This window comes from Pleurodeles waltl, chromosome 1_1 (assembly GCF_031143425.1).
Source record: "Pleurodeles waltl isolate 20211129_DDA chromosome 1_1, aPleWal1.hap1.20221129, whole genome shotgun sequence".
NCBI lineage: Eukaryota > Metazoa > Chordata > Amphibia > Caudata > Salamandridae > Pleurodeles > Pleurodeles waltl.
Genome location: NC_090436.1, coordinates 35012120 through 35300477, shown reverse-complemented (window position 1 = coordinate 35300477; position 288358 = coordinate 35012120).

Genomic DNA, 288358 nt, shown 5'->3' with positions numbered 1-288358 from the left:
CAACAAAAGACTGCATCACCGGTCCTCTGGGTCCCCTCTCAGCATGACGTGGGACATCCATCCTCCAAAGGGGAAGTTTCTAGCCCTCTTCGTTCTTGCAGAATCCACAGCTTCTACCATTCGGTGACAGCTTCTTTGCACCCTCAGCTGGCATTTCCTGGGCATCTGTCCACTCTCGACTTTGTTGCGACTCTTGGACTTGGTCCCCCTTGTTCCACAGGTACTCTCGTCCGGAAATGCACTTTGGTTGCATTGCTGGTGTTGGTCTTTCCTGCAGAACTCCCCTATCACGACTTCTGTGCTCTCTGGGGAATATAGGTGCACTTTACACCTACTTTTCAGGGTCTTGGGTTGGGCTATTTTTCTAACTCTCACTGTTTTCTTACAGTCCCAGCGACCCTCTACAAGCTCCCATAGGTTTGGGGTCCATTTGTGGTTCGCATTCCACTTTTGGAGTATATGGTTTGTGTTGCCCCTATACCTATGTGCTCCTATTGCAATCTACTTTAATTTGACATTGCTTGCATTACTTCCTTTTGCTATTACTGCATATTTTTGGTATTGTATACATATATCTTGTGTATATTTGGCATCCTCATACTGAGGGTACTCACTGAGATCATTTTGGCATAATGTCATAAAAATAACGTACCTTTATTTTTAGTATATCTGTGTATTGTGTTTTCTTATGATATTGTGCATATGACACCACTGGTATAGTAGGATCTTTGCATGTCTCCTAGTTCAGCCTAAGCTGCTCTGCTATAGCTACCTTCTATCAGCCTAAGCTGCTAGAAACACCTCTTCTACACTAATAAGGGATAACTGGACCTGGTACAGAGTGTAAGTACCCCTTGGTACCCACTACAAGCCAGGCCAGCCTCCTACAGTGTGTTGTTTGAGGTGTGTGGATGTTGTTTAAGTGATGGTGTTGTGTGCCTGTGGATGCTGGTGTTGTGTTAGGTAGTCTCTCTATCTGGCCTTCTTTCAGAATTTTGGTTGTAAGGGTTTGTGGGTGATGTGAGTGTGTGCCTTATATTGGATTGGGTGTGTAGGTGTGGTGTGTGTATGTGTGTCAGGTGTATTTTGAATTGTCCAATGTGGTTGTGTTTTGTAAATATGTGTGTATTTTGAGTGCGGCGGTATGTACCGCCAATGGATTACCGCGGTTGAAAGACCGCCGCGTTGATTCGTGGGTCGTGATACTGTGGGCGTATTCCTGTTGGTGTGACGGTGTAGGTTTTGGTATCGCCAGTTTATCACTGACCTTTGGTGTGGGGGACTTGTGTGGGTGTCTGTATTGTGGCGGATTCCGAGCTGTGAGTCGTAATACCTGTAGCGGAATTCCGCTGCTGCAACGGTATGTTGCCGGTCTTCTGCATGGCGGAAAGCGGCATTTACTGCCAGGGTTGTAATGAGGGCCTATATTAGGAAGGTCGGGAGGCTTGGTCCCAAATGCGAATTAATTCAGTAAGAAAATTCAAAAGACCTACCAATCCGCTAGAGAACACTTGACCAAGCCGAAGATCTCTTACAAGAAACCTGGTAATTGCGAGGGTGAGAAGGTCTGGCTATCCATTCGACATTTACATTTAAGAGGGAACAAAAAGTTCCAGCCTAGATATGTAGGACCCTTTAAAATGAAGAAAATTGTAAATTCAGTAACAGTCTAACTCCCTCTACCCCTTCAGATTAAGGTTCATCCAGAATTCTATGTCTCACTACTTAAAAGAAGCCCTCCCAATGATAGGACAACCACCCCTCCAGATCCTATCCAAGTAGATTCACATTTAGAATATGAAATGAATAGAATTTTAGACTCAAAGTTTAAAAAAGGAACATTATATTACCTCATTGATTGGAAAGGTTTTGGCCCAGAAGAAAGGTCCTGGGAAGCCTTCCAAAATGGGCTCGCTCCAAGGTTGATAAAGCAATTTCCCAACGCTTTCCCCAACAAATCTTCTGTGGGAGGGAGTTCTTTGGAGGGGGTACTGTCAGGAAAACTATGGTCAGCGTTGTTAAGTTCTTCCCGCAGCAAAAATGATTCCCTTTTCCTTGTACCCACGTTGGTTGCAGCGACGTCCTCACTCTCGGTGGCTTTTACGGAGGCTGTTCTTAGAACTAGCTTCTTCAGGTTTAACTGCCACTCAAGATGGGGGCCGCAAATCCTTGTAAATTTGAACTGTTCTCCAGGGAACCTTGGAAACCTCTGACTCCTGGAGAAAATAAGATATTAAGTTAACATTGTTCTTTTCGAGAGAGGCTAGTCTCTCAAAAGATCCAGGTTAGGAGAACAATAGAATTGGGTGAATGTGAATGGCTGAACAGTTTAATGCACAGTAGGAACGTACTTATATATGCTCTTATCACTCGACTGCAGGTCCTTCGTTTAAAGAAATCCCAATAGGAAGAAAGGTGCAAGTTTTCAGAGTAACACACTGAGGCCCTCATTACAACATTGGCGGTAAGTGCCGCCAACATACCGCGACTGAAGTGGTATACCGCTGCCCGTATAATGACCCACACATAGAAATCCGCCACTATACAGACACACACGCAAGTCCGCCAGCCCAAAGGTCAGCATTATGCCAACAGAAATACGCCCACAGCATCATGACCCACGAATCACCGCAGCGGTCATTCAACCGCGGTAAACCATTGGTGGTACAGACCGCTGTGCTCAAAATACACACACACATACAAAACTACACCACATTGGACCACATTGGACAATTCAAGCTACACACACCTGACACATATACACACACCACGCCCACACACTCACACCAATATGAAACACACACACACACTACCAACAACCCTTTACAACCCAAAGATGTTGGCAAGTGAGAGAGAGACAAGCCAGGAGCACCTACTGAATCTGAGCCACAAAACACCAACACCCACATACCAGCCACGCACCTCACAGCACACACCCCAACACATCACCCCACACACCCTCACACACACCACTCACACTACACCCATGGCACCACAATGACACCCCAGATTCTCTGAGGAGGAGCTAAGGGTCATGGTGGAGGAAATCATCTGGGTAGAGCCTCACCTATTCAGATCACAGGTGCAGCAGACATCCATTGCAAGGAAGATGGAGCTATGGCGGAGAATCGTGGACAGGGTCAACGCCGTGGGACAGCACCCAAGAACAAGGGATGACATCAGGAAGAGGTGGAACGACCTACGGGGGAAGGTACATTCTGTGGTTGCAAGATACCAGATAGTTGTACAGAGGACTGGCGGTGGACCCCAATCTCCTCCCCCACAACTAACAACATGGGAGGAGCAAGTCTTGGCGATCATGCTTTCTGAGGGTCTGGCAGGAGAAGCAGGACGACTGAACTCGGGTAAGTCAAATCTTTATTACTTTATCCCCCACCCTACCTGCATGCCATCCAAAACAACAACCCCTACCCTCACCCCCAACACCCCACCACCTCACCTATATCCACCATCTTTGCAGAAAGACCAAGCTAGCTGCAAAGGTTGCGGTTGAAGAAAAAGGGTGCTGCCTGGGCCCAGGAAGGACCAGGAGGTCGCCACTTGGAAGATGAGACAGAGGGGGCCCTCAGCAACAGAGAGAGCCCACACAGAAGCAGGCAGCACCAGCAGAAGTACCTGAACAGGCATTCAAGAAATCTGAGCACTGCGGTCATCTCAGCACAACAAAATAGGGCCCCACGAAGTCGGAGGTCAACTCAGCGAGTTGGGCAATGCAGGACAGAGTGCTGGGGACCTGGGCTGTGCTGTGCATGAAGAAAGTCTTGCAAAAGTGCACAGAAGCCCTAGCAGCTGCAGATCACACAGTACACAGGATTACTGTCTGGCATGGGGAGGCAAGGACTTACCTCCACCAAATTTGGACAGAAGGACCACTGGACTATCGGGGTCACTTGGATCAAGCTCCTGTGTTCCAGGAACCATGCTCATCAAGATGAGAGGGGACCCAGAGGACCGGTGATGCAGAGGTTTGGTGCCTGCGGTAGCAGGGGGAAGATTCCGTCGACCCACAGGAGATTTCCTCTTGGCTTCCGGTGCAGGGTGAAGGCAGGCAGCCCTCAGAGCATGCACCACCAGGAAACAGTCACGAAAGCCGGCAGGATTAGGCGCTACAATGTTGCTGGTAGTCTTTTTGCTACTTTGTTGCAGATTTGCAGGGGTCCTGGAGCAGTCAGCAGTCGATCCTTGGCAGAAGTTGAAGAGAGAAGTGGAGAGGAACTCTGGTGAGCTCTTGCATTCGTTATCTGAAATCGAAACCCACAGGAGAGACCCTAAATAGCCCTCAGAGGAGGATTGGCTACCTAACCAGGTAAGAGCCTATCAGGAGGGGTCTCTGACGTCACCTGCTGGCACTGGCCACTCAGAGGCCTCCATTGTGCCCTCACACCTCTGCATTCAAGATGGCAGAGGTCTGGGACACACTGGAGGAGCTCTGGGCACAACCCCTGGGGTGGTGATGGACAGGGGAGTGGTCACTTCCCTTTCCTTTGTCCAGTTTCGCGCCAGAGCAGGGGCGGGTGGATCCCTGAACTGGTGTAGACAGGTTTATGCAAGGAGGGCATCATCTGTGCCCTTCAAAGCATTTCCAGAAGCCAAGAGAGGCTACTCCTCTCAGGCCCTTAACACCTATTTCCAAAGGGAGAGGGTGTAACACCCTCTCTCAGAGGAAATCCTTTGTTCTGCCTTCGTGGGTTGGCAGCAGCGGTAACTGCAATGAAAACCCCAGAGAGCTGGTTTGGCAGTACCCAGGGTCCATGCTGGAGCCCCGTGATGCATGGGATTGGCACCCCAATACCAGATTTGGCTTGGGGGGACAATTCCATGATCTTAGACATGTTACATGGCCATGTTCGGTGTTACCATTGTGAAGCTACACATAGGTATTGACCTATATGTAGTTCACATGTGTAATGGTGTCCCCGCACTCACAAGGTCCGGGGAAATTGCCCTGAACAATGTGGGGGCACCTTGGCTAGTGCCAGGGTGCCTTCACACTTAGTAACTTTGCACCTAACCTTCACTAAGTGAGGGTTAGACATATAGGTGACTTATAAGTTACTTAAGTGTAGTGAAAAATGGCTGTGAAATAACGTGGACGTCATTTCACTCAGGCTGCAGTGGCAGTCCTGTGTAAGAATTGTCTTAGCTCCCCATGGGTGGCAAAAGAAATGCTGCAGCCCCCCATAGCGATCTCCTGGAACCCCAATACCCTGGGTACCTATGTACCATATACTAGGGGATTATAAGGGTGTTCCAGTATGCCAATCAGAATTGGTAAAATTAGTCACTAGCCTGCAGTGACAATTTTAAAAGCAGAGAGAGCATAAACACTGAGGTTCTGGTTAGCAGAGCCTCAGTGATACAGTTAGGCACCACACAGGGAACACATAAAGGGCACAACTTATGAGCACTGGGGTCCTGGCTAGCAGGGTCCCAGTAACATAGGCAAAAACAAACATACATACAAGTAACAAATGGTGGTAACATACCAGGCAAGATGGTACTTACCTACACAGAGCCAATGGAAGAAGGCATCCACTTGAGCGACTGTGGCCTTGCACTCCCCAGGACCAAGCAGTGGGCAAACCACCCACTTGAGAGACTGTGGCTTTGCACTCCCCAGGACCAAGCAGTGGGTAAGAATAAGTTACTTACCTGTAAATCCTAGTTCTCTTCCAGGGGTATCCTCATCAAAGTCATAAACATTGGATATTCCCGCCCTTGTGCGGGGACCCCGGAGCATATATAAAATACACATATATTATACATGTGTAAAACAGCCAATGCAGGCTATAATCATAAACAGGCTAAAATGCTTTATTTCTATGAAGTTTTTTTATTTTATTTTTTTTATTATAAAATTACAATAGAGAATAAATATCTACCCAAGCCCCCAAAACTGGGCTTAGGGAAGTAAGCAGTAGTAGTCACTAGAGAAAAAAGAGAAAAAACTACATTGAAAAACAATGGAGCATTCTTAGCCAATAGGCTGCATGCAGGTTAACACAGGAGAACCATAAAAACGTTGGCACCGTGCCTTTAAGACCCTGAGCACCTCCAGTATCCCACCATGCCTCAGGGGTGAAGGAAAGGTGACATTTGGTTCACAGTTAGGTCAGTACTTTTTTACGGTGACAATCTGTGTAACTGATTCGAAAGATAGTCTGTCCTGCACTTCTAGGAGACGTGCGTCCGGGGAGGAGGGTGGGTTGTTTATGACTTTGATGAGGATATCCCTGGAAGAGAACTAAGATTTACAGGTAAGTAACTTATCCTTCTCTTCCAGGGGATCCTCATCAATAGTCATAAACATTGAATAGATTAGCAAGCCCATCCCTAAACTCTGCGGACTGTCTAATAGAAGTGCAGGAATAGATACGTATTATGCAAATAAATTTCTCAGAGAGGCCTGCCACACTTGGGCATCTGCTCTTGCATCTGAGTCTAAACAGTAATGTCTAGTAAATGTATGTACAGACTTCCATGTAGCAGCCTTACAAATCTCAGATATTGGAACATTGTTAAGGAAGGCAGCAGTAGCCACTTTTCCCCTTGTGGAATGCGCTTTAAGCCTAGCTAGTAATTGTTTATTAGCCAGCTGGTAAGTATTAACAATACAAGAAACTATCCATCTTGATATCGTTCGTTTAGATGCTGCCTCTCCTGTCCTCAAATGACCATAATTTACAAACAAGAGGTTGGAATGTCGAATCGATTTTGTTTTATCCAAATGAAATTTCAGCACTCTTTTCAAGTCTAAGGAGTGCAATGCTTTCTCCGCCGGAGTCTCCGGATTGGGAAAGAAAGTCGGTAAAGATATAGCCTGATTGATGTGGAATTCTGACACCACCTTCGGAAAGAAAGATGGGTGAGTTCGCAGAACCACTCTATTGTCGTGAAAAAACGTGTACGGTTCTTTGGAAGACAAAGCCTGAATTTCGCTGACCCTCCTCGCGGAAGTAATGGCCACCAAAAAAGCTGTCTTCCACGTAAGGTGTTGTAAAGAGGCCTTGTGTATAGGTTCGAAAGGAGGGCCCATAAGTTTTGACAATACTATGTTCAGTTCCCATGGAGGAGATGGTCTCCGAATGGGTGGAAAAACTTTTTTCAAACCTTCTAAGAAATCCTTGACTACTGGTTTCGTAAAGAAGGATTCCTGAGAAGGTGACTTACGGTAGGCTGTAATGGCAGACAAATGTACCTTAATAGATGATACCTGCAGACCGAACTTTGCCAGATGAAGTAAATAAGACAGTATGACATCCTCCTGAGCCCGTATGGGATTCTGACCTTGTTGACAGCACCATATGTAGAACCTATTCCACTTAAAAGCGTAAGAACGCCTGGTGGAAGGTCGTTTGGACTCTTTCAAGATGTTCATGCACTCCTGCGAGAGCCCAAGGTGCCCATACTGCAGGAATTCAGGAGCCATGCTGTTAAGCTCAGAGAGGGTAGGTTGGGATGTAGAATCCTGCCCTCCATCCTGCTCAGAAGATCCGGTCTGCACAGTAGCCTCCTGTGAGGTTTTTCCGATAGGTTGAGGAGATCTGTGTACCAGAATTGACGGGGCCATTGTGGCGCTATGAGAATCATTCTGGTTCTGGATTTGTAAAGTTTGTTGATCACTGCCGGTATGAGGGAAATCGGTGGAAAGGCGTAGAGAAATATCCCTGACCAGTCGATCAACAGGGCATTCCCTTGAGATCCCGGACGGTAGAACCTGGATGCGAAGTCTGGGCATTTCTTGTTTACTTCGTCTGCAAAGAGATCCAATTGAGGTCGACCCCATTGAGCGAAGATGTCTTCGACGACTTCGACGTGTAGGACCCAATCGTGTGCGTCCTCCAGGTGTCTGCTCAGGAAATCTGCTTCCACGTTTTGTTGACCTGGCAGGTGAACCGCTGTAAGTGACATTCCTCTGGCCAGGAGCCAATGCCATATCGTTTGGGACTCTCGAGATAGGGGTAGGGATCTCGTTCCCCCCTGTTTGTTCAAATAATACATCGTGGTTGTATTGTCCGTTTGTATTAGGAGAGATTTCCCCTGATCAATGGAGTGAAAGACTTGAGAGCCAGATGGACCGCTCTGAGTTCCAGCAGATTGATGTGGTACTTCTTTTCCTTGTCGGACCACAGGCCCTGAGCTTGAAGGGGACCCAGATGACCCCCCCATGGAACTACCTGGTGAAATGGAGCACCTACTGACAGGTGAGGTCTGTGTATCCACCATTTCAATGACTGAAGTGCCGCTGCCGGTAGTCGCACTCTGTCCTCCCAGCGACCTGTCCTTTGGCTCCAGTTGCTCTCCAATGCCTCTTGGAGGGGCCTCATGTGCAGCCTGGCATTTGGGACAATGAAAATGCATGATGCCATGGAGCCCAGCAGCGATGTCACCTGACGTGCCGTAGGTGCGTTGGCTTTCAACAGGTCTTGACACTTCCTGTCTATTGATAATAGTCGTTCCTCCGAAGGATACACTCTTTGGAGCTCTGTGTTTATTATAGCTCCCAGGTAGTGAAGGTTCTGTATTGGAATCAAGGTTGACTTTTGGTAATTGACCTGAAGACCTAGAGACTCGCAAACCCTGAGCACAATGTCCCGATGGCTTCTCGCGTGATCCGGAGAGGAAGCCTTCAGTAACTAGTCGTCTAGGTATGGGTAGATGAAGATCTTTTGTTTTCGAAGATGTGCCGCTACCACCGCCACACATTTCGAGAAGACGCGGGGGCAGATTTCAGGCCGAATGGTAGAACTCCGAACTGATAGTGCTGTGACGCTACTTGGAAGCGCAAGAATTTCCGATGCTTGGGAGCTATTGGGATGTGAAAATATGCATCCTGCAGGTCGATGGAGCACATCCAGTCTCCCTGATGTAGTTGAGGGAAAATCTGGTGAAGCGCTAGCATCCTGAACTTCTGTTTTCTTATGTATTTGTTCAGTAGCCGTAAGTCCAGAATTGGTCTGAAAACGCCCTCTCGGCCCTTTTTCGCCACCAGAAAATAACTGGAGTGAACCCCCTTTCCTCTGTGCGCAGGTGGAACCTTTTCTATTGCTTTCTTTTGTAAGAGGGCGAGAGCCTCTTTGCGCAGCAGGCTGAGATGAGATGGATTGCATTTGGCTGGTGGCAAGTGTGGTGGAGGCTGTCTGAAAAGAAGAGAGTAGCCATTTTCGACAATGTTGAGCACCCATTTGTCTCTTGTGATAGAGTGCCACTCGTGAAGATAACCTGTAATACTTCCCCCCACCGGAGTGGTGTACAGTGTCGAGGGAAGCGAGATCTCATTGCTTGGCCGGCGCTTTCGGTGTGGACTGCTGAGGTCTACTTGACCCTCGCTCCCTTGTGTTCCTTCGCTGAAAAAGAGGGCGTCCCTGCCGTTGTTGTGGCCTTTGGGACCAGTGAGGGGTTTGAACCCTCTGCTGGAAAGGGCGCCTGTCATAAGGCCTATACCTCCGCCTGAAATCTTTCTTCCTTTCCAGGCCTACTGCACTCATGGTGTCCACCTCGGTCTTCATGCGGGCCATTTCTTCGTCTTCATGGGTACCGAACAGCGAGTTCCCGCTGAATGGGAGATTCAGGATGCGCTGTTGTGCTTCCTGCTTTAAACCAGTCAGTCTCAGCCAGGAAGACTTTCTTGCACAGATTCCATGTGCGTACCCATGTGCAGCTAAATCCGCCCCATCTGCCGCCGCGCTGATGACCTGGTTGGATACCAGGCATCCCTCTTGCAGGATCTCTTGAAAATCCTGTCTGTCTTCTCTGGGCAATTTTTCTGTGAATCTGTTGAGGGAGTCCCACAGAGAACGGTCATACCTGCCCAGGAATGCAGAAGCACTGGAGACTTTCATTGCAGATGCCGCCGTACAGCACATCTTTCTCCCCAGCGAGTCTAGATGCCTGCTCTCTTTATCCGGGGGCACCGTGGAGGATGATGCCACCGAGTGGGTTTTTCGGGCTGCGGCCAATATTACAGAGTCCGGTGGCGGAGCCTTTCTTAGGAATAAAGGGTCCTGTTCGGGAGCCTTATATTTTTTCAGAATCCTAGCCGGGGCAGACTTGAGTGTGGCTGGGGCCAGAAAAGTGTCCACGGTTGGCTGCAACAAACCAGGCACTAGAGGCAGTAGCTTTTTCGACACTGATCTATGCTGCAGAGTCTCAAAGATGACTGACGAGGAGGTAGATGGCTCTGGAACCTCTATATTTAATTTCTTCGCTTCCCTTAACAGCACCTTGTTAAACGTGGTAATGTCATCCACCGGTGAGACCCTAGCAGGTGGAGAATCTGTTAGGGTGGGGGAGTAACGCCCGACAGATGATCCTGACGACGACCAAGAGGGTGATCTTCTTCGTGATTGTGACCTGGATCGCCGTTGTGAACGAGACAAGCTGCGAGCCGCTGTAACAGAGCGCCCAGGCCTCGCGGTCGGTTGACGAGGAGCAGAACGAGTCCATCCTGCCCGCGCTGTCGGTGATGGTGTTCTTGGAAGGGAGGCAGTAGGCGAGTACATTCATGAATACTGCGAATCCGGGGAGGCCGCTAGTCTATTAAGGCTCTCTAACCATCTTGGAGATAAGTTGATGGGTGAAACATGCCCCGATGATGCCGCTCTCGAACGAGATGAATCGCTCCGTATGGAGACCACTGGAGATGGTGCGGCCTTGTCTGTTGGAGGGAGGCGATGTTCTACTCCCTGCGGGACAGGTAACACCTGTGTCGACGTCGATGGCTGTGTCGACGTTGAAGGGCGCCCCACTGGTTGCTCTTGCCTCGACGTTGAGTGTCTCGACGTTGAGTGTCTCGGCGTAGAGTGTCTTGACGTCGAACGGTGATCTTTGGACCTTGACCTGCTCGCCGTCGTGTGCCTCGACGTGGAGCGGTGGGAGGCCGACGGCGGATGTCGCTCATGCCGTCGTGGCGATTTCGCCGTCGTGTCTCTTGACGTCGGGGGCGTACAGCCTTTGGCGGCGACCGGGCACGCCGGCGATGGCTCGACGTCGATCGTCGGGCTGCCGTAAACGGAGATATGCCCCTGCGATGGCCATATTCCCTCGACGCCGTATCCTTCGACGTCGGGCGGGTCGCCGTCGACGGCGATCTATGCCGGTGAGACGGTGGCAGCGACGACGTCGACGGGGAACAAACAGGTACTTTCCTACCTGCTGACGTCGACCTAGCCATTCTCTCCTGAGAATGGCCTGTTGGTTGCCTGGGAAGTGAAGAGGACGATGTTTTCTGCCTCTCATGAAGCCCATGTAGTCTGATCTTTTCTCTGTCCTTCAGAGTCCTCTTTGACATATTCTTGCAGTGCTTACAAGTGTCAGGGCAGTAACTCTGAGGCAGGCACACAATACAAAGAGAGTGTGGGTCTGACTGGGCCTTCTTCTTCCCACAAGAAGGGCATTTGACAAAAAGTGAAGGCATTTTTCTGTCAGGAAAAAACTGCCAAACTCAGACAAAGATGTTATCTGTCGAATGAAACAGGAAAAAACGCTGTTTTAAAGGATTTTTCTGAGAAAAACTCAGAAAAACTGAGAGCTCAATGCTCCAGGATCCTCTCAGAAGAAGCCGGAAAAAGAACTGACCTAACTGTGAACCAACTGTCACCTTTCCTTCACCCCTGAGGCATGGTGGGATACTGGAGGTGCTCAGGGTCTCCTGTGTTAACCTGCATGCAGCCTATTGGCTAAGAATGCTCCATTGTTTTTCAATGTAGTTTTTTCTCTTTTTTCTCTAGTGACTACTACTGCTTGCTTCCCTAAGCCCAGTTTTGGGGGCTTGGGTAGATATTTATTCTCTATTGTAATTTTATAATGGAAAAAAAAAAAAAAAAAAAACTTCATAGAAATAAAGCATTTTAGCCTGTTTATGATTATAGCCTGCATTGGCTGTTTTACACATGTATAATATATGTGTATTTTATATATGCTCCGGGGTCCCCGCACAAGGGCGGGGATATTCAATGTTTATGACTATTGATGAGGATCCCCTGGAAGAGAAACCACCCACTAGAGAGACTGTGGCTTTGCACTCCCCAGGACCAAGCAGTGGACAAACCACCCACTAGAGAGACTGTGGCTTTGCACTCCCTAGGACCAAGCAGTGGGCAAACCACCCACTAGAGAGACTGTGGCTTTGCACTCCCCAGGACCAAGCAGTGGGCAAACCACCCACTTAAGAGACTGTGGCCTTGCACTCCCCAGGACCAAGCAGTGGGCATGGAGCCCCCTCCAGGCCAGTGGTGTTGTACCATCTTCCGGCTGAGGTGCCCCCCCAATTCCCCGTCCCGAGGTGCCTGTGTATTTTTGACCTGATGCCCCTTCAGTGTTCTCTCCGTATTGAGGCAGGATTCAAGTGTGGCCTTGGCCTATGTGTAATGGCCCAGTGGGCCACAGACATTTTGGAGTGGACATTGTCCCTCCTTTTGTATGTATATAACATACTGTTTATTGTTTAAGGACATATATATCTAAAATTGTACTATTACACTCTTTTTACTCCATTCCTTTTGTCCTTGCGTTATTCCTGAGGGTTGCAGAGTGTGTATGTGATGTTGTTGCATCTGTTTGTGTGTATGGTGTTGGGGTAGTGGTGGAGGTGTTTCGTGTGTGTGTGTCACTCTCTTTTTCCTCCCCCCTCCCTTGTGTGCTAGGTGCGATACTCACCGTGGTTGTCTTTGCCGGCGTTTGGTGTTCCTGGTGTATGAGAAGGTACACCAGCATTGGATAAAAGTGCAGCTCAGGCTGCATGGTGTCCTGGTTCTTCCTTGAGTGTCGAGAGGTGTTAAAGTGGCTGTATGTGTTGGTGGTTTCCACCGTGGTCATGATTACATTTTTTTACCACTGGCCTGTTGGTGGTGTTACCGACTGCCAGGGTTGTAATGAGGGCCTGAATATCCTATCTTCAAGTGGGAAACACAGGCTGTAACTGGATCTGGAGGTGGTCTCTCTTTTTCTATTCACATTCCCCTTTCCTCCTAGCGGATGCAGGGTTCAGATAATCAGTTAGAGTATGGACACACATCTGTTGGAGGGAGTTGGGTAAAAGGCATCTGACCCTGTGGAAGTTTGATTTAAAGGGTAATCTTCTGACAGACTGAAGTGACCAAAAATACTTATTTCCATCTGAGCAGAATGGCTGAAGGTTTAGATTTTAATGCCTTGGTGGCACTAATAGATGAAATGCAAAAACAGTTAACCCTTACCCTAGATGAAAATAAAAACTTGAGAGAGGAAATAAAATGATCCCATGTTGAGACCCAACAGCTCATGGACAAATTCAATAACTTGACCTCTGGGAATACCTCAGGGACTAGTGGGGTTTCAGGTAAAACCTTACCTACCTCTACCTCAGAAATATCCACCCAAGTCATTCATTCCATCTCCCCATTATTCCCCTGGCTCCACCTGAACATTTTAGTGGAGATTCTTACAAGGCGCAGATACTTTTAACCCAGTGTCCTTACACTTCCTTTGTCGTCCCATTATTTTTACAGAGGATCAGTCAAAAACAGTGTTCATTTTGTCTTACTTGAGTGGAGTTGTGGCTTCATGGTCCATGCCTTTGGTGTCACGAAATGACCCTATAATATATGATTTTGAAGTCTTTAAAACCGAATTCATTCGAATCTTTGAGCGCAGAACGATTTCTCAAGTCACAGATAATGAATTACCAGACTTAAAACAAGATAATAGGGATTTGATCTCTTATCTGGCCCAATTCAACAAATTAATTGTGGAGACTGGTTGGCCCGAGGGCAAAAGGGCTGTGGTTTTTTACCAAGGTTTACAAGAAGAACTAAAAGATGCGCTAGCCTAAATTTCAGATCGACCTACTAATGTGTCAAAGTTAATTGATCTAGTTTTACAGATTCATCGGTGTCTGTTTGAAAGAAAAGCTGAACGCAAGAGAAAATTTTGTCCTATCCCACCACGTTTCGATAGGAGTAAAGTGGAAAGTATCAAGACCTCCAAGGCACACTCTTTGGAAGAGCCAATGCAAATCAGCAGTGTTAGAGGTCCCCGTCTAAAGAGGAAAAGGACAAGCGAAGATCTAATCATCTATGTCCCTATTGGGGGTTGTCTGGACATTTTGTTAGAGAATGCCCAAAGAAGCCTAAACAAGATAATTCAGGAAAAGAGAATACTCATTCTACCAAGAGAGTAACCCTGGTTGACATACAACACCAACCAGCCCCTGAATCCCAATTAGTGGCAAACACCTTTCAGTCTGCTTCCCCTCATCTAACCATCTCTTTTGACCTCATCTTCAGAGAAAAGAAGCTGCTGGAGGTTTCAGTGATGATTGGCTCAGGAGCTATGTGGAATTTCTGCGACATCCAGTATGCCACAAAAATGGGAATACATTTTATAAAAAATAAAAAAAAGAATAGCAGAGTCTGTTTGTGCTGTGGATGGAACAAACTTGTCTTTAGGTCCAATCACAGATGAAACTGAACCTATAGTTCTGAAAGATCATCTAGGACACCAGGAAAAGATATCTTTCAATCTCATTGATGCTTCTCAATTTCAGCCGATCTTGGGCAAAATTAATTGGGAAAAGAGGACTGTCCAATTAAATTCAAGTTACTGTCGGAAGCATTGTTCTGGTCCTCAAGAGATGAGTAATGCACCATCTCCCACTAAAGTTTTAGCTCCTAAATCCAATGTGGTTTGTGCTCTGGAAAAGGTTGTCATTCCCCCAGAATATAAATAATTGTCTGCAGTGTTTGACCAGGCAGTCAAGCTACCTCCCCACAGATCTTATGATTGCAGGATCAAACTTGAGCCAGGTGCGAATTTACCTTGCAGTAGAATCTGTGCCCTTACTGAAAAGGAGAACAAATTCCTAAAAGAATATTTGGAAAAACATTTGGCAAATGATTTTATTCGTCCCTCTTAATCCCCAGTCTCTTCCCCCCTTTTTTCGTCCCAAAGAAGAAGAATGAAGAGTTAAGAGCTTGTGTCGATTATAGAGCGTTAAATCAAGTTACGGTGAAGAATCGATATCTCCTGCCCTTGATTTCAGTACTGCTAGATCAGGTAAAAGATGAAAAAATCTACACCAAATTAGATCTTCGGGGAGCGTACCATTTAATTCGAGTTGCTAATGGAGACAAATGGAAACGGCCTTCTGCACCCAGTTTGGTCTATACAACTACCAAGTGATGCCTTCTGGGCTATGTAACGTGCCGGCTGATTTCCAGCACCTTGTGAACTATGTTCTGAGAGAGTTTTTAGATCAATTTGTAGTAGTCTACATTGATGATATTTTAATCTTCTCCCAGAATTTGCAAGACCATGTAGATCACGTGACAGCAGTTCTAAATAAATTGTTGGAAAATAACCTATTTGTGAAGTTGAAAAGTGTGCCTTTCATGCAAAGGAAGTAGAATTCTTGGGATTAGTCTTATCAGAAAATGGAGTTTCCATGGATCCTGCTAAAATTCAAACAATTCTGGATTGGCCTCCTTCTAAAACCTTAAAGGAGGTGCAAAGTTTTATTGGCTTTGCCAATTTCTACTGCCGATTTATAAAAGAGTTTTCTAAAAAGGTGGTCCCCATTACAAAACGTTTGAGAAAACGAGTACCCTTCCATTGGTCAACTGATGCTGCAGAATCTTTTGAGTTCCTCAAAAGAGCCTTTACAACAGACCCGATCCTTCTCCATCCTAACCCTGAGGATCCATTTTTTGTGGAAGCTGGCGCCTCCGACCAAGCGATTGGTGTCTCAGAGGCACAAGTAAATAGGTCAACTTCACCCAGTAGCATTTCGATCCAGGAAATTAACTCCCCCTGAAAGAAATTATCCAATTGTTGATAAAGAGCTATTTACAGTGAAGGATGCATTTCAGGAATGGCGGCATTATTTATTAGGGGCTCGTCATGTAGTCACTGTGTTCACCGATCATATAGATCTTCAGTTTTTAAAGTCTGCTAATACTTTAACTCCAAGGCAATTGAGATGGTCCTTGTACTTTGAAGATTTTAATTTTACCATTACCCATCGACCTGGTTCTGCCAATGGAAAGGCAGATGTGTTCTCAAGAATACACCTGGAGCCAGAGAAGCTGAAAAGATTCCAATTATTCCAGCAGACAAGTTTGTTCGTACTTTACAATTTTCCTAAATAAAAAGGAAGGTTTGAAAATCCATGTCTGACCAAGAAATTTCAGATTGGGCAAACAAAAGAGAAGGAAGAAGGGTTTTAGAAATTCTTCCTTTTGTTGAAAATGCTTTATATTTGCCAACCTGTGAGTTGCATGAACTGGCGGCATAAGCGTGTCATGATGATCCTTTAGCTCACCATAAAGGAATTTTGAAGACTACCGAATTAATTATGAGGTATTTCTGGTGGCCTGCCATGATCCCCCAAATAAGACAATACGTTCAAACCTGTGATAAATGCATTCGGGGAGAGACAACACAATTAGCTCCTGAAGGTGAGCTTCAGCCTCTTCCCATTGCACCATATCTCTGGCACACCATTACTATGGATTTGATTGTAGATTTACCTTCAAGTCAAGGTTTTGACACATTCCTAGTTTTTGTAGACACCATTTCTAAAATGAGTCATTTCATCCCTCTGAAGGTTCCTCAAGCCTCTCAGTTAGCACAGTTATTTTCACAGCACATGGTCAGAGCTCATGGCATTCCAGTGGTTGCAATCTCAGATCGAGATCCCAAATTTGTTTCCCAATTCTGGAGGGCTTTTATGAAACAACTTGGAATAGACTCACGTTATTCTACCTGTTATTATGTCAAAGTCACCAGATCCTCGGGGTCTGCGCACGTTCCCAACATGTCCACCACAAGACAGCTCCAATACTCTGATTAGAATGTCACAGAGTCTAAGAGAGTCCAAGTGGGTAAAAGGGGATTAGGTAGGGAACAGCTGGGAAGGAGACCTGTAAGAAACAAAAGGTTAAACAACACAACATTAGAATAAAACCACATTTAGATTCATAAAAACTCTCTGTTGAATCTAGGGTTCAATGATACTCGGAACATGAAATAACACTCTATTGAGTCTAGAGTTCAATGATACACAGAACATGAAATAACACTCTATTGCGTCTAGAGTTCAGTGATACTCGGAACATGAAATAACACTCTGTTGAGTCTAGAGTTCAGTGATACTCGGAACATGAAATAACATTCTGTTGAGTCTAGAGTTCAATGATGCTCGGAACATGAAATAACACTTAGACTGAGGAAACATGAATGGCTTAGAACTAGACTCTAATTAGGCCTCAAGAAATATAGGTACCTGGAAAAGAATCAAGAATGGTTAGTACAATGTTTCATATGGACTTTTCATGAATTGTAACATACTGTTCTAGGAATACAAGAACCTTCTACGACAATGTCCCAGAACAAACACTGCCTCATTACATGAGGATAAAAGGCCATCCAAACATTCCCTGGAAAACAATTGGAATTGTACTAAAGACTTAACATGCACATAGAATGTAACATCTTGAATTTAACACCTCTGCAGAAAATTCAAGGGCCCTGGATAATTGTGTGCACTTCAGGAAACACTACACATCAAAGTTTTGATTGCCATAAAATGATCGCACACATTATAAGTGATCTGACATCTAGGGGCATATTTATACTCTGTTTGCGCCGGATTTGCGTCGTTTTTTTTTACGCAAATCCGACGCAAAGCTAACTCCATATTTATACTTTGGCATTAGACGCGTCTAGCGCCAAAGTTCTTGGAGTTTGCGTCATTTATTAGCGTGGACACCTACCTTGCATTAATTATATGCAAGGTAGGCGTTCCCGTCTAAAAAATGACTCCCAGGCCTGTGCGCCTTATTTACACTCCTGTGCAAAAATGACGCGTGGGAGTGGGCGGGCCTTAAAAAATTACGACCAGCCGCGTTTGCGTCATTTTTTAACGCCTGCTCAGGGCAGGCGTTAAGGGACCTGTGGAATCGGAAGGAGCCCAGAGGTGCCCTCCCATGCCCCCAGGGACACCCCCTGCCACCCTTGCCCACCCCAGGAGGACGCCCAAGGATGGAGGGACCCACCCCAGGGACATTAAGGTAAGTGCTGGTAAGTATATTTTTCAGTTTTTTTTTGTGGCATAGGGGGGCCTGATTTGTGCCCCCCTACATGCCACTATGCCCAATGACCATGCCCAGGGGACAGCAGTCCCCTGGGCATGGCCATTGGGCAAGGGGGCATGACTCCTGTCTTTGCTAAGACAGGAGTCATGTTAATGGCGTCTGGGCATAAAAAAAAAATGGCGCAAATCGGGTTGAGGCAAGAATTTTGCCTCAGCCTGACTTGCCCCATTTTTTGACGCCCAAGCTCCATTTTCCCCTACGCCGGCGCTGCCTGGTGTGAGTCATTTTTTTTGACGCACACCACTCCGCAGCGCCGGCTAACTGCGGCTAACGTCATTCAATAAATACGGCGCCCGCATGGCGCTTTCGAATGGCGTTAGCCGTCGTTAAATTTTTTGACACACAACTGCGTTGGCGCAGTTGTGCGTCAAAAAGTATAAATATGGCCCCAAATTTTAAATGCGGGAAAAGAAACGCGCACACTGCTGATTTCAACAAGAATATGCAAATGCTATGAAATGATCGCGCACACTGCAAGCGATCTGAAACATCAAGGTTTAATTGCAGGAATTAATCACGCGTCTTGCCGATTCGAATGTCCCCATGTAAATGCCACGAAATGCTTACGCACGATGCGTCTCAAGAGTTAAATGCAAGGAAATGAATTGCGTGTCTTGCTGATTCGAAAGCCACCATGTAACTGCCAAGAAATGGTAGCGCACCATAAATATCAAGAGTTAAACATGAGGAATGAATCGTGTCTTGCCGATTCAAATGCCACCATGTAACTGCCAAGAAATAGTAGTGCACAATGAGTATCAAGGGTTAAACACAAGGAATGAATTGCGCGTCTTGCCGATTCGAATATCACCGTGCAAATGCCAAGAAATGGTTGCGCACAATGAATATCAAGAGTTAAATGCACGGAATGAATTGTGCGTCTTGCAGACTCGAATGTCACCATGCAAATGCCAAGAAATGGTTGCGCACAATGAATATCAAGAGTTAAACACAAGGAAAGAATCGTGTGTCTTCCCGATTCGAATGCCACCATGTAACTGCCAAGAAATGGTAGTGCACAACGGATTGAGGAATGAATTGCGCGTCTTGCTGATTCGAATGTTACCATGCAAATGCCAAGAAATGGTTGCGCACAATGAATATCAGGAGTTAAATACACGGAATGAATTGTGCGTCTTGCCGACTCGAATGTCACCATGCGAATGCCAAGAAATGGTTGTGCACAATTAATATCAAGAGTTAAATGCAAGGAATGAATTGTGCGTCTTGACGATTCAAATGCCACCATGTAACTGCCAAGAAATTGTTGCGCACAATGAATACACAAGGAATGAATTGGGCGTTTTGTCGATTCGAATATCAACATGTAAATGCCAGAAAAAAACAAGCGCACATTCTCACGCACAAGGTAAAATCTCTCAAAATGAAAATTAGGCCCAAGAAAAAAAATGCCTTAGAAAATGGGATCGGGGGCCCAGCCTGACCTCCGTCTTACCGCCCTGATCAAAGATCACCTATACAATGAAGGGCAAGGCCTGGAAGATCAAAGTAGGCCTCCAGAACAGGAGCTCAGGAAGTTGCTGCTGCTCTGCACCGGGACCTCTGAATAGTGAGCACGTGGAGCTGGGCTGGCTCCCTTATATAGAGTCTGGCCCAGCCCACAAACCACACCCAGTCATGCTGCAGAGAAATTTTCTAGAAGGCCCTGGAAAGGGACCACACCCTTACACACTCTGAAAGCCTGCAGCAATACATTGCAAATGAACAGTATTTATAAGCACCTTGAATATAAGTCTTCAGGATTAAACTCTGCAATGCAAAAGGTTAAACAACAGCATATCAGCATAATGCATGAATTACGTTATCTCATAAGTGCTGGGTTTTTGCATTCCAGTCACCCGAAGACCGCGCACTGCCCTGATGTTGACATATCATTTGGAAGCGGATGGACAGACAGAAAGAGTTAACCAGGAGATAGAGCAGTACCTACGCTTATATCTCCTGGACCAAGATAACGATTGGCCAGATTTCCTTTGGACAGCAGACTTTGCATACAACAATGCTATTCATGCCTCCACTGGTTATTCTCCTTTCTATTTGAACTCTGGTAGGCACCCAAACATTATCTTAGGAAGGTTGGAAGGCTCAGTCCCAACTGCGAATTAATTCAGTAACAAAAGTCATAAGACCTACCCATCCGCTAGAGAACACTTGACCAAGGCGAAGGTCTCTTACAAGAAACATGCTGACAAAAAGAGGAGAGGCAACCCTGGTTATTGCGAGGGTGAGAAGGTCTGGATATCCACTTGACATTTACATTTAAGAGGGAACAAAAAATTCCAGCCTAAATATGTAGGACCCTTTAAAATAAAGACAATTGTAAATCTAGGAACAGTCAAACTTGCCTTACCCCCTCAGACTAAGGTTCATCCAATATTCTATGTCTCGCTACTTAAAAGAAGCCCTCCCAATGTTAGGACGACCACCCCTCCAGATCCTATCCAAGTAGCTTCACATTTAGAATATGAAGTGAATAGAATTTTAGACTTAAAGTTTAAAAAATGAACATTATATTACCTCATTGATTGGAAAGGTTTTGGCCCAGAAGAAAGGTCCTGGGTAGCCTTCCAAAATGTGCATGCTCCAAGGCTGATAAGGCAATTTCACAACACTTTTCCCAACAAACCTTCTGTGGGAGTGAGTTCTTTGGAGGTGAGCACTGTCAGGAAAACTATTGCCAGCATTGTTAAGTTCTTCCCTCAGCAAAAACGATTCCCCTTTTCCATGCACCCACGTTGGTTGAAAGCGGCGTCCTCAAGCCCGGTGGCTCTTGCAGAGGCTGTTCTTAGAACTAGCTTCTTCAGGTTAAACTGACACTCAATATGGTGGCCGCAAATCCTAGTGAGGTCAGCGCTTGAGTGTTTCTATCTTAGTCTCGTGCTGAAGCTTCTCTCCAGCTGTTTCTCTCTGGAAGCCCTGCACTTCAATTGTCATCCTGAGGAGAATGAACAGTGTTCCTGAGGTGCTTCGTTTCAAAGAGAATTCTTCCTGTTTTGAGTAATTAATTATTTTTCTTGTTACAGTGTGCAAACCAGTTACTTTTTCTCTTTTGAAGAAGATGATTTTTTTCCTTCTTCCAACAACTGGCTATCGGCTTTTTTAGGATAATTCCTTTTGGCTTAATAGAACTTCAAGCAACTGCAGTAAGGAATCCTTTTTTAGGAGTTCCAGACTTGCCAATATATATATATGTTCATATATATTCAAGAGCTCTTGCTTTGCAGACTTGTCAGTCTTAGAGACAAACCTCAGTGTTCAGACTAATTTCTAGAGACTGTGATTGAGAGAACTGAACCTTGTGAAGGAGTTTTCGTTTCCTGTAAAAGACATTAGTAGTTTGTATATTTGTGAACTTTTGAACTGTTCTCCAGAGAACCTTGGAAACCTCTGACTCCTGGAGAAAAGAAGATATTAAGTTAACATTGTTCTCTTAGAGATAGGTTAGTCTCTCAAAAGATCCAGGTTAGGAGAACAATAGAATTGGATGAATGGGAATAGCTGAACAGTTGAATACGCAGTAGGAATGTACTTATCTAGGCTCTTATCACCAGACTGCAGGTCCTTCCTTTAAAGAAATCCCAATAAGAAGAAAGGTGCAGGTTTTCAGAGACACACACTGAATATCCTGTCTTCAAGTGGGAAACACAGGCTGGAACTGGATCTGGAGGCGGTCTCTGTTTTTCTATTCCCATTCCCCTTTCCGCCTAGCGGGTGCAGGGTGGAGTTGGGTAAAAGGCAGCTGCTCCTGTGGAAGTTTGATTTTAATGGGTAATCTTCTGACAAGTGGCTTAGAGAGGCTACCCCTCCCAAGCCTGTAACACCTATTTTCAAAGGGAGAGGGTGAAACACCCCTCTCCTAAAGGAAATCCTTTGTTCTGCCTTGCTGGGCTTGAGCTGCTCAAGCAACAGGAGGGCAGAAACGTGTCTGGGAGGTGCCAGCAGCTTGGGCTGCCTGGAAACCCTCAGAAGGATGTAATGGCAATGCGGGGGATCCTCTAAGGAGCCCCCAGAGTGCATGGAATCACACAACCAATGCTTGCAAAAGCATTTGGGTATGATTCCAACATGTTTGATACCAAACATGTCCATGTTTGGAGTTATTTTATGTAGCTGGACATAGGTACTGACCTATGACCAGTACATGCGTAAAATGGGAAAGTCTGGGAAAATGGGCCTGGAGTTCATGGGGACACCTCTCCTAGTGCAGGGATGCCCTCACACACAGGTACTGTGCACCCTGCCCTCTGGGCTAGAAAGCCTGTCATAGGGGGTGACTTATAACTGACCTGTTGCAGTGAAAAGTGGCAGTGAAAGGGTGCTTGCACCTTTTCACGCAGGCTGCAAAGGCAGTCCTGCAGAACCCTTTGTTTGGGATCCCTATGGGTGGCAAAATATATGCTGCAGTCCATAGGGATCCCCTGGAACCCCAATGCCCTGGGTACCCAGGTACCATATACTAGGGACTTATAATGGGGCACCAGTGTGCCAATTGTGGGATGAAATACTGAGTTTTGGGAGAGAGAGCATAATCACTGGGGTCCTGATTAGCAGGATCCAAGTGAACACAGTCAAACACACTGACATCAGGCAGAAAAAGGGTGTAACCATACCAAGAAAGAGGGTACTTTCCTACAGGATCTACTACCCACCCATCTGTGGATGCAGGAGTTGGTCAAAGGTAGAATGAAGAAGGTCAGGAATGCAGCCGTGGAGCAGGTGAAGAGTTCCTGGAGTATGAAGTCGACATCCCACACCGGATGGATGATTGCAGTTGGTCAGTGACGTGGAAAAGCCACCAACAAGCCTGTGCAAAGGAAGAAGTCACAGTGAAGCAAATATGGAGCTAACGGGGACCAGCAAGGTCCAGGAGGACTCACCCATGGGGAGAGTCCAAGGGGGACCCTCATCAAGGCAAGAGTCCAAGGAAGAAGAGGCAGCCTCCACCTTAGACCCACTGGACAAGGAACCAGGAGTCGCAGAGGAGCCCACGCAGCACAACAGGAGAAAGGGCCCACGTTGCAGGAAAAGCACGCAGAAGGCTGTGCGCCGCATGAAGGAGCGCTAGGGGCTGGGGCTACACGGAGCCTGAAAATCCCTTGGAGGAGAAACAAACAAGCCTTGGTATCTGCAAGAGACAGGATTCATGAGGGTACTGTCCTGCATGGTAAGGCATGGGCTTACCTCCACCAAAGTTGGACAGCTGGCAGAGCAGGGGTGGCTCCTCCGCCAGGGTGGAGAAGCATCATCCCCCGCCAGCAGCAGAAGTTGCAACACTTTTATAGAAACAACATAATAAACTCAGTTTAATATGTTGTTTCTATAAAAGTGGGTGGGGCAAATGGCGTGATGTGGACGGAGGGGGAGTGCACATTTCTCCTCAGTGTGCAAGTATGCTTGCCCGGCTGTCTCGGGCCGGCCAAACATGCATGCGCACTGTGGTCTGTCCAGCCAAGCACTGTGTTGCTGAGCTGGAGAGAGCCTACACAGGGTCCCAGTCTGCCCGGGAGTGCCCAGGCTGGGTGCTTTCAGCCAATTCATATGCTGTTTTGAGCAGTGTCAGGACTGGCCGCAAGGCAGGATGGGAGCCTGTGCCTGCAGCCTGCAACGACGGAGCAGAGCGGATGGCACGATGCAGCGCTGGAAAAAGGTAAGTTTGATTTTTTTGGGTCCTTCCCCCCTCCCTAGCACGTGCCGCGCTGACCCATCCCATTTCCCTCCTACAAGCCACGACTGTGCAGAGAGGACCAAGAGGACTACTCCAGAAAACCACCCCGTGATGCAGGATCCACACAGCTCAGGATGAAAGGAGATCCACACAGTCGGTCGTAGTTGCAGTTGGTGCCTGCGGATGCAGGGGAGTCATCCCTTCACTCCAAAGGAGATTCCTTTTTCCTTCTCGTGCAGACTGACAACTTGCCACCCTCAGAGGATGCACAGCCCAGGAAATGTTGCAGAAGCTGGAAGAAGCTGTGGAAACAATGTTGGAAGCAGAGTCTTCGCCGTGGACACAGATTGTAATTTCCTGGAGGGTCCAGTCGCAGTTCCAGTGGCTAGAAGTCGAAGTAGAGGTTTCAGAAGAGTCCTGCTGGAATCTTGCAAGCCGAATCTGAGGACCCATCCAAGAGAGAGACCCTAAATAGCCCTGAAAGGGAGACTGGTCACCTAGCCAGGTGACCACCTATCAGGAGGGGGCTCTGACATCACCTGATTGTCCTGGCCACTCAGATGCTCCCAGAGGTCCCTGCCAACCTTGGATTCAAAATAGCAGAACCCCGGGACCCTCTGGAGGAGCTCTGGGCACCATCCCTGCGATGGTGATGGACAGGGGAGTGGCACTCCCCTTTCCACTGTCCAGTATCGCACCAGGGGTAACATACAGTGACCTGGTGCAGTGACCTGTAGTGAAAAAAGGTGTATGCACCCTTTCACGCAGAACACTTTGCATGGGCTTTGCACTTTGCATTCCCCATGAGTGGCATAATATATGCTGCAGCCTATGGGGATCCCCTGGTACCCCAATGCTCTGGGTACCTGGGTACTGTATACTAAGGACTTACATGGGGACACCAATATGCCAAATGTGGGGTGTGAGTAACAAAGTTTACCAAGTTAGAAGGGAGGGAGCATAATCATTGGGGTCCTGGTTAGCAGGATCCCGGTGAACACAGTCAAACACACTGACACAGGCAGAAAATGGGGATAACAATGCCAAGAAAGAGGGTACTCTCCTATACTCCGGCGGTAAGGGTCACTGAAAACTGCAAAATGCCCATGCTGCCATGGGTGATAACTCCCATGGCAAGGGAGGCATTGTTGTTTTTTTAGTTTTAAAAGCAAACTCACACATGGAGGGTTTTATTTTTTGAAAATAAAAAAAGTTGTAACATTGCCATAGAACTCTGTCATGTCTTTTTAAAAAATATATATTTTCATTAAGTTTTGAAAAACAGAACCAAAGTGACACATATAGGCGTCTGTATCACAGCAAATGACATGAAGAGGGGTTGTTCATTCTCCACAAAGCCATGTCATACACCATGAAAAAGCAGTGAAAAGATACTTCAAAGCATTTGAAACATGACATACTTTGTCTATCACATACTGGACGATATCCGTTCTGGGTGGGGGAAACAGTAGTCTCAGTGTCCGGGACGTCATGTTTAAAGTATTTGATCCAGCAATTCCATATTTTCATACGCTTGCTTGGGAAAGGCTCTACTCTGGTATGTGACCCCCTCAGCCGCCGTACACTGGTCCATTCCCCTCTTCCATTCCCCCGTGTCGGTACTCCGGAGCTACCCAATGTTTGGCTAGGTCTCATTTCGCATTCACCAATCACAGATTACAAAGCAGCAATTTCACCCGAGGAAGGTCTACCTCAGTGGGGATACCCAGGAGCATATATTTGGGATCGATAGGGATAGTCACCTTAGCCACCCTACCCAGTTCCTCGAGGACCAGTTGCCAAAAGGAGTGTATACCCGGGCATGACCATAATGTGTAGATAAAGTCACCCTTCGTCCCCGGCAGCGTAGGTACTCGGGGACCACAGCTCTTCCCATTTTGTGCATCCTATCATTATAAAATCTATGTAGGATTTTGAGTTGGATAAATCGTAATCGTAATTGGATCGCAACTTCCTTGAGGAACATTAGGGCAGCCTCCCAATCTGGATCGTCCATCTCCCTGGTGTGCCTTAGTTTCTTTAGGGTGTCTGGCATATTATTATTCATATATAAATGAAACCTCCTTTACACTTTATTTCCCCATCAAAAGTCTTCCTTCTAAAGTTGTGTATTCCGGCAGGTCTGCTTCCATTGTTTCCGCCCCCCATGCATGCTTAAACTGAAGGTATTTTTTAAAATATTGTGCATCATGGAGTTGAAACTCACTTTGGAGGGATGAAAATGACATTAGGGTACCCTCTTTCCAAACGTCACCTGTAGGAAGGTAGCCTCTTTCTAGCCTTGTTACCCCAACTTTTGGCCTGTTTGTGAGTATTTGTCAGTGTGTTTGTTATGTGTCACTGGGATCCTGCTAGCCAGGGCCCAGTGCTCATAGTTTGTGGCCTATATGTGTTCCCTGTGTGGTGCCTAACTGTATCACTGAGGCTCTGGTAACCAGAACCTCAGTGTTTATGCTCTCTCTGCTTTTACAATTAAACTGTCACTGCAGGCTAGTGACCATTTTCACCACTTCTGATTGGCGCACTGGAACACCCTTACAATTCCCTAGTATATGGTACCTAGGTACCCTGGGTACTGGAATTCCAGGAGATCACTATGGGCTGCAGCATTTCTTTTGCCACCCATAGGGAGATCTGACAATTCATACACAGGCCTGCCACTGCAGCCTGAGTGAAATAACGTCCACGTTATTTCACAGCCATTTTACACTGCACTTAAGTAACTTATAAGTCACCTATATATCTAACCCTCACTTAGTGAAGGTTAGGTGCAAAGTTACTAAGTGTGAGGGCACCCTGGCACTAGCCAAGGTGCCCCCACATTGTTCAGGGCAATTTCCCCGGACTTTGTAAGTACGGGGACACCATTACACGTGTGCACTACATATAGGTGAATACCTATATGTAGCTTCACAATGGTAACTCCGACTATGGCCATGTAACATGTCTAAGATCATGGAATTGCCCCCCCCCAAGCCAAATCTGGTATTGGGGTGCCAATCCCATGCATCTCCGGGCTCCAGCATGGACCCTGGGTACAGCCAAACTAGCTCTCTGGGGTTTTCTCTGCAGCTACCGCTGCAGCCAACCCTCAGACAGGTTTCTGCCCTCCTGGGGTCTGGGCAGCCCAGTCCCAGGAAGGCAGAACAAAGGATTTCCTCTGAGAGAGGGTGTTTGTAGGAAGTTGGCTCTGTATGTACTATTTCAAAGTAAGAAATAGCATGCACAGCGTCCAAGGGTTCCCCTTAGAGGTAAGATAGTGGCAAACAGAGATAATTCTAATGCTCTATTTTGTGGTAGTGTGGTCGAGCAGTAGGCTTATCAGAGGGTAGTGTTAAGCATTTGTTGTACACACACAGGCAATAAATGAGGAACACACACTCAGAGACAATTCCAGGCCAATAGGTGTTTGTATAGAAAAATATATTTTCTTAGTTTATTTTAAGAACCACAGGTTCACGATTTACAAGTAATACTTCAAATGAAAGGTATTTCAGGTAGGTACTTTAGGAACTTTGAATTAGCAAAATAGCATATACAGTTTTCACATAAATGACATATAGCTATTTTAAAACTAGACACTGCAATTTTCAACAGTTCCTGGGGGAGGTAAGTGTTTGTTAGTTTTTGCAGGTAAGTAAACCACCTTCGGGGTTCAGGTTTGGGTCCAAGGTAGCCCACCGTTGGGGGTTCAGAGCAACCCCAAGGTTACCACACCAGCAGCTCAGGGCCGGTCAGGTGCAGAGGTCAAAGTGGTGCCCAAAACGCATAGGCTTCAATGGAGAAGGGGGTGCCCCGGTTCCAGTCTGCCAGCAGGTAAGTATCCGCGTCTTCGGAGGGCAGACCAGGGGGGTTTTGTAGGGCACCGGGGGGGATACAACTCCACACAGAAAGTACACCCTCAGCAGCAAGGGGGCGGCCGGGTGCAGTGTGCAAACAAGCGTCAGGTTCGCAATAGAAATCAATGGGAGCCCAAGGGGTCTCTTCAGCGATGCAGGCAGGCAAGGGGGGGGCTCCTCGGGGTAGCCACCACCTGGGGAAGGGAGAGGGCCACCTGGGGGTCGCTCCTGCACTGGAGGTCAGATCCTTCAGGTCCTGGGGGCTGCGGGTGCAGTGTCTTTACCAGACGTCGGGTCTTTGAAGCAGGCAGTCGCGGTCAGCGGGAGCCTCGGGATTCCCTCTGCAGGCGTCGCTGTGGGGGCTCAGGGGGGTCAACTCTGGCTACTCACGGTCTCGTAGTCGCCGGGGAGTCCTACCTGTGGTGTTTGTTCTCCACAAGTTGAGCCGGGGGCGTCGGGTGCAGAGTGCAAAGTCTCACGCTTCCGGCGGGAAACGTGTGTTGTTTTAAAGTTGCTTCTTTGTTGCAAAGTCGCAGTGTTTGGGGAACAGAGCCGCTGTCCTCAGGAGTTCTTGGTCCTTCTAGATGCAAGGTAGTCCTCTGAGGCTTCAGAGGTTGCTGGACCCTGGGAACGCATCGCTGGAGCAGTGTCTTTAGAAGTGGGGAAACAGGCCAGTAGAGCTGGGGCCAAAGCAGTTGGTGTCTCCGTCTTCTCTGCAGGTTTTTCAGTTCAGCAGTCCTCTTCTTCTTAAGTTAGAGTCACCTCAGCTCAGGACACCTTAGGGGCTGTCCTGACTGGCCAGTGACTCCTTCTTGTTTTTCTCATTATCTCCTCCGGCCTTGCCGCCAAAAGTGGGGCCGTGGCCAGAGGGGGCGGGCAACTCCACTAGCTGGAGTGCCTTGGGGTGCTGTAACAAAGGGGGTGAGCCTTTGAGGCTCACCGCCAGGTGTTACAGTTCCTGCAGGGGGAGGTGAGAAGCACCTCCACCCAGTACAGGCTTTGTTACTAGCCACAGAGTGACAAAGGCACTCTCCCCATGTGGCCAGCAACATGTCTGGTGTGTGGCAGGCTGCTAAAACTAGTCAGCCCACACGGATAGTCGGTTAAGGTTTCAGGGGACACCTCTAAGGTGCCCTCTGGGGTGTATGTTACAATAAAATGTACACTGGCATCAGTGTGTATTTAATGTGCTGAGAAGTTTGATACCAAACTTCACAGTTTTCAGTGTAGCCATTATGGTGCTGTGGAGTTCGTGCATGACAGACTCCCAGACCATATACTCTTATGGCTACCCTGCACTTACAATGTCTAAGGTTTTGCTTAGACACTGTAGGGGCACAGTGCTCATGCACTTATGCCCTCACCTATGGTATAGTGCACCCTGCCTTAGGGCTGTAAGGCCTGCTAGAGGGGTGACTTATCTATACCTGTAGGCAGTGTGAGGTTGGCATGGCACCCTGAGGGGAGTGCCATGTAGACTTAGTCTTTTTATCCTCACCAGCACACACAAGCTGGCAAGCAGTGTGTCTGTGCTGAGTGAGGGGTCCCCAGGGTGGCATAAGACATGCTGCAGCCCTTAGAGACCTTCCCTGGCATCAGGGACCTTAGTACCAGAGCTACCAGTTACAAGGGACTTACGTGGATGCCAGGGTGTGCCAATTGTGGAAACAAAAGTACAGGTTAGGGAAAGAACACTGGTGCTGGGGCCTGGTTAGAAGGCCTCAGCACACTTTCAAATCATAACTTAGCATCAGCAAAGGCAAAAAGTCAGGGGGTAACCATGGCAAGGAGGCATTTCCTCACAGTGTTACACCCTCTCCCTTTGGAAATAGGTGTTAAGGGCTGGGGAGGAGTAGCCTCCCCCAGGCTCTGGAAATGCTTTGTAGGGCACAGATTGTGCCCTCCTTGCATAAGCCATCCTACACCGGGTCAGGGATCCCCCAGCCCCTGCTCTGGCACGAAACTGGACAAAGGAAAGGGGAGTGACCACTCCCCTGTCCATCACCACCCCAGGGGTGGTGCCCAGAGCTCCTCCAGTGTGTCCCAGATCTCTGCCACCTTGAATGCAGAGCTGTGAGGGCACAATGGAGACCTCTGAGTGGCCAGTGCCAGCAGGTGACGTCAGAGACCCCTCCTGATAGGCTCTTACCTGGTTAGGTAGCCATTCCTCCTCTGAGGGCTATTTAGGGTCTCTCCTGTGGGTTTCTTTTCAGATACCGAATGCAAGAGCTCACCAGAGTTCCTCTACATCCCTCTCTTCAACTTCTGCCAAGGATCGACCGCTGACTGCTCCAGGACGCCTGCAAAACCGCAACAAAGTAGCAAGATGACTACCAGCAACATTGTAGCACCTAATCCTGCTGGCTTCTCGACTGTTTCCTGGTGGTGCATGCTCTGAGAGCTGTCTGCCTTCACCCTGCACTGGAAGCCAAGAAGAAATCTCCCATGGGTCAACGGAATCTTCCCCCTGCTAACGCAGGCACCAAACTTCTGCATCACCGGTCCTCTGGGTCCCCTCTCATCTTGACGAGCGTGGTCCGTGGAACACAGGAGCTGTATTCAAGTGACCCCGACAGTCCAGTGGTCCTTCTGTCCAAATTTGGTGGAGGTAAGTCCTTGCCTCCCCACGCCAGGCAGTAATCCTGTGTACTGCGTGATCTGCAGCTGCTAGGGCTTCTGTGCACTTTTGCAAGGATTCCTTCGTGCACAGCACAGCATAGGCCCCCAGCACTCCGTCCTGCATTGCTCAACTCGCTGAGTTGACCACCAGCTCCGTGGGACCCTCTTTTGTAGTGTTGAGATGACCGCCATTCTCAGATTTCTTGAACGCCTGTTCAAGTGCTTCTGCGGGTGCTGCCTGCTTCTGTGTGGGCTCTCTTGCTGAGCACCCCCTCTGTCTCCTCCTCTAAGGGGCGACCTCCTGGTCCTTCCTGGGCCCTAGCAGCACCCACTATCTTAAAATGCAACTCTTGGAGCTAGCAAGGCTTCTTTGCAGTCTTTCTGCGTAGAAATAACTCTGCATCCTCCAGCACACCGTGGAACATCTTCTGACCAAAGGAGAAGTTCCTGGCACCTTCCGTTGTTGCAGAATCTTTGACTTCTTCCACCCGGAGGCAGCCCTTTTGCACCTTCATCTTGGGTTTAGTGGGCTCCTGCCCCCCTCCCTGGACACTTGCATGACTCTTGGACTTGGTCCCCTTCCTTTGCAGGTCCTTAGGTACTTTAGGAACTTTGAATGGAAACAATATCATGTACAGTCTTTGTAAAAACGGCAATAAGCTATTTTCAAAGTGGACACAGTGCAAAAATCAACAGTTCCTGGGGGAGGTAAGTAAAGGTTAGATTAGGAGGTAAGTAAAACACTTACAAGTCTCAGTCCTGGGGCATAGGCAGCCCGCCGTTGGGGGTTCAAGGCAACCCCAAAGTTACCACACCAGCAGCTCAGGGCCGGTCAGGTGCAGAGGTCAAAGAGGTGCCCAAAACACATAGGTGCCTATGGAGAACAGGGGTGCTCCGGTTCCAGTCTGCCAGCAGGTAAGTACCTGCGTCCTCAGGGGGCAGACCAGGGGGGTTTGTAGAGCACTGGGGGGACACGAGTAGGCACACAAAACACACCCTCAGCGGCACAGGGGCGGCCGGGTGCAGTGTGCAAAGCAGGCGTCGGGTTTCAGGTAGGAATCAATGGAGGGACCCGGGGGTCATTCTAGCGGTGCAGGCAGGCACAGGGGGGGCTTCTCGGGACAGCCACCACCTAGTCAAGGCAGAGGGTCGCCTGGGGGTTACTCCTGCGTCGAAGTTCGGTTCCTTCAGGTCCTGGGGGCTGCGGATGCAGTGTTGGTTCCAGTCGTCGGGTCCCTTGTTACAGGCAGTCAGGGGGAGCATCTGGATTCTCGATGCAGGCATCGCTGTGGGAGCTCAGGGGGGTCGTCTCTGGTTACTCACGGGCTCGCGGTCACCGGGGAGTCCTCCCTGAAGTGTTGGCTTTCTGCAGGTTGATCCGGGGGCGTCGGGTGAAGAGTGTAAAGTCTCACGCTTCCGGCAGGAAACGTGAAGTCCCTGGAAGTTGCTTCTTTGTTGCAAAGAAGTAGCTGGTGTTGAACAAGGCCGCTGTTCACAGGAGTTTCTTGGTCCTGCAGTCCAGGGCAGTCCTCTGAGGCTTCAGAGGTCACTGGTCCCTGTCCGATGCGTTGCTGGAGTAGGTTTTCGAAGTTGGAGACAGGCCGGTAGGGCTGGGGCAAATCAGTTGTCGTCTTCCTCCTTCTCTGCAGGCTTGTAGGTCAGCAGTCATTCTTTCTTCAGGTTGCAGTAATCTGATTTCCTGGGATCTGGGAAGCCCCTAAAGACTGAATTTAGGGGTGTGTTTAGGTCTGGGAGGGCAGTAGCCAATGGCTACTGTCCTTGAGGGGGGCTACACCCTCTTTGTGCCTCCTCCCTGTGGGGAGGGGGGCACATCCCTAATCCTATTGGGTGAATCCTCCAAGCTCAAGATGGAGGATTTCTCAAGGCAGGGGTCAACTCAGCTCAGGACACCTTAGGGGCTGTCCTGACTGGTGGGCGACTCCTCCTTGTTTTTCTCATTATCCCCTCCATCCTTGCCGCCAAAAGTGCGGGCAGTGGCCGGAGGGGCGGTGTAGGAGGCTGGCCTGGCTTGTAGTGGGTACCAAGGGGTACTTACACTCTGTACCAGGTCCAGTTATCCCTTATTAGTGTAGAAGAGGTGTTTCTAGCAGCTTAGGCTGATAGAAGGTAGCTATAGCAGAGCAGCTTAGGCTGAACTAGGAGACATGCAAAGCTCCTACTATACCACTGGTGTCATATGCACAATATCATAAGAAAACACAATACACAGATATACTAAAAATAAAGGTACTTTATTTTTATGACAATATGCCAAACGTATCTCAGTGAGTACCCTCAGTATGAGGATGCCAAATATACACAAGATATATGTACACAATACCAAAAATATGCAGTAATAGCAAAAGGAAGTAATGCAAGCAGTGTATAGTTACAATAGATTGCAATAGGAGCACATAGGTATAGGGGCAACACAAACCATATGCTCCAAAAGTAGAATGCGAATAACGTATGGACCCCAAACCTATGTGAGCTCGTAGAGGGTCGCTGGGACTGTAAGAAAACAGTGAGGGTTAGAAAAATAGCCCAACCCAAGACCCTGAAAAGTAGGTGGAAAGTGCACCTATATTCCCCAGAGAGCACAGAAGTCGTGATAGGGGAGTTCTGCAGGAAAGACCAACACCAGCAATGCAACCAAAGTGCATTTCCGGACGAGAGTACCTGTGGAACAAGGGGACCAAGTCCAAGAGTCGCGACCAAGTTGAGATTGGGCAGATGCCCAGGAAATGCCAGCTGAGGGCGCAAAGAAGCTGCCACCGGATGGGAGAAGCTGTGGATTCTGCAAGAACGAAGAGGGCTAGAATCTTCCCCTTTGGAGGATGGATGTCCCACGTCGTGAAGAAGCTTGCAGAGGTGTTCCCCTGCAGAAAGACCGCAAACAAACCTTGCTAGCTGCAAGGGTCGCGGTAGAAGTTTTTGGGTGCTGTTGTGGCCCAGAAGGGACCAGGATGTCACCACTTGGAGGAGACAGAGGGGGTGCCCAGCAACTGAGAGAGCCCTCGCAGAAGCAGGCAGCACCCACAGAAGTACCTGAACAGGCACTTGGAAGTAAAGTGAACCGGAGTCCACCCGAAGTCACAAAAGGGAGTCCCACGATGCCGGAGGACAACTCAGAAGGTTGTGCATTGCAGGATAGAGTGTCGGGGACCCAGGCTTGGCTGTGCATGAAGGAAATCCTGGAAGAGTGCACAGGAGCCGGAGCAGCTGCAAATCACGCGGTACCCAGCAATGCAGTCTAGCGTGGGGAGGCAAGGTCTTACCTCCACCAAACTTGGACTGAACAGTCACTGGACTGTGGGAGCCACTTGGACAGAGTTGCTGAGTTCCAGGGACCACGCTCGTCGTGCTGAGAGGGGACCCAGAGGACCGGTTGTAAGAAAGTAGCCTCTTTCTAGCCTTGTTACCCCCACTTTTGGCCTGTTTGTGAGAGTATGTCAGGGTGTTTTCACTGTCTCACTGGGATCCTGCTAGCCAGGGCCCAGTGCTCATAGTGAAAACCCTATGTTTTCAGTATGTTTGTTATGTGTCACTGGGGCCCTGCTAGTCAGGACCTCAGTGCTCATAAGTTTGTGACCTATATGTATGTGTTCCCTGTGTGATGCCTAACTGTCTCACTGAGGCTCTGCTAACCAGAACCTCAGTGGTTATGCTCTGTCTTTACAAATTGTCACTAACAGGCTAGTGACCAATTTCACCAATTCACATTGGCATACTGGAACACCTTTATAAATCCCTAGTATATGGTACTGAGGTACCCAGGGTATTGGGGTTCCAGCAGATCCCTATGGGCTGCAGCATTTCTTTTGCCACCCATAGGGAGCTATGACAATTCTTACACAGGCCTGCCACTGCAGCCTGAGTGAAATAACGTCCACGTTATTTCACAGCCATTTACCACTGCACTTAAGTAACTTATAAGTCACCTATATGTCTAACCTTTACCTGGTAAAGGTTGGGTGCTAAGTTACTTAGTGTGTGGGCACCCTGCCACTAGCCAAGGTGCCCCCACATCGTTCAGGGCAAATTCCCCGGACTTTGTGAGTGCAGGGACACCATTACACTCGTGCACTATACATAGGTCACTACCTATGTATAGCGTCACAATGGTAACTCCGAACATGGCCATGTAACATGTCTAAGATCATGGAATTGTCACCCCAATGCCAGAGACAATTCCATGATCCCCTGAGTCTCTAGCACAGACCCGGGTACTGCCAAACTACCTTTCCCGGGGTTTCCCGGGGTTTCACTGCAGCTGCTGCTGCTGCCAACCCCTAAGGCAGGTTTCTGCCCTCCTGGGGCCCAGCCAGGCTTGGAGTAGCCTCCCCCAGCCTCTGGAAATGCTTTGATGGGCACAGATGGTTTGATTGGCACAGATGGCTACTCCTCCCCAGCCCTGACACCTTTTTCCAAAGGGAGAGGGTGTAACACCCTCTCTCTGAGGAAATCCTTTGTTCTGCCTTCCTGGGCCAAGCCTGGCTGGACCCCAGGAGGGCAGAAACCTGTCTGAGGGGTTGGCAGCAGCAGCAGCTGCAGTGAAACTCCGGGAAAGGTAGTTTGGCAGTACCCGGGTCTGTGCTAGAGACTCAGGGGATCATGGAATTGTCTCCCCAATGCCAGAATGGCATTGGGGTGACAATTCCATGATCTTAGACATGTTACATGGCCATGTTCAGAGTTACCATTGTGACGCTATACATAGGTAGTGACCTATGTATACTGCACGCGTGTAATGGTGTCCCCGCACTCACAAAGTCTGGGGAATTTGCCCTGAACGATGTGGGGGCACCTTGGCTAGTGCCAGGGTGCCCACACACTAAGTAACTTAGCACCCAACCTTTACCAGGTAAAGGTTAGACATATAGGTGACTTATAAGTTACTTAAGTGCAGTGGTAAATGGCTGTGAAATAACGTGGACGTTATTTCACTCAGGCTGCAGTGGCAGGCCTGTGTAAGAATTGTCAGAGCTCCCTATGGGTGGCAAAAGAAATGCTGAAGCCCAAAAGGATCTCCTGGAACCCCAATACCCTGGGTACCTCAGTACCATATACTAGGGAATTATAAGGGTGTTCCAGTATGCCAATGTGAATTGGTGAAATTGGTCACTAGCCTGTTAGTGACAATTTGGAAAGCAGAGAGAGCATAACCACTGAGGTTCTGGTTAGCAGAGCCTCAGTGAAACAGTTAGTCATCACACAGGGAACACATACAGGGCACACTTATGAGCACTGGGGCCCTGGCTGGAAGGGTCCCAGTGACACATACACTAAAACAACATATATACAGTGAAATATGGGGGTAACATGCCAGGCAATATGTTACTTTCCTACAGGCGGGCATCTCCACTAGCTGGGATGCCCTGGGGCGCTGTAACAAAGGGGGTGAGCCTTTGAGGCTCACCGCCAGGTGTTACAGTTCCTGCAGGGGGAGGTGAGAAGCACCTCCACCCAGTACAGGCTTTGTTCCTGGCCACAGACTGACAAAGGCACTCTCCCCATGTGGCCAGCAACATGTCTGGTGTGTGGCAGGCTGGCAGGAACTGGTCAGCCTACACTAGAAGTCGGGTATGTTTTCAGGGGGCATCTCTAAGATTCCCTCTGGGTGTATTTTACAATAAATTGCACACTGGCATCAGTGTGCATTTATTGTGCTGAGAAGTTTGATACCAAACTTACCAGTTTTCAGTGTAGCCTTTATGGAACTGTGGAGTTCGTGTTTGACAAACTCCCAGACCATATGCTTTTATGGCTACCCTGCACTTACAATGTCTAAGGTTTTGCTTAGACACTGTAGGGGCATAGTGCTCATGCACATATGTCCTCACCTGTGATATAGTGCACCCTCCCTTAGGGCTGTAAGGCCTGCTAGAGGGGTGACTTACCTATGCCACAGGCAGTGTGAGGTTGGCATGGCACTCTGAGGGAAGTGCCTTGTCGACTTAGTCATTTTCTCCCCACAAGTACACACAAGCTGAGAGGCAGTGTGCATGTGCTGAGTGAGGGGACCCTAGGGTGGCATAAGACATGCTGCAGCCCTTAGAGACCTTCCCTGGCATCAGGGCCCTTGGTACCAGGGGTACCAGTGACAAGGGACTTACCTGAGTGCCAGGGTTGTGCCAATTGTGGAGACAAAGGTACAGTTTAGGGAAAGAACACTGGTGCTGGGGCCTGGTTAGCAGGGTCCCAGCACACTTTCAAATCATAACTTAGCATCAGCAAAGGCAAAATGTTAAGAGGTAACCATGCCAAGGAGGCATTTCCTTATACAACGCCCCCCAAACGAAAGAGGATGAGACTTACCTCTCCCAAGAGAGTCTTCATTTTCTAAGTGGAAGATCCTGGAAAGGCCATCTGCATTGGCATGGGCAGTCCCAGGTCTGTGTTCCACCATAAAGTCCATTCCCTGTAGGGATATGGACCATCTCAGCAGTTTAGGGTTTTCTCCTTTCATTTGCATGAGCCATCTGAGAGGTCTATGGTCAGTTTGAACTATGAAGTGAGTACCAAAAAGGTATGGTCTCAACTTCTTCAGGTACCAGACCACAGCAAAGGCCTCCCTCTCAATGGCACTCCAACGCTGCTCCCTGGGGAGTAACCTCCTGCTAATAAAAGCAATAGACTTGTCAAGGCCATCATCATTTGTTTGGGACAGGACTGCGCCTATCCCATGTTCAGAGGCATCTGTCTGCACTATGAACTGCTTAGAGTAATCTGGAGCTTTCAAAACTGGTGCTGTGCACATTGCTTGCTTCAGGGTGTCAAAGGCCTTTTGAAACTCCAAGGTCCAGTTAACTTTCTTGGGTATTTTCTTGGAGGTATGTTCTGTGAGGGGGGTCACTATATATCCATAATCCTTCACAAACCTCCTATAGTAACCAGTCAAGCCAAGGAATGCCCTGACTTGAGTCTGGGTTTTTGGAGCTACCCAGTCCAGAATAGTCTGCATTTTGGGTTGGAGTAGCTGAACTTGGCCTCCAACTACAAGGTGTCCCAAGTAAACCACAGCACCCTGCCCTATCTGACATTTAGATGCCTTGATAGAGAGGCCTGCTGCTTGCAGGGCCTGCAAAACCTTCTTCAGGTGGACCGGGTGATCCTGCCAGCTGGAGCTAAAGACAGCAATATCATCAAGATAAGCTGCACTAAAGGACTCCAAGCCAGCAAGGACTTGATTCACCAACCTCTGGAAGGTGGCATGGGCATTCTTTCAGCCAAAAGGCATCACAGTAAACTGGTCGTGCCCATCAGGTGTAGAGAATGCTGTTTTCTCTTTTGCTCCTGGTACCATTCTTATTTGCCAGTACCCTTCTGTCAAGTGAAAGGTACTCAAGTATTTGACAGCACCCAATTTATCAATCAGCTCATCTGCCCTTGGAATGGGGTGAGCATCTGTCTTGGTGACAGAATTAAGCCCTCTGCAGTCCACACAGAACCTCATCTCTCTCTTGCCATCTTTTGTGTGAGGTTTGGGGTCCAAGACCACTGGGCTAGCCCAGGGACTATCAGAGTGCTCAATCACTCCCAACTCCAGCATCTTGTGGACTTCTACTTTGATGCTTTCCTTAACTTGGTCAGACTGTCTGAATATTTTGTTTTTGACAGGCATGCTGCCTCCTGTGTCCACATCATGGGTACATAGGTGTGTCTGACCAGGGGTTAGGGAAAATAACTCAGCAGAGTGCTGCAGGACTTGCCTGCAGTCAGCTTGCTGTTGGCCAGAGAGGGTGTCTGAGTAGATCACTCCATCTACTGTGCCATCTTTAGGGTCAGTGGAGAGGATATCAGGGAGAGGTTCACTCTCTGCTTCCTGATCCTCATCTGTACCCATTAACATGTTTACATCTGCCTTGTCATGGAAGAGTTTTAGGCGGTTAACATGGATCACCCTCTTGGGGGTCCTGCTAGTGCCTAGGTCCACCAGGTAGGTGGCCTCACTCATTTTCTCTAGCACTGGGTAAGGGCCACTTCATTTGTCCTGGAGTGCCCTGGGAGCCACAGGATCCAGAACCCAGACTTTCTGCCCTGGCTGAAACTCAACCATAGCAGCCTTTTGGTCATACCACATCTTCTGGAGTTGTTGGCTGGCCTCAAGGTTTTTACTTGCTTTTTCCATGTACTCTGCCATCCTCAAACATAGGCCTAGTACATAGTCCACTATATCTTGTTTAGGCTCATGGACAGGTCTCTCCCAGCCTTCTTTCACAAGAGCTAGTGGTCCCATAACAGGATGGCCAAACAGAAGTTCAAAGGGGGAAAACCCTACTCCCTTCTGAGGCACCTCTCTGTAGGCGAAAAGCAGGCGTGGCAAGAGGACATCCCATGTCCTTTTGAGTTTTTCAGGAAGCTCCATGATCATGCCCTTCAATGTCTTGTTAAATCTCTCAACAAGACCATTGGGTTGTGGATGGTATGGTGTGGTGAATTTGTAAGTCACCCCACACTCATTCCACATGTGTTTTAGGTAAGCTGACATGAAGTTGGTACCTCTGTCAGAAACCACCTCCTTAGGAAATCCCACTCTGGTAAAAAAAACAATGAGTGCTTTGGCTACTGCAGGGGCAGTAGTGGATCTAAGGGGAATTGCCTTAGGGTACCTAGTAGCATGAGCCACTACTACTAGGATATACTAATTCCCTAATGCTGTGGGAGGTTCAAGTGGACCCACTGTATCCACTCCCACTCTTTCAAAGGGGACCCCCACCACTGGAAGGGGAAGGAGGTGGGCCTTTGGATGGCCACTTGTCTTACCACTGGCTTGACAGGTGGCACAGGAGGCACAAAACTCCTTCACTTTCTGGGACATACTGGGCCAATAGAAATGGTTGACTAACCTCTCCCATGTCTTGGTTTGTCCCAAATGCCCAGCAAGGGGAATGTCATGGGCTAAGGCCAGAAGGAACTCCCTAAACTCCTGAGGCACTACCACTCTTCTAGTGGCACCAGGTTTGGGATCTCTTGCCTCAGTGTAAAGGAGTCCATCTTCCCAATAGACCCTGTGTGTTCCACTGACATTTCCTTTTTCTTGGTCGGCAGCTTGCTGTCTTAGGCCTTCAAGAGAGGGACAAGTTTCTTGCCCCTTACACAGCTGTTCCCTTGAGGGTCCCCCTGGGCCCAAGAGCTCAACCTGATAAGGTTCTAACTCTATAGGCTCAGTTCCCTCAGGGGATAGAACTTCTTCCTGAGAAGAGAGGTTCTGTTTCGTTTTCTGTGTTGAAGCTGGTTCCCCAGTCTTCTTTCCTTTTCTCTTGGAGGGTTGGGCCATTAGTCCAGACTCCAACACCTTTTTTTCACCCTGAGCTCTGCACTGTGCCCTAGTCTTGACAAACACCAGTTCAGGGATACCCAGCATGGCAGCATGGATTTTGAGTTCTACCTCAGTGCATGCTGAAGACTCCAGATCATTTCCAAGCAGGCAATCAACTGGTATAGCAGAAGAGACTACCACCTGTTTCAGGACAGTGACCCCTTCCCATTCTAAAGTTACCATAGCCATAGGATGTACTTTATTCTGATTGTCAGCATTGGTGACTGGATATGTTTGTCCAGTCAGGTATTGTCCTGGGGAATCCAGTTTGTCTGTCACCATAGTGACACTGGCACCTGTATCCCTCAGGGCCTCTACTCTATTCCCATTAATAAAGAGCTGCTGCCTGTATTTTTGCATGTTAGCCGGCCAGGCAGCAAGTGTGGCTAAGTCCACCCCACCCTCAGAGACTAATGTAGCTTCAGTGTGGACCCTGATTTGCTCTGGGCACACTGTTGATCCCACCTGGAGACTGGCTATTCCAGTGCTAACTGGAGTAGTAGTAGAAGTGGAACCTTTCTTGGGACAGGCCTTGTCTGCAGTTTGGTGTCCATGCTGACTGCAGCTGCAACACCAGGCCTTTTTAGGATCAAAGTTTTTACCCTGGTACCCAAATGAGGATTGTGAAGATGCTTTGGACCCACCCTCCTGTGCAGGTTTTTGGGGACCTGTAGAAGACTCTTTACTTTTTCCTTGATGTCTCAACACTCTTCCCCTGGGGAGGCTTTGTGACCCCTTTCTTTTGGTCACCCCCTGTGGAAGTCTTGGTCGCCCTTGTCTTGACCCAGTGGTCTGCCTTCTTTCCCAATTCTTGGGGAGAAATTGGACCTAGGTCTACCAGATGCTGAGGCAGTTTATCATTGAAACAATTACTTAAAAGGTGTTCCTTCATAAACAAACTATACAGCCCTTCATAATCATTTACACCACTGCCATTAATCCAACCATCTAGTGTTTTGACTGAGAAGTCAGCAAAATCAACCCAGGTCTGGCTCGAGGATTTTTGAGCCCCCCTGAACCTAATCCTGTACTCCTCAGTGGAGAATCCAAAGCCCTCAATCAGGGTAGCCTTCATGAGGTCATAGGATTCTGCATCTTTTCCAGAGAACATTTCCCAAAGGAGAGCACCCCAGTGAGATCTGTTTACTTTTCTGGTTGCACAAGCCCTCTCAAAAGCTGTGAACCATTTGGTGATGTCATCACAATCTTCATATTTTGTTACAATCCCTTTGGGGATTTTTAGGGGCATATTTATACTCTGTTTGCGCCGAATGTGCATCAAACATTTTGACGCACAATCGGCGCAAACCCTGCCCCATATTTATACTTTGACGTTCGACCCCGCGGGCGTCAAAATTCCACCATGTGCGTCATTTTTTGGAAGTGGGAACCAGCCTTGCGTTAATTATATGCAAGGTAGGCGTTCCCTTCCCATAAATGACTTTAAGGCCTGTGCCCCTTATTTATACTATGCCGTCATTTTGACGCACAGGAGGGAGTAGGCCTTAAAAAACGGCGCACAGCCTGATGGGCGCCGTTTTTTAACGCCTGGGTCAGGGCAGGCGTTAAGGGACCTGTGGGCTCGGAAGGAGCCCAGAGGTGCCCTCCCCTGCCCCCAGGGACACCCCCTGGCACTCTTGCCCACCCCAGGGAAGGACCCATCCCAGGGAAGTAAAGGTAAGTTCGGGTAAGTATTTTTTTCCGATTTATTTTGTGGCATAGGGGGGCCTGATTTGGGCCCCCCTACATGCCACTATGCCCAACGACCATGCCCAGGGGACATAAGTCCCCTGGGCATGGCCATTGGGCAAGGGGGCATGACTCCTGTCTTTGCTAAGACAGGAGTCATGTCAATGGAGGTTGGGCGTCAAAAAAAATGGCGTAAATCCGGTTTGAGGCCTGAATTTTGCCTCATACCTGACTTGCACCATTTTTTGACGCACAACCCCCATTTTCCCAAACGCCGGCGCTGCCTGGTGTGAGTCATTTTTTTTGACGCACACCAGTCTGCAGCGCTGGCTAACGTCATTCCATAAATAAAGCGCACGCATGGCGCGTTGGAATGGCGTTAGCCGGCGGTAAAATGTTTGACGCACAACTGCGTTGCCGCACTTGTTGTGGGTCAAAAAGTATAAATATGGGCCTTAGCATCTCAGTATTCTCTCTGACCCTCTTTAAGTTGCTGCCACCATTGATGGGAGCTAAACCCATCTCTTGTCTTTCCCTCTCTATGGCTAGGAGCTGTCTCTTCAAAGCCAATCTTTTGGCCATCCTGGCTAACAGGAGGTCATCTTCATTGAGGCTGCCCTCAATGCTTCCAGAGTTGCTGGACTCCCCTGTAGGAGAAGCAGCATCTCTGACTATTACTTGTGGAGTCAGGACAGGAGGGAGGGAGTTATCCTCCAGGTGTAGGAAAGTGCCATCTTGCCTGGCATGTTACCCCCATATTCACTGTATGTATGTTGTTTTAGTCCATGTGTCACTGGGACCCTGCCAGGCAGGGCCCCAGTGCTCATTAGTATGTGCCCTGTATGTGTTCCCTGTCTGATGCCTAACTGTCTCACTGAGGCTCTGCTAACCAGAACCTCAGTGGTTATGCTCTCTCTTTACTTTCAAATTTGTCACTAACAGGCTAGCGACTAAATTTACCAATTCACATTGGCATACTGGTACACCCATATAATTCCCTAGTATATGGTACTGAGGTACCCAGGGTATTGGGGTTCCAGGAGATCCCTATGGGCTGCAGCATTTCTTTTGCCACCCATAGGGAGCTCTGACAATTCTTACACAGGCCTGCCACTGCAGTCTGAGTGAAATAATGGCCACATTATTTCACAGCCATTTTACACTGCACATAAGTAACTTATAAGTCACCTATATGTCTAAACTTCACCTGGTGAAGGTTGGGTGCAAAGTTACTTAGGCCCTGATTCTAACCTTGGCGGACGGCGGAGGCCGTCCGCCAAGGTACCGCCGTCAGAACACCGCACCGCGGTCGAAAGACCGCTGCGGTGATTCTGAGATTTGCCCTGGGCTGGCGGGCGGCCGCCAAAAGGCCGCCCGCCAGCCCAGGGCAAATCAACCTTCCCACTAGGATGCCGGCTCAGAATTGAGCCGGCGGAGTGGGAAGGTGCCACGGGTGCAGTTTGCACCCGTCGCGTATTTCAGTGTCTGCTAGGCAGACACTGAAATACACAGTGGGGCCCTCTTACGGGGGCCCCGCGGCACCCCCTACCACCATCCTGTTCCTGGCGGGCGAACCGCCAGGAACAGGATGGCGGTAGGGGGTGTCAGAATCCCCCATGGCGGCGCAGCAAGCTGCGCCGCCATGGGGGATTCCAAGGGCAGCGGTAAACCGGCGGGAGACCGCCGGTTTACCCTTTCTGGCCGCGGCTGAACCGCTGCGGTCAGAATGCCCTTAGGAGCACCGCCAGCCTGTTGGCGGTGCTCCCGCGATCATTCGCCCTGGCGGTATTTACCGCCAGGGTTAGAATGACCGCCTTAGTGTGTGGGGCACCCTGGCACTAGCCAAGGTGCCCCAACATTGTTCAGGGCAATTTCCCCGGACTTTGTGAGTGCGGGGACACCATTACACGCGTGCCCTACACATAGGGCACCACCTATGTGTAGCGTCACAATGGTAACTCCGAACATGGCCATGTAACATGTCTAAGTTCATGGAATTGTCACCCCAATGCCATTCTGGTATTGGGGAGACAATTCCATGATCACCCGGGTCTCTAGCACAGAACCCGGGTACCGCCAAACTGCCTTTCCGGGGTTTCACTACAGCTGCTGCTGCTGCCAACCCCTCAGACAGGTTTCTGCCCCCCTGGGGTCCAGGCAGCCTTGGCCCAGGAAGGCAGAACAAAGGACTTCCTCAGAGAGAGGGTGTTACACCCTCTCCCTTTGGAAAAGGTGAGAAAGACTGGGGAGGAGTAGCCTCCCCCAGCCTCTGGAAATTCTTTGATGAGCACAGATGGTGCCCATCTTTGGATAAGCCAGCCTACACCGGTTCAGGGATCCCCCAGCCCTGCTCTGCCGCAAAACTGGACAAAGGGAAGGGGAGTGACCACTCCCCTGACCTGCACCTCCCAGGGGGGGTGCCCAGAGCTCCTTCAGTGTGCCCCAGACCTCTGCCATCTTGGATTCAGAGGTGTTGCTGGCACACTGGACTGCTCTGAGTGGCCAGTGCCAGCAGGTGACGTCAGAGACTCCTTCTGATAGGCTCTTACCTCTCTTAGTAGCCAATCCTCCTTCCTAGGTATCCAAACCTCCTTTTCTGGCTATTTAGGGTCTCTGCTTTGGGGATCTCCCCAGATAACGAATGCAAGAGCTCATCAGAGTTCCTCTGCATCTCCCTCTTCACCTTCTGCCAAAGGATCGACCGCTGACTGCTCAGGACGCCTGCAAAACCGCAACAAAGTAGCCAGACGACTACCAGCAACATTGTAGCGCCTCATCCTGCCGGCTTTCTTGACTGTTTCCAGGTGGTGCATGCTCTGGGGGTAGCCTGCCTTCACCCTGCACCAGAAGCTCCGAAGAAATCTCCTGTGGGTCAACGGAATCTTCCCCCTGCTAATGCAGGCACCAAAAGACTGCATCACCGGTCCTCTGGGTCCCCTCTCATCCTGACGAGCGTGGTCCCTGGAACACAGCAACTCTGTCCAAGTGACTCCCACAGTCCAGTGACTCTTCAGTCCAAGTTTGATGGAGGTAAGTCCTTGCCTCCCCATGCTAGACTGAAAAGCTGTGTACTGCGTGATTTGCAGGTGCTCTGGCTCCTGTGCACCGTTCCAGGATTTCCTTCGTGCACACCCTAGCCTGGGTCCCCAGCACTCCGTCCTGCAGTGCACAACCCGCTGAGTTGGCCTCCGACGTCATGGGACCCTCTTTTGTAACTTCGCGTGGACTCCATTCAATCTTCTAAGTGCCTGTTGGGGTACTTCTGCGGGTGCTGCCTGCTTCTGTGAGGGCTCTCTGAGTTGCTGAGTGCCCCCTCTGTCTCCTTCTCTAAGTGGCGACATCCTGGTCCTTCCTGGTTCTCAGCAGCACCCGAAAACCTCTACCGGGACCCTTGCAGCTAGAACACCTCTGCAAGCTTCATCGCAAATTGGGACATCTGTCTTTTAAAGGAGAAGTTCCTAGTCCTCTTCTTTCTTGCAGAACTCCAAGCTTCTTCCATCCGGAGGCAGCTTCCTTGCACCTTCATCTGGGGTTTCCTGGGCTCCTGCCCCCCCAGACACTGTTGCGACTATTGGACCTGGTCCCCTTGCTTTGCAGGTCCTCAGGTCCAGAAATCCGTTGTCAGTGCACTGCTGGTGTTTGTTGTTCTTGCAGAATCCCCCTATCACGACTATTGTGCTCTCTTGGGGTAGTAGGTGTACTTTACTCCTACTTTTCAGGGTCTTGGGGGGGGGGGTATCCTGGACACCCTGGCTGTTTTCTTACAGTCCCAGCGACCCTCTACAAGCTCCCATAGGTCTGGGGTCCATTTGTGATTCTCATTCCACTTTTGGAGTATGTGGTTTGTGTTGCCCCTAGACCTATGCTTGCCTATTGCAACCTATTGTAATTCTACACTGTTTGCATTACTTTTCTGACTCTTACTTATCTGATTTTTGGTTTGTGTACATATAACTTGTGTATATTACTTACCTTCTTACTGAGGGTACTCACTGAGATACTTGTGGCATATTGTCATAAAAATAAAGTACCTTTGTTTTTAGTAAATCTGTGTACTGTGTTTTCTTATGATATTGTTCATATGATATAAGTGGTATAGTAGGAGCTTTGCATGTCTCCTAGTTCAGCCTAAGCTGCTTTGCCATAGCTACCTTCTATCAGCCTAAGCTGCTATAAACACCTCTATTCTACTAATAAGGGATAACTGGACCTGGCACAAGGTGTAAGTACCTTTGGTACCCACTACAAGCCAGGCCGGCCTCCTACACATAGGGTGACTGGGGTCTAAAATGAAACCTAGCACCTTTTGTTCCTTCCACCCCACAAAAGCCTTACCCTTTTCCACAACATAGATTTTCCCTTCAGCTTGACTGTCATTATCCATAATCTTACTATTATAATATCCTAGCATCGGTAGCTTTACCCCACAGTATCCTTCCGGCTCAACATCAGGTGGACGTAGTACACTTGCATCCAATTCTTCCCATGTTTTCTTATCAATTATGGTATACAGGGAACATGAATCCACCCATACCTCCACTTCTGTATTATCGATCGTTATTGTACACTTTGGAGGGCAATAATCCCTGTGAATCTTGCCAACCCTGTCTTCGCAAGTACCAAAACTTCTTCTCTATCTATATCATCACCGTCTAAATATTCATCACAACCATCACTCACCACATTTAGGCCCATATTTATACTTTTTGACGCAAAACTGCGTCGACGCAGTTTTGCGTAAAAAATATTACCGCCGGCTAACGCCATTTTGGTGCGCAGTGCGGGCGTCATATTTATACTTTGACGCACGGCGGCGCAAACAACAGGCGGGAGTCATTATTTTTGACGCACACCGCAGCGTCAAGTCGTAAAGGAAAACGGCGTTAACACGGCGGAAATGACTGTGGGTCGATTTACGACACCGCAAACCGGATATGTGCCGTTTTTTTGACGCAATAGCATCAAAAAACCCAGCGAACACAGCCATTTCAACAGAGGAGAGCCAAAATGGATCCCAGATGCCACTACAGACCCCAGGAAAATGACAGCAGACCAGGAACCAGCCAGGAGGACCCACACAAGAACCAGGACACTTTTGAGAAGAAAAGAAAGTGTCGCTTTAGTGCAGAGGAGCAGGAAATTCTGGTTAAAGAGGTGACGGAACACCAGAACCAACTGTTTGTCACATCAAAGTTGCCAATTAGTAGGAGAGAGGCAATATGGCAACAAATTGTCAACAAGATTAACAGTGTGGCTGAAGTATGCAGACCAGTCATCGAGTGCAAGAAACGCTGGCATGACTGCAAGCGCAGGACCAGGGAAAAGATGGCCTGGAACAGGAGGGCAGCACTGCAGACTGGAGGGGGGAGTCCAGCACACTAGGAGGCCCTGGACCACATGGAGGAGATGGTCGCAGCCGTCATCCCTGAGGAGATCGTCACAGGGATTCAAGGACAGGACAGCGCAGACTACCAGGAGACAACGCACATGCAGGGTAAGTCGCATGGGGAATTATAATGCAATAATGTCATCTACAACCTCGGGTGGATACCGACCACTAAATGCATGGAAGTCATCTAATACATGGAGTGGCATGGGTAAAGGGGCACGGCAGGGGGGCATGGCCCGTTCTGAGAAGACCTGGGGCACACCATTACACAACACCAACAACAGTCCCATGGGGGCATGCTGTCATGCCAAAGATGGAGCAAAGGGAAAGCCACGCAAGGAGGGAAGGCCACTACGTCAAACTGACATCCTGGCACACGTCAGCCAACATACCCCCTACAGTAACTAGGGCCCTATTAGCAATCCTCTAGCCATACCGACAACTGGAATGTAACTGCGACAACAGTTGCCACTACCACCTCTGCTCTGTGTGAAGCTCAAGTAGCCAATGGCAGTAACCTCCCCATGGATCATACACACCTAAATTATGGATTGAGGATGACAACTGCAACAATCCCCAGAAACAAGACAAATACCCCAGTACTCTCAAATGTCAATGCCCATAGTTGTCGCAAACATCAGCCAATGTAAACAACAATAGGAGCTACACAGCACTAAGGACACACCCATGCTGCATATGTCAGGGTCCATCCTGTGCCTGGGTAACAAGGCAACATCCCAAATGTCATACTGCTCAGACAACAGCATTGAGGAGGGGACACATGTAACTGGTCACTGAAATACACCTGCACAGTCAGAGGATGAAATAGGACACTGATACGACTATCAGGGCAATCCAATGTAACACACATTCCCCAACATCAGCAGGACACATTAACAATGTCAACATCCATATCGGATCATAACATTGCCATGCATAGGATATGCCACATGTCAATTACATTTAAGTGGATGTGAACGATCAGAGATTGGGGCAGGTCCAGATTGTTAAGTGTGCTGCCAGGGCCATCAGTACACCCACAGCCAGTGAAAGGTCTCACCATGAGAATGGATGTACACGGAGGGTCGACTAGGAAAAGAAGGTGGCAATTCTCTATTTGGCATAAATCAACACTTAGAGGCGATGAGGCTGACAAGTCTGATAACTCAATAACATACATGTGACACACAGGTGGGCCATAGGCCTGGAAGAATGCCCATCTGAAGGACTGGAGAAATTAACACAAAACAAGATCACAAAGTGAATTCATCATAATGCAGGCACGTCACATCAAAATTGCCACAACACAGACACACTAATTGTACCCTGTTTCATTGCAGAGGAAGATGGATCTCCTGCGGATATGCCTGTCCCGGTTTTCCCTGATGACATGGATGACGAGCCGATAAACATTCCCCTGAGACTATCCAAAAGGTCCTTGAAACCCTCCAGACCCCACCTTCAGTCACAAGGAGTAGCACTGAACAAGCAGCCATCGCAGAGGATCCACCCACCTCCCCAATTGTAAGACCTGCCAGCTCCAATACAGCTGAGGACTCTGACGACACTGGCACCAGCTTTGAGAGAACTGTAGTTGGAGTACAGCGGGAGCTGGCCAAGGAGGTGCGGGTGGGGATGCAAACTATGGCAGCCAGCCTTGAGGGGGTGCATTCGTGCATGATGTCATCTGCAGATCAGGCAGCAGCTATGCAAGCCCTAACATCCATACTGCAAGGACTACAAGAAACTGTCAAGGAATTCACCACTGCAGTAAGGGAGTTGCCACAACACCTCGCACCCCAAACCTTCTACTGCATGCACAAATGCAATCATGACTCCCTCAGGGCCGACCTGGCTGCCTACCATCGTGATGTGGCTGCTATTCTCAAGAACCAGCAGACCCTCCTTGCTGCAGTACTGCCCTTAAGACCTTCACAGGGAGCAGCGACCGGGATGTCTGACTCCACGTCTTCTAACACTGAGGTGTGTGTTGCCCCTTCACAACCAACAACAACAAGGACAAAGCAGGCAACACACACATCAGAAGAAGAAGACATGGAACAGATCACATTCACAAGGAAAATGACCCGGAAGCACTAGTCCCTGCCACATGGCCCACATTTACCAAGGTCCTGCGCATTGTAACTTGCCAGTATTGCAAAAACTTTACTCGAGCACTGTTCTGCAAACCACTGTATATCTTGTCACCCAGCCCAGTGATTTTCTCTCCCCTACTCATTGCCAAATCCTGTCCCTCTGCCCTGTCTGAAACATCAACCCCAGCATGTCAAAAGCATTTCCGTAACCCTTTGTGTTGGATCACAATTTAAAATGTCACTATAATGGACTCACAATCATGGACAATGTACAGATAGCACTACAGCACGTTTCAATAAATAGCACTAACACAACAAATCTGTCTCTGGGTAATGTGACATATCAACTGTGCAGTAGATAACTGAAATGTGCCTACTGTCAAATTACATAGCTTGTCAACACAACTGTCCTGATAATATGTAGTCAGAGAATTCTGCACAGTGCCCATGATTGCATCATACTCTGCCCTTCCTGAGGGACAAATCGGATGAAGTGAGAAACCATATACCACCATGCTGTGTTGGACAGAAGAATGCTTCCTCAGGGGATAACTAAGTCATCAAATAGTGGTCGCAAAATGTTGTAAACATGCAAAAATAACACAATAAACATGCCACACTAATCTAAGTAAACACTACAAAAACTGCACAAATGAAGGTGTCTGAGTTAACACATACAAATAGGTAATCATGCCGAACTGTGTCACAAATGATGTATGAGGGTCATGAAGACAAGAATACAAGATTGCCATTGAGAACTCATCTTAAAAGGGTGTGCATGATCATCACACTGCAGTCAGACCTAAAACTGTTTCCCCAATATCAAGTCTGGAAGCACTGTTATGGACTTTGAAAACACACTTATCAACAGAAACACATTGGGATCCATATTAACTGTGATTGGTGGTTGCAACGAAGGGTCGACACTTTGCAAGGTAGCTATGGGCTAGCTGCCAATCGTACAGCTCAGTTGGGATTTGTTAGTAGCATAGGACACAGATGTTATAGTACCAAATTGATGTACACTGAATCCAAACCCACAATCAAGTACCATTCAACACATACTATTAAGGGTTAACCAAATATTTCTTAAATGCTAACCACAGATGAGGAAACTGAGGGAAAAATCTTACCTACCCTAATCTACCCTGACTACTCATTACCCACAACTGTCCCTAACTAACCTAAGCTACACTTACTTATCATATGTAACAAAATGTTCTAAACATCTACCCCCACCCCCCTTATGAGACGGGACACATGGAGGACAACACATACTAACCTAAACACATACTATACTATCCTAAACAAATATATATTTTTTTGGTATTTTTCATTAAAAAAATTTTTTAACACACAAGAACCCCCAACATAGCCCCCCACCCACCCACCCACAAACTTAATAAGTAAAAATATAAAGAATGAGGACCCCCCTGCCCCCCACACACCAACACTAACTAAACTAACAGCCTATACTAACCTAACACTAAGCCCACTAACTATAAGAACAAGGAAAGAGGAGGGAGGGGAGGGAATCATGTCCATCAAAAAAAGTGTCTAGAGGTTGGCCCTCCGGAGGGTCCTCTTAATGTCCTTGACCCGCTGGTTAATGTGCCACACGTCCCGGCTCAGGTGGCTCAACTTGCGCAGCACTTTGTCCATCTTATGTTCCATTCTGTTGAAGGCTGCAGGGTCAACAGATGGAGCAGTGGCAGTCTGGGTACCGGTGGAGGAGGTCTGTGTGGGTGTGGTGCCAGGCCTAGTGGGCTGTCCTGTACCGGTGGCAATGCTGGGGCCAGGAAGTCCAGCAGATGTTGGACCAACAGTGGCAGCTGTGGGTGGGGCCACCTGGCTCTGATTGGTGGTTGTGCTGGTGGTGGATGTGGTGGGCAAAGTAGGCCCACCCTGTGGGAAGGCTCGCCATGCCCGGAGGCCCGTTCATGGCGATATCGCCGGGCCATCCTCCGGAACCCCGACTCCACCAGCAGGATGTGCTGATATCACATGGCCCGGCGCTGAAATTCACGGACCTGGTCTGGAGTCATGTTAGCAGCTGTGAAGACAAATGCAGATATTCTACATTAGTAACTGCATTGTGTGAAATGGCACAGCAAGTTAATCAGACATTACATCTACTGTACTTGTAACAGCTCATATCACAATACAGAGCACTGAATGTCCCTGAGGAAGTATATGGCAGGCCAGACTACAAAGGTCACATCACACAAAGCACATCCATAACCTACAAGATGGGTAATAACTGGCCTTGACTTGCAATCTGAGTTCTGACAGTTATCATCTAAGAATCATGATGTATATCCTCCGCCAAGAGCTGGGCTACAAATGTCAGTGTACGGAAAGCAAAACTAAAGCCACATGGTCTGCAAGTTGTAACTGGACTTGCCAGTGTTTTACCAAGTGCCAAACCTGAGTGTGTGTATACTAGTATGCAACCAAACCATCACTTATTCACATGTATGTGTAACATACTGGTAGCATCAGTACTAGGTACCCCATTCACAAACCCATGGCCTTGTTTAAAGGGGGGGCGGTGGATACTCAACTATAATTTGCCAACAACATGTACACCGAGGAGTGTATAGGAAACTCCACACATGTTTGTCTCTACAGACACACCACAGGTAAGGTCTATCTACAATTAGGAGTCAGCAAACCCTAGAGCACTCATAGGGTCAGACATGTCAGGAAATGCAGAACTCAGTACACAACATATACTTCCAGTGAGGCCTGACTTACATCAGACACAGAGTTGCTAGAACACCCATGATCATGAATTGCATGCACACCTAGGCCATTGCACTCATGTTCCACAGACTTGTTGCACTACATGTGGAAGTACATACTGCTAGGAGGTTCTACCTACTGTTTCAAAATAACGTAGGTAAATAGGGAAGCAGATGTCTATTGGAAAGCTATAAGCTCTACCAATCTTAGAGAATGTGGGTCTGACAGGCTGACTAAATTGGGGCAGACTTCCATTGCGACTCTTGGTGATACAAGTGTCATACACATGACTATCCCCTGTACTCACAGTGGGGCCTACAGGGATGTCCTACAATCCCTACATGATACCATTGGATACACATTGGCAAACTCAAAACATGTGAGAACTGCATTCCCACTCATGGAACAAGAGAAAAGCTTGCCCAACGCATCACACCTTGCTATGCGTCCAACTCACACGAGTCCATAACCAGCAAACACAACACATAACAGACATATCAACACTTACTGGAGTGGTCGGGGTCCTCAAATGTCGCCACCTCTCCCACAGTGTAGGGTGCCGGTCCACCTGTAAGGTATGGAAGGAAGAAATGTGCTCAAAATCTGTGCACAGTGCAACAATTTCATAAACATTTACAATGTGTAGGCTTAATAATGAAATGGCAGGCATTCAGACATGATGGTACTGGATCTGATATATCACGGCCAACTTGTACATAGCATGGGTCTCCTGTGACAGTTACACACATATCTGCACACATATATTGGCCCTAACTATCATGTGGTTGCAAACATGCCCCATAATTGGTGAGCACTAAAAAATATGGAGTGTAATCGTCTCATCATGTGCATCCAAGAGAGACATCCAAAGCCTGGTTACTTGAGGACTGCATTACCAGTCAAACATGCCTTGTGGCCATGACACATTTATTGCACATAGGGCCAATGTACAGAGGGAGGGGCAGGGACTTTTGTAAGCCATCCTGTTGTTACAGTATAGTCAATTGATGTGGCCCAGCTATGGTGATTTGCACCAACCATAGAGATGTGAGGCCATGTGCATACACTTGGACTGCCATCCATATTTGGATTGTGGCTCAACTAATTCCAACAAACATCTTAAGATGTTAGCTTAGGGCACCTTACACCTTTTCACAATGTTTTCAAATCAAGAACTGACATGAATCCAAAAAGAACAAGGAACACAATAATCCCACACATTCATAGTACTTCTGTGAACGCTTTCCTTCCACACTCACCAGACTCACATGAGACATATGTCTGAGCCAATTTGCTATTATCAATTGACGTGAAGGCAGCACTCATTTTCAGCATCATGTAGTGATTCTAAAGTCAGTCTAGCAATTGCGTCAACATATTTGGCCTAAATGTTGGTACATCTGTACTTCTCTGTCAATAGTACCCTATATAGACATGATTGGCTCATATTTTGTTAGCTGTTCTGACAAAAAGGCCGCACCAATTTCCTTCATGGAAAAGTAACCTGTAAGTTTACTGAGCACGTGCTACCTGACAGCTAGCAATTGTGATCCTTGCCATAGTGCATCAATGATCCCCTTATATTTCCCCAGCATTACACAAACAGTCAGCAAGTTAGCTGGCAGACACTGCACTAATCCCCTGATGTCACTACAGAGCATTTAATCGTGCACATTAACATAATTCGTACTCACCAACAGTGCCAACAATCATGATTCCCAGGTGGTCCAAGAGATCCTGCTCCCTGGTGATGAGGTCAGCCCACCGGTGCTTCAGCTGGTGGTCACTCCTCTGGCTGGCATACACACGCTGCAGGTGATGCAGCACCTTTCCCCACCGGATTCTGCGCGCCTCTGTTGGATACCCCTGTATCACCCTGCCACCTGCCTGGATCATGAGCGGCAAGAAATGCGTCACCAGCCAGATGAAGCCCCCCAACTCCTCTTCCCCCATCCTGCCAAGACGTGACCTACCAGACATACTTTTAAGTGATGATATGGAATAGGGGTAAAAGAAATAGAAAGGGGAAAAGGGGTAAGTACAAAGACAGAAAAAAAGTAAAGCTAAACACTAAAAGAGCCCAACTATCCTCAAACTAACACTACCTACAACAGACTCCCACAAACAAGAAAAACACAAGATAAATGGACAAATGTAGACAAAACACAGTAGTACAGTATACACAAACAATATTTATTTCACAAATGGACTTTACAGATAGCACACAGGACAAAAAAAGCACAAAATCTCAGGACAACACTCTCTAAACAGCCGCACAGTCTAGAAGGATCATAGACTGCCAAGTGAAAGTGAAAGTACAACCACTGTACATGATCTGTAAACAGGATATCCTATTACATCACTTCCTGTATGAAAAGTCCCGCCTTTTTCGCGTTATGTGTCATTTTTTGTTTACCAAAACTGTATTTGCGTCATTTTTTTGACGCACAGACGTGAATATTAACCCGCATCCACATAATGATACATGGACTGTACAAATATCTGGATGCGGGCTAAATTTCACTCCTGTTCGTAAAAAAAATGACACAAATACAGTTTTGGTTGTCAAAAAATGACGCACACCGCTAGGGACGTCAAAATTACAGTGCATTACCTGGTTTGGGGCATTTTTTACTTGTTTTTTGGTTATTTTACATTTGGAACACATCAGAGATTGGCTAATTGAAGACAGTATGATGTTGATGGTGTATGTTCACATGTCTGACATCATACTGCAGTGGAACATGATACACTACAACCTTCACAGTATTTTTACAGTTGGCTGACGCAATAGATGGTCATAAGTGTGGCCTACATATATGTGTTGCACAAATTGTGCATGTTTGGCATTAGGAGAGGATAGCAATGTGACGCACATATGTACAATACCTAAATGCCTTTGGCTCAATGTGTGTGCTTTGACAACTAATGTGTTGGTTGACCAAGTGTGTGTGTATCACATGAAGCATAATTGTACATATGGTTGTATGAATGTGACGTCCATGTGTCCAATCCTTAGATGCAAGTCAAATTGAAAATGAGCGAGGGCATGTGTTGTCATACATGTAACAACACCCGTAAAGTGTACTTCCAAGTTTTAGGGTCATGTAGACACCACATGTGACATAGCATGCACCAGATGGATGGCAGACGCTTGTTCATGTCATTGGTCCACATTTTCTACATCCTATCTTCTAGAGTATTGGTAAGAGCTTCCTAGGCACTACTTGGAGAATCCCACAGTGAGTCATACACATGCATTGAGGAAGTGGGTACCATGTTGTTGCACAGACAGACAAGGGTGAATCTCATATGTATGATGACACCACAGTTGAGGCCATAGAAGTGAGCCCCAACTATCAAGTGGCTGTGGTGGACCAGCATACAAGACAGCAAGTGTCCACTTATTTCCAGTGATCAATTGCACATAGGTGTCTTGTTCATGTGTGTGGTCCAATGATGATCCTGTATATTGTTTGGGGTGTAATTTGTCACAGTTCGGTCCAGGACTCATCATGAGTCAGTGGTAGCTATTCCTGTATCTACTGAGTATCCTTGGTTGATCAATGTGAGTAAAGTAGATATGGACATGTGAACCAACATGTGGATGATCCCACCCTGTCACTAAAGACGTGTAATGAGACAGTCAACAGGGCAACTTTGGTGTGCTGAGTGAGTTAATGTCTTAGCTGTCATGTTCCGGCAGGTGTCATTACAACATTTGTACACAGGTTGGCCTCTGCACTTCCCACTGCATCTGGGAACATCATAGCCTCTGTGCTGATTATTCTCGCAGCTATTCACCACACACGGCCCATCACTATGTTGTGCGCACTGAAATGCTGTGTGTGAACTGTCATGGTCCTGACATTTGTGTATTTTTCATGGACATTATCAGAGGTTGCTGGTTGTGCTGAAAGCCCCGTACCCAATCCCTGCCTACGGCCCTGGGACACTGTCACACTTTGTCATTCATGCATAAATGCAACCCAGACAAGGGATGGGCCATGAATTTTGCTTTTCCAAGAGGATGTAACTCAAATGGTACAGTTAAAAGGCAGATGATGCTATACAATGTATTTTTTGTATGCATGGAAGAAGCCCATGCCCAATGCCCCCTGATGAATGAGAGGTTTGCTAACGCAAGTGTGGTACATATGTAGACACAAGGATACTTTAGTGTGACGCACAGACAGTTGCCAGTCAGGCTGACAGAATGCAAGGTGATTCAGGATCCAGTTACTTGACAAGTTACGTAATCAGTGGTCTGACTGAGTCTGTTTTGAGGACAAACTAGAGAGCTGACATGTCAAACTGTGTACGTCCTGTGTTTTTGAAGGTGACAAATGAACCCAGTAGCTGTGTTACACGGCTTAATTAGTATCAATGCTTGACGGTGTATTTGACATAATGGCAACTCCTATGCTGTTCCAGGCATCATCAGGGGCAGTGCTTTTTGAAATGGGTGTTGTGCATGGAGGTGATCACAGGTGTGGGCTGCATCTGTTTCTCACCAGTCCTGTAGGTGAGACTTGCATTCTAAGGGCCAACAGACATTTTCACAAGGGGAAGCAATCTACATGTGCTAACAGGGCTTTGAAACTAGAAGACAGTGTATAAATTGACCTGATGACCTTGCAGTCAGATGTTCTATGACAATGGCATACCATAGGAAAGGGTGTAGCACACTGGTTTGCTAATGTTGGTCTGTGTGTGTAGAGGAGGTAATATCAGGGTACACATCTTAGTATTCCAGGTTCCTCTTCCGACAGGTGGGTTGTGACCAGGTGCATGGGTGTGTCAGGAGTTAGGAAATGGTCTGACATGTACATGGAATGTCATGTGCGCAATGCATGTCATATGTGTGGCACTTGTGCTGTCTATGTTCTGCTTCTAGGGAACTCTAGTCACAGATAGTCCTTGAAAATAATGGATGCAGTTGGACTTACTGCTGTCAAGGGTCTGGTCACGCATTCCTGTTACTGATGCCAAAGCACATTGACTGCCTCATGTATGAGGCTTGTTTTCCCTTTATTGAGTGATGGTGTCTTAGTTGTGTGCCATATGCTGCAGTGGACCTTGCTTTCAACATGTATGTGTGAAATAGTTGTGGTCCTCTGCTATTGGCCTTCAAAGGAGATATGAACATGACATATGTCATTAAGAGTGTGTGTGTATGTGACCATTGTATGTTAGGCATCACATTAGCTCTGTTCTGTGTCCTACTCAGTATTTCAGCAATGCTCCATGAGGCAACACTCTTATTCTGATAAGTAGAGATGAAGGTGTACAAAAAGGAACAGCCAGACCATGATATGGTGATTAGAATAGGTGTTTATTTCAATTAGTTAACTAAAGTGATGAAGGTGATCATATTCAGAAGAAATTATTTACAATCTGTTGCCGCCTGCGTATACCAGCGGCTGTGTTCTGTAGTTCCCCCTCCTGTTGCAGGCCAGCATCCTCCTCTTCCTCCTCTTCAGGTACGTGTGGCTCTGGTTGCAGGAGGGGAATGTTTCTTTTGATACAAATGTTGCGCAATATTGCACATGTGAGGATGATCCTACAGACCATCTTGGGGGAATATAGGAGGCTACCACCAGTGATGTCGAGGCAGCGGAACCTTGACTTGAGGATGCCGAAGGTCCGCTCGACAATGCTGCGTGTCCTCCTATGGGCGTCGCTGTATGCACGCTCTGCAGCAGTACTTGGGTTGCCAAATGGTGTCATAATCCATGGCTGGATGCCATACCCCTGATCAGCTGCAAGAGAAAATGAATGGGATCATGTTGATGTAGCTGGCACTATTGTCTGTGACTATTTTGTGTACTAATGTGGCATCCTATGCTTGTAGGCTGTACCATCTGCATTGTGTTGTTTCCTTGGCTGAACGAGTGTTTGTCTGCTAACCGTTTGTCAGCAGTATGTTTTGGGATTTGCAGTACGGTGTGCCCTCCCTAGCATTGTGACTTGTGATACAGGTGTCCGTGTGTCTTCACTGGGGGTGAGATGATAGTTCCATGCACAGTTAAAATTGACAGTGTTGTTAACACGTTCATATCAATGTACCCTGGACATCCCATACCTTGAAACTTATGCAATGGATTAATGTAAAGGTCATTGGGACACTTACAATTTGCAAGGTGACATTTAGGCAACCCACTCCACACTTTGTGATCTTTGACGTCTTAACATTTGGCTGTACAGTAATTTCCGATGTGTGACAGGTTCAATGGTGACTTAAGAAACATGGCTAGCGATGTCACGACCTCAGTGTGTTCCTGTTCACATGTTGCTGTTGCGGTGTATGTGTTGTGTGTCCTAGAGGGTTGCTGTGCAGTGTGTATATAAGTAGGTTTTTGTACTTACCATCAAGTAGTCCATTGCCATACCGTCCATCCTGGAAGTGTTCATTGATGGTGCAGTGACGGAAGATGTATGAGTCATGTACACTCCCAGGATATTTAGCCACGATGTTGGTGATCAATCCCTGGTGATCGACTATGGCCTGCACGTTGATGGAATGTGTGTGCTTCCTGTTGCGGTAGAGGTGTTCAGCTGCAGCAGGTGGCACAAGGCGTACATGAGTGGAGTCGATTGCACCAAGGACGTGTGGGAAGCCACTGATGAGGTAGAACCCCTGTTTTGTTTCCTGCTGCTTCTGCAGTGTGTTAGGGAAGCAGATGTGGCAGGGTGTCAGTCCAATGATGGCATCCAGTACTTTGGGCAAAAAGGCGGAGAATGATGGTTGTGATATTCCACCAACCAGGGCACCAGTTGTTTGGAAAGAGGCACTTGCCAGCATATGAAGTACGGCAAGCAGCTTTGTTTCTGTTGGGATGGTGCGGGGTGTCACCAAAGTGGGGGCCAACCGCTGTTCAATGTTTCGCAGCAGCTGCTGAATGGCCGGCCAGTTCAACCGGTACCTCTGGATGATGTTGTGTTCCCTGAGGCCCTGAAGGGTGGTTCTTGGGCGGAATATCCTCTCCTGCCTTCTGCGCTGCCTTTGGGGTCCCTGCTGGTGTTGTTGTAGCTGCTGTTGTTGCTGCTGGGCTCTGCGTCTGCGTGCACGCTGGATTAGTATCACCTCCATGGCTCCCTGTTGCTCCTCTGCTGCTCTGCTGTTTGTTCTGTGTGTTCTGGTTAAATACAGGTGTGTTTGCCCCATTTTAACGCCTGTCCTGGCCCAGGCATAAATTTTTGACGCAAATTGGGCTGTGCGTCATTTTGTGGCTCCGCCTTCCGGCCGTGGTCATTTTTGCCCAAAAGCATAAATATGACGCACGGCCCTTTAAGCCATTTTTTGGATGGGAATGCCTACCTTGCATATAATTAACGCAAGGCGGGTTGCTGCATCCAAAAAATTACGCATACGGAGGAATTTTGTCGTCCACGGGCGTCAAAGTTTAAATACGGGGCAACATTTGAGCTGATTGTGCGTCAAACCTTTTTGACGCACAATCGGCGCAGATAGAGTATAAATATGCCCCTTACTGTCTTTTTGCCTTTTCTCCATACATCTGATTTACATACATGTGAAAAATGGCCTGTTCTCTTACATTTAAAACATTTTGCTTCCGCAGCCAGACAATTCTCGTCATCTGCTGTGTGTCTCACGCTTCTACACCTATAACATGTTTTTTTCCCCTTGCGAATGGAAAGTTTGTATGACGTTCCTTGCCACTTCTTCGTTTTTTGTGCAACATTTACTTTAGCACATTCTGTATTTTCTTTGAAGTTACCTTCATTAAGTTATTTTAGTTACTTAGATGTGTTTTCTATGCGTCTTCCGACGTTTATTGTTTTTTACAAGGAAGGGTCTTTCAATTCTAGTAATTTTTCTTGGATTTTGACGCATTTTCTTCTATTAATAAACTGATCCCAGATAATTTCTTCTTGCAAATCCTTGAATTTACATGTGGCGGCTAATGTTCTCATTACAGATATATATTACTCCACACTCTCCCCTTGGAGTTGTGACGTGGAGAAAAATTTTAGCCGTTCTACCACTAAGTTTACTTTCTTCCCAAAATAATTTTGAAGCGCTTTCACTGCATCTCTCTAGTCATCAATGTTTCCTCAGAGTCAGAAGTTTCCTCTCCTTCACCCTCCTGATTGGTTTGCGCAATGCGTTTTGGTATGGGAAGTGTGTAAGTGTTTTTAACACTTTTCTACCTTCTATGCCCACGTTATGTTTTAAAATTGCCAATTTACGTGATGGTGAGTATATTTAACCACCTATAGCTTCAAGATAAGTTTCAAAAGACTCACGCCAATCTTCCCATGACATCTTCGGGGAACCTGGAATTTGTAAAAATGTAGGCGGAGCTATTATCGATGAAGCTTCCATGCTGTCTTCTACAATTTTATAAATAAATAACTCCCTTGCTGTGAGCTGTTATAATTGATGTTTTTTTCCTTATCTTAAATATATATATATATATATACATATATATATATATATATATATATATATATATATATATATATATATATATATATATATATCCTTTTTTTTTAAATATACAGACTTTTTTCCTTACACACTTTTCTGTTTTTTTTATATATGTTGAAGTTCCGGCCATTAAATATTCAAGGCAAACCCATTGCACTCACAATTTGTAAATTTGCATAAGTCAACAATCCTTAACCGTATACTTCAGTTCTCTTTTACACTACCAAAACAACCAACTACAATAAACAAGCATTTGCAATGCAATGGGTCTCGCATTTGCTCGAGCTAGAGCTATTAGATTTGTAAATTTCGAACTGGATAGTTCTTGCCACATAATTGAAAATGAAAATTAAAACAGTTGACATAAGGGAGCTGACTCTTAGTGCCATTACCGCCATGAGCATGAGCGCGGAGAGACACAAAAAGAAAAAGGTTCGCTCGCAGTCAAACGAATCAGCAATTGTGCAATTATCCATGTAACAAGTGCTGTCTACAAGGTGGTAACAAAACCAAACCAAGGAAGGACAAACATAAAGCATTTACCAATGATAAAGGATTTTTGAAAGGCATGAACAAATGATGGCCATGAGGTGGGTGTGATTAAAAGCACACAATAATACTTAAAAACAGGTCAAAGCGCTAACGCGCTTCACCTAAGAAGCGCAGAGTTCTCTGACTCACAAAAACAGGTTCAGTAAAAGAAGGCAAAAATTAAAGAGGGCGGTTAGGATGTCACACAAAAGATGAAAATTACCAACATTATATAAAAGACACTGCCCCCCGCTCCCGAAACCTACAAAGGTGCAGATGAGCTTTTGCGCTATTGGGATGTGTATGCTGACACAATACAACAAGGGAAGAACTTGTGAAAAGAGAGCAGATGAAAGCAGCAGGTATCTTACGGGGCAAAGATGGTGCTACAGGTAGCTTTGCGCGGATAGAGGTGGTGTTCCCAGCAGCAGGCACCTTTACAGCCGGTAGAGGCGCTGTTCCCAGCAGCAGGCACCTTTACAGCCGGTAGAGGCGCTGATCCCAGCAGCAGGCACCGTTACAGTCGGTAGAGGCACTGATCTCAGCAGCAGGCACCTTTACAGCGGGTAGAGGCGGTGCTGCCGGCAGCAGGCACCTTTCTATGGAGTCAAAGTGTGCTCCTAGGAGCAGGTGGATTACAGGGTCGCTAAAGGTACCCCAGAAAAGAGGTGTACATGGGTGGTCGCAGCAGGGGCTATTACTAAAAGGGGCAGCAGGGACCATTTATAATGGGGTAATCGCAGTGCTTAATTTGTGCTTGTTGTTTCCGGTGCTGAGCACCGGCACTTATTTTTGAGGGCCGGGGCTTGTTTAAGGCAGACGTACAGAGGGTGCTCCCTGCAGTAGGCAGGTGTACAAGAGACAGAGAAGCATGTAATACTGCAGATCCCATGCATGCGGAAGAGTGTTGGCGGGTGGGGGCAGACTACGAGGCTAATAAATGCAGTGTGACCAGTGAGCGGACCACGGACCTCGGCTGACAGCAGACGGACAAGAATGACAAATAAGCTGCGACGGGCAGAACATGTCAAGATAACAAAACAATGGCAACACTGACATCCAAATTGGGATTCAAACTTGTGGCCTGCAGGTCACCGAAAACCTCAGCCGCCACTCTATAGATCATAGTAATACTGCTGTAACTGCATCCTCATTGTATATAGCCCATGAGCTGCTGAATACCGTCTTCAGGGAATGAATGCAGTGCACCTAGGGTCACGCATTTCAAGCGACTGTAATGACGCCCACTCTGCACCCTGAACAGAACACTCCCCTGTCAACGACTTTAACAATGCACCCTCACCAGAAGCTCTACCTACAGTGATGCCAACTGTACGCGCTGATCATTGCCGAACCTTCCTCCAGCTCCGCCCACCCCGGGCTCCAATCCAGCTGCAGCAGACTTCAAAAGTGTGCCCAGGTGCTGCCTTGTTGACTTCACGAGGAGTGTGGAAATACGAGACGACTTGCCTGTGGTGTAGACGGCGTGGACGCCATTTGGAATTGTCACTGTACCCGTTACAGCAAAGGTATAGCTTGCTAACTTTTATGTGCATTTGGAAACATGACATAATTCAAAGTCCGAAATTGATGTGAGGATTAGGTAGGAGCGGGCAAATGCAGTGACATGGGAGGAGGTAGGAAGGGCAAATGCTGCGTTCACCAGTGCAATACAAAACAAGCATTTGGAACACAATAGTTTTGTGTTTGCTCGAGTTAGAGCTCATAGCGTTGTAAATTACTGACTGGACTTTTCTTGCCACACAGACCGAAAACAACAAAATAAAGAGAGCGAGGGCGAGCTGGCTCTGGAAAAGCCCCCCTCTGCTGTTGGTTTATGTTTACATAAAGAGCTGGTGGGGAGGAGGGACAGAACAAGCACCCACACTGTTGAGGTGAAACAGGCAAATGCCAAAAAAAGTTCCTTTCAGAAGAGATAAACAGGACATAGCGTAATTACACAGTACTTTGTGCTGCTCCCAAAGTGAAAAAAGGCAGGACGAAGAGGCAAACTGACCACTAGCTAGCAAGGATTTCTGAAGGACACTGCAACTAACAAATCAGAACGCTGGAACTCACTCTATTGTATACTTTAGTATACAGCAGGCTGAACGCTAACGCTCGACCTAAAAAAGTAGTCACCGTCGTCTCTGCCGTTATTTCACACTAATTGCCTGCTTGCCGGTAGCTGTCGGAGTGTCTTCTATCACCGTTTCACATGTTTATTGCTGCTGCTGGTGTCTGTCTCCTTGAATCACCCGGTTGCATAGCAACACAACGCATCCACTCACCCTGTTGACCTGACATGTGAATGTCACCACATGTCCTCCCTTTTCCCTTCCTCCGCAGGCCTGGATTGACAGGATGACGTCAAGTGGTGACGCAGGTACGCTGAACGCTCACTCGTGCCCGCAGAAATGCTTTAAAAATGCGGGCACATGCTGGTACCAGTAAGCCTCCCACGCGCTATTGAAATGGTAGATTATTAAATTGATGACTAGTTTCTTGTGTGCTTTCAGCTCGAATAATTTTGCACAGCCTGCCGTGTGGCTATTATGTTATTTTAGCGATAATAATGTAGGCTGATCACGCTGCAAGCAGAGACGCTCACTAACCTTCCCATCACTTTTCCCAGTTTATTCAGCCAGGGCACACACTCTCTTGCAACACGAGTAAATCAGAGAGTAGATTTCCAGCTTCTTCAGCCACGGCAGTCACTCTTTGAATCAATTTGAACAGGGAAATGGAGATATTACTGTATAACTTCCTTCAACAGAAATCTCCAAGACTCGGGGTCACTCCACAAATTGCGTTAGTATCTTGTCCATCTGTCCTCGTATCCTATCCTTCTTGCCAGTTTTGAATATCAATGACACAAATAAATAAAGCTGTAGTCTTTATTTGAGATATACGCTACAGATCCCTTACAAGTCTTGTCACTTCAGTCTCAGCTTGACCTCTCCTCTACTATTCCATTCAGAATTCTACGCAACCACATTCCATAATGGATTGTACATATGCAACAGAGCCTCCTTGGTTTTAGTATATATGTCCATCTTCTCTTGCTTGGAGGTATTATGTTCCTTGTCTTTGGCCATTTTATTGCTTCCGCCTAGGGGAGTCCCTTCCACCCTGCCCCTCGTTTCAGCACTACTGGCACTTCTGGAAGGTGGGTTCAGGCGTAACACCAGTTCTTCACCTCTAGGCACTATAACCGGGGAGATAACGGGTCTTAAGCAGGCCTGCGCTACAGTGTCTCAGCAAGTGCACTCTCTTCCTCTGTTCTAGCACCAGAGATATGTCTGGCAGTTTTGGGAGCGCCAGCTGCGGCACTGTGCGAAACCCACAGAGATTCTGTCCCCCGCACTCCTTGGGGTCCTCTGTTTAGCGGGGTATGTCTCTAAGCCTGAAGTCCAGTCAAATTGGCAGGAGGCACCACAGGGTATACGCATTCACGTAGGAGTTGGGGGGAGGGAGTCCGGGACCCCCCCACTCAATCCAGCTCCAACAGAGAGTTCAGGGTAGCGGTGGGGGTGTTATATGAAATCTGCTCTAGGTCTATGTCATCTCCCCTCTGACCAGTGATATTGCCCCTTAGTATGTTTAAAACATCCCAACTTCTTCTCCCAGGGCCCCTTCTGTAGTAAAGTCTAATCTTGCCTGGCATGTTACCCCCATTTTTACTTGTGTGTCAGTTTGTTTTTGCCGTCTCACTGGGATCTTGCTAGCCAGGACCCCAGTGCTCATAGTTTGTGACCTAAATGTGTTCCCTGTGTGGTTGTCAGGGAGACCAGATCCTCGGGGTCTGCGCACGTTCCCAACATGTCCACCACTAGACAGCTCCAAAGCTCCGATAGATATACCACAGAGCCTGATAGAGTCCAAGTGGGGGAAAAGGGGATTAGGTACGTAACAGCTGGGAAGGAGACCTGTAGGAAGCAAGAGGTTAAACAACACAATGTCAAGATATAATCACATTGACTTTCAATAGACTATGGTTCTAAGAGTTCTTATACTGTAATCATGGATAACCTAAGAAATGACTATAACTAGACCTCAGGAAATCTAGGTACCTGGAAAAATCAAGAATGGGTTAATGCAATGTTTCATATGAGCTTTTCAGGAAATATCACATACTGTATAGAATACAAGAACCTTCATAAATAATGTTTCAGAATAAACATTGCATTTTTACATGAGGACAAAGGCTATCTGAACATTCCCTGGAAACAACAGGAACTGTACTGTATTAAGAACTTAATATGCACAAAGAATGTCGCACTTTGAATTAAGCATTTCAAAGAAATCCAAAAGCTCTGGATAAATGTGTGCACCTCAACAAACACGGCACACCAACGTTTTCAATGTCATGAAATGTTTGCGCACACTGCGGATCTAACAGCCAAGCGTTTTATGCCAGGGTTGAATCGCGCACTCTGCCGATTCGAACAAGAATATGCAAATGCCATGAAATGATCGCGCACACTGTTGCCAATCTGAATGCCAAGGTTTACATGTTAGAAATGAATCGCGCACTCTGCCGATTCGAACAAGAATATGCAAATACCATGAAATGATCGCGCACACTGTTGCCGATCTGAATGCCAAGGTTTACATGTTAGAAATGAATCGCGCACTCTGCCGATTCCAACAAGAATATGCAAATGCCATGAAATCACACTCACGCACACAGAGAGTTTCACAACTAGGCCCAAAACCCGAATGTCTTTGAGAACGGGGGTCGGGGGCCCAGCCCGACCTCCGCCTTACCGCCCTGCTCAAGGATCACCAATATAATGAGGGCAGGCCTTGAATATCAAGGTAGGCCTCCGGAACAGGAGCTCAGGAAGTTGCTGCTGCTCTGCACCGGACCCTTATATAGAGTCAAGCCCAGCCCAGAAACCACACCCAGTCATGCTGCAGGGAAAGCTTCTAGAAGGTCCTAGAAAGGGACCACACTCTAACACACTTAGTAAGCCTGCAGCAATAGCTTGCAAATGAACAGTTATTGCAAGCATCATTAATAGTGCTTTTCAAGGTTAAACTCTGCAATGCAAAAGGTTAACATACTGTATATAAACACAATTTATGAATTATGCTCTTGCATAGGAACTGGGTATTTGCATTTTTGTCGCCCGTAGAGCACGCACTGTCCTGATGTTGACAGTGGTGCCTAACTGTTTCACTGAGGCTCTGCTAACCAGAACCTCAGTGCTTATGCTCTCTCTGCTTTTAAAATTGTCACTGCAGGCTAGTGACCATTTTCACCAATTCTGATTGGCACACTGGAACACCCTTTCAATTCCTTAGTATATGATACCAAGGTACCCAGGGTTTTGGGGTTCCAGGAGATCGCTATGGGCTGCAGCATTTCTTTTGCCACCCATAGGGAGCTCACACTGCAGCCTGAGTGAAATAACGTCCACATTATTTCACAGCCATTTTACACTGCACTTAAGTAACTTATAAGTCACCTATATGTCTAACCCTCACTTAGTGAAGGTTAGGTGCAAAGTTACTAAGTGTGAGGGCACCCTGGCAGTAGCCAAGGTGCCCCCACATTGTTCAGGGCAATTTCCCCAGACTTTGTGAGCGAGAGAGACACCATTACACGCGTGCACTACATTTGGTCAATACCTTCATAAATCACTATTGTGGTGTTTTTACTGTGTGTGTTGGTGCAAATACTTTACACATTGCCTTTGAGATGAGCCTGACTGCTTGTGCCAAGCTACCGAAGGGTTGAGCAGGGGTTGTCTTAGGAGTGTTCCTCCCTGACCCTAATTAGAGTGAGGGTCCCTGCTTTGACAGAGTGCAAACTGACTGTCAACCAGAGACTTCATTTCTAACAGGCACTTAGGGGCCAGGAATCACTCCAGCAGAGGCCACAGCAGGCTCCAGTCTAGACCAGGCCACAACTTAACTCAAGGGGAGGGGCGGCGAGGAGGAAAAAAGAAAAAAACACTTACCTGGCCTCCGTCCCTGCTGCCTCCTTCCGCCTCACACTCCTCTTCTTCTGGTGTCCCAGCATTCACTGCATCAATTCTGGCGCTGCTTTCATGCAAAACCTAGCATGAAGGCAGCACCAGGATTGGTCTGAGTGGCAGTGACTGCTGCTCCGCCACAGCCCTGGGGTCTGTGCAGTTTCTCCAGCCCGGCTGTTCAACACAGCCGGGCTGAAGAAACGTAAGGGCACATGTGTGTTTGGCCGGCTTGAGATGGCCAGCCAAACACAAATGCGCACTTAGGTGCATTCGCCCCTCTCCCCCTTCCCGTGGCCCAGCCCCATTATATGTTTCTGCTCCTGGCTCAGCCAGTGGGGGCGACGCTCCTTCGTCATAGGGATGGAGCTGCCCCTGGCCCAGAGTTAGTTACAAGTGGTCAGCTAAGCACTTCAAGAAAAAGGGCTCTTGCAGCTAATTGTGTGCTTGCAGCCATTGGGGGGGGGGGGGCAGTCAACTGCAAGGATGTGGAATTCCTATTGCCAATGCCCTGGACATATTGTTTGGGATCAAGGGCAACACGCTGTCATGTTTATTTTGTCCTTGGGACAAGTAGACCCTTTGGTTGCTAGTTTACAGAGAAGGGACTGTCTGCAGTTGAGGTAATATGTGTTGTCCATAAGCTAATGGTGCTCGAACTTGTATTCATAGTTCTTTATTGAAAAGCCTTTATTATTAGGGTGAGTGCTGTATAAAATGTTTTAAGGTTACACTGCACTACTGACAGTGGTTCCAGAAAAAAAGGGTGTACACACCTTTGAAAAGTTTGACAATATGAGGCTAAGTTGTTTAATGCTCCCAGAAGGCTGTTTGATTACATGCAAATGTCTGCAGAAGCTTGTGAACAAGAGTGATGATCCTTTGCTTTCAAATTAAATAGTTCTGAAAAAAATGCAAGTAGTAAACGAAAACCTATTGCTACTATGACTTTTTAGGTGCTATTTCTTTGAAGTGTCATTTAGTAAAATGTGTTGCTGCATGCTAGTATTTCCAAAAAATATTCCTAATGGAAAATCAGTGTAACATTTTCAACAAGATTATGAAAAGCATGAAAATAAACAAGCACTGGCAAAGCCAACCAATCCAACATTTGTTGTGAGTCTTTTGGTTTTGCCAATGCATGTCTTGTTTTGACGTGGATTTTGTAACACTTTATTGTTGTGGGAGCTGTCAGGCACTCACCATTGTAATGAACACTGGGCAAAGCAAAAAAAAATGTTTTTGGTCTCAAAAAGCAAACATTGCCACTAGTGGCGTAACAAAGTCCCCACAGTCCCCGCAGTGCAGAGAAACCCCTCAAAGGGACCCCCTCAGCAAAACACCTGCCCTAGGTGGGTCTGGAGTCGGGCCCCCTCCAGTTTAGTTACGCCACTGATTGCCACAGTAGTTCCTGGCACTGAAAAAAAACCTACTTTGAGTGCCAATATCCTCCTTTCGGAACACCAGAATGCGATCACTCACAGTAAAGCCAGCAAATAGATATATAGAGAGAGAAATAGAAGACTAATAAAAACAAAATGTCTTGCTCAACGCCAGACCAAATTAGGGACCCAATTCTTAAAGAAAGTCACAAAAGTGCACCCATGCTATATGTCTTTGAATTAGTGGGTTTCATGAATTCACAAGAACTTAGAGAAGTAGACAAGGAAATTGTACTCCTAGAAAATACCTGTGAACTGTACTTTAGCACAAGCACTTATGCATGTGTAGATATCTATTAAACGTTTACAAGTTCACGTTGACTCCAACCACTTTTTTTCCCCAATCCTGGAAAAACGTCTACTTCTGCCATTGTCAGGAGTACATTTCCAACCTTTTTCAGTATGAGGAAAGTTTGAAGAACAGCTAGTGAACATCCTTAAAACATGCAAGTTAGTAGGTTTGCAGACTCAAAGGCATTCCTGCCCTGGAACTATTGCTTACTGCTTCTTCCAGCCCCCGTACGTAGATCTGTGGAAAGGTAGAAAAATAAAGAAATTGCTATAGTAAGGATTAAAATTACAAGTATTCAAGCCCTGCTATAGTATTTGCCCTGGCATGATCAGAGAGGCTATTATCAGAGCTCTTACAGAATGAGATTGCTGCCATAATTTGTCGCCGCACTACATGCCACCAGAGGGACAAGTAGATTTTATTTACAGGACAAGTAGATTTAAGAAGCAACCTGTCCCCTGGACAAGTACATATTTTATTAAATTCCACACCCCTGCAACTGACCATTGCAGTCTGCATCTTAGTCCTGGGACAAGTGGGAGCAGGTCCAGTCCTTCAGATTCAGTCCTCTTCTGTTCTTCCAAAGCTCCAGGGAGTACTCCGATTATCTGTGAGGGAGGTGCCAATTATGTATGATTTACTAGCCAGTGGATCGATGGTTGACTATTGTCAATTCCCAGGGGCAACTGCAGCACATCCTGTTTGCCATACTGTAAACTATTGCACAGAGCACTATTGTGAGGCATATCCAACATGACAGAAACTTTCTTCCCCTGAAGACATTCAGCAGTGTATTTAGAGAAATTAGCAGTTCCCTCTTCCTCAAGTACAGCAAACTAGTTCTGGGACCAGCTCTCTCTCCGAGTGGGCTGGTGGCAACCGTGCTACATAGAGTCCAGAGTACAAAAGGTTTGTCTTTCATAGGTTTCCCTTTACACTTAACTATGAATGGGCAGCCCTCATCCCCCTTGACACTTTCAATTTAATGAAGGTCATAAATCCCCCCAGCTGCCGTTCCTCAGATGATATGTGTCACATACCGCACACTAAGGTCTTCCTGCTAAAAGGCTCTAAGCCATTGTTCCTGCTATAGGAGCACCTTTCATATTTTAGTAAGGGAAAGCACTGAGAGCCCAATATGACACTTTCTTATCATATCACCTTATCACCATCAGAGCTTCAGGCAAAGTCTAACTTGTTAAAAGTCACTTTTCCCTAAGTATTTATTAAAAATCCAACATCAGCACTCAATTGGACTTTTAATAAACATTAAAAATAGTGTTAGAATTGGGTTGATAGCTTATCCCAAACTAGAGTTAGCAGAGTTATGATTTTATTCTGATCTTTACCATTTATAGTGAAACAGTTATGATTTCATAATGATCTTTAGTTTTTCTCATAGGGCAGCTACAACCCTCTATACTGAAACAGTGTTTGAAAGCTAGTCACTGTAGGTACATGTCAATATTAACTTCTTGTATTCCACTTTCAAATACAAGACAACTTACTTTGTTGGCAACAAGGCTTACTTAGGGTGAATTGTTTAATATTTAGAAGGTACGGTTCTTTCCTACCAAAAAGGGTTATTTTTAATAACAGCTGCAGGAGTCAGGCTACACAGGTAGGCCTAAAGCCATGTTTCCTCCATCTCACTTGTGGACTGTATGACGTGGTGCAGTCCATTGGTGACCTTTGACTTTTTCATGGCTTCAGTGTATTTCCTGTACTATATACTATGGCCTTATTGGGAAGTTAGGTATCCCAAATGGGAGTTAGCCAATGTTAGGGGTTAGAGCACGCACGGTGTGGACTGGACAGCAGAGCCACCATGGTGAAAAGCTAAAAAAACACACAGAAGCATCAGCCCAGAAATAATTGGAGCAAACCATGCAGAAAGAGTGAACAAGAGCCTCACAGTGAGCAAAATGTAAATATATTTAAAGAAGAAATGTAAACAATTGGACAATGAGGCCGGGTTTAAATAATGCAGCAAAAAAAGCAAGTTATGCACCAAGTCAAACTTATCCTGCACTTTTGGATTGGTGATACTACTCTCAATATGACAATACTAACACACATTTAAAAAAAAGGAATATACGGGTGTATTTACAAGCCCCTAGTGCTGCCTTGCGTCACCATCGCATCATTTCTTTTAATGCTAAGGCGGTGCTAAGCAGGCCCCCATCGTGCGTCTTATTTACAAAGTGGTGCAATGCTAGCATTGCGCCAATTTGTAAACCCTTGCGCCATATTATACCTGCATCAGGTATAATATATGCAAGAGGGGCCTAACGCTAAACCCACGCTAAACTTTTATTGGCATTCACAAACCAACGCAAATAGGTATTTGTGTTGGTTTGTGTGGCTGGCAAAGTAACGCAAATCAGTGCCAAAAGCTGCTTTGTGTTACTTTACGTAAAGGGTGTGTTACATGGGTTGTACATGGGCTAACCCATGCTACCACCCATGCTTTTTGATGCTAAACCCTGACCTGAACCATCAGAAGGGTTGGGCATGAAAAATTACGCCTTTGAAAAGAAGGCGCTAAACAGAAACGTTTTTATCTCTCCCTGGTTTTCCGACTATGCATGTGTGCTGTACTGTACAGCACACATACAAAGTAGGAAAAGCATTTCCACTTGTCTAGGCACAGTATTTTGTACAGGAAGGGTACCCTTCCTGTAGAGAACCTATGTTAGACTCATGCCCGCAACCTAGCACTATGGCGCTAAGGTGTGTGCGTGGCGCACAGCAGCTGAAATCAGAGCCGGCACTAGAAAGAGGGGAGGAGAGTGCCATTTCTATGTGAATATGGCACTCTCTTGATCTCTCCTTGTCATGCGGCACAGCACATTTTGTTTCGCTGCTGCACTGCCTGACAGCTTTCAGAATCTGGACCTCTGACTAACATCTGAAATAATACCAACTTTAAGGTGCTTTAAGTGCAGTCTATGATAAAACATAAATTAGCATGTCATATGAATAAAAAATGTTCATGTCAAAGAAAGAATCCTTTTTTTTTATTTTTTTTTATTGAATTTCAGATTCTTTACGATCAGCCTAATACAAATAAAGCACTATATGATCAGATCGCACAGCAATATGATTTCAATACATTTTGTGCTAGCATTTAGCAATACTGTTTACAATGCAGTGTTTTCCAAGCCAAAGAGGTATCATGTGATTGTTAAACCAAGCGTTAGCAAAACACTCGAGGCCTGATTTAGAGTTTGGCGGAGGGGTTACTTTGTCACAAACATATCCTGTCCGCCATATTACTACTACGTTATAGCCTACGGTAATACAGCGGACAGGATACCTATCACGTTTGTGGTGTAACAACCCCTCAACCAAACTCTAAATCAGGTTCTCTGTCTCTCCTCTCCAGTTAGTTTAGTCTCTAATAAAAAAATATATTGTCCACATATCCTGGCAAATTGTCTTAGGGAACCCCTGACCATATGTATGACTAGTTCTGCCTGTAGATCCGTGGCCATGGTGAAACACAAGGCAATCTTTGACACTTTATAGGTAGCCCATAGTCTATTCATGTCCCTCTGTGCACCTGCCAAACAGAATTCCAACATGATTTTTGCATATTTGGTGCAGAAGCCCAAATTGTAAACAGCTTAATCATAGTATGGTACTGTTGTTAGAATATCACCTGATATGAATATTGTCTCCTAACTATCATCTACAAAAATATCACCCCATTAGATTTAATAATTGAACATCTACACCCAATGAGGCAATATTTTTGAAAATAGTATTTAAGGCACAATATTTATGAGAGGCCATGCTCCTGTCAATTATGTTGTTAAATAGGGAATAGGAACCTTGTGACCTCTTCATGCAATAGCAGAGAGTATTACAAAAGTTGCTAATCTTGCCACAAGATCGTAGAATGTTATACAATGGGGCACAACCATAGAATGTTAATTAATATGGCCACTAAATGTTAAATACGGTTCCCACCAAATTGCATCCCCGGAGGCAGATGTTATTGTCTACGTTCCTATTTTGAATAACAGAGCGTATGTAGTATACCCTGTACAGTTGTTGGTGCTACACCAGGTGATGCCAGTCTGAATTACCATCCCTTGGGTAAGTTAGAGCCTTGTATATTCATGGGCAGTGATTTGGCCCAGGTCATCCGCCTATTTGGATCAAAGGTTTTCTAAGGTCTGACGAGCAATAGTGATTAATGTTTCATGTGTAATAGGATTTTAGGAATCTTCTGGGAGATTTAAAAACATTTTGTTTCATGTTTGTATGAAACAGTGATGCAAATTGTCGCAAAATGTTTATTTGGGATTTACTTTCCAGTGCAAAACTTTATTTGTGCCCTAAAGTAATGCAAAGTGACACTAATGCTGTAGTCCATGGAGGGATGGTACCATGAGAGGTATATATGCATTCCCATTCAATCATCCATGATTTTTGACGCAAAGTCCTAGCTCCTAACTTTTGTAGACAGGGTTTTGTGCCAAAAAAATACCTCTTTGAAGTTGGCATTTAAAAGAATAAAGGACCCCCTCACCCCAATCTGAAGTAAACTGGTCATGAGTGGCTTGCGTTCTGGCTCAGAGAGGACCTTGCCTGGCATTTCTGAACAAATTGTTCCAACTGGAGCATGGTGAAGACTGATTTTTATGTAGCTGGGTCTAATCTGAGGTGGCATTATGGAGAAAAGAATGATAGGTTGGAATGCTACCCCGATCATTTGCCAATGGGTACTCTAATAGCAAGCATTCTCTCATCATCTTTTGTGTGTTTGATGTAACACCCTCAGTGACAAAGGGTATGCCTAGACGTGGATCCCTTGCTCACTGTGCCACTGGTACTAAGCTACACTCACCTGAGGAGCCCCAGTTAGGGTGAAACAGGTTTTGGGTTGCTTGTGTTTTGGTTTAGAGAGGGCCTGGCTTGACAGTTCGGACTGGTCTGTTTCTATTGGAGCAGAGCTGAGACTGAATTGCAGATAGCTTGATCTAATCCGAGGTGGCATACTGGGCAAAAGAAGGATGGGTTGGAATGAAACACTGAGCTTTTGCCAGTGGTTAGATTTATTGCAAACATTCTCCCATCACCTTTTGTATGATGTAACACCAGTTTTATACACCTGCGTTATGTAAAGTGAATGCATGTAACCCTCTAGTTCTACAAATCAGCACACTACTTTACCTAACACAGCTCAGAAGCAAAAAAATGACAACCCTGATGGCTGTTTCCAAACTGTACTGTCTGGCAATCAAGCCCTAACATGGAGAAACATCAGGTTAAATGATTTCACTTTATGTACTACAGACGTATAAAAGTGGGCACTCAATGCTGTACTATGCCAACAAAGACCACCATGACACTTACCGGGAGCGATTATCATGATGGTTTGAGTACCTTTTTTTGCTTGTGAGGTGTCTAAAGTTCAAATCTAAAACTAGGATTTTCTCACTGTTAATGCATGAATTTTATACAAAACAAGGAAGAAACAAAGAGGCGCAATTTGTATATCTTGAGCGCGCCCTGTGAAGTAGGACAATGAGGCGTTAAGATATGACTTAGTGACAATAAACTGAAACAAATCTTTGTAGATATATTATACTCAGTACAGCAGTGTGAGTACTGGAATGCAGCTTGTTCCCAAAAAAGCTCCACAGTAAAGCAGGAACTGACAAGTTATTCTATAAGTGACACTTTACATATCCATTTATGCTCCTCCTCACAACTGGCGTCATTCCAGTCGCCGTCTCTTCTTAAAAGACCGCAGTCCTCTATTCCCTTCCAGTTATCGGGTTGTTCTTCTTCCCAAAAGCTTTAAATAATAAAGACATAAAACCAGTTAAAGCAGAACAATGTTGTTATTATGGTGTTACTACAATAAGTGTTACAAATTATCTTTTGTATATTCAGAACAAGTTCATTGCACTAAAATCATCTGCATATATATTCGTTGATACAAATATTTCTAAAAACTGAGGGTCATATTTATCAAATATTCACGCAACACAGCAACCCACCTTGCTACGCTCCGCTGGGTGAAAGGGAGAGGCAGGAATGTGCGTACTTAACATTATACTGTGCATTACTGGTCTCTGCCTGCATTGGAACACAGACTGCTGCCTAGCCCCAACGCAGGCACCCTTGCACCATAGTGTAAGCATGGCTGCATTACAGGCAGGATTGTTTTAGTTAAGGAAGGGGCACTTTCCTGCACAAAACAATCCTCTGAGGCTTTTTCCTATTTCTATGTGTGTCACAGAATACAGCGCACATAGAAAGAGGAAAAACAAGGAGAAATAAAACATTCCCAGGTATACCACTAATGGTTGATTTGGAAATGTGTCAAAAAACATGGGTGGATGGGTGGGAACTCCCATGCTCCACCCAGCGTCTTGAGCTGCCTTGATTTACTCCACATTAACCAAGCCATGCAGGGCCACACAAAGTGGCCTTGTGTGGCTTGGTAAGTTCATTCTAGGTTTTGTGTCGCCCTTGTTCCTCCTTGCGTGGTGAAAGGGCAATGCAAAACCATGATAAATATGGCCCAAAGTCTTAAATTCATTTAAAGAGAATGGGAAAACACTGTTTAAAAACGTCAGTGTAGCGTAGCTTTGCTCAGTCATAAATGTAGCATGTTTTAAGCTGCTGGGCAGCTACTGAAAGTGAGCATATACTCGTTAAGGGGGCAGAGAGAGGGGTGTAAAAGGTTTCTTTAATATTCCGTGGTATCTGCTCTCATTTCATGGTAGATTAATGTAAAGATTAAGGCCCTCGTTACGAGTCTGGCGGTCCTCGGCTGGGCTGGCGGTAAAGACCGCCATATCACGCCTTTGGCGGTTTGGCCGAAGCCAAACCGCCGAAACGTCACACATACCGCCAGGGCGGTGAGGCCGCAGGGCCAGAGGTGAGGACCTCTGGCCCGGCGGTAGCCGTCATTCCTCCATCGGTATTACGACTTGGCAGAATCTCAATTCCTGTTGCCAGCAGACACACAACCACACACCTACATTCACACCCCCCCACTCACCCATGCATTCGCTTGCATACATCCCCACAAACTCGCACCCAACCATGCACCCAGATACACACATTCACTCACACACACGCTCACAAACACACCCATTCATGCTCACACATGCACTCAAACAGACACATACACTCGTATGCACGCACTCAAACTGACACCCAATTCCCTCTCTCTGCATTCCCAAAACCATACATGCACTCACACACACACCTCCCTACCCCACTTGGGATACATGCACTCACAAACGCACACACAGACACCCGTCTCCCCGCATTAATACGCACACACAGACACCACACACATTCACACAACACCCATCCCTTCCCCCCCACCTTTTGAATGATCAACTTACCTGTTTCAGTAAGGTGGCCGTCCAGGAGGGGATAGGTCCTGGCGCTTTCTACCACCGGCACCACACCGCCGTGCAGGAAACCGCTGCACTGTATTACAGATTGTAATACGGCGGGCAACGTCCTGTTGGCCTGGTGGTGCCAGCGATGGAAACCTCCTTTATTATGACGTCGGCCAGACCGACGGTGTTAGATTTCTGCCCAAAATCAGGCGGAAATTGGCACAACATCGTAATATGGAGGTCTTCAGACCGCCAGCACTGGCGGTCTTTTGGCACCCGCGGCTTCGTCGGTCTTTCGAAAAAGACCGCCGAAGTCGTAATGAGCACCTATGTCTATACCCATTTAGCATTATTTTGGAGTACATGCTGTAAAACTAGATTTAAATTCATTTATTTCTAGAATTCTAGCATTACTGTTAAAGATGCCCCAAAGCCCCTTTTCAAGATTGTCACAAAACATCATGGACATTTGTGCAGTTTCCTCCAGTGCAGAATGCCCCACTAGGTTCCTGTAAAAAGATGCTTCCTCTATGTGTGCTCCTCCTCTGTTCTAGTAAAATTACATTCCTGTGATTTAATGGCTACTTCTCAAAACATGGAACACCAAAGAATAAACAGCAGGTCTCCAAATGACAGCAGCAGGACTTTCAGGTTGCTGATTTGAAAAAGCACCTAAACAAGATTGGCGTCCATACTTGTATATTCACTAATGCATCCACCTATACATTCTTCTCAGTAACTAAAGCTCCCAGTCCAGAAATCTGTCTCTAATCTGCATGTCACTCATGCCTTCTCTGTATGTGTTCTGTGACAGATGGAAGCTTGCTTTGTTACTGCCATACTGCCCTATTTCTGTGAGGCAGTAAAGATTGTGCTGTTGCTGCCCAATCTGTCTATTTTCTGTGATAGAAAACGTTTGTGCTGAACCCCGCTGAACCACACTGTCGTTTTCTGTGGTAATCTAGTGCATATATATTATATTGTGTGTTATCATTACACACATCTCAGCTTCCATACTTTCCTCTGAGGTTAGGAAGCTTGCACTGTTTCTGCCCAACGTGCACCTGTTGTATGAAGAGGGGTGTTTCCAATGCTGCTGCTCTCACTTATAAAAATACAGATGATATTTTGAATGCACTTGGGTAACATGCCCAGGCCAGTCACAAGCATTTGTTGGACCAAGGACAAACATACTAGTTGTGGAGCTCTGGCCCAGAAACTCTGGCTTATATCATAGCTTCCCAGCTTGCCCAAACTGTGTGACCCTGGGCAATTCCTTTTCTTTCCTCTGCCTCCTCGTCTGTGATCATCACATTTGAGAGCACCCTGAAATAATTCAGTTTAGGATATGCAACAAACGCTATCATAATTGGTATAATAGACAATAACGTGGCTTCTTTAATAACAACAATGAATGACTGTTACAGGTGGCAATAGACCACCAAGTAGCTTTCTGTGCCAGGACATTTCTTTATCTTTGCATGTCACAAAGTGTAATTTAATAATTGAAACAGTAATTGTAGGAAAGTACCATCTTGCCTGGCATGTTACCCCCATTTTTCACTGTATATATGTTGTTTTAGTTGTATGTGTCACTGGGACCCTGCCAGCCAGGGCCCCAGTGCTCATAAGTGTGCCTGACTGTGTTACCTGTGTTATGACTAACTGTCTCACTGAGGCTCTGCTACCCAGAACCTCAGTGGTTATGCTCTCTCATTTCTTTCCAAATTGTCACTAACAGGCTAGTGACCAATTTTACCAATTCACATTGGCATACTGGAACACCCTTATAATTCCCTAGTATATGGTACTGAGGTACCCAGGGTATTGGGGTTCCAGGAGATCCCTATGGGCTGCAGCATTTCTTTTGCCACCCATAGGGAGCTCTGACAATTCTTACACAGGCCTGCCACTGCAGCCTGAGTGAAATAATGCACACATTATTTCACAGCCATTTTCACTGCACTTATGTAACTTATAAGTCACCTATATGTCTAACCTTTACTTAGTAAAGGTTGGATGCTAAGTTACTTAGTGTGTGGGCACCCTGGCACTAGCCAGAGTGCTCCCACATCGTTCAGGGCAAATTCCCTGGACTTTGTGAGTGCGGGGACACCATTACACGCGTGCACTACACATAGGTCACTACCTATGTGTAGCTTCACAATGGTAACTCCGAATATGGCCATGTAACATGTCAAAGATCATGGAATTGCCCCCTCTATGCCATTCTGGCATTGTTGGTACAATCCCATGATCCCACGGGTCTGTAGCTCAGACCCGGGTACTGCCAAACTGCCTTTTCAGGGGTTTCACTGCAGCTGCTGCTGCTGCCAACCCCTCAGACAGGTTTCTGCCCTCCTGGGGCTTGGCCCAGGAAGGCAGAACAAAGGACTTCCTCAGAGAGAGGGTGTTACACCCTCTCCCTTTGGAAAAAGGTGTGAAAGCAGGGGAGGAGTAGCCTCCCCCAGCCTCTGGAAATGCTTTCATGGGCACAGATGGTGCCCATTTCTGCATAAGCCAGTCTACACCGGTTCAGGGACCCCTTAGCCCTGCTTTGGCGCGAAACTGGACAAAGGAAAGGGGAGTGACCACTCCCCTGACCTGCACCTCCCCTGGGAGGTGCCCAGAGCTCCTCCAGTGTGCTCCAGACCTCTGCCATCTTGGAAACAGAGGTGCTGCTGGCACACTGGACTGCTCTGAGTGGCCAGGGCCAGCAGGTGACGTCAGAGACTCCTTCTGATAGGCTTCTTCAGGTGTTGCTAGCCTATCCTATCTCCTAAGTAGCCAAACCCTCTTTTCTGGCTATTTAGGGTCTCTGCTTTGGGGAATTCCTTAGATAACAAATGCAAGAGCTCATCAGAGTTCCTCTGCATCTCTCTCTTCACCTTCTGCCAAGGAATCGACTGCTGACCGCGCTGGAAGCCTGCAAAACTGCAACAAAGTAGCAAAGACGACTACTGCAACTCTGTAACGCTGATCCTGCCGCCTTCTCGACTGTTTTCCTGGTGGTGCATGCTGTGGGGGTAGTCTGCCTCCTCTCTGCACTAGAAGCTCCGAAGAGATCTCCCGTGGGTCGACGGAATCTTCCCCCTGCAACCGCAGGCACCAAAGAACTGCATTACTGGTACTCTGGGTCTCCTCTCAGCACGACGAGCGAGGTCCCTTGATTCCAGCAACTCTGTCCAAGTGACTCCCACAGTCCAGTGACTCTTCAGTCCAAGTTTGGTGGAGGTAAGTCCTTGCCTCCCCACGCCAGATTGCATTGCTGGGAACCGCGTCTTTTGCAGCTACTCCGGCCTCTGTGCACTTCCGGCGGAAATCCTTTGTGCACAGCCAAGCCTGGGTCCACGGCACTCTAACCTGCATTGCACGACTTTCTAAGTTGTCCTCCGGCGGCGTGGGACTCCTTTGTGCAACTTTGGGTGAGCACCGTTTCACTCTTCTTCATAGTGCCTGTTCCAGCACTTCTGCGGGTGCTGCCTGCTTCTGAGAGGGCTCCTTGTCTTGCTCGATGCCTCCTCTGTCCCCAGACGCAATTGGCGACATCCTGGTCCCTCCTGGGCCACAACAGCATGCAAAAACCCTTACCGCACGATTTGCAGCTAGCAAGGCTTGTTGGCTGTATTTCCACAGGAAAACACTTCTGCATGACTCTCCACGGCGTGGGGGATCCATCCTCCAAAGGGGAAGTCTCTAGCCTTTGTTGTTTCTGCAGAATCCTCAGCTTCTACTGTCCAGTAGCAGCTTCTTTGCACCCACCGTTGGCATTTCCTGGGCATCTGTCCACCTCCGACTTGCTTGTGACTTTTGGACTTGGTCCCCTTGTTCCAAAGGGACCCTCGTTTGGAAATCCATTGTTGTTGCATTGCTGGTTTGTGTCTTTCCTGCAGAATTCCCCTATCACAACTTCTATGTCCTTTGGGGAACTTTAGTGCACTTTGCACTCACTTTTCAGGGTCTTGGGGTGGGCTATTTTTCTAACCCTCACTGTTTTCTTACAGTCCCAGCGACCCTCTATAAGGTCACATAGGTTTGGGGTCCATTCGTGGTTCGCATTCCACTTTTGGAGTATATGGTTTGTGTTGCCCCTATCCCTATGTGTCCCCATTGCATCCTATTGTAACTATACATTGTTTGCACTGTTTTCTAAGACTATACTGCATATTTCTGGTATTGTGTACACATATCTTGTGTATATTTGCTATCCTCATACTGAGGGTACTCACTGAGATTCTTTGGCATATTGTCATAAAAATAAAGTACCTTTATTTTTAGTATATCTGTGTATTGTGTTTTCTTATGATATTGTGCAAGTGACACTAGTGGTACTGTAGGAGCTTCACTCGTCTCCTAGTTCAGCCTAAACTGCTCTGCTAAGCTACCATTATCTATCAGCCTAAGCTGCTAGACACCCTATACACTAATAAGGGATACCTGGGCCTGGTGCAAGGTGTAAGTACCCCTTGGTACTCACTACCTACAAGCCAGTCCAGCCTCCTACAGTAATACAATTGTAATTAAGGCAGAAGGGGAAAGAACGTGATACCAGTTCAGGATCAGAACTGCACAATATCTAATCAGGTTTCAATCCAGGCTTCCAATCCTGGCCAATCAGTGTGACTCCTTGGCTCTTGAGCCATTAGTTAAACTGTCACGGCAGAAAGGGTGTGGTTCACTACTTCTATTACACTATTTCACAATAACTGATGTCAGAAACCTCTATTCTTGGGGAAGACTCCTGGCTCCCTGTGCAATAATGGGGCAGCAAAATAAGGACGGTAAAAAGCTGTAGAGCCACTGCTCTGCCCTGCTGTCTTTATTCTTGTGGTACAGATACGCCAGTAAGCAACTGTAGGAGGCTGGACTGGCTTGTAGTGAGTACCAAGGGGTACTTGCACCTTGCACCAGGCCCAGTTATCCCTTATTAGTGTATAGGGTGTCTAGCAGCTTAGGCTGATAGATAATGGTAGCTTAGCAGAGCAGCTTAGGCTGAACTAGGAGACGTGTGAAGCTACTACAGTACCACTTAGTGTCATATGCACAATATCATAAGAAAACACAATACACAGTTATACTAAAAATAAAGGTACTTTATTTTTATGACAATATGCCAAAGTATCTTAGAGTGTACCCTCAGTGAGAGGATAGGAAATATACACAAGATATATATACACAATAGCAAAAATATGCAGTATAGTCTTAGAAAACAGTGCAAACAATGTATAGTTACAATAGGATGCAATGGGGAAACATAGGGATAGGGGCAACACAAACCATATACTCCAGAAGTGGAATGCGAACCACGAATGGACCCCAAACCTATGTGACCTTGTAGAGGGTCGCTGGGACTATTAGAAAATAGTGAGAGTTAGCAAAATAACCCTCCCCAAGACCCTGAAAAGTGAGTGCAAAGTGCACCAAAGTTCCCCTAAGGACAAAATAGTCGTGTTAGAGGGAAAATGCAAGGAAAACACAAATCAGCAATGCAACAACGATGGATTCCTGACTGAGGGTACCTGTGGAACAAGGGGACCAAGTCCAAAAGTCACAAGCAACTCGGAGATGGGCAGATGCCCAAGAAATGCCAGCGGTTGGTGCAAAGAAGCTCTTACTAGGCTGAAGAGCTGTGAATACTGCAGGAACGACAAGGGCTAGAGATTTCCCCTTTGGAGGATGGATCCCCCACGCCTTGGAGAGTCGTGCAGAAGTGTTTTCCCGCCGGATGGACGCCAACAAGCCTTGCTACACGCAAATCGTGCGTTTGGCGTTTTTGGACGCTGCTGGGGCCCAGGAGGGACCAGGAGGTCGCAAATTGGACCTGCAGAGAGAGGGGACATCGAGCAAGACAAAGAGCCCTCACTGAAGCAGGTAGCACCCGGAGAAGTGCCAGAAACAGGCACTACGAGGATGCGTGAAACGGTGCTCGCCGAAGTTGCACAAAGGAGTCCCACGTCGCCGGAGACCAACTTAGAAAGTCGTGCAATGCAGGTTAGAGTGCCGTGGACCCAGGCTTGGCTGTGCACGAAGGATTTCCGCCGGAAGTGCACAGGGGCCGGAGTAGCTTGCAAAGTCGTGGTTCCCAGCAATGCAGCCCAGCGAGGTGAGGCAAGGACTTACCTCCACCAAACTTGGGCTGAAGAGTCACTGGACTGTGGGGGTCACTTGGACGGTGTCGCTGGATTCGAGGGACCTCGCTCGTCGTGCTGAGAGGAGACCCAAGGGACCGGTAATGCAGCTTTTTGGTGCCTGCGGTTGCAGGGGGAAGATTCCGTCGACCCACGGGAGATTTCTTCGGAGCTTCTGGTGCAGAGAGGAGGCAGACTACCCCCACAGCATGCACAAGCAGGAAAACAGTCGAGAAGGCGGCAGGATCAGCGTTACAGAGTTGCAGTAGTCGTCTTTGCTACTATGTTGCAGGTTTGCAGGCTTCCAGCGCGGTCAGCGGTCGATTCCTTATCAGAAGGTGAAGAGGGAGATGCAGAGGAACTCGGCTGAGCTCATGCATTCGTTATCTAAAGTTTCCCCAGAGACAGAGACCCTAAATAGCCAGAAAAGAGGGTTTGGCTACCTAGGAGAGAGGAAAGGCTACTAACACCTGAAGGAGCCTATCAGCAGGAGTCTCTGACGTCACCTGGTGGCACTGGCCACTCAGAGCAGTCCAGTGTGCCAGCAGCACCTCTGTTTCCAAGATGGCAGAGGTCTGGAGCACACTGGAGGAGCTCTGGACACCTCCCAGGGGAGGTGCAGGTCAGGGGAGTGGTCACTCCCCTTTCCTTTGTCCAGTTTCGCGCCAGAGCAGGGGCTAAGGGGTCCCTGAACCGGTGTAGACTGGCTTATGCAGAATTGGGCACCTCTGTGCCCAACAAAGCATTTCCAGAGGCTGGGGGAGGCTACTCCTCCCCTGCCTTCACACCATTTTCCAAAGGGAAAGGGTGTCACACCCTCTCTCAGAGGAAGTTCTTTGTTCTGCCATCCTGGGCCAGGCCTGGCTGGACCCCAGGAGGGCAGATGCCTGTCTGAGGGGTTGGCAGCAGCAGCAGCTGCAGTGAAACCCCAGGAAGGGCAGTCTGGCAGTCCCAGGGTCTGTGCTACAGACCACTGGGATCATGGAATTGTACCAACAATGCCAGGATGGCATAGAGGGGGCAATTCCATGATCATAGACATGTTACATGGCCATATTCGGAGTTACCATGGTGAAGCTACATATAGGTAGTGACCTATATGTAGTGCACGCGTGTAATGGTGTCCCCGCACTCACAAAGTTCAGTGAATTGGCTCTGAACAATGTGGGGGCACCTTGGCTAGTGCCAGGGTGCCCTCACACTAAGTAACTTTGCACCTAACCTTTACCAGGTAAAGGTTAGATATATAGGTGACTTATAAGTTACTTAAGTGCAGTGTAAAATGGCTGTGAAATAACGTGGACGTTATTTCACTCAGGCTGCAGTGGCAGGCCTGTGTAAGAATTGTCAGAGCTCCCTATGGGTGGCAAAAGAAATGCTGCAGCCCATAGGGATCTCCTGGAACCCCAATACCCTGGGTACCTCAGTACCATATACTAGGGAATTATAAGGGTGTTCCAGTAAGCCAATGTAAATTGGTAAAATTGGTCACTAGCCTGTTAGTGACAATTTGAAAGTAATGAGAGAGCATAACCACTGAGGTTCTGGTTAGCAGAGCCTCAGTGAGACAGTTAGGCACCACACAGGGAACATATACATGCACACCTATGAGCACTGGGGCCCTGTGTGACAGGGTCCCAGTGACACATACATATAGGCCACAAACCTATGAGCACTGGGGTCCTGACCAGCAGGATCCCAGTGACACATAACAACCATACTGAAAACATAGTGTTTTCACTATGAGCACTGAGGCCTGGCTATCAGGATCCCAGTGAGACAGTGAAAACAGTGACAAACACCCTGACATACACTCACAAACAGGCCAAAAGTGGGGGTAACAAGGCTAGAAAGAGGCTACCTTCTCACACAACCCCCCCCCAAACGAAGGACAATAAGGCTAACCTTGGCCAGTTGAGACTTTATTGTCTAAGTGGTGATAAGTAGAGAGTAGCTCTGCAATAGACTGGTTACTCCCTTTATCATCCACTATATGGTTACTTCCCTGTGGGGATGTAAACCACCCTGTTTGAAGTTTTTTAGCTAACCAACAATGTGAAGATGTATTTTCAGAGTTTCTATCAGTAAGTTTTAGTTTAGAGCAGTGGGAATTATCCACTGAACCTATTTGTAATGATGGAAATGCCAGACAGGGATGCTGTCTCAGTAAAGCCATAGCTGGACAAAAACATTGTCCATTTGGCTGGAAGAGAGAACAGGGATGCTGTTTCTCTTGAGTTGGAGCAGGGCAGGGATGCTGTCCTATCAGCTCCACACTAGGGCAGGGATGCTGTCCTAAGTGTTGTGAGGCAGTGCAGAGTTTCTGCACTAAAGTTTCTCTGGGAGGGTTGGAGGGATGCTCCATGTTAACTAAAATGGTGCTCTTTTTCTCACCAATGTTAGTTATCCCACAGAGAGGTACTTCCACCTCAGGGAGTACAGTTTTGCCAACTGATGATTCCCTTGGAACAGGTGCCACCCCAGGAGAGGTTTCTCCCACCACAGGAATGGTATCCTGAATGGTAGGGTGGTTAGGGGATACTGTGATACCCTTTTTACCTGTTGATGGAGAGGGATCCTGAGTTTTCAGGCCTTCTCTCCTTTGCTTTTTCATTTCACTTGAAATGAGAGGGAACAATTCCTCAGGGATGCCCAGCATTGCTGCATGGGCATAAAACTCTACATCAGCCCAACCTGAGGCCTCTAGGTCATTACCTAAGAGACAGTCTACAGGTAAGCTAGGTGATACCACCACCTGCTTAGGGCCAGTAACTCCACCCCAACTAAACTGAATTATAGCTAAGGGAAGAAACTTAGTGGAGTTATGGACATCAATAATCTTATACTGTTGTCCAATGATGTGTTGATCAGGGTGCACTAGGTTGTCAGTCACCAAAGTGAAACTGGCACCTGTGTCCCTGTAGGCCAAGGCCTCAACACCATTTATTGAAACTATCTGCCTGTACTTCTCCATTGTAAGGGGACAAGCAGCCAGTGTGGCAAGGCCAATGCCACTAGGTGTGACAGAAACTGTCTTGGGACTGATGACATCAGTTTCCACTATGGACCCATAAGTGAACCCAACTACACCCTTTGCTTGACTGTTGCCAGCAGTCCCACCACTAGTACCACTACTGCTAGGGGCACTAGAGCTTGATGTATTAGTGGTGGTAGGCTCAGGGGGTTTACCTGGACAGGACTTATCCCCTGGCCTATGGCCTCTATTTTTACACACAAAGCACCAAGGCTTTTTAATGTGTGCAGGTTGGGAAGAAGAGGAATAATTTGTTTTATCCCCACCCTCTGAAGAGTGTTTAAGATTTGAAGTGGGATCTTTGGTTTTACCCTTATCCCCATGTTTATCTTGAGATTTTTCACCATCTTTCTTCTTATTGCCATCTTTGTCACCCCCTGTATGAACTTTTCTGTTCACCCTTGTTCTGACCCATTTGTCTGCCTTCTTTCCCAATTCTTGGGGAGAGGTCAGATCAGAGTCTACCAGGTACTGGTGCAACAAATCAGACACACAATTATTAAGTATATGCTCTCTCAGGATTGTGTTATACAGGCTTTCATAATCAGTAACTTTACTGCCATGTAACCACCCCTCCAAGGCCTTCACTGAATGGTCAATGAAATCAACCCAGTCTTGTGAAGACTCCTTTTTGGTCTCTCTGAACTTTATCCTGTACTGTTCAGTGGTTAAGCCATAACCATCCAGGAGTGCATTCTTAAGAACTGTAAAATTATTGGCATCACTTTCTTTCACAGTAAGGAGTCTATCCCTACCCTTTCCACTAAATGATAGCCATAGGATAGCAGCCCACTGCCTTTGAGGGACATCCTGTACAACACAGGCTCTCTCAAGTGCAGCAAACCACTTGTTAATGTCATCCCCCTCCTTATAAGGGGGAACTATCTTGTGCAGATTCCTGGAATCATGCTCTTTTGCAGGATGACTATGGGGAATACTGCTGCTGCCACCATGGGTATCTAAACCCAACTTCTGTCTTTCCCTCTCTATTTCTAAAGACTGTCTATCCAAATCCAGCTGTTGCTTTTTGAGCTTCAGTCTGGTTTGTTCCACTCTCAATCTATTGAGCTCCCTTTCTAACAATCTGTCATCAGGGTGGGTGGGAGGGACATTTCTAGATACAGAGGTATGATGGGAATGAACAGAAGGAGACCTGTCCCTTACAGAGGGCACCCTAACAGCTTTGCTACCAGTATAATGTGAGAGCACACCATCAGTATGGTGTGATTCAACCTCTGTACCAACTATGCTAGACTGTCTAGTAATGGGCAGGCTGAGAAGTTTCTTTCCTGAACCTTTTCCTGGGGGAGTCCCTGGATCAGATTGAGAACCATTCGCTACTTTTTCACCAGATTGGGCACTTATGGCCTTATCCTGTACTCTAAGCATATTAATTAACAGTTCTAAGGAAGGATTCTTCCCTACACTCAAACCTCTATGCAGAGACTCCTTGCTCCTTTCCAGCTAAGGTGATCATATGCAAGTTTGGACAGTTCAACATTTTTGCCTGTGCCAGACATTTTTTAAGAGAGAGTTAAAGTGATAGAAAAAAAAAGAAAAAAACGTTTTCAGAACTTTTTGGAAAGACAGAAAAAACTTTTTAAACTTTTAAGAACTTTTTGAAAGTTTAGGAGTACTTTTCAGCACTTAGAAAAGAGTGAAAAGAGGAAATGCAAAACTTTTTGGCTATGTGTATATACACTGACCTTGTTTTGTATATTTTTCTCTTATGAAAAGTACAATGACAAGAGTGGTAAGTAGTCTCAAGCACTTATCCCACCACTGCTCAACCAATGTAGGAGGCTGGACTGGCTTGTAGTGAGTACCAAGGGGTACTTGCACCTTGCACCAGGCCCAGTTATCCCTTATTAGTGTATAGGGTGTCTAGCAGCTTAGGCTGATAGATAATGGTAGCTTAGCAGAGCAGCTTAGGCTGAACTAGGAGACGTGTGAAGCTACTACAGTACCACTTAGTGTCATATGCACAATATCATAAGAAAACACAATACACAGTTATACTAAAAATAAAGGTACTTTATTTTTATGACAATATGCCAAAGTATCTTAGAGTGTACCCTCAGTGAGAGGATAGGAAATATACACAAGATATATATACACAATAGCAAAAATATGCAGTATAGTCTTAGAAAACAGTGCAAACAATGTATAGTTACAATAGGATGCAATGGGGAAACATAGGGATAGGGGCAACACAAACCATATACTCCAGAAGTGGAATGCGAACCACGAATGGACCCCAAACCTATGTGACCTTGTAGAGGGTCGCTGGGACTATTAGAAAATAGTGAGAGTTAGCTAAATAACCCTCCCCAAGACCCTGAAAAGTGAGTGCAAAGTGCACCAAAGTTCCCCTAAGGACAAAATAGTCGTGTTAGAGGGAAAATGCAAGGAAAACACAAATCAGCAATGCAACAACGATGGATTCCTGACTGAGGGTACCTGTGGAACAAGGGGACCAAGTCCAAAAGTCACAAGCAACTCGGAGATGGGCAGATGCCCAAGAAATGCCAGCGGTTGGTGCAAAGAAGCTCTTACTAGGCTGAAGAGCTGTGAATACTGCAGGAACGACAAGGGCTAGAGACTTCCCCTTTGGAGGATGGATCCCCCACGCCTTGGAGAGTCGTGCAGAAGTGTTTTCCCGCCGGATGGACGCCAACAAGCCTTGCTACACGCAAATCGTGCGTTTGGCGTTTTTGGACGCTGCTGGGGCCCAGGAGGGACCAGGAGGTCGCAAATTGGACCTGCAGAGAGAGGGGACGTCGAGCAAGACAAAGAGCCCTCACTAAAGCAGGTAGCACCCGGAGAAGTGCCAGAAACAGGCACTACGAGGATGCGTGAAACGGTGCTCGCCGAAGTTGCACAAAGGAGTCCCACGTCGCCGGAGACCAACTTAGAAAGTCGTGCAATGCAGGTTAGAGTGCCGTGGACCCAGGCTTGGCTGTGCACGAAGGATTTCCGCCGGAAGTGCACAGGGGCCGGAGTAGCTTGCAAAGTCGCGGTTCCCAGCAATGCAGCCCAGCGAGGTGAGGCAAGGACTTACCTCCACCAAACTTGGGCTGAAGAGTCACTGGACTGTGGGGGTCACTTGGACGGTGTCGCTGGATTCGAGGGACCTCGCTCGTCGTGCTGAGAGGAGACCCAAGGGACCGGTAATGCAGCTTTTTGGTGCCTGCGGTTGCAGGGGGAAGATTCCGTCGACCCACGGGAGATTTCTTCGGAGCTTCTGGTGCAGAGAGGAGGCAGACTACCCCCACAGCATGCACAAGCAGGAAAACAGTCGAGAAGGCGGCAGGATCAGCGTTACAGAGTTGCAGTAGTCGTCTTTGCTACTATGTTGCAGGTTTGCAGGCTTCCAGCGCGGTCAGCGGTCGATTCCTTATCAGAAGGTGAAGAGGGAGATGCAGAGGAACTCGGCTGAGCTCATGCATTCGTTATCTAAAGTTTCCCCAGAGACAGAGACCCTAAATAGCCAGAAAAGAGGGTTTGGCTACCTAGGAGAGAGGAAAGGCTACTAACACCTGAAGGAGCCTATCAGCAGGAGTCTCTGACGTCACCTGGTGGCACTGGCCACTCAGAGCAGTCCAGTGTGCCAGCAGCACCTCTGTTTCCAAGATGGCAGAGGTCTGGAGCACACTGGAGGAGCTCTGGACACCTCCCAGGGGAGGTGCAGGTCAGGGGAGTGGTCACTCCCCTTTCCTTTGTCCAGTTTCGCGCCAGAGCAGGGGCTAAGGGGTCCCTGAACCGGTGTAGACTGGCTTATGCAGAATTGGGCACCTCTGTGCCCAACAAAGCATTTCCAGAGGCTGGGGGAGGCTACTCCTCCCCTGCCTTCACACCATTTTCCAAAGGGAGAGGGTGTCACACCCTCTCTCAGAGGAAGTTCTTTGTTCTGCCATCCTGGGCCAGGCCTGGCTGGACCCCAGGAGGGCAGATGCCTGTCTGAGGGGTTGGCAGCAGCAGCAGCTGCAGTGAAACCCCAGGAAGGGCAGTCTGGCAGTCCCAGGGTCTGTGCTACAGACCACTGGGATCATGGAATTGTACCAACAATGCCAGGATGGCATAGAGGGGGCAATTCCATGATCATAGACATGTTACATGGCCATATTCGGAGTTACCATGGTGAAGCTACATATAGGTAGTGACCTATATGTAGTGCACGCGTGTAATGGTGTCCCCGCACTCACAAAGTTCAGTGAATTGGCTCTGAACAATGTGGGGGCACCTTGGCTAGTGCCAGGGTGCCCTCACACTAAGTAACTTTGCACCTAACCTTTACCAGGTAAAGGTTAGATATATAGGTGACTTATAAGTTACTTAAGTGCAGTGTAAAATGGCTGTGAAATAACGTGGACGTTATTTCACTCAGGCTGCAGTGGCAGGCCTGTGTAAGAATTGTCAGAGCTCCCTATGGGTGGCAAAAGAAATGCTGCAGCCCATAGGGATCTCCTGGAACCCCAATACCCTGGGTACCTCAGTACCATATACTAGGGAATTATAAGGGTGTTCCAGTAAGCCAATGTAAATTGGTAAAATTGGTCACTAGCCTGTTAGTGACAATTTGAAAGTAATGAGAGAGCATAACCACTGAGGTTCTGGTTAGCAGAGCCTCAGTGAGACAGTTAGGCACCACACAGGGAACATATACATGCACACCTATGAGCACTGGGGCCCTGTGTGACAGGGTCCCAGTGACACATACATATAGGCCACAAACCTATGAGCACTGGGGTCCTGACCAGCAGGATCCCAGTGACACATAACAACCATACTGAAAACATAGTGTTTTCACTATGAGCACTGAGGCCTGGCTATCAGGATCCCAGTGAGACAGTGAAAACAGTGACAAACACCCTGACATACACTCACAAACAGGCCAAAAGTGGGGGTAACAAGGCTAGAAAGAGGCTACCTTCTCACACAACCCCCCCCCAAACGAAGGACAATAAGGCTAACCTTGGCCAGTTGAGACTTTATTGTCTAAGTGGTGATAAGTAGAGAGTAGCTCTGCAATAGACTGGTTACTCCCTTTATCATCCACTATATGGTTACTTCCCTGTGGGGATGTAAACCACCCTGTTTGAAGTTTTTTAGCTAACCAACAATGTGAAGATGTATTTTCAGAGTTTCTATCAGTAAGTTTTAGTTTAGAGCAGTGGGAATTATCCACTGAACCTATTTGTAATGATGGAAATGCCAGACAGGGATGCTGTCTCAGTAAAGCCATAGCTGGACAAAAACATTGTCCATTTGGCTGGAAGAGAGAACAGGGATGCTGTTTCTCTTGAGTTGGAGCAGGGCAGGGATGCTGTCCTATCAGCTCCACACTAGGGCAGGGATGCTGTCCTAAGTGTTGTGAGGCAGTGCAGAGTTTCTGCACTAAAGTTTCTCTGGGAGGGTTGGAGGGATGCTCCATGTTAACTAAAATGGTGCTCTTTTTCTCACCAATGTTAGTTATCCCACAGAGAGGTACTTCCACCTCAGGGAGTACAGTTTTGCCAACTGATGATTCCCTTGGAACAGGTGCCACCCCAGGAGAGGTTTCTCCCACCACAGGAATGGTATCCTGAATGGTAGGGTGGTTAGGGGATACTGTGATACCCTTTTTACCTGTTGATGGAGAGGGATCCTGAGTTTTCAGGCCTTCTCTCCTTTGCTTTTTCATTTCACTTGAAATGAGAGGGAACAATTCCTCAGGGATGCCCAGCATTGCTGCATGGGCATAAAACTCTACATCAGCCCAACCTGAGGCCTCTAGGTCATTACCTAAGAGACAGTCTACAGGTAAGCTAGGTGATACCACCACCTGCTTAGGGCCAGTAACTCCACCCCAACTAAACTGAATTATAGCTAAGGGAAGAAACTTAGTGGAGTTATGGACATCAATAATCTTATACTGTTGTCCAATGATGTGTTGATCAGGGTGCACTAGGTTGTCAGTCACCAAAGTGAAACTGGCACCTGTGTCCCTGTAGGCCAAGGCCTCAACACCATTTATTGAAACTATCTGCCTGTACTTCTCCATTGTAAGGGGACAAGCAGCCAGTGTGGCAAGGCCAATGCCACTAGGTGTGACAGAAACTGTCTTGGGACTGATGACATCAGTTTCCACTATGGACCCATAAGTGAACCCAACTACACCCTTTGCTTGACTGTTGCCAGCAGTCCCACCACTAGTACCACTACTGCTAGGGGCACTAGAGCTTGATGTATTAGTGGTGGTAGGCTCAGGGGGTTTACCTGGACAGGACTTATCCCCTGGCCTATGGCCTCTATTTTTACACACAAAGCACCAAGGCTTTTTAATGTGTGCAGGTTGGGAAGAAGAGGAATAATTTGTTTTATCCCCACCCTCTGAAGAGTGTTTAAGATTTGAAGTGGGATCTTTGGTTTTACCCTTATCCCCATGTTTATCTTGAGATTTTTCACCATCTTTCTTCTTATTGCCATCTTTGTCACCCCCTGTATGAACTTTTCTGTTCACCCTTGTTCTGACCCATTTGTCTGCCTTCTTTCCCAATTCTTGGGGAGAGGTCAGATCAGAGTCTACCAGGTACTGGTGCAACAAATCAGACACACAATTATTAAGTATATGCTCTCTCAGGATTGTGTTATACAGGCTTTCATAATCAGTAACTTTACTGCCATGTAACCACCCCTCCAAGGCCTTCACTGAATGGTCAATGAAATCAACCCAGTCTTGTGAAGACTCCTTTTTGGTCTCTCTGAACTTTATCCTGTACTGTTCAGTGGTTAAGCCATAACCATCCAGGAGTGCATTCTTAAGAACTGTAAAATTATTGGCATCACTTTCTTTCACAGTAAGGAGTCTATCCCTACCCTTTCCACTAAATGATAGCCATAGGATAGCAGCCCACTGCCTTTGAGGGACATCCTGTACAACACAGGCTCTCTCAAGTGCAGCAAACCACTTGTTAATGTCATCCCCCTCCTTATAAGGGGGAACTATCTTGTGCAGATTCCTGGAATCATGCTCTTTTGCAGGATGACTATGGGGAATACTACTGCTGCCACCATGGGTATCTAAACCCAACTTCTGTCTTTCCCTCTCTATTTCTAAAGACTGTCTATCCAAATCCAGCTGTTGCTTTTTGAGCTTCAGTCTGGTTTGTTCCACTCTCAATCTATTGAGCTCCCTTTCTAACAATCTGTCATCAGGGTGGGTGGGAGGGACATTTCTAGATACAGAGGTATGATGGGAATGAACAGAAGGAGACCTGTCCCTTACAGAGGGCACCCTAACAGCTTGGCTACCAGTATAATGTGAGAGCACACCATCAGTATGGTGTGATTCAACCTCTGTACCAACTATGCTAGACTGTCTAGTAATGGGCAGGCTGAGAAGTTTCTTTCCTGAACCTTTTCCTGGGGGAGTCCCTGGATCAGATTGAGAACCATTAGCTACTTTTTCACCAGATTGGGCACTTATGGCCTTATCCTGTACTCTAAGCATATTAATTAACAGTTCTAAGGAAGGATTCTTCCCTACACTCAAACCTCTCTCTATGCAGAGACTCCTTGCTCCTTTCCAGCTAAGGTGATCATATGCAAGTTTGGACAGTTCAACATTTTTGCCTGTGCCAGACATTTTTTAAGAGAGAGTTAAAGTGATAGAAAAAAAAAGAAAAAAACGTTTTCAGAACTTTTTGGAAAGACAGAAAAAACTTTTTAAACTTTTAAGAACTTTTTGAAAGTTTAGGAGTACTTTTCAGCACTTAGAAAAGAGTGAAAAGAGGAAATGCAAAACTTTTTGGCTATGTGTATATACACTGACCTTGTTTTGTATATTTTTCTCTTATGAAAAGTACAATGACAAGAGTGGTAAGTAGTCTCAAGCACTTATCCCACCACTGCTCAACCAATGTAGGAGGCTGGACTGGCTTGTAGTGAGTACCAAGGGGTACTTGCACCTTGCACCAGGCCCAGTTATCCCTTATTAGTGTATAGGGTGTCTAGCAGCTTAGGCTGATAGATAATGGTAGCTTAGCAGAGCAGCTTAGGCTGAACTAGGAGACGTGTGAAGCTACTACAGTACCACTTAGTGTCATATGCACAATATCATAAGAAAACACAATACACAGTTATACTAAAAATAAAGGTACTTTATTTTTATGACAATATGCCAAAGTATCTTAGAGTGTACCCTCAGTGAGAGGATAGGAAATATACACAAGATATATATACACAATAGCAAAAATATGCAGTATAGTCTTAGAAAACAGTGCAAACAATGTATAGTTACAATAGGATGCAATGGGGAAACATAGGGATAGGGGCAACACAAACCATATACTCCAGAAGTGGAATGCGAACCACGAATGGACCCCAAACCTATGTGACCTTGTAGAGGGTCGCTGGGACTATTAGAAAATAGTGAGAGTTAGCAAAATAACCCTCCCCAAGACCCTGAAAAGTGAGTGCAAAGTGCACCAAAGTTCCCCTAAGGACAAAATAGTCGTGTTAGAGGGAAAATGCAAGGAAAACACAAATCAGCAATGCAACAACGATGGATTCCTGACTGAGGGTACCTGTGGAACAAGGGGACCAAGTCCAAAAGTCACAAGCAACTCGGAGATGGGCAGATGCCCAAGAAATGCCAGCGGTTGGTGCAAAGAAGCTCTTACTAGGCTGAAGAGCTGTGAATACTGCAGGAACGACAAGGGCTAGAGACTTCCCCTTTGGAGGATGGATCCCCCACGCCTTGGAGAGTCGTGCAGAAGTGTTTTCCCGCCGGATGGACGCCAACAAGCCTTGCTACACGCAAATCGTGCGTTTGGCGTTTTTGGACGCTGCTGGGGCCCAGGAGGGACCAGGAGGTCGCAAATTGGACCTGCAGAGAGAGGGGACGTCGAGCAAGACAAAGAGCCCTCACTGAAGCAGGTAGCACCCGGAGAAGTGCCAGAAACAGGCACTACGAGGATGCGTGAAACGGTGCTCGCCGAAGTTGCACAAAGGAGTCCCACGTCGCCGGAGACCAACTTAGAAAGTCGTGCAATGCAGGTTAGAGTGCCGTGGACCCAGGCTTGGCTGTGCACGAAGGATTTCCACCGGAAGTGCACAGGGGCCGGAGTAGCTTGCAAAGTCGCGGTTCCCAGCAATGCAGCCCAGCGAGGTGAGGCAAGGACTTACCTCCACCAGACTTGGGCTGAAGAGTCACTGGACTGTGGGGGTCACTTGGACGGTGTCGCTGGATTCAAGGGACCTCGCTCGTCGTGCTGAGAGGAGACCCAAGGGACCGGTAATGCAGCTTTTTGGTGCCTGCGGTTGCAGGGGGAAGATTCCGTCGACCCACGGGAGATTTCTTCGGAGCTTCTGGTGCAGAGAGGAGGCAGACTACCCCCACAGCATGCACAAGCAGGAAAACAGTCGAGAAGGCGGCAGGATCAGCGTTACAGAGTTGCAGTAGTCGTCTTTGCTACTATGTTGCAGGTTTGCAGGCTTCCAGCGCGGTCAGCGGTCGATTCCTTATCAGAAGGTGAAGAGGGAGATGCAGAGGAACTCGGCTGAGCTCATGCATTCGTTATCTAAAGTTTCCCCAGAGACAGAGACCCTAAATAGCCAGAAAAGAGGGTTTGGCTACCTAGGAGAGAGGAAAGGCTACTAACACCTGAAGGAGCCTATCAGCAGGAGTCTCTGACGTCACCTGGTGGCACTGGCCACTCAGAGCAGTCCAGTGTGCCAGCAGCACCTCTGTTTCCAAGATGGCAGAGGTCTGGAGCACACTGGAGGAGCTCTGGGAGGTGCAGGTCAGGGGAGTGGTCACTCCCCTTTCCTTTGTCCAGTTTCGCGCCAGAGCAGGGGCTAAGGGGTCCCTGAACCGGTGTAGACTGGCTTATGCAGAATTGGGCACCTCTGTGCCCAACAAAGCATTTCCAGAGGCTGGGGGAGGCTACTCCTCCCCTGCCTTCACACCATTTTCCAAAGGGAGAGGGTGTCACACCCTCTCTCAGAGGAAGTTCTTTGTTCTGCCATCCTGGGCCAGGCCTGGCTGGACCCCAGGAGGGCAGATGCCTGTCTGAGGGGTTGGCAGCAGCAGCAGCTGCAGTGAAACCCCAGGAAGGGCAGTCTGGCAGTCCCAGGGTCTGTGCTACAGACCACTGGGATCATGGAATTGTACCAACAATGCCAGGATGGCATAGAGGGGGCAATTCCATGATCATAGACATGTTACATGGCCATATTCGGAGTTACCATGGTGAAGCTACATATAGGTAGTGACCTATATGTAGTGCACGCGTGTAATGGTGTCCCCGCACTCACAAAGTTCAGTGAATTGGCTCTGAACAATGTGGGGGCACCTTGGCTAGTGCCAGGGTGCCCTCACACTAAGTAACTTTGCACCTAACCTTTACCAGGTAAAGGTTAGATATATAGGTGACTTATAAGTTACTTAAGTGCAGTGTAAAATGGCTGTGAAATAACGTGGACGTTATTTCACTCAGGCTGCAGTGGCAGGCCTGTGTAAGAATTGTCAGAGCTCCCTATGGGTGGCAAAAGAAATGCTGCAGCCCATAGGGATCTCCTGGAACCCCAATACCCTGGGTACCTCAGTACCATATACTAGGGAATTATAAGGGTGTTCCAGTAAGCCAATGTAAATTGGTAAAATTGGTCACTAGCCTGTTAGTGACAATTTGAAAGTAATGAGAGAGCATAACCACTGAGGTTCTGGTTAGCAGAGCCTCAGTGAGACAGTTAGGCACCACACAGGGAACATATACATGCACACCTATGAGCACTGGGGCCCTGTGTGACAGGGTCCCAGTGACACATACATATAGGCCACAAACCTATGAGCACTGGGGTCCTGACCAGCAGGATCCCAGTGACACATAACAACCATACTGAAAACATAGTGTTTTCACTATGAGCACTGAGGCCTGGCTATCAGGATCCCAGTGAGACAGTGAAAACAGTGACAAACACCCTGACATACACTCACAAACAGGCCAAAAGTGGGGGTAACAAGGCTAGAAAGAGGCTACCTTCTCACAGCAACATTTTAGCTTACCCACATATAAATGTAATATGTCTAACAGTGTAACAAACGGAAAACAAAAATGTCGACATAAGTGATATAAGCGTGTCCAAATTAGAGAACGCATAGCTTGGAGACTGTACAGACTGAACTGTAGTACTTCTGGATGCTTGCCGTGCAAGAGATGGAACCCACTAATGAAGAGTACCACACTAGGCAGGTGAGTGCTCATTATCCTATTCTTTAGAATGTATGTTACAGGGGTGTGGAATTTATTAAAATATCTACTTGTCCAGGGGACAGGTTGCTTCTCAAATCTACTTGTCCTGTAAAAATATCTACTTGTCCCTTTGGTGCCATGTGGTGTGGCACCAAATTATGGCAGCAATCTAATTATGTAAGAGCTCTGATAATAGCCTCTCTGATTATGCCAGGGCTACTACCATAGTAGGGCTTGAATACTTGCAGTTTCAATCCCTACTGTAGCAATTTCCTTATTTTGCCACCTTTCTGCAGATCTGCATACTGGGGCTGGAGGAAGCAGTAAGCAATCGTTCCAGGGCTGGAATGCCTTTGAGTCTGCAAACCTACTAACCTGCATGTTTTAAAGATTTTCACCAGCTTCTCTCTAATATTTTCCCATATTAAGAAAGGTTGGACATTTACTCCTGACAATGGCAGAATTAGAACTTCTTCCAGGGTTGGGAAGAAAGTGGCTGGAGGGAAAATGAACTTGCAAATGCTCAATAGATTTTCACATGAGCAAATCTACACATGCGTATTCACCCATGCTAAAATACAGTTCACAAATATTTTATAGGGATACAACATATACCATGGGTGCACTTTTGTGACATTCTTTAAGAATTTGGGGCCACATGTAGGTAGGTTCAGATTTGCGATCCGCAAATTGCGAGTCGCAAATCCGCATGTAGGATGGTGTCCCTGACACCATCTGTGATTCGCAAGGGCTTCGCAAATGCCCACCTCATGAATAATCATGAGTTGGGTCGCAATTTGGGACCCCCTTGCGAATGGCGGCCCTCACAGGGCTGGTGGCCTGCTGGAGACAGCAGACCACCATGTCTGTGACTGCTTTTCAATAAAGCAGGTATTTTTTTTGTAATGCAGCCTGTTTTCCTTAAAGGAAAACGAGATGCATTACAAAAACGAAAAATGAAACGTTTTCATTTTACTTTTTCAGAGCAGGCAGTGGTCCGCAGGAGTTCAAAACGTTTTGGTTTTTTTTTTGCCAGTGTTTGTTACAATGTTGAGGGCCTGGTAGCTCCCACAACAATAAAGTGTTACAAGAGCCATGTCAAAACAAGACACGCATTGATGAAACTAAAGGACTTAGAAAAATATGTCAGATCAGTTGGCTTTGTCAGTGTTTGTTTATTTTCATGCTTCCCATAATTGTGTTGAAAATGGTTATACTGATTTTCCATTAGAAATATTTTTGGGAAATACTAGCATGCATCAAAACATTTTACTAAATGACACTTCATTTGCATCTAATCAGAGAGCATTCTGGGAGCATTATACTTAGCCTCATAGCCTAAACTTTTCAAACATGTGTATACACTTTTTTTTTTTGTACTGGAACCAACGTCAGTAGTGAAGTGTGACCTTAAAACATTTATTTACAGCACTCACCCTAATAATGAAGGCTTTCAAATAATGAACCATAAATACAAGTTCAAACAGCATTTTATTTCGGAAACACATTACCTCAACTGCAGAGAGTTCCACTCTCTGTAAACAGGCAGCTAAAGGGTTTGTACTGCAGAGGGTTGGGCCTACTTGTCCCAAAGACAAAGTAAACATAAAAACTTGTTGCCCTTGACCCCAAACAAGATGTCCTGGGCATCAGGTGCTAGGAATTCCACATCCCTGAATGTCAATTCTAAAGAGATGTGGCTGTCTTTTCCAGGTGTTCTGTTCTTCTTGTATGTTTATGAAAATTGTACAAAGGTCTTTTTTCATGCCTCTATCTTACTCTTTAGTGTATTAGCTACCAGTGTTGTCCTGTATGTGTGACATTCCTTCTACTGCTGCCACATGTCCTTAATATATTATTTGTGTTGGAGAAGGTTGTGCTGCTATTATCCATGTTGTACCTTTATAGTGCTGTGAACCTACACAAAAGAAAAAAACGCAAGTCACATTGACAACGCTTTTTTTAATGCATGATGGGATTGAAATTGTGAACCCTCACAAATATGTCAGCAGACTTTACCTTGAATTTTTGTGTGAAACAGGCATTTTTTTCAACAATGGAGTAGTCAACTTTGTAAAATCTGACAACGTGCCTGAAGGCAGCATTATTCTTAAAACATAGCTGACCAGCGTCCGATTGCGGAATTGTACCCAACAACACTTAGGCCCAGATTTACAAAAAAGTGGCGCAGAACAGCGCTGCGACAAAAATGACTGCGTCACACCACTTTTAAAATGCAGGGATGCGTCCCCGTGTTTCCCCCCGCACTGAATTCAGCAGCCTGCGCATCGCAGGCATCCTTGCACCATAGTGCAAGGGTGTCTGCATTGAGGGGATTGATTGGTTCTGTGCAGGAAGGTTTCCCCTTCCTGCACATAAAAGATCATTCATGGCCTTTTGCTCCTTCTTTGTGTGCTTGTGTGCTGCAGAATGCAGCACACATGGAAAAAGCAAAAAACAAAGGGGAATAAAAGTAGTCCTCCTCATTGCGCCATACTAACACCATTCCTGGGGTGGCGTTAGTTTTTGGCTCTATCATAGATTTACAGATTCTTGTAAATCTGGGGCAGGGTCAAAAGCAATGGGTGTTGCAGTGGAACTTCAACAGCAACACCCATTGCATGCCCCTCTGCTGCAGAAAACTGCATCGGAGGGGCCCATATTTACAAGGAGGCGTTAAGCTTAATGCCTCCTTGTAAATATGCTGCAGTGAATAGCACCACCAGAGCGTCACTAAAAGTGATGCTCCAGTGGTGCTAAGGCCTTGTAAATCTGGCCCATAGTATTCTGGGGTTTGGAGCTTTTGATGAAAATATTAAAAGCAAAATTACAAGCCCAAAAATGCAAAAGGCCATTGGTTGAAGACAAAAAATAAATCATGGTATCCTCTGTCCTACTGCGAAAGCAGCCCAGTGGGAGGGCAGAGATCTCTTTCAGATGCAGTTGAGCATCTCACGCATAATGGTGCTGCAGCATAGTTTCACCCTCGCAAGTGATAATGCTCATCAGGAGGCCAACAAACCCTTAAAGCCCATCTGGAGGTAAGAGTTTGTTAGGAGACAAATCTAAAACTTTTCACAAAACTACAAACAACATCACTAAGTAAAGTGTGACCAATGTGACCACACAAGGAAAAATCGAGTCAGGAAGAAAATTCAACAGGCTTTATTACAAACTGATACACAGGTTAATGTAAACCATTTTCAAGAATTAACTATAAGGATATAGACGGAAGAGCTGAATATGTCTGAGTCTTACTAACATTAGAGAGACAAGGCACTCAATAAAAACGATATATAATAGCAAGAAGAGAACTTGATGGCGGCGACAATGTGCACATCTCCACTCACCATTGAAACAATAAAAGAATATAACAAGTTTGCAATATGGGTAATCCCTACAGAGAATGTCACTAGCTGACATTTACCGGGCAAGTCAGATTTGTGGGCAAAAAGGGGTCAAATATAATTTGGGGAAGTGACGTCTAGGCCAACCTCAAGCTAACTAAAATTATCAAAAGAGAGGAGAAAAAAACAATGTCAGTACATGACGCTCTGTTAAGAGTCTTCATACCAGGTCAAAAAATAATTTAGTCTAAACTTCAAAATAAGGATGGTGTAAAATCCAAACAGAAAACAAATCTATACCAAATAAAAATCATTTGGCGATTTAGTCCATGTAGAAAGAGTCACCATGAATAGTGACAAAGGGGAAAGTCAATAAAGTCTTTGAAAATCAGCATTAGTAACAAGTGAGAAAGAGTCCATTTGGACTGGGCAATAGCTTGAAGACTCACAGCTAGACAAAAGCAAAAAAGGAATCTTCTCTCAGTGCAGTTCCAAGTGAAGTGCACAGCAGCAAGATCCGGATACGAACTGGCACAAGTCCACTCACAATGTTAGGTTAAAGGCCATAAAATGTTAGAATTCATTGGGAGTCCGATTCCACTGTCCAATAAAAAATAATCGCATTGTGGGGAACTGATACCCCCACATAGTCTCCCATCATTCTTAGGAGAAAGGGGCCTGAAATGTCCACTTGTTGCAACAGTTTATGAAACAGTTTGTTTCACAAGGTCTGCCAGAATGAAATTGCAGGTCAAATACAATGGGACATTTACAATTTATTCTCTGGTCGAGGAGAACGTACATGCAATATTATTAACATTTTATATGAAAGTTGAGAGGTCACATTCTCCCAGATTCAGCAAACACGAGAGGCCTGATAAAATACTGCGGCTGAGCTAAGCATTTTAATTCACTGCATTTATTTTAATAATTCATAATGTCTTCATTTTACATTTATTTTGTCATTAATAAGCATAAACCAAAAACATTTTAAATGCGTCTAGATAAAAAATGCACTTTTAAATTCACTCTAGTAGGTACGATGTAGATCTGCTTTTATGCATAAACTCATACATGAGAACATGAATTTTGCTTTTGTAAATGAAAATTGTTTTAGGAAATTCAGTTAATTTACATACTAGGAAATCATAATATAGCAAAACGAATTTACTAACGCACTATTTTCTCATCATACCACATGCGTAAAGTTAAACAATAACATTTTGTGAATGCACATTCTAGGTTATCGAGTGCACCACTTTGCAACTGAACGGTTAGGAATTAGTACATGTAAATGAATATATGGTCACGACTTAAGGACTATATTGTGAATGATGGGGTGCAGTCGTTATCTAAGCTGCATCAATGGACTAATATTAACAGTCTTTAGAAACCCTGAAATGGGAGTCATTTACCATAAAAATGCGAGCAACAACAGTTAGACATGTCTAAAGACCCTCAGAAAGGAAGGGTAATGCCCTGGAATCCCTCTTCCCAAACACATCCTCGTCCTAGAATGTGGTGAGACTTGGAGGTGCGTTTACATCACTACTGCGAAGTGCCCTGATTGAAGAAGTGCAGCACGTGTTACCCCGCGAGGACGTCAGTGACGTCCGCAGCATCTCCTATCTGTCTGACGTAAAAACACAAACCAAGGTTTACTAATCTTCTGCTCGGGTGCTCGTGAGATGCTACGTAGCACATCAATAAACTTTCATGCACAAATGTTTTTTATCCCAAAAGTTGATGCAGGCATAGCGGGCAGAAGAAGGCAGAAACATTCAAAACAAACCTCTTAGGATTCCATGAAAAGACAACTGACTGTGCAAGTCAGGACAACTTGTCTTTGCGTGGAATCCTAACGCCAAACGTAAACAGGTGCAAGCAATGAAAATGCTAAACAAAGGGGGAGAAGGAGAGTTAAAGGGGAGTAAACGTATTTAGAGACCCAAACCAGAAGGGGAAAACTTCCACAGAAGAAAAGTTTTTTTGCTAGAAAAACCCTCACCTACCAGGGTTACCCCTTGGTGGCATGCTTCATCATTGGGTTTCTTCCTGTTCTGTTGCAGAACGAGGCGTGCTGCGACCGACGGAATACGTGGAAGCACTGTTGGTATCAGCGATGTGGATGCTAGAAAAGGATAGGAGTGGTGGGGTCTTGGTAAGTTAAAAATACCCCCCTCTGGATGATATTACTAGTTTAATATGTCTCAGATGCAAACCAGACTACTCGCAATGAAATTGAATCTCTGTATTGAGCACTCTGGAAGGGGAAAGGGGAATGGGTTTCAGAGAGACTGCCTCAGAGATGAAGTTTCATCAAATACTCAGTCTGACACTTCACGTCTTGTCTGACTGGATAACGGCACCTGAAATATCACATTCACAAATACTAGGAATACAATAATATTGGTTACTATACTTTCTTATGAATTTACAATTAATTCCCTCTGACTTTCAATATTATACTCACTCACCCTGAGCTCCCTGAGGTTTTGCTTCTCTCTGTCTATGTAAATGTTTATTATGGATATAACCATGAACATCGTGGAATAGTTCTTTATGTAACACAATGAGTTGTTTACTGCTTGACTCATGTGATAAGATTTTCAGTTCTGTATCTCAGCTGATGACTTTGCCACCTGAAGTGCATAGGTCTCGCATGCAGATGGTAGTGCCACATGATTTTGGAACAATAAAGCCTTGAGTCTGCTCAACTTGTCAAAATTCACATTTGAAGTAGCAATATGGGGCCAAATGTCAGCTACCTCCTTGTGTTTATTGGGAGGAAAAAGTAAGTTCCCCCAGCATGTAACAATCTGAGAGACTGAAACAACATAAACTATTCCGGCTCGCATCCCACAACTCACTATTGAGGATAACATAGCTGCTATTTGAAAGCACCTGGAACATAGGTCTAATCAAGAGGACCGGGACTCCCTTCAGATAACATGCCAAGTTCGCTGCCGATGTGTTACAGGCCCCGTGCAAGGGCAGTTGTTTACAACCTATAAAATGGCTGACAGAAGTCTTGCATTCACTACCCCTAGGAAAGACCTCTTTCATGCCGCTGAGACATTTGTACGAGAAGGGCAGCTCCCACACCTCATGGATGTAACTATCTCCCAGCCTTTCATATCTGCCTACTGGAATGTGTTTTAAACAGGACGTGAATTGAAGTGTTGAAATGGACAGATTAATGACCCCATGTATTAACCATTCAGCAGATGGTATTTCAGCCACAATAAAAGGCAACTTTTCGAACTTTTCGATGTTTAGCATGACATAAGTCGCTTATTTCTTAGACATTAGTTGTTATTGTCTTGTTAAATTAAATGTAGAAAATATATCTCCTGCGCTAAGGTGTTGCCAGGGAATGCGACCCGCCTTCAATGTTTGAACCAAACTGCATAATGGACCTTAGTTGACTCTGTCCATGTTGTAAAGAAGACATATCAGTTTGTATTATGTCTATAGCAGAAGAGACAATGCTATTTAGGGTGTATATCCGGTCGGACAGGGTATTAATGCCATTATCTACAACAGCAAATGCCTTCTGTAAATTTTCCTGGTCTATTTGCCTTAACCGGGCAGCAGCTTCTTGTTGGGAAAGCTTTCAAATTTCGTTCTATACCTCATATAAGAAGCGCTTTCTGCGTTGTTTTCTGGGGCCTAACAGGAAATCCTGTAAATCAGTGTTATTAGACAGGAGACTGAGGTGTTCTCTAACCGCATCTAGTGAGGAACTCTTCAACCATTGCTGGCATAGTTTCCCTACACTGTATGTTGTTACTATACCCACATGTTCAGATGATATATAGCGAGGGTCCGGCCTACTAGTTCTGAAACTCCCCGTGGAGTTTATTAAACGTTTATGACACCCATTGTTATCTACTGGCCACAATAACCACCCGCCAGGATGTGACAGTGAAGCATTAAACGTACCATTCTGGCCCCATTCATCGAGCTGATCTTCAGTTGCATTTATATATTTTTTGCCATTTGTGAACGTTTGCAGGGGCAGGAATACTGGGCCCATTCAATTCCTTAATCTTTGCTAAGCCTAAACAGCTTGTTTGTTGTACAGTTTCATTTAAAAATATCATTTGAACAGGTATCAGGCATGCTCTAAACAAAGCTTCCTTTCCCCTTATCTAGTTCCCCAGACACTTTTCAAGTCAATCGACTTCAGCCAATATTCATAGCCTTCTATAGTCAACCGGGTAACAAAGGAATCAGAATAAATACATTTTGTATTTGTCAATAGTATGTGTACATTTTCTATCTGTGGCAAATTAAAATAATATGACTCAGCATTTTTAACATTGTGCCCAGAAAAATATGCAAACTTTACATAACATGTTTTAGAACTCCCTTGTGGTGGAGTTGGACAATGTTCCCATTGTGTATAATTTGCTGTACTAGCTCTGTGAATGAAATGGTGCCCATAATAATTATAGCAAAACATATCACCATAACATCTTCTTTTTCAAATACAGTATAGTACTGCAATTCAGTCATCATGGAATCAACTGTTTTTACATCCTAGTCATCAGAAACAACTCTGGGTATTATTACATCGTTGACTGAAAGTTTAAACACATATGGTATTTGAATAACCTCTGTGGAGCCGTATATATCAAATGTTACTTTATCCGAAACAATCCCATCAGAAAATGGTATAGCAGAAATGTTCACAAAAGACAAGTCTCTGTGGACCTTGTGAGAAAAAAAATGTGGTTTTAGGACCTCATCCACCAGTTTAACTGTTCATCTTTCAGGAAGAAAATGACCATGTATTAATGAATGTTATAACAAAACCAATCCAAAGTAGGAAAGCCATTATAGTCAAGGAAAGATACAGATAGTTCCATGGGAGAATAAAGTAAGTAGTATAGAGCGTGGCAAATACCGTGTCCCATGTATTATAGTTGTCTACTGTGGGAACCATCCCAAATGGCAGGCACATAGTTACTATTCTGTGTTTATCCTGAGGTCCCGTATGGGGAAATACTGCTTCCAGCGCATCTATTTTTTAAGCTAACCAAAATGGAATTTCTTATCATTTGGCGGGTACTTTACCCATGATCTAGTGTACAGTTGCAGGGTTAATGCCTGGTGTTACTGCATGTAGTTGTGCCGGAGCAGCACTTGCTGGATTTGTGTTTAATATTTGCATTACAAACTGTACTAACCGTCTGTATATTACCGTCAGCTCAGCATATAAGCGACGGACTTCAGCTGCTGTTAGATGCGCTGCAGCATGGTGAGGTGTATATGTGGCCAACAAAGGTCAGGTAGGACCATCATTACTTAGAGGACCTAACCTAACGTGTAAAAATGTGTGGGGTAGGGTGCTATCAAGCCAATTATTATGTTCTTGATAAGATAGAGGTATTTCTAAATATGCTCTGTATTGTGCAGGTACATTTGCAGGTGTATAGTGATGAAATGTATTTGTATTCCCATCAACTGCTGGAAATGTGACCCAAGAATAAACATGTTATGTTCTATAAGCTGCATGTGCGTCAACAACAAATGTGCCTGGACCCCCCTGAGCCGTTAGGCCATGTGCCAATAAATGTGCAGTAAGGGGTGGTCTCATATTGACTGCAATTGCTACCTGTTGTGGATTCGCCATAATAAATGGGACATTTGTTCAGAGATAAGCACACCAAATGGGGATTATCCTTTTAGAGTTCAAGCTTGAACCACCTACAGCTTTAGTTAGGTGTTCCCTACTTAGCTGAGGAGGAAATCCTCAATACCACAGACGTCTCCGTATATAGTACTGAGGTGTCTTTGTATATAGTGAGACAGAGATACTCAGGAGGACCCGAAAATTAGAGCCTTACCAAACGTTGGCGGCACCATTTCCCATAGGTGCTCTTTATTCTAATGAGACTACTGGATTTGAGCGGCAGAATCTCCTGCGGTGTGGGAGACTGAGTCTTAACCCATTACAGGTGACACCTGTCACCCCAATCCAGGTTTTGCTCCGGCTAACTAGTAGTGTCTCATCTCTACCTAAGAGCAGGGATGATTGGGCAGCCGAGCGCATGACACAATTGATTCCTCAGGGAAATTGTGGTTACTCAGATCTCATACGTTTCTCTCAGTTACATTAGTCTCACATATACAATGACAAGCAGAGGCAGTATATGTTTCAATAAGGTTTTAATGAAGCGACTGCATCTTAGACAATAAAGCATGTACTGCAATAACCAGGACGATAAAGCTTGACAGGATAAAAATTATGACAAGGAGAGTAAAGCATAGACATAACGCTACCATATAGTCACTAGAGTCAAGTAGACTAATTCCTACCTAGGCTATATTAGAGCACAGCATGTTAAGCTCTAGTTCTGCCCTTCAGGTTCCCCTGGGAAGACATCATACCACATGCCTGAGCAAAGGCCTGAAGTCATAAGCAGCTGTAGCGAAGCGTTCAGAAATCAGCATACAGTCCTGGTCCTCTGGCTGGAATCTCCCTGTAACGTGTATGGGACAAGGAAGTGTTTTTATACTAAAACAACTGATGTTCTGAGAAAATGTCCCTACGGAAGAATGTGTGTGTTTCTATGAATACCAGAGGCAAAACATTTACCACGTTCATCGGCAACCTATCTTACTGCAGCCTTGAGAGAAGCACAGAGTGCTTGTTTAAGATAACAGTGCCAGCCTAAGCAAAGAATAGTTAGATAGAGAGAAATAAAACAAGACCGCAAATATGGCTATAGCTAAAATAATAAACAAAGCTGAATAAAATATATTGAGGTTATATCGAGGTTAAAGTGCACAGCCGCAGGCCTAGTGTGCTAAAATAACATGAATGGAGCTAAAATTAAAATGGCTACACAACAATATCATGCTGGACATTATTTCTGTGTGGGAGCAGGATCTTGAGTCTCATACATTCGTCTTCCAGGGTATCCCAGCCTATGCACAAAAATACATTTCCTTGTAATGGATTGTTTCAGAGGGTGCCCAATGCAATTGTTGGCATCTCACAGCCAAGCTAGTCCCAATGCTTCCATCAGGTCCTGAGATGCATAAATAGAAGAAGTCATTCATAGGCATGCCACATACACTGCAGGAAGGCAAAAGGGTGCTAAGGATTTTTATCTAATTTTCCACATCTCACATGCTCTAGGTGCCATTGGTTGCACTCATGTGGTACTTCAGCCACCTCACCACACAGCACACATTTTCAGCAACAGAGATGCTGGCACTCCATCAACATGAAGACTGTATGTGATGCCAGTGGCTGCTTTACTGAGGAGTATGCTGTGTTCCAAGGCAGTACACACAACAGATTATTTTTCCACTTATCAATCTTTTATTATTTCCGCTTCAGGTGACGCTGTCTATGTACTCTCTCGCCATCTGCTCACACCGAATAGACATGCTACGACTGTATCTCAGAGGAGATGCAATAAGGCACAAATTCGTACATGAGCTATTATAGAGCTCACCTTTGGTCTCCTCAAGTCGCCATTCAGATGTCTTGACCGTACAGAGGAGGGGGCTGTGAACTTCCCTGAAGTTGATTGCAAGATAATAGTAGCCCACTGTGTCTTGCACAACATTGCAATAAGACAAGGCGCACACATACCTCTGAACCCTCACTAGTGTCAAAATACAGGGAAATGGGGTGCTGTCCCAAACAAAGGGCTAGGTATGCGGGAGCATGATCATTTGGTTTATGGCATTTAGGTGGTTTCACAGTCTGTTGTCAGTGATGACTGGTGGACATTTAACACTCTATACAGAATTTCCAGACACCTCTGTAAACCTTTCATAATGAATGTAAGTAAAATCTGTAATCAAGAGTTTAAAGATAGACCACGATAAAAACATTCTTGGACATGGATGAAGTCTATTAGGGCTACAGAGTTAAGGACTCCTTTGCCCTGGGGAGTAAACTTTACTCCAATTTTGAGATGTCCTCTGGCCTAGTGGACATCTCTAGCATTATCTACAACAGCTGTCATGATGATATATTGAGCGAGTGATTCATGGCTTTGTGAACAAGATGGAGACTTACAAGTATGTAACAAAATTATTATTTGTCATCTAACTCTTACAAACAGATGTTACATATGGGTGAACGGCAGTGAAGACTTCATATTGGTCCACTTACACTACATTGTAGGGCTAACAAATGGCAAAACTCACACAGGACTCACTGGTGTAATCCTTTTGAGAGTTATGCTAGCAGTGGAGACGGAGTAGTATTTAGTGCTGACATAGTGAGGCTCTAGTTAAGTAAACATGAAGGAGCTTGAGCCTTGGGTTTGTGGACAGGGTAGCAAGACAGGAAGTCATATGCAACTACCCTCTCTGTTAAACTGTAAGGGGGCATTTGTAACAAATGCTGACAGAACTTTATGCTGAGTTGCGTGAAAGAAATAGAACCAAAATAATCATATGTGTACAGCATAGGTGTCATATATGCTATCTCTGTTTTCTGGCAGTCTGGCAACAATGCTGGCACCATGAAGCAAGTGCTTCTCTATAATGTCCAGGGTTGTGTTTGATCAGAAAGGGAATCCTTCTTGCATCAAAAAGAAAGACGAAGGATGGTAGGATTTGTGTGTGATGCTGAATGCGGCACACACAACTAACAAATAATGTGTATAAATACATATATTACTATTGCCTACTTTGGGGATGAATAACAATTTCCTGACAAGCCAGAGGGCATAAATATGTAAATCTGGGATTGTTGCAAAATCCATGGGGAAATGCAGGGTAACGACCTTTGTCCACCCATAATAGTACTCAACGAACGAGTTACTTACCTTCGGTAACGACTTTTCTGGTGGATACATTAGCTACCTGTGGATTCCTCACCTAATGAATACTCCCATGGCGCCAGCATTCGACGGAAATCTTCTTACTAGTCTCTGCACGTCGACGAGGACGTCACTCTAGCCCACGCGACGCCGTCTGACGTCATACAGGCAATAAGAGGTCCTCGACGACGTGCGGACGTCAGTACCAATCATTTTTTACGTGCATGAGAACAACCAGGCAATGCAATGAAAGAGCAAGGCAACATCCCATTATATTGTAAAAATACACAACATTGCATGAATAACTGTAAATCTTTTATATATATATATATATAACTCTCTCTTTTTAAAAAAAATATATATACACACATCAAGTATATACATAAAGATATATACATATATACATATATATAAATATATTATATACAACATCTATTGCACCCTCAAAGACCAAGAGGAGTGCACTCAAGGATTACTTGGTAAGACCAGAAAGGCAACGGGGAGCCGGTGGGACCGTGAGGAATCCACAGGTAGATAATGTATCCACCAGAAAAGTAGTTACCGAAGGTAAGTAACTCGTTCTTCTGATGGATACAACTACCTGTGGATTCCTCACCTAATGAATAGAGTCCCAAAGCAGTACCACGCCCGGCGGTGGGTGCCTAAATGGTCAAACCAAGAAATCCTGCAGCACTGACCGTGCAAAATGGCCGTCTCTTCTAACCTCAGAATCCAAACAGTAATGTTTTGCAAAAGTGTGAAGGGACGACCAAGTTGCGGCCTTGCAGATGTCGACCACAGGAACACCCCTGGCCAAGGCCGAAGTGGCAGACTTAGCTCTGGTGGAATGAGCTCTAATGCCCTCAGGAGGATCCTTCTTTGCCAAAGAGTAACAGATTTTAATGCAAAGAACAACCCACCTGAATAGTGTTCTCTTGTGGACTGCCTTTCCTCTCCTCTTGCCCACGTATCCAATAAACAGCTGATCCTCCAGCCTGAAATCCTTTGTTCTATCAATAAAGAAGCTCAACGCTCTCTTTGGGTCCAGACGGTGCAGTCTTTCTTCCTCTTTGGAAGGATGAGGCGGAGGATAGAACGTGGACAAAGTAATTGCCTGAGCCAAATGGAAGGGTGAAACAACCTTCGGGAGGAAAGCAGCCTTGGTCCTCAACACCACCTTATCCCCATAAAAAGTTGTATAAGGGGGCTTTACTGATAAGGCCTGCAACTCACTCACTCTCCTTGCTGATGTTATAGCTATCAGGAAGACTGTTTTTAAAACCAAATACCTTAAGGGGCAAGAATGCATAGGTTCAAAAGGGGACCCCATAAGGAAAGTCAGGACCAAGGACAAATCCCATTGCGGCATAACGAATGGCTTTGGAGGATATTTATTTAGAAGACCTTTCAGGAATCTGATAACAATAGGGGATTTAAATAAAGATGGTTGGTCTGGAAGACATATGAAGGCTGACAAGGCCGATAAATAACCCTTAATGGTAGATACTGCACAACCTTTCTGCGCTAGAGACAGAGCAAAAGACAAAACGTCCGATAGATGAGCATGCAAAGGATCAATCTGCCTCTCTCCACACCACGCAACAAATTTAGACCATCTATTAGCGTAGATAGATTTAGTGGAGTGTCGCCTGGCCGCTAATATAACATCCACTACCTCAGGCGGGAGAGAGAAGGAACTCAGGTTGCCCCGTTCAATCTCCAGGCATGTAGGTGCAGACTCTGGAGGTTGGGGTGTAGAACCTGCCCCTGCGACTGCGAGAGGAGGTCTGCCCTGAAAGGGAGACGGAGCGGAGGGCACATTGAGAGTTGGAGAAGGTCGGAGTACCATACCCTCCTTGGCCAATCCGGAGCTATTAGGATGACTAGAGCCCGGTCCTGGCGAATCTTCCTCAATACTCGAGGAATCAAGGGTATGGGAGGAAACGCGTAAAGCAACTGGCCGCACCAGGTTATTTGAAACGCGTCCCACAACGCTCCCTGCATCGGATACTGGAGGCTGCAGAATAACGGACAATGCGCGTTCTCTCGAGTGGCAAACAGATCTACCCGAGGAAACCCCCACCTCTGGAAGATTAAACGGACTTGATCTGGATGGAGACGCCACTCGTGGTCTGCCGAGAATTGGCGACTGAGACTGTCCGCACGCACGTTCAAGACTCCGGCCAGATGGTTTGCTATCAAGCAAATCTGATGGTCCTTTGCCCAGGACCATAGTCGAAGAGCTTCTCTGCAGAGAAGGTACGACCCCACTCCTCCCTGCTTGTTTATGTACCACATCGTGGTAGTATTGTCCGTTAGGACCTGTACTGACTGACCACGAAGGGAAGGGAGGAAGGCCTTGAGAGCCAGACGTACAGCCCTTAACTCTAACAGATTGATGTGAAACATCTGTTCCTCTGGAGACCAAAGACCTTTGATCTCCAGATCCCCCAGATGAGCTCCCCACCCTAGAGTGGAAGCATCCGTTATGACTGTGGCCACTGGTGGCGACTGCTGGAACGGCTTTCCTTGTGAAAGATTGTTGCTTGCAATCCACCACTTCAAATCCACAGCAGCATCTCTGGAGATCTTGACAGTACTCTCTAGATCCCCTTTGTGTTGAGACCACTGCCTTCGGAGGCACCACTGAAGAGCCCTCATTTGCCAGCGAGCATGCCTGACCAACAGAATGCAGGAGGCAAACAGACCGAGCAGACGAAGGGCCTTGAGGACTGGAACTACCGCTCCATTTCGAAACATTGGAACCAAATCCTGAATATCTTGAATCCGCTGAGGCGGAGGAAAGGCCCGACCCAATGTTGTATCCAGTACTGCCCCTATGAACAGGAGGCGCTGAGAGGGCTCTAGGTGAGATTTGGGCTCGTTCACCGAAAAACCCAGGTCGAACAACAACTGGGTTGTTGACTGCAGATGATGCGACACAAGCTCCGGGGACTTGGCTTTGATCAACCAGTCGTCCAAGTAAGGGAATACTGCTATCCCCTTCCTTCTGAGTTCTGCCGCAACCACCGACATCACCTTCGTGAAGACTCGAGGTGCTGAAGTAAGACCAAACGGAAGGACCGCAAACTGATAGTATTGCGATCCCACCACAAACCGGAGATACTTCCTGTGTGACTTGAGTATCGGGATATGAAAGTAAGCATCCTGCAAGTCGACAGACACCATCCAGTCTTCCTTGTTCAACGCCAAAAGCACCTGTGCTAGGGTCAGCATCTTGAATTTTTCCTGCTTGAGGAACCAATTCAAGATCCTCAGGTCCAGAATTGGTCTCAAACGACCATCCTTCTTGGGAATCAGGAAATACCTTGAGTAACATCCTCGACCCCTTTCCTGCTCTGGGACCAACTCCACCGCGCCCTTGGAAAGGAGGGCTTGTACCTCCTGTTCTAGCAACAGGAGGTGTTCTTCTGAACAATAAGAAGGGCGGGGCGGGATGAGGGGCGGGAACTCCCGAAAGGGAAGGGTGTAGCCTTTTCCCACAATACTGAGAACCCAAGTGTCCGTTGTAACAGTCTTCCATTTGGTGAGAAAATGCTGTAATCTTCCCCCTACAGGAGAGGAGTGAGTGGGAAATGGTGGAAGCCTAAGGCTGCTTCCCCTGCTGCACCCCGCCAGAGGATGAGGAAGAGGCAGAGTGCTGCTGAGAGGCTCCTCTGGTGCAGACCCTACCTCTCCCCCTGAAAGATCTATAGGGATGGGAAGAGGCAGGTTGCTGATATCTTCCCCGAAAGGAAGAGGAGGAAGAGCCACGCCCAAATCCACGAAACCTCCTGAAAAATCTGGAAGAGGCCGTGGAAGAAGGAGCTTGGAGCCCTGACGACTTAGCCGTGGCCCTGCTTTCCTTAAAACGTTCCAAGGCCGAATCAGCCTTGGCTCCAAACAGTTTGTCCCCATCAAACGGGAGATCCAACAATGTGGACTGTACATCTGCAGAAAAGCCCGAGTTACGGAGCCAGGCCTGTCTCCTTGCCACCACAGTTGTGCCCATTGCTCTGGCTACCGAGTCGGTGGTATCCAGTCCCGTCTGGATAATCTGGGTCGCAGCAGCCTGGGCATTTGAGACAAGATCCAAAAGACCCTGGGGAAGCTCTGTAAACGATGAGGAAATGTCATCCATCAGAGCATGAATATACCTCCCCAGGATACAGGTTGCATTGGTGGCTTTTAACGCCAGACTGCAGGACGAAAAAAATTTCTTCGACTGCGCTTCTAGCTTCTTTGAATCTCTGTCCCCAGGCACCGTCGGGAAAGAACCAGGCGCTGACTTGGATGAACAGGAGGCCTGCACCAGCAAGCTCTCCGGCGTAGGATGCCTAGATAGAAACCCAGGGTCAGTCGGAGCCGCCCGATACCTCCTGGCCACGGCTCTGTGAACTGCTGGGGAAGATGCCGGCCTCTTCCACACCTCTATCACCGGATCCAGCAGAGCGTCATTAAATGGCAACAGAGGCTCCGCCGCAGCTGAGGCCGGATGTAGCACCTCTGTTAAAAGGTTTTGTTTAGCCTCCACCACCGGCAAAGGCAGGTCCAAAAAACTAGCTGCCTTCCGTACCACTGCATGAAAGGAAGCAGCCTCCTCAGTATATTCCCCCGGGGACGAAAGATCCCACTCAGGGGAAGTGTCCAGCCCACTGGCCGACTCCAGTCCACGCAGCCCATCACCCGAGTCCTCTAGCTCTCCTTCCTCCAGAGCTCGTTGGTACTCCTGCTCTTCTAATACACGGAGAGCACGTCTCCTGGAATGAAGTCGCTGTTCAATACGCGGAGTCGACAATGCCTCTGCCGAAGTCGAAGATCGGCGCCGATCTTCAGAAGCCACCGACGCCGCGTCCGGCGCCACAGGTAACTTCGGCGCCGACAAAAGAGCAGCTGAAGCAGATGGACCCACCGGAGTCACAGGCCGAAATCCCGACTTCGACGGGATGGAAATCCCCGGGGCCAATCCTTCTGAAGCCACCGGAGCGGCCACCGGCGCCGACACTGGCGCCGAGCCCACGTTCCCAAAAGGGAGAAAGGGCATAAAGGGTGCCGGCCGAAGAGGCGCAGGATCACCCAAAGAAAAGGCCAAAGGCCCAGCCGGAGCACCCCCTGGAGCCATCTGTTGGAAGATGGCATACATCGCATTCAAGAATGCGGAACTATCGGCTCCAGGGGTGGGAAAAGCCGGATACTGAGGTGCCTGTCTCGGAGGCGACCCCGACGCCGGCCTCGGCGTCTGCGCCGGAGAAAACACCTGAGGCTCCAATACCTCAATCACCGACGCCTGTCCAGGTGAAGTCGGAGACGCCGGAGAGGGCAACGGCGTCGAAGGATGCGGCGTAACCGTGGGACTGATCTCCCATGTCCTTCGGCGCCGATCCGAAGACCTGGAACGAGTCTCCTTCGAATGACGCCGAGATTCTCTACGGCGCCGGGAGTCTCGATGACGCCGATGTCTTGGAGAAGAAGACTTCTTGTGATGCTTCTCCTTCGATTTAGCCATAAACAGCTTCGCCTCACGTTCCTTGAGGGCCTTTGGATTCATGTGCTGGCATGAATCACAAGTCGAGACGTCGTGGTCGGAGCTCAAACACCAAAGGCAATCGGAATGAGGATCCGTCACCGACATCTTGCCTTCACACTCACGACAAGGCTTAAATCCAGACTTTCTCTGCGACATTATTACCACAGCGAAAGACTACGCAGCAAAAATACACTGTAACCAAAAAAGTAACAGTTGCTCCCTCGAAGATAACCGTTTCGAATGCACGGAAAAAAGGGAACTGACGTCCGCACGTCGTCGAGGACCTCTTATTGCCTGTATGACGTCAGACGGCATCGCGTGGGCTAGAGTGACGTCCTCGTCGACGTGCAGAGACTAGTAAGAAGATTTCCGTCGAATGCTGGCGCCATGGGAGTATTCATTAGGTGAGGAATCCACAGGTAGTTGTATCCATCAGAAAGTGTAAGGCAAGGCATAGCAGTGCTATGCGCTGCATTTGCTGACATATTTGTTTTTCACATAGGCATACAAGGCAATGCAAACAGCCTACTGTGTAGCAATGTAACTAGCAGTTAAATCCTAGGGTTGCCCTGTATTTTCAACGAAAGACAACACATATAACTAGTAAATGTGGAAAAAAGTTGGGGCCTCGTTTATGAGGCCCTAGGGGCACATTGCGCCACCACAGCGTCATTGTTTTTGACGCTCCAGTGGTGTAGTGTGCCAGCCCATATTCAAAAGGCAACACAAAGGGGGTCATTCTAACATTGGCGGGCGGCGGAGGCCGCCCGCCAATGTTCCCCCGTCAAAATACTGCTCCGCGGTCGCAAGACCGCTGAGGGTATTTTGAGATTTGCCCTGGGCTGGCGGGCGGCCGCCAAAAGGCCGCCCGCCAGCCCAGGGCAAATCAACCTTCCCACTAGGATGCCGGCTCAGAATTGAGCCGGCGGAGTGGGAAGGTGCGACGGGTGCAGTTGCACCCGTCGCGTATTTCAGTGTCTGCAAAGCAGACACTGAAATACTTTGCGGGCCCTCTTACGGGGGCCCCTGCAGTGCCCATGCAATTGGCATGGGCACTGCAGGGGCCCCCAGGGGCCCCACGGCACCCCCTACCGCCATCCTGTTCCTGGCGGGAGACCCGCCAGGAACAGGATGGCGGTAGGGGGTGTCTGAATCCCCATGGCGGCGGAGCGCGCAACGCCGCCATGGAGGATTCTCCCGAGCAGCGGAAAGTCGGCGGGAGACCGCCGACTTTCCGTTTCTGACCGCGGCTGAACCGCCGCGGTCAGAATGCTCGAGGGAGCACCGCCAGCCTGTTGGTGGTGCTCCCGTGGTCGGTGACCCTGGCGGTCACCGGCCGCCAGGGTCAGAATGACCCCCAAAGTGTAAATGAGGCCCTGGATTCCACAACAATTTCTGTAAACACACAGGGTCTCATTTACAAGGGGAAGGGCGGTGCAGCAAGTGGCTTGCTGCGCCGCCCTGTGCCACTAAAATAGGGCAGAAATTAGTCATATCTACGAGATTCAGTGCATTTCTGTCCTTTCCTCCTGTGCTGGCGCATAAACTGCTGGCTAGCGCCAACGCAGGCACCCTTGCACCATGGTGCAAGGGTGCCTGCATTGTGGGGATGATTGTTTTGTGCAGGAAAGGACACCTTCCTGCACAAAATCAGTCACAAGAGATGTTTTCCTCTTCTATGTGTGCTGCAAAATGCAGCACAAATAGGAAGAGGAAAAAATGGGGAGAAATAAAGCAATTCCTCCCCGTTGCATCACTCTTACGCCACCCCTGGGTTTGCATAGGAATCTGACACATACCAACACTTGTAAATCTGGGAATGCGTCAGATTCCTTCGGGTTCCATGGGTGTTGTGTGGGAACACCTCAAGCAACATCCATAGAGCGCCACTTTCATGCAGTGTTATGTGTGAAAGGGGCCTATTTAAGACCATAAAACAAAATGCTTGGTGGATTTGCATGACCTTGTAAATATGTGCTGGCAGAGTGGGCCACCTGAGCGTTAAAAAAAAAAAACGCTCCGGTAGCCTGTGTGCCGGTAGGGCCTGGTAAATGAGGCCGATAGCACATAAGGCCTAATATAGAAACTTAGCAGATGGTATACTCTGTCACTTGTAAAATGTGGGATGAGATATCCGTCAGGTTTGTAACACAGTATCCCATAGACAACATTATGAATCAGTCCCATAGTTTTTAGGCAAAACAAGAACTAATTGTTTACTTAGTGTAACATATCAGCCTACCTGAGATAAATACACATGCAATGTAAAAGTTTATTATATTAGTTAAGAAAATCTAAACACATTTGTCCATGTGCATTTCCTTTTCACATGCGGAGCACAATGTCCTGACAGATTTGGGCACACACTGCATTGCACAACTGGGTTTTCTGGCCCCAATAATGCTGATGGCACTCTGCAAGCACCCATTCACTTATAATATACAGTTTAGTCTTGGCGAAGGGGAGTGCCTTATCCTTTAGATGGTGGCTGTACAGGTGGATATGGTGGTGGCTCAACAGTTAGAGTGGTGGAGGTTGTACATGTTGGAGTGCAGGTGGCTGCACTTGTGGCAGTACAGTGGCTGTGTAGTTTCTTCTTAATGTGTTGACCGTGAAGGTGGACATAGGAGCATTTTCAACATCCCTCCATCACCATGATGGCCAATGTATGGTGTCTTGCACTCTCTTCCCTATACATTTGAATGTGATCTTGGTGCAACATTATCCAAGGCACTGGTCTGCTTGACAAATATCCGAGGAAATCCATGGGGAAATGCAGGGGAACGACATGTAAGAAAGTGTGAGATGTCAGACAGAGTAGCCCCTAGTGCATGAATATCATGCCACACATTGGTCTGCTGTTGTAAAAATATTTCCTCCCGCTGGCCAACATGAGCATCTGCCATCCCCCAATGCATGGGATGACCTCTGATATGCCCAGAAGGTTGATCTGCAGGGAGATAGTTGGGACCTGGTTGGCTTTAGGGAGGGGATTAATGCAAAGGAAATGCCTGTATTTTGTCATGGGTTGTCTCTCCTTCAGGTCTTTGAGAGTAGGCCTGAGATGCACCTTCATGGGAGGAGTTATTAGGTGAATCTACACATCGACCTAGGATGTGAGGTCTCTGAGGAAGTGATTGTTGTGTAGGGGTTGGTAGACGCTATGACTGGTTGGCTGCTGGTGAATGGCAATTCTCAGAATGGAAATAGAAGGTACAATGCTGGTGGCACACCATATGGCCTTCCATCTTGTAGGCACTGGGCAAACAAAGCCCTCCTCTTCACCCATGTCCTTCTCCTCAACCAGCACTTGCACCCTCTGCTTGTAAATTGTTTGGCTTTATTGAACAACTCTTTGTCCCCAGTACCTGAAGAAGAAGATTGCAACAAATTAAGTATGTCACATACTAGTTTAAGTGCTGCAACACTGCAGATTAATTAAATACATCTTCTGTTCTGTTTTAATTTACAAGTGATATGGGTATTGTGAAAATCAACTTCTGATAGCTCAGAGAGATTAACAGTGATGTGATAACTAATGTGAAATGCAAGCTCATACACCTCACTGTTAGAGGTGTATGTCTGCTGGACTTGTGTGCAGGTGCATGGGCAGTATGCTGATGTGGGGTGGATGGCTGTTGAGTGTGGGAGTGCTTGCATTTGTGTCCTTTGGGTGGGGGGGCAGACAGGGTGGAAGAGGACAGAGGGGACACATGCATAGCTGTTGTGGCGGTGTCTGCCAGTGAGGTGTGTGTTTTGCTTTGTGTGGTGATGCTGGTAGTGGATGTTGATGTAGTGCATGCAGTTGTGAGTGTGGACCTGACTGGGAGGGAGGTGGTGGAGGAGGAGGAGGGGGAGACAGTGGAGGCAGTGGATGTTGTCATGTCTGCAACTGTATGGTGTTTGCATGAGTGCTTATGAAAGGTGGAAGAGAACTGTAGGGAAACAGCAATAAAAGGGTGTAGCATGGATGAAAAATACCCTGCATAAATAAAACAAATGAGACAATAACTGTACAGTGGTACAAGAGAGAGTGACGAAGTGGAGTCAAAATTAGGTAGCCTTGTATTCAACAGCGGGGTATTCCAAATATTTTTATGACCGCCTCCCAAGAAACACTTGCATCGCCTATACTAATTACTTTACAGATTAAGCACTGCTTGGGTTCTAAACTATTAGCAGGAAGTGGCAGTGAGGCAGTTTGAGGGCAGGTCCTCACTCGGTTGTTGTCTCTTTCTCTGGCTGGGCAGGTGCAAGGCAGTGTAATTTAAATGATGAAGCCTTAAAGAATAAAAAAGGATGAGCCTGGCTTCTTTAAATGCAGCAGGCCTAGCCTGATTGAAGACCCTCTTTCTTTATTGAGACAAAAGAACATGTTTGACAACCTTGCTGCACTCTAAACTGCAAAGCTGCATTCTGGGAACGTACATTGGCCGAGACAGACTTCTGGTTAATTTTGGCAGGGCTGAAAATTATTTAGTTTGAATGATGATAGGCTGCTTTATTGTCTAAAGAATAAAACTTATGATGTACTGCTGATGAAAAGTAATTGCCAAAGTTATGGCCTCTTTGTGCTAAGGTGTTGGAACGGAAAACTCCTCTACTAGTCCCCAACTGTACTATTATTTAGAACGCTAATTCTGATTTTTTGTCATAGGTGAACATGGATTATGCAGGTGTGCCATTACATAGGCCTGCCTCACAGATTGCTGTCTTTTTTGACTGGGAGGGGCACCCAAAGTGCTACCATCATTGTGGTGCAAGGCTACGGCCTTCACCAGGAGTTAAACAACACAAGCACGGGGGTGGCAGCATACCATGTACTGATCAGTTGCAGTGAACAAGACCTATTTACCCTGTGTCACTGGAGTGAGGCTTACAGGCTCACTCACCTTTTTAAAAGTTCTGTTGCTGTGTACACAACTCATACTTGGCTGAGATCAAGTAATTGTGGACTGCTCCACAGGGAGGGAGTAGTAACTTTGAGTTATTTGTATGTGTGCCTGTGACGGGTGCAGTACAAGGATGAGGCAGTACTGTTCAGTACATGTGTGGTTAGTACATGTACTGGGTGTTTGTATGCCTTAGAGGAATACATTACATGAGAGCTGTTGTGTTGTGCAGTGCATGTGCAGGGACAGCATGTGCTGGGTGTATGTCAGTTTGCAAGAAGTACAACACATGAAAGGTGAGGAATTGTGCAGTGAGCACAGTGAGAATGTGTGCTGTCAGTGCCTGTGGTTTGAAATAACACATCCTGGTTAAAGATATAAAAGTGTCAATGCTGAACAGTGAGTGTATGTGCTGAATGCTTGTGACCTGTGAGGGTATTAGCGCTGAACAGAAAGTGTGCTATGAATGTACACTGAGTGTGCCTACAGTGGCGCATTGTCTAGCGACCCTGGGTTCCATTTTGGGAAGCCAAGGCCTGCCTGGTCAAGACATGAGAAGGAGAGGAATACACAGACAGATTTGTGTATTGCTGCATTCCTGTTAGCTGGGTTGAGACACACTGGAAGGAAAAGGAAGATACTCTGTTTACACTTCAAAAGACTGTTCTTTGATTCAGTGATATATCACAAGGAAGGGGCCTGAGCACATCTCAGGAAGGGAGATGGGGCTGATAGGATAACCATAAAGAGTAGGGCTGGGAGTACAGGAATTAACCTATTGATGTATATATCACTGTTGCTGACATCTAGGTTTGAACACCTATTTGTGGGAGTGAACTGTGCCTGTTGTGGCAGACCTCTTTCATTAAGGAAAATGAAAAGAAGTGCCCACTTCAAAAGAAGCAGAACCCCAACATACAACTTCAAGAAATCAGACCCTAAATCACATTTGTCCCCAAAAATGTGTCATCTGCTGATCAGTGTAGCAGTAGGGAAAGATGCGGAAGACATTGTAACGCGAAGGGTTAATTAGCTTGAACAGTGTAGATGAGTGTGATGCCTGCCGAAGCCAGAACAACGTGAAAGAAATTCACGATGTTCGTTTTCAAGCTTGTTTTCTTTTGACATTCCTTAGATAAACTTATTCGCAGCTGCATGTGTGAGAAACAGGCTGTAAAGGAGAGTCAGTCTCAACCTTGAGAACGAGACCACAGTAAAAGATGGAATGAAAAATAATGGCCAGGGAATGGCAAGGCAGCCAAGAGACATGTACTGATAACATAGATAGAAAATACTGGAAGGGGGTAGAATCCAAGCTTCAGGTTATTTAAACACTGAAAGGTGGGTGAGGGAATTTTGAAGCTCGCAGATGGAGTTATGAAACTGTCATCTTCAGACCCAGAGATGCCTCCCTGTTTTGCTGTTCCAAGACTATGACGCTCGAGGGGGAGAGAGGTCCAAGCGGGTGGTAGAGGGCTTCCCAGCACTCGTGGACTAAGTTAAGTTCCACCCAGGGATGAAAGGCTTTTCGTTTCTCTGCTCTATTATTATGATTGATTATTATATCAATAATCACTGTGTTTATAATCTGAGAAATTCAGTTCGTTTATAGTTTTTCTGCCTTACTGAACATCGTAGTGTAAGTCTGCCACAGTAATTGAAATGTGCATTTTAGTGTGCAGTAAATCAAAGCTTATCTGAAGTATTCAACTCGTTAATATTCTGCTCCCTGAACATCATAGTGTGTCACATGTTGGTATACAGTTATTCCAAGTTTATATCTGTCAATGAACTCTTTACTCAGATGTATGCATAGATGCTTTTTGTAGTGTACTTATATATAAACATTGATATAGATTTGTTTTATTTACTATTCTTACTCTGTCAATGAACTCTTTGCTCATTCGTATACATAGATACCATCTGCAGTGTACATATATATAAATAGATGCTTTTCATTGCCATTCTTATTTCACTATTGTTAATGTGCTAAATGCCTGCATTTATCTGAAATTATAGTAAAGCTAAATTTATTCATAATTGGCGTGTGGTCCTTCATTGAGCGTCCTTATTGATTTATACCGAACAGGTGTCAACCAGCCACCTGGATAGGACATTTGGTACCAGAAGTGGGGCATAAGTCAATAATGCCTCTTTGGGGACGTAAGAAAAGTGAGGCAGAGAGCGAAAGGCAGCATGGGGCAGAAGCCAGATCCATTCCCGGGTGGTTAGCAACTGACCCGTTCTCTGGTGTGGCAGGGCTCTTGAACCGGTGGGCAGCGCCGGTGTTATGGGAGACATTAGATGAGAAAGTGACTCCCCTTTTAGTGGAAGATGCGGTTGAGAGTGTGAAGCTAAAAGGGGCAAAGCTGGAGCTGAAAGCAGCAGGACAAGTGGGATGGCTTTTCCTGTCTGCGCTCCGTACGGTATACAGGAAAACATTAACACAAGATGCAGAAATAAGAAAACTGCGGGATGAGGTTGCAGCCTTGCAGGAAAGGCAGTTACTTATGAAAGAAACTATCGAAAGTGCAGTGAACAGGGGTGATCAAATGGAGGCAAGGTGCACCGCATTAGCAGTTCGAGTAGCAAAACAGAAGAGTAGGCAGAAGCCTAAAATACCCTCAGCTGTGCAAGTGAGGGCATTGGTACGCAAAGAAAACTGGGATCCTTATACTTGGGATGGAACAGTTTCAGATAATGATGATGACTGAATTGGGAGGATGAGGAGGAAGTACGTGTAGCAGAACTAGGTGGAGTTGAAAGTGGAGAAGGAGGTGCAGGTGAAATTGAAGGTGGAAGGGGAAGTGTAATGGAGGTTCGCCCATTCGTGCAAAATAAATCAAAGGGGGTGAATGGTGGGCAAATACAGAATTCACGTTTGGTAAAAGATTATACACAGAGTGAATTGTTAGAAATAACTCGTATGTTTAGACAAATGCCTACAGAGCCCTTGTTTAAATGGTTGGTGAGGTTGTGGGACACTGGAGCAGACGGTACATATTTATCACTAACTGAACTTTTGAAAATGGGATCAGTGACTACACACGCTATGTTAGGGCAACGGTTACGCGGTGCACAGGGGCAACAAGCTTTCTCTCTAATGGGTTGGTTGATGGAAGGAGTGAAGCAATTGTACCCAACTGCTATAGATGTGGAGGAGAGCTGGGGTCCTTGGCATACGATTTAAGAGGCAAATGAACAACTGAGAGAAATGGGGATGCAGAACGCAGTATACTCCCAGCAATTTTTAGGACCTGATGTTGAACCCGTGACAGCAGGGATCCGGGCACGGTTAATCAGAAATGCCCCTCCGCATATGAAAGGTGCCTTGTTGGCCCTGCTAGGACCCGCTCAGGGAAGACCAGTGGGGGATGTGGTATTATTAATGGCACAATTAGAAGGGCTTGATAGACAAAAATGAGCAAGAGCAGTGGGGCAGGACAATAAGTATAAGGGAAGAGAATCTACAATAAAAGTGACCAGATGACAAATGTGGATAGATTTGTTGAATGCTGGGTTGAAGAAAGAGGAGATAGATGGAAAGCCTACCCCTTATCTGCTTAATAAATGGAAAGCATTGCAGCGCAGACAGAAAGAGAAAGAGGCAGTTGATGAGAAACAGCCCTCAGCAGCACCCATGGAAGAGTCTGAAAGGAAAAAACAGAATCAGGGAAAAATAGGAAGGTGCCTGTCTCAAATCAATATCCAGACTTGTCCAGCGATGGCTGGGAAGTCCCAAACCCCTTATTATGAAGGTCAGGCCAAACCGCGGGGGTCAGAGCAGTGCAAGAGGTAAGCCCCGGGGACAGGTGGCCATTTGTACCTCTCATCATTTATTGGCACAAAGGAACACAACATGTTATGGCACTGCTCGACACAGGTGCGGAAGTAACTTTGATAAATGGAAACCCTAAGAGGCTACCAGGGAAGGGTGTGATCATTAATGGTTACGGGGGTGCAGAGACAGAGGCCAAACCTGTTAAGCTTAAATTGTCAATCGGTAAAGGAACCCCGTTCACGGCAGAAGTTTTAATAGCTGAAGTACCAGAATACACTATTGGCATGGATTTGTTACTAGGCAAAACTATTGATACGCAATGGGGAACATTTACTTTTGGTGTGAGGAGCGTACACATAAAGAAATCTAGGACAGTTCTGGTTGGGCATGCAAAGTGGAGTCCATTACATGTGCCTCCTCCAAAGGAGCCGGTGTGCATTAAACAGTACCGCATAACCGGAGGTCATAAAGAGATTTCAGAAACCATACAGGGGTTGCTAGATACAGGTGTGTTAAGGCCGGCTGTAAGCCCATTTAACTCTCGTATATGGCCCGTGAAGAAACCAGATGATACATATCGAATGACTGTCGACTATCGACAACTGAATAAAGTGGCTCCACCTTTAGCAGCCACCGTCCCAGACATCATCACACTGGTGGAACAGTTGAGTAAAGATGTGGGGGAATGGCATGCTGTGATTGATCTAGCAAACGCCTTCTTTTCAATTGATATCGATGAGGCCAGTCAAGACCAATTTGCAATAAGCTGGCAGGACAGACAATTCAAATTCAGAAAGCTGCCCCAGGGGTACGTGCATAGTCCCACAATGTGTCATGGGCTGATAGCCAGAGATTTAGCCAATTTCTCAGCTGGAGACACCCGACTTGCACATTACATTGATGACATCATGATCACTGGGGACACTAAAGAGCAAGTCACAGACACGCTGGAAAGATTAACTGAATACTTACAGCAGAGGGGATGGGCTATTAACCCAAAAAAGGTCCAAGGCCCGGCACAAGAGGTGAAATTCCTGGGCGCTATTTGGTCAGGACCAGTAAAAAGAATACCACAGAAGGTGATTGATACGGTACAGCAGCTAAAGACTCCTTCAACTAAGGCAGAAGCCCAACGATTTATTGGTTTGATGGGATTCTGGAGACAACATATCCCTCACTTAGGATTAATATTGAGACCACTAAATCAAGTTACACGAAAAAAACACCCTTTCCAATGGGGACCTGAACAGCAAGAGGCCTTTGAGGGAGCAAAAGATGCATTACAGAACTATTTTGCGTTAGGTCCCATCACAGAAGGAGACCCATTTGAGCTGGAAATGATAGTACAGGATGATGTAGTGATGTGGAGTTTATGGCAGAGGCAAGGAAAGAAGAAAGTGCCACAGGGATTTTGGTCGAAGAGATTAACTCCCTCCATGAGCAATTACACCCCATTAGAAAAAGAACTAGGTGGAGCATATTGGGCGTTAGTAGAAACAGAGCGTATAACTGGTGACCGGCCGGTTACCCTAAGAACACGGGTCCCCTTACTAGGCTGGATAAGAGAAGGAGGGGTTGGTACTAAAGTAGGCAGGGGGCAGGAGTCTACCATCGTAAAGTGGAAATGGTATCTGCAGCAGAGGGCAAAACCGGGGCCAGCAGCAGAGGGCAAAACCGGGGCCAGCAGGAGTGTCGAAGTTACAAGAAGACATGCTGGGGGCAGTGGACTTACAAGCAATGGTCCCCTCACCAGAGCCATCTGAGATGGAGTCCTCACCATTTAAAACAGCCCCACCTTTTGAACAGCTCACAGAAGAAGAACAGCAAAATGCATGGTTTACAGATGATACCGCCCGGTACCATCAAGGAAAGAGACAAAGGCAAACAGTCGCATTCCAGCCTGCTACAGAAACGCTGTTGCTGCGAGGAGGAAATAATGGATCAAGTCAGCTTGCGGAACTGCAGGGGGTAGCAGCAGTAATCGAGCAGGCCCCCATCGTAGAGAAAACGTTTGTGTACACTGACAGCTGGGCCACCTATCAAGGACTAGTAAGCTGGGCCCCGACTTGGCGCAAGGATGGCTGGAAAATCAAAGGCACCCCCATTTGGGGAGGTGAGCAGCTATGGGAAGAGATGTGGGAGAAAGGGCACAAATGTCAAATCTATGTGGGACATGTGGACGCCCATTGCCCATCAGACACCTCCCTTGCATCTCTATTCAACAACACCGCAGATCAGATGGCCAAAACACGAACAGTAATCATCAATGAGGAGGCTGAAGCTGCTCTAGAAAACTGGGCTCATGCAACATCGGGACATCTAGGAGAGAATGGCACTTTTGCATGGGCACAGCAACGACAGATTCCAATCACTAAAGAACAGGTCCAACAAGCAGTAAAAGAGTGCCCCACATGCAACCAGATAAAACAAATGCCCCTGCAAAAGAAGCCTAGCGGCCACATCAGAGGAGGAACCGCAGCCGCTACAGTGTGGCAATTGGACTATATCGGGCCGCTACCAAAGGAAGGAGGAAAAAGCTACGCATTGACCATGGTGGGCACCTACTCTGGCCTTATGTTGGGTATGCCCTGTAAATCTGCAGATCAAAAGTCCACTTTGCGAGGGCTAAACTACCTGATAAAACATTATGGGGTACCTGATGAAATCCAAACAGATAGGGGCACACACTTTTCAGGGAAAACAGTGCAGGATTGGGCACAGGAACAGGGAATTCGGTGGATTTTACACCTTAGTTATTATCCACAAGCTGCAGGCATGATTGAGAGATATAACGGATTGTTGAAAGAACAGCTAAAAAAGTTATCAGCACATCAGACTCTAAAAGGATGGAGTAGTAATTTAGACAAAGCCTTGTTTGAATTGAACAATAGACCAGTCGGGCTGCAGACTCCTTTCATTCGGATGACAGGGCATGATAAAGAAATCACCCACACAATGATTGTCTGGAAAACAGACCCTCGAGCTCTATTACCTTTACAGGCTACTTCTGGCAGTATAGGACTGGACCTGTTTGCGCCAGAGGATGGAGAAATACCCGTAGGACAGGTGAAGACTATTCCCCTAGGAATAGGAGTGAGAGTACCATACGGAACATATGGTAGAATTGCCCCTCGATCCAGTCTAGCCATCAAGGGAGTGTCGGTGCTAGGGGGTGTCATAGACCCAGATTTTAGAGGAGAGGTTAAAGTAGTATTATCGAACCAAGGAGATGCTACTGTATCGTATCAAGCACATGACAGACTTGCCCAATTGATTTGTGAACAAGCGTATACCCCCCACATTGAAGAAAGATCTGCCCCCCCCCCGATAACACTCAGAGAGGTGAAGGAGGATTTGTAAAAATTGTAAATTTGCACTTGTATAGCACACTACTCACCCATTAGGGTCTCAAGGCGCTGTACTCATACCTCTATGGAACCCCTCCTGGCTTTTCCCTGTGAGGTGCCCACTCCTGGGCACCCCCAGGGTGAAGTCAGGCCTCCAAGCGCTGTTGGGGCCGTTATGGAGATTAAGCAAGCTATTGCCCAGAGTTGCAGAGTGGGACCCATGAATTAGATTAGGCAACAAGGCGAGAATTATCTGGTCAAAGGTAATTGAGCCCAAGACCTGCCAAAGCGGGACTTGAACCCTGGTCTTGAGACAGATCTCTTTTTCAGGGTCTGCTGCTCTAACCATTGAGCCACACTTCTCCACCAGGATTTGGAAGCACAGGAAGAAGAGTATGGGTGCATCATCCAGGGACAAAGCCAGAGGCAGGAGAGATATTTAGTCAAGGGGTGGGGAGTACATATGTTGTACTTTTAAAGAATTCTAATGTACCTGTATTTGTAACTGCAGTGAGACTTACCCCACGGTCGTAAATGATGACTTCTGCATCGATGACGTGGTTCCTGTTTGCGGTCATGATTATAACCGGAAAAAGTATATTAGTCCGACCAAATGTGGCAGAGAATGTCATCACGGACCTTTATGTCACTTGTGCACCTCAAGCCGCTAAGGTAACTGATGACCAGGGAAATGTTTCACTCTGCAACGTGAAGGTGCCTGGAGGAAAATGGATGGCTGCCAAAGCTGTGACCTGGAAGATAACTGGACAGCAAATCCGGCATGCCTATGGACTGAACGAGTTGCAGGGGATGCCCGCAACGGTACAGGCTTTGAATCATACGCTAAACATGATATGTAAATATTGTGATACCATTGTACCTTTTACACCAGTACAGACATATCAGTGTAGATCTTATGATTGTTTAGACAAACAAGACATTTTACCAGGACATATGGTGGTTGTTACAATGTCTAATAGAACTACAGGAGTTCGATATTCCAAACTGCCTGCCTTTATGTAGCCGAAAGACGCATGGTCAGCAATTTAGGCAATGTTTCCATAGTTCGATATACAATAGGATGTAAGCAAGCTTTACATGCAAGCATAATTAACCATATTGTGTTACAGATAACTATTGCCAAGGGGAATTGTCTCTTAAGTACGATCCATTATGCACACCATGGCCACTACAGTTATGGCCCTTGCCGAAGTTACGCATCAGAAGAGATCTAGGATCCATGATAGCCGGGGCCACCGGAATTGGGGTAGGGGCCCTGAACGCTTTTGATATTGAAGCCATCAGGAATAAGCTATCTTCAACAGGATATAATACAGGGGAAGCCATAAAAGTAATCTCACAATGGGGGCCCACACACTCACAAGAAGTATGGAAGGTTCTGCGTGGGTTGTATCGTGATTGGCAATGGCATAATTTCACTTATGAAGAATTTGGAAAAAGCTTTCAAAGCACCCAAACAATGTCCAAAGGAATTCAGTGCATACTATGGCAAAGCATGGTTAATAAACAGTATGTAGACTTCAAAGCGGAATGGGGACAGCTCCAGGGTGAATATTGGAGACAACAATTGCATTTGCCTGAAGAAATATGGGTAAAGCCTATACAATTCCATTGTGAGGGAGAGATGTGTTATGCTCATTTTGATATAGCTAGAAGTAATCTTCCTTCTGAAATATGGTGCCCCTTGATATTGCTCCCTGTAGTAATAGGTGAAGAATGGTGGATACCTCACACTGACAAAAAATGGATTGATCAAACAAATCACACCGTAGATCCCACTAGATGTGCAGATTGGTCTAAGGGGTGGGTATGTACCCACACTGGACGGGCGCTAGACCCATGCCTTCACCCAATACCAGGGGAATGTGAATGGTTACCTTATCCTATCAATGGCACAGACTTATATCAGATAGGAACAGAGAGTATATGTTACGTTACTAATCACCCCTTACTTATTAACGGATTTGTACAAACCACCGGAGAGCAGGTAATGTGTATGTGCAATATTACCAGCATTATTGACATAAGTACTCACATCCTATACCAACCAACTAGGTTCACCACAACCACATTACAGACGCAAATGCAAGCACAGTTAGAATGGAACATCCCACTTGTTGTGAAGCTACCTAGATTAGAGGCAATCAGGCGCTACGCACAAGTCACATTTGCTAAATTCGACATGGCAGCTAAATATACCAAGGATGCAGCCATACAGATGACCATAGACGCCAAACAGCTTATGCACACTGCTACACGCATCCAGCAAGAAACTGAGCACCATTAGTATGACATCTTCTTAGGTTGGGCACCAGGAGCTACGAAAACGCTAAATATAGTGTTACATCCGCTAATCTGGTTACTAATTGTCTGTGTCACGCTAATGATTATACTATGTAGACTATATGTGCGCACAAACCAGCTTTATACTAAAATGCAGGCGCTCAGAATAATGCTAACAAGTATTCATAGCAATCTAGCTAGCGAAGTGTTACAATAAATACTTCTGGCTTCGCAAGCATCGCGCTCATCTAAGGGGTGGAGTGATCAGTGTAGCAGTAGGGAAAGATGCGGAAGACATTGTAACGCGAAGGGTTAATTAGCTTGAACAGTGTAGATGAGCGTGATGCCTGCCGAAGCCAGAACAACGTGAAAGAAATTCACTATGTTCGCTTTCAAGCTTGTTTTCTTTTGACATTCCTTAGATAAACTTATTCGCAGCTGCATGTGTGAGAAACAGGCTGTAAAGGAGAGTCAGTCTCAACCTTGAGAACGAGACCACAGTAAAAGATGGAATGAAAAACAATGGCCAGGGAATGGCAAGGCAGCCAAGAGACATGTACTGATAACATAGCTAGAAAATACTGGAAGGGGGTAGAATCCAAGCTTTAGGTTATTTAAACACTGAAAGGTGGGTGAGGGAATTTTGAAGCTCGCAGATGGAGTTATGAAACTGTCATCTTCAGACCCAGAGATGCCTCCCTGTTTTGCTGTTCCAAGACTGTGACGCTCGAGGGGGAGAGAGGTCCAAGCGGGCGGTAGAGGGCTTCCCAGCACTCGTGGACTAAGTTAAGTTCCACCCAGGAATGAAAGGCTTTTCGTTTCTCTGCTCTATTATTATGATTGATTATTATATTTGCACTGTGTTTATAATCTGAGAAATTCAGCTCGTTTATAGTTTTTATGCCTTACTGAACATCGTAGTGTAAGTCTGCCACAGTAATTGAAATGTGCATTTTAGTGTGCAGTAAATCAAAGCTTATCTGAAGTATTCAACTCGTTAATATTCTGCTCCCTGAACATCATAGTGTGTCACATGTTGGTATACAGTTATTCCAAGTTTATATCTGTCAATGAACTCTTTACTCAGATGTATGCATAGATGCTTTTCGTAGTGTACTTATATATAAACATTTATATAGATTTGTTTTATTTACTATTCTTACTCTGTCAATGAACTCTTTGCTCATTCGTATACATAGATACCATCTGTAGTGTACATATATATAAATAGATGCTTTCCATTGCCATTTTTATTTCACTATTGTTAATGTGCTAAATGCCTGCATTTATCTGAAATTATAGTAAAGCTAAATTTATTCATAATTGGCGTGTGGTCCTTCATTGAGCGTCCTTATTGACTTATACCGAACAGGTGTCAACCAGCTACCTGGATAGGACATCTGCCAAGCAGCCAGACAGGCTATGTGAGAAGAGGAAGCTCTGGAAGATGTCTGCCTGTGAGCAGGGCTGAGGCCCAGGTTTATGAATTTCCCTGCTGGGTGAGTGGACATCACCCAGGGAAACCAAGACCACCTGCCATGGAGCTTAGAGCACCAGCACCTGTCTTCATGCCAAGACCAGTGTGCTCTGTGAGGAAACGGACAGTGTTGGAGGGAGCGAGCTCTAGTAGGGAGTCCTACCATGAAGACTTCCTGAGTAAGGTTTGAGGATTCGGCTGAGCACCAATCGGGCAATAGCCTGTATGCAAGCTGTGCTTGGTGACCCCCATATGACAGGAGGAGGCTGTTTAGACTGTCCCAAGTATCAAGCACTGTGTGGGGGGCGCCGATCCCACAAGGCCTTGTTGCAGTGACCCCGATTGTACCTGAGAAGTCTACGCTGTGTCTAGAAGGTACCAAGGTAACCTTGTATGCCAACGGAGACTAATGAGAGTAAATCACCACAGGCTTTGAGTTGTCGCCGGGGACTGGTATGAGGCTGCGACCAGCAAGACTAGCTGTACCAAAGGATCTGCACTGACTGGCCCCTGTGACCAGGAGCATGCAAAGGAGGACAATGCACTCTTGCGGGACTTCATTTGGGTGCCAAAGGATTGAATTCCCCTGCCAGAGAGAACTTGACCTACTGCATCGCTGTTTGCTGAAGCTGCTCCAATTGCTGGAAAGAGCACCCGCGCCACTCTAGAGAATGAGATTGTGCCCGCCTGATAAAGCAGTGTGTACAGCGAGCAGCCTGACTTCTCCAAGCATGATCTGAACACGTGAGTGCCCATGCTGAGGGCACCCACTGTAACTTTGAATATTTCTGTGCTACAGGAGCTGTTAAGACTTCAATTAGGGCCTTTGGTGCCTGCTTAAAGTGCTGTGGCACCATAGATATTTTTTTACTGAAATCTTGAAATGTCAAAAGGAAACTCTTGAGTATGGCATAATAGTTTTCATTCCCTGTTGCAACCACCAGTGAATGGGGAATAGTGACACTGTGGCCCTCATTCTGACCTTGGCGGGCGGCGGAGGCCGCCCGCCAAAGTCCCGCCGTCAGGTTACCGTTCCGCGGTCGAAAGACCGCGGCGGTAATTCTGACTTTCCCGCTGGGCTGGCGGGCGGTCTCCTTCAGACCGCCAGCCAGCCCAGCGGGAAAGAGGCTTCCACGATGAAGCCGGCTCGGAATCGAGCCGGCGGAGTGGAAGCTGTGCGACGGGTGCAGTTGCACCCGTCGCGTATTTCACTGTCTGCGCAGCGGACAGTGAAATACATTTAGGGGCCCTCTTACGGGGGCCCCTGCAATGCCCATGCCAGTGGCATGGGCACTGCAGGGGCCCCCAGGGGCCCCGCGACCCCCCCTACCGCCATCCGGATCTCGGCGGTCCGACCGCCGGGATCTGGATGGCGGTAGGGGGGGTCAGAATCCCCGCGGCGGTGCAGCAAGCTGCGCCGCCGCGGAGGATTCAATGGGGCCGCGGTACACTGGCGGGACCCCGCCAGTGGTGCCGGTCCGACCGCGGCTTTACCGCCGCGGTCGGAATCCCCATTGAAGCACCGCCGGCTTGTCGGCGGTGCTCCCGCGGTCCTCCGCCCTGGCGGTCAAAGACCGCCAGGGTCAGAATGAGGGCCTGTGTGTCTATATCCCCATGTCCCAATGTCAGAGTTGATGTGTGACTCTCAATGTCAGTCACAAGCTCCATATATCAGTGTCCCCACATCATTGCTCAATTGGCTGAGGACAACCAGATACACACAACTCTCATAGCATAGAGAACTGGAGATCTTCCTTGCACGACCAAGCTATCAATAAAAGCATTCAATCCCAGATTGGCTAAACCCTGTGCCTTCTGGTACACTGAAGAACTGAAAACACAAAAAAGACTGCAAAAACTCAAAAGAGTATGGAAATCAATCAATCAATTAATCAATTTTTGTAAAGCGCGGCTACTCACCCGTGTGGGTCTCAAGGGGCTGGGGGGGAGGGGCCACATATTGAGGATCTTCCTGAAGATGGTGAGCAATGGGCTTTGCCTAAGGTGCAGGGGGAGGTTGTTCCAGCTCTTTGCTGCGATGTTAGTGAAGGATCGTCTGCCGGCTGTGGTTTTACGTATGGGAGGGATGGTGACCAGGGCCAGCTGGGCGGAGCAGAAGGATCTGGCGAGGGTGTGGAAGGAGATGCGGTGGGTCAGGTAAGCTGCTCCTGCATTGGGTATGGCCTTGGCGTGGGAGGTTTAGGATGAGTCTGGCGGCAGCATCCTGGATGAGTTGTAGTTTTTTGATGTTTCTAATCGAGGTGACAGTGTAGAGGGCGTTGCGGTAGTCAAGCTTGCTTGTGACTAATGCCTGGGTGACTGTCATGCGGCAGTCTGCTGGGATTCATCTGAAGATCTTCTGAAGTTTGTGGAGCGTGTGCCAGCAGGAGGAGGCAACTGAGTTTACCTGGCGGGTCATGGATAGGGAGGAGTCGAGCATGATGCCTAGGTTGCGGCGTGCTCAGTCAGTGCAGGGGGGTGCTGAGGGATATGGGCCACCAGGAGTCATCCCAAGCTGAGGTGGCGTTTCCGAAAATGATGAGTTCTGTCTTGTCGGAGTTGAGCTTGAGGCAGCATTCTCTCATCCAGGTGGCAACAGCTTCCATTCCTGCGTGGAAGTTCCTTTTTGCTGTGTCCGGGTCTTCAGTGAGGGAAATGATGAGTTGTGTGTCATCGGCATATGACACAATGTTCATACCGTGGCTTCTGATGATGGCTGCGAGAGGGGCCATATATACATTGGCAGAGAGGCGATGAACCACATTTGAAATAAATACCCCTCCCTATTTACATCCCTGTTCTAAAACTATTAAGAAATCAAAGGCAGAGCTGTTTCAAAAACAGATTTTAGAATCTAAAAACCCCACAAGGAAAGTTTTTTAACTTTTAAACGATCTCACCCACTCACAACTCTCCCAAACTATCACAGTTTTTATGCAACATTTTAACTTCCTTTTTCTTCAGAAAAGTCTTGACGTGATAAAGAACAGCCCTCAGACCCTAGAGGCAGAGTCTGTTGGGGTTAAAATGCTCCCCAAGCCTATGAGCCTCTCTGAGACATTTTTAACACCATTGGTGAATAAGAATCCTCAAAAGAAGTTAAAAATGGGTTCTTCCTCCCTTATGAATGCTTGTCCACCACAACTTAAGAAAGTCAGCTAGCTCTATCATCCTGCTATATCTTAGGCAAACCTGCAAATTGTTATTCTCAGGTATAGTACCAGACAAATGGAAGACAACGATTGTTTCACCTCTTTCAAAGAAGCCTTCTTTAGACCCCGAAACCTCAACCAACTATCGGCTGATATCACTTTTGCCTCTGCTTGTCAAAACGACTCAGACAGAGGTCTGCGACATGCTTATTAGCCATCTGAAATCCTACAAGACATTGCACAAAGCGCAATTGAGGTTCTGCAAAGGGCAGTCCTTGCCAAAGCCACTGGAGACATCATACACACCTTGGGTGAAACTGAGTGGTGGCTATGCTTTTACTAGATTTATCTGCAGCCTTGACACTATCTACCACTCCACTTTACTCCAAAAGACTTGAGGTAGCCAGAATCTAAGGGACAGTCCTTGCCTGGTTTACAACCTTTGTACAGAGCCCAACCCAGTTGGTGATGGTGGGCTATTATAGATCCTAGCATAAGCTGATACTGTTTGGTGCTCCCCAGGGCTCCGTGATAAGCCCCACACTTTTTAACTTGTACATAGCTCCTCTGGCTAATCTCAAAGAAACATTTGGAGTTTTCATCCATACTTATGAGGATCATATTTCCTTTTTTTCCTCAAGCTACAAGAAAACCCTGAAGAAACTGCACTCATTTTAGAAACTCTCTCCTTGTCACTGCCAAATAGATGAGCACAAACACCCTTGTGTAAAATTGCAACAAGACTGAATTAGTGATCTTTGGTACTAAAAAGAGCTGGCCTCAAAACTGGTCACTCCCACATGCCGCATGTAAGTTGGGGTGGTTGTTGATTCAGAATTAACTTTTTCCCACCTTGTTACCAACCTATGTTCCACAGGTTTCTGCATTTTATGTGTCATAAAAAAATCCTTCCGTTCATTCTGACAATGGCGGTCCAGATCTTAATTTCACGAGGATGGATTGTTGTATACTGTTAGAGCAGGTGTCTCCAACGAGTAACAATGACCTATAAGTAGCTCTCCAGTGTGCAAACCAGCCTGCTAAATTTAAAACATTTGCTTGGTTAAATTAATATAGGTGTACCAGAACTGAAAAGTGTATAGTTGAACCAACATTTATGTATTTTCAGAACTCATGAGCTGATGTTTCTAGAAAAATGGTTGAATTTCCAAAATATATTTAAATCTGATATTTGACTAGTTAATCATGTAGTGTTTTGGAAGCCCTATTATTGATAGTATTATCTTGGTCCTACGGATTTGCTGCTATGGTTATGTATAAGGCATGTAGAGGCATTCCATCTTGACAAGGCCTTTTTACATTACTGCTGGCAATTTTGCCCTTTGAACTGAGGTGATCACTGCTGGTAGTCTTGCATATGGTAAGCCACTAATGTCATTTATCTGAAGGAGTTGCTATTACAACGGTAATAATATTAATAGCTCAGGATGATTTACGTTGACTGTAAGTAGCCCTTACTACAGAAAAGGTTGTAGGCCTCTGTGTTAGAGTGATTACCAAAACACCTGTTCCATAAGCTTTTGTCCAGGGCCTTAAGAAATCTCACACCACGCACCCCATTTCCTGCAAGTTAAAAACACTTCAGTGGCTCCAAGTTCAGAAAATAGAGCTGTGAGGATGAGCAACATTTTACACATTGTGCTTGTGCTCATCTGACCTTGCAAAACTGCAATGTATTTCATTTCATGAATAACATCAGGACACCTGGACAGAGGTAGTAGAAAAGTGACTATCCAAAAAATCAGCAATATCTGGTCACTTTGAGAGCATTGCTATCTCACTAGTGCCCAATATCTTTCCAGGTGGCTGTGCTCAATCACCTAAACACCACTCACCATTAAGGATCCAAACATTTAACATTTCTTCACAATCATTTCTGTTCATGAGCTGTCCATTTATCACTGCAGGCACCATTGCCGGCCCTTGAGAAAGGACTTCAGATGATCTTCAGACAAAACACAAGATAGGTGATATAGGAAGTTTGCTCTGTGTATAATGTGTATATACTATCTCAAAGTGAGAGATAGTGTGCACAGAGTCCAAGGGTTCCCCTTAGAGGTTGATAGTGGCAACATTAGATAATACTAATGCTCTATTCTGTGGTAGTGTGGTTGAGCAGTAGGCTTATCAGAGGGTAGTGTTAAGCATTTGTTGTACACACACAGGCAATAAATGAGGAACACACACTCAAAGACTTAACTCCAGGCCAATAGTTTTTATAGAGAAAACTATATTTTCTTAATTTATTTTAGAGCCACAAGATTCAAGATTTGAGGTAAGTACATAAAATGCAAGGTATTTCACACAGGTAAGTATAGACTTTTGACTTAAAATAGTAGTACACACAGTTTTGGTTAAAATGGCAATAAGCTATTTTAAAAAGTAGACAGTGCAAAAATCAACAGTTCCTGGGAGAGGTAAGTTTGCTTAGGTTTCTCAGGTAAGTAAAACACTTACACAGTCAGTCTCCTGGGCATAGGCAGCCCACCATTGGGGGTTCAAGGCAACCCCAAAGCCACAGCACCAGCAACACAGGGCCGGTCAGGTGCAGAGGTCAAAGGAGGGCCCAAAACACGTAGGAGCCTATGAAGAACAGGGGTGCTCCTGTCCTAGTCTGCTTACAGGTAAGTACCTGCGCCCCCGGGGATCAGACCAGGGGGGTTTTGTAGAGCATTGGGGGACACACACACAAGCCCACAAAACACACCCTCAGCGGCACAGGGATGGCCGGGTACAGTAGGCAAAGTAGGCATTGGGTTTGCTATTGAAAGCAAAGGAGGGACCCAGGGTTCACTTAGGCGATGCAGGCAGGGCACAGGGGGGCTTCTTGGGCCAGCTACTGACTGGGCTTGTATGAGGGCCGTCTGCTGGTCACTCCTGCACTGGTAGGTGGTTCCTCTCTGTCCTGGTGGCTGCGGGTGCAGTGCTTGGTCCAGGCGGCAGGTTCCTTTGTTACTAGGCAGTCGCGATCAGGGGGAGCCTCTGGAGGCTCTCTGCAAGCGTCGCTGTGGGGGTGCAGGGAGGTCGACTAAGGGTGTCCACTTCATTGGAGTCACCTGGGAGTCCTCTCTGCAGTGTTGGTTTCTCCAAACTCAAGCCGGGGGCATCTGGTGCAGAGTGTGAAGACTCACGTTTCTGGCGGGAAGTAGAGTCTCTTTAAAAGTGGCTTTAAAGTTGCAAAGTTGTTGCAATTTCTGAACAGTGCTGCTGTTCTCAGGAGTTGCTTGGTCCTTCAGGTGCAGGGCAGTCCTCTGAGTCCTCAGAGGTCGCTGTGCAGGTTCTTTGAGTCTGGAGATAGGCCGGTAGGGCTGGGGCCAAGTCAGTTAGTGTCTCCGTCATCTCTGCAGGGCTTTCAGGTCAGCATTCTTTCTTCTTTCTTCAGGTTGCAGGAATCTGATTTCCTGGGTTCAGGGTTGCCCCTAAATACTAAATTTAGGGGTGTATTTAGGTCAGGTGGGGCAGTAGCCAATGGCTACTCTCCTTGAGGGTGGCTACACCCTCTTTGTGCCTCCTCCCAGAGGGGAGGGGGGCACATCCCTATTCCTATTGGAGAGATCCTCCAAACTCAAGAAGGAGGATTTCTAAAGGCAGGGGTCACCTCAGCTCAGGGCACCTTAGGGGCAGTCCTGACTAGTAGGTGACTCCTCCTTGTTTTTCTTATTATCTCCTACGGCCTTGGTGCCAAAAGTGGGGCATCCACTAGCTGGGATGCCCTGGGGTGCTGTAACAAAAGGCATGAGACTTTGAAGCTCACTGCCAGGTGTTACAGTTCCTGCAGAGCGAGGTGAGAACCACCTTCACCCAGTACAGGCTTTGTTCCTGGCCACAGAGTGACAAAGGCACTCTCCCCATGTGGCCAGAAACTCGTCTGGTTGTGGCAGGCTGGCGGAAACTGGTCAGCCTAGCACTAGGAGTCGGGCAGGTATTCGGGTGGCATCTCTAAGATGCCCTCTGGGTGTATTTTACAATAAATCCCACACTGGCATCAGTGTGCATTTATTGTGCTGAGAAGTTTGATACCAAACTTCCCAGATTTCAGTGTAGCCATTATGGAACTGTGGCCTTCGTATTTGACAAACTCCCAGAGCATATACTCTTTATGGCTACCCTGCACTTACAATGTCTAAGGTTTTGCTTAGACACTGTAGGGGCATATTGCTCATGCAACTATGCCCTCACCTGTGGCATAGTGCACCCTGCCTTAGGACTGTAAGGCCTGCTAGAGGGGTGACTTACCTATGCCAAAGGCAGTGGGATGTGTGCAAGGCACTCTGAGGGGAGTGCCATGTCGACGTAGTTATTTTCTCCCCAACAGCACACACAAGCTGTGATGCACTGTGCATGTGCTGAGTCATGGGTCCCCAGGCTGGCATAATACATACTGCAGCCCTTAGAGACCTTCCCTGGCCACAGGGCCCTTGGCACCCTGGGTACCATTACAAGGGACTTATCTATGTGCCACGGCTGTGCCGATTATGGGAACAAAGATGCAGTTTAGGGAAAGAACACTGGTGCTGGAGCCTGGTTAGCAGGGTCCCAGCACACTATCAATCATAACTGGCATCAACAAAAGGCAAAAAGCTAGGGGGTAACCATGCCAAGGAAGGCATTTTCTCACAGATGATCTCTAGGAAATGGCAAAAATGCCATTTGATCATCCATAATGTGAAACAACACGCCATATGAGTACTACAAAAACAGAAGGGTGGTTTGATTGCCAGACTGAAACACAAAATGCTAGAGGTTATCTCATAACAGTAGACAAATACTTGCCTGATTGGACTTTAAGCACTTGACAATAAATCCAGACTGCCCTACATACAGTAGATGAGACTCGAAGGAGATTATTTCAAACATGGGAGTTCGTCACCTTCTCACTGCATCTCTTTTCCTTATCAGTATTAATCGATCAAGATTAAGGTCATTGGTGGTGTAGGGTCTGGGATGTGATTGTGGCCAGAAAACAGGTGCTAAGCAGTTGGTGACTTATATGAAGTTAGACAGACCAAGGAATGTAGAATGAGAGGCAAATGAAAAAGAGAAAGAGAGACATAGAGGGACATATAAGGTCTTAAATGAGAGTGACAGACAGACAGACATAAATATATATATATATATATATATATATATATATGTATATAAATACTCACACATAGTTATTTATAAATATATATATTTGGCAACGGTTTATTAGGATAAAATATTGGTATCCAGGGGTTTTGATTACGTCATGACAACTGAGCATTAACACTGTCACTTGCTCACTGCCCCACAGGTGTCGCAATGTTGACATAGAAACACTGATATGGTGGCAAACATAGAATTACACTAGGACACTAATAAGAGGGCACTAACACAAATACATTCTGTCATTGGGATAATGTCACAGACAAATCAACATTGCCACTAGGGTACTTGCACAGGAGACACTGAAACAAAAGGACCACTACATGCCATAGGGACAGTGACACTGGACTGATGACATAAGGCACAATCACTAATGCTGGGAAACAATCATGGGGGAGTTTCGCTGGGACACTAATGCACAATGGTGTGCACACCAGGACACATTACCAGTTCATGACATAGGGCCAGTGACTTGACAGTCGAGACATTAGTAAACTAACATGTATATACTGATGGGGGAACTGACACAAAGGTGGTCATTCTGACCTCGGCGGTAAAAGGCGCTTACCGCCGGTCAGAAGACCGCCATAACACCGCCGCGATCGCGGTAAACCGCCACGGTCATTCTGACCCGCAACAGGCAAACCGCCAAAAACCCGACATCCACAGAAGGCCGCCACACCAACGGGCAGCGAAAAACTGGCGATGACCAAACCTCCACCGTCACGCCAACAGAAATACGCCCATGCCATTCCGACCCATGAATCCATGCGGCGGTCATTCAACCGCGGTATTCCATTGGTGTTACACACCGCCGCGGTCAAAATACACACCCAGCTCCAAAACACAGCCACATTGGACAATTTGAAATACACACACCTGAAACACATACACACACCACACCCACACATCCAATCAACTATAAAACACACACCCACATCACCCACAAACCCCTACTACCAGAAATTCTGAGAGAAGGCGCGAGAGAGAGCACAGCTATTGATAACCCCATCACACAGAGGAACACAACATCATCACCCACACTACATCCACGCACAAAACACCACACACCACCACACTCACCACACTCATCACCGCAAACACCACCCCACACCTCATCCACACCACCCCATGGCACCCCAAAGACACCCCAGGTTCTCAGACGCAGAACTCAGGGTCATGGTGAAGGAAATACTGCGGGTAGAGCCCCAGCTCTTCGGGACACAGGTGCAGCACACCACCATTGCCAGGAAGATGGAGCTATGGCAAAGGATAGTGGACAGGGTAAACGCTGTGGGACAGCATCCCAGAAATAAGGAGGACATCAGAAAGCGGTGGAACGATCTACGGGGGAAGGTGCGTTCGATGGTCTCTCGACACAACATCACAGTACAGAAGACTGGCGGCGGACCCCCACCTCAACCCCCAGAATTTACAGCATGGGAGGAACAAGTCTTGCACATCCTGCATCCTGAGGGCCTCGCAGGAGTAGGTGGAGGAATGGACTCTGGTAAGTCTAATCTCAACTACTTCATCCCCCCCACCCACCAGCATGCCAACTCATACCCCCACCCTCACCCCCAACCCCCCATCACACATCCTCCTTGCTAATGTCTCACCAGCACAACCCAACCATCCCAACACCAAGCCCTGCATGCCACCACAAACCATGGACACCCATCACCTAAGCATGCCCACTGCACATACCCATCCCCCCCACAAACCACCGTCACAACTCCTCCCACAAGGGAATGCCAGCACTGGGGTACAAGGGCACCCACACATTGCACGCTATGGCACACACAGAAGCAATAACCATACTCTTATACCCCTGCAGGACCCGAACGCCACCACACCGCCCAGGAGGGTCCAGAAATGTCCATCCCACCCCCAGAAGAGGCCCCCAGTGATGACAGCAGCTCTGTCTCCCTGGACCCAGATGACCAGCCCGGCCCATCGGGGACCTCTGGACAGTCGGTTCCCCTCAGACAGCCACAGGCCACAGCAGACCTACCCCCCACTGGGAACACCAGCACAGCACCCACCCAGCGGGCACATGCCTCTGTTTCCAGGACAGGTCAATCAGCGGTGTGTCCACCACTACAGGGCACCCAGGTTAACCCACCACCCCAACAACAACAGGGACCTGGGGGCAGTGGTAGTGGGCACACGGTCCAGGGGACAGAGGCCCAGGGAAACAGGGGAACTGGGAGGGCTGCTGTGCGACAGGGGGGGGACAGGCCCAGGGAACCCACTCTCCACGAGGCCCTCACCTCCATCATGGGAGCATACCACCGCTCCCAGGAGACGATGGCGACGGTCCTGGCCAGGTTCCAGGAGATCCAGGCCCTGCAGGAGGAACAGTACATGGGGTTCTGGGAAGAACTGAGAAACATTAGTTCCGCAATGGGTACCATCGTTGTGGCACTCAAACAGATTGTCACCACATTGCGGGACCATGTGGCACCACAAAGGGCCCCTGTCACTAGCATGGACGAAGAACAGCCGACCACCTCCGCCGGCGCTAGTGGACAGGAGGCCCCGACACAACAACAACGGGCCACCCGAGCCCCACACCCTGCAGAAGGAGAACCACCCTGCAAGCGGGGCCTGAGATCTCGTAAGCAGACAGAGTAGGATAGCAAGAACCCCGCCAGGAAAGGATACCCCCTGATGTCATCCCACTGTCCCACATGTTCACCCTGTCCAACCTTAAACTGCCCCTGCTCCACCTTCCACAGGCATATGGACAATGCACCTATGAGACTGAGAGTCTGGACTCTGCCATGGACATTCCTCCACCATCACCCATCACCGATTTTCTACCAATTCCCCAATTTGAGCACTTTAATAAACACACTTATTGCACAAAATTCATCTGGAGTCTGCCTGTTTTTTTAAACAAATGTATTAGACATAACCGTTCAAAATTGTCCAGTTACATTGTGATGCCAACATACCACTGTCACACAGCTGTAGTCCATGGGGAAACAAAGCAGAGGTCACGCCATGGGGCCCACATCTCTGAAATTGGAAGGGAAAGTCAAACTCAGTTACCATACACTGGGGGGAAATGTCAGACAGTAGAGAGCCAGTATTCTTTAAGTAAATGTAAAATGCCGGTGTTGATTCTTACCTGTGTGTTACTGAAAATACTGCAGAATTACTGTGTTCCTGTTGTCTGTGTCGTCCTCTTCGTCTTCCTCCTCTTCACTCTCCGCAGGCTCCACAGCTGCCACAACACCAATATCTGGACCATCCTCCTGCAGGAAAGGCACCTGGCGTCGCAAAGCCAGGTTTTGAAGCATACAGCAGGCCACGATGATATGATACACCTTCTTTGGTGAGTACATTAGGGATCCATCTGTCATATGCAGGCACCTAAACCTGGCCTTCAGGAGGCCGAAGGTCCGCTCGATCACCCTCCTAGTACGCCCATTGGCATCATTGTACCGTTCCTCTGCCCTTGTCCTGGGATTCCTCACTGGGGTCAGTAGCCACGGCAGGTTGGGGTAACCAGAGTCACCAATTAGCCACACACGGTGACTCTGAAGTTGTTCCATCACGTAAGGGATGCTGCTATTTCGCATGACGTACGCGTCATGCACTGACCCTGGGAACTTGGCATTTACATGGGAGATGTACTGGTCAGCCAAACAGACCATCTGGACATTCATCGAATGATCACTTTTTCTGTTCTTGTACACCTGTTCACTTTCTCTGGGGGGTACCAAAGCCACATGGGTCCCATCAATGGCACCAATGATGTTAGGAATATGTCCAAGGGCATAGAAATCACCCTTCACTGTAGGCAAATCCCCCACCTCAGGGAAAATGATGTAGCTCCGCATGTATTTCATCAGGGCAGACAACACTCTGGACAACACCTTTGAAAACATAGGCTGAGACATCCCAGAAGAAATCGCCACTGTTGTTTGAAATGACCCACTTGCCAAAAAATGGAGTACTGACAGCACCTGCACTAGAGGGGGGATCCCTGTGGGTTGGCGGATGGGTGACATCAGGTCTGGCTCCAGCTGGGCACACAATTCTCGTATAGTGGCTCGGTCAAGCCTGTATGTCTGTATGACATGTCTTTCTTCCATTGTCGACAGGTCCACCAGCGGTCTGTACACGGGAACATTCCTCCGTCTCCTCGCAAGTCCCAGTGGACGGTGCCTAGGAAGGACAACAGCGAGCACAGAGTCAATCAACCCACAGGTACGTTTCCACAGCTTGCACAGTACACGATTCTCAATGCATTGAATGGCTTGTATGAGTGTCGATGCAAGGCCTAGGTATGTGTGACGCTGTAGAAATTAAGCCATGTGGGCCCTTGAAATGGCGGCTGCCTGACCTGTGAAGTGCGACAGTGGGATGTGAGGTCAATGCGCTGGCGTGGCACACCGTGGCGGTAGGCGGTCGAAGACCACGGCGCAAAGCCGCATTGGTTGAACCCTATGGCTTTCAGGAGCCAATGACGATGTGCGCCGGCGGTCGCGGTACGCATCGCCGCGGACGTGACCGCCATTTCCTATCTGCCTAATCACTCAATACCTGATCATCCACAGGAGAGGACCTATACTGCAAGTGCTGCTGTGAACTCGGTCTGGAAGAGACAATGGCTCAAGCGACTGCGGAAAGGGCCCCTGCCTTCACTTCTGAAGAATTGGAGAAACTCATGGATGGGGTCCTCCCCCAGTATGCGCTACTCTACGGTCCTCCAGACCAACAGGTAAGTACACTGGGAGCATGCTTTGTGGGCAATGCCTGTGTTGAGTGGGGTGGATGAACGATGGTGGGGAGGGGAGCGAATGACGCATGCATCGTACGACAGATGAGAGCATGTGCCATATGGCAAGGTTGGGGAGGGGGGGCCACTCACATCGAGCATGCAGAAAATGATGATATTTATTTCCCCCCCTGTACATGTCACATAGGTCAGCGTCCATCAGAAGATCGACATTTGGCGTGCCATCGCCAAGGACGTCCGGACCCTGGGGGTCCACAACAGACGGGGCACCCACTGCCGCAAGAGGTGGGAGGACATCCGCTGCGGGAGCAGAAAGACCGCGGAGGCTCTGCTGGGGATGGCCTCCCAGCGTAGGAGGGGTGCCACACAGCAATTGACCACCCTGATGTCCCGGATCCTGGCGGTGGCCTACCCCGATTTGGATGGGCGCGTGAGGACACCACAGCAGACACAAGGGGGTGAGTACCAGCACATTCTGCTATATTAGCGCACAGTGGAGGTGTCTGGGTGGGGGAGGAGGGCTGTGGGTATCTCTAGGCCAGGGCGATTTCTGTAGGCTAGGCCCCTCCGTAAGGCATGGCCCTGTGCCCCCGCCCCCCACCTCTGTAGGGTGCCAAGTACAGCTATCCATGGCCCTGGGTCACCTATGTGTGCATTTGTTGTCCATAGGCTTGTAGGCCAAGTCCCAATGATTGAGTAGTGTACACCGAGTGCGCGGCGTAGTGCAGGGGGCTTCTGTGTCTGTCCTCTCCGCCAACTGTGTCACCAATGCATGCACTCAACATGTCTTTATTTCCCCCCCCCCTTTTTTGCTGCTCTTCCTGTACATGTGTGCATTAGCATCATCAGGCGGAGGAGAAGTGGCATCGGAGCACGAGGGAGCTGCATCTCACATGGCCCTGGAGGGCTATGCAACCGACTCCGAGTTCACCAGTGAGACGGAGGGTGAGGGGAGCTCCACAACGGGGACCCGTGGAGACATCAGCGACACAGACACGTCCTCGGAAGGGAGCTCCCTTGTGGTGGCGGCAACATCCTTGCTCACCGCTACAACAGGTACAGCCGCCACCCAGCGCACCAGCTCCGCCCTCCAAGCAGCCCCTCAGCGTTCGCCCCGTGCCCGCTCGGCCAGGAAGGCGGGCATCTCCTTCGCCCCAGGCACCTCAGGCCCTGCCCCAGTTACCCCTGCTGCCCTCAGTGAGGAGGTCATTGACCTCCTCCAGACGCTCATTGTTGGGCAGTCTACCCTTTTGAATGCCATCCAGGGTGTAGAAAGGGAGGTGCACTGGAGCAAGGCATACCTGGAGGGCATTCATTCGGGTCAGGCTGCCCATCAGCGATCGTTCAACGCTCTGGCCTCAGCACTGACGGCAGCCATTGTCCCTGTCTCCTGCCTCCCCCCTCCAATTTCCTCATCCCAGTCCCACTCCCCTGTTCCTCTGCCTATCCCAGACACACCTACAGACAAGCCTGCACACACCTCAACACCCAAGGGCAGCTCATCCAGACATAAGCACCACAGATCACACAAGAATTCACACAAGCAACATCCACATGCAGACATGCCAACAGCCACTGCCTCCTGTGTGTCCCCCTCCTCCACGTCTCCCTCCTCCCTCCCTGTGACGTCTCCACTCACACTTGCATGCACAACATCATCAGCCAGTACGTCCATCACCAGCACACCCACCAGAACACTCCGCACATGTGCAGTCACCACCCCCACTGCCATTTACACGTCCCCTGTGTCCTCTCCCAGTGTGTCTGTCACCCGCTCTTCCAAACCACACAAACGCAGGCAGCCACCCACCCAACAGCCATCCACCTCACGACAGCCTCCGTCACAAGCACCTGCACCCAAAGACACCACCCTTGACTCTCCTACAACCACATCCTCTTCCTCCACTCCCATACCCACTGCACCTACCCTTCCCACTGCTCCTAAAAAGTTTTTCCTCTCCAAAATTAACCTCTTTCCATCACCTGACCCACCCCCTCCATCTTGTAAGAGTCCAATCAGCACCTCAGCCACCACAACCCCTGCACCTACAAGGACCATAGTCCAGGGCTATTGGAGTCCACCACCTTCAAGGGCAGCAACATCGGCCAGCAGCAAAGGGACAGCCAGCCCACCCCCTGGGAAAAAAACAAAAAAAGGCAAGGGCAGGCGCGAGAGACCAGAGACGGCAGCCCCCAAAGGCACAACCCTGGCACCGTCACGAAGTGTGGTGTCACCTGGCACATCCACAGAGGGAGGCAAGGGCCCCACAGAATCGCCGAAGGATGGCAAGGGCAGCACGGCCGACAAGTCCGGCAGCAGGCGAGCTGCCCAGGAGGGCCCCACCAGCCCCATTCTGGGTGTGAAGGAGGACACCCACGGGCCCAGGACTCCAGCACAGGAGGGCCCCGCAAGCGAAAAGTCGGATGGCGAGTGAGCGGAAAATATTGGCCGGATCTTGTGCCATGGGGACACATGTCAAGCACCGCTGAACAGGGCCCCGCCGTGTCAAGCACCGCTGAACAGGGCACCGCCGTGTCAAGCACCGCTGAACAGGGCCCTTCAAGACAAGCATCGCTGAACAGGGCACCGCCGTGTCAAGCACCGCTGGACAAGGCCCCGCCGTGTCAAGCACCGCTGAACAGGGCACCGCCGTGTCAAGCACCGCTGAACAAGGCCCCGCCGTGTCAAGCACCGCTGAACAGGGCCCCGCCGTGTCAAGCACCCGCTGAACAGGGCACGGCCGTGTCAAACACCACTGAACAGGGCCCCGCCGTGTCAAGCACCGCTGAACAGGGCCCTTCAAGACAAGCACCGCTGAACAGGGCACCGCCGTGTCAAGCACCGCTGAACAGGGCACCGCCGTGTCAAGCACCACTGAACAGGGCCCGCCTTGTCAAGCACCGCTGAACAAGGCACCGCCGTGTCAAGCACCGCTGAACAGGGCCCTTCAAGACAAGCACCGCTGAACAGGGCACCGCCGTGTCAAGCACCGCTGAACAGGGCACCGCCGTGTCAAGCACCGCTCCGCTGGGCCCTTCCTCTCAAGCACTGCTCCGCTGGGCCCTTCCTCTCAAGCACTGCTCCGCTGGGCCCTTCATCTCAAGCACTCAGGCACCGCTCCGCTGGGCACCGCCGTCTCTGCACCGCTCCGCTGGGCCCTTCCTCTCAAGCACCGCTCCGCTGGGCCCTCCCTCTCAAGCACCGCTCCGCTGGGCCCTTCCTCTCAAGCACCACTCCGCTGGGCCCTTCATCTCAAGCACCGCTCCGCTGGGCACCGCCGTCTCTGAACCGCTCTGCTGAGCCCTTCCTCTCATACACCGCTACGCTGGGCCCTTCATCTCAAGCACCGCTGGCCCATTGGCAGAAGGGGCAGGGCCGGATCTGTCTCGGACAGGGCTTCACGAAGCACTCTGGGCACCATGCCTCCTCCTGAACCAGTGGAGTCTGTAATCCACTTGATAGACTGTGGCTTTGCACTCCCCAGGATGGTACAGTGGGCAATCCACCCACTGTAGAGACTTGTGAGACTGTGGCTTTGCACTCCCCAGGATTGAACAGTGGCCATGGAGGCCCCTCGTGGATCTGGCGTCGTGGACTCATCTGGCTGAGGTGCCCCCCCCTTCCCTTCCCCCTGAGGTGCCTGTAGTTTTAATATCCGATGCCCCTGCAGTGTTCTCTCCAATGGATTTGGGTCTCCTGTGTGGGCTTTGCCCATGTGTTTAGGCCCATTGGCCCACGAACAATGGCTGATAGCCAATATGGGCCGGACTTTTGACATATGTATATATTGTTCATGATGTAATATATATTTTTTAATATACTTCATATTTCACTTCACTTCACATATGCTATAATATACTTCAATTTTAAGGATCATTTTATTTTGTCTTTGCATTCTGCCGGGGGGTTTGGGGGGTGTCACTCTGAGTTGTTGCTCTGCATTGATGTGTGTGTTGTAGTGGGTGAGGGTGGGGGTGGGTGTGTCGCGTATGTGTGTGCCCATCATTTTTTGCCTCCCCCCTCCCCTGTGTCGTAGGTGCAGTACTCACCGCTGTCGTCTGCGCCGGCGTTCGTGTTCCTGGTAGAGGAGCAGGAAGACAATGGCTGGGAGGATGTGTAGTTCCGGTTCCATGCTGTCCAGATTCCGCGTGGAGTGTGTAGAGGTGAGCGTTTTCCGTTCGAAAAGTCTGTTTCCGCCGTGTTTTTATCGGCGGGGAAACCGCCCCGGAAAAGGTGGCGGATTGGTGGGTCGTGATAGGGTGGGCGGACCATTGTCTCCCGCCTGGCTGTTGGCGGTGACCGCCGCGCTGTTTGTTTGTCCCGCCGTGGCGGTCGGAGTGTTAAAGTGGCGGGCTCTGTTGGCGGTTCCCGCCAGGGTCGGAATTCCATTTTTTGGACCGCCAGCCTGTTGGCGGGTTGGCCGCCGCATTAACACCGACCGCCAGGGTCAGAATGAGGGCCAAAGACATTAACATGGAGACAATGACACTGGGATATGCCACTGGGACACAGATACTAAAACCCTGACACAGAGACACAAACACTGACATGGGTAGTTTCATGAGGGGCATTGAAACTGGAACAATGACAATCAACAATGACACTGGGAACCACTGCCATACAGGCACATCAATCACACTGATACAAGGATACACTCACTGAAACACAGACACAGGATGTGTCACTGGAATGCTGACGGGAGCAAAAACATCAATACTGGGACAATGATAGGGGCATGGAAGTGACACTGCGGGATTGAAAACGGGATTTTAAGATACTCACACTAAAAACACTCAGGCTATGACACAAAACCAGAACACTCACTAAAGGGTACTGATCTTTGGTTGCTGAAATGGGTCACTGACACTGGGATACTGACACAAGTACACTGACATGGAGAGGGTAACATAAGGAAACAGGCATTGATACTGACACTTGGCCCTTTAACACTGACAAGGGTTAGTGCCACAGTGATATGACCAAAAGACCTGGTATGGGCACATTGATCCTGAGATGTTAGTGGTGGGGAACTGACACTGGGCAGACCGAGATATAGGAGCACTGACCTTGACTCTGGAACACTGATGGAGGTAACAAACACAGGGACACTGGCTCATATCTACCAACACTGTCAATGGGACACTTACCCAGGAACACTGAGAAGTCCACAAACACTAATGCTGAGTCACTGACACAAGGACACCAGCACTGGGACAAAGACACAGGGTGCCCCAAAACATGGATACTAATATGATACGGGCACTTGCATGAAGGAACTGACAGTGGGTCACTGGCAATAAAGCACCTGAGCTGTCCTCACGCCAATGCTGAATCATCACAGTAATATACGGGAATGCCTGGAAATACGACGTAGTACTGCTCCTCATCAAGAAACCCCCAGCAGACCTGAAGATGATAGCCAACAACCATTCTACCTCCCTGCTACCTTACCGAGCAAATTTATGGAAAAGATGATAAACAACCACCTAGCCAACCACTTCAATAACACCAATCAATCTGGAAGCAGGCGGGGGGTGGCTTGGCTTTCCTGCAAATGGCTGCCACTTGGTGAGGCTCTGCTAGGCGGGAGCACTAATCCGCCATGAATCCACGCTGTCCAACCTCCCGGGGCATCACATTGGCCGGCATCTAGGGGCTGGGTTCCTACGGTGCTGCTGGTCACGGAGACGGGCCAGCTTGGAGGCGGAGAGGAATGAGGGGTGGACTGCGCGGCTGGCGGCAGTGCCTTGAGGCCTGCAGAGGCATTGGGAAGAGGTGCTGGACCTGGCGCGGGCCGGCAGTTGTGCAAAGCGGGACCGAAGCTAAGGCCTGCCCCTCCCGCCCTCTAAATGCCCGCGACAGACGACCTGTGTCGGCGGTAAAGTATCGGACCCCATCGGAGGGAGCAGCTGTGGGGTACCCTGCTGCTGGAGGCGGAGGACGAGGATCTCAGTGATGGCCCTGGCTGGTGACGGTGTGGCAGCTGGAAATCCGAAGCGGCTGGTGAGCGATCGGGCCACTACTGCGACCAGTGCATGGTGTTTGGAGGCTGTGGCTAGGCCTGCTGGCCAGAGTAAGTGGAGAGCCACGAATAGACCTGGGGGGGCTTCCCTGAGGGGTGTGATCCCCCTATTCACCCTCTCGGTGCTGATATAATGGAGTGGAGACCTTGATGTCCTGGGTTAAGAGGCAACCTTTGAGGGAGGGGGCAGGTGGACAAGATCAGTACTTGGTACCCGGCGCCCTGAATTGTGCTTTGGTGATCCTGGAGGTGGACGGACATCTGGTCGTGTGACCTGCCGGGCCTGTGGCTGGCCTTTTGGTCAAGAGGTGCGTGGCCTTGGAATTCATTTGAGCTTGAGGGGACTTGTGGCTGAACTGCATTTCAGCACCGCACGTCTGCCCGGTGGGGCTCTCCCGCTGGGGGATTTGTCTGGTTGCAATGGGAAAGTTGGACCTGAAACAGGCGTTGGCCTTTGAGGGCAAAAAAAGAGGTAGCCAGGCTGGGCGAATGTTGGAGGAGCCGACCCCGGAGGATAATACTCAGCTGCAATCTGTTAAAGCTATGTTCCTGGACCTAAAAAAACAGCCTGGCGGCTATAGACACTAAACTGGATCACTTGACTGACCGCATGGACCGCATGAAGGACAGGGTGGATGATCATGACACTCGCTTGGAGCAGGCAGAAGCTAGAATTTCAGATCTGGAAGATGGATGCAGGCGGGGGGGGGGGGGGTGAAAGAATGCTTCAAATGGAAAAGGTGCTGGAAGTCATCCGTAATAAGAATGAGGACCTTGAAGCCAGATCCAGGCGCAACAATATACGCACCCTAGGCCTTCCGTAATCAACCATCATGGGGCACACGGAGGACTATATAGAGGCGATGCTCAAGTCAATCTTTCTTGGCAAGCTCTCCCCGGTTCTGGTGGTGGAGTGTGCACACAGGTCGCTGGGCTCAAGGCCGCCACCTGGGTTTCCGGTGAGGCCAATTATCTCATGTCTGCTCAATTATAGAGACAGAGACACGGTCTTGCATTTGGCTCGCGACAGCCGCCCACTCATAATGAACTCAGGCCCTCATTACAACCCTGGCGGTCGGTGTTAAAGTGGCGGTAACAGTGCCAACAGGCTGGCGGTAAAAAAAATGGAATCATGACCACTGCGGAAACCGCCAACACATACAGCCACTTTAACACTCCAACCGCCACGGCGGTAGCAACAAACACTGCAGCAGTAACCGCCAACAGCCAGGCGGAAGACAATGTACCGCCCACTCCATTACAACACGCCCATCTGCCAGCTTTTCTGGGGTGGTACCAACGCCATCAAATGCACGGCAGAAACAGTGTTCTGAAGGGAAACGACTCACCTCTCGACACTCAAGGAAGAACCAGGACGCCATTTAGCCCGAGCTGCACGTCTTCCCCATGCTGGTGTATCTGCTCATGCACGAGGAGCACCAACGCCTGCGACGACGACCACAGTGAGTACTGCACCTAGCACACAGAGGATGGGAGAGGAAAAAGAGAGTGACACACACACGCAACACACAACCCCCACACCCTCACCCAAAAAACCCTACACACAAACACATGCAACATTACATATACACTCCGTAACCCTCAGGAATAACGCATGGACAAACGGAACGGAGTCAAATTAGTGTAATTTTAGAAATAGTTAGAAATACGTTCAGAAATCAAAAACACTATTTACAATATATACAATATATGCAAAATGCGGGACAATGGCCACTCAAAATGTACGTGACCCACTGGGCCAAAACACATAGGCCAAGCCCACACTTGACTCCTGCCTCAATACGGAGAGAACACTGCAGGGGCATCAGGTCGAAAACACACAGGCACCTCAGGGGGATGGGGCAGGGAGGGTACCTCACTTGAAGATGGTACAATGCCACTGCTCCTGGAGGGGGCTCCATGCCCATTGCTTGGTCCTGGGGAGTGCAAAGCCACGGTCTCTCAAGTCTCTCAAGTGGGTGGTTTGCCCACTGCTTGGTGTTGGGGAGTGCAAAGCCACAGTCTCTCAAGTGGATGCCTTCTCCCACTGGTTCAGAAGGGGGCTTTGTGCCCAGTGTGCTTCATCCTGGCAAGGAGGGGCTGAGTGAATGCCTTCTTCCACTGGTTCTGGAGGGGGTTTTGGGCCTACTGTACTTCATCCTGGCAAGGAGGAGGTCAGTGGATGCCTTCTTCCACTGGTTCTGGAGGGGGCTTTGTGCCCAGTGTGCTTCATCCTGGCAAGGATAGGGTGAGTGGATGCCTTCTTCCACTGGTTCTGGAGGGGGCTTTGTGCCCAGTGTGCTTCATCCCAGCAAGGAGGGGGTCAGTGGATGCCTTCTTCCACTGGTTCTGGAGGGGGCTTTGTGCCCAGTGTGCTTCATCCCAGCAAGGAGGGGGTCAGTGGATGCCTTCTTCCATTGGTTCTGGAGGGGACTTTGTGCTCAGTGTGCTTCATCCCGACAAGGAGGGGGTGAGTGGATGCCTTCTTCCACTGGTTCCGGAGGGGGCTTTGTGCTCAGTGTGCTTCATCCCGACAAAGAGGGGCTGAGTGGATGCCTTCTTCCACTGGTTCCGGAGGGGGCTTTGTGCCCAGTGTGCTTCATCCTGGCCAGGAGGGGCTGAGTGGATGCCTTCTTCCACTGGTTCCAGAGGGGGCTTTGTGCCCAGTGTGCTTCATCCTGGCAAGGAAGGGCTGAGTGGATGCCTTCTTCCACTGGTTCCGGAGGGGGCTTTGTGCCCAGTATACTTCATCCTGGCAAGGAGGGGCTGAGTGGATGCCTTCTTCCACTGGTCCTGGAGGGGGCTTTGTGCCCAGTGATGCAGCACATGGGGAGTACAAGGTCACAGTCACTCACCTGGGTGTCATACCAACACGATGTTCTGTGGCCAGGATGCATGACACACCATGGAGGCAGGACTACAGTCCATCCGCCAGCAGGGACGGCTGTAAGGTGTTTTCAGTGCTGGTGCAGGTGTTGGTGCTGCCAGTGGTAAGGGGAGGCTCCAGCCCTTCCCCTGCAGCCTCAGACGGCTGCCCACTGGGGCTGCTGCCAGTGGTGCTGCTTGCGGCAGTGCTGGTGGCAGTGCTGGCCGCGGTGCAGGTGTGGGGACTGCCAGTGGTGGTGGGCGGCTCCAGCCCTTCCCCTAGAGCCTCAGACACGTGCCCACTGGGGCTGCTGCTGTTGGCAGTGGTGCTGCTGGCGGTGCAGATGGCAGTGCTGGCCGCGGTGCAGGTGGCGGTGCTGGTGGCATTGCTGGCCACGGTGCAGGTGGCAGTGCTGCCAGTGGTGGGGGGCGGCTCCAGCCTTTCCCCTGCAGCCTCGGATGGCTGAAGTGCCCTGGCTGGTATTCTGTGCCCCTTCCTGCCCTTGGCAGATGGAGGTGCCTCCTTGCTTCTGCCAGCTGGTATCTTTGCCTTGGCCTTGCTGGCTGGTTGTGCCTCCTTCTCCTTGCTGGATGCTGTCCCCTTTTTGCCCTTGCCACGTGGCCGAACCTTCTTGTCCTTGGCAGGTGTTGGTGGCACACTGGCTGGGCTGACGGGTGCCTCCTTAGAGCCTCTCAGAGCTGCAGAAACCACAGTGGACGTGGACTTGGTGGCTGAGGTGCTGGGCTGGGTTCTGGCCACCCTAGCCCGAGGTGAAGGACGGGGGGGAGGGGTAGGGAAGAGGTCAATGTTGACTAGGAAAATCTTCTTAGGGACATTGGGGTGGGAAGAGGGTGAAGGTTTGGGAGTGGAGGAAGAGGGAGTGCTTGTAGGAGGTGTCAGTCTGCTGTGTTTGGGTGCAGGTGCATGAGCTGGATGCTGTTGTGAGGTGGATGGCTGTTGGGTGGGTGTGTGCTTGCATTTGTGTACTTTGGGAGGAGGGGTCACAGACACAGTGGGAGACGACACAGGGGACGTGTGCATGGATGTGGGGGTGGTGACTGCCAGTGAGGGGCGTGTAGTGATAGGCATGCTGGTGATGGAGGTAGTGGATGAGGATGTAGTGCATGCAGGTGTGAGTGGAGACACTACTGGGAGGGAGGTGGACGAGGAGGAGGAGGGGGACACAGTGGAGACAGTAGATGTTGGTGTGTCTGCATGTGGATGGTGCTTGTGTGAGTACCTGTGAGATGAAGTGTGGTGCTTGTGTTTGCCTGAGCCACTTCTGTGTGTTGATTTGGGTGAATGCTGGTCTGAAGGTGTGCTTGGGATAGGTTGGGGTTAAGGGGATTGGGACTGGGTAGAGGAAGTTGGAGGGGGGAGGCTGGATACAGGGACAATGGCTGCCATCAGTGCCGAGGCCAGAGCCTGAAATGCTCTCTGTTTGGCTGCCACGCAAGAGAGAATGCCCTCCAGGTATGCATTTGTTTGTTGCAAATGCCTTTCGACACCCTGGATGGCATTCAGTATGGTTGACTGCCCAACAATGAGGGATATCAGGAGGTCCACAGCCTCCTCACTGAGGGCAGCAGGGCTGACCGGGGCAGGGTCTGAGGTGCCTGGGGCGAAGGAGATGCCCACCCTCCTGGGAGAGCGGGCACGGGAAACACGCTGAGGAGCTGCTGGGAGGGCAGTGCTGGTATGGGGGTGGCAGCTGTACCTGTTCTTGTGGTGGGCACAGAGGTGTCTGCCACCACAGGGAACTTCCATTGGAGGAGGAGTTGCTGTCTGTAGTGTCCCCTCCTGTCTCCGTTGTGGTGCTCCCCTTACCCTCAATCCCCCTGGTACCCTCACCCTCTGTGGATTCGGCCTCTAGGCCCATGTGGGATGCAGCTCCCTCCGTCGCTGGTGCCTCTGCTACTCCGCCAGATGATGCTAATGCATGCCAGGACAGGGTGACAAAACTAGAAGGGGGGACAGAGGATACACTTGGTCAATGCCAGCAACAACACTACTGTTGGCGTACACAACACACAGGGATCAGCCCTATGCACTAGGCCATGCACTACCAGTTACACAGCTAGTCACCATCCCATGGGGTGCATTGCCCAACGCCATTGGCTGCACACCTGAAACCTAGAGGACCCTGCCCAGTAGTAGATGCCCACTGACACTATTGGGGTTGGAGTGCTTCAGAGCCTGCCCAACAAAGGACCTACCCTGCCAGTTCGCCCTGGCCTAGGGGCACCCACAGCCCACATCCCCCACCCTGGTACAACCTTAACGCTTGCAAAGTCATGATTCAGAAACTGTACTCACCCCCTTGTGGCTGCTGTGATGCCTTCAAGCGCCCAGCCAACTCCAGATAGGCCTCTGCCAGGATGCGGAACATCAGGGGGGTCAGGGTACGATGGGCACCCCTTCCTCGTTGGGAGGCCAGCCCCAGCTGGGCCTCCGCTGTCTTCCTTGCCCAGCGGCACAGGTCCTCCCACCGTTTGCGGCAGTGAGTGCTCTGCCTGTCAAAGTCCCCCAGGGTCCGCACCTCCTTGGCAAGGGCACGCCAAATACCCTTTTTCTGATGGGCGCTGACCTGCAGGAAAATATGCATAGAAAAAAGGGATTAGTCATACCGTCCGGACTGTTACACTCATGGCCCACAATATCCCTCCCATCCCCTTACGCACAGACATTGACCACCAGACATGCAGCACTCCGCCCAGGACCCCTCAGACAAACCCCGTCTACACAAGGCTTACTCACACAGCAATCCATACATTCATGGCCCACGCATCATGCTCAAAGTGTACTCACCTCTTTGTCTGGAGGACCATAGAGTAAAGTATACTGGGGTAGGAACCCATCCACCAGTCTCTCCAACTCCTCCAAAGTGAAGGTGGAGGCCCTTTCCCCAGACACTCGATCCATTGTCGCTCCCAGACACAGGTCACAGCAGCACTTGCGGTGTAGGTCCTCTCCTGTTGAAGGTCAGATAGCAAGTGAGTGAACTGATAGAAAATGGTGGTCACGTCCGCGGCAGTGTATACCGTCACAGCCGACGTACATCGCCATTGGCTCCTGGAACCCATAGGGCCCAATGATTACCAATGCAAAGTTGTGTGGCGATAATCAACTACCGACCGCAACGGCGCACAACGCCAGCGGAATTACCTCATTTCCACTTGTCTCTCCTCACAGGTCAGGCAGCCACCATTTCAGGGGGGCACGAGCCATGGCACCTAACTGCGTCACATCAGACATTGGCACATAAACTGACTCTCAAATTCACATACTGTTTCTGTGAAGGAAAAAAAGCATTCTAAATTTCACATGTGTGTGAATATGACCCTCTGCTCACTGTTTTCCACCTTAGAGTTCAACCACTGATGTTGAATCAGAGATGGAGACATCCCCCTGTGTACAGACCCCTGGTGGACTTGGCGACAATGGAGGACAGGCACATTATCCTTACCTACAGACTTGATGGGGCCACAATCCAAGAAGTGTGTGCCCAATTGGAGCCAGACCTGATTTCAGCTATCCGCCAGCCCACAGGTATCCCCCCTCTAGTGCTCCATTTCCTGGCAAATGGTTCCTTCCAAGTGACAGTGGCCATGGCATCAGAGATGTCCCAGCCAGTGTTCTCCAACGTATTGACCAGAGTGTTGGCAGCCCTGCTGAAACACATGCACAGCTACATCGTATTCCCCCAGGTGGAGGATTTGGCCACAGTGAAAGCTGACTTTTATGCCCTGGGACATATCCCCAACAAAATTGGTGCCATTGATGGTACCCATGTAGCATTTGTCCCCCCGTAGAAATTAACAGGTGTTCAGGAATATAAAAAGCTTTCACTCTCTGAATGTGCAGATGGTGTGTTGGCAGACCAGTACATCTCTCATGTGAATGCCAAGTATCCTGGGTCTGTACATGATGCCTTTATCTTGAGGAATAGCAGCATTCCATATGTGATGTCTCAACTCCAGAGGCACCGGGTGTGGCTAATTTGTGAGCCCATGGTCCCCACCCGGTATATGTTGGTGTATGTGTATGTGTTTGGCCCTAAGAGTTATTCTCTGGCTAACAGGTATCCCTCTGTATTTGCAGGTGACTCTGGTTACCCCAACCTCACATGGCTACTGACCCCAGTGAGGAATGCCAGGACAAGGGCAGAGGAACGTTACAATGAGGCACATGGGCGAACAAGGAGGATAATTGAAAGAACCTTTGGCCTCCTGAAGGCCAGATTCCGGTGCCTCCATCTGACAGGTGGATCCCTGTACTACTCACTCAAGAAGGTGTGCCAGATCATCGTTGCATGTTGCACAACCTGGCCTTGAGACGCCAGGTGCCTTTTCTGCAGGAGGATGAGCCTGGAAATGGTATTGTGGCAGCGGTGGAGCCTGTGGACAGTGAGGAAGAGGAGGCAGAGGAAGAAGATGTGGACAACAGAAGTTCACTCATTCAACATTACTTCTAGTGACACACAGGTAAGACACTGTAACTTCACTTTCCATTGCAGTTTTGTGTTTGACATTGTACATGGCAGCCTGATTTCCCTATGTCTATGGCCACTTACTGTACCCTTTGGCATCTCAATTTTCAGATCTCCGTGCCCCACTCTTGCTCCTGGTGTGTTTACTTCTGCCCACTACAGGTCATACCTATGAATATATAACTGTACATATGAATTGAAATGTTTACAGCTTGTTAAACTAATACATATTTCAATCATTTGACAGACTGTAGGAAAGTACCATCTTGCCTGGCATGTTACCCCCATATTTCACTGTATATATGTTGTTTTAGTCTATGTGTCACTGGGACCCTGCCAGCCAGGGCACCAGTGCTCATAAGTATGTGCCCTGTATGTGTTCCCTGTGTGATGACTAACTGTCTCACTGAGGCTCTACTAACCAGAACCTCAGTGGTTATGCTCTCTCTGCTTTCCAAATTTGTCACTAACAGGCTAGTGACCAATTTCACCAATTCACATTGGCATACTGGTACACCCATATAATTCCCTAGTATATGGTACTGAGGTACCCAGGGTATTGGGGTTCCAGGAGATCCCTATGGGCTGCAGCATTTCTTTTGCCACCCATAGGGAGCTCTGACAATTCTTACACAGGCCTGCCAGTGCAGCCTGAGTGAAATAACGTCCACGTTATTTCACAGCCATTTACCACTGCACTTAAGTAACTTATAAGTCACCTATATGTCTAACCTTCACCTGGTGAAGGTTGGGTGCAAAGTTACTTAGTGTTTGGGCACCCTGGCACTAGCCAAGGTGCCCCCACATCGTTCAGGGCAAATTCCCTGGACTTTGTAAGTGCGGGGACACCATTACACGCGTGCACTGTACATAGGTCACCACCTATGTACAGCGTCACAATGGTAACTCTGAACATGGCCATGTAACATGTCTAAGATCATTGAATTCTCACCCCAATGCCATCCTGGCATTGGGGAGACAATTCCATGATCCCCCGGGTCTCTAGCACAGACCCAGGTACTGCCAAACTGCCTTTCCCGGGGTTTCACTGCAGCTGCTGCTGCTGCCAACCCCTCAGACAGGTTTCTGCCCTTCTGGGGTCCAGGCAGCCCTGACCCAGGAAGGCAGAACAAAGAAATTTCTCTGAGAGAGAGTGTAACACCCTCTCCCTTTCGAAATAGGTGTGAAGGCTGGGGAGGAGTAGCCTCCCCCAGCCTCTGGAAATGCTTTGATGGGCACAGATGGTGCCCATCTCTGCATAAGCCAGTCTACACCGGTTCAGGGATCCCCCAGCCTGCTCTAACGCGAAACTGGACCAAGGAAAGGGGAGTGACCACTACCCTGACCTGCACCTCCCAGGGGAGGTGCCCAGAGCTCCTCCAGTGTGTCCCAGACCTCTGCCATCTTGGAAACAGAGGTGTTTGTGGCACACCGGACTGCTCTGAGTGGCAAGTGCCAGCAGGTGACGTCAGAGGCTCCTTCTGATAGGCTCTTATCTCTCTTGGTAGCCAATCCTCGGTCCTAGGTAGCCAAACCTCCTTTTCTGGCTATTTAGGGTCTCTGCTCTGGGGATCTCACCTGATAACGAATGCAAGAGCTCATCAGAGTTCCTCTTCATCTGCCTCTTCACCTTCTGCCAAAGGATCGACTGCTGACTGCTCAGGACTCCTGCAAAACCACAACAAAGTAGCAAGACGACTACTAGCAACCTTGTATCGCTTCATCCTGCCGGTGGTGCATGCTCTGGGGGTAGCCTGCCTCCTTTCTGCACCAGGAGCTCTGAAGAAATCTCCGTGGCTCGACGGAATCTTACCCTTGCAACCGCAGGCAACAAAAGACTGCATCACCGGTCCTCTGGGTCCCCTCTCAGCACAACGAGCATGGTCCCTGGAACTCAGCAACTCTGTCCAAGTGACTCCCACAGTCCAGTGACTCTTCAGTCCAAGTTTGGTGGAGGTAAGTCCTTGCCTCCCCACACTAGACTGCATTGCTGGGTACCGCATGATTTGCAGCTGCTACGGCTCCTGTGCACTCTTCCAGGATTTCCTTCATGCACAGCCAAGCCTGGGTCCCCGAAACTCTAACCTACAGTGCACAACCTTCTGAGTTGTACTCTGGCGTCTTGGGACCCCCTTTTGTGACTTCGGGTGGACTCCGGTTCACTTTTCTTCTAAGTGCCTGTTCAGGTACTTCTGCGGGGGCTGGCTGCTTCTGTGAGGGCTCCCCGACTTGCTGGGCGCCCCCTCTGTCTCCTCATCCATGTGGCGACATCCTGGTCACTACTGGGCCACAGCAGCATCCAAAAACCCTAACCGTGACCCTTGCAGCTAGCAAGGCTTGTTTGCGATCTTTCTGCGTGGGAACACCTCTGCAAGCTTCTTCACAACGTGGGACATCCATCTTCCAAAGGGGAAGTTCCTAGTCCTCTTCGTTCTTGCAGAACACCAAGCTTCTTCCAACTGGTGGCAGCTTCCTTGCACCCTCAGCTGGCATTTCCTGGGCTCCTGCCCACTCTCGACACTGTCGCAACTCTTGGACGTGGTCCCCTTGTCTTACAGGTACTCAGGTCCGGAAATCCACTGTTGTTGCATTGCTGGTGTTTGTCCTCCTTGCAGAATCCCCTTATCACGACTTCTGTGCTCTCTGGGGGTAGTAGGTGCACTTTACACCTACCTTTCAGGGTCTTGGGGTGGGCTATTTTTCTAACCCTCACTGTTTTCTTACAGTCCCAGCGACCCTCTACAAGCTCACATAGGTTTGGGGTCCATTCGTGGTTCGCATTCCACTTTTGGAGTATATGGTTTGTGTTGCCCCTATACCTATGTGCTCCTATTGCAATCTATTGTAACTTTACACTGCTTGCATTACTTTTCTTGCTATAACCTGCATAATTTTGGTTTGTGTACATATATCGTGTGTATATTTCTCATCCTCATACTGAGGGTACTCACTGAGATACTTTTGGCATATTGTCATAAAAATAAAGTACCTTTATTTTTAGTATATCTGTGTATTGTGTTTTTTTATGATATTCTGCATCTGACACCAGTGGTATAGTAGGAGCGTTACATGTCTCCTAGTTCAGCCTAAGCTGCTTTGCCATAGCTACCTTCTATCAGCCTAAGCTGCTAGAAACACATCTTCTACACTAATAAGGGATAACTGGACCTGGCACAAGGTGTAAGTACCTCTGGTACCCACTACAAGCCAGGCCAGCCTCCTACACAGACTCCATACTTGTAATTGTTCCAAGGGTGTTTATTTAAGTGCCAATAAGTAGAGGAGGGTGTGCAATGGGCTGGGGTGACGGTGGAGGAATGTCCAGGATAGAGTCCAGTCTATTTGTATCACAGGTGCATTGTCCAAGGGGGCATAGGAAGGGGAGCAATGGCAGTACAAGGTGGACAGGGTGATACAGTAGGACAGAAAGATGACATTCAGGAGAATCTTATTTCCTGGTGGGGTCTTGGCAATGTTCTCTGGCTTCTGCCTGGATCGCAGGGACCGCTTGCGGGGTGGTTCTCCTTCTGCAGGGAGTGGGGTGCTGGTGGCCTATTGGTCCTGTGTCGGGGCCTCCTGTCCCACAGCGCCGGCGGAGGTGGAGGGCTGTTTTTTGGTGTGGCTAGTGTCAGGGCCTGTTGGTGTGCCACTGCCTCCCTCATAGTGTTGGACATGTCAGCCAGCACCCCTGCAATGGTGACCAGGATGATGTAGATGTGTTTGAGGTCCCCCCTAATCCCCAGGTACTGTCCCTCCTGCATCCGCTGGGTCTCCTGCAACTTGTACAGTATGTGGCCCAAGGTCTCCTAGGAATGGTGGTATGCTCCCAGGATCCTTGCAAGTGCCTTATGGAGAGTGGGTTCCCTGGGCCTGTCCTCCACCTGTCACACAGCAGTCCTCCCAGCTTCCCTGTTGTCCTGTGCCTCTGTCCCCTGAACCGTGTGCCCACTGACCCCAGGTCTCTGATTGTCTTGGGTTTGTGGGGTTGCCTGGGGTCCCTGTAGTGGTGGACACACTGCTGATTGACATGTCCTGGGGACAGAGGGATGGGCCCACTGGTAGGTGCTGTGCTGGTGTTTCCTGAGGGGGGAGGCTCGGTGGTGGGTTGGGACTGTGGCAGGGGAACCGACTGTCCAGAGGTCCCTGATGGGCCAGGTTGGTCATCGTTATCCAGGCGTTCAGAGCTTCTGTCATCACTGTGGGCCTCTTCTGTTGGGGGGACTGGATGTTAGTGGCACCACCTCTCTGGTGACTTTGAGTGGGGGTCCTGTGTGGATGTAAATGCAGTGTTATTGTATCTGAGTGTGCCATCTTGTGCATGGATATGTTTCCCTCTATGGTTGTTATTAGCAAAGCACATTTGGGTTGTATGAGATGTTATTGGTTTGGCTAAGTGATTGTCACTAGTGTGCATGCTTTGGTGATGGGTGTCCATGCAGGTCTGTGATGGGTGTCCATGCATTAGTGTTGCATGCAGGGCTTGGTATTGGGATGGGTAGGTTGTGGTAGATGAGTATATGTGAGGTGGTGGAGTGATGGGGGTGAGGGTAGGGGTAGGAGTTTGTGATGGCATGCAGGTAGGGTGGGGGATATAGTACTAAAGATTTGACTTACCAGAGTCCAGTCCTCCTGATACTCCTGCCAGGCCCTCAGGATGCATGATCGCCAAGACTTGCACCTTCCATGTTGTTAGTTGTAGGGGAGGAAGTGGGGGTCCACCGCCAGTCCTCTGTACGGCTACCTGGTGCCTTGCAACCACCGAACGCACCTTCCCCCGTAGGTTGTTCCACCTTTTCCTGATGTCATCCCTTGTTCTGGGGTGCTGTCCTACGGCGTTGACCCTGTCCACGGCTCTCCACCATAGCTCCATCTTCCTAGTAATGGACACCTGCTGCATCTGTGATCCGAATAGCTGTGGCTCTTCCCGGATGATTTCCTCCACCATGATCCTTAGCTCCTCCTCTGAGAACATGTGATGTCTTTGTGGTGCCATGGGTGTAGTGTGAGTGGTATGTGTGTGGGGTGAGCTGTTGGGGTGTGTGCTGTGAGGTGCGTGGATGGTATATTGGTGATGGTGTTATGTGGCTCTGATTCAGTGGGTGCTCCTGGCTTGTCTCTCTCTCAGTTGGCAATATTTTTTTCATTGTAAGGGTTTGTGGGTAATGTGGGTGTGTGTTTTATATTGGATTGGGTGTGTGGGTGTGGTGTGTGTATGTGTGTCAGGTGTGTATATTTTGAATTGTCCAATGTGGTGTTGTTTTGTTGGAGTGTGTGTATTTCGAGCGCGGCGGTGTGTACCGCCAATGGTTTACCGCGGTTGAATGTCCGCCACAGTGATTCGTGGGTCATGATGCTGTGGGCGTATTTCTGTTTGCGTAACTGTGCGGGTTTTGGTACCGCCAGTTTATCACTGACCTTTGGGCTGGCGGACTTGTGAGGGTGTCTGTATAGTAGCGGATTTCTCTGTGTGGGTCATAATACCTGTAAGGGTATACTGCCGCGGTCATGGTATGTTGGCAGCCGTCAGCATGGCGGTCAGCGGCATTTACCACCACGGTTGTAATGAGGGCCTCAGTCTTTTCCCCGATTACACCCTCGGGGTGCAGGCGGCACACAGTGCGTTTCTCCCGCACAAGCATACCTTGAGCCATACGGAGGCAAATTTTTCCCTCATCTACACGGCTAAGCTGTGTGTTCAGCACAACAGCAAACTACATTTTTTCTCTGACCCAAAGCTTGCTGCAAAATTCACCAAGGGCATTCCTAAGAGGTCGGCCCCTGCGTCCTCGTAGGTACAGGAGGATGCAGAGAATCACTTAAGTGATAATGACTGAAACCAGACCTACAGGGGGTGCAGTTATGTGTTCGGATGGCATCCTGAGAACTTGTGAGTCTGCAGATGATTGACCCCTGGGAGTTACCTCACCCGCTGTGTACTGGACTTTTGATGGCTCCTGCCCACCCACCCATGCCGGGTGGGAAGACCAGTGGCTGAGTCGTCGCCCCATCGGATGAGTACTAATAATTTACTTGTGGTTTTGAGTTGGGATATGTTTATGGGTTGAGCCCAATTGGGTGGCCCGAGTGGGAGAGGGGTGGTATATGTATTGAGTGTTGCTCGAGTTGATGATTTGGTTTGTTTCGCTTTCTCCTTCATCATTCCCTTACCGCAGCTTGTATCTTTAAGTGTAGTGGGCGGGGCCACGGAGCAGTTCTGTAGATTAATGCAATGGCTTGTATAAATGCTATGCGGGTAAGGTGCCTGACATGGAATGTTCGTAGGCTGAATGATGGGCATAAAATGTGACTGCTGTCCGCCTATATGCAGCGTCATGCGGTTGATGTCTTTATGCTGCAGGAGACCCATCTGACTGAGACCATGAAGTCCAGGGTTAGAGCTGACTGGATTGGAGAGTGTCATATAGCTGTGTATTCGAATTATGCTTGGGGGGGTTGCTATCCTGCTCAGAAAGTGATGGCAATGGCACATTGAAAAAGTGCTCACGGACCCGCATGGTTGCATGCTATGATGCGAGGAACATTACAGGATAGGCCTTTCCATCTAGTGTCTGTTTATGGCCCCCAATGCTGACGATACCGAATTTTTGGGGGAAGTGTGGTGCTTGATTAACTCCTTGGGCATTGCGTCTCCGCTGTGGGGAGGGGATTTTATTGTGGTGCTTGACTTTGAGGCAGATCGAGAGAGCCGGGCCAGGAGGCAGCATGTGGCGGCTGCAAGGGCTTTGTCCTTGGTTATGGATGAGGGTGCCCTGGTGGACCTCTGGAGGGCCAGACATGGTGAGCAGAGGGAAGGAACATGTGTTAACTTTGTGCATAACAGCTGGTCCCGCATAGAAGGATGACTCGGTACCAGAGTTGTAGAGCTCTGGACGGAATCAATTAACCATATGCCCTGCACTCTGTCTAACCATTCGCTGGTTAGGTTGGAACTTCTGATTCCTGGTGCCCCTCGCCGCACGTTCTTGTGGAGGTTGCTGTAAGGGGCGTTAAGAGATCAGGCTTTCGGGGAGGAGGTACGTGTTGCTATATTGTAATATTTCCCTATCAATCAGGGGATGGTGTCCTCGGCGGGCACTTTGTGGGAGGCCTTCAAGGTTGTGATATGTGGGATCTGTCTTTCCAAACAACATAGTGTGCTGAGGGCATTAAGACACGAATTGGCGAACCTGGAGGCACAGCGTGCTGGCCTTGAGAAATGACTGGCTACCGAATGGTCCAGTGGTCTCCTGACTGAAATAAGAGAACCGCTGTCACAATATGAGGAGGAGGCACTTCGGGAGGTCTGTTCTTTGGGGAATGAAGCTAAGGCGAGGAGATATGGGGAGGGCGAGAGGGCTGGTAAGGCGCTGGCTGCAATGCTTCGTAGGCTGTGGGCTGGGAATAATAATGTATAGTAGACTGACCCGGCAGAAGTACACCATACCAGAACTGAGGAAGTCAAGCGTATCTTGACTGACTTTTATTCTGATTTGTATGCTGAGGAGTCAAGACCGCATTCGGAGTCTTATACGGAGTACTTCGAGGACATCAACCTACTTTGGCTTCAGATCTCGCATAGGCAGTTCCTGATTCTCTGTTTTCGGTGGAAGATGTAATCCAGGCTACACGTAGCTTGCCAGGCGACAGAGCCCCGGGGATGGATGGCCTGTCACTGGCTTTCTATAAGGAATATGCAGATATTTTGGCACTGCACTTCCTTGAGGTGTATGCGGAGGCGCTTGAATGGGGAATTCTTCCGGCCTCACTGTGGGAGGCCCTCATTGTGACCATTTTGAAACCCGGAAAGGACCCATGTAGTTGTGACTCGTATAGGCCACTCTCGTTAATTAATATAGACAACAAAATCCTGGTGAAACTAATAGTGTCCCGGTTGCAGCCATTGCTCCCTTCTTTGGCTCTCCTGGATCAGACCGGCTTTGTGCCTAGCCGCTCGACTTTGTATAATCTCCGCACCTTTTTTTTGCGGTATCTCGAATGGTCGGTCCTGAGGAGCGCACGGCGGCGGTGTTCCTGGGCACCACTAAGGCCTTTGATTCCCTTGCATGGTCGTATTTGTTTGGCCTGTGGGGCTGAGTCTGCCAGATTGAGAATCAACGGGATGCTGTTGGATCCCTTTCCGATAGCTAGGGGCACTCGACAAGGGTGCCCTCTCTCACCGCTGCTTTTCACAATGGCGATGGAGACGCTTGCGGCATGTTTGAGACAGCACCATAATCATAGGGGTTTAGTGTTCAGGCAGCCTCCAATACTAGTATCTATGTATGTGGATGAAGTTGCGCTGTATGTCCGCGACCCACGGCTACACCTTGATACGCTGATTGATGAGATAGTTCGGTTTGGCTGGATTTCAGGGATCACGATTAACTGGTCGAAGTCGGTGGTGTTTCCCTTGATGGCTGCTACGTCGCAGTGTCACTCCAGATATCCCCTTGACTGGGTGGATGGGCCGGTGCGGTATATGGGAATCTGGCTCAGTAGAGAGGTTGGCGAGCTGCGGTTGGCCAATTATGACAAGGCCATTATGTGGCTGGAAAACAAGGTGGCGCTCTGGCGCTCGCTGCCACTCTCAATGACTGGTCACTTGGCAACAGCAAAGATGGTGATTCTGCCCAAATTCCTCTATCTATTTGTTAATATACCACTTGTCCTCACAACCAGTTTCTGGAAGAGACTTAAGTCCTCGCTTGTGGCTCTCGCCTGAGCGGGTGGGCAACCCAGAATTTCATGGGAGACTCTGACCCTCCCATTTAGGCATGGTGGGCTGGTGGCCCCGGATCTGGAACTTTACTATCATTGTGCACAGGCCTACTTTGCACACTTTTGGCTGCACCCGATACAATATTCACCGCACCTGGCCCCTGAGTACGATTTGGTCTGGCCTGATAGGCTGTCTGGGGTGATTGGTGGACCACCCAAGCCTAGGCCGCGGGGGTGGAAACGGTGACATGCACGGCACGGGCCTGGACGGGGTTGTTGAGGCATACTGGGGCGCGGAAGCCCTTCATTCCTTCAATGCCAGTGCAGGATGTTATGGGATTGCCGATGTCAGAGGATGGTCAATTTTGCAAGTGCCTCGCGAGATAAATATGGCTACCCTGGAGTCTTGGTTTCCGGGGGAAATGTTTGTCTCCTCAGAGCCCGTGCTGGGTGATGCGCATGATGCAGCGTTATTCCCTGCTATTCTTTTTCAGGGTTAGGGCTATGCTGCGGGCTTCCCTGTGATGCCTCCAGTGTGTCACGCGCTGGAGCTAATGTATAGAGTGTCGTCCCTGCGTAGACTCATTACCGTATTATTTGTTTGTATGCAGACCTCTGTAGCCACTATTGGGTCTATGGTTAGGCTATATTGGGAGACGGATATAGGTGAGACCCTTTCGGATGAGGTGTGGTAGTATCGTTGCACGCAGATGCGGGAGCTCTCCCCCAATTACAGACTGAGACTTATTCATTTTAACTTTTTGCATCGCCAATATTATACACCTAGCAGACTAAGAAGAATGGATGTTAGAGCTGATGATAGTTGTGCATGGTGTCTGGCGCCCGAGGCAGACTTCCTGCACTTTGCGTGGGAATGTGGGATGCTGTGGGGTCAGAGGGGGGGGTCAGAGGTTATGCAGGCGATTGACGAGATGGTTGAATTTGCGGTGCTGAGCACCTCTAAGACTGCTCTCCTGTGATATGTAGCGGAGATTCCCTCAGACTGCTGGAAATTAGTGGGGCTGATGCTACTGCTGGCTAAGCGTAGGGTGGCGCTGTGCTGGGGGAGGAAAAGGATACCCCGATGCAATGAGTGGTTGAAGGAAGCTGCGTACTGCCAGGAACAACTAATGGAATATTGGGAGCTAATGCCCAAGAATTCCTGTCTGCGTGATATATGGGCATCCCTATGATTTTTTCTTGAGTCCCGGGCATGAGGTGTCAGGGTGCAGTTCAATGCCAGCATTGGATATGTAATAGTAGCCCCTCCCTTCCGAGATGATGTGAGATTGCTCCACCCTAACCGGGAAAAATGATAGCTGCGTGATTCCCCCCTTTTTCCCCCCCCCCCCCCTTCCTTTTTTCTCCCTTTCCTTATGTTCTGTTTTCGACATTTCGTTGCTCATGGTTATAGCCGTTATACATATCACTGAGCTGAGTTCTCATATTGATTGATCTGCTGATATGATTGCCTGTACGATTCAGATATGAGACTCGTTCATTTTCTATGTCAACGTCTTTTTTGGGCTATAATTTGTCTGGTTGTATTTACTAATAAATGCAAGAAATAAAATATTAAAAGAATAATAATCTGGAAGCAGGCACTATCACAGTACAGAGACCGCCTTCATCTCCGCCACGGACAACATCTGAATGAACACGGACAGAGGTGACACAGCGGTCCTGATGCTATTCGATCTTTTGCAACCTTCAACACTGTCTCTTACCCCATCCTTATCGAAAAACTGCATAAAGCCGGCACCCAAGGTTCAGCACTTCACTGGATTTGCTCCTTCCTGACAGGCCACACCTAGTTGGTCAGCCTGGTCCCCTTCGTCTTCAACACGGTCAGCCTCATCTCTTGAGCTCCCCAAGGATTCTCACTCAGCCTCAACTTTGTTACTCTGTCTTACATGACCCCACTTTCCAGCATCATCGGCGCCCAAGGTATTAACATCATATCCTATGCCGAGGGCACGTAGCTCATCCTCTCCCTCTCCGACCAGACACTGAAATCACCATTGGAATGAAAACCAACTGGCCCGAGCTCAACACAGGCAAGCCGACTCACTATGATCAGCCAAATGAAAGCAGACTCATTCTCCTGCTCCCACACTCTCCAGATGCTCAACAAGGTCTTCAAATGGAGTACCACTATCACTTGCAGAACCATCACTAAAGCCCTGATTACCAGCAGACTACGGCAACACGCCCTAAGCTGGAATCCATGACTAACTGATCAGAAGACTCCGGACCATACAAAACTCAGCAGCTTGGCGCACCCTTTTTCTCCCACCTCACAATCACATACCTGTGCACCTCAAAGAGCTACACTTGCTCCTGATCCACAAAAAGTGCCATTCAAACTTCTCAAGTACATATTCAAAGCTGTACACAACATTGACCCCATGTATCTCAAGAACCACATAAACTTACACAAACGTACCAGACACCTCCCCTAAGCTGGACTCCTACTTGCACAAACGTTCTACAGACGCCGAACCAGATCTGGTGGTCGCGCCTTCTACTTCACTGCTAAAGTCTGAAAAGACCTGCCCCAATACATCGAATCCTCATCTTAAGTTCTTTCATTTGAAGACCTGGCTCTTCAACCAGCCCTGATCCTGACTCGGCCCATACAGCTCCTGCTTCAGCGCTAGGATATTATCCTGGGTGAGTTTTGCTCTTTACAAATACACATTATATAAAATAACAGAAACTGGAGGTTGGTGAATTACTGAAATTTCAGACCAGATGCCAGGTATACCTCAGTTCGACGTCTTCTTGGGCCCTTCAGCTCAAAACAAGGCCACTTTTAAAGTGGCTTCTTTCCGTTACCCATGCTTGAGGCTCATTCACGAAGAACTGAAGCTAATGCACTAACCTTTAATGTAAAATGAGAAAAAGAGATTCCCAGCTAGTGGATAAACTGTGAAACTGTAAAACATGCATGCATCACAGCTTCACCACCTGATCAAATAGTGTTTTATTTCACTATGCCGTTGTTTTCTTTGTTAACACATCATATGTATACCTTCAAATATGTGAATTTAGGATGTGTGTTGTACAAAAGCAAAAACATCTGGTGTTTTGATTTAATAGGCTATAATGTTGTTGGCTACATTACATATAGGGTACAAATGACACTTGACTTGCTTGTTAGTGTTCATTAATAGCACTGTTGGCTGGGTGAGGGCAAAGGTGTGTAGAACGTTTTCTAAGTTGAAGTTTAAAAACTCAGCTTCAATATAAATGCCTCTCAAAGCTGTGATATAGGGCCAGATGTAGCAAGCACTTTGCATGGTGCAAACTGTGAAAATCGCAGTTTGCGCCATGCAAAATGCCGATTGCGATGTTCATTCACAATTTGTGAGTTGGTACCGACTCGCAAATTGTGAATGCGACTCGCAAATAGGAAGGGGTGTCCCCTTCCTATTTGCTACTCGCATTGCTATGCTAAATTGCTTTGTGACTGCGAATGCGGTCGCAAAGCAATTCGCAGTTACCACCAGTGTCACACTGGTGGTAACCCATTTGCAAAAGGGAAGGGGTCCCCACGGGACTGCTTCCCCTTTGTGAATGTTGCCAAAAAGGGGTTTTCAGAGCAGGCAGTAGTCCAATGGACCACTGCCTGCTCTGAAAAACCGAAACCAAATGGTTTTGTTATTTTTTTTATTTTGCAACTCGTTTTCCTTTAAGGAAAACGGGCTGCAAAATAAAAAAAAAACTGCTTTATTTAAAAAGCAGTCACAGACATGGAGGTCTGCTGTCTTCAGCAGGCCACCATCCCTGTGAGTGCAGGGACTTGCTGTGGGGTCGCAAAATGCGACCCACCTCATTAATATTAATGAGGTTGGTCTTTGCGACCCCATAGCGACTCGCAGACGGTGTCTGAGACACCGTTCTGTATCCGATTTTGCGAATCGGAAATTGCAAGTCGCACTGACTCACAATTTCCGATTCGCAAAATCGGACCTACCTACATCTGGCCCATAATCTGATTTTTTCATGTAAAACGCTCCCAGTTTGCGAATGTTTAATACACAATTTGGAAGCTGAGATTTTTTTTTACATATTTGCTGCATGATATTCATGCCAAATATCGGCTTCGCTGCATGGTCCCTTTAAAGCAAAGAGAGACCCTTTGCTGGCTTCTGGCCAGGTGTTCCTTGTTCATTTGTTGTCAATCCCACCTGTTATGAGAAAGGGGGCCCTTTCTCGTTTTGTGTGTACAGGATAGAGACATCTCAAGGACTTTGGTGGGCCCTGGGCCAAATGTACTTCAGGGACTCCTGTTCAGAACAGCTCTGAATTTATGATCCGAATTCAGCTCTTTCGTGCCCTCTTTGGACAGGTCACTGACAGTGCACAGCCGCACTTGTCCAAATTCTAAATGTGTTTACAATTAATATTCAGGGATAGTGACATGTTCTTTCAATATTGTAACAAAGCAGCAGCTCACTAATATCGCTGCAAATAATCTCTGTGATACCCTCAAATTTCTTTTATGCGCGGTCCCCTGTTTTGAAATAAAAAAAAAAAATTTATGGATGTTGCATGAAAACATAAACGCAACATTTCTTTGCAAAATGTTTGAAATAGACTCACACATCACCCACATCAAAATACATTCAAGTAAAACGTTATTTTTAACAGTGCTGTTTTGGAATTATTCAAGTTCATTAGTGTAGGAGGCTGGACTGGCTTGTAGTGAGTACCAAGGGGTACTTGCACCTTGCACCAGGCCCAGTTATCCCTTATTAGTGTATAGGGTGTCTAGCAGCTTAGGCTGATAGATAATGGTAGCTTAGCAGAGCAGCTTAGGCTGAACTAGGAGACGTGTGAAGCTACTACAGTACCACTTAGTGTCATATGCACAATATCATAAGAAAACACAATACACAGTTATACTAAAAATAAAGGTACTTTATTTTTATGACAATATGCCAAAGTATCCTAGAGTGTACCCTCAGTGAGAGGATAGGAAATATACACAAGATATATATACACAATAGCAAAAATATGCAGTATAGTCTTAGAAAACAGTGCAAACAATGTATAGTTACAATAGGATGCAATGGGGAAACATAGGGATAGGGGCAACACAAACCATATACTCCAAAAGTGGAATGCGAACCACGAATGGACCCCAAACCTATGTGACCTTGTAGAGGGTCGCTGGGACTATTAGAAAATAGTGAGAGTTAGAAAAATAACCCTCCCCAAGACCCTGAAAAGTGAGTGCAAAGTGCACCAAAGTTCCCCTAAGGACAAAATAGTCGTGTTAGAGGAATAATGCAGGAAAGACACAAACCAGCAATGCAACAACTGTGGATTTCCAATCTAGGGTACCTGTGGAACAAGGGGACCAAGTCCAAAAGTCACAAGCAAGTCGGAGATGGGCAGATGCCCAGGAAATGCCAGCTGCGGGTGCAAAGAAGCTTCGACTGGACAGAAGAAGCTGAGGTTTCTGCAGGAACGAAAAGGGCTAGAGACTTCCCCTTTGGTGGACGGATCCCTCTCGCCTTGGAGAGTCGTGCAGAAGTGTTTTCCCGCCGGAAGGACGCCAACAAGCCTTGCTAGGCGCAAATCGTGCGTTTGGCGTTTTTGGACGCTGCTGGGGCCCAGGAGGGACCAGGAGGTCGCAAATTAGACCTGAAGAGAGAGGGGACGTCGAGCAAGACAAAGAGCCCTCACTGAAGCAGGTAGCACCCGGAGAAGTGCCAGAAACAGGAACTACGAGGATGCGTGAAACGGTGCTCGCCGAAGTTGCACAAAGGAGTCCCACGTCGCCGGAGACCAACTTAGAAAGTCGTGCAATGCAGGTTAGAGTGCCGTGGACCCAGGCTTGGCTGTGCACAAAGGATTTCCGCCGGAAGTGCACAGGGGCCGGAGTAGCTGCAAAGTCGCGGTTCCCAGCAATGCAGCCCAGCGACGTGAGGCAAGGACTTACCTCCACCAAACTTGGACTGAAGAGTCACTGGACTGTGGGGGTCACTTGGACAGAGTCGCTGGATTCGAGGGACCTCGCTCGTCGTGCTGAGAGGAGACCCAAGGGACCGGTAATGCAGCTTTTTGGTGCCTGCGGTTGCAGGGGGAAGATTCCGTCGACCCACGGGAGATTTCTTCGGAGCTTCTGGTGCAGAGAGGAGGCAGGCTACCCCCACAGCATGCACAAGCAGGAAAACAGTCGAGAAGGCGGCAGGATCAGCGTTACAGAGTTGAAGTAGTCGTCTTTGCTACTATGTTGCAGGTTTGCAGGCTTCCAGCACGGTCAGCAGTCGATTCCTTATCAGAAGGTGAAGAGAGAGATGCAGAGGAACTCGGATGAGCTCTTGCATTCGTTATCTAAAGTTTCCCCAGAGACAGAGACCCTAAATAGCCAGAAAAGAGGGTTTGGCTACCTAGGAGAGAGGATAGGCTACTAACACCTGAAGGAGCCTATCAGCAGGAGTCTCTGACGTCACCTGGTGGCACTGGCCACTCAGAGCAGTCCAGTGTGCCAGCAGCACCTCTGTTTCCAAGATGGCAGAGGTCTGGAGCACACTGGAGGAGCTCTGGACACCTCCCAGGGGAGGTGCAGGTCAGGGGAGTGGTCACTCCCCTTTCCTTTGTCCAGTTTCGCGCCAGAGCAGGGGCTAAGGGGTCCCTGAACCGGTGTAGACTGGCTTATGCAGAATTGGGCACATCTGTGCCCAAGAAAGCATTTCCAGAGGCTGGGGGAGGCAACTCCTCCCCTGCCTTCACACCATTTTCCAAAGGGAGAGGGTGTCACACCCTCTCTCAGAGGAAGTTCTTTGTTCTGCCATCCTGGGCCAGGCGTGGCTGGACCCCAGGAGGGCAGATGCCTGTCTGAGGGGTTGGCAGCAGCAGCAGCTGCAGTGAAACCCCAGGAAGGGCAGTTTGGCAGTACCAGGGTCTGTGCTACAGACCACTGGGATCATGGAATTGTACCAACAATGCCAGGATGGCATAGAGGGGGCAATTCCATGATCATAGACATGTTACATGGCCATATTCGGAGTTACCATGGTGAAGCTACATATAGGTAGTGACCTATATGTAGTGCACGCGTGTAATGGTGTCCCCGCACTCACAAAGTTCAGGGAGTTGGCTCTGAACAATGTGGGGGCACCTTGGCTAGTGCCAGGGTGCCCTCACACTAAGTAACTTTGCACCTAACCTTTACCAGGTAAAGGTTAGACATATAGGTGACTTATAAGTTACTTAAGTGCAGTGTAAAATGGCTGTGAAATAACGTGGACGTTATTTCACTCAGGCTGCAGTGGCAGGCCTGTGTAAGAATTGTCAGAGCTCCCTATGGGTGGCAAAAGAAATGCTGCAGCCCATAGGGATCTCCTGGAACCCCAATACCCTGGGTACCTCAGTACCATATACTAGGGAATTATAAGGGTGTTCCAGTAAGCCAATGTAAATTGGTAAAAATGGTCACTAGCCTGTCAGTGACAATTTGGAAAGAAATGAGAGAGCATAACCACTGAGGTTCTGATTAGCAGAGCCTCAGTGAGACAGTTAGTCACTACACAGGTAACACATTCAGGCACACTTATGAGCACTGGGGCCCTGGGTTACCAGGGTCCCAGTGACACATACAACTAAAACAACATATATACAGTGAAAAATGGGGGTAACATGCCAGGCAAGATGGTACTTTCCTACACAACCCCCCCCCAAACGAAGGACAATAAGACTAGCCATTACCTGATGAGTCTTCATTGTCTAAGTGGAAATATCTGGAGAGTCCATCTGCATTGGAGTGGCTACTCCCAGGTCTATGTTCCACTGTATAGTCCATTCCCTGTAGGGATATGGACCACCTCAACAATTTTGGATTTTCACCTTTCATTTGTTTTAGCCAAAGTAGAGGTTTGTGGTCTGTCTGAACAATGAAGTGAGTGCCAAACAGGTATGGCCTCAACTTCTTCAGAGCCCAGACCACAGCAAAGGCCTCCCTCTCAATGGCAGACCAACGCTTTTCTCTAGGGGTCAACCTCCTACTAATAAAAGCAACAGGTTGATCCTGGCCCTCAGAATTAAGTTGTGATAGGACTGCCCCTACTCCTAATTCAGATGCATCAGTTTGGACATAGAATTTTTTAGAGTAACAAGGGCTTTTCATGACAGGTGCAGAGCACATGGCCTGCTTCAGCTCCTCAAAAGCTTTCTGACAGCTTGCTGTCCATAATACCTTTTTAGGCATTTTCTTGGATGTGAGGTCATTAAGAGGGGCTGCAATGGAGCCATAGTTCTTAATGAACCTCCTGTAATACCCAGTGAGGCCTAGGAAGGCTCTCACCTGAGTCTGAGTGGTAGGGGGAACCCAATCAATAATAGTTTGGATTTTCCCCTGAAGTGGTGCAATCTAAACCACCTTACCCTGCCCTATCTGGCACTTTGAAGCCTTGATAGCGAGGCCTGCCTTTTGCAGGGCCTCCAAAACTTTCCAAAGGTGGACCAGGTGATCATCCCAGCTGGAGCTAAAGACAGCTATATCGTCCAAATATGCTGCACTGAAAGCTTCCAGCCCTTGCAGGACTGTGTTCACCAACCTCTGAAAAGTGGCAGGTGCATTTTTCAAACCAAAAGGCATTACAGTAAACTGGTAATGTCCTCCAATGGTAGAAAATGCAGTCTTAGGTTTAGCATCTTCTGACAATTTGATCTGCCAATACCCTGCAGTCAAATCAAAAGTGCTTAGATACTTGGCAGATGCCAGTGTATCTATAAGCTCATCTGCCCTGGGTATAGGGTGAGCATCAGTTTTGGTTAACAAGTTGAGACCTCTATAGTCTACACAAAACCTCATTTCCTTCTTTCCATCTTTAGAATTGGGTTTTGGTACCAGTACCACAGGAGAAGCCCATGGACTGTCAGAGTGCTCAACCACTCCTAGTTCCAACATTTTCTGAACTTCTTGCTTTATGCAGTCCCTGACATGGTCAGGCTGCCTATAGATCTTACTTTTGACAGGTAAACTGTCTCCAGTATCTATAGTGTGCTCACACCAAGAAGTGGTGCCTGGCACAGTAGAGAAGAGTTCTGAAAATTGTCCTAGGAGATTTATGCAATTATCTTTCTGCTCAGCAGTAAGACAATCAGCCAAAACTACACCTTCCACAAGAGCATCTTGTTCTGTGGAAGAGAAGAGATCAGGTAGAGGATCACTGTCTTCTTCCTGTCCCTCATCTGTTGCCATGAGCAGGGTGAGATCAGCCCTGTCATAGTAGGGTTTCAGGCGGTTGACATGGAGCACCCTAAGGGGACTCCTGGCAGTGCCTAAGTCAACCAAGTAGGTGACTTCACCCTTCTTTTCAACAATTGTGTGGGGTCCACTCCATTTATCTTGGAGTGCTCTTGGGGCCACAGGCTCCAAGACCCACACTTTCTGCCCTGGTTGGTACTGAACCAAAACAGCTTTCTGATCATGCCATTGCTTCTGGAGCTCTTGGCTGGCCTGAAGGTTTTTACTGGCCATTTTCATGTACTCAGCCATCCTTGATCTGAGGCCCAGTACATAATCCACAATATCCTGCTTTGGAGCTTTTAAAGGTTGTTCCCAACCCTCCTTTACAAGTGTGAGTGGACCCCTAACAGGGTGTCCAAAAAGAAGTTCAAAGGGGCTGAAGCCCACTCCTTTCTGGGGTACCTCCCTGTAGGCAAAAAGGAGGCATGGTAGAAGGATATCCCATCTCCTGCGGAGTTTTTCAGGGAGTCCCATAATCATGCCTTTGAGAGTTTTATTAAATCTCTCCACCAGTCCATTTGTTTGTGGATGATAGGGTGTTGTGAACTTGTAAGTTACACCACACTCCTTCCACATGGCCTTTAAGTATGCAGACATGAAATTGCTTCCTCTGTCTGATACTACTTCCTTTGGGAAGCCCACCCTGGAAAATATTCCCAGGAGGGCCTTTGCCACTGCAGGAGCTGTAGTGGTCCTTAAAGGAATAGCTTCAGGATATCTTGTGGCATGGTCCACTACCACCAAGATAAACCTATTGCCTGAAGCAGTAGGAGGGTCAAGGGGGCCAACTATGTCAACCCCTACCCTTTCAAAGGGAACCCCAACCACAGGCAGTGGGATAAGGGGTGCCTTTGGGGTGCCACCTGTCTTGCCACTGGCTTGACAGGTTTCACAGGACTTGCAAAATTATTTTGTGTCCTCAGACATCCTAGGCCAATGAAACAGGGGAACAAGCCTGTCCCAAGTTTTCATTTGTCCTAGATGCCCAGCTAAGGGAATGTCATGTGCCAGTGTTAGGAGGAACTTTCTGTACTCCTGAGGAATCACTAATCTCCTGGCAGCTCCAGGTTTAGGATCCCTATGCTCAGTGTACAAGAGGTTGTCCTCCCAGTAAACTCTGTGAGAGTCACTGACATCCCCATTAGCCTGTTTGACAGCTTGCTGTCTGAGACCCTCTAATGTGGGACAGGTTTGCTGTGCCACACTCAGCTCCTCTCTGGCAGGCCCCCCTTCACCCAAAAGCTCAGCAGTGTCTGCTTCCAGCTCCTCTGGTGTAGGTTCTGCACAGGGAGGGAATTCTTCTTCCTCAGAATTAGAATCCACTGTAGAGGGAGGGATAGTAGGAAGTGGTTTGCTTCTACTAGCCCTAGCTTTAGGGAGCACTTGGTCCATTGTTCCAGGATCCAAGCTTCCCTGTCCTTTTTGCTTTTTGGCCTGAGCCCTTGTCAAAGCAAAAATATGCCCTGGGATGCCCAGCATTGCTGCATGGGCCTCCAACTCCACATCTGACCAAGCTGATGTCTCCAAATCATTCCCTAATAGACAGTCTACAGGTAAATCTGAAGCTACCACAACTTTCTTTGGACCAGTTACCCCCCCCCCAGTTGAGATTTACAACAGCCATGGGGTGGCTTTGTGTTATGTTGTGAGCATCGGTTACTTGGTACTGGTGTCCAAGTATGTGTTGTTCAGGGTGCACCAGTTTCTCAATCACCATTGTGACACTGGCACCTGTGTCCCTGTAGGCCTGGACCTCAACACCATTTATTAGGGTTAGTTGCTTGTACTTCTCCAAGTTATGGGGGCAAGCAACCAAAGTGGCTAAATCAATAGCCCCTTCAGAGACTAAAGTAGCCTCTGTGGTCTCCCTAATCAGACCAACCCCAACTAAATTACCAAAAGTGAGCCCAGCTACTCCCTTGGATTGGCTATTAGTAGGTTTGCTCCCACCACCACTGCTATTAGTAGGGACACTAGGTGTAGCAGTAGGGGTTGTAGTGGTAGGAGCTGTGGTGCCTTTCTTTGGACAACTGGGATCTGTTGTCCAATGGCCTTTTATTTTACATAAATAGCACCATGGTTTCTTTTCCTTGTTCTGATTAAAGGAGGATTTGGACCGACCACCCCCACCAGAGTGTTTTTGTGGGCCTGATGAAGACTCATTTTTAGATTTGTCCCCACCCTTGTCAGAAGACTTACCATCCTTCTTTTTGTTGCCATCTTTGTCACCCCCTGTATGAACTTTTCTGTTCACTCTTGTTCTGACCCATTTGTCTGCCTTCTTTCCCAATTCTTGGGGAGAGGTCAGATCAGAGTCCACCAAGTACTGGTGCAACAAATCAGACACACAATTATTAAGAATATGCTCTCTCAGGATTAAGTTATACAGGCTGTCATAATCAGTAACTTTACTGCCATGTAACCACCCCTCCAAGGCCTTCACTGCCTGGTCAATGAAATCAACCCAGTCTTGTGAAGACTCCTTTTTGGTCTCTCTGAACTTTATCCTGTACTGTTCAGTGGTTAAGCCATAACCATCCAGGAGTGCATTCTTAAGAACTTGGAAATTATTAGCATCATTTTCTTTTACAGTAAGGAGCCTATCCCTACCTTTTCCACTAAATGATAGCCATAGGATAGCAGCCCACTGCTTTTGAGGGACATCCTGTACAGCACAGGCCCTCTCAAGTGCAGCAAACCACTTGTTAATGTCATCCCCCTCCTTATAAGGGGGAACTATCTTGTGCAGATTCCTGGAATCATGCTCTTTTGCAGGATGACTATGGGGAATACTGCTGCTGCCACCATGGGTATCTAAACCCAACTTCTGTCTTTCCTTTTCTAATTCTAAAGACTGTCTATCCAAATCCAGCTGTTGCTTCTTGAGCTTCAGTCTGGTTTGTTCCACTCTCAATCTATTGAGCTCCCTTTCTAACAATCTGTCATCAGGGTGGGTGGGAGGGACATTTCTAGATACAGAGGTATGATGGGAATGAACAGAAGGAGACCTGTCCCTTACAGAAGGCACCCTAACAGCTTGGTTTACAGAAACATTACTACCAGTATGGTGAGAATAAATGCTTTTGCTATGATGTGAGACAACACTATTTATTTGGTGTGGCTCATCATCATTACCATCCATGCTAGATTGTCTAGTAATGGGCAGGCTAGGAAGTTTCTTTCCTGACTCTTTTCCTGGGGGAGTCCCTGAATCAGATTGGGAACTATTAGGTACTTTTTCAACAGATGGGGCACCTATGGCCTTATCCTGTTCTCTAAGCATGTTAAGTAACAGTTCCAAGGAAGGATTCTTCCCTACACTCAAACCTCTCTCTATACAGAGACTCCTTGCTCTTTTCCAGCTAAGGTTGTCATATGCAAGTTTGGACAGATCAACACTTTGGCCTGTGCCAGACATTTTTTAGAGAGAGTTAAAGTGATAGAAAAAGAGAAAAAAGTTTTCAGAACTTTTTGGAAAGACAGAAAAAAAACTTTTAAAACTTTTAAGAACTTTTTGAAAGTTTAGGAGTACTTTTCAGCACTTAGAAAAGAGTGAAAAGAGGAAATGCAAAGCTTTTTGGCTATGTGTATATACACTGACCTTGTTTTGTATATTTTTCTCTTATGAAAAGTACAATGATAAGAGTGGTAAGTAGTCTCAAGCACTTATCCCACCACTGCACAACCAATGTAGGAGGCTGGACTGGCTTGTAGTGAGTACCAAGGGGTACTTGCACCTTGCACCAGGCCCAGTTATCCCTTATTAGTGTATAGGGTGTCTAGCAGCTTAGGCTGATAGATAATGGTAGCTTAGCAGAGCAGCTTAGGCTGAACTAGGAGACGTGTGAAGCTACTACAGTACCACTTAGTGTCATATGCACAATATCATAAGAAAACACAATACACAGTTATACTAAAAATAATGGTACTTTATTTTTATGACAATATGCCAAAGTATCTTAGAGTGTACCCTCAGTGAGAGGATAGGAAATATACACAAGATATATATACACAATAGCAAAAATATGCAGTATAGTCTTAGAAAACAGTGCAAACAATGTATAGTTACAATAGGATGCAATGGGGAAACATAGGGATAGGGGCAACACAAACCATATACTCCAAAAGTGGAATGCGAACCACGAATGGACCCCAAACCTATGTGACCTTGTAGAGGGTCGCTGGGACTATTAGAAAATAGTGAGAGTTAGAAAAATAACCCTCCCCAAGACCCTGAAAAGTGAGTGCAAAGTGCACCAAAGTTCCCCTAAGGACAAAATAGTCGTGTTAGAGGAATAATGCAGGAAAGACACAAACCAGCAATGCAACAACTGTGGATTTCCAATCTAGGGTACCTGTGGAACAAGGGGACCAAGTCCAAAAGTCACAAGCAAGTCGGAGATGGGCAGATGCCCAGGAAATGCCAGCTGCGGGTGCAAAGAAGCTTCGACTGGACAGAAGAAGCTGAGGTTTCTGCAGGAACGAAAAGGGCTAGAGACTTCCCCTTTGGTGGACGGATCCCTCTCGCCTTGGAGAGTCGTGCAGAAGTGTTTTCCCGCCGGAAGGACGCCAACAAGCCTTGCTAGGCGCAAATCGTGCGTTTAGCATTTTTGGATGCTGCTGGGGCCCAGGAGGAACCAGGTGGTCGCAAATTGGACCTGAAGAGAGAGGGGACGTCGAGCAAGACAAAGAGCCCTCACTGAAGCAGGTAGCACCCGGAGAAGTGCCAGAAACAGGCACTACGAGGATGCGTGAAACGGTGCTCGCTGAAGTTGCACAAAGGAGTCCCACGTCGCCGGAGACCAACTTAGAAAGTCGTGCAATGCAGGTTAGAGTGCCGTGGACCCAGGCTTGGCTGTGCACAAAGGATTTCCGCCGGAAGTGCACAGGGGCCGGAGTAGCTGCAAAGTCGCGGTTCCCAGCAATGCAGCCCAGCGACGTGAGGCAAGGACTTACCTCCACCAAACTTGGACTGAAGAGTCACTGGACTGTGGGGGTCACTTGGACAGAGTCGCTGGATTCGAGGGACCTCGCTCGTCGTGCTGAGAGGAGACCCAAGGGACCGGTAATGCAGCTTTTTGGTGCCTGCGGTTGCAGGGGGAAGATTCCGTCGACCCACGGGAGATTTCTTCGGAGCTTCTGGTGCAGAGAGGAGGCAGGCTACCCCCACAGCATGCACAAGCAGGAAAACAGTCGAGAAGGCGGCAGGATCAGCGTTACAGAGTTGAAGTAGTCGTCTTTGCTACTATGTTGCAGGTTTGCAGGCTTCCAGCGCGGTCAGCAGTCGATTCCTTATCAGAAGGTGAAGAGAGAGATGCAGAGGAACTCGGATGAGCTCTTGCATTCGTTATCTAAAGTTTCCCCAGAGACAGAGACCCTAAATAGCCAGAAAAGATGGTTTGGCTACCTAGGAGAGAGGATAGGCTACTAACACCTGAAGGAGCCTATCAGCAGGAGTCTCTGACGTCACCTGGTGGCACTGGCCACTCAGAGCAGTCCAGTGTGCCAGCAGCACCTCTGTTTCCAAGATGGCAGAGGTCTGGAGCACACTGGAGGAGCTCTGGACACCTCCCAGGGGAGGTGCAGGTCAGGGGAGTGGTCACTCCCCTTTCCTTTGTCCAGTTTCGCGCCAGAGCAGGGGCTAAGGGGTCCCTGAACCGGTGTAGACTGGCTTATGCAGAATTGGGCACATCTGTGCCCAAGAAAGCATTTCCAGAGGCTGGGGGAGGCTACTCCTCCCCTGCCTTCACACCATTTTCCAAAGGGAGAGGGTGTCACACCCTCTCTCAGAGGAAGTTCTTTGTTCTGCCATCCTGGGCCAGGCCTGGCTGGACCCCAGGAGGGCAGATGCCTGTCTGAGGGGTTGGCAGCAGCAGCAGCTGCAGTGAAACCCCAGGAAGGGCAGTTTGGCAGTACCAGGGTCTGTGCTACAGACCACTGGGATCATGGAATTGTACCAACAATGCCAGGATGGCATAGAGGGGGCAATTCCATGATCATAGACATGTTACATGGCCATATTCGGAGTTACCATGGTGAAGCTACATATAGGTAGTGACCTATATGTAGTGCACGCGTGTAATGGTGTCCCCGCACTCACAAAGTTCAGGGAGTTGGCTCTGAACAATGTGGGGGCACCTTGGCTAGTGCCAGGGTGCCCAAACACTAAGTAACTTTGCACCTAACCTTTACCAGGTAAAGGTTAGACATATAGGTGACTTATAAGTTACTTAAGTGCAGTGTAAAATGGCTGTGAAATAACGTGGACGTTATTTCACTCAGGCTGCAGTGGCAGGCCTGTGTAAGAATTGTCAGAGCTCCCTATGGGTGGCAAAAGAAATGCTGCAGCCCATAGGGATCTCCTGGAACCCCAATACCCTGGGTACCTCAGTACCATATACTAGGGAATTATAAGGGTGTTCCAGTAAGCCAATGTAAATTGGTAAAAACGGTCACTAGCCTGTCAGTGACAATTTGGAAAGAAATGAGAGAGCATAACCACTGAGGTTCTGATTAGCAGAGCCTCAGTGAGACAGTTAGTCACTACACAGGTAACACATTCAGGCACACTTATGAGCACTGGGGCCCTGGGTTACCAGGGTCCCAGTGACACATACAACTAAAACAACATATATACAGTGAAAAATGGGGGTAACATGCCAGGCAAGATGGTACTTTCCTACAATTAGGCAACAGTGCTGTTTAGGAATTATTCAAGGTCATTAGGCAGAGGCTCTCTGCAGAACAGAGTTGGCTCTATCAGGAGGCCCCATGAAAGGCTGCGCACTGGGCCAGAGTCCACTTTGCCCATGCCTTAAAATGTCTCTGGTGCAGGACTTACTTGCAGAGCAGGCGATGACGACCTTTACATTCAGCTGTCTGGAGGGCCTCTGATTCCTTGTTCTGGCTCTTTGTCCCTTCCATGGTTGGTACTTCGCGTAGTCTGCAGATCGAATTCTTGCTAGTGGCTGCTGGGGCACAGAAGACACGAGCTACAGGGCAGGGGTGGCAGCCCTGAAAGGCTGGTGGCTGTAGGTACATTCAACGCAGCAGCACCTCTGTGGGGCCCTGTGCAGCCTGTCACTGTGACACTGACTGCTAGGCTGGGAGAGGAGCAGAAGCTGTTCCTTGGCTTGCACAGTGCCCGTGGAGCTCTGTGCAGACTCCACATGGAGACTCTCACTGACCTTTTGGCCACTGTCTGTTGCTGTTGCTGCCCTCTGCGTGCTCTGAGCCTGCCGGGCTCTGTGTTTGAGGCCCTCCTCCACCTGCAGGCTCCTGCCTGCGCCTTGACTAGGGGTGGACAGTCTGTCTTTTTCTGCCGCTTTTCTGCCTTTCCTAACTTTTCGTCTGCCTATATCTTTTTTTCCACTTTCTTTTGTCACTCCTTTTCACTTGCTTTTCCCTCTCTTTCCTCTTTTTGCTGCTTCCCTTCGCTCCCCTGCCACTGCTTGCCCTGGTGGCCCCTCCCCCCCATCAGTGCAGCGTTTCCCGCCTCCCAGCTGACCGACCCCTCCCACCACCCTCTCCTTCTTAATGGTGGACGCTGGTTGCCTGCGCAGCAGTCGTGCTGCTGACACACCAAAGGCAGGCCCATCAGCGTCCGTCCACGTCTGGACTGTGTCCAGAGCTACAGACCCTGACTCCCACACAACCCCCCCTGCTAGTCAAACACGCAATAGAAGTATGTGATCTACTCAACTCTATTGCTGTGATATTGCCTTCTTCACGGAGACCTGGATAACCACCACCTCGGCCCCAGACATCACCACTGCCATCCCCGATGGCCACAAGATCATCCATATAAACCGCATTAACCGACCAGGAGGAGGCGTCGCCATCATCCACAAAAACACACTCTGCCTCACGACCAGCATTGATGTCCAAACTCCCATCACTGAACACCCACACTTTCAGATGTAGACCAATTCGAACACCACCCTCCACGGTCCCCTCATCTACAGACCTCCCAGGTCCAATCCCCCTTTCAGCGTAGCCCTGGCCTACCTCATCGCTCCCCTTGCCCTCACCTTAACGGACTGCATCCTCCTCAGTGACCTCAACTTTCACCTCGACAACTCAACAATCCAAACACCTCATCCCTCATGGAGAACCCTGCCACTCTCAGGCTCAAACAACTGGTCTACCTCCTCACACACTCAGCAGGTCACACCCTCGACCTTGTCTTCTCAGCCGAAAACATCTCCTTCTCACACACCTCCAAACTCCATTGGACAAGCCACCACTGTGTCCATTTTCCCTTCAACAAGACCATCGAACGTCACCACACCCAAAGCCCCACCTGCAGAAACTGGAGCAAGGTCACCGAAGCCCAGCTCACCACCACACTCCTCCACTCCCCACCGCTGGACACCGCTGATGCCAACGCCTCGGCCCACAACTTCCACCAATGGATCGCTGACTGTGCCAACACTCTAGCCCTCCTAAGGAAGCCTACCGGCAATCAACACCACAGGAACCTAGCTGGTTCTCCCCTGACCTCCAAGAATCAAAACGCACCTGCAGATGACTCGAGAGAAAGTAGTGAAGCAGCAAGCGCACGACAGACCACAAAGTCTTCAAAGACGCCATTACATCGCACCACCAGCTCATCATACCAGCTAGAAAATCAGCCATTCAGGAGCGCATCAACACCAGTGCAAACAACAGCAAACAACTCTTCACCATAGTCAAATAATTTGCAAAGCCTGGCACGAACACCACAGACCCCCTCAAGACCTCTGCGACAACCTCGCCACCTTTTTTCACCCAAAACTTCAGGACATCTATGAAGGATTCACAAGCCAAGAACCAGCACCACCACGGACTCAAACCCCCCTCCTACCATGGACCACTGGACCATCCTCACCCCGGAAGACACCCTGAAGCTCATGAGTTCAAGCCACTCCGGGGAACCCTTAGACCCATGCCCCCACCACATCTTCAACCGAGCCGGTGCCACTATCACCACCGAACTATGCCATGCCATCAACTGCCCCATCGAGACTGCCACCTTCCCGGATGAGTAGAAACACGTGGAGATAAACCCCCTACTGAAGAAGCCCTCCGCAGACCCAATGGAGCTGAAAAACTACAGACCAATCTCACTGCTCCCTTTCCCCCCCAAGGTAATCGAAAAAGTGATTAACACACAGCTCACCAAGTTCATCGAGACAAACCACATCCTAGATCCCTCCCAATCCGGATTCAGGAGCAGCCACAGCACTGAAACCGCACTCATAGCAGCCACAGATGACATCCATATCCTATTGGACCGCGGCAAAACAGCTTCCCTCATCCTCCTCGACCTCTTCTCCGAGTTTGACAGCATCTCCCACACCACCTTATGTACCAGACTACAGGATGTCGGCATCCGTGGCAAAGTCTTGGAGTGGATCTGCTCCTCTCTCACTGGCGGAACCCAGAGAGTCAGGCTCCCACCTTTCACCTCGAAACTTCCAGAAACCAGCTGCGGAGTCCACCAGGGCTCTTCCCTGAGTCTCACCCTCTTGTCCACATGGCCCGCTCACCAAGATCATCCAACACCACAGGATCAAAATGGGTTTGTACGCTGACGACACACAGCTGATTCTTTACCTCACCGACAAACCATCAACAGTCAAAAGCAACTTTCACAACAGAATGAAGGCAGTTGCTGACAGCTGCCTCAAGCTCAACGCAGGTAAGATGGAGATCCTCATCCTGGGCCTCACCCCTCCCGCCTAGGATGACTTCTGGTGGCCCACTGTCCTGAGAACTGCCCTACCTCCCACTGACCAAACACGCAAACTTGGCATCATTCTCGACTCCTCGCTGTCTATGGCCTGCCAAGTCAAGGCTATCTCATCTTTGTGCTTACACACACTCCGCCTACTCCATAAGATTTTAAAGTGGATTCCTATTGACGCGAGAAGAACAGTCACCTGAACAGCAAACTCGACTCTGGCAACGCGCTCTATGCCGGCATTAACAAGAAACTCCAAACACGACTCAAAAGAATACAGAACGCAGTGGCCAGACTCATCCTGGATATCCCCCGCCACAGCCACATCTCCGTCCACCTGAGAGACCTACACTGGCGTCCCATCAACAAATCATCACTTTCAAACTCCTGACACATGCTTATAAGGCCCACCACAATATCGGACCTGCCTACCTCAACCACCGCCCAGACAACTCCGCTTTGGTCCAGTGGCCATTGCCACCACCCCTAGGATCCAGAAGAACACGTCTGTAAGATGATCCTATTCCTACTGCGCCAAACAGACCTGGTACATGCTGCTGCTCCACCTCAGGCAATCGCCATCGCTGGCTCAGTTCAGGAAGGACCTCAAGACCTGGCTCTTCGACTGATCCGCGTCCCCCCACCAGCACCTTGAGACCCCCCTGGGTGATAAGCCACGCTATACAGATATTAGATTGATTGATTGACAGGGTAGCGCGAGGGCCGACACACCCACAGCCCCTCCTTGGCCTCTTGTCAGTTTATTTTCCATTTTCACTGCAAAGGGAAATGCCCATCCTGCACCTTGAAAGCAGCCTCCTGCAATACCCTGAGAGACAACCCCCGCCATTGCCTCCAGTCAAAATAAGAAGAGCAAACAAGATAATAAAATAATAATGTGACAAAAAGACCAGCTAAGCCTCTATTGTTTAGAGAGGCAAAACAAAAATATGGGCTGGCCCGGCCCCACTTGGCCCCCCTGTGGCTACGGCCCTGCTTACTGACCCATTCTGTCACTGACTCACCAACTCACTCACCAATAGTCACTAACACACCCAGTCACCCATCTATACAAGCACTCACACACCCACTGTAGGAGGCTAGCCTGGCTTATAGTGGGTACATAGTGGTACTTACACCTTGTGCCAGGTCCAGTTATCCATTATTAGTAGATTATTAGTGTTTTAGCAGCTTAAGCTGATAGAGGTAGCTATAGCAGAGCAGCTTAGGCTGAACTAGGAGACATGCAAAGCTCCTACTACACCACGTATATCATATAGCACTATATCATAAGAAACACAATACTCAGAGTTGCTAAAAATAAAGGTACTTTATTTGAGTAACAATAGGCCAAAAGTATCTCAGAGGATATACTCCCTTAGCAGGTAAGTAAAATACACAAAATATACACACAAACCAAAATCAGGTAAGTAAAACACTCAGAAAAGTAGTGAAAACACTGTAGAACACAATAGGAGACAATAGGCCTAGGGGCAACACAAACCATATACTCCAAAAGTGGAATGCAAGCCACGAATGGACCCAAGGCCTAGTGTAGTGTGTAGAGGGTCGCTGGGAGTGTAAGAAAACACTATGGGTGTCCAAGATACCCCACCCCAAGACCCTGAAAAGTAGGAGTAAAGTTATCCTACTCTCCCAGAAAGACAGTAAAGTCGGGATAGGGTATTCTGCATAGACAACAACTGACTGCAAAGCACTGAAGACGGATTCCTGGATCTGAGGACCTGCAAAGGAAGGGGACCAAGTCCAAGAGTCACGCAAGTGTCCAGTGGGGCAGGAGCCCACTAAACCCTGGATGAAGGTGCAAAAGGGCTGCCTCCATGTGGAAGAAGCCGAAGATTTTGCAACAATGGAAGGTTCCAGAGATTTCTCCTTTGGTCAGAAGATGTCACACTGTGTGCTGGAGGATGCAGAGTTGTTTCCATGCCGAAAAACCACAAACAAGCCTTTGCAGCTGCAAGATTTGCGGTTAAAGATAATGGGTGCTGCTAGGGCCCAGGAAGGACCAGGTGGTCGCCCCCTGAGGAGGAGATAGAGGGGGCACTCAGTAACAGAGAGAGCCCACACAGAAGCGGACAGCACCCGCAGAAGCACTTGAACAGGCATTCAAGAAATCTGAACACGGCAGTCATCTCAACAGAACAACAGAACAAAAGAGGGTCCCACGAAGCCAGAGGTCGGGCGTCCTGGAGCAGTCAGCGGTCGATCCTTGGCAGAAGTCGAAGAGAGAAGTGCAGAGGAACTCTGGTGAGCTCTTGCATTCTTTATCTGAAGAGAAACCCACAGGAGAGACCCTAAATAGCCGTCAGAGGAGGATTGGCTACCTAACCAGGTAAGAGCCTATCAGGAGGGTTCTCTGACATCACCTGCTGGCACTGGCCACTCAGAAGTCTCCATTGTGCCCTCACACCTCTGCATTCAAGATGGCAGAGGTCTGGGACAGACTGGAGAAGCTCTGACCACTCCCCTTTCCTTTGTCCAGTTTCGCGCCAGAGCAGGGGCTCCGGGATCCCTGAACCTGTGTAGACTGGTTTATGGAAGGAGGGCACCATCTGTGCCCTTCAAAGCATTCCCAGAGGCCAGGAGAGGGTACTCCTCTCAGGCCCTTAACACCTATTTCCAAATCCTTTGTTCTACCTTCCTGGGACTGGGCTGCCCAGGCCCCAGGGGGGGGAGAAACCTGTCTGAGGGTTGGCAGCAGCAGTAGCTGCAGAGGAAACCCCAGAGAGTTAGTTTGGCAGTACCCGGGGTCCGTGCTGGAGCCCCGGGAATGCATGGGATTGGCACCCCATAACCAGATTTGGCTTGGGGGGATCTTAGACATGTTACATGGCCATGTTTGGAGTTACCATTGTGAAGCTACACATAGGTATTGACCTATATGTAGTTCACGTGTGTAATGGTGTCCCCGCACTCACAACGTCCGGGGAAATTGCCCTGAACAATGTGGGGGCACCTTGGCTAGTGCCAGGGTGCCCTCACACTTAGTAACTTTGCACCTAACCTTCACCAAGTGAGGGTTAGACATATAGGTGACTTATAAGTTACTTAAGTGCAGTGTAAAATGGCTGTGAAATAACATGGACGTTATTTCACTCAGGCTGCAGTGGCAGTCCTGTGTAAGAATTGTCTGAGCTCCCTATGGGTGGCAAAAGAAATACTGCAGCCCATGGGGATCTCCTGGAACCCCAATACCCTGGGTACCAAGGTACCATATACTAGGGAATTATAAGGGTATTCCAGTGTGCCAATCAGACTTGGTGAAAATAGTCACTAGCCTGCAGTGACAATTGTAAAAGCAGAGAGAGAATAAACACTGAGGTTCTGGTTAGCAGAGCCTCAGTGATACAGTTAGGCACCACACAGGGAACACATATAGGCCACAAACTATGAGCACTGGGGTCCTGGCTAGCAGGATCCAAATGACACAGGCAAAACAAACAGACACACAAGTAAAAATGAGGGTAACATGCCAGGCAAGATGGTACTTTCACCCACTTAGTCACCCATTCAGCTACTCACACACCCACTCACTCAACCAATGCAGCCACTCACACAGCCACTTGCTCACCCATACAGCTAATCACACATCCACTCACTCTCCCATAAAGCAAATGACTCAAACACTCACTCACCCATAGACCCACTCACACACCCACTCACACATCCTTATGCCCACTGGATGATGTCATCAGTGATGCCATCAGTGATGTCATTTGAGATGTGAGTGATGTAATATGTGAGGTCATAAGCAGTGCATTACTGAGGTGCAAGTTATAGTTTGCTCAGGTAACTATAACTGATGAATTTCAGTGGTTTTGTATGCTTGAAATGTGAGCCTAACTACAAAGTCTGTGTAACCTTTGCTTTTTTAATTGAATTTTCGTATATCTATGAAGTAGAATATACAAAGTAGGGATGATGGAAACACAAACAAATAAAAATTCCATGAGCTTCTTATAATTCATATCTGAAATCACGGGTAAAAGGATGACAAATGTTACTCAAGACGAAAACAGAACTTTGATTTTGCTTTATATAGGATTCTGAAAAATATAGGGGTATATTTACAAACCCCATAGTGCCAAAGGAGCATCACTTTTTATGACGCTTTGGTAGCGCTGTGCACTAACTTCATGTCGCCTTGTAAATATGCCCCCCGTTGCAGTTTTCTGCAGCAGAGAGGCATGCAATGGGTGTTGCTGTTGGTGTTCCACTGCAACACCCACTGCTTTTGACGCTGCTCCAGATTTACAAGAATCTGTAAGGTGGCGTTAGCATGGCGCAACAAGGAGAAATGGTTTCATTTCTCCTCGGTTTTGCTTTGTCCATATGTGCTGCATGTTGCAGCACACATAGAAAAAGCAAAACCGCCATGAATTATTGTTTAGGTGCAGGAAGGTGAGCCTTCCTGCACATAAACAATCATTAAATAATGACAATTTGCTACTTCTATGTGTGCTGCATTCTGCTACGAGCATATTCGTATTGAAATGATTTTGAAAATCCTTCATCAGAGTCCATTGGGCTGGTGTAATAAACTGAATATGTATTTGGTTTGTATTTTGCTGCATTTGAGGTACAAAATCATTTTGAATTCGATCTGGATTCTGTCAGCAACTATTTTTCCCACAAAAATGACAAGCAGTACTCTTTTTAAGCATGTTTATGTCATTCCACAATTACTTACAACCCTCTTCCTCTTCCTTGTAGAGCTACATTCCAAACTTGTGCAGACAACATACTATTTCCTTGCATGCCAACTCCCTGCATCCCAACATCTCAACATTCGAATTCACACCAATATTTGCAACATCAACAGAACCAAAAACACAACCCAAATTCCTCATCTGATTTTTATTCCCTCTCTGAAGCTGCTTCTTCTGTGAAACCATAAGCTTTCCTTAGTTGATTTCTGCTTAGCATCAAAACAATCGCTACAATATGTGGCATACTTGGATATTTCATCAATACTCTTGGTTTGCCAACACCACACTCTGCTGAATATGAGAATAAAGCTCTGGATGCAAACTGAAAACAAAAGCTGATACAAATCGCTAACACCTTTTCTCACTGGCTCGTTGTCTCCACTGCACTTTCTATAAATCTGCATAAGCCTCTCTTAGTATATGTGCACTGACGCTTTCTGCTCTTGTAAAGCTCCCATAATTTTTGACCAACTCACCCCTTTCTCTGGCACCTTTTTTTTTAAAGTGCCCTATCACTGTTTTCTATTTCCCTATCATAAGAGCAGCCTGACCATTATTATTAGGGTGTATTCTATTAGGCTCCTTTGTAGGCCAAGTACAACAGCTTTGCGTTCACTCACAAATCATTAGGAACAATGATCTCAAACGTATTTAAATTCAACCAAACCACTTTCAAAATGGTCGCTAGCCCTTCAACTTCAGTGTACCATTTATCTGTTTCCTCTCTGAGTATAGGAACATTGGTTTCAAATGCATAGAGATCAGACCTAATCCATGGAACATACAAATATGGTCCTCCATGAACTTCATGCAAATGAAATCTGGCACTACAATTTCCATTTCCGGCTCACTCGTGACCACACTTGCATTCTTTTCAGTATCAATCTTTTTCATTTTTGAGCAAATTCGTTCCACTTGTTCCTGGCTTTCTCAGCTCTCTCCAGTCCTTTATGTAATCACTCCACATGAACTTTCAGAGTCAGTAGACAATGTTTTTTTATCTCTTCTTCACGCAAATTCATTCTAAAGTTACCCTGCAAACTCTTATTTTTGTACAAATCAATGTCATATTCTTCTGCTTAATCTTCAAGCCTATCATAAGCTTCACATGCACACCTACCTGTTTCTCTGAGCAAGTATTCCAGTTCATCTGAATTATATACAAGCAGCCTTTTTTTATCAATTGTACGCTCAAAAATTTATTCACACTCAATTATTTTATTGCCAATATTAATTTCTGTCCTCTCAGGTTCAATCAGCTGTGGTGTAGGAATAACAGCCTTAATTACTTGGACAACCGTATCAACAGCAGTTGTCAGTCAACTACGATCAGGTCAAGCAATTTCAGGTGGAGCAGTTGCAGTACCAAGTGCTGTTATTTTATGCATCATATCGTGCTGGCGGCCTAGATGTCTCTGCATCATCAATGTAAGGAGGAGGTCTAAAATCTAAAAAGTCATTTAAGAAACCCTCCTCTTCAACAGAATCATTGTCTTTGTCTCTCTTTCATTTTCATTTTTTCACTGATTAGATGTATTCTTAGTTTTCTTTTTACCTGCCTTGCTAACTATTGCAGGCCACATACCCACACCCACCATAATGTCTTCTCTCCATGCCTTTTCCTGAATACCACGTTTTGACTCTAACCATTGACTCACTGTAGGAAGCTGGCCTGGTGTGTGGTGGGTACCTAAAGTAGTTACACCTCATACCAGGTATCCCCTATTAGTGTAGTGTAGGCAGTGTCTAGAAGCCAGGCTCTCTAGAGGTAGCTGCGGAGGTGCAGCCAAGGCTTATCTAGGAGACATGCAAAGCTCATGCAATACCACTGTAGTCACACAGCATATACACATGAAAGAAAACACTCGGTGTTACAAAAATAAAGGTACTTTATTATGGTAACACAGCACCAAAAATTCTACAGAGGCAATACTCCCTTGGGAGGTAAGTAATACACAAGTTATATACACTAGTTGTCAGAAATAGGCATAGGAATAGTTAGAAAACAGTGCAAAGCAATGTAAAACACAACAAAGAATAGTGACCGTAGGGGGGGCACAAACCATGTACAAAAAAAATGGAATGCGAGAGTTGCACCCCCACCTAGGCAGGTGGAATGTATAGAGGGGAGCTGGGGGTACTAGGAAAGCACAAAGGTAAGTTTACAACACCCCCAGCGACCTGGAAAGCAGAAGTAAAGCACTAGACTTTCCCCAAAAACACCCACTTAGGAGAAAAGAGAAGAATTGCAAAACCCAGAGGCAACTGCAAGAAAGCAACGGTGGATTCCTGAAGAGGAAGACCTGTGGAAAGAGGGGACCAAGCCCAGAAGACACAGCAGAGTCCGGTGGGGGCAGGAGCCCCTACCCACCAAGCTGAGGATGCAGGAATTGGTCGACAGTGAGGAAGAAGTGTCTGTATTGGAGCCCTGGAGTCGGAGTCGAGTTCCTGGAGGATGCAGGTGATGCCCCGCTCCAGAAGGAAGATTGCAGTTGGGTTTGCGTGTCTAGATTCCACCAACAAGCCTTGGCACAGGCAAAACTCGCAGTTGGCGAAAAGTGGTACTGCCGGGGACCAGCAAGGTCCAGGAGGACTCAACCCAGGAGGGAGAGTCAGAGGGGGCACTCAGCATCACAGAGAGCCCACCGAAGCACAGGCAGCATGCAGAGTAGTCCCCCACGGGATGGTGGCACAGAAGTTGCAAATGGAGCCCACGCAGCACTACGAAAAGGATTCCCACGCCGCAGGACAGCCACACAGGGAGCTGTGCGTCGCAGGAAGGAGTGCTGGGGGCTTGAGCTACATGATTCCTGAAGACCCCATGGAAGAAGTGCCAACAAGCCTTGGCAGCTGCAAAAGACGCGGTGAATGGGGGTACTGTCCTGCATAGGGAGGCAAGGGCTTACCTCCACCAAAGTGGGACAGGTGGTAGCGAGGACCGAAAGGACCATGTACGACCACCACCTGTGATGCAGGATCCATGCAGCTCAGCAGGGGAGGTGATCCATGCAGCTGGTTGTCGTTGCAGTTGGTGCCTGAAGATGCAGGGGAGTGACTCCTTTACTCCAAGGAAGATACCATCTTCTTTCCTGTGCAGATTGAAGACAGGCTGTCCTCAGAGGATGCACAACCGTGGAAATGTTGTAGAAGCTGGAAGGAGCAGTGGAAACAATGTTACAGATGAAGTATTCGTCTTTGATGCAGATTCTCGGGTCCTCAGGAGTCCAGATGCAGTTTCTTTGGTCAGAATTCGAAGTGGAGGTTGCAGAGGAATCCTGATGGAATCTTGCAAGCCAAATCTGAGGAACCACCCAAAAGAGAGACCCTAAATAGCCCTGAAGGGGGGATTGGTCACCTAGCTGGGTTACCACCTATCAGGAGGAGGCTCTGATGCCACCTGCCTGACCTGACCACTCAGATGCTCCCAGAGTTCCCTGCCAACCTTGGATTCAAGATGGCAAAACCCAGGGACCCGCTGGAGGAGCTCTGGGCACCACCCCTGGGGTGGTGATGGACAAGGAAGTGGCCGCTCCCCTTTCCATTGGCCAGTTTCGCACCAGAGCAGGGACTGGAGGTCCTTGACTGGTTTAGACTGGTTTATGCACAGAGGGCACCAAATGGGCTCTTAAAAGCATACCAGTAGCCTGGGGAGGCTATCCCTCCCAAGTCCAGTTACATCTATTTCCCAAGGGCGACTGTGTAACACCCCACTGCCAAAGGAAATCCTTTGTTCTTCCTTCCTGGGCTTGAGCTGCTCAAGCAACAGGAGGGCAGAAACCTGTCTGTGAGGTGGCAGCGGCTTGGGCTGCCTGGAAAACCTCAGAAGGCTGTAGGAGCAATGCTGGTGGTCCCCTAAGGAGACCCCAGAGTGCATGGAATCAAACTTCCAATACTTACAACAGTATTGGGGTATGATTCTGACAAGTTTGATACCAAACATGCCCAGGTTCGGAGTTAACATTATGTTGCTGGACATAGGTAGTGTCCTATGTCCACTACACGCATACAATGGCATCCCCGCACTCACAAAGTGCAGTAAAATGGATCTGAAGTTTGTGGGGGCACCTCTGCTACTGCAGGGGTGCCCTCACACACAGGTACCTGTGCCCTGCCCCCTGGGCTGAGAGGGCCTATCATAGGGGTGACTGCAATAGCAGGCCTGCAGAACCCTTTGCATGGGTTCCCTATGGGTGGGAGAATAACTGCTGCAGCCCATAGGGATACCCTGGAACCCCAATGCCCTGGGTACCTGGGTATCATATACTAGGGGCTTATATGGGAGCACCAGTATGCCAGTTGAGTGATGAAAAACAGAGTTTTGGGAGAGAGAGCATAATCACTGGGGTCCTGGTTAGCAGAATCCCAGTGAACACAGTCAAACACACTGACATCAGGCAAAAAGAGTAACCATGCCAAGAAAGAGGGTACTTTCCTACACTCACTGAAATGCTATTCTGCTTCTTCATTATTTTCCTTTCATTCTCAATGGCCACACAATCCCATTCACTTAATGCCTCAGTTGTGTAGATCTAGGTTGCAGCTTTCTTTCACGCATCACAAACCTTCTGATATTGAAAGTATTCTCTAGAGGAAGTTGCAAATTCTCTCCACAGAAGTAAACCTATGCCAGTCTTTTTTCCACACACACATCTGAAAACCCATGTTCTCTATCATTTCAGATGCAGATGACCCTTCAGGAGGAATCTTTTCACCTTTCATAAAAAGAACATTAGAATACTTAGGCTTTTTTAGTCTGACATCTATGTTGCCCAATTAAATATGCAATCAAGCGCACTCAATAAATAAATGAACAGCCAGTCAATCACAGCTATGGCACAAGTCAACCAATCACAATGCAACCTACAACAGCAACTGACCAATGACTATGCGACTTTCAATGTCTCACTAATCCTTGGGTGACACTCTGGTGACATTTAACCAATTGCAGCACAACTTCCTTATGATCAGAAATCATGAAAATGCCTTGTCATGCATTCACACAAACTAATAGCATCTTGTCTGCTCAATTTATATATCTATATAAGAGGAGGGTGTAGAATGATCAATTTCATAAATGGAAAGACTTTTGCAGTGCTGCCAATTGCACCAATGCAGATTCAAGAACAGCGTATTTAACTACTGCACACAAACGAATAAACACAACACCAATGAAATCCTAGGAAGAAGACAATCAATCCAAATGTTTTAACTAATTTCGAAAAATCCCTATCACGGCGTGTATGTTGTACCTCATAAAACACACTAGAGAAGTCCAACAAAATGTCTGTAGAGTTTGGGCTTTGATGAACCTGATTACCTTAAACAACAACAAACATAAAAATCGATATTATCTTGAACACAAACACAACATCAGTCCCTGTCACTCAAATAATGAAAACCAATGATTCTACAACTCCTAAATGTAACAGAAACATCAAATTTACAGTAACCAAACCACACCTTCAATCACAAATCAAAAACACATAACCAAAAATCTCACACACATTGTAGATTATGAATCCACACAAATCCACTATCTCAAACTACAAATCTCACAATGCACTAGCAAAGTACCACAATCACTCACAACACATTCTGCCTTACTAATACTTACTCAACTTTGTTCAGAAACAACTTTGGAACACTGGAACACAGTAAGTAATCCAATTTAAGTCTGGCTATGAAATCATAAAATGCAGACATGAATTCAGAATGGGGACAAAAATTATTTCAGAGCAAATCTGTTATCTCTAATCTTTCCCCATACAAACCACCAAAGTTGTAGGCCTTTCTCTTAGATAATCTGCCTAATAGTTATAGCAACCATTACAGGGTAATGGACAGTGTTGTTCTCAAGAATAACTAAGGCAATGTCTCCCTGGTAATAAGATTCAAAACAGCATTTTAAAATAAAGTCAATAAGTAAAAATAGACTCAAACAGCAATAGCAACACATGTTGTGTGTTTTTAGTAACTTTCGATCCATTTGAGCTGAAAACGTTTTTTGCTCAAATCTTCACATCATGCATCAAAAGATGGATTATATGGCAAATGGGGCCAATTCATACTTATGTGGAAGCTGCTGCTGCCCCAAAATCACATAATTCCAGTGGGCAGGTATATACTAAGAGGCATATTTACAAGACCCTAGCGCCACCTTGCGCCATCCTAGTGTCATTTTTTTTTACTCTGAGGTGGTTCTCTCGCACCAGATTTACAAAGGGATGCAATGCATACATTGCACCACTTTGTAAACCCTTGCACCACATTATGCATGCATCAGGCATAATGTATGCAAGGGGGGGGGCGTTCCGATGCAGGGAGGCCCGAAACAAATTGCGCAGTGAAATTTACAACATTTCACTGTGCCATTTTTTCCATCATTTTTAATGGCTGTTCAGAGCAGGCGTTTAAATAACAAACTCATGTTAACCTTTGGGCCTCCCTGTGCTTTGCTGCACTAGCATCAACATTTTTGACGCTAGTGCAGCAAAATGCCACAATTATAAAAAATGTTGACAATATTGTGCTAACGACAGCCATGGTGCGCCATATTGTAAATACTGCAGAACCATGGTGTCGTTAGGTGGTGGTAGGAGGACACAAGAAAAGTGGTGCATGGGGACCGATGCTCCATTTTCTAGTAAATATGTCCCCTAGAGACTCATATACAAGAAACTGACACATCCGCATCGATGCGTCAGATTTCTTGCACCTGCCACACGTGCCCTTATGACACCATGGATCTGCTGTATTTACAATACAGTGCTGTTGGCGCTAAAGAGATGCATTGGTTGAGTTTAGTCATACAACTGAAGCATATCCAGCAATGTGTCAAAACAAAGGAGAGTCCAACTGTAAAAAGCCCTGCATCAATTTTACGCCAGGTCTGAGAAGACATTACAATTTTGATGTAGTGAAGTCGTAGAGTGGTGCAGTGAAAAGTTGTAAATTTCACTGCATCAGTTCTACATGTTTTTTAAGTGGGAACGCCTACCCTGCATACATTATACCTGGCGCAGGTAAAATGTGATGCAGGGATTTACAAACTGATGGATTGGGACCAATGCGTCAGTTTGTAAATATGGAGCAATATAGAGCACTGATTGCTCCGCCTCTACATAAAAAAAAATGACGCAGCAGCGGCTCAAGGGGCTTGTAATTGAGGCCTTTAATATGCATACCTTAGGTTTAATTTGGAGCCATCAACGAATGTCCAGTTGCCTTCAGACTCTGCATCTGTAAGTCCAATCCAGTAGGCACCAGATTCCTTTGTGGACGCGAGATAAGCCTGAAAGGACAATTTGAAATAGAATCACTTTTCTAGGATGCAGAAGTATATGTATTGAGAAAGGCTATGCATTGAAATGTGTATATGGTGCACATATATTTCTGCTATGTTATTGGCAGTAAAGCACATGATCACTTTTAAGAGCCTCATGGCACTAGCAACTATCCACTATTGTATTGTATTGTAATTGTATTTACATAACGCTTATTACCCCTGACGAGGCGTTGAAGCGCTTTTCGATGAGTAGCTCGCTACTCCGGAACCCAACAAGAATTAGTGATGGATTAGTATCATTTGATAATGAGTACAGTTTTAGTATTATTATGAGTTAATTTGAGCCGCGGATATGAGAGTTTGTTAGTTAGATTGACTGGAGTAATGGAGGGGTGGAGGAGGAAAGAAATCCAGAAGTGTTAATTGGGAGTATATCCTTCATTTACTCAATCCAAAGGCTTGGGATGAATAAAGGGGGGCGGAGGGGGGAAGAGTATGTGGAAGGGTTAGGGAGAGCATAGTAGCAGGGTGAGATGAATGCAGGAGAATTTAGTAGGGTTGTGTGGGAGGTCACAGAGGTAGAGTGAGGTTTGGTGAGTTAGATGTGGAGGTGGAGGGAAGAGCTTAGGCAGAGATATTTAGGAGATGAAAGTGGTAGAAGGGATTTGGGATGAGTCAGAGTGAGAATGGAGGATAGTTTGATAGAGACATGACATAAGAGTGATGAAAAATGAGAGCAGAAATTCATAGATATCTAGTATAACAACCCAAAAACCAGCAGCCATGCAATGATCCACAAACATGCCAAGCACAGAAACAACATATACACATACATACACATATATATATATATATATATATATGCAAAAAAATCTTGTAATAACAAGAAGGGTCGAGACACTTCCAGTATAATTAAAGCTTTTTACTCTTTACAACGAAATTCCTCCCAACGCGTTTCAGCCGTAGCCTTGTTCACAGATGGGGAAGCTTAGCAAATTAGCATACAAATACCTACACTCAACAAAACTGAAAACAGACAAACACAGCACATATCTAGAATACCTTGAATAACATGGCAGCCATACTAGGCTGGTCTTTTATACATAATATGACTTACACAATATGTTGATATTCCTTCTCTTACTATTTGTTTAGCCTGTATAGCATTCCATTATTAGTATCATCAAGGTATTCAACATACTGTTATTATTAAATTGCGTCTACCAAGTAAATATCATATTTTTTAAATAATTATGTCTTAAATACCGTGTTTATATATCCAGTACACATACTTCATAGCCCCAAAAATTAATTAAACAAAAGCCCTACAGGTGAAAAAAGTGCCAGCAAAAATAAATACATACAAAATTATATCTGAAACTGAAAAAATAAAAATAAAAAGATTATCTATGTTACATAACTGTCATCTTTTACCCAGAAAAATAATAGTTAGCCTAAATGACTACACATTTCCTCGCTAGAGTTAAGCCCTCCAGGCGAGAGTGTCATGAATCTGATAATATATTTGGATTCCAAAATCCGTAAGTTTTTTTGTCGATTGCCACCTCTTATACTGCTTTTTACTTGATCACATACCAGATAGCTCAGTAATTTATCGTTGCCTTGATGTACCTCTTGAAAATGCCTCGCTACCGGGTAGTTGGAATCATTGTTGCGAATGGCTCTCATATGTTCAAGAACTCTTTTCTTTGCTTTGTGGATAGTGCTGCCCACATATATCTTATCGCAAGGACATCTTAAGCAGTACACACAATATTCGGTATTGCAATTGAAAAAACCTGCAATTCGATGTTTATTTCGCCCATCACCCCAATGACCTCTGTACAGTTGATACTATTTCTACACGCTTTACACCGTTGACAACAGAAAAAACCCTGTACGGGGACCCCAACCTGATTATTGGTGTCAGAGCTCAATATCATATTGTGACTTAGGTCATCACGTATTGACCTACCTCTTCGAAATGTAATAGAAGGAGAGTCCTGCACTGCACTTTTCAAATGGGAATCTGTTTGTAAAATATGCCAACTTTTCCTCAAAATTTGCCTTAGTTTAAAAGCTTGATTCGAATAGGTGGTAATAAATCTCATTTGTTGCTGATCGTCCTTTGCTGTATTTGAAGAATACAGCAAGTCCGATCTTTCTTTAGAATCCACCTTATCGGCTGCAGTCCTAATCATTTGTCACTGTACCCTCTTTCCAAGAGTCTTTGGCACATTACACTGCGCTCTTGTTGATAACTTTCCTTAGTGCTGCAGATTCTTTTAGCCCGTAACAATTCCCCATATGGGATGCTCCTAATGAGATCAGATGGATGGGCACTACCTGCATTCAGTAAGCTATTCCCTGCTGTCGTTTTTCTGTATAGTTTAGTTACCACATGATCATTGTCAATATTTATTTCTACATCTAAAAATTGAATAGCGGTCTTGCTATACTGAGCACTTAATTGTATATTGAAATCATTCGAATTCAACAGCGTTACAAACTCCCTAGCTGATTTTTCGTCTCCCTTCCATATCACAAAGATATCATCAATATAGCGGCACCAGAGTACCACCTTGTCTTCAAAGTCTATTTGATCTTGGGATACCTGCTCCTCCCACCATCCCATGAATAAATTCGCGTAGCTCGGAGCAAAGCAAGTACCCATTGCTGTCCCTTTTAGTTGTTTATATATTGTATTGTCAAACAGAAAAAAGTTGTTAGAGAGACAATACCAAATCATGTCACAAATCATCTCAGTGTGTTTCAAGTATGAAATAGATCGGGCTCTCATGTAGTGTTTCACAGCCTTAAGGCCCAAATCATGTTGAATACTAGTATATAGACTGGTGACATCCATAGTTAATAGTAGGAAGTCATTATCCCAGTGCAGACCATCCATCAATTTCAAGAAATGGGTAGTATCCTTGACATAAGAGGGCAGACATTCCACAAAAGATCGTAAGAAATAATCAATATATCTTGAAGTATTCTCCAGTAATGAGGACATCGCGGACACAATTGGTCTACCAGGGGGATTGGCACAGTCCTTATGTAACTTAGGCAGTAAATATAGGACAGGTATTTTGGGGTGATCACACTTAAGAAAATGATATTCTTCCCATTCAAGCAACCCTGCCTCTCTCCATTCTGTCAACATATCATGATATTTCATAATGGACCTCTTGAAATCAGCTAGTACAGCTTTAGTATAGCATTTTGTTACACTAAGCTGTCTCATTCCCTCCTTCAAGTAGTAGGACCTGTCCAGGACTACTACATTACTGCCTTTATCAGATTCACGTATTACGATGTTAGGATCTTTGGCTAATGTGCTCAGGGCTATACGTTGTTTGGAAGACAGATTGTCTAATTTTCTATCTAGCGGACTGAACCTGATTTTCTTTAATTGGATGATAACATCCCTCTCAAACACATCAATAGCATCATTCTGTATAGTCGGTAAAAAAGTAGATTTGGGTTTAAAGGGGCTGGGGCATGTGGCATCAATATCTAGGCCCAAAACCCCCAAATTCAGTATAGGATCATCATGTGCTTGCGTGTCACCATCCAAAATGGATAGTGTATGTAACGTTTCAATATCCGAAATCAAGAATTTACTGGTTTGGGCCCTTTCTGCTCCCATTGAATGAGACGTTACCCTGGTCTGAAACCATTTTTTCAGTTTTAGCTTTCTCACAAACTGAAAAAGGTCAATTCTAGTCTGCACATAATCTAAACGATTAGTTGGACAAAATGATAAACCCAAGCACAATACACTGATTTCTTCAGACGTTAGAGGTCTATTGGATAAGTTGACCACAGTTTTTATGTGACTGCCCGAGCCCTTGTAGTCATTCTTCCTGTCATGGGCCCTTCTCTTTCTTCTGCGGGTCTTCGTTGCGCGGTTCCTCTTCCTCTGCCTCTCGAACCACGGCCTCTACCGCGCGATTGAAAAGAATCCTTCTTTTGGTCTGTCCTTCCTTGATTGAGTAGCCGAAATTGTTTTAAAAAATTGGCTCTATCGACATTTTTGTCAGACCCCATGGTTCTACTCGAGCTTGAGGCATCCGCAGTGTCTGGGTAATTGCTATCTGACACGTCGCTTTCTTCCGATTCATGTACCTCAATGCCAGTGGTGTCTTTCCTCATATCAGGCAATGGTTCCCGATACTCATTAGAGTACATATGATCGTACTTCCGGTGAAAAGTCAAAATCCTGCCAGCCTGGTAATCCTTAAAATCCCTCAAAAATGTTCTCTGTTTCTTTGCGGTGATATCTTCTTCATACTTGATGAGTTTTTTGTCAAGATTCACTTTCACTTCATCAATATTTTCTGGTGTTGTTAATATCAGAATTTCCTTAGTTAACTGTTCAATTTCCTCAAGAGTTTTTGCTCTTTCTTTAGACGCATACTTAATTAGCAACTTCATCATATTTAAAGAGCTCTCTTTTGAATTCTCAGCCCATTCCTCTAATAAATCAGGGTCTGGATCTTCATAGGATGGAATTGTATAGATCCTTAGGCCCCTGGGCACTCGCTGGACATCAATATATTGTTGTAATGATTCAATTTCCCACCATTTCGACAGCTCTCTTCTCATCAATTTCTCTAGTTTGTCATAACAAAGTTGTAATTTCAAGGCAAAGCCTGGCGTAGTAGTCCCTAGCCGTTCTCCTGGGTCATTCTGGGTAAAAAACAGTTTATTTGATTTCTCCTTCCTACGGGCTTCTGACGAGGAAGCCATATTCGTGTGATAATGTTTTGAGAGTCAGCAATATGCTGGAAATGGGCTAGATTCAGCAAATGCTGAATATTTATCCCTGCCCAATCCACACTACAAGTAGCTGGTGCATGCAATTTTCTTCTTTAAACGGATAACACTGCGTATTGGCTTTTGTTGCACCAGAGAAAGTAATATGATTTAATTTAATCTTTTGTACAAAAAATGGCACTTAAAGGAGTAATCGCAAACTACAAACTATATATATATATATTTATACACACACACATGAATACACACACATATGCACATACAATACATAATTAGAATCATGGGTAAAAAATACTTAGTCAGACAGGTTTAAAAGAGTGTGTGTGTATTTTATTGTTATGACAGTAGCAATACATATTTTCCAAAGAAACTTTAAATAAATAGAAATATACATATAATCTGAAAAAATATTTATCCACATAGGCATATGCAGTTCATAGTTGTTTGAAAAAGGTGGTTATGAAGGAAAGAGCCAACTCTTGAGTAGTTTTCTGAAAACAAGAAAGTTATCTGTGGCTCTTATAGTTAGGGGTAATGAATTCCATAGTTTGGCTGCTTGGACGGAGAAGGATGTACCACCAACAGTCTTTTTCTTGTATGGTGGTGTTCTAAGGCGGGGTGCCAGTCTTGAGCGGAGAGTTCTTTGTTGGATGTTTTTGGTAATTTTCTTTCTGATAAAAAGCGGTCCTGTTCCATGTATAGCTTTGTGGGTGAAACAAAGCAGTTTGAAAGTGCATCTTCTGGCAATGGGTAACCAGTGTAGTGCTCTCAAGGCAGGGGAGATGTGGGCTTGCGGCTTTATATGTAGTAGTAGCCTGGCTGCGGAATTCTGGATACGTTGTAGTTTTTTCATAACAGATAGAGATGATCCATGGTAGAGGCTATTGGCATAATCCAGTTTGGATAGTACAAGTGAGATAGTAGCTTGCACCTTGTGTGGAAATCTGAGGTGGGGGAAGATGCGTCGTAAAGTCTTTAAGGTGATGAAGCTTGTGCGTGCTAATTTGTCTACATGGGCATTAATAGTTAGCTTGGAATCCATGGTGGTTCATAGGTTTTTCACTTCCTTGGATAATTGAGGAGGTGGTCCGAGATCTTCAGGCCAGACGCACAGAGGGTCATCATTTTTCCAGTCACCACATACTGTATGAGTATTTCTGTTTTGGAGGTATTTAGTTTGAGATGGCTCCAGGTCATCCACTGATCAACGGCTCTGAGGCAACTGAAGATTTGTGAGTTTTCAATGTTTTTGGGGTCTTCTAATTGAAGTAGTATTTGTGTGTCATCTGCATAGTTGTAGCATGTGAGATGGAAATCATTGATCAGTTCTGGTAAAGATATCATGTAGATGTTAAAAAGCAAAGGTGAGATGATTCACCCTTGGGGTACCCCTGTTTTTGTGAGGTAGGGTTCGGACGAGAAGGGGGGCGAGTGGATGATATTCGCTCTTTTTTGGAAATAGGAAGTAATCCAGTCGAGAGCAATCCCTTGTATGCCGGCTTCGTGGAGTCTTTGAGTTAGGGTGTCATGGTCAACCGTATCAAAGGCAGCTGAGAGGTCCAAGAGAAGTAGTGCAGCAACTCAATTTCGGTCGACTGTGTTTTTAAGATCGTCCCAGATTGCCATGAGTGCCGATTCAGTGCTTCTTCCTGGGCGGAATCCAGTTTGGAAGTCTGAAAGTATAGAATTGTCTTCAATGAATTGTGACATCTGGGCGAATGCTGCTCTTTCTATCAATTTGCCCAGGAAAGGTCCATTTGTGATAGGTCTGTAGTTGTTGGGGTCTTGCGGGTCTAGGTTTGTTTTCTTTAATAATGGTCGTATGTATGCCTTTTTTCAGGTCTGTAGGAAAAGTTCCTGAAGTTAAAGAGTTGTTGATGATTCTTCTTACAGGTGTGGCAGCAGAAGAAGATAGCAGGATGTTCTTGAAGATTTGTGGTGGGCAAGGGTCAGAAGGGCAATGAAGAAAGGGGGAAAATAAATCCTTCTGCACTGCTTCACATGCATTGATGAAGGCATTTTTTGTTTCGCTTGCAGTAATTCAGGCCCTGTGCTGAGTGACGCACTTTCACTGCCACCTAACCTTGCTTTGTTACAGTACCAGTTGTCCACACATTGATAGCAATACCAACCATACCCCTTGGCAGTGGCGTTTCTAGAGAAATATACATTAATAGATGCACATAGCGTATTAAGCCAGATATAAATATTGTACCCAAATATATATAAGGATGGGAGGAACTGGCAGAAGATGATTCCGCTGAATGATATTAACATTCTGCGAGATAAGGCAGAATTCCATGACAGGTGAAGTTAGCACAAGATGCACCCCAACGTTCAAAAATGGATCCGGGATGAATTTTGCGCTAAGAAATAGTGCTACCAAATGCTCTGTAGTGCATAGCTCTTGGCGCCCTTGCACACGGCGGTGCAACATGCCTTGAATTTAGCTATAGCCTTTCCTACATGATGGTGCCAGTTGGCATTACAATGAAAGCTTATGTCCAAATAGTCAAAGACAGTTAACTTTATCCAGCAGTTCTCGTTTATTATAAAAGGACATTTCATGCGAGTAGAAGCCTGGCCTGGCTTATAGTGGGTACCAATGGTGCTTACACCTTGTGCCAGGTCCAGTTATCCCTTATTAGTAGATTAGTAGTGTTCTAGCAGCATAGGCTGATAGAGGTAGCTATAGCAGAGCAGCTTAGGCTGAACTAGGAGACATGCACAGCTCCTACTACACCACTGATATCATATAGGTACTATATCATAAAAAAGACAATACTCAGAGTTAATAAAAATAAAGGTACTTTATTTTATTGACAATGTGTCAAAAATATCTCAGAGGATATACTTCTTTAGGAGGTAAGTAAAATACACAAAATATACACACATACCAAAATCAGGTAAGTAAAACTGTCAGAAAGTAGTGCAAACACTGTAGAATACAATAAGATGCAATAGGCCTAGGGGCAACACAAACCATATACTAAGAAAGTGGAATGCGAACCACAAATGTACACCTAGGCTAGTTTAGTGTGTAGAGGGTCGCTGGGAGGGTAAGAAAACACTAAGGGTGTCCAAGATACCCCACCCCAAGACCCTGGAAAGTAGGAGTAAAGTACTGCAATTTCCCCAGAAACACACTAAGGGGCATATTTATACTCCGTCGGCGGCGAATGTGCGTCAAAAATTTTGACGCACATTCAGCGCAACCCTTGCCCCATATTTAAATTTGACGCCCGAGCCCGGGGACATCAAAATCCCACAGTGTGTGTAATTTTCTGGATGCAGGAAACCGCCTTGCATTAATCATATGTAAGGTAGGCGTTCCCGTCCAAAAAATGACTTAAACGCCCGTGCATTTATGCTACTGGGCAAAAATCCTGCACGGCCGGGAGGCGGAGTCGAACAATGACGCACAGCCCGATTTGCGTCAAAAATTAACGCCTTGGTCAGGGCAGGCATTAAAATGGGGCAAACACACGTCTTTAATCAGAACACACAGAAGCAACAGCAGGGAACATGAAATCATCCAGAGGTACTTGTTGAACTGGCAAGCCATTCAGCAGCTGTTGCGCAACATTGAGCCACAGTTGGCACCCAGCTTGCTGACACCCCGCACCATCCTAACAGAAACCAAGGTGCTAGCTGTACTACACATGTTGGCAAGTGGCTCCTTTCAAACCACTGGCACCCTGGTTGCTGGGATATCACAGCCATCATTCTCCGCCTTCCTGCCCAAAATGATGGATGCCATCACCGGACTCACACCCCACAATATCTGCTTCCCAAACACACAGCAGAAGCAGCAGGAGACAAAACAGGGGTTTTACCTCTTTAATGGATTCCCACACGTCCTTGGTGCCATTGACTGCACACATGTACGCCTTGTGCAACCTGCTGCAACTGAACACCTATACCGCAACAGGAAGCACACACACTCCATCAATGTGCAGGCCATTGTGGATCACCAAGGATTAATCACCAATATCGTGGCAAAGTATCCTGGGAGTGTCCATGACTCATTCATCTTCCGTCACTGTACCATCAGTCAATACAATATGGCAATGGACTACTTGTTGGTAAGTACAGAAACCTACTTATATACACACTGCACAGCAACCCTCTAGGACAAACAACACATACACCACGACAGCGACATGTGTAAAGGAACACACTGAGGTCAGGACACCTCTAGGCATGTTTGATAGGTCTGCAGTGAATGTGTCACACATCTGAAATTAGTGTACAGTCTAATGTCAATACGTCAATGATCACAACGTATGGAGAGGTTTGGCACATTGTCACCTTGCAAAATGTAAGCATCTCACTGATGTTTAAATTAATCCATTGCATATGTCTAAAGGTATGGGATGTCCAGGGTACATAGATGCTAACGCGTTACCACCACTGTCAAATTGAATTTGTGTATTGAACTATCATCTCACCCCCAGTGAAGACAAAGGAACGCCTGTATCACAAGTCACAATGCTAGGTAGTGCACACTGTACTGAAAATCCCAAAACAACAGGGCAGCAGCCAAACACACATTCAGCCAAGGAAACAACCCAATGCAGATGGTACATCCTAGAAGCCTAGGAATCAACACAATAACACAAAAGAGTCACAGACAACACAAGACAACTACTGCCATGCAAGGTGATATTAATGGGGCAAGCTACATCAACATGATCCCAATCATTTTCTCTTTCAGCTGATCATGGGTATGGGATCCAGCCATGGATTATGACACCATTTGGCAACCCAAGCACTGCAGCAGAGCGTGCCTACAATGAGGCACATAGGAGGACACACACCATAGTCGAGAGGACCTTTGGCATCCTCAAGTCGAGATTCAGGTGCCTTGACATCACTGGTGGCAGCCTCCTATATTCACCAGAAATGGTCTGCAAGATCATTTTAACATGTGCCATCCTGCACAACATTTGTGTACGAAGAAACATTCCCCTCCTGGAACCAGAGCCACAAATGCCTGAAGAGGAGGAAGAGGAGGATTCTGGCCTGCAACATGAGGGGGAACAACAAAACACAGCTGCTGGATTGCGTAGGCGCCAATATATTGTGAACAATTTCTTTTGAAACAACTCACCATCACCACTGTATCAACATATGTAAATAAACACCGATAATAATCACCATATCATGGTCTGGGTAATCATTTTTGCTCACCTTTATCTCTAACTATCAGAATAAGAGTGTAGCCTCATGGAGCATTGCTGACATACCGATCAGGACACAGAAATTTCCAAAGCAATTGTGATGCGTATTATACAACAGTCACATTCACACACGCTGTAAATGACAGATATCCTGTACATTTCACCTTTGAAGGGCAATAGCAGAGGACCACACCTGTTTCATACATACATGTTGGCAACATGGTTCATCGCAGCATATGGCACACAACTAAGACACCATCAGTCAATAAGGGGAAAAAAAGCCTCATACATGTGGATGTGCTATTGCATTGGTAACAGGAATGTATGACCAGACCCTCGACAGCAGTAAGTCGTACAGCACCTATTTTTGCAAGGACTATCTGTGACTAGAGTTCCATATAAGCAGAACATAGACAGCACAAGTGCCACACCTATGACAAGCATTGCGCACATGACATTCCATGTACATGTCAGCCCACGTCCTAACTCCTGACACACCCATGCTCCTGGTCTCACCCCACCTGTCTTAAAAGGTCCCTGGAATGGTAATATGTGTACACAGATATTCTCTCCTCTACACACACACAGACTAACAATGGTAAGCCAGTGTGCTTCACCCTTTCCTATGGTATGCCATAGTCATTGTATATCTGTCTGCATGGACGTCAGGCTAAATAATGCACTGGCTTGTAGTCTCTAAGCCCTGTTATCACCTGTAGATTGCTTCCCATGTGAAAGGTACTGTTTGCCACTTGAACTCAAATCTCACCTACAGGACTCATGAGAAACTGATGCAGCACACACCTGTGAGCACCTCCATGCAGACCACCCATTTGAACATGCACTGCCCTTGCAGATGCTTGGAACAGCATAGAAGCTGCCATTTTGTTGATTACACTGTTATGCATTGCTAGAAAAATAAGCTGTGTAACACACCCCTTGGGTTTATGTGTCACCTTCCAAAACACAGGACAAACACAGTTTTCCATGTCAACTATATTTTTCTTTCCCGACCAGTCTTAGTCAGACCACTGAGTATGTATCTTGTGAAATTGCTGAATCCTGATTGGCCCTGCATCCTGTCAGCCTGACTGGCACCTGTCTGTGTGTTACCCTAAACGTTCCATGTGGCTACATATGTAGCATACTTGCTTTCCCAACCCTCACATTCCTCTGGGGGTATTTTGTCAGGTGCTTCATCAATGCATACTCAAATACATTGTATAGCATAATCTGCTTTTTTATTGTACCATAATTGGGAATTTGTCTCCAAATACCCAAATCATCGCCTATCCCTTGTCTGGGTCTCATGTATGCATGAGCAACAAAGTGTGACAGTGTACCAGGGCCGTATGCAGGGATTGGGTATAGTGCCTCCAGCAGAACCAGCAACCTCTGATAATGTGCATGAAAAGTCCACACATGTTAGGACCCTGACAGTTCACAAGCTGAATCACCTTGCTCACAACATATTGATGGGCTGTGCGTGCTGAATAGCTGCAAGATTAATCAACACATAGGCTATGATGTTCCCAGATGCAGCGGGAACTTTACAGGCCAACCTGTGTACAAATGTTGTAATGACACCTGCCAGAGCATGACTCCTGAGATATGATCTCACTCAGCAAACCAAGAATTCCCAGTTGACAGTCTCATAACACGTCTGCAGTGACAGGGTGGGACCATCCCCATGTAGGTTCTTTTGTCCTCATTGGCTTTACTTCCATTGATCTCCGAAGGGTATTCAGTAGATACAGGAATAGCCGCCACTGACTCATGATGAGACCTGGACGTAACTGTGACAACATAGACCCCTAAAAATATACAGGATCAACATTGGACCACACACATCAACCAGACACCTCTGTGCAATTGATCACTGGAAATATGTGGCTACATGCTGCTTCGTCTGCTGGTCCACCACTGCCACAGGAGAGTTGTGGCTCAGTCATATGACCACAACTGTGGCGTGATATTACATTTGTGGTTCACCTTTGGCTTTCCGTGTCAATAACATGGTACCCACTTAGTCTGTACATGTGTCTGACTCACGGTGGGTTCAACAACAAGTGTCTAGGAAGCAGTATCCAAAATTTCAGGACATGGGATGGGCAAGTTTGGGACCATTGACATGAACAAGCATCTGCCATCTATCCGGTGCATGCTTTGTCATTTGTGGTGTTTACATTACCCAAAAACTAGGAAGTGCACACAACAGATGTTGCTACATGTATGACTAACACATGTCCTCGCTCATTTCCACACTGACTTGCATCTGAGGATTGGACACATTGACTTCACATTCATACAAGCATATTTGCAATGATGCATCTTGTGATGCACACACACTGGGTCAACAACTACATTAGTAGCCAATGCACACACATTGAGCCATAGGCATTGAGGTATTGTACTTATGTGTGTCACCTTGCTATCCTCTCCTGACGCCAAACATGCCCAATTTGTGCAATACATATATGTGGCCACACGTTTGGCCATCTAGTGCGTTAGTCAAGGGTGAAAATCCTGTAAATGAAGTAGCAGATCATGGTCCGCAGTAGTATGATGTCTCACATGTGCCCATACACCGTCATGACCAAAGTGGGTGCAATCAGCCTATCTCAGTTGTGTCACAAATTTAACAGAACATTAAAATGGTAAAATGACCCAAACCCAGTTAATGCCCTGAAATTTGGATGCATATGCGTCAAAAAATGATGCACAAGCATAAAAAAATGATGCTTATGCTGGAAAAACGACGCATAATGCCCTGAAAACACCACACTGTACCTCAGAAAATTGGTTAAGTGTTAAACTATTTCCAAACATATGGATGCGGGCTCATTTCTACTCCTGTGCATCAAAACAAATGACACCCAGACTGTATGCGTCAAACTTTTTGGACGCGTAACGATAAAAACAGCCGCCATTTTAGGCAGGAAGTGATGTAATAGGATATCATGTTTACAGATTATGTACGGTGGGTGTACTTTCACTTTCTCTTTGCAGTCTGTGATACTTCCTGACTGTGTGGCTGTGTTGAGAGTTTTGTCTGGTCAAATTGTGCTTTTGTCTCCTGTGTGGTCCATTTCTTGTCATTTTGTGAATAAAAAATTGTTGTTGTATCCTATCTGAGTGTTTTTTGTGTACAATTGTGTTGTATAGTATTGTCTTTGTTTTTTGGGAGTCTGTTGTGGGTAGTGTTAGTTTGGGTCTAGTTGGGCTGTTTTAGTTGTTTAGTTTAAGTTTTTCCTATTCTACTTTCCCCCTATTCTCCTTTGTTCCCCTTTATCCCCTATTTATCTTTTGCTGCTAAGATGTTGGGTAGGCCTCGTCTTGGCAAGATGGGTGAGGAGGAGCTGGGTGGTTTTATATGACTGGTGTGCCATTTCCAACCCCTTATGATTGAGGCAGGTGGGCGGGTGATACAGGGGTATCACACTGAGGCACAGAGGCATCACCTGCAACGCATTTATCGGACACCAAGGAATGGCCACCAGCTGACCTTATCTCCAGGGAGCAAGATCTGCTGGACCACCTGGGGATTGTGATTGGTGGCCCTGTTGGTGAGTACAAATCATGTGAATGTGCACGATTAAATGCTCTGTAGTGACATCAGATGATTTGTACAATATCTGCTGACAATGTTGTTGAGTGTGTGGAATGCTTCGGAAACATACAGGGTCATTTATGGACTATGTTAAGGACCACAATTGCTAGCTGTTAGGAAGCAAGAGCTCTGCAAACTTACTGAATACTTTTGCTTTATGTAAGTTGGTGCCGCCTTTGCAGCAACACAAATCAGGAGCCAAATATGTATAGGTATAGGTCACATTTGCCTGTGAGGTATAGAAATTTCCAATTCATTACCAACATTTGTTGACGCAACAGCTAGACTGACTTTTGAAACACTACATGAGGCTGAAAATGAGTGCAGGCTTTACGTCAATTGATGATAGCAATGTGGCCCAAACATATGTCTCATGTGTGTCTGGTGAGTGTGTAAGGAAAGCGATCACGGAAATTCCAAAAATCTTAGGGATTATTGTGGCCCTTCTTCATTTCGGATACATGTCAGATCTGGATTTGGACACATAGGGAACAAGTTCCAGCTGCCCTCAGCTAGCATCTTAGACTGGTATTTGGTGTTTGTTGTTCCACCTTTCGTTTAGGGATGGCTGGTCAAAGGTATGCACATGGGTTCATACCTCTATGGTTGGTGCAACTCGTCATAGCTGAGCCATATCAAATGAAGAAACCGTAACAACATGAGGGCTAACAACTGTCCCTGCCCCTCTGTACATTGTACCTGTGTGTCCTAAATTTGTCATGGGCACAATGGCTGGTTGACTGGTAATGCACTCCTCAAGGAAAGTGGCTTTGGATGTCTCTCTTGGATACACTTGATGAGACAAATACACTCCATTATTATGTCTGCTCACTAACGAAGGAGCATGTTTGCCACCATATGATAGTTAGGGCCACTGCATGTGTGCAGATATGTGTGTAACACTCACTGGAGACCCATGGTATGTACATGTTATCCGTGCTATATCGGATGCAGTATCATCATGTCTGAGTGGCTTTACTTACTTACGTAATCTTACACATAGTATTTGTCTTTGGAATTGTTGTACAGTGCACAGAAATTGAGCACATTTCTCCCTTCCGTGCCTTACAGGTGGACCGGCACCCTACACTGTTGGCGAGGTGGCTAGATTCGAGGACCCAGACAACTCCAGTAAGTGTTGATATGTCTGTTATGTGCTGTGTTTGCTGGTGATGTGTGATGGACTCCTGTGTGTTGAACACATAGCAAGGTGTGATGCGCTGGCCAATCTTTTGTTTTGTTCCATGAGTGGAATTTCATTTTATCACCATCTTTGAGTTGGCCAATCCTTATCCTATTGTCTTATTTAGGGATTCTAGGTCAGTCCTGTAGGCCCGCAATGTGAATGGGGATGAGTCATGTGGATAACACTTGTATCAGAGTCGCACTGGACCTCATTTGTGATTTAGTCAGCCTGTCAGACCCACTTTCTCCCACAATGGGGCTGCTAAATGCTTACCCGCTGACTTCTGCTTCCCAATTCACTAATGTACTGATTAAACTGTAGGTTGAACTTCCTAGCAGCATGTAGCTCCACGTGTAGTGCTACGAGTATGTGGCACTTGAGTGCAATGGCCTAGGTGTGCATGCAACTCATGGCCAGGGGTGTTCTTGCATCTCTGTGTTTGTTGTAAGTCATGGCTTACTGGTAGTATATGATGTGGACAAAGGTCTGCATTTCCAGACATGTGTGGCGCTGGGATTGGTCAAGGGTTTGCTGTCTCCTATTAGGAGATACTCCTTACCTGTGGTGTGTATGTTGAGCCAAACACATGTCCAGCTTTCCTAAGCTTCCTGGGTGTCCTTGTTTGAAATTGTTAGTTGTTAGTCCACCCACCCACCCTCAAACACAGGCATGGGTTTATGAATAGTGTACCTAGGACTGATGATACAAGTTTGGTACACCGACATGTAAATCAGTGAATCTTTTGTCTGAACCTAGTATACACACTCATTTTTCCCACATGAGTATTATACTAGCAAGTCCATTTACAACTTGCAGATCATGTGGCCCTAGATTTCCATCCCGTACAATGACATTTGTAGCCCTGGCATTGACGGAGGATGTGCTGCATGATTGTTAGCTGACAACTGGCAGAACTATGATGCCAAAATCATGCCAGTTGTTACCCATCTTGTAGGGTTTGGATGTGCTATGTGTGATAGAACCTTTGTGGGCTGCCTTGCCATGTACTTCCTCAGGGACAATCAACGATCTGTATGATGATAAGAGCTGTTACAAGTACAACAGATGTATTGTCTGATTTACTTCTTGTGCCATTTCACACAATGCAGTTCCTAATGTTAGTTTTTCTATTTGTCTTCACAGCTGAAAATATGACACCCATCCAGGTCAGGGAGTTTCAACGGCGGGCAATGAGGTATCAGCACATACTTCAGGTAGAGTCTGGGTACCGAAAAATGGCCCGCAGATACCAGCACGAACGGGCCTCCGGAGCCTGGAGGGCATTCCCACAAGGCGGCCCTTCTTTGCTCACCACAGCCACCACCAGCACCACCACCACTACCACCCAGGTGGCACCACCAGCAGCTGGAACCGTTGCGGCAACCACCTCAGCAAGTGCTCCAGGGCCTAGCGCAGCACCACCTGCAGGGCAGCCCACAGCCATGGACACTACACGGCCCCACACTTCCTTGGCTGGCACCCAGACCACCCCAGCTGCTGCTATTGACCCTGCGGCTTTTGTACAGATGCAGCGTAAATTGGACTGTGTTCTGCGTAAAATGAGTCGACTGCGGCAGGAGGTGCGACATGTAAACAGGCTGGTGCGGTCAATCAAGAGGACCCTCCAGAGGGCCAACCTGTAGCAGTGTTAACGGACATGATTCCCCCCCCCCTCCTCTTTCCTAATTCTTATACTTTGTGGGTTTAGGGGGCTTAGTGTTAGGTTAGTATAGGATGTTAGTTTAGTTAGTGTTAGTGGGTGGGGGTCCTAAATATTTCTACTGTTTGTGTGGGTGGGTGGGTGGGGGGCAATGTTGGGGTTCTAGTGTGTTTAAAAAAATAATAAATACAAAAATTAAAACAAAAAAAATATATATATATATTTGTTTAGTATAGGATAGTATGTGTTTAGGTTATTATCTTTTGTCCTCCATGTGTCCCGTCTCATAAGGGGTTTGATGTTTAGAATGTTTCATTAAATGTGATAAGTAAGTTTAGCTTAGGTTAGTTAGGGACAGTTGTGGGTAATGAGTAGTTAGAGTAGATTAGGGTAGGTAAGGCTTTTCCCTGAGTTTTCAATTCTGTTTTACTGTTTAATAAATATATAGTAAACCCTTTACAGTATGTGTGACATGCTTGTAGATCAGAGCCTTGGCATGAGTGTACAGCAGTGGTTCCCAACCTTTTGACTTCTGTGGACCCCCATTTTATCAACACTGGAGCCCGGGGACCCCCACTGAATCATTATTGGAACACGGGGACCCCCGAGGAGTCATTACTGATAGCTGGGACCTAATATTATTAAATGTTTTAAGCAGCCGCGGACCACCTGAGGAGGCTTCGTGGACCCCCAGGGGTCCCCGGCCCACAGGTTGGAAACCACTGGTGTACAGTATTTCTTTTGTATGACATTTTGTGCCCTATGCTGCATACAAATCCCAAATTAGCTGTAACATTGGCAGCTACCCCAAAGCTACCTTGCAAAGATTAGACCAATCATTGCAACCACCAATCACAGTTACTATGGATCTCAACGTGTTTTTTTCATTAAGTATGTTTTCAATGTCACATACAGTGCTTCCAGATTTATGATTGGGGACACTGTGTTATGTCTGACTGCAGTCTGATGTCCAAGGAAACCCTTATAAGGTGAGTGGTAGTAAGCTCTCTTGTAGTATAGTGTACATGACTGACACAGATAATTTGTGATACTGTTCAGCATGATTACTTATTTGAATGTAAACACATACACCTCCATTCAAGCAGTTTGGTGACTGTTCGCTTAGATTTGTGGGCAATGTTACATGTGTTAGTTTTGCATGGAGGCAACATTTTGAAGGCACTATTTTAAGGTTTAGATATCCCTTGAGGAAGCATTATTCTGTCCAACACAGCATTATGGTGTATAGTTTCTCTTTTCCTCAGATATAATCCTCAGGAAGGGCAGAGTATGGTAGAATCCAGGCCACTGTGCATAGTTATCAGCCTACATTATTTCAGGACAGTTGTATTGACAAGATATGTAATTTGACAAGAGGCAAGATTCAGTGGTCTACTGCACGGTTGATGTGTCACATTACACAGAGACAAAGTGGTTGTGTAAGTGCTATTTATTGAAAAGTGCTGTAGTGCTATATGCACATTGTCCATGATTGTGAGTCCATTATAGTGACATCTTCCATTGTGATCCTACAAAAGGGCTAAAGGACAATTAATTGGACATGCTGGGATGAAGTGTCAGACAGTGCTGAGGGACAGGATTTGCCAATGAGTTAGTGAGAGACAATCACAAGGCAGACTGACAAGATAGACAGTGGTTTGCAGAACAGTGCTTGCGTACAGTTATTGCAAGATTGGCATGTTACGAAGCGCAGGACCTTGGTAATAGGTGGCCATGCGGCAGGGATGTGAAGGTGACCTGTTCCATGTCTTCATCTTCTGATGTATGTGTTGCCTCCTCTGTCCTTGGTGGTGGTGGTGGTGGTTGTGAAGGGGCAACACACACCTCAGTGTGTGTAGACGTGGAGTCAGACATCCCGGTAGCTGCTACCTGTGGAGGTCTTAGGGGCAGTATTGCTCCAAGGAGGATCTGCTGGTTCTTAAGAATAGCAGCCACATCACAATGGTAGGCAGCCAGGTTGGCCCTGAGGGGGTCATGATTGCATTCGTGCATGCAGTGGAAGGTTTGGGGTGCGAGGTGTTGTGGCAACTCCCTTACTGCAGTGGTGAATTCCTTCACAGTTTTTTGTAGTCCTTGCAGGATGGATGTTAGAGTTTGCATGGCTGCTGCCTGATCTACAGATGACATCATGCACAAACGCATCCCCTCAAGGCTGGCTGCCATAAATGCATCCCCACCCGCACCTCCTTGGCCAGCTCCCGCTGTACTCCGGCTACAGTTCTCTCAAAGCTGGTGCCTGTGCCATCTGAGTCCTCAGCTGTATTGGAGCTGGCAGGTCTTACAATTGGGGTGGTGGGTGGGTCCTCTGTGATGGCTGCTTGTTCTGTGCTCCTCCTTGTGACTGAAGGTGGGGTCTGGAGGGTTCCAAGGACATCTTGGAGGGTCTGGTGGCTGATGTTTGTCAGCTTGTCATCCATGTCATCAGGGTAGTCCTGGACAGGCACAGTCGCATGAGATCCATCGTTCTCTGGAATGAAATAGGGTACAATTAGTGTGTCTGTGTTGTGGCATTTGTGATGTGACATGCCTGCCTTGTGATGATTTCACATTGTGATCTTGGTTCCTGTTCATTGATCCAGACTTTCAGATGGGCATTCTCCCAGGCCTATGCCCCACCTGCATGTCACATGTATTGTGGTCAGTTATTAGACTTGTCAGCATCACATCCTCTAGGTGTTGGTTTTGGCCAAATAGTGAATTGCCACCTTCTTGTCCTACTCAACCCTCCGTCTACTTCCATTCTCACGGTGAGACCTTTCACTGGCTGTGGGTGCTCTGATGGCACTAGCAGCACACTTAACAATCTGGACCTACCCCAGTCTCTGATCTTTCACATACACTTATATGAAGTTGAAATGTATCATATACTATGCATAGCATTGTTATGGCACGATATGGATGTCAGCATTGGTAATGTGTACAGTTGATGTAGGGGAATGTGTGGTACATTGGATTGCCCTGATAGTCGTAGCAGTGTCCTATTTCCTCCTCTGACTGTGCAGGTGTATTTCAGTGACCAGTTACATGTGTCCTCCCCCTCAGTGCTGTTGTCAGAGCAGTATGACATTTGGGATGTTGCATTGTGACCCAGGCACAGGATGGACCCTGACATATGCAGCATGGGTGTGACCTTAGTGCTGTGTAGCTCCTAATGTTGATGACATTGGCTGACGTTTGCGGCAACTATGGGCATTCACATTTGACAGGACTGGAACATTTGTCTTGTTTCAGGGGATTGTTAATGTTGTCATCCTAAACCCTCTAATTTAGGTGTGCATGATCCATGGGGACGTTACTGCCATTGGCTACTTGAGCTGCACACACAGCGGAGGGGGTAGTGGCAATTGTTGTCAATGTTACATTCCAGTTGTCAGTATGGCTAGAAGTTGTTACTTGGGACCTAGTTAATGTAGGGGGTATAGTGGCAGACGTGTGACGGGATGTCAGTTTGACGTTGTGCCCTTCCCTCCTGGGGTGGCTTTACCTTTGCTACATCGTTGGCATGGCAGCATACCCCCATGGAAATGTTGTTGGTGTTGTGTTATGGTGTGCCCCAGCTTTTCTCTGTACAGGCCATGCCCCCGTGCCGTACCCCTTTACCTATGCCACTCCATGTATATGATGACTTACATGCATTGTGTAGTCGGTGTTCCCCCCTCCACCCGGTTGCAGTTACCATTAGGGCTTTTTAGTTTCCCATGCGACTTACCCTGCATGTGCATGTCTCCTGGTAGTCTGCGCTGTCCTGTCCTTGAATCCCTGTGACAATCTCCTCAGGGATGACGGCTGTGACCATCTCCTCCATGTGGTACAGGGGCTCCTGGTGTGCTGGACTCCCACCTCCAGTCTGCAGTGCTGCCTTCCTGTTCATTGCCATTTTTTCCTTGGTCCTGCACTTGCAGTCATGCCAGCGTTTCTTGCACTCGATGACTGTTTTGTGTACTTCTGCCACACTGTTAATCTTATCAACAATTTGTTGCCATATTGCCTCTCTCCTACTGATTGGCAACTTTGAGGTGACAAACAGTTGTTGCTGGTGTTCCATCACCTCTTTTACCAGAATTTCCTGCTCCTCTGCACTGAAGCGACACTTTCTTTTCTTCTTCTCCCTGTCCTGGTTCTTGTGTGGGTCCTCCTGGCTGGTTCCTGGTCTGTTGTCATCTTCCTGGGGTCTGTGCAGGCATCTGGAATCCATTTTGGCTCTCCTCTGCTGAAATGGCTGTGTTTGTGGGGAATTTTGACGCTATTGCATCAAAAAACGCCACATATCTGGTTTGCAGTGTCGTAAATCGGCTCACAGTCATTTCCACCACGTTAACGTAATTTTCCTTTATGACGTGACGCTGCGGTGTGCATAAAAAAAAATGACTTACACGTGTGGTTTCCGCCGCCGTGCGTCAAAGTATACATTTGATGCCCGCACGGCGCACAGTAATGGCGTTAGCCGGCGATAATATTTTTTACTCAAAACTGCGTCGGCGCAGTTTTGCATCAAAATGTATAAATATGGGCCTAAAGTCGTGATAGAGGATTTTGCAAAGACCACAACAGACTACAATGCACTGAAGACAGATTCCTGGACCTGAGGACCTGCAAAGGAAGGGGACCAAGTCCAAGAGTCGGAAAAGTGTCCAGGGGGGGCAGGAGCCCACTAAACCCCAGATGAAGGTGTAAAATGGTTGCCTCCGGATGGAAGAAGCTGAAGATTCTGCAACAATGAAAGGTGCTAGGAACTTCTCCTTCATGCAGAAGATGTCCCATGGAGTTCTGGAGGATGCAGAGTTGTTTTCTTGGCAAAATACCGCAAACCAGCCTTGCTAGCTGCAAGAGTTGCGGTTGAAGAAAATTGTGGAAGTGTGCACAGAAGCCCTTGTAGCTGCAGTTCACGCAGTGCACAGGATTACTGTCTGGAGAGGGGAGGCAAGGACATACCTCCTCCAAATTTGGACAGTTGGACCACTGGACCGTCTGGGTCACTTGGGTCCACCACCTGTGTTCCAGGGGCCACGCTCGTCAGGATGAGAGAGGTCCCAGAGTACTGGTGACGCTGAAGTTTGGTGCCTGCTGAAGCAGGGGGAAGATTCCATCGACCCACTGGAGATTTGTTTGTGGCTTCTAGTGCAGGATGAAGGCAGGCAGCCCCCAAAGCATGCACCACCAGGAAACAGTTGAGAAAGCTGGCAGGATGAGGCGCTACAATGTTGCTGTTAGTATTCTTGCTACTTTGTTGCGGTTTTACAGGCGTCCTGGAGCAGTCAGAGGTCAATCCTTGGCAGAAGTCGAAGTGCAGAGGAACTCTGGTGAATTCTTGCAAGTCGTTATCTGAGGAAAAGCCCACTGGAGAGACCCTAAATAGCCCTCAGAGGAGGATTGGCCACCTAGTCAGGTAAGCACCTGTCAGGAGGGGTCTCTGACGTCACCTGCTGGCACTGGCCACTCAGAGGCCTCCAGAGTGCCCTCACACCTCTGGATCCAAGATGGCAGAGGTCTGGGACAGACTGGAGGAGCTCTGGGCACCACCCCTGGGGTGGTGATGGACAGGAGAGTGGTCACTCCCCATTCCTTTGTCCAGTTTCGTGCCAGAGCAGGGACTGGGGGTTCCCTAAACCGGTGTAGACTGGCTTATGCAAGAAGGGCACCATCTGTGCCCTTCAAAGCATTTCCAGAGGCTGGGAGAGGCTACCCCTACCCAGCCTTTAACACCTATTTCCAAAGGGACAGGGTGTAACACGCTCTCTCAGAGGAAATTCTTTGTTCTGCCTTCCTGGGATTGGGCTGCCTGGACCCCAGGAGGGCAGAACCCTGTCTGTGGGGTGGCAGCAGCGGTAGCTGCTGAGAAAACCCCAGAGAGCTGGTTTGGCAGTACCCGGGGTCCATAGTGGAGCCCCGGGGATGCATGGAATTGGCACCCCAATACTAGATTTGGCATGGGGGGACGATTCCATGATCTCAGACATGTTACATGGCCATATTCGGAGTTACCATTGTGAAGCTACATACAGGTATTGACCCATATGTAGTGCACGCGTGTAATGGTGTCCCCGCACTCCCAAAGTCCGGGGAAATGGCCCTAAACTATGTAGGGGCACCTTTGCTAGTGCAAGGGTGCCCTCACACTTAGTAACTTTGCGCCTAACCTTCAGCAAGTGAAGATTAGACATATAGGTGTCCTATAAGTTACTTAAGTGCAGTGAAAATGGCTGTGAAATAACGTGTGCATTATTTCATTCAGGCTGCAGTGGCAATCCTGTGTAAAGGTTTGTCTGAGCTCCCTAGGGTGGCAAAATAAATGCTGCAGCCCATAGGGATCCCCTGGAACCCCAATACCCTGGGTACCTAGGTACCATATACTAGGGAATTATAAGGGTGTTCCAGTGTGCCAATTGAAATTGGTAAAAGTGGTCACTAGCCTATAGTGACAATTTTAAAGGCAGAGAGAGCATAAGCACTGGGGTTCTGATTAGCAGAGCCTCAGTGACACAGTTAGTCACTGCACAACTATACACATTCAGGCCACAAACTATGAGCACTGGGGTCCTGGCTAGCAGGATCCAGTGAGACAGGCAAAAACAAATTGACGTACATGTAAAAATGGGGGTAACATGCCAGGCAAGATGGTACTTTCCTACAATGGGTAGCCCCATTTTAGCAGCAAAGCCTTAGTGTTTTTTTTCATATATAGAAATAGTTGTTTTTTGCTACAATAAGTATAGAATGTTGGTATTACACTATACATGGATTTTTCAGGCAATGATAATAGAACAGCATCATCTGCATACAGCAGTATGGAGAACTTTTCACCATGCAGCTTAGGGGAATCAACATAAAGCTTGTCAAGACAAGCCGCAACATTGTGAATGAACCGCTTAATAAAAGGGGAGCCAATCCGCAGCCTTGTCGTACTCCAGATTGTATTAACAATGGGGCAGTTCATTCCCCTTTGGGGCACCTTCCTACACAAAAACAATCCTGAGAGACTTTTACCTCTTTCTTTGTGTGCTGCACAGTGCAGCACAAACAGAAAGAGGAAAAATTAGGAGAAGTAAAGATATTTCTCTTCATTACCCTTCACCTGGGTGGCGTTAGTTTTTGGTGCATTTCCAGGTCTACCACTTCTGGTATATCTGGGAATGTGTCAAATTCCACAGATTTGCATGGGAATATCCATGTAACATCCATGGAAAGGCCTCCCTGGTGCAGAGTAATGTATTTCTCAAGATTTATGAAGTCACTCAGGGCTACACAAGGTGACCTTGAGTGGCTTTATAAATCTCACTTTAGGTTTGAGTTACACATGTACCACATTGCATGGTGCAAACACAACTCAAACCGGGTCATAAATATTGCCCTACGTCCGTAGAGACGATACCAAGGACAGGGATCTGTTAGCCTTTTGCTGTCTTATGGCCCTTAGCACCTCAGGTGGAAAATCTTTCAGGCAATTAGCAGTTCTGTCTTAGCAGTAGCAGTATCTTCTGTCTCAAACTTGCCTACATCTGGATCCTCTTGATACAAATCATTGGAATGGATGACCCACATATCTGCCCCAATGATCTTCTGATTTCACTCATAATAGCCATAAATTACACTATTCCAAAACTGCCTAGAATTAATCGAGTTAGCTGCTTCCTGAAGTTTTTGCCAGAAACTAAATTGCCTTGCAGCTTTATTCCTTGGAAGTAATTTCTTGTCATTTTTCTTAGCTACAAGAAAGTGCTCACGTTCTTGGTGAATTTCTCTGTAAGTTTTGTTTAAAAAATATATATATAAACAGCATTCACCATCATAATAGTCTAAGACAGTGCTTCTTCTTGCTGTTCTGTCTCTTGGTGGTTTTGTTCTCGAGCAAAAGGATGCAGTTGTATCCATCATTATGCTGAAGTATGCAAGAATAGTTAATTAGAAATAGCTTCAAGTAACAGAGGCCTGATTATTGATATAGTTATGATATTTGACCTTAGTCCTGTGAAGTTCATACACTTCTAAATCCTCCATCAACCAATATATCCAATACTGTCCAATATATCTATAGCCCACCCAAACAGGCCATTCCAGCCATTAAAGGCCCGCTCCAGCGTTTTGCTCAGGCCTTTAACAAGGGAGCGGGCCTTTAATGGCTGGTACAGCCCAGCTACGGCGGGCTATAAAGTTATTAGAACATTCCAGCCCATCAAGGCAGAATGTTCTAATTTAAAAAAAAAAAAGGCCTCAAGGAGACAGAGGGGGGTTTAATTCTACTCGGGCTCCGTGAGGCCTTTGTTCACAGCGGTTGCTGTCAAAGACACACATTGGAATGTTGGAGCTCCGGCTTCTACCAGTCATTAGAAGCCCGGAGCTACTCCACTGTCTCCAATGGAGTGCTCAACATTCCAATGTCCTAATATAGCCTTAGAACCCGCCGTAGCGGGCTCTACCGGCTATTAAAGGCCCGCTCCCCGCGTTAAATGCCCGAGCCGAAGGCGAGGGCATTTAACAAGGGAGAGGGACTTTAATAGCCAGTAGAGCCCGCTACGGCGGGTTCTAAGGCTATTAGAACATTCTGCCACTCAGGGCAGAATGTTCTATTAAAAAACAAATGTTCACAGAGTCCGAGGGGATTAAAATCCCCTCGGGCTCCGTGAGGCTTTGTTCACAGCTCTTGCTGTGAACAAAGCGAACATTGGAATGTTGGCGCTGCGGGCTTTTACCGGCCAGTAAAAGCCTGCAGCACTCCATTGTTTTCAATGGAGCCCCCAGCATTCCAATGTTCTAATATAACATCATTTGAACATGGTTGTTGGTGCAGATTAATATCTCACCTTGAAACCTCCTTGAACAGAGGATGTGCTATGGGTTAAAATACAAAGGCCACAATGCAGGTCGAGCCCTAAAGTAACTATAAACCGTGCCACTCACCATATACAGTGTTATTATCAATAATAACATTTCAGATGTTAAAGTGATGTTATCAATTACGCCACAGAACATGTTCATAAGTGATTTAATATCTGATGTAAAATATGAGGATTTAAGCAGTGCATGGCAAGGATACAGGTTACAGTTACTTTAGGGTACAAATTATAGTTTCTTGAGATAACTATTAACTTGTGAATTTCAGTTTTTTTAAAATTTAAAATGTATCTTTTAACTTTCATTTTCACCTAACTATAACGTCCCTTTAACCTTTGGTCTTTTCATTGAATTGTCATTTGGCCATGCTCTGCCCCTAAACCCTACCGGCGCCTGACTCCCTTGCTGTCGCCCAATTCCAGCCACGCACGGTCTTCGGCTGTGTGCGGCTTGGGGTTAGGTGCAGGCCAACATCCATGGCTCCCTATGCCATGTAACAATATAAAAGGTGTTATTCTAAGCAAGGCAGACCTACTGGCTTTGTCAAAGACTTAAAATACCAAAATAATAGTGGCTGGGCCTCTTCGCTTTACAAGGGATCAGCACATTAACATATATAAAGCAAACCTATTGGCTTTGTCAAAAAGTCACCAATAACTATAATTAAATGTATATTTCATAAATTCGCAGATTACAATGTAGTAGTGATTGTCTAAGCTTTTTAATTAATTGAATAAAGCACTTTTCAAAAAAAAAAAAAGTTTTTCTAAACATCTTTCAGGCTGTAAAGTGCAGCCATTGAACTAATCACAAGAGGACCCTGGACTTAAAATGAAGAGCATATAGCTCCATTCCAGCTCAGAGTGCTTTCAAAAATATAGTAAAGTTGACAGATCACCCTGAAACTTTCCAGGAAGGAACTGACGCGGATAAGACCTTTCCGAGGAATATTTTGTGAAGATTTGTCAAACTGCGCCAAAGTTGTGAGCAAACTAAACAATTAATTTCTAATGGAAACATGCTCCTAACTAGAACTACCCAGTGGCAAATGCCACTGGGTAAAAGTGTACATCAGAGCATCCTCCTCAATTCTTGAATTGCATATGAAACCAAAAACCTGGCTTTTCACCTAGCCATGATCCTGGCTCGGCTCACACAGCTCCTGCTTCAGCACCAAGATACCCACCAATGTAGTTGTGCACTAAACAAATACACATAACATAACACACATTCATTGCCCAGTGGTGCTCACCACTGGGTAAGTTTAGGAAATGGCTTTTTTGGTTTGCCAATAACTTTAGCGCCATTTAACAAATCTTCACAAAAATTTCACAAAAATTGCTTTGGGGTCATCTGTCAAGCTGGAGCTGGCAAAAGGGGTGGGGGTGTCTCAAAGCGCAAAGTGCCCATGCAATTTTCATAGATATATTTGGAACTCGCTACAGCTAAAACGAATGAACGTTGTTTGGCAAGAAGCTAGTTTTTGGTTCCAAAACAATTTTGTGATTTGGTGTGAAAAATGAAGGTTGAAAAATATTTGTCTGTCTGGACAGTTACATAACTAAAACGCGTCCCCTACTGTAACTATAACTGGCGCCCTCACCCTGCACTTCTAATTACCCCAGATATTATATCACTCATGACATGATCAATTGCATCATTCATAACGTAAATGCAACCTCTGAAATGACATCATTGTTGACAAAACTGTGCACGGCAGGGGTGAGTTATAGTTACCTGTGGACTCATGTTATAGTTGACTATAGTGATTTGCAGGGGTTAAGTTAGATTAAAATGGGATGTTGTAGCTGACATCTTCACCTAACTATAACGTTCCTTTAACTTCTGTTTTTTGCAGTGATAATCATAATTTTATATATATATATATATATATATATATATATATATATCCAAACTAACTTCTCCGACAAAAGAAGTGCGCCGTTTGCCTAAAAGAATATGACACTGCACAGGCAAAGTTAAATGATTGCACTTAAGGATGAAATGTGTTTTAAAGAGACTGCAAAAAGACCTTGTGACTTTAAGGCCACAGGATATAAGGGTGGTTTGTTTTACAAGTGGTTATTTTCGAGTTGGACTAACTAAGCACCTATGATTTAGGCTCACGTTGAGAGCCGAAACGCGTCAGGAGAGGAAAGAACGCTTGTTACTGCTGTTTGAATTGGGTGAATAAAGTGCCTCACATTGCTGCAAATTTAGGGGAACGGTGTGCTTCTTTTGTCGGAGAAGTTGGTTTGGATGTTCAACGAGGGTGCTCCATCCCCGCAGCGCCGAGGCCGCCCTGTTGGTGATTAGGCTACATGCTGAGAGATTGTGTTTGATATATATATATATATATATATATACATATATATATATATATATATATATATATATATATATATATATATATATATATATTCATATTATATTTATTTATATGTATATATACATTACCTAGTTACCTAGTGGCAGTTGGTAGTTATAGTTAGGACCATGTTTCCTTAGAAAAAGGGTTTTTTGACTTGCCTATATCTTTGGCACCGTTTGCTGTAACCCTAAGCATAACTCTAGCCAGGAACCTAACTATAGCCCTGAACCTAACCATAGACTTGAACCTAACACTAGTGCTGAACCTAACCATAGACCTCAACCTCATCTTAGCCCTGAACTTAACCAAAACCCCAAAATTAACCACAGACTTCAACCTAACCATAGCTCTGAACCTGACCATAGTCCTGAACCTAACCCTACCTATGAAACTAACCCTAACTCAGAACTGAACTATAGCCCTGAACCTAACCATAGCCCTGAACTTAACCACAGACTTGAACCTACCCCTAGACACAAACATAACAATGGACCTCTACCTAACCTTAGCCCTGAAATGCGATGCTTTGCCCTTAGCCGCGGCTGCCCTGCAGGATCTGTGGCCTCGTACGAAGCAATTTTGGAAACTGGATATATATATATATATATATTCACTGAAAAAAACAAAGGTTACAGAAATGTTATAGTTTGGTTCTGAATTTACTCGTACAAACCCATAGAAATTCAGCAGTTATAGTTAGAGTTATTTCAAGTAACTATAACTCACTCCCTAAGTTAACTATAACTTGTGCCAACGACAAAAAGCACAATTTAGTTACCAGCAGCTAGCTTGCTGCCAAATTTGGTGTAATTCCGTCCAGTTGTTTGGGCTGTTGACGTGTTGACAGGTCCTATGGGAATTGACATGAGAAACACAATGTTTTTTGAGCCGCACTTTTCTAGGCCCCTGCTCGTTGGATCACCCCGAAATTTCCCGTGGTCAACAATAATCACCAGGCCACTTTTCTGGGGAGAATTTGGTGAAGATTTATCAAACGGTGGGTTTTATTTGGGAGAGCTTCGCCTCCCACCCTAGCCCATAATAGCCCTCCTTTACAAGCTCTACCATGTCGTGTCCTACCACACTTGGGTCAGCCCAAAGGTATCCCAATTGTATCCCTTCTAATGTACTTTTTACATGAGCCAACCAACTCCTTCAATGGCTCTGGTCACCAGATATATTAATAGCATCTTCAACGGATTTTGAATAGATTGTTGCTTTCGGGTTACTCACTAACCCAACCAGGTATAACACTGATTGCATGGCTGCCTTGTCAGTAATTGATGTAAACCCTAGTACTGCACAAAGTGCTAATCAGAGGTGTACCAGGCCCCAATCTTAACACAGCCCTTAAAAAGTTATTTTCCACTATTTGCAGAGGGCATAACTATCCATACCCATAGAGCTTGGCCCCCCAAAAACGTAAAAGGGGCTTGGAATCAGCCCCTTACTTACCTTAACTTACCATTTGCTTACTCCAAAGTTGCTCCCATTTACGCACTTCAGATTGGCCAGCACAGCGTCTTCATGTCACTTCCTGTCGTCGTCTTCATCTTCTTCACCGATCTTGCCGTTGAGTTGTCTGTGGACCAAGTACTCCTTCCGGTCATTCCCATTAGACATTGGCCAGTGTCCTTCCTCTGGCTACGACGCTGAAGGCATCTCTTTTTTCTTCCTGAATGCCATCTACTTACTTTGCTGACATCCTTTTTCTTCACTTCCATCTAATCTGTCTTTTCTTCATTTTTGTCTTCTTTTTTCTTCCTGCATGCCGTCTTCTTCTTATTTCGCTGACGTCCTCTTTCTACAATGTCTTCTTCTCTTTCTTCTTTCTTCATTGCCACCTGTTTCCTTTTTTTCTTTCTGCATCCCGTCTTCTGTCTTCAGTGTATTCTTTCTCCTTTCCCGCATGCCTTCTTCTGTCTTCAGTGTCTTCTTTATTCTTCACCACATGCTATCTTCTGACTTCAGTGTCTTCTTTCTTCTTTACCGCACGCCGTCTTCTGTCTTTGCTGCCGTCTTCTGTCTTCACTGCCATCTTCTGTCTTTCTTCAATGTTGTTTTCTCTTTCTTCTTTCTATTTTGCTGTCTTTGTTTTTTTTTCTTTCTGCATCCTGTCTTCTGTCTTCGGTGTCTTCTTTCTTCTTTACCACGTGATATCTTCAGTTTCTTCTTTCTTCTTTACCGCATGCCTTCTTCTGTCTTCTGTGTCTTCTTTCTTGTTCACCACATGCCGTCTTCTGTCTTCAGTGTCTTCTTTCTTCTTTACCGCATGCCATCTTCTGTCTTCGCTCCCGTCTTCCATCTTTGCTCCCGTCTTCAGTTTTTTATCCTGCATGCCATCTTCTGTCTTCGGTGTCTTCTTTCTTTCAAGCCACATGCCAGTAGGTGTCGTTCCGTCTTTTTTTCTATCTAACTGGCTTACAAATATTAGAAATTTTTTATAATAATGTTTGTTTACCAAATATGAAACAAACATTATTATAGCATTTTTAGATAGATAGAAAAAAAGACAAAGGCAAAACCTATTGGTTTTGCCAGTGCTTGTTAATTATTGTATTAGTGTGTGTTTTTGTGTCTGTGCATTTTACGTTTAAAAAAAACAAATGGTTTGTGTTTTCGTGACTTTGTATTTTTGTTTATTATTTTTCTCTTTACTTCCTTATTTAATTTCCTTCCTTTCTCTGTTCCTTCCTTCCCTCCCCTGTTTGTTTTTGTTTTCTTTACCCCACTCAGACCAGCTCCATGGCAGGGCAGGGTAGCGAGCAGGTGAATGGTTGCGCCAGGCCCTCCCAAGCATGCACCGGCAGCAGCCACCTACCTTGTGGGCAGCAGCACTGCTCATCCCAGTACGTCCTGTTATTTACTATTATTATTATCATTATTATTCATATTTCACAAATGTTTACCTTTGCCCACTATTATACTACTTTTAATTTTGCTTTGTTTAGTTTTTAAAATGTCTCCTTTTTTCCAACACTCCTACCCAATTTTTGTTTAATTCCTGTTATCCCTGCATTATCTTTTTTTTCTGTCTTTCATCGTCCATTTTATTCCACCCCTTCATTGTGCTTCAATGATTCTGAGTCATCATCAAGATAGGCTATAGCACTGCCCCTCCATTACGAACAGTTTTTGGTTGGCTTGACTACCTGACTTATCTAACATTGTGAGCCAACAAAATTCCCAGAGTGATATTTGTGATAGAAGATACTGCAGCGCTAACCGGACTGTAGCAATGTTTTGTGGGTGCATTTACTAAAAAAATTAAGGGGAGGTGTACCTGGCATCTAAAAACGGTATAATGCCACATCGGCCCTGGCTCAAGTGGTGCTGCAGGAGGATATGGAGCAGGGGGAGAAGCGCGGCAGGGACAGGCGGTGTAAGTCACATTGCTTGTTTATTGAACATATACTCACTAGCTATAAGGGCGTTGTTGTAATCGTGAACCCCCCGGGTTACCAGCTACAGCGGTGGTTGGTTTATGGCCTCTTCTATCTGCAACTCAGCAAAATCACACATATGTATGTTAAAAATGATGGCTTGATGAAAATGGGAAAGAACAGATGGGTAAAAGAAACAATGGGTGAAACAGGCGAAGGGAAAGGATGATTGGGTGGTGGGTGAAAGGATATGTGGGTGAGTATTGGGTGGATGGTTGAAAGGATGATTGAAAGAAAGGGTGGATAGTGGATACTGAATGGATTGTGAATTGTGGTGAAAGACTACAGAGAGAAAGTAAAGCTTAAATCATGGTGGCTATGGATGAATATAGTAGGAAGAATGAAAGGATGATTGAATAATTGCTTCGATGAATAAACAAGGGAGCTCTTCTGGAGAGGGGCTTGCTGCTCACCTACTTCGCTTGCTTTATTTTATGGTTTTCAAAGCTATGGTTCAAAGTGGGGGGTATTTTAATTTGTGTTCTAATCCCTTGAACCACCTTTTAGTAATTCACTCCTTTATTCTTTCCTAATTTCTTCCGTCCCAGTCTAGCAAACAAATTGAAAAATCCATTCTTGGCATTTGCCACATTTTTATGGCCATGTAAAGTATTTCCAAAATATATTTCATGGTGTCTAATAACAGATTTATTTTACGCCTGTTCAGATTTTTATCTTTAGACTTTCGTCTGTATAGTGACTGAATAAGCCAAAGCATAGGCACATGATGAATCGATGCTCAGTGATACCCCTCTATTCTATAGCTCCACCTACCCGCCTAATCCCCCTGCTTTACCCTGCAGCAGAGTAAGTCAAGTTCCCTTTTCTTACTGTCCAGCTAATAAATTTGTTGGAAAGAATTTGTGGTGGTAGGCGAGGCCAATGAGTAAAGTGGGACTAGTAAATGCCCGATGTGATTTCATGTTTTGTGTAAGAGATACTCTGTGACAAACGTGCCAAATACAAACTATATAGCCCATTCCTTTCCCTGTAGTGCAGTACATCATTTTCCCAACTGTCGACTTATGGCAGACAGGATAATATAGCCACATATTACAGGGGACATGTTTGGCATATCTAATTTATTATTTACCTGCCTCTTTGGAGTCAGGGTAGAAACTAAGTGAAAGGCATTTGGGGAAGAGCAGGGCCATTGGAATAAAATATAGATAATGGTCAACAACACCTGCCCCAGTGGCAGACAGCAACAAAGTACTTGAAACGTTGGCTAGCATGCCTCCATTAATTTGGCACAACAACTTGTACTCCACAGTGAATAATACCTCATTCATGAATGGGAGGTAATTCATATTTATTTTTCCACTAAAAGTGTCTATTTAGTTACTAGAAAAACCTTTTTAAATAAAGAAAAATTAAATCACTGTTTTTTTAACCTCGTGCTATGCTGCCTTAATTCTTCTCTACCAGACAGTCAGTGCTTTGTGTGGGTAAACAAATAAAATTGGCCCCGTAACTCTCCTAATCATAATCACATTAAATTCCAAAGTCCCTGGGGGACCAGCAATGTACTGCTACTGTGCCACCTACTACCTACTTTTAAAGAACTGTTTAAAGAACCCAGAGCCTTGTTTACAATTTGTCTTTTTTATTTTTGTTTTTCTTGATATAGCCACTCCTGCTGGGTGATCAGCACCACCCACCGGGCAAGATACTGCATCCTGTTGGCGGTGCTCAAGCTGGAAAGTATACAGGTTGAATACCGGTGTCTGGTGGCCCTGGAGGAGGAAGAGTGGGAAACAGCTGCCTCTGACCCAGGACCCTGCCAGCAGCATGCCAGCCCCAGCGTCCAGCCCCTCAGCCACTGCACCGCTGGTGCCGCCATCAGCTGTCATGGTCCCTGACTGCACCTGCTGCCACCCCCCACTCCCTGACAGCCCATTGCTCCACCATATTCTGCAGCAGATGGATAGTATGGAGAGCCGTCTCACCAGAATCAAGCAGAACCTGGACCAGTTCGAGACCCAAATAGACAATGCCTACTTCTGAGCCCTTTTTCAAATATTTTGTTTTGGTGGGAGGGACTTGTTGTGGGTGGAAATGTTGGGGATCGAGTTGGGACTGGGTTTCACTTGGCGATGGGGCTATTTGTCTGGGGAGAGAGTTGGGCCTTTTGTGGGTGGAAAGGGTGGGTTTTCTATTTGTTAAAATTAAACGGGGATACTTTATTTTACTTGATATATGCCTCAAATGTGTATTTTGGTGTTTTAGGTTGCGCTGCTGTCTTTTAGGTTAGCTTGTTTTTTAAATATGATAAAAAAAATTATGTTATTTACTTTTACCCATGCTCTACTGCCGACTGGACCTATATTGACCACTAGGAGATCACTGCCTATTTTGCCCACAAAAACATAGATACACACAAACAAAATGTTTAGTAGCAGTTAATTATTAACTAAACAAGTTCACTTCAATCCATAGTTCTTCTCATACCTCAATAGGTGAAGCAAGGGACTGTTCTTACTGCAAGGTTTTCCCCAAAGTCTCTTCCCCAAAGGCATCTTAGGGGAGTGGTAGTATGGTGAATCAAATGTAGTTTTTAATGGGACTCAGGAGTTGGCTTAGGCCTTTGGCTTTCAGGCCCATGCCCTCGTCACCTAGTGATTATTAACTTACTTAGTTTGCTCTGTTTTAACCCATTTAGTTTATTATTTCTTTTAAGATAGCTGCCATTGTTTATAGTTATATAGTTTTGAGTTGAATTATCAGTGCCACTCTGTGAAGGCTTCATTATCAGCGACTTCCCTGAGAAGTCGCAATCTAGAGTCCTTGAGTAAGGCTGCCAGAAATCACCTTTTACTGTTTGTGTTTTTGGTGAGGTACTGCTTGTGGGCCGGGAGGGTTGGGCCGACAGTTGCGACTTCATGTAGGGATGACTCAGTCACCTACAAACAAAAGTGCTGTCATCCCTAAACCAGCAGTCTTGCCTAGGAGCAAGAGTCCAACTGCGCCACCAACTATGGTGTTTTGCCACTAATTTACGGATATCCTGAGTATCTCTGTCTCACACATTGCAAGTACCCTGTAACCGTGTGGGTGTGGAGGAACCACTCCAGACTGTGTTATAGGCTTAAAACAAAGGATTTGTATTGAGGATATGTATATGGTGGAATACAGATAGGTTTGATTCAGTCTTTCCAAAGTTGGGCTTTCATTGGTGGGATGTTCTTGAGGTCCGTTCCTTACTCGTCTCTCTCTCTTGTGTTCACAGGTCTTTCCCCCAGGAAGCGCATGTGGAGAGAAAAGAATAATAGCTGTGAGTGTTTTGTAATGATATCTCTTTTCTTATACAATGTCGTTATGATTCCTGTCTTTCTGTTCTTGGCAATATTAAGTTACTCTCTTTATCTCAGGTTAGCCCGTACTTGTCTTCTGTTTTCGTATTATTCTGATTCCTACTCTTTCTTGTCTTTCTGTTTCTCCTTTAGAATTCAGCCGTCTCTGTGTTTGGGTTTCGGCTGGCCCTTTAAAGGTAATGGTGGTCTATGGTGCCTATCGGTAAGTTTTCGTGTGTCTTCCTGCTCCTCGTTTGTTTTCCCTCTATTCCCTTCCTATTTCCCTAGTGCTCGTGCCTTTCCGTTTCTTCGGTGATTGTCTATTTTCTCCCCCTACCCTTATCCCCGTGCTACCCTTTTCACTCCACTGCTTTCTCTCTCTTATGTACAGTCACTCAGGGACGTAGTCCCACGCACCTGAATGGTCACGCTTCTCCTGGAGCGTGGCGGGATGCTGCATTTCGTCCTCCCGGTCGCCTGGAACAGGGCCTTCTCGGAATCGCCTCCCAGTTTCTCTTCCGATATCCGGACAGTACCTTCGGTGCTGGTTCACAGTCGAGCTCTGCTCCTCGTCTCTCTCCTTCCCTCCTCTGAACGCTGAAGGTGCTGACAATGGTACATTTGACCGGCTGGCGTCCCGCCGCTGCGGAACGATCGACCAATCACAGGCAGCATGACCAGGAAGCTTCGGAGCAACAGGGGCAGAGGCAGCACAAGTGATATCCATGTGTGGGCGCGCAGGCTCTAGCCCGTCACATACCCTAAGTAGCATTATACAGAGACGCCCATGGTCTTAGGGATAATCCTCCTCAGCTGAACAGGGAGCATCTAACTAGGCTGTAGGTTGTTCAAGCTTGTACCCTTTAAAAAGATTTCTCCCCATTTGGTGTTCCTTCTCTGTTCTCAATATTCAACATGGTTAACACCATGTCAGACATGCATTAAAAGAACACTTAGAAGCCCATGGCTTTACGAATGAGGGTGGGGATGTCACAGTTATTGTGGAAGCTAACAAAGCTTGCCAAACAGAAACATTCTATTACTGGGTCATGTTTCCAGAGGAAGATGACAGAACCCATACATTTCACACCTATAAAAAAGCAAACGTACTACAGCTGTACGAAGCTTACTGGAATTTAGAGATACCGCTCTCCTATCAAGAACATCAAAATTGGTTCAATGGCACCCTACCACATGTAATACAACACATGAGTGTTGGTCCCTTAAGTAATGACGGGCCAACGCAGCCTATGTTTGCCACATACACACCACATCCTGGTGTACAGGCAATGCCAAAATAGCTGATGTATGCACACTTCATAATGAGCTAGTACAACTTTATAGACGATTAGTACAATTTGCTATGCGGCTGCACCAGCTGGTCACCAATTGGCCGTTACTGGGATTAATCCACAAACAGGAACGTGAGAAGATTCTATTCTGGATAGCACAAAAAACTAACCAGCTGGAAGCAGTGTTTCCCCTATATGGGACCCCAAGATAGACACAGAATTCTCACAATGTGCTTTCCATTTGGAATGGTTCCCTCAGTGGACGACTGCCCCACATGGGGTACAGTCTTCACTGCAATTTACACTATCACGCATTGTTGGAAAGTGGGTTATTGGCAACGGTAACTATGAACTTACCACTGGCACTAAGGCCACTAACCAAATATAGGTTCAGTACAGGTCCCAGTAAATTAGCCCCTTGCTCAACCCTTGGTAGCTATAACCGAGCAGGCAGGCCTAACTTAGGAGACAAGAGCGTAAAGCATTTAAAAAGACCAATACAGTAAATAAGTGAGACACAACACACATAGAAATCCCACACCAATTTATAAAAATAGGTTATAGTTTTATGAGTAAATAGACACCAAAACGACAAAAATCCAATGTAGGGAACCAGAGATATGAATTTTAAAAGAATAAACACTTTCTAGTGCTTAGAAACACAAAGGGGGTCATTCTGACCCCGGCGGTCTTAGACCGCCGGGGCCAGGGTCGGCGGGAGCACCGCCGACAGGCCGGTGGTGCCCCGCAGGGCATTCTGACCGCGGCGGTAAAGCCGCGGTCAGACCGGCAACACTGGCGGTCTCCCGCCAGTGTACCGCCGCCCTTTTGAATCCTCCAAGGCGGCGCAGCTAGCTGCGCCGCCAAGGGGATTCCGACCCCCCCTACCGCCATCCAGTTCCCGGCGGTCCGCCCGCCGGGAACCGGATGGCGGTAGGGGGGGTCGCGGGGCCCCTGGCATGGGCACTGCAGGGGCCCCCGTAAGAGGGCCCCTACGAGTATTTCACTGTCTGCTTGGCAGACAGTGAAATACGCGACGGGTGCAACAGCACCCGTCGCACCTTCCCACTCCGCCGGCTCGATTACGAGCCGGCTTCATCGTGGGAAGGACGGTTTCCCCTGGGCTGGCGGGCGGCCTTTTGGAGGCCGCCCGCCAGCCCAGGGGAAACCTCAAAATACCCACCGCGGTCTTCCCACCGCGGTACGGTATTTTGGCGGGCTCCCGCCGGGCGTGCGGTGACCGCGCCCGGCGGGAGTCAGAATGACCCCCAAAGTGCCAACTTTACCAAAATTCTCCAAACTTCAGGAGGTGTTTCCTGAAGTCCTCCTTGCGGGTCCAAAAGGTCCAAAACACATATCCAAGAGTCTGGAATCCCCGGGTGGGTCCTTGGAACCTGAGGTATGAATGTTTTAAAGAATAAACACTTCCTAGTGCTTAGAAACACAAAGCGGCCAATTTTACTATAATTCTCCAAACTTCTCCAATGTTCAGGAGGCATTTCGTGAAGTCCTCCTTGCAGATACAGAGGGTCCAGAATCTCCTGGATGGTCCTTGGAAAGTTGGACCACAATTCCCACAATGCACCTGGCCAAATACTTAAATATCCACTGGATGCACTCCAGGCTGGGGACGATTGCTGGGAATGATGCAGGTGTAGCTATGTTAACCTGTAGCTGCAGGGAGTCCACTCCTGAGTCCTTCTTGAAGTAAGGCACCATCCCCAGGGCTGTAGTACCAGATTGTGCAGCAGGCACAGTTCACTTAGAAGTGCCGGCCAAGGGTGCAGATCCAGATTCCAGCAGGGCAGTCCGTCTTTCTCTTTCTCAGGCAGCAGATCTGAGAGGCTATGCACCTCTCACATATTTATTCCCAGCTCCTGGGCCTCAGGAAGGGGGGCGCCCAACCAATAGAATGCAGAGTGACCCCAAGGTAAATGACCACTTCCTGCAAAGTGTGGCATATTCCTGCCCCAGAAAGCATAATTTTTCTAAAATCCATGATGTCTCAAACTGAGAGCTGACTAAACCATCCTCCAGTGTGGCTCATTTCATAGCTCTCCTCCTTCTAAAATCTGCAAATTCCTTCCTTAAGCCTGGTATCTGGCTGAGGGGCCCAGAAGGTGGGGGTTAGGTAATCTGGCATTCTCTCCTTTCGTGCTCTCCTTTGAGGCTGTATGTTTTATTACCCCTCCCCCTGCTCATGCATTCCTGTGTAGCCCCCGAGCTGCCCTTCACCAGACATGCTCTCCCCTGGACAGCCACTTATCACTTAATAAAGCAGCTCTGCTAATCCTGTTAGCACTGAGCAATCAGAGGGGACAGTCAGAAGGCTGGATTTTGGCTTACAGAAAGAAAAGCCTTATAACTTATTTTCTATACATGTTGTGATAAATTCACCAATGTCAAATTGCTGGATTTTCAAAACAAATGTTTTAAGTCCTTGAATTACTTTTTGCACTTTTCATTACTATTATTACCATGAAATACAATATAGCAATGATAGCCTATGAAGGCCAATATCTACAGTGGGAGAAAATGAAATGATCAGTTTTTCCCTTACCCGGGTTTATAAAACATCTTTTATAAGACCTCTGCTTATGGTTACATGACCCCCTACCCCTGGGATACATAGGGGAGATCCTGGGGGTACCTAATATGTGAAAATAAGGTAGATCATCACATTTAAAGTGCCCACAGCACCAAAGTCGAACTGGGACACCATTTCAATGTAAATGCAGTCTGCAGAGTCAGGCTGCATTTTAAAATGACAGAAAACCTCCAGAAGTGCCCACATGCAAAGGGCAGCAATTCTGCTGGGTCTCTACTTCCAAGCCCTATTATGTACGAGGGCCTTATAGGTAGTTGGCACCCCCTTGCCACATTGTTTACTAGGGACCTACAGCGGCTGTCATGCAAATGGTAGGAATTTAACTTTTAAAGACAGGCTGCAGGCAGGTCTGCATTTAAAAGGACAGGAAGCACACAGCAGTGCACACATGCAAGTGCACACATTCTGCTGGGCCTCTAATCTCTATGCCCTCAAAGGGTACCCTAATACCTAGTGTACTCTACTACAAGTGTGTGTTTTAACATAGCCTGGCCTGGGTCTGGCTAACAGAGTCCAGGGCACAGTCAGAGTCAGTTATTATCAGCACCAGTCAGCAACAAAGAAAAATGGGGATGAACAGGGCAAAAAGATGACTTTGCAACACTCATGGTACCCCTACTTTTGCCAACTTGCCGGAAGCGTTAAAACAAATTCAAAATAAGCACTGGGCTGCTCCAGCCCTAGACTTGGGGTGAAACTGATGCATAATTTCGATACAGTCTCCTCAGTAATACTCAGTAACATTAAAGGAGAAGCGGTAGCATTGGCTATACGCCAGCAGCTCAGGGAGATTTCACAGTTGGAACAAGAGCATCAACTACCGAAAATTATTTCCGACACCTAAACTAGTATAGGACGGGATAGTTTGGGAGTCAAGCCGAAGAAGTTTGAAATTCAGAGTACCACCCCTAAGGATGGTACTAAACAAGCACAAGAAGGTTCTAAAAAATGTTGCATAAGCAAAAACAAAATAAAGGCAGATGAAGTCAGAGAGCAGACTTACCTCTTCCGGAGAGCTCAGAAAGGAGATATGATCTCAGAAATAGAGAAACTTTAAAGGATCCTGACAGATATACTGATTCACATCCCTCTCGTTCCTTTCAGGACACTCCGGATGAGAGAGTGGGCCCGGTCAGAGCAACGTCCTAACTACGTGAAACAGAAGAAAGCCTTACAGCAGTCTTCAGACAAGAAAGAAGACAAATCTCCACAACAAAACCCACAATTTAAAAAGAAAAAGGTGGCAGCAATTTCAATAAAACATGCAAGCAAACTTGAGAACATTGCTGAAGAACAAGACATGGGCAGTGACCCTGCTGGACAGCGTGGCAGAAGTCACGATATAGCAGCAGAGTCTGAAAGATCATCTGGATACAACAGCAACTAACGACTTTCTTGCATTCAAGACTGCGGACGGGAGCATTCTCCCACCCAACAGGGTTTATAGTTTAAATATCCAAATTGAGGGAGACATAGAGTGCATCATTAGTGTAATTTTTTTGGTACTAACTTAATTGTGATATCGTATTGGCAGAAAGAGACTGGCCGTCTGAACACGTCCATAAGCTCCCACATGAGGAAGATGTCATTTTGCCTTCTTTCTCAGATCTTGTTCCAGAAGCTGTAAAAGAAACCTACGCTGTGGACTGGGCTTTAGAGCAGGCACGCGTGCTATACTGCAAACACGTAGGAGGGGATAAGGATTCCACCTACCATGTAAAACATATCAGGTCTTCGCCCCAGCCTCAGCCCCAATATCCTGTTAAACACAAGGCTAAAGATCCAGTGAGAGAGATCGTCACCCTGCTCAAGTACCAGGGAGTAATAGAGCCCTGTGTCTCTGCAATGAATAACCCATTATTCCCTGTTGCAAAACCAGACCATTCATATAGAATACTCATAGATTACAGACACTTAAACAACTATACACGCACATTTGCAATATAAAACTCACATAGCACCACACTAATTAACAACATAGTGCATAAAAAATACAAAGCAACCTTGGATATTTCCAATGGTTTTTTCTGCCAAAACTTAGTGCATGAAAGTTGGGACCTGCGTGCATTCTCATTTGGCTCACAAAAAAGCTTTTGTCATTTGCCCCAGAGCTATAAGAACAGCCCAGGGCTGTTTTCTGCCTGTATAACATCAATATTGCATGATACTGATCCTGAGGCGTTGTCCTATGTGGATGACATCTATCTCACAGATGACGACCTCAACATTCATCTTGTCAAGGTCGATTGGATCTTTCTAGGATTCGCAGCCCTTGGCTACACATTCAGTTTTAAGAAAACTAAAATAGCCTTTCGCACTGTATTGGGCCTGGGATACGAGCTACCAAATGAGGGCAAGAGCCTGGCCTGCACTTGTTGGAAAAATGTGCTCAGCTTCAACTACCAAATACTATCAAGATAGTACAGCCACTACTTGGTTTCTTTAACTTTGGAAGAACTTACATTCCAGATTATGCACAACGCATCAAACCACTTTATGATTTAATTTGCCCAGATTTCTCAAGCAAACACTGGACAGTTGAACACACACGTATCCTTAGAGGATTGCAGCAAGACAAGCTAGAAGCAAAACACTTACACACATGTGACAACAAATAAATTTGGTCATCAGAATAATTGTTCACCTATGTCACCTTTAAAGAGGGCGTCACAGTGCCCATAGCGTATAAATCACATTTATACTCCAATACAGAACAACGATTTGTACCCACAGAAAAGATTCTGACTGCTGTACAGAAGGCTGTCATTAAGGAGAGGCCACTTGCCCAAGGGAAGGGCATTATTGATGTTACCCCAGTGCCAGCCTTAGAGGCTGGCACCAAAGCAAGCGTTCCTAATGCTAAAGCATTACATCCACGTTGAATTCATTGGGCAACCTCCCTGACTGCCACTGATGTTGATTACATCTCTGACCCAAAATTTCAAACACAAGAATTTCTCCAATACGATCAGGAGTACCCCGCACCTCTTAGGATTTTGCCACTCGACAGATACCAAACTGTCATTTATACTGATGGCTCAACACAACCAGCTGTAGCTACAAAACATCAATACTCAGCCGCCTGCACAGCAGTGAGAGGAGTGATGAAGAATGGTGTATTCCACCCTCAACATACCTACACGCAGACCATAGGGGACTGCACAGCACAGTTGGCTGAGCTTAAAGCTGTTTTATTGACACTGGAACATACGGATCCAGGACACCCCACATTGATTGTGTGTGATTCGTACTACTGTGTCCAGTCCTACAATGGTCATCTTAATCATTGGTGGTTCAGCCGGTTCAGAGACTCAAAGGATGACATCATAAAACACAGAACTCTGGGAAAGGATGGCTGATCTTAAGAATAAGCTACCAGATGCTTATGTAGTACATACACTGGGCCATCAACGTGTAGGAGTACACGTTATTGGAAACACTTTACCTGATGAAGCAGCCAAATCCGCAGTAGCTACGGCTTTCATTGCTGCAGTGACTCGTTCTAACATGAGACTGGATAATGAAGTCCAGGCTGCAGTGAAAGCTTCGGCTGAAGGCAAGCCTCTCCCAGAAGCATACCCTAAATAATATTCCTACCCATATCAGTGCACAGAATGTTGCCTTTGTGAAAATTCCTGGGGTGGGAGATCGAGTGATTCCCAACCAAGACCATAGATGAGATCTCATCAAAGCAGCGCATGAGGTTATCGCATCTGCTCATGCTGGTGTCGCAGCCACAATTTCACTCTTACAGAAAAACGTCTGGTGGCCGGGCCTATAAAAACAGACCAAGCAATATGTCCTTTGCTGTGATATTTGCCAGAAACTTAAGGTCTCACACATTAAAAGCTCACCGCAGACATCCCTCTTATTGTCCAATAGGCCCCACAATGTGAGTCCTTGGACCATTTACAACCTGATGGTGCATACAAATACATCTTTGTCACTGTTGATTCTTGTTCTAGATTCCTCTGAGTATGGCCACAGCGGTCGGCTGACGCTCAAACTGTTATAAAAGACTTGCTGGTTTTTATCAGTACATATGCGGTTGCAGTGTTCCACTCGGACCAGGGCCCTGCTTTTGCCATTAGGGTATTCAGGGATGCCATGAGGATGATGGGTGTTAAACTCCATTACTCTTCCCCATATCATCCCTAGGGTAATACTGTTGAGGAGTGGAGGAATCGTAAGCTAAAGCAGTCCTTCACAGCTAGAGTATTAAGTTCAGGCTGCAGTTGGCTTCATCACCTATATGGGGTCCAGAGAGCACTCAATAATCTGCCAAAATGATCCTTGGGGGGGCGCTCTTCTTATTAGGTCCTCTTTGGCGTACAAATGTATGTCCCAGATTTAGTTGGCCCTGGTATGGTGGCAGCAGACACACCTTTTGACATAAATGAATGGTTCACTGTCTCACAGGAGCTTCAACAGTTTTGTGATGATAATTCATCTGCCAGTGCTGCCACCTTAGGAATAAGGGATTTGTCAACAACTTCCACAGGCTGAATTCTTAAAGTGGGGACCTGGTTCATGAGAAGATTGATGTGAAGAAGGAATTTGGCTTGTCTTACAGAGCGCCAGTTCCAGTCCTGGTGTCATTCTACCACCGCTGCCAGGTTCCAAATGGAACAAATTTGTCTCCATCAACAATATCAAATTGCATTATTATCATGCACAGTAGATCCAGAGGTCCCTTGGGTAGTCCCTGGTCCCCTCTCAATACCCAACAGGACATACCTCTTCAAAGAAGAAACAACACGTCGGAATATACCAGCATGTGCAACAATGCTACAAATGCCTCCTCGAGCATGGGGAAGGCGGAAAACGAGCTTCTGCTAATTCCTGTCACCACTTCACTGAGAAGAACTGTCCAAGGTGTGGCTGTTTATTACTCTAATGCAACACAAACTGGCAACACCATCTACTATGAACCTCCACGCAAAGTGGATCCATCCACCAGTAATGCACTGGCTCCTGTGTTCACAGAGAATGCTTCTGGTTATTTGATTGACCTTGATGACTTTTCTTCTACTTCATCTACACCTGCAACTGAAACTGTTTCAAAGACACGTAAGCTGTACATATGGCTTATAAATAACTATTTGGTTTATCCATGGCATTATCTGTGGATATTTTTGACGCTGCTTGCCTTTCTGTTATGGATTGGTTTTGTGACTGTTTTCTTTCTCTTGATAAATGGTCATTATCTGAACGCTCTTCTTTCAAGACAACAGATGACGTTTTAACACCATATCTTTTCTCACACATGGTCTGAAGAGACTTGTCCCTTGTGAACATTTCAGCAGTACATGTTCCATAAGGATTAATTTCCATTTGATATTTATGGGTCTACTGAGGTTATCCAAAGTCCATATGTATTCAAAATTTCAATGAATGATGTAATTACACCTGGTGTTGTTTCTGATGACTGAGGTGTTAAAACAGTTGATTCTATGCTTGCTGAGCTGCAGGACTGCAATGTATTTGAAAGTGATGATGTGTATATGAACACAGTAAATTATGGGGAAATGTTTTGTTATCACCACTGGGGACATTACTTTCTGCACCAAGCAACTAGACATAGATCAGTATTTAATTACACACAGTGGGAACATTTATTATTATTTATTCATTCGGTCTAGAAATTTAGACCATTAAAATACAAAGAGAAACAAAAAACGGCCACTCTTACATAATAAAATATTGCATAGTAAAATTACACCATTTGAACATAGGAAATACTGTTGAAACATAAAACGTGCAATCATATAAATATCGACAATGTGCTGGTTAGCATTAAAACTTTAGGCATACTTAAAAACAATAAAAACTGTATAATAAATACTTGAATATTAAGTTTTTATAAAAAATTAAATATCATAGCAATTTGACTAAAATAGCATCTCTATAAACTTGTAAGGTCTCATCTTTTCCTGTACGGGGATAAAGGTTCGTAACAAGAGATTCCTGAAAAGACCTCATAAAAGTTTGCTAGAGTTCACTTCAATGACATAGTACCTATTGTATCTAAAATTTTTAAAATTAAACATCAAAAATGTAAATTCCATGTAAAAACCACCTTCTGTATGCGAAAAAAGGGATTCAGGAACCCGTGGCTGCTATGTACCGACGACGAATAGACCAGGCTTCAGTTAAGTATTTGGAGACTGCGCTAACTACCAGTGAACAAGTATCGTATCTGCATATTCTGGTGGCGTTAGCTCGGTCCTGCAATAATAGATTTTTACAAAGGGGGATAATCCACCTCCCTCTAGGGCTCTTGTAAAGGGGGCAGAACAACAGCATATGCTCAGTTGTTTCCTTGCAATGATAGCAAAATATGCATCTGTCAGTCAGAGAAATATTTGATGACCAGTGAGCCGTGAAGCTATTAATCGGCAGGATGCCACATCGTAGCTGGAGAAATAGAGTACGAGCATATGCAGGTATAGGGAGATCCATGAGGCTCTCGGACCGGGGTTCGTGTTTGAGCTGGAGGAATTCTGATGTTAACCTGCCCGCCCTAATGCAGTGCAGTAAATCCTCATTGGTTTTCTCCCAATACCTTTTCTTGACAAGTTGTCTTGCATTAGAGGGGATCATCTCAGAGTGTTTCCAATAGAGGGGAAGACCTAGGTTGTCCCAAGCAGCTTTCATCTCCTTCAGCCATGGGATTTTCTTCGGACCTTGGGGCGATGCTAAGAGTTCTCTTATCGCCACCCTGAATGGTTCAAGTTCGGTAATTTTCCAAAGGCGAATCCAGTAGGAAAGGGGTCTTAGGGATGCTGTGTTTTTAATGCTATTTAAGCCTAAGTCAAGCCTAAGAGGGGTCATTGGTGTACCTTTTCCTAACCTGGAAACCTGTCTAAGGAAATTATTTTCTTTGGTTTGTAAAGGGTCCAATTTTCTATGTGAGCCCCAAAGTTCCGCTCCATACAAGGCAGCCGCACGGATTTGTACATTATAAATCTCAGCAATTATATTCAGGGGGGACTCAATGCCTTTCTAGCTCTGCGAGCTAGAGCCCCACCTCTTTGACTTATGATAAGTGCTCCTTTGTCAATAGCTGCCTCCCAGCTACCTGTATTAGAGAGCCGGATACCTAGATAGTCGAATTCTTCCACTTGTTCCAACGGAATTGAGTTCATTACTATTCTAGCACGAGGTTTTTTCCTTGAGGTGCTGAAGATCATAAATTTTGTTTTCTTGATGTTGATGTCCAGCCCATAGTCTCTGCAGAAATCGCAGAATTGGTTGACCAAGTTTTGGATTCCTATTGGTGATTTAGCTAGAAGAATAGTATCGTCTGCGTAAAGCAGACATGGAGTTTTCTTTCCAGCCAGTTTGGGCGAGTCATTAATACAATTTTCTAGGTAGTGGATGCTGTTGTTAATATAGAGCAAAAAGAGAGTGGGGGCCAGAACACAGCCCTGCCTACCACCTCTTTTAATAGCTACACGGTCTGTCAGTTCACCATGCTTACTGCACCTGATTTGTGCATAAGTATTGTCATGTAATCTGACAATAAGTTACAAAAGACCAGATGGGACCCCCATGTTTGAAAAAGTTAACCAAAGCATATTCCTGGGGATCAGATCAAAAGCAGCTCTGAGGTCGATAAAAATCACATACAAATTCCCCCCCTCAGGTCTACATTCTTCCATTTGATTGCCAGGAATCTTAGGGCTTGGTCTATAGTGCTAACTGCAGGTCTAAACCCCGCTTGTAAATCAGATAAAACTTCAGACTCCGAGATCCATTCATCTAAATGGGACAAAAGCTGTTTTGCATAGATCTTTTGGGAGTTGTCAAGCAAACATATCGGTCGATAATTAGCAGGATTACTGGGGCAGCCTTTCTCGAAAATGGGAACTATCTCAGCCCCATTCCAAGAAGATGGAGCAGGAGCTCCCGCTGCAACTGCATTGCAGATTAGATTGAGATAGGGTGCCCAAATATCAGGTCTTGTCTTATATAGATCGCCCGGGATCTTATCAGGGCCTGGGGCCTTTCCCCATTTAAATGGATCAATTGCAGCTCTGGTTTCGTCAAGGGTAAATTTGATCAGGGAGGCTCCTTGAGTTATTGGAACATCGCGGGTCCTAACAGATACTTCAGGTGGACCATCATATAATTGGCCGAAATGCTCCACCCATACTGCAGAAAGAATTGCAGAGCCGGGTAAAGAGGCTGGATCGCTGCAGTCATCTGCTATCAATTTCCAAAACTTGGAAGTATCATTTGATTTGGCAGTCTCCAAAATAGCTGCCCATCTAGCCTCTTCCCAGGCTCTGCGCGCCTTAAGACATTCCTGTTTATAATACTTTCTAGCTTTTCTTATGAGTTCTGTGTGGTCTTCTTTTAATGATCTCAATAAGTTGAGCTGAGCTTCTCTACATGAGTTACTGAACCACCGTGCACAGCCCTTTTTCTTGGGATTGCTAATAATCTCTTTTGTAAAGAGAAGCTTTAAACAATCAAACAGTTCAGTGTGGGCTGATAATATCCCCTCAACATCATCTTCCTCATTATATGGAATCATATGTTGCATTTGATCAGCTAATAAATTATATATTAATGAGAGTTGTTCGGGGGGATGAAACAACAGAGTGCCATTTTACATTACGTCTGTTATTGGATAAGACGAGTTTTGGATTCCTATTGGTGATTTAGGTAGGAGAATAGTATCGTCTGCGTAAAGCAGACATGGAGTTTTCTTTCCAGCCAGTTTGGGCGAGTCATTAATACAATTTTCTAGGTAGTGGATGCAGTTGTTAATATAGAGCAAAAAGAGAGTGGGGGCCAGAACACAGCCCTGCCTAACACCTCTTTTAATAGCTACACGGTCTGTCAGTTCACCATGCTTACTGCACCTGATTTGTGCATAAGTATTGTCATGTAATCTGACAATAAGTTTCAAAAGACCAGATGGGACCACCATTTTGAAAAAGTTAACCAAAGCATAGTCCTGGGGATCAGATCAAAAGCAGCTCTGAGGTTGATAAAAATCACATACAAATTCCCCCCCCTCAGGTCTTCATTCTTCCATTTGATTGCCAGGAATCTTAGGGCTTGGTCTATAGTGCTAACTGCGGGTCTAAACCCCGCTTGTAAATCAGATAAAACTTCAGACTCCGAGATCCATTCATCTAAATGGGACAAAAGCTGTTTTGCATAGATCTTTTGGGAGTTGTCAAGCAAACATATCAGTCGATAATTAGCAGGATTACTGGGGCAGCCTTTCTTGAAAATGGGAACTATCTCAGCCCCATTCCAAGAAGATGGAGCAGGAGCTCCCGCTGCAACTGCATTGCAGATTAGATTGAGATAGGGTGCCCAAATATCAGGTCTTGCCTTATATAGATCGCCCGGGATCTTATCAGGGCCTGGGGCCTTTCCCCATTTAAATGGATCAATTGCAGCTCTGGTTTCGTCAAGGGTAAATTTGATCAGGGAGGCTCCTTGAGTTATTGGAACATCGCGGGTCCTAACAGATACTTCAGGTGGACCATCATATAATTGGCCGAAATGCTCCACCCATACTGCAGAAAGAATTGCAGAGCCGGGTAAAGAGGCTGGATCGCTGCAGTCATCTGCTATCAATTTCCAAAACTTGGAAGTATCATTTGATTTGGCAGTCTCCAAAATAGCTGCCCATCTAGCCTCTTCCCAGGCTCTGCGCGCCTTAAGACATTCCTGTTTATAATACTTTCTAGCTTTTCTTATGAGTTCTGTGTGGTCTTCTTTTAATGATCTCAATAAGTTGAGCTGAGCTTCTCTACATGAGTTACTGAACCACCGTGCACAGCCCTTTTTCTTGGGATTGCTAATAATCTCTTTTGTAAAGAGAAGCTTTAAACAATCAAACAGTTCAGTGTGGGCTGATAATATCCCCTCAACATCATCTTCCTCATTATATGGAATCATATGTTGCATTTGATCAGCTAATAAATTATATATTAATGAGAGTTGTTCGGGGGGATGAAACAACAGAGTGCCATTTTACATTACGTCTGTTATTGGATAAGACGAGTTTTGGATTCCTATTGGTGATTTAGCTAGAAGAATAGTATCGTCTGTGTAAAGCAGACATGGAGTTTTCTTTCCAGCCAGTTTGGGCGAGTCATTAATACAATTTTCTAGGTAGTGGATGCAGTTGTTAATATAGAGCAAAAAGAGAGTGGGGGCCAGAACACAGCCCTGTCTAACACCTCTTTTAATAGCTACACGGTCTGTCAGTTCACCATCCTTACTGCACCTGATTTGTGCATAAGTATTGTCATGTAATCTGACAATAAGTTTCAAAAGACCAGATGGGACCCCCATGTTTGAAAAAGTTAACCAAAGCATATTCCTGGGGATCAGATCAAAAGCAGCTCTGATGTCGATAAAAATCACATACAAATTCCCCCCCTCAGGTCTACATTCTTCCATTTGATTGCCAGGAATCTTAGGGCTTGGTCTATAGTGCTAACTGCGGGTCTAAACCCCGCTTGTAAATCAGATAAAACTTCAGACTCCGAGATCCATTCATCTAAATGGGACAAAAGCTGTTTTGCATAGATCTTTTGGGAGTTGTCAAGCAAACATATCGGTCGATAATTAGCAGGATTACTGGGGCAGTCTTTCTTGAAAATGGGAACTATCTCAGCCCCATTCCAAGAAGATGGAGCAGGAGCTCCCGCTGCAACTGCATTGCAGATTAGATTGAGATAGGGTGCCCAAATATCAGGTCTTGCCTTATATAGATCGCCCGGGATCTTATCAGGGCCGGGGGTCTTTCCCCATTTAAATGGATCAATTGCAGCTCTGGTTTCGTCAAGGGTAAATTTGATCAGGGAGGCTCCTTGAGTTATTGGAACATCGCGGGTCCTAACAGATACTTCAGGTGGACCATCATATAATTGGCCGAAATGCTCCACCCATACTGCAGAAAGAATTGCAGAGCCGGGTAAAGAGGCTGGATCGCTGCAGTCATCTGCTATCAATTTCCAAAACTTGGAAGTATCATTTGATTTGGCAGTCTCCAAAATAGCTGCCCATCTAGCCTCTTCCCAGGCTCTGCGCGCCTTAAGACATTCCTGTTTATAATACTTTCTAGCTTTTCTTATGAGTTCTGTGTGGTCTTCTTTTAATGATCTCAATAAGTTGAGCTGAGCTTCTCTACATGAGTTACTGAACCACCGTGCACAGCCCTTTTTCTTGGGATTGCTAATAATCTCTTTTGTAAAGAGAAGCTTTAAACAATCAAACAGTTCAGTGTGGGCTGATAATATCCCCTCAACATCATCCTCCTCATTATATGGAATCATATGTTGCATTTGATCAGCTAATAAATTATATATTAATGAGAGTTGTTCGGGGGGATGAAACAACAGAGTCCCATTTTACTTTACGTCAGTTATTGGATAAGACGAGCTGTTGTACATAAGCCTTAGAGTGGGGAGATTCAAGAGAGGAAAAAAGGCCTCTAGTCGTTAAAATCAATGGATCATGATTGCTCTTGTAGTGCTCATGTACCCTCATGTCAAACATGTAACCCCACAATCGAATGTCAAGGAGTATGTAGTCAATCTGACTCCTGTGCACTCCACGCCTAAAGGTGGGGAACAGGTTAATATCAGAGTGGGAGCGACCATTACAAGCTCGAAGACCGTGTGTTAGAGTAATATCAGCCACTAGACGCGCTGTTTTATTCAATCTCGTTTTTTTGTGTGCAGATAACTGGGGGATGCCGCAATAGGCATCCTCTTCTTTGTATAGCTCTTGGACCAGGGTGTTGGGCTCAAATGAAACATTAAAGTCCCCAGCAATCAAAATAAAATGGGATGCAATGTTGTTATGGAGAAGGGTGTCCAATGAAGTAAGAGCATCAGAGTCATAAAGGCTGCCTACACTTCTATTGTAAATATTGATTATTAATAGAGATCTATCCTCAAGATTAGAAACTAGTAGAGCCTGGAGATCAGGGCAGCCCGTATCTATGGCTTCGACCTTACACCTGAGGGAGCTGCTTAGCCATATTAATAGCCCTCCCGAAGGTCTCCCAGTGGGCGTCTTATGTGCTGCCACCCAGTAGCTCTTAAAACCTGATCTGTATTTGGGTCCCAGTTCCCAAGTTTCTTGAACTAGACAGATCTGGTGTTCATCAATGAATTGACCCCATCCAGGACTTTGCAGTTTGCTCTCCAGGCCAGCTATGTTCCAGCTAAGGACTGTGGTCAGGAGATTTGGGGGGGTATAATCAGCGACCTCACTGTTCCCCCCAAACAAGTGATAGCCCTTTTTTCTGTTACCCTGTGAGTTGATCTCCCCATGGCGTACTAAGCCAGACGAGTTCGTATCTGTTGCATTGATAGGAGGGGTATGCCCCAGATTGTTGGTGGTAATTGTCATGAGTAAGATTCCCTCCTCAATAGTTGAGGGTATGGTACTCACAGGGGTTCCCAGATTGACTTGGTCTATCAGGGGCAATAGAGGAGGTGGCGTAGGGTTACTGGGGGCCGGGTAAGCAGTGTGCTCAGTTTCATAGTTGTACATAACCGCTCCACTTGATCCGTCAGTTAGTCAATCTATCTCAGAGAGACGGGTCAAAGAGCATCGCGGGTCAATTTCAGTATTTGGCTGTGGGTGGGGGCCGAAGGGAACTCTGTGCACCAAAGACAGCTTACTGAATGCAGAAGTCGAGGGTGGTGGATAAAACACTTGCAATCTGCTTAAAGAAACAGCCCCTGGTAAGGGATAGGGTCTATTTGCATTTGTAAAAAGCAGTTGAACAAGACCAGGGGAATTGAAGTTGATGACAATACAATCCCCTGAACCAGTCTTTTCCAGTGAGCCCACCCACCCCACCCTTCTCACCATTAGTATCGAGGGTATCATAGAAAATGCAAACCCAGCGTTTACATGAAGCCAATGTACGACCTTATTTTTTAGTTCGATAAAAGATTCTGGGGATTTGGTTTTGAGCTCAGGAACGTTAGTAATAATAAGAACGTAAGGGCTGGCCTCTGGAGGGAGGTGTAGCACTCTCAGTTCAGACCTAGCTTTCGGCTGGGCCTTATTCAGAGGGCCTATTGGGGGGAGTCATGTGCTGTGTGAGCTTCACTAACTACAGTATTAGAGGAAGCAATTCCTTCTACAAGGGGGGCTGGAATCATAACAGGGTTATTCTTTAAAAAATTGGCAGGTCTAACAGGTATATTTCCTTCCTTATTTATTGGCGGGAACAAACTTTTAAGCCTTAAAGCAGAAGATCTATAGACATTGGCATGGGTTTGGGTAGGGTGAGAGTGAGAGTGAGGAGGGAGAGGTTGGGCTCCTGTAGTTTGAAGAGGTGCTAGCAGCTTGTTCTTAATTAAACCTTCTAGTTTGTCCTCAATCGTTTGGAGGCGAGCTGCGATGGGAAGGAGCAGCTTAGTAAGCGCTTCACTTATAAGATCCCTTATTTGGTAGTTTGCCTGTTGGCCTTTGGCGTTTTCTAAGGAAGATCTGATCTCATTATTGTTTAGCGACCGGTCAGGGTGGGGGGGGGCTCAAAATCCTAGAGCGTTTGTTTTTTATGACGGGCTCCCTACGTTTCCTTTTGCCCTTGCTATTGGGATCCACTACAGTTGAAGGCCCTCCTTTGGAAGGGCTCTGGATCAGCGGGGATGATACCGTGAGGGCAATAGGATTACTCAGATTCAGATTCTTAGCCTGGAGTACCTGAGGGGTACTACAGAACAAAATAGGGGGGGTGGTTAGACTAGGCTGCAAGACTGTCGGCAGGGGGGGCTGGGATTCGAGGCCTGCAGGGGTTGGGCTATTGGTTGTAGAAGAGGGGGCAGCTAAGTGACGCTCCACCAGCTCTATCTCCTTCTCTGATGCCCCGACAGCTTTTTGCAAAAAACCATCAAGTGTTTTGTTGGACCCCTGCTTATCTTCTGGTCCTCCCCCCTTCCGTCTACCCATCTTTCCCTCCTGTTTGCGGGCCCCTTGTTTAGACATTGAGTTAATAAAACAGTTGACCACCTAGCCCCACCCACTAAATGTCAGCTTGAAATCCCTCACCAGGGGGAAGACGGGAGGCTCCTCAGTCCTGAATGCGGAGAGAGAGGAGAAGAAAAAGTAAAATAAAGAAGTGGGGCCGGCCCGGCCTCCTCCGGTCGGCAGCGGCGCGCTAAAGTCTTTTAAAGGGGCCGCTCCCGCCCCTTGAGATGCAACCAATCGGCTCGGGGACTTGGCTCCTGCCCCGGCCGCCTCCCTCAGCAAACAGCGCGTTCCGCGGCAGCGGGCACGCTAAAGTCTTTTAAAGGGGCCGCTCCCGCCCCTTGAGATGCAACCAATCGGCTCGGGGGCTTGGCTCCTGCCCCGGCCGCCTCCCTCAGCAAACTGCATGTTTAACTGTTTAACTCCACCTGTGGGGAAAACATATGTAAACAAATTTGCATACTTTTCTGGGCATGGCACTACATATCCAGTCATATTATTTCAAACTATCACCATCCAAAAGGAGGAAGATTTTGCTTATGGACACCAAATTGTTCTCTTCAGATTCCTTTGTTTCCCCGCTTGCTGTTGAAGGTTATGAATACTAGAAAAGCACTATTGATGTGAAAAGTGTATGGGGAACACAAGATTGGCGAATTCAGGGCAGGAAGCTTTGTTTAGAGCATGCCTTATTCCTGTCCAAAGGATATTTTTAAATGACACAGTTCAGCAGACATCCTGCCTAGGGTTAGCAAAAAATAAAAGAAATAAACATGCCCACTATCCCCACACTAGTCAAATTCACCAATTGGCAAACATTCCTAATTGTCACCAAGGAAGAACCAAATGCTTGGGTTCAGAATGGTACCTTTAGTTCCACACTTTCAAGTCCCGGCAGGAGGTTACTGTGGCCAATGGACACAATTGGGTGTCAGGCACATTTTGGTATTTGTTAGGGGGTTTCAAGATGAGTCAGACGGGCCCTCACTATGTCTCAGGTAAATACTCTAGTATAGTTACCTCATACAATGAGGGTAAACTGTGCCAACAATGGTTACGCACTAACACCTTAGCAGCAGTTAAAGAATATCTTAGTATCCTTTCAGAGGAAGTAGACTTACAAGTTTCTTGCTAGGTCCACAAAAACAACACGCTAAATGACTTGTATATGTCATATACAATGAAAAATGGAAGCTTTCTCAAACGGAAGCGGCTGCACGTTTAAGGCAGATAGATAAGGAAAATGCTTTAGCTGCTGTTGATAATGGCATGAATACCCTGTCCAACAGAATATACACACTTAACAATATTATGTCATCTACGATTGATATAATTAAGAATGACATGCCCTTTTTACAACATAGGCAAGGTCAGCTACATTCCATCATGCAGTTGGGTTGGACATTACAGATTCTGAAAAATGGCAGCGTCCCATGGAAACACATAAACAGTAGTGACTTATTTGCTGCTTTTAATTTGTTCAGGGAACAACAGATAATGGCCAAAAAGGAAGCAGGTTACACCATGCTCAAAATAGAAAAGTTAGAAAAGCTGCCTCTTACCGTAGCAGAGACACCATTAGCAGTATGACACGTACATGGCTTTTTTAAATCTCCCAAATTCCACCTTTCGTTTCACAAAATGTTTGAAACATTTTGCTGTGGGCAGATATAAGCGGCTAGGAGATAGCTATATTTAAGAAGAGTGGGAGTTGCCTTTCGAATTCAAATGTCTGAACGGTAAAAAAAGAGGTCTTTCTGAGCAGAAGCGAATGTGAGACTACGTTTAGTCATTCAATGATCTGTAAACAGGTGTCACTTCATGGTTTCTGCATTGTGGGGGTCGTGAACTTGCCATGCATTCTGAAGGGTAGTCCCATCCTCTTGATTCGTCCTGCATTTCATATACTTTTGAATGGAAGTTATGTGGTTGTGAGCAATCAGAGCTGCTGCAGACTGGGACCAGGTATTGCCTACGCAACCAGTCTCTCAAATTGTAACTTGTTGTGGACATGTTCTATTCTCTCCACACAAGAGATGAGAGTAGCAGAAATGTGGCCTCACATTGATACTACTAATGGAAATTATGACAAGCTGAGCAGACTAAAGGTGCTACTGTTCCAAAAACAAGTGGAGTTGACATTGCCTATTAAATAGCAACTTCCCCAAACACTTTGGTGAGCTGGTTTTCAGTATATTCAACGCCACGTGCACTACAGGGATTCTACATTTCTTTAAGGCTGTTGGGTCTGGATTGATTCCCATCTCCCAGATTGTCTTTAGAGTCATTCCATCAGCTATCCATTAACACTTTTCAATTGTGTTTGAAGGCTTTCCTGAGACTTTGGTGCTGATTTAAAAAACAAAAAATGCATTGGCTTTTTTAAGAGGGAGATAACAAGCAAGTTTCAGCATGGTAGAATAGATAAAAATGTCAATGAGGAAGCATACATAGGCAATGGCATGTCAGCTTATAAGCAAATAATCTGATACAAATAGATACATATGATAATTCAATAAGCGGTGACAATGCCAATATGTCAATTGTCCACTACAACGGTGGGGACGGTATCTTACATCGTTGCACCCGGACTGACAAATATACGAGCAGGATATCATCATATTCCATAGCATGCCTACGGAGAACCCTATCAAACTTGCAGGGGAGAAGGGAAAGGAAAAAAGGGGATAATTAACAGTTAATTGTGTCTATGTCGGCATAGTCCTGCAGAATTAAATCAAAACAGTATCCGATGAGTTAACCCGTGTCAAGGAGGCATCTCCATTAACATGAAGCAAGTGGTGATGAATATCGGGGTTGTTTTCTATTGTGTGCCTGGGGATACAGAGGCCTATCCTGACAGCACATTCTCAGAAAATGTCCTAAGTCTAGCCCATCTGTAAGGTTTAGCCTGTAAGGCCTTTTCTCTCCATGGGGCGAAGCTGTATACATGACGGAGACGCTGTAGCTGGGGTACGCTCCACAAGGGGAGCTGCGGGGAGTACGGCCTCGTTGTCCATCTAGGTTGGATATAGCGGTTCCAAGCTAGTTTCAGGGTTCGTGTGAGCAGTCCAGGGATGCTGAATGGTGAGACAGAGGAAAGGAGCCACTCAAGTACATCGTTAGCACCTAGGACGGATCGAACCATGGCACCCTCTGTTGTATGATCCTCAGCTATCCTGCACATCGGCCATTGCAGCAGGGATGCCGCAAAATAGCATTCCATATCAAGGGGCACTGAAGGGCGGTGAGGCACACTCTTCTGCATCCCGTTCCCCATATGAGTTCTGCTACCGGGCTCCGTAGAGTCCGGAAGAAAGTCTTTGCGGGAATCACGAGTAGCGCCACATAAAAATACAGAAGCCTGGGAAGGACCAGCATCTTGACTATTGACGCCCTGCCCATGGGAGAGAGGGGGGATGTGTCTAGAAGGATAATGACTGCTGGTTAGAGGCTAGGGCCCTGCCATGATTACCATCTAATAAATCAGCCTCTGTATGATAAATATTGACTCCAAGATAACGGACGGTCCCAAGAGCCCATGGGAGACGCACCCTGTCTAGATTCATCTGGTGCAGAACGCTCCTTGCCCGCAAGGGAAAGATACAGGATTTCCCCCAATTCACCTTAAGGTCAGTTGCTTCACCGAATTGGTCCAACAGGTCGTAAAGGGCTGGGAGAGTGCCCGCCACATCCCGCATGTAAATCAATAAATCATCCGCGCATAATGACATTATGTGCCAGTGCGTTCCCACTTGGACACCACAATCAGGGTATCTGCATCACAGCCGTGCTGCCAGGGGTTCCATAGCCAGTGCAATTAGCACTGGTGAGAGAAAGCAACCCTGGCACGTCCCCCTCTGTATAAGGAATGAGCAGGAGATCTGGGTGCTGGTGCCAACTCACGCTTGTGGGGTGGTGTATAGGAGCTCTACCCAGCGTAAGAAATTAGGACCAATCCTGAACCGCTCCAGGACCTGCATCAGGTATGACCAACATAATGTGTCAAATGCTTTTTCAAAGTCTAGGGAGACAGCCAACGGGTGGCCTGTTACCCTAGAGACTGCGTCTATAATGTAACACAGTCACCTAATGTTATGGTGCGTAGCCCTTTGTGGCACGAAACCACACTGGTCCGGGTGTACTAATTGGCAGATCATCAGGAGTAGTCTGTTCACAAGGATCTTGCTCAAGATCTTGTAATCAATGTTCAAAATTGACAGCGAACGGTATGAGCTTACCTCAAGCAGATCCCTGCCAGGTTTGGGCAGCACCACTATGAGTGCCTCGCGTAAAGAGCACGGCAATTCGCTCCATTGGTGTGCAGCCCTATACATGTCCAGTAGCTGAGGTGCTAGTGTATCCTTAAAAGTAGCATAATACTCAACGGGGAACCCATCGGTTACTGGGTTTTCCCACGGGCCATCTGCCATATAGCCATGTGTATTTCATCTATGTGTAGAGGTTGTTCTAGGTCTTGCAATGGAGGCAGTGTAATCTAGGCAAAGTAAGACCCTGCAGGAAATATTGTGTGCATGAGGGTGAGGCAACAGTCGGGAAAGAGTACAGTTGGTCGTAGTAGTGACCAAAGGTATTATTATTCACTTCCTCAGTATTCACCACCTGGGCCCTGTCACCCCGAATCGCCCCCATGGCAGTTCTAGGTGTTTTTGAGCATAGTAACCAGATTAACGTACGTCCCGTTTTGTCTCTGTCCATATGTTGTCGGACTTGGTATGTCTTATACTAACCGTTGCAGAGGCTCTGTAGATCCTCTCGGTACTGTTGTCGCTGGGTGTAGGAGGCTGGCCTGGTTTGTAGTGGGTACCAAAGGTACTTACACCTTATAGCAGGTCCAGTTATCCCTTATTAGTGAAATGTAGTCAGTGCAGCCAGTGTCTAGAAGACGGGCTCTCTAAGGGTAATGTGGATGAGCAGCCAAGGCCTAACTAGGAGACATGCACACAGTTCTCACACACATGAAAGAAAATACTCAGTGTTACAAAAATAAAGGTACTTTATTTTGGTGACACAAATGCCAAAAATACCTTAGAGACTATATTCCCTTAGGAGGTAAGTAATGTACATGTTACTTACATTCGGTAACAAAATATCTGGTAGAGACATATTCTAGTTGCAGATTCCTTACCTTTGAATTTCCCCAGGCGTCAGACTGGATCCGGAGATTTTTCTTCGAGCAGTACCTCTGTGCGCCGTCAGTTGGCATTGGTCGACTCAGCGGGCGTCGTCGGCGTCGTGCTCACCGTGATGACATCGTGGTCGTATATAGGCGCCACCCCGGCGCGCTAACGTCAGTTTCTTTTCACGACTTTCCACACCAGTAGCATGGAGCCATGAAGAACACTGAGAGTGGTGCGCCAAAACTAGGGCCCGCATGGGAAGGTTCCTGTCCCTAGAAATCAGTTCGCAATGCGGAAGGATGGGCAGGTGAGTAAGGAATCTGCAACTAGAATATGTCTCTACCAGATATTTCGTTACCAAAGGTAAGTAACTTGTACATTACTTACCTCCTACGGGAGCAATACCATCCCTGGTGGTGGGCCTGCAAACTAGGATCACACCAAAAAGTCCCACACGACCAAACAGCCAAAGTAGCTGTCCCTTCGGACCTGATTGTCTAGGCAGTAGTGCTTGGTAAAAGTGTGCAGAGATGCCCACGTTGCTGCCTGACAAATATCCAGGACTGGAATGCCCTGTGCTAGCGCTGTGGTAGCATCAGTAGCTCTGGTGGAGTGAGCTCGCAAACCTTCAGGTGGTTGCTTTTTAGCCAGAGTGCAGCACATTTTGATGCATGAGTACCCATCTTGAAATGGTCCTCTTCTGCACTGCCTTCCCCTTCTTTGCACCCACATATCTCACAAAGAGTTGATCGTCCACCCGGAAGTCTTTGGTACGATCAAGATAGAACGCCAATGCTCTTTTTGTGTCCAGGCGGTGGAGTCTCTTCTCTTCATGAGAGGGATGTGGGGCTGCATAAAAGGTAGGCAAGGTGATGGACTGTCCGACATGGAAGGGTGTCAGTACCTTCGGTAGAAAAGAGGCCCTCGTGCGAATCATCACTTTGTCAAGATGTATGGCAAGAAAAGGTGGCTTAGATGACAGAGTCTGGAGTTCACTAACTCTGCGGGCAGAAGTAATGACAACTAGAAAGACAGTTTTTATAGTTAAAAGTCTTGGAGGACAGTTGTGAAGCGGTTCAAACGGGGTACCAATAAGATAAGTTAAGACCAGGTTGAGATCCCATTGGGGCATGATGAATGGGATAGGAGGAAAAAGATCTGTGAGGCCTTTGAGAAACCTCCCAACTATGGGAGATTTAAATAAGGAAGGCTGATCAGGTGTAAGGAAATGCCTCCTTGGCATGATTACCCCCTGACGTTTTGCCTTTGCTGATGCTAAGTTTTGATTGAAAGTGTGCTGGGACCCTGCTAACCAGGCCCCAGCACCAGTGTTCTTTCCCTAAACTGTACCTTTGCTTCCACAATTGGCACAGCTCTGCCACTCAGATAAGTCCCTTGTAACTGGTTCCCCTGGTACCAAGGGCCCTGATGCCAGGGAAGGTCTCTAAGGGCTGCAGCATGTCTTATGCCAGCCTGGGGACCCCTCACTCAGCACATGCACACTGCCTCACAGCTTGTGTGTGCTGGTGGGGAGAAAAAGACAAAGTCAACATGGCACTCCCCTCAGAGTGCCATGCCAACCTCAACACTGCTTGTGGCATAGGTAAGTCACCCCTCTAGCAGGCCTTACAGCCCTAAGGCAGGGTGCACTATGCCACAGGTGAGCGCATATGTGCATGAGCACTATGCCCTTCAGTGTCTAAGCAAAACCTTGGACATTGTAAGTGCAGGGTAGCCATAAGAGTATATGATCTGGGAGTTTGTCAGACACGAACTCCACAGTTCCATAATGGCTACACTGAAATCTGGGAAGTTTGGTATCAAACTTCTCAGCACAATAAATGCACACTGATGCCAGTGTGCAATTTATTGCAACATGCACCGAGAGGGCATCTTAGAGATGCCCCCTGAATACCAATCGGACTTCTAGTGTGGAGCTGACCAGTTTCTGCCAGCCTGCCACAACCAGACAAGTTGCTGGCCACATGGGGAGAGTGTCTTTCAATCAATCAATCAATCAAGGATTTATAGAGCGCAACAATCACCCGTTAGGGTCTCAAGGCGCTGGGGGGGGGAGCTACTGATTGTAGACCCATGTCTTGAGGCATTTCCTGAATGTCAAGAGGTCTTGGGTCTGGCGAAGGTGGAGTGGTAGGGAGTTCCAGGTCTTGGCGGCTAGGTGAGAGAAGGATCTTCCTCTGGCGGTGGTGCGGCGGATGCAGGGGATGGAGGCGAGGTCGAGTCTGGCAGAGCAAAGATTGCGGGTGGGGGTGTGGAAGGTGAATCTGTAGTTGAGCCTGTGTCATGGAGGGCCTTGTGTGCGTGATGAGGAGTTTGAAGGTGATCCTCTTTGATACTGGTAGCCAGTGAAGGTCTCTGAGGTGGGGGGAAATGTGGTCACGGCGTGGGATGTCCAGAATGAGGCGTGCAGATGCGTTCTGGATTCTGTGCAGCTTTGTTAGGAGTTTGGTTGTTATTCCTGCATATAGGGCGTTTCCGTAGTCCAATCGGCTGCTGACCAGGGCATGAGTGACAGTTTTCCTGGTTTCAACGGGAATCCACTTGAAGATTTTGCAGAGCATGAGGAGAGTGTTGTAGCAGGAAGAGGAGATGCCATTGACCTGCTGAGTCATGCTGAGTGTGGAGTCCAAGATGAAGCCTAGGTTGCGTGCGTGGGTGGTGGGTGAGGGCACGGTTCCTAGTGAGGTGGGCCACCAGGAGTCATTCCAAGTTGAGGGGTTGATGCCAAAGATGAGGATTTCTGTCTTGTCTGTGTTTAACATGAGGTGGCTTGATTCCATCCAGCTGGCGGTGGAGTGAAGTCCGTTGTGGAGGTTGTTCTTTGCAGTTGTAGGGTCTTTCGTGAGGGAGAGGATTAGCTGAGTGTCGTCTGCGTAGGAAACTATGTTGATGTGGTGGGTTCGTGCGATGTTGGCGAGGGGGGCCATGTAAACGTTGAAGAGCGTGGGGCTGAGCGAAGATCCTTGGGGAATGCCACAGATGATTCTGGAGGCTTCTGAGAGGAACTGTGGGAGGCGGACTCTCTGGGTTCTGCCTGAGAGAAATGACGAGATCCAGTTGAGTGCTTTGTCGTAGATTCCAGCGTTGTGGAGGCGTGTGCGGAGAGTGTGATGACATACCGTGTCAAAAGCTGCGGAGAGGTCCAGGACGATGAGTGCTGCTGTTTCTCCTTCGTCGAGCATGGTCCTAATGTCATCTGTTGCAGCAATGAGTGCAGTCTCGGTGCTGTGGTTTCTGCGGAATCCGGATTAAGAGGCGTTGAGTACTTGCTGTCTTCCAGGAACCGGGATAGTTGTCTGTTTATGATTTTTTCGATGACCTTGGCTGGGAAGGGGAGAAGGGAGATCGGCCGGTAGATCTTGGGGTCGTCTGTCTGTGGCCAGGAACAAAGCCTGTACTGGGTGGAGGTGCTTCTCACCTCCCCCTGTAGGAACTGTAACACCTGGTGGTGAGCCTCAAAGGCTCACCCCTTTTGTTACAGCGCCACAGGGCATCCCAGCTAGTGGAGATGCCCGCCCCTCCGGCCACTGCCCCCACTTTTGGCGGCAAGGCTGGAGGAGATAATTCAAAAAACAAGGAGGAGTCACCCACCAGTCAGGACAGCCCCTAAGGTGCCCTGAGCTGAGGTGACCCCTGCCTTTAGGAAGGATTCCACCAATAGGATTAGGGATGTGCCCCCCCTCCGCACAGGGGAGTATTTAGCGGCACCCCAGAACCCAGGAAATCAGATTCCTGCAACCTGAACTACAAAGAAGGACTGCTGACCTACAAGCCTGCGACAGATGACGGCAACTGCTTTGGCCCCAGCCTGTCTCCTGAGTCGGAAACCTGCAACCAGCGATGCATCCAACAGGGACCAGTGACCTCTGAAGACTCAGAGGACTGCCCTGACCCCCAGGACCAAGAAATTCCCGTGAGAAGCGGCTCTGCTCAACAACCTGCAACAAACTTGCAACTTTTCTTCAACTTTAAAGACCTCACTCTTCCTGCTGGTTGTGTGAGACTTCACACTCCGCACCCGACGCCCCCGGCTCGAGATCCAGAGAACCAACTCCACAGGGAGGACTCTCTGGCGACTGCGACCCTGTGAGTAGCCTGAGACGACCCCCCCTGGACCCTCACAGCGTCCCCTGCAGAGAGAATCCAGAGGCTCCCCCTGACTGTGACTGCCTGTAACAAGGGACCCGACGCCTGGACCAAGCACTGCACCCACAGCCCCCAGGACCTGAAGGAACTGAACCTCAGTGCAGGAGTGATCCCCAGGTGACCCTCTGCCTAGCCCAGATGGTGGCTGTCCCGATAAGCTCCCCCTGTGCCTGCCTGCCTGAACTGCTAGAGTGACCTCTGGGTCCCTCCATTGAAACCTATACAAAACCCGACGTCTGCTTTGCACAGTGCACCCGGCCGCCCCTGTGTCGCTGAGGGTGTGTTTTGTGTGCCTACTTGTCCCCCCCCCCCCCCAGTGCTCTACAAAACCCCCCTGGTCTGCCCCCTGAGGACGCGGATACTTACCTGCTGGAAGACTGGAACCGGAGCACCCCTGTTCTCCACAGGTGCCTATGTATTTTGGGCACCTCTTTGACCTCTGCACCTGACCGGCCCTGAGCTGCTGGTGTGGTAACTTTCGGGTTGCCTTGAACCCCCAACGGTGGGCTGCCTATGCCCAGGAACTGAGACTTGTAAGTGTCTTACTTACCTCATAATCTAACCAATACTTACCTCCCCCAGGAACTGTTGATTTTTGCACTGTCTACTTTCAAAATAGCTTATGCCCATTTTAACAATTATTTTAACAAAAACTGTATATGTTATTGCTCTAATTCAAAGTTCCTAACTTACCTGTATGGAGTACCTTGCATTTTATGTATTTACTTCAAATCTTGAACTTGTGGTTTTAAAAATAAATTAAGAAAAAATATTTTTCTATTTTTCTATATAAAAACTATTGGCCTGGAGTTAAGTCTTTGAGTGTGTGCTCTTGGACTCCGTGCACACTATCTCTCACTTTGAGATAGTATATACAAAGCCAACTTCCTACATCAGGCAACCTTAGGAAAGCAGGGATAGCAGAGAGATATCCCTTAAGAGTGCCCAAGGTGGAACCCTGCGTGGCAAGGGAAACAATAAAGAGAAGAACTTGAGAGAGAGGAGCAGATAGAGGATCGACAGAAATGTCGATGCACCATGCCACAAATTTCTTCCAACGACAGGCGTATACAGTTTTGGTTGAGGGACGCCTGGTTGCCAAGTTAACGTCACAGACTTCGGGTGGCAAGTCGAAAGACGTCAACAGTCGCCGCTCAATCTCAACGCAAGAAGTCGCAGAGTTGACAGGTTCGGGTGGAGGACTTTCCCCTGCTGCTGCAACAGAAGATCCTCCTGAAGAGGCAGTCTGATCGGAGGAGCTATGGCCATGTTCAAAAGCTCGAGATACCAGACTCTCCGTGCCCAGTCCGGAGCCACCAGTATTACTTGGGCCCGGTCTTGCGTGATCTTCTTCAGAACTCTGGGGAGAAGTGGTATTGGCGGGAAGACGTACAGGAGGCCTGAGTTCCTCTCGCAACAAAAATCGCCGCCGAGCTAGTGCCCCTTGGAAACTCCAACGTGCAAAACAGCTGACATTGCGCGTTCTCTACAGAGGCGAACAAGTCTAACCAAGGATCTCCCCACTGCAGGAAGAGACCCTGCGCCACCTCCGGATGGAGACGCCATTCGTGGTCGACCATGCATCGTCGGCTGAGTTTGTCTGCTCTGGCATTCAAGGAGCCTGCCAGGTGTTGAACCACCAAGGAAATGCCCTGATGTTCCAGCCAAGTCCAGAGACAAATGGCCTCTTGACAAAGAGTCCACGACCCCACTCCACCTTGTTTGTTGCAATACCACATGGCGGTGGTGTTTTCTGTGAACACCTGCACTGCTCTTTCCTTGAGGGAAGGAAGAAATGCTTTCAATGCTAGTCAAATCACTTGGAGCTCCAGATGATTGATAGGGAGTCCGGTTTCCGCCAGAGACCAGATACCTCTGATCTCTGCCTCTCCCATGTGGCCACCCCATCCCAGGAGTGACACATCTATCCCGACCGTAAGATCTGGTTGGGGAAAGGAGAGGGATCTGCCCTTGACCCAATCCTGATTCATTAACCACCACTGCAGGTCTTTTGCAGTCCCTTCTGAGATCTGGAGCTTGTCGGAGAGATTTCCCAGATGATGCGCCCACTGGAACTTCAGGTCCCACTGCAGAACCCGCAAATGCCATTTGGCATTGTGAACCAGCAGGATGCAGGAGGCCATGAAGCCCAGCAGCCCCAGAGTCATTCTCACCGAAATCCAGGACAGAGGCTGAAACAGCGGTATCATAGCCCAAATATCCTGCACTCGCTTTTCAGGAGGATATGCCCGAAACTGCACTGTATCCAGAACAGCTCTGATGAAAGGGATCGTCTGAGAAGGAGTCAGGTGTGACTTTGGCATGTTGATAGTGAACCCCAGCGAATGCAAAAGGTTCGCCTTAGTCTGGAGGTAGGAGACAACTGTCTGGGGCGATTTCGCCTTCAACAGCCAATCGTCGAGGTAGGGGAAGACTGGGACCCTTAACCTGCGCAGATGAGCTGCCACAACTACCATCACTTTAATGAACACCCGAGGGGCAATGGTAAGGCCAAAGGGGAGCACAGTAAACTGAAAGTGCTCGTGACCTACCACGCATCATAGCTAACGCTGGTGGGCCGGCAAGACGGGAATGTGGAAGTATGCGTCTTGTAAGTCCAACGCTACCATCCAGTCTCCAGGATCCAGGGCAGATAGGACCTGAGCCAATGCAAAATTTTGAACTTCTAATTTTTTAGGAAGAGATTGAGGGACTGAAGATCTAATATAGGTCGAAGACCTTTGTCCTTTTTCGGAACCAGAAAGTAGCAGGAATAGCAACCAAGACCTACTCCTGGCAACGGAACCCTCTCTATAGCTCCTTTGGCCAAAAGGGCTTGGACTTCATCGTGGAGAAGCGCCATATGATCCTCCGATATCTGACTCTATAAAGGTGGAATGGCTGGAAGAGATGTCTCGAAGGAGAGGGAGTAGCCCCTTCGGACAATTTGGAGTACCCACCTGTCCGAGGTAATGGCTTGCCAAAGGGGCAGGTGATGGCGTATCCTGCCACCTACTGGCTCCTGATGTACCTGGGTACTAGAAAGGCTTGGAGGCTGAGGAGGGGCCGGGGGTGGACTGGGCGAACCGCAGGCTCCCTGATCCCCGGGAATGTGGGATCCCGTGTCCGCGCAGGGGCTGTACAGCATGTGCGGGTCTGTGGCCAGGTGGAAAAAGACACGGTTGGGAGCCCCTTCCGTAGCCACGAAAAGGGCGAAAGACTGACTGCTGGGATCTATTTGCGGGTGCGAGGCTCGGGAAGCCTTAAAGCGCTCGAGTGCAGAGTCCGCCTTGTCTCCAAAGAGACGTGTGCCGTCAAAGGGCATGTCCATCAAGGATTGCTGGACATCCCCCGAAAAAAATAGACGTTCTCAGCCAGGCGTGGCATCTCAATGTCACAGTCGATGCAACCGATCTGCCCAGAGAGTCACTCGTATCCAGTCTACAACGAATCATGAACTTAGCTACATCCCTCCCAACTGTTACGGCTTGGAACAGGACAGTCCGGGCCTCCTCCGGAACTGCAGGTAGCACTTAGGCAACCATATCCCAGAGAGTACAGGAATAGCGGGCCAAAAGGCATGCAGTGTTCACGTACCACAGCGCTAGACTGTGGGAAGAAATCAACTTCTTCTCCAAATTATCCAGTCTTTTTGATTCCCTATCTGGAGGTGTGGCAGGGAATGCGCCCAATGAAGAAGAAGCCTGGATGACAAGGCTCTCAGGCGTGGCGTGTTGGGTCTGGTGGCGCAGGCCGATGGCGGAGGGCAGCCCTATACACCCCCTGTGCTGGGTCTGGACCAAGTACCCAAAAGGACGACTGTCAGTGCTTCATTGAAGGGTAAAAGGGGCTCGGAAGAGAAAGACCCTGGTTGAAGCACGTCAGTTAGGATGTTAGGCCTAACCTCACCAGATGGAAGTTCAAGGTCCAGGACCTCAGCCGCCCTTCTCACCACCATAGAGTAAGAAGCACCCTCCTCTGTAGCCACGCTAGGAGGAGAAAGCATACCACTGTCAGTGGAGGTGTTTAGTCCACTGGCATCACCCAAATCCTGCACGAGTCCATTTGTGGGTCAAGCTGGTATTCTAAAGGGTCCAGCGACCCCTCCATACTCTCCCCGTAGGATCAACCCTGGGCCCAGGACAGCCCATACAGAATGGAATCGGCATCGATCGACGTCGTTCCGGCTCTGAGTCGTCGGGATGATGTTGGGAACTACATCGATTGTTGGCCCAACCGACGTCAGTAACGTTGACGTCTGACCTGACGCCGGGGAAGGTCGCTGTGGCACAACCGGCATCTGGACGGATCCGCGAGGGGCCCCCTGGAGCCGAGGCCAAAGCCGACGGCTTTGAAACCGAAGGGACCCCAACCGACTCACCTATGCCCGAAGGCGGGTCGGACTGCCCAAAAATGAGGCGCATGGCCTCGTAAAATTCTATGAGTTGGGCGGGGGTGGCTACGGCTCCCAGGAACTGGGGGAATCACGGAGCCGACCCAGAAGAAGACTCCGTTGACGGAGGCCTACAGCGTCGACGATCTTCCCCTGTCGTATCATCCGATCGACCGGGTGAAGTCGAAGAATGCTTGTCTTTCTTCGACTTCTTCTTTTTGTGGCCCGAATGTCCCGATGACTTGGAGGACAAAGAGTGGAGTAGAGTGTCAGGCCACCATGAGCTTTAGGGAGCGCTCCCTCAAAGACTTCTGGTTCATGGCCCGACACTCGGAGCACGACAAGAGGTGCGGATCCGTCACCGACATAGTTCGGTGATAGGAGTCGCAGGGCTTGAATCCAGTCTTGCCGGACATGCCTCAAAGCATCCACAAACTCGTCAAAAATACGACAAAAATGTCGACATAGTCAAAAAATTACTGAGGTAGCTCTTCTCCGGATCTGCGAGTAGGCTGGCGCAGAAAGAAAAGAATTGACGTCGGCGCACCTATATACGACCGCAATGTCATCATGGCGAGCACGATGCCAACGACGCCCGCGCATTCGACCAACGCCACCTGACAGCGCGCAGAGGTACTGCTCAAAGAAAAATCTCCGGATCCAGTCTGACGTCTGGGGAAATTCAAAGGTAAGGAATCTGCAACTAGAAGTCTCTTTCAGATATACACAGTATATACACTAGAATGCAGAAATAGCTGTAATAACAGTTAGAAAACAGTGCAAATAGTGAAACTCACAATAGTTAGAAAGGGGGCTAGGGGGAACATAAACCATATACTAAAATAGTGGAATGCAAAAGTTGGTTTCCCACCTAGGCAAGTGTAGCGTGTAGAAGGGTGCTGGGAGTATTAGAAAACACCACAGGTAAATAATAGAACCCAAACCAGAGCCCAGGAAAGCAGCAGAGAATCACTGTAACTTTCCTAGAACACACAAGAACATGTGATAGAAGATATTGCACGAACCAGAAGAGACTGCAAGACAACAACGATGGATTCCTGGACCTGAAGACCTGTCGAAGATGGGGACCAAGTCCAAGAAGCAATGAAGAGTCCAGGGAGAACAGGAGCCCCTGCTAACCCAGATGAAGGTGCCGAAGAAGAACTACTGGTGGAGAAGAACAGTCAGTATTGCACCCAAGAAGAAGGATGCAGGTTCCTGGTTGTTGTAGATGATGTCCCACTCCAGATGGATGATTGCAGTCTGGTTTGCGTCGTTGGATTCCTCCAACAAGCCTTGGCACATGCAGAGCTCGCGGATAGCGGAATATGGTGCTGCCTGGGAGGGACCTGGTGGACTCTACCCAGGAGGGGAGCCAAAGGGGGCTTTCAGCAACTCAGAGAGCCCTCAGAAGACCAGGCAGCTCCCACAGCACGGGGACAAAGAAGGTGCAAAAGGAGGCCCATGCAGCACTACACAAAGGGATCCCATGCTGCCGGAGAACCACGCAGGTAGCTGTGCGACGCAGGATAGAGTGCTGGGGGCCGGAGCTGCAAGGTGCACAAAAAACTTTGTGTAAGGATGCCAACAAGCCTTGGCAGCTGCAAAACACGTGGTGCATGGGGGTACTGTCTTGCGTGGGAAGGCAGGCTCTTACCTCCACCAAAGTTGGACAGTTGGACGTTTGGACCGTCTGGACCACTTCAGTCCACCACCAGTGTTGCTGGATCCACGCACTTCTTCAGGAGAGGGGACCCAACCACCGGTTATTGCTGCAGAGGAGTGCCTGTTGAAGCAGGGAAGTGATTCCTTCACTTCAAAGGAGATTCCTTCATTCTTCTGGTGCAGGCTGAAGTCAGGTAGTCCTCGGAGGATGCCTTTTTTTGCGAGACTGAGGGCTTATAAGTTAATGTATAGAGAATAGAGATATGCACCATATAATACCATTTGAAATCAATAGACAGGTATTTGACAGCTGGGTGCACCGCAGACCCTCAGCCATTGTTTCTCAGTGGATCACAATTTGATTCTCTTGATAGTGACCACAAAATACAGAATAAACGAAGGGCATACCCCTTCCCAGTGAGACCGCCACGATCCAATGAGCAGGTTTTGCTTTCTATAATGTGTGTAATGTGATGTATATTTTTCTATAATGTTTGTAATGTTATGTACATTTTTGTGTTAATTCGTTTATGTCTATATTTATGAAATGTTTACCGAATAATCACTGCTTACCTTCGGTATCAAAATGATTGAAATAAATAAGGGAAAGAAATAGTCCCCAAAAATCAGGATTCATCACTGATCTTTTGAAATTAATGATTGGATTTATCCCTTCCTGCTATCTTTTGTGTTTATGACCTGGAAACTGCTGCAGTTGCTGGCAGGAGCTGAAGATACAATGTTGCAGAAGTCATCTTTGCTTCTTTGTTGCAGTTTGTAGAGTTCCTGGAGGGTCCAGATGCAGTTCCGTTGGCAAGAAGGTGAAGTAAAGGATGCAGAGCATTCCTACTGGAGTCTTGCAATCTGAATCTGAAGAACCACCCAAGAGAGCGACTCTAAATAGCCCTGAAAGGGGGATTGGTCAGCTACACAGGTAAGCACCTATCAGGGGAGGGCTCTGACGTCACCTGCTGGCACTGGCCACTCAGATGCTCCCAGAGTACCCTGCCAACTTGGACTCCAAGATGGCAAAACCCAGGGACACTCTGGAGGAACTCTGAGCACCACCCCTGTGGTGGTGATGGACAGGGGAGTGTCACTCCCCTTTCCTTTATCCAGTTTCACGCCAGAGCAGGAACTGGGGGTCCCTGAACTGGTGTAGACTGGATTATTCAAGGAGGGCACCATCTGTGCCCTTCAAAGCATTTACAGAGGCTCTGGGAGGCTACCCTCCAATGCCTGTAACACCTATTTCCAAAGGGAGAGAGTGTAACACCCCTCTCCCAAAGGAAATGCTTTGTTCTGCCTTCATGGACTCGAGCTCCTTGAGCAACAGGAGGGCAGAAACCTGTCTGTGAAGTGGCAATAGCTGGCGCTGCCTGGAAAACCTCAGAAGGCTGTAATGGCAGTACTGGGGGTCCTCTAAGGAGCCCCCAGAGTGCATGGAATCATACAACCAATGCTTGAAAAAGCCTTGGGGTAGGATTTCAACATGTTTGATACCAAACATGGCCATATTCAGAGTTACCATTGTGAAGTTGCACATAGGTGCAGTGCACGCAAAAAATGGCGTCCCCGCACTCAAGCCTGGGAAAATAGTCCTGGATGACGTGGGGGCACCTCTGCTAGTGCAGGGGTGCCCTCACACTCAGGTACAGTGCACCAAGCCCTCAGGGTTGGAAGGCTTGACATGGTTGACTTATAAGTGACCCTGGAACCCTAATGCTCGAGTGTAGGAAAGTACCATCTTGCCTGGCATGTTACCGCCATATTTCACTGTATTTAAGTTGTTTTAGTCTATGTGTCACTGGAACCCTGCCAGGCAGGGCCCCCGTGCTCATAAGTATGTGCCCTGTATGTGTTCCCTGTGTGATGCCTAACCAGAACCTCAGTGGTTATGCTCTCTCTGCTTTCCAAATTTGTCACTACAGGATAGTGACTAAATTTACCAATTCTGATTGGCACACTGGAACACCCTTATAATTCCCTAGTATATGGTACCTAGGTGCCCAGGGTATTGGGGTTCCAGGAGATCCCTAAAGGCTGCAGCATTTATTTTGACACCCATAGGGAGCTCAGACAAATCTTACACAGGACTGCCACTGCAGCATGAGTGAAATAACATCCACGTTATTTCACAGCCATTTTACACTGTACATAAGTAACTTATAAGTCACCTATATGTCTAACCTTCACTTGGTGAAGGTTGGGTGCCAAGTTACTTAGTGTGTGGGCACCCTGGCACTAGCAAAGGTGCCCCCACATCGTTCAGGGCAAATTCCCCAGACTTTGTGAGCGCGGGGACACCATTACACGTGTGCACTATAAATAGGTCACTACCTATGTATGGCGTCACAATGGTAACTCCGAACATGGCCATGTAACATGTCTAAGATCATGGAATTGTCCCTCCAATACCATTCTGGTATTGGGGGGACAATTCCATGATCCCCCGGGTCTCTAGCACAGAACCCGGGTACTGCCAAACTGCCTTTCTGGGGTTTCTACTGCAGCTGATGCTGCTGCCAACCCCTCAGACAGGATTCTGTCCTCCTGGGGTCTGGGCAGCCCCGACCCAGGAAGGCAGAACAAAGGATTTCCTCTTTAGAGAGGGTGTTACACCCTCTTCCTTTGGAAATAGGTGTGAAGGGCTGGGGAGGAGTAGCCTCCCCCAGCCCCTGGAAATGCTTTGATGGGCACAGATGGTGCCCATCTCTGCATAAGCCAGTCTACACCGGTTCAGGGATCCCCCAGCCCTGCTCTGGCACGAAACTGGACAAAGGAAAGGGGAGTGACCACTCCCCTGACCAGTACCTCCCAGGGGAGGTGCCCAGAGCTCCTCCAGTGTGTCCCAGACCTCTGTCATCTTGGAAACAGAGGTGTTGGGGGCACACTGGACTGCTCTGAGTGGCCAGTGCCAGCAGGTGACGTCAGAGACCCCCCTCTGATAGGCTCTTACCTCTCTTGGTAGCCAAACCTCTTTTTCTGGCTTTTTAGGGTCTCTCCTCTGGGTATTCTTCAGATAACGAATGCAAGAGCTCACCAGAGTTCCTCTGCACTTCCCTCTTCGACTTCTGCCAAGGATCGACCGCTGACTGCTCCAGGACGCCTGTAAAACCACAACAAAATAGCAACATGACTACCAGCAACATTGTAGCGCCTAATCCTGCCGGCTCTCTCGACTGCTTCCTGGTGGTGCATGCTCTGAGGGCTGTCTGCCTTCACCCTGCACTGGAAATCCCGAGGAAATCTCCTGTGGGTTGACAGAGTCTTCCCCCTGCTAACCTAGGCACCAAACTTCTGCATCACCAGTCCTCTGGGTCCCCTCTTATCTTGACGAGCGTGGTCCCTGGAACACAGGAGCTATATCCAAGTGACTCCCGCAGTCCAGTGATACTTCGGTCCAAGTTTGGTGGAGGTAAGTCCTTGCCTCCCCACGCTAGACTGCAAACCTGTGTACTGCGTGATTTGTAGCTCCGGCTTCTGTGCACTTCTCCAAGGATTCCTTTGTGCACAGCCTAGCCTGGGTCCCCAGTACTCCGTCGTGCAGTGCTCAACCCTCTGAGTTGGACTCTGATGTCGAGGGACCCTCCTTTGTGACTCTGCATGGACTCCGGTTCACAAATCTTCTAAGTGCCTGCTCCGGTACTTCTGAGGGTGCTGCCTGCTTCTGTGGGGGCTCTCTGAGTTGCTGAGCGCCCCCTCTGTCTCCTCCTCCAAGGGCCGACATCTTGGTCCTTCCTGGTCCCCAGCAGCACCCAAAAACCTCTACCGCGACCCTTGCAGCTAGCAGGCTTGTTTGATGTATTTCTGAGTGGAAACACTTCTGCAATCTCCAGCCCGCCATGGGACATCTTCCATCCAAGGGAGAAGTTCCTAGCCCTTTTTGTTGTTGCAGAATCCTTGGCTTCTTCCACCCAGAGGAAGCCTTCTTGCGCCTTCATCCGGGGTTCCCTGGGCTCCTGCCCCCCTGGACACTATCGCGACTCTTGGACTTGGTCCCCTTGCCTTGCAGGTCCTCAGGTCCAGGAACCCGTCTTCAGTGCTTTACTGTTGTTTGTGGTTCTTGCAGAATACCCCTACCACGACTATTGTGTCCTATTGGGGTAGTAGGGGTACTTTACTCCTACTTTTCAGGGTCTTGGGGTGGGGTATCTTGGACACCCTGACTGTTTTCTTACAGTCCCAGCGACCCTCTACAAGCTCCCATAGGTCTGGGGTCCATTTGTGATTCGCATTCCACTTTTGGAGTATATGGTTTTTGTTGCCCCTAGACCTATGTTCACCTATTGCATCCTATTGTAATTCTACACTGTTTGCATTACTGTTCTTACTATTACTTACATGTTTTGGGTTTGTGTACATATAACTTGTGTATATTACTTACCTTCTAACTGAGGGTACTAACTGAGATACTTGTGGCATTTTGTCATAAAAATAAAGTACCTTTATTTTTAGTAACTCTGAGTATTGTGTTTTCTTATGATATTGTGCTATATGATAAAGGTGATATAGTAGGAGCTTTGCATGTCTCCAAGTTCAGCCTAAGCTGCTTTGCTATAGCTACCTTCTATCAGCCTAAGCTGCTAGAAACACCTTTATTCTACTAATAAGGGATAACTGGACCTGGCACAGGGTGTAAGTACCACAAGGTACCCACTATAAGCCAGGCCAGCCTCCTGCACATTCCACTTTTGGAGTATATGGTTTGTGTTGCAGCTAGGCCTATTGTCTCCTATTGCATTCTATTGTGTTCTACAGTGTTTGCACTACTTTTCTAACTGTTTACTTACCTGATTTTGGTTTGTGTGTATATTTTGTGTATATTACTTACCTCCTAAGGGAGTATATCCTCCGAGATACTTTTGGCATATTGTCACTAAAATAAAGTACCTTTATTTTTAGTAACTCTGAGTATTGTGTTTCTTATGATATAGTGCTATATGATATAAGTGGTATAGTAGGAGCTTTGCATGTCTCCTAGTTCAGCCTAAGCTGCTCTGCTATAGCTACCTCTATCCGCCTAAGCTGCTAGAACACTACTAATCTACTAATAAGGGATGACTGGACCTGGCACAAGGTGTAAGTACCATCAGGTACCCACTATAAGCCAGGCCAGCCTCCTACAACAATGGAGGCCTCTGAGTGGCCAGTGCCAGCAGGTGACGTCAGAGACCCCCTCCTGATAGGTGCTTACCTGGCTAGGTGGCCAATCCTCCTCCAAGGGCTTTTAAGGGTCTCTCCTGTGTGTTTGTCACCAGATAACGAATGCAAGAGCTCACCAGAGTTCCTCTGCATCTCTCTCTTTGACTTCTGCCAAGGATCGACTGCTGACTGCTCCAGGACGCCTGCTGAACTGCAACAAAGTAGCAAGAACCCTACCAGCAACAGTGTAGCGCCTAATCCTGCCGGCTTTCTCAACTGTTTCCTGGTGGTGCATGCTCTGAGTGCTGTCTGCCTTCACCCTGCACTGGAAGCCAAAAAGAAATCTCCCGTGGGTCGACGGAATCTTCCCCCTGCTACCGCAGGCACCAAACTTCTGCTCCACCGGTCCTCTGGGTCCTCTCTCATCTCGACGAGCGTGGTCCCTGGAACACAGGAGCTGGATCCAAGTGACCCCGACAGTCCAGTGGTCCATCTGTCCAAATTTGGTGGAGGTAAGTCCTTGCCTCCCCACGCCAGACAGTAATCCTGTGTACTGCATGAACTGCAGCTGTAAGGGCTTCTGTGCACTTTTGCATGGAATCCTTCATGCACAGCATAGCCCTGGTCCCCAGCACTCCGTCCTGCATTGTTCAACTTGCTGAGTTGACCACCAGCTTTGTGGGACCCTCCTTTGTAGTGTTGAGACGACTGCCATGCTCAGTTCTCTTGAACCCGTGTTCAAGGGCTTCTACAGGTGCTGCCTGCTTCTGCGTGGGCTCTCTGTGTCACTGAGTGCCCCCTCTTTCTCCTCCTCCAATGGGCGACCTCCTGGTCCTTCCTGGGCCCAGGCAGCAGCCATTTTCTTCAACCATACACCTTTGCAGCTAGCAAGGCTTGTGTGCCGTCTTTCTGCATGGAAACAACTCTGCATCCTCCAACACACCGTGAGACATCTTCTGTGCACAGGAGAAGTTCCTGGCATCTTCCGTTGTTGCAGAATCTTCAGCTTCTTCCACCCGGAGGCAGCCATTTTGCACCTTCATCCGGGGTTTAGTGGGCTACTGCCCCTCCCCCCCCCCCGGACACTTAGTTGACTCTTGGACTTGGCCCCCTTCCTTTACAAGTCCTCAGGTCCAAGAATCCGTCTTCAGTGCTTTGCAGTCAGTTGTTGTCTTTGCAGAATCTCCTATCACGACTTTAGTGTGTTTCTGAGGATGCAGGGTCACTTTACTCCTACTTTTCAGCACCTTGGGGTGGGGTATCTTGGACACCGTTAGTGTTTTCTTACACTCCCAGCGACCCTCTACACCCTACACTAGGCCTGGGGTCCCTAAGTGGTTCGCATTCCACTTTCTTAGTACATGGTTGTGTTGCCCCTAGGCCTATTGCATCCTATTTTATTCTACAGTGTTTGCACTACTTTTCTAAGTGTTTACTTCCCTGATTTTGGTTTGTGTGTATATTGTGGGTATTTTACCTACCTCCTAAGGGAGTATATCCTCTGAGATATTTTTGGCACATTGCACTAAAATAAAGTACCTTTATTTTTAGTAACTCCGAGTATTGTGATTCTTATGATAGAGTGCTATATGATATAAGTGGTATAGTAGGAGCTTTGCATGTCTCCTAGTTCAGCCTAAGCTGCTCTGCTATAGCTACCTCTATCAGCTTAAGCTGCTAGAACACTACTAATCTACTAATAAGGGATAACTGGACTTGGTACAAGGTGTAAGTACCATCAGGTACCCACTATAAGCCAGGCCAGCCTCCTACAGTTATGCCATAACTGCCCAAACTGTTCAACTAGAGTGCAAAAGGCGCTTATTATTCATTCAAGCCCATGCTCTTGGGGGGCGGTAAGCAGGTCTGCTGTAGCAATAGTTCCATATTGTGGGTCCTCGAGGGAAAGCCAGGTATTGAACCTGAGCTTATGGTAAGTACATGTGCAGCCTTAGGGTGAGCCATCAATTCTGTAAGCTTCCCACATCTGTATGAGCCTGTAGAGCCAGGCAAGGCCAGGAAAAATATTTATGCCTTCATAAGTCTTCAGGTGTGAGCGGGGTTAGCGCTGGGGCCCCCACCTGTGAGGTCCAGGAGGACGCTGAAATCTCTGTATCCCAGCCAAGGTCAGTGAGTGGATGAGAAAGGATTCAAAGTCAACTGTGAGGTTTCAAGCACTGCGTCTGCCTCCTCCTTTGCTGCCTGAGCCAGAGATGGCTTGGCCCTAGGCAGTTTATGTGTGGCGGGCAGTTTATGTGGGGCGTCAACCAGGTCGTCTAGTCCCGAATTTCCTGTGGGGAATGCATTAAGCCTTTGGCATGCAGCCAAGTCCACACGTCTGCTGGTGTGGTGAAGATCCAGGTCGCCTTACCATTGAGTTTCGGCAAGAACAGGAGCACGCATGAGACTGCGGTTGATTCATGAGTCTACTTACGAGCCGCCATTGGTGAACTATCTAGCTCCTGCAGGCATTTTGGATGGTTCTGCCCTTGTGGGTGATCCCGCGCTTGAGGCTGCTGCGCACTACTGCTCTGTGGATTCGTCTGGCAATCCTGTCATCGATCTGACATATGACAATGTGGATTAATTCCTGGATGCCCTTGCTTTTGATGACTTTGGAGACATTCTTCAAAATCATGACTATTTTTAGATGAATTTGATCATTGGCTTTATTCCAAAATTTCAGTCATGTCAAACATTGCTTTTGTGACCAAATTAGCTTTGGCCTGCAGTGCTTGTCATGGTCGACATTTTGTCTCTTTATATGTTTTAGCCATTTTATCATTTTTACTAGTTTTTAGCTAGATTTTTATAAAGTTTTAGGTTGTTTTAACTCACAGCAGTTTAGCTTGGGTTCCTGCTCTGTCTCTGGTGTCATCCTTATGGCGTCATACTTGTTCCGGCAATGGGCAGGGTGTAGTGGATCCTATTTAGTTTTATTGGGAATCAGGAGTTCGCTTAGCCTTCTAGCTTGCAGACCTAGGCCCCCGTCACCCAGTGACTTTTAACCTACTTAGCCTGCTCTGTTTTTGCGCATTCATTTAATTATTTCTTCCAAGTTGGCTGCTATGTTTATAGTTAGGAAGATGTTTTGATTTCACGTTATCAGTGCCACTCTGTGAAGGCGTCACTATCAGTGTCAAAAACAAGTGATACATGTAGGCCTTCACATCATGTCCTTTTCCCACGTACAAGTGACAGAAACATAATGTACTTTTTGAGGGAATTGTTTATATAATTGCCGCCCCAAGCATGCCTTCTTATCTATTGTTTGGGAATGTACCTGTGTCAGGGGTTCTACAAGATCTGTATAAATATATCTCATGCAGACAAGGTTATCAGATGGATTACTACCAGATGCCATCAGCTCTATCTATGGTACACGTCGCCTTGATGCAGACCCAGCCTTCCTGTCCCCATGTGGTCTGATCTAGAGACCTCATTCCAAAGTAACGAGGGGTGGAGGGGGTGCTTCTCATGGACATGGTACTGGCAGATTAGGTTTAACACACCTAGCTCTCATTAGGTTAGAGATTAGGTAGGGTATTAGGGCCTATTTCACATCTCATGTTATTGTAAGGTGGTGGGGGTCTTTAAAATCACGACTCTCGTTTTTACAATTCTGCTTCTGGCATTGTTCATTTTCCTAATCATTGTAGCTCATGCATTTTACAGTAGATTGCAGTCTTGTTAATAAAACCTATTGAAAGTTTTACTGCATCTCCTTCATTTACTGTGTGAATGAGACATCGCTCATGTAAGAAAAGGGTAATCCCTGTTTAACGACGACTCCCCTGAGATGTGGCACTCTAGAATCCATGCATAAGGGCTGCCACCTTTTACAGTTTGGTTTTTTTGTGAGGTACACCTGTGGTAGTCAGATAGAGGTGCTTAGGTAAATGGAAAAATCCTTAAAAAATCTATGGTGGGAAGGTGGTCCAGGGGAAATGGAATAATCATTTTAAAAAATGAGTTATGCTGCTGATGTGTCTGGAGTGCACTGCAGCTAGGGTGTCCGGGAGGAAATGGGAATTATTATACACCAAAGGGAACCAAATGCTGTAGCACGACTGTGCGCCTTTGGTGGATGGATAGATGGATGTAAGAATGAATGGGTGGATGGACGGATGGATCAAGACAAAATGGCGAATGAAATGAAATAAAAAAAAATTAAATCAAAAAGATTCAAAAACTAAAATAAAAATTTTAATAAAAAAACTAGAAAGTAGAAAAAATTAACATGAAAAATTTCCAAAAAATTGCAATTAAAAAATGAAAAATTAACCTTAAACATTAAAATATAAATAAACGAAGAAATGAAAATACAAAGTAAAAGAAACATTTAAAAAATTAAATTAAAATTAAAATTAAAAATTAAAATATAAACTTAAACAGCTCAACAATAATTGCAGATGTTTGTATGCAAGCCTATGACAAAGGAACACTGGCTGGATGCACAAAATTTGTGCCAGCCACATGGTCAAACAACAACCACAAGGAGCAAGGAGCAAGGAGGCACAGGGAACAAAGAAGACATGCAAGCCTACGGCAAAGGGACACTGCCTCTATCCACACAAACTGGCTTCCAGCCACATGGTCAAACAGCAAAAAAGAGCAAGGAGGCATGGTAAACAAAGAACACATGCAAACCTATGGAAAAGGGACTCTGGCTGGATGCACAAAATGGCCACCAGCCACATGGTCAAACAACAATTGTGAACAAGGAGGCATGGAGAACAAAGAACACATGCAAGCCTATGGTAATAGACTGCACAAGGCATGCAGAACAAATGGTGGACGATGACAAACACACAATGGCCATTAAGAGGCATGGTGGTAACACTGAAGAAAAAACTAACATTGATTCAGTCATACAAAACAAAAAAATTAACTGAGCTATAAATATTTCATAACAACAGTATTCAACCTCCTACGCCATCAAGTATTACCCCACAACATATACACTTTTTACAAAAAACATCAAATACAAACAACAGCTAACATTTTTAATTTCATGCAATGCCATCACTGCCCTAACTGAAGTTTTAAAAACATATACCACTGAAACATTTATTTCATACACTGATGACTAGTACTGGGCCTACTGGCTAAATGGCCCTTAGGAAATCTAGGCCACACAGTAAAATAATATTGCAAATGTTACAAACATTTAGAAAAGGTACTGAACTGTGCAACAATTTTCGATTACAAAGGGTGAAAAATCAATGAAATGCAAAAAAAATAATAACTAGGCCCATTCTTAAACTCCAGGCCACCCATCACTATAAAGTTTAAAAATCAAATTAAAGTACAAAGAAATACTGGTGCAGGCCCAAGCAAACAAACAACACCCTTATACAATAGTTTTATAACTTATTTGTGTGATTTTACGAAAACAAAGTACTTAAATCCAAAGGTATATCCAAGAGATAAAGAGAGGGATCCTTTCAGCTCGAATACAAGTGGAAAGTGACCAGGAGATGGACAAAGCACTGAGAGGATGCTGCTGGACAGAAACAGGAAGTTGGTGTCTTTGGGGCACTTCCTTCATGTTTGAGAAAATAAAGGCTTCTCACACTAAAAAGCAATGCGAAAGGTCAGTTGGAGAAGAAAATCCACTCAAAATCCTATTTTTCACTAGATTTAGATGCATCTTGAGTAAATAAAATTGACTCGAGGTGCATTCACGCTCGCAAGCAGGACTGTTTTGGCCAATGTTATGGCTGGAAGCAGCGCCAATAAATGCAAAGTCTTGACCACGCGGCCAGAAGCAGCGCGATGCAACGCAAAGTCTTGCGCATACTCACTAGCGGCCTAAGAGTACTTTGGCCCTCGCAAGTCCCAAAAATGAATCTTGCACTTGCATGAGGGTACGAACTCCACTCCATACTGGATAGTAGAATTCAGAAACTCTTTGCTACTCCACGTAGCGAGAAGTGCCCGAATTCCGCAAACTCCGCTGGCACCCAGGCCTATCTTTAACCCGATTCCACTTCCGTTTCTGTCTGGACATGAATAGACAACACCCTCTGTCACTGCTGCCCATAGACCACAGAGAAAACATGACCCCCCCGTTGCATGACACGAAGGTAAGGGAGCCTGCATTTGCTGCGACGTTGGGTGGTCACTGCACATTAACTCAGAACCACTGCAGACATATACATGTCACAGTAATATTTTTTAACCCCTTGTACGCCATGGACGTAATGGTTACGTCCGTGGCTGTGCCTCTCAAGCACCACGGACATCACCATTACGTCCGTGTACTGGCCCTCGGAAGAAGCACTAGGGCTACCCCTGAGGGCCACCATCCCACCCCCCCAGGTCAGGGCTGAAAGGGGAATCGCTCCCCTTCCTTCCCGACCTCCCCAGTGACGTCTGATGATGTCAGCACGCGATCACGTGCTACCTCATCAAAGGTCACCTGCCATCGGGCTGGAAGCATTGTTCCAGCGTGATGCGGAAGAGAAATGCAAAAGCATTTCTCTTCCGCTTGGGAGGAGGGGGCTGGCAGAGGCATGAAAGGAAAGGAAAGGCCTTTCCTTTCCTTTCATGTCTCTGAAATGCCCACAAGACACCAGAGATTTTTTTTTGGCAGGTATTTGTCAAGAGGAGAGCGGCCCATTGGGCAAAGGCCACTCCCCAGGGGGCCAAATCATTTTTAATATAGGCCGATCTGCCCCCAGGGGGGGCAGAAAACCCCTAGACACCAGGGATGATTATTTTTTTGTTTATTTATTTCTTTTATGTGTGGGGAGCGACCCCCTAGGCAAGGGTCGCTCCCCGGGGGCCAAATTATTTTTAGGCCATTTCTGCCCCCCTGAGGGCATAAACCACTAGACATCAGGGAATTTTTCTTTTCCATACTTAAACATAAGGGGAGCGGCCCCTTGGGCAAGGGTCACTCCCCATGGGGTCACATTACTGTTGGCCATATCTGCCCACCTTGGGGGCAGATCAGCCTATTTTTGGAAGGCCCATCTGCCCCCAAGGGGGGGCAGAAAGCCCACCAGAGACCAGGGATAATTTATTTTTCAAAACAAGAGGGTGGTGGTATGGCCATACCCCTACCCCAAATAAATGGGGCCAAAGTTGTTCTGCCTACCAGTTGGCAGATTGGGCAATTACCTCCGATCCACACCCCGTGGGGGCCGAACGTCTATTAGATGCCAGGGAATTAAAAAAAAAATTGTGGGGTGGTGGCTACCAGCCAGTATGGGCCTGGTTATGCCCCCACCCCAACTGAAGGAGGTAACAGTCTTTCAGCTCTCCCCCTGCACACTAAAACATCTAATCCCACAGCAAGCAAGAGGACATTTGATTATTTTGGGTTTTGGTTTTACATTTGGGCCATAAGAGCTTGGTAACTCTCAAAATTGCCCCACTTGGGGTCTGCATTTTTTGGACTTTGGAACGCTGCCATGTAGAAAAATCCACAAGACCTAGATACATCTAAAACCTAAACATCTGGTTGATTCCAGGGTGGTTTGCTTCACATGCACCTGCACAATTTTCTTACCCATAATGCCCTGCAAACCTCCAACTTTGCTGGAAATCACACATTTTTCCCACATTTTAGTGATGGAACCTTCCGGAATCTGCAGGAATCCACAAAATTCCTACCACTCAACATTGTCTCATCTATACCGATAAAAATTCTGCTGCACTTGTCAGCCTAAAAATGATTTTTTTCACATTGTCCTTTTGGACCCGCTTTGGCCCCCCCTTAATTTTGACATGTTTTTGGCTCTTCCCTGTCACAGGCACTTGGCCCACCTACACAAGTGAGGTATCATTTTTACCAGGAGACTGAGGGGAACGTTGGGTGGTAGGAAATTGGTCCTGGGGCGGTGATCCCACATAGAAATGTGGGAAAAATTTGATTTTCTAGCTAAATTTGAGGTTTGCTGAGGATTCTGGGTAAGAAAAGATTGGGGGATCCACGCAAGTCACACCTCCTTGGACTACCTTGTATGTCTAGTTTTCAGAAATGTCTGGGTTTGGTAGGTTTCCCTAGATGGCTGCTGAGCCCAGGACCAAAAACGCAGGTGCCCCCGCAAAAACATGTAGTTTTGTATTTGATAATTTTGATGTGTCCAGATAGTGTTTTGGGGCATTTCCTGTTGCAAGCACTAGACCTACCCATACAAGTGAGGTATCATTTTTATTGGGTGACTTGGGGAAACACTGGGTGGAAGGAAATTTGTGGCTCCTCTCAGATTCCAGAACGTTCTGTCACCGAAATGTGAGGTAAAAGTATTTTTTTGGCCACATTTTGAGGTTTGCAAAGGATTATGGGTAACAGAACCTGGTAAGAGCCCCACAAGTCACCCCATCTTGGATTCCCCTAGGTGTCTAGATTTAAAAAATGTGCAGGTTTGGTAGGTTTCCCTTGGTGCCGGCTGAGCTACAGGCCAAAATCCACAGCTAGGCACATTTAAAAAAACAGCTCTGTTTTCTTTGGGAAAATGTGATGTGTCCACGTTGTGTTTTGGGGCGTTTCCTGTCGCGGGCGCTAGGCCTACCCACACAAGTGAGGTACCATTTTTATCGGGAGACTTGGGGGAACGCTGGGTAGAAACAAATCTGTGGCTCCTCTCAGATTCCTGAACTTTCTGTCAACGAAATGTGAGGAAAAAGTGTTTCTTTGGCTATTTTGAGGTTTGCAAAGGATTCTGGGTAACAGAACCTGGTGAGAGCCCCACAAGTCAGCCCATCCTGGATTTCCCTAGGTGTCCAGTTTTAAAAAATGTGCAGGTTCGGTAGATTTCCCTAGGTGCCAACTGAGCTAGAGGCCAAAATCTACAGCTAGGCACTTTGCAAAAAACATGTCAGATTTCAATGTAAAAATGTGATGTCTCCATGTTGTGCTTCCTGTCGCGAGCATTAGACCTACCCACTCAAGTGAGGTACCATTTTTATTGGGAGACTTGGGGGAACACAGAATAGCAAAACAAGTGTTATTGCCCCTTGTCTTTCTCTACATTATTTCCTTCCAAATGTAAGACAGTGGGTTTGATGTCTATTTGAGAAATGCTCTGTTAGTCACATGCTAGTATGGGCACCCCGAAATTCAGAGATGTGCAAATAACCACTGCTTCTCAACACCTTATCCTGTGCCCATTTTGGAAATACAAAGGTTTTCTTGATACCTATTTTTCACTCTTTATATTTAAGCAAATGAATTGCTGTGTACCTGGTATAGAATGAAAACCCACTACAAGGTGCAGCTCATTTATTGGCTCTGGGTACCTAGGGTTATTGATGAACCTACAAGCCCTATATATCCCTGCAACCAGAAGAGTCCAGCAGACGTAACAGCATATTGCTTTAAAAACTCTGATATCGCAGGAAAAAGTTACAAAGGAAAACGTGGAGAAAAATGGCTGTTTTTTTTCACCTCAATTTCAATATTTTTTTATTTCAGCTGTTATTTTCTGTAGGAAACCCTTGTAGGATCTACACAAATTACCCCTTGCTGAATTCAGAATTTTGTCTACGTTCCAGAAATGTTTAGCTTTCTGGGATCCAGCATTGGTTTCACACCCATTTCTGTCACTAACTGGAAAGAGGCTGAAAGCACAAAAAATAGTGAAAATGGGAAAAGTCCCAGTAAAATGCCAAAATTGTGTTGAAAAATTGGGTTTTCTGATTCAAGTCTGCCTGTTCCTGAAAGCTAGGAAGATGGTAATTTTAGCACCGCAAACCCTTTGTTGATGACATTTTCAGGGAAAAACCACAAGCCTTCATCTGCAGTCCTTTTTCCCTTTTTAAAAAAAAACCTAACTTTTTGCTGTATTTTGGCTAATTTATTGGTCTCCTTCTCGGGAACCCACAAAGTCTGGTTACATCTAGAATCCGTAGGATGTTGGAAAAAAAGGATGTAAATTTGGCGTTGGTAGCTTATGTGGGCAAAAAGTTATGAGGGTCTAAGCACAAACTGCCCCAAACAGCCCAAAAAGGCATGGCACCTGAGGAGGAAAAGGCATGGCAGTGAAGGGGTTAATTATTGTGGGATTCATTTGTCTGGGGCATGAGTGCATAAGACACCGATAGGGACACACTGGTACACAACATACATCGCACACATACACAACTGTCATTATGGTGTCAGTATTCATTGCGAAATGAATGCCAGCACTACAATGACAATACAATCATACTTATCAACTGTGACCATGTATGCACATTGCAAGGGGACCTGTCATGTTGTGATTCCAGTTGTGTGTGTAAGTCAGTATGTGTATGTGTGTGTTTGATGTGATTGGCTGGTTGAGGTGGAGGGAGCTGGAGTGGGTGATGTGGTTGTATCACTGGCATAGGGCATGGATGTTGTTGTGTATGTTGTGTTTTGTGTTGTGTTGCTGCATGCAACAGGTGAGTGTTGTTGTGTCTCGGTCATTGTCGTGATGTGTGTAATTGTGATGTTGTGTGAGTTTGTTTGTGTAGATGAATGTGTAGTTGTGTTGGTTTTTGTGGTTGTGTTGTGTGTGGGTGCAGTGTCAATAGTGTGTGTATGTTGTGTCATGTTTGAACGTCAGTGTGTGTTTGTTGTTTGTGGCAAGAACGTGGTGTGTCATAGTGGAATAGCGGGCGGGTGAGAAAGGAGTAGAAAGGTATTTGTGAAAAGTGATATTGATGCTAAATGTGACCTATAGATACATTTGTACATAGAGTGGAACTGTGTTGTATTTACGTGCGTACCCTCGCGCACGGCCTCGCGACTAGAACCCCGAAGGTGAAGGGGTTGCTAGGCGTTTGGACGGCGGCGCGAGGGAAACGCCGAGGAGAGGGACGACGGTGAGGACGGTTGGACGGAGCGGCGGTATTTGGGGGCGCTTGGAGACTGTTCATTGGAGTTATTTTACCGTTGTAAAATAAAGAAGACTTGCGCTTACCGGCCTCTTTGATTACTTCATTTTGGCGACGAGGTGGTTCGGTCTCCAGGCACAGCGAGCCCACGCATCAGCTGTTTAACAGCTATTTTCAACTTTGCCCCCAACGCCTTATTCGGGTGCCAGCACGATCGTGGAGGATATACACGAAGACAGCAGGCTTATTGTGGATCTGGCTTACTCCACCCCGTGGGAGGAGTTTCTTCTTCCTGTGTTACGCCAACCAGATATAGAAATGGCCTTTTTGTGTCTTGATGTGGAGAGGTTACACAATTGAAGACGAACCTTTGATGAAGAAGGATCTGGGTCTGCAACGCCTCCATTGTACATTCAGAAACAAGTTTGCTAAAAAGTTAAAAAGGAAAGGAGCACCTATACTCTCGGTATACACATAATGGTCATTTAGAAGGTATTTGAGGAGTTATTTATTCATGACTCAACTAGCTAGGAAGCAATAAGGGCTGGTTGGATTATTTATTTATATTCAACATACAAAAACGTTTACAAGAAAAGGGGGTCACAATTTTTGTTCCTGTTTCAAGGAATATTTCTTTAGCAATTTATTTTTGGGTCCAACATGCAATCTGTTCTCCCTCCACCACCATTTCTAGAGAGCCCTGGCGAACCACATATAGTATGGAAGCAGTGGTACGATGCCTTCGAGACGTACTTAGGGGCGATAGGGGCATCACGGTACAGGCCTGAACGCAAAAAAATTCTTTTCCTGCATTCCATTGGTTTTGAAGGGAGGGCTATTTTTAAGTACCTACCGGACTTGCAATTGGCCGATGGTGAAATGGATGAGTACCAAATAGCTGTGAAGAAAATGAGCGTCAGGTTTGATGCTCCTCCTAGCTTGGTGGTGGCCAGGCACAAGTTTTTTAAGAGAGAACAACGTTCTGGCGAAGATGTTGACACTTACATTTCGGCGTTGCGTCTTCTGGCTGCGGAATGTCAGTTTGAAGCGCTGGGTGATCAACTCATCAGAGACCAATTTATTTGCCAAGGGACAGACAAGTCTATCAGACAGAAATTGTTATCATTGGACAATCCAACATTGACTGAAACCATAAAAATTGCAAAGAGCATCGAATCGGCGATCAAGTCGTCCAGAGAAATTGAACAGACAGCAGCTACCAGGGTCAACGCCGTCACCAACAGAGAAGATAAAAAACCAGTAGTTAAAACAAGTGGTCAGAAGAACATTAAGTTTGCTAATTCTAATGTTTTTTTCAAACAAAAAATGTTTGCTTTAGATGTGGAAATATGCCTCATCAAAAAGGGTTTAAGGCTTGTCCTGCTTGGAATATCCAATGCAGGAATTGTGGCAAGGTTGGGCATTTTGCTAAAGTGTGTCAAGGTGGCAAACGTGAATCTGTTGTGACAGTGATGGATGAGAATGAAGAAGCAGTTGAACAACTCATGGGAGAGGTTCAGGATATGGTTTTAGTTGTTGATAGTGGTGTGGTTAAGTCTGGGGATCCCGATAACTGTGTGGATCCGTATGTGTGTGTTAGAGTTGGAAACAAGTCCTTGCGTTTGCTGGTGGACTCAGGGGCTAGGATCACCATGATTACTCTCGACTTGTTCAACCAGAATTGGAAAGATCGCGCTCTGGAGCCACCAGACAGGGCTCCAGTGTCTTATGAAGGGAGGAAGATTGAGCTTCAAGGTTTTTTTGAGGATATACTTGAGTTTAGGGGGAGACGTATACATGGGAAAATTTATGTAGCGGCTAAAGGTTTGAACATCTTAGGTTGGTTCCATCAGGGTTTGTTTGGTATGGTGTTGCGACCAGGTACATTGGAACAGGTTGCAGTGATTAGAGAAACGGATGTGATTGAAGGTCTACTCAACGAGTTTCCCAAAGTTTTTTCAGGAGAATTGGGAAAGCTGAAAGGTTTTAAACATAAGATAAAAGTAAAATTGCATGCTACCCCTGTCAAGCATAAGATTAGGTCGGTGCCTTTCAGTGTGAGAGAAGATCTGGAAAGAGAATTAGAAAGTTTACAGAACAAGGGGATCATAGAACCCATTGAATCCTCTTTGTGGCTTTCTCCACTGGTCGTAGCTAAGAAAAAGAATGGAGAGTTGAGGATTTGTGTGGACCTGAGAGCGTTAAACAGGGAGATATGGGTGGACTCTCATCCCTTACCTAATATAACGGAAATGTTGTCTACCATTAAAGGCGCAAAGGTGTTTACGAAGTTAGATTTGGCCAGTGCATATCATCAGGTGGAGCTGGATCCCGATTCCAGGTATTTGACAGCATTTGTATCGCCTTGTGGTGTTTTCCAGTTTTGCCGCATGCCTTTCGGGTTGGCTTCTGCAGCCTCAGTGTTTCAAAGGATTATGTGCACATTGTTGAAAGGTATTTCCAATGTAATGGTGTTTCAGGACGATGTCTTAATTCACGCCCCTGATCTACAGACACATAACAATACCCTCAGACAGGTGTTGCAGAAATTCAAGGATCATGGCATTGTTCTTAGAAGGGAAAAGTGCCAATTCATGAAATCCTCTGTGGAATATTTGGGTCATGTGATTAGTCAGGAGGGTGTTAGCCCGAAACCTGGTCTAATTGATGCTATTAAGGCAGCACCTCCGCCTACTGACAAAGCTGGGGTGAAAGCGTTTTTAGGCATGTGTGAGTTTTACTCCCGGTTCATACCGGAGTATGCTAGTCGGGTTAGAGTCTTGTCAAATCTATTGAAGGATAAGACCAGTTTTGAGTGGAGTGCTGAGTGTGAACGAGCGTTTGAAGATATCAAAGTCCACTTAACTCAAGCCAAAGTGTTAAAACCGTATGACCAAAGGTTTCAATGTTGCCTAACAGTTGATGCCAGCAATATTGGATTGGGGGCTGTGTTGACTCAAACTGTTGGGGGTGATGAAAACACCATTGGTTTCGCGTCCAGAGTTTTAAGGGCGCCAGAGGTGCATTACTCCGTAATTGAAAAGGAGTTGCTGGCCTGTGTCTGGGCCATCGAAAAATTCAGAAGCTATGTGTGGGGGAGGCATTTTGAATTAAAGACGGATCACAAGCCTTTGGTTTCAATTTTAAAAGGAACTAATGATAAGACAGGCACACCTAGAATTGCTAGATTAGTAGCTAGGCTCATGCAATATGATTTTGAGGTCATGCATATTCCTGGCGGAAGGAATATAAGAGCAGACTATTTGTCGAGATTTCCCAGGCAGTTGAGCTCAACGACGGATGAGATGGTGGACGATGAATGTTGTATGATTGCAACGGTTGAGGTTGACCAAGTCTGTGTTTGCTCTGAGACAGAGTGGAAGGAAAAGTTGGCTGGAGATAATGAGTTGTGTGCTGTAATGAGGTTCATTGCTGAAGGATGGCCTTATGAGAAAGACTTGACGTTGGCGAGCCAGCCATTCTGGAAAATTTCAGATGAACTTACAATTGAGGAGGGCATTCTCTTGAGAAATGATAAACTCATTCCTCCGGAGGAATTGAGGAGTTTAATAGTGAAGAAGGCGCATGATGGTCATTTGGGCACCACTATGACCAAAAGACGAATACGTGACAACTTTTGGTGGCCACGTATGGACAGTGAAATTGAGCATTTGGTAAAAAATTGTGCGATATGTTCAAATTCTGACAAGAGTCTGAAAACTGCCACGCCACCCCTTATGCCTATTCCGTGTCCTGGAGGTCCGTGGCAGAAGTTGGGGGTGGATATGGTGGGACCCTTTCACTTACTTAATACCAGACTAAGGTATGCATATGTAATAGTGGATTATTTCTCGAAGTGGCCTTATGTCAAATTTGTACAGGAGCCTAATGCTAGATCTTTAGTCGCCTTTTTAAGAGAAGTGTTTATGAATGAGGGCTTTCCAGAAGAAATTATTTCGGACAATGGTGTTCAGTTCGTGTCTGATGAGTTTAAAGCATTTCTGAACCAAGGTTCAGTCAAACACCTGAGATGTTCCCTCTATCAACCTCAAACAAACGGTTTGGTGGAGAGATTCAATCGTGTGGTGGGGGACTGTATCAGGTGGGCTCTGAAGAATGGGTGTGATGTGTTGGCATCTGTACAAGCTATGCTTTGGTTTTATAGAACAACTCCTCATTCTACCACTGGGGTATCTCCTTTTGAAGCTTTGAAAGGGAGAAAGCCCAATACCCAAATCAAACCTGGGTGGATGTCTAAGTTTTTTGAACAAATGCTAGTTGGAGAGCGTGCTGATGTTATCAAGGCCAATGTGGAAGACAAGCAGTTTACACAAAAGAGATATTTTGACAATAAGAAAGGGGCTAAAGAGTCATTGTTGGTGGAAGGTGATTGGGTAGTGATAAAACTGCCAACGTTTGTCAAGAAAGGTAAAGCAAAATTTTCCGAACCGGTGTGTGTTGAACGTGTTTTGGGCAATGCAGTGAGGGTCCAAGGCAACAAGTGGTGGAACAAATCCAAGGTGGTAAAACTGAAAAGGAACTGGGATCCTCAGGCTGTCACCAAGCGTGAGGCAATGTTAAGATCGGACGTGAATAAGAGTGGAGATGAGGGTCCTGTGTTACGCAGGAGTGTTAGAGTACGTAAGTTACCTTGGAAACTGTGTCATTGACGGAACGTGTTATAACTCTGCATACTGCATGATTTTTCTGCAAACTCAATCAATGTTAATGTGTTTTTAATGTCTTAGTTCTTTTGTTTTTGTTTTAGGGGGAGGTTTGTTAATATAAAAAAAAAAAAAAAAAAAAAAAAACTCAATGTTGTATTTACGTGCGTACCCTCGCGCACGGCCTCGCGACTAGAACCCCGAAGGTGAAGGGGTTGCTAGGCGTTTGGACGGCGGCGCGAGGGAAACGCCGAGGAGAGGGACGACGGTGAGGACGGTTGGACGGAGCGGCGGTATTTGGGGGCGCTTGGAGACTGTTCATTGGAGTTATTTTACCGTTGTAAAATAAAGAAGACTTGCGCTTACCGGCCTCTTTGATTACTTCAAACTGCACCGGCCATATGCGTCTGGGTCGGAGGGAGGTTGCATGTGAATCTACATTACTACATTTTACAAACATATGCTTACAGGGTAAGCAACATAATCCGCTCAATGGCATGTGTGGCTGTAAATACACATGCTCTGCATAGACTGTAAAGCAGTCCCTCCTTAAAAGTGGTGGCAAGTCTGTGGGAGTTGCAGTAGTCTGAAAAAGGGTACACAGCACTGCCTGACCTACACTGGCTTGTTGACGTGCTAAAACATCCACACAATAGTGTTTTGTGAAGGTGTGGGGTGTGGACCATGTAGCTGCCTTGCAAATGCCAGCAATGTGAATGTTTTCAAGAAAGCCATACGAGTGGAGTGAGCTCTAAGATCTTTTTATCCTTAACATAGAATGTTTGGATACATTTGACTATGCCTGATTTGGATATGGGATTGTCTCTGTGAAGTGAAGAAAATGCTACAAAGTCAATGTAGAACATGAGTGTTCTTTTGACATCAAGGGTGTGAAGAGCTCTCTTCGCAACCAAATCTGGTTGTGGGAAGAAAACTGGCAGCTCAATCGACTGACTGAGGTGAAATTGCGAAAACATTTTAGGTAAATATTTAGGTTTATTTTGAAGAACTACTTTGTTTCTATGTATTTGAAAGAATGTTTATTCTAAGGTTAATGCCTGGAGCTCAATAACATGTATGAGTGAAGTGATGGTGACTAAGAAAGTGACTTTCCATGAAAGAAATTGAAGTGAGCATGAGTGAAGCGGCTCAAAAAGAGATCCCATGAGTCTAGTGAGTACAATGTTAAGGTTCCACAAGTGGGCTGGGGGCACCCGAGGTGGAATGATCGTTTGAGTCCTCCAATGAAAGCCTTAATAACTGTAATTTTGAATAGTGAGAGATGTTGTCTATTTTGGAGATATGCAGCTATTGCTGCTAGATGCAAGCAAATGGAAGTGTAAGCGAGATTTGCTTTCTGCAAATGAAGTAGATAGCAAACAATTTCTTGTACCATGGCTTTCATTGGATCAATGTATTTGGAATGGAAGTAGCAAACAAAACATTTGCAGCATATCAAGCTCAAGTGGTTGGTCTGTGTGCTTACTTGAGAATGTCTATACATTCTGCAGGTAAACCAAGGTAGTCAAACTCTATGAACTCAGGTGCCATATTGCAAGGTTTAATGACTTGGGGTCTGAGTGTCAGATTTGTCCTTGATTCTGTGTGAGAAGATCTGGCCCCATTGGGGAGCTTCTCGTGTGGGACTACTGAAAGGCACAGGAGAGTGGTAAACCAAGGCTGGCGTGCCCATGTGGGACCCACAAGGATCATGTTGAGAGATGTTTGCCTGAGCTTCCAAACCAGAAAAGGAACAAGAGGGAGTGGTAGAAAAGCATAGGCATATATCCCTGACTAGCTCATCCATAAAGCATTGCCTTTGGATAGTGGGTATGGGTACCCGGAGGTGAGTTTGGGCATTTGCGTTTTCTGCTGTTGTGAAAAGGTATATGTGAGGGGCTCCCCCACTTTCTAAAGTATGACTGGAGGACATGTGGGTGGAGTTCCAATTGGTGGTCTTGTTGCTGCATCCAGTTGAGCAGGTCTGCAAAATTGTTGTCCGTTCCCACGAGATATTTCACCAACAGGTGAATGTTGTTGTGAAGAGCCCATTTCCATATGGTCTGATACAGGTGTGATGACACATCTTAAGTGTGCAAGGTAAATTGGTACATGAAAGTAGACATCCTAGATCTAGAGCTATCATAAAGTCACCTTTTTGCAGAAGTGGAATGACATTCTGAAAAGTGACCATGTGGAGATGTGTTCTGATAGGATGCGCTTGTTTGAAGGCCAGAGATCTAGACTTGGTCTGAGAGACCTGTCCTTTTTTGGGGATCAAAAAGTCATACGAATCCCATGGATCAGTGTCATCAGATGGACCCCCCCCTAATTCCCCAGTGTGAGACTGCAGTGACCCCTGAGGTGTGTCATCTCCTTGTGCAGGGGATTCTGGTGGAGAGCAGAAGGAGGTGAAGGTGATGAAGGTAGTGGAGGAGGAGCAGAGGTGGAGGTGGAGGAGTAGGATGGCAGGCTAGGCTCGTAGCCTTGTCCTTTGTCCTCTTATTTGGATAGAAAGGAATGTCCAAGGCCTCCTCAAATGTCAATTTCCTCTTTGGAAGCACAGGAGAGGAAGGTGTTGCTATGATGCAGCCTGTGCCTTCTTGAATATGAATTTTGCACTGTATAGTGTTCATCTTATCAAGGGCTGGTGTCCGACTGGCTGGAGTCCCTTGGCTCTGAGGGTTTCAGCACCAAAGATTTGTGCTTCATGATCTTGGTAGGCACTGAGTTTGAAGCAGTCAGCCTCCAGATCGGGCCCAAGGTTCGGATCAACACCAAAACTATTTCTCAGTCCGAGGTGGTCAAGGTTGAGGCAGAGACATTAGCTGTTGTGGCCAATTTCGGCACTGAGCTGGAAGGCGGGGTGGTCAAAACAGTGTTTCAGTACCAACCATGGCTGAGTGGCAGTGGTGGACTGGCGACCTTTAGGAGAAGCTATAAGGCCTTTTAGGAGGGTTTCTGTGGCAGAGCAGAGGCCACAGTACTCATGCCCTGTGAAGAAGAAAGTTCTTGGCTCTCGATGTTGAACTCCACATCAGACTTGGAGCTGTCTTCATGTCCTGCTGGGCGAGCTGTTCCCCAAAAATATTCGGGGTATCATCTGATACCTTTTAGGCCATCTCAAGTCGATGAGCCCTTCGGTCCACAAGGGTCTTTTTTTTATCTTAATGACTTGCAGGCATCGCAGTCGGTCTCACAGTGGTCTGGAGAGAGGCAAACGTTGCACACAAGGTGTTGGCCGGTGCGCAGGAACTTAGCGTGGCACTGAGGACAGAAGCGGAATGGAGTTCGTTCCATCATGTAACCATTTTTGTTGATTCTGGTGCCACGCAGAAAGTAGGCCCAAGACGCCTGTGTAGGAAAGTACCATCTTGCCTGGCATGTTACCCCCATATTTCACTGTATATATGTTGTTTTAGTCTATGTGTCACTGGGACCCTGCCAGGCAGGGCCGCAGTGCTCATAAGTATATGCCCTGTATGTGTTCCCTGTGTGATGCCTAACTGTCTCACTGAGGCTCTGCTAACCAGAACCTCAGTGGTTATGCTCTCTCTGCTTTCCAAATTTGTCACTAACAGGCTAGTGACTAAATCTACCAATTCACATTGGCATACTGGTACACCCTTATAATTCCCTAGTATATAGTACTGAGGTACCCAGGGTATTGGGGTTCCAGGAGATCCATATGGGCTGCAGCATTTCTTTTGCCACCCATAGGGAGCTCAGACAATTCTTACACAGGCCTGCCACTGCAGCCTGAGTGAAATAACGTCCACGTTATTTCACAGCCATTTACCACTGCACTTAAGTAACTTATAAGTCACCTATATGTCTAACCGTCACCTGGTGAAGGTTGGGTGCAAAGTTACTTGGTGTGTGGGCACCCTGGCACTAGCCAAGGTGCCCCCACATCGTTCAGGGCAAATTCCCCGGACTTTGTGAGTGCGGGGACACCATTACACGCGTGCACTGTACTTAGGTCACTACCTATGTACAGCGCCACAATGGTAACTCCGAACATGGCCATGTAACATGTCGAAGATCATGGAATTGTTACCCCAATGCCATTCTGGCAATGGGGGGACAATTCCATCATCCCCCTGGTCTCTAGCACAGAACCCGGGTACTGCCAAACTGCCTTTCCGGGGTCTCCACTGCAGCTGCTGCTGCTGCCAACCCCTCAGACAGGTTTCTGCCCTCCTGGGGTCCAGGCAGCCCTGGCCCAGGAAGGCAGAACAAAGGACTTCCTCTGAGAGAGGGTGTATGTGAGAAAGTAGCCTCTTTCTAGCCTTGTTACCCCCACTTTTGCCTGTTTGTGAGTATATGTCAGGGTGTTTTCACTGTCTCACTGGGATCCTGCTAGCCCGGGCCCAGTGCTCATACTGAAAACCCTATGTTGTCAGTGTGTTTGTTATGTGTCACTGGGACCCTGCTAGCCACGACCCCAGTGCTCATA